This window comes from Cavia porcellus, unplaced genomic scaffold, assembly GCF_034190915.1.
Source record: "Cavia porcellus strain 051 isolate PalLab524CR breed Dunkin Hartley unplaced genomic scaffold, mCavPor4.1 scaffold_5, whole genome shotgun sequence".
Lineage (NCBI taxonomy): Eukaryota > Metazoa > Chordata > Mammalia > Rodentia > Caviidae > Cavia > Cavia porcellus.
In genome coordinates, this window is record NW_026947488.1 from 66,209,608 (window position 1) to 66,431,230 (window position 221,623).

The 221,623-nt window shown below is 42.4% G+C and overlaps 1 protein-coding gene, 3 long non-coding RNA genes and 1 other non-coding gene across 8 annotated transcripts; 3 read left to right on the forward strand and 2 right to left on the reverse strand.

Annotated features, from left to right (window-relative positions):
• Positions 1-91,394: 91,394 nt before the first annotated feature.
• Positions 91,395-149,071, forward strand: Pxylp1 (2-phosphoxylose phosphatase 1). 4 transcript variants are annotated; one of them, XM_063249089.1, is made up of 6 exons: positions 91,395-91,532; positions 118,204-118,335; positions 133,831-133,989; positions 134,838-134,964; positions 142,494-142,633; positions 146,722-149,071. In XM_063249089.1, exons 2-6 carry the CDS (start codon positions 118,257-118,259, stop codon positions 147,657-147,659), a joined length of 1,443 nt encoding a protein of 480 aa, XP_063105159.1. In that variant the 5' UTR covers positions 91,395-91,532; positions 118,204-118,256; the 3' UTR covers positions 147,660-149,071. The 4 variants fall into 4 exon arrangements, with proteins under 4 accessions (XP_063105159.1, XP_063105161.1, XP_063105160.1 ...); XM_063249091.1 differs by lacking the exon at positions 91,395-91,532 and adding an exon at positions 91,540-91,632; XM_063249090.1 differs by lacking the exon at positions 91,395-91,532 and adding an exon at positions 91,772-92,027.
• LOC111753524 (U6 spliceosomal RNA) lies at positions 136,492-136,599 on the forward strand. The gene has a single exon (XR_002788306.1). It is a non-coding gene; the product is annotated as a U6 spliceosomal RNA (small nuclear RNA).
• A 7,212-nt stretch (positions 149,072-156,283) lies between the features above and the next one.
• LOC134476104 (uncharacterized) lies at positions 156,284-182,477 on the forward strand. The gene is made up of 4 exons (XR_010047592.1): positions 156,284-166,724; positions 178,250-178,319; positions 179,581-179,671; positions 180,205-182,477. It is a non-coding gene; the product is annotated as an uncharacterized LOC134476104 (long non-coding RNA).
• LOC134476105 (uncharacterized) lies at positions 168,704-194,473 on the reverse strand. The gene is made up of 3 exons (XR_010047593.1): positions 194,409-194,473; positions 185,578-185,697; positions 168,704-170,097 (listed from the first exon to the last, which is right to left on the reverse strand). It is a non-coding gene; the product is annotated as an uncharacterized LOC134476105 (long non-coding RNA).
• Positions 194,474-199,066: 4,593 nt separating this feature from the next.
• Positions 199,067-219,730, reverse strand: LOC106029102 (uncharacterized). Its single transcript, XR_001202749.3, has 5 exons — positions 219,177-219,730; positions 214,145-214,241; positions 201,840-212,754; positions 200,608-200,780; positions 199,067-200,445 (listed from the first exon to the last, which is right to left on the reverse strand). It is a non-coding gene; the product is annotated as an uncharacterized LOC106029102 (long non-coding RNA).
• Between the last annotated feature and the right edge of the window lie 1,893 nt (positions 219,731-221,623).

Consider the following 221,623-nt stretch of genomic DNA (forward strand, 5'->3'; position numbering starts at 1 on the left):
GGAGGCGGAGCTGGATGTGGTCATGGTGCATGTGTGTTGTTACCGAGGAGTGGTGCCAATTGCTGGGGCTGAGTGAGGCAGGGCCAGGTTCAGGGCTAATACAGGAGAGGAGATGGAGACAGACTGGAATCAGGCTCAGACCCAGCCACCAACATACTGTGGCAACTTCCATGTCCAAGTGGCTGATGGGCCCCAGCCTCAGGGGAGACATGCATAATGTAGCATGAGTGGGAAATTGCTCCCCAAGGGGTAGGAGAGTATGGGTGTGAAGGGAAGCCTTCCTGGGGTAAGAGCCACCTTCCAGACCTGCTATTTGAAGGAAAGACACCTTTCCTGAGGATGAACCAACGAACCAGACTTGGGGGACCTGCCTGGTCTGGGGGACCTGCCTGGCTTCAGCCTGACTAGTTTCCAGCTTTGTGGTTGCAGAAGGCAACTTCCTGCAGAAGCAGGGATGACCGTTGGGACCTGGGAGCTTGGGTTTGAGCCCCAGCTTTGTCACTTTCTTCATTGTGATCTGGGGTATACCACTTCCTCCTCTGCACACAGGGGTTGGATCAGGTAGACAGTGACTGGGGACCTTCCCTTCCCAACTCTGGAGATCCATCTCAGCACCACTTCCCCTGTGGATGTGTCCATCTAGTTTCGGCTTCCAATCCTGTAGTTTCCCCCAGCCCCAGTGACCCCTTATCTTTGTTTTACCTCTCTAGGATCTCGTTTAGATGAGCTGTTTTCCTAGAAGCCCTCCTTGACCACCCAGCTGCTCTGACTAAGCACCTGGAGCATTTGGACTGAACCCTCTCTGCCATATGGCTCCATCTGTCCAGAAGGCTGTCAGCCTCTGGAAGGCAGGGCCTGTGCCAGTGCCTTCCCACTCAGTCTGGCTGCACTGCCCCTGAGCCAAGCCAAGCTCAGTGCACCTGTGCATGTAAGCCATAAACACCTCCAAGGTTTGTTCTTCAGCAGTGTCCCTGTGTGGGGACCTAAGCGTGCACACACACACACACACACACACACACACAGAGAGAGAGAGAGAGAGAGAGAGAGAGAGAGAGAGAGAGAGAGGGAGAGAACAGTTCCCCCGCAGACTTCCTGGATGCCTGTGACCACCCTTTGGTGCAATGTCTGTGGTGACCCTGTACCTCCCACACATTCACTGAAGTTTGGCCCTCTTCATGACCCATTTCTGGCAGGTATCAATTTTTAACTATGAACAGCACATATGGTGGGGAGGCATGGTATCATATAGATCTAATCCCTGCTGAGTACCCTGGTTCACTCTTTGCCTATCTAATGTTTCTATATCCTGGACATAAGCCATCCTCTTTCTCTTGCTTTCCTCCTCCATCACCTACACAAGCAGCTGACTCCTTTATCTTGAATAAAGATTTCAGCCCCTCATGAGGATATAATAAAAGTGGCTGCAGGTAGTCAGAACCCCAGTTATGACAACTGATTTGCGCCAGGGCAGCTGTTCTGCTCCCTAGCACCTCACTCCCAGCCACCGCCTCTGAACAGGCAAGGGACATGTGGCATTCCTCTTCAGGGCCCACACAAAGAATAGAAACCCCCAGTAGTAATCTCAAACAGGAGTTCTGAGAACCTGGTCTCATGCCAGCCTGTAGATGGGTCTTGTCCTACTTCATGTGCGTGCATGTTTTAATACAATTGGCCCAACAGAAAGCAAGTAATTTAACAATAAGTCCAGATTTCAGACTTTTCTTTCAAAACAGGGAAATGTAGTGGAGCCAGGCCCGCATTCCTTCATAGTGATGCTGGCCAGTGCTGAGTTGTGACTGGTCTCGAGAGAGGACCTCTGTTCTGTGGTCCACCCTCTCGCAGCACATCAGAACCTCTCACTGCCAACCTCCCTCCTGGGCGTCAACGCCCATGATGCACTTTGGGAGTAATAAATACACACACACACACACACACACACACACACACACGGCCAATGGAAGGCCCCAGAGGGGACAGCTGGCTAGTTCTGCAGTTCTGCACATGATTTTGAAGTATCTCACAGGCTCAGTCATTGATGTTCAAGGAGCTCACAAACACACAGGATCTTTACTCAAACCTGGAGACAATGGCCAAGTCTCTGGATAGATTGTAAACTCCTAAAAACCAAGAATCCTTGAGTCCTCTTTTTAATGAGCTGGGTGATGTAATTAGGAAACCTGACTACACAATTTTAGTCCTTTGAGGAAATTTACACCTGCCTGACTACAGCCCAGTTAAATTACAGCCTCTGGAAGGGGAGGGTCAAGGTAGCATTAAAGCTCACCTTGTGATTCTAACATGCAGTGAGGTCTGAGAACCTCTGGAGGAGGTACCCACATCGTCATCTCAGTGGCAAAGTGGTTGGTGTTAATGCAAATACACATTCTCCAACAGGCTATGCCACCCAACCCACCCAGCATTTCCAGGCAATGGAGCACACTGGGTAGTGACTTCAGCATAATATGCCCAAGTCCAAGGCTAAACGTCCAAAGCCAGCGAATTCTCCCCAGCCATTCTTTCTTCCTAGTGATGCTGAGCTGGTTGTTAAGAGTGGGAAAGGACAAGTAGCTTCTGCCTTGATGCTGCACAGTTTTTAACAAATTAATTCCAGCTTTGCCCCTTTCCTTGACCTGCAGGGCCCATCATATGTGGAGAATCTTTCAGAGAGCATTGGCATGAGCAATTAGAATAACTTTAGAATGATAAGCAAAAATAAGCCTGAAAATTGCTTGGTCTTATATATACTGTTTTGGATAGAAGAATTTGAGATAGTGAAACCGACCTATAAGGAAAGTTTGATTGCTAGTGTTTCCAAACCTTGTTCCTTCAAGCAAGATAATGAATTTGATAATATTACACCCCTCCACTACTCTGGTGGGTTTGAGGACTAAGATAGGTCAGTCACAAGCCAACCCTGGTGTGGTAGCAGTGTCCCCGCCTGCTTTATCCACTCAACAGGCAGGGATCTTTTCCTATATGGAACCTTGGGGTGGAATGAGTGCCCAGCCCTGTCCACCCATGTAGGAGGATCAGAGTAAGCAGGACAGAGGCTACTGTCCCTACTCCCTTGGGACTTTCCATTGCAAGGGAGATACTATGCTGATTTGCTGCACAGGGATGGCATTTGAAGAGAAGAGTGGCCGATTAGTGATCACTTTGATCAACAAATGGCTCTATCACATTGTGTGCCAGACCCAGGGCACCCCTGCTTCCCAAGACCAGCCACAGACCTCCACTGGGTGAGTGATATCCACAGGAGTAAACACAGGGTCTTCCATATGCTGATGGTGTGGATAACAAGACCAAAAGATTTAGGGCAGTGCAAAAGCAAACACTGGAATTGGAATTGTGGAGGCCTCAGAGTATTATAGAGAGTGTGGAGGGGTACTTTAATTACTTTCTTCATTACTGGGGTCGCCTACAACTTGGAGAGGAGATTTATTTTGGCTCCTATTTTTAGTCCATGATTAGCTGGTGCCAGTGCATAAACAATGGAAGGACAGCTGGGTGGAGGAGAGCTGCTCATCCTATGGCAGCCATGAAGCTGACAGAGAAAGGAGAAGTAATGGAAAGACCTTCCAGACTATGCCCCCAGTGATCTGTCTATTTCAACCTGGTCTCACCTCCTAGGAGCACTTAACTATGAACCCATAGCAACAATGAAGAGCATAGCACCTCTGTGATCCAATCAGCTTTCACACACTTGATTCTTCAGGGGAAACATCTCAAATCTAAACCATAACATTCTGCCCCTGGCCATCAAAACATGTACATCCATCTCATTTTGCCAGTCTTAACAATTCCAGCATGATTGAAAATTCCAAATCCAAAGTCTTCTCTGGAACTCAAGGCAAACTCTTAGCTGTGAGCCCCTGTAAAATTCAAAGAGAAGGTTAAGTGCTTCCAGTATACACAGCACAAGATAAATATTCCCATCTAAAAGGGGGAAGTGGGGAGATAAAAAGAAATAGGACCAAAGCAAGACCAAAACCCAGCAGGGCAAAGTGAAATTCTATAGCTGCGTGTTCAGCACCCAAAACAAATGATGGCAAAATGTAAACCCCAAAAAGTTTGGGAAACCCTGTCCCTACAGCATTGCTGGTTGTAGCTTTCATGGTTTCTCTTTTGTGGTGGCTCCACTCACTGCCTGAAGCTCTCCCAGCAGACCTCCAATGTTTTTGGCATCCCCAAATTCCAGGGACCTTCACTGCACTTCCAGTTTCACTCTCACTTCATATGTTGCCATCCCAAAGGCACACTGGTCTCCCTTCTGAAATGTTGGTGGAAGTTTCCATGATCCCATAATTCTTGCACTGCATGCCTATAAAACTAGCATCATGTGGACGATGGCAAGGTCTGCTGTCAGCTTGAATAGCAGTCAGGCCCCTTTGGATTATGGGTGTGGAGGTCCATGAGTATCTGGACTACTGAACACTATACAATGCACATCAACTCCCTAGGCATCTCTTAAGCAGAGAGCCAAGGATATCTCTTCTCAAATGAATGCTTTACATTTTTCACCTTTGAGCCTGGAATAGCAGCAGCATAAAGAAGTTGTTTCTCAGAACCAGGTTCAGAGTGCTCAGCGATCCAGGCACTTGACCCCTACACAACATCATCTTCCCCTCCAGAGCCAGGAAGCAGTAAAGTAAGGGCCAGAGTTCCCCCAAAGTGAACAGCAACCATTCTCAGTGACAAGATCCCAAACTCCCTTATCATGAAGACAACTGGAACAGCCAAGTTCATATCAGGAAAGAAGCTCAACAAGCTCCTCCAGAGAGCCAATGGCAACAGGAGAACCAGCAACACTAAATTCTTCCTCCTCAGTTCTCCTTTTTATCTTGGAAATAAACCTGAGGGAGGCCATCTATGGACAGCACCACGCTGATTCAGTTCAGCTGGTATTACAAGTTGACCACCAGTTACCAATCCACCACAGTTAGCATGGGGACTTGAAAGTCACACACAGTAATAAGAGCATGGCACATATCTTAGTCAATTGGGGCTGCTATAGCAAAGTAGCACACACACACACACACACACACACACACACACACACACACACACTGGGTGGCTTACAAGAAATAGAAATTTAAATATTTCTCACATTTTGAATGTTCAAGGTTAGATGCCAGCATTGTCAGTTATTGGTGATATTCTCTTCCATGTTGCTGACCACTGACTACATATGGGAAAGACTACTCTAGGGACTCTTTTATAAGGGCATTAATCCTATTCATGAATGCTCCACTTAACCTAATCACCTCCCAGAAGACCCATTTCCTAACACTACCACATTGGGGAGCAAGAGTTCAATATCCAAATTTGAAGGAATACAAACATTCAATATAACTGTGAATTTCCTGTGAGGAAACAGCTGTCATACACTCAAACAGTAGACTGGGGAGAGTTGATAATAAAGAAACTATTTGCAGAGACATGAGCATGCTCAGAGAACTAACAGCCCATGGCGAAACCCCAGGCGAGTCACTTTGGAAAGGGAAGACTCCCCCATCTCTAAGCCCAAAGGCCCAGAGGAGGAAATAGAAACTAGAAAAAGTAAATGGTAATTATAAGAGAGAGCGACTACACAGGAGCTATGGTCATACATGGAAAAACAAGGCCATTGCAAACCACAGCCTGGCAAGGAGGGAACCAGGAAATAAATACCTTGACATTCCATCTCTAGTCATTGCTTCCCATTGTTTGAAACCTCCAAGAGCATAGCAGGCAAACAATAGTTCAAGAAGATCAGCTTCCCACGGCTGGGGAAAGACAGACAAGCAGAGAGAGAAAATCTTTGCATGACAGAGGAGAAAGTATTCAACAGATGTTATCCATAGAATTAAAAAATTCCAAAATTATAAAGCTGAAGTACATAAATAGATAAAAGCTCATGTTCCAAATGGCAAATGGGTGTCAAATCTCTTTTACTTGCCCACCAGATGTGAAACACCTAAAGCATCTCCAAGAACACTTAAGACTACCATCAAAATCATATTCTCCTATAAAAAGAACTAAAATATTTAACAATTAAAGGAAGAATGTGTAACCCAAACAACAAATGGACAAATGATCTGAACAGATACTTCTCAAAAGAAGAAGTACAAATGGCCAATAAATATATGAAAAAAATGCCCACATCTTTAAGCCACCTGGGAAATGTAAATCAAACTACAATGAGATTCTATCTCGTCTTAGTTAGGATGGCTATTATTTTTTAAAAAATAACATGCAGCAAAGATAGAGGGTAAAAAAAAAGGATAAAGGGTAAAGAAACACTTGTACACTGTTGGTGAGAATGTAAATTAGTACAGTCACTATCACATCAGTGTGGAAGTTCCTCAAAAAACTAAAAATAGAATAAAGGATCTTTTAGAACCAAAATGGCAGAGTAGTATCGGGTTTTGAGCTAGATCCCCAATCTCCCAAACGAGTGTATGGCAGAGGTTAAATAAAAAGAGAAAAATTGTATGATTTGTAGGGCTCCAGGAGGATCAAAACCCTTTAATTAAGCTTGAGGCTTCGAGGTTAAAGACAAAGGATTCTCTGGGTCAGTCCACTTATATTAGGACCAAGCACAAAGGGCAGAGAAACTGAGGAAAGAGCAGGCAATGAGCAAGACCTTGAGAGTTACTTCAAGGACGTCTCCAAGTCATGAATCAAGTCAACTGAGTAGCACTGTCTCATCATGAAGACATGGTAGAAGTGAGACTGTAAGAGCAATCTTTGCAGCTTAAGTCTCTACCTTGTTAATTGGGGTTGGAGCCAGAGTGTCCACAGCTGTGGCCTTATCTTGCCCTTTGAGGTATCTCTGGCCTCACAGGCCACTACAGGCCTCAGCCAGGACCAATGACTCATAAAGGTTCACTTACTGTGAATCAGCTCCTGTCACCAGGCAAGGGGCCTAGGCCTAGGACAGACTCACAGATAAACAGAGAAAGCCAATTAGTAAAATTTAAATCCTGCTCAGAGACTAGCAGGAAAATACAGACACTCCAGACACCTGGAAAATAACAACTTGGTGAAGAAAGAGGGGAGAAGTAGATATCCAAGAATTAGGAGGCAATCAACAAGAAAATTGAAGTTGTAGAGAAGTTGGAAAAACAGACCACAGTGCAGAGAAGAGAACAAAGCAATCTGAAAGTTCATCTCAGCTCCTGGGGAGAGAATCTGTCTACAGATAAAAGGTAAAATCCCAGGGTCAGGGGCTCCAGGGAGAAGCAATAAACCAGGCCAGCAGTGTTAGTTCTATAAAAGTTGATAGCTGTTGTAAACTACAAAAACAGCATGGAGTTTTGGTCTCAAATTGCGTCCTTTTGCGTGACAACTGTTAGAGGAGGAAGCCAGTGAAGCTCCTAACATATTGGCAGAGTACTCAATCAAGCACCATTGGCAAGTCAGTGCTATGTGTGGGCCACTGGGAAGAACCAGACAGCAGCCTTTTCCCATGAGTCAGTGCCATTCACAGACTGTGGGGGAGGAGAACAAGGAGCCAACAAGAAGCCAAGCCCTCTCTGGAAGTAGCACCATGCATGAGCCACTGAGGGTAGAACCAGATGCCAGCCCCTTCCAGTGCATGGACTGGGAGATAAGAAGAGCCAACGTCCTCCCCCTCCCCACAGTAAGCAACAGACTGATCCAGAGAAACACAGGCTGCAATGATAGCTATTGAGGTAAAATACAACTTAATGCTTGTAGTGTTCAGTGTTTCACTGACTTTGCAGGCCTAAAGCCAGTAGTCTGATCATCTATTCAGAGGATAACAGTACGCAATGTATCACCTATGGGGAATTTTCTGAAGGTGGTAGACATTGTTTATTCCCTGTCATCTTGTTTTGAAATTCTGCATCATCTTCATTGTTTTGTCTGGTTGGGTTTTTTTGTTTTGTCTTGTTTGATTTTTATTATGTCTGATGGTATGGGCAGCTATTTCAAAGATAACAAGACTATATATATCATGGTAACCACTTTGGGTTTACTCTTACCTTGTTTTGAAGTCTTTTATTGTGCTCATTGTTTTGCTTTTATTAGTTCTGTTCTGTTTCATTTGATTTTTACTATGTCTAAAGTTGTGGGCAGCTATTTTGAAGACAACAAGAGCATTATGGTAACCATTGTTGATTTGCTATTATCTTACTTTGAAGTTCTGTATCACTTACACTGTTTTGTTTTGATTTGCTTTATTCTGATTTATTTTGCTTGGTTTTATTCTTTTTAGAATAAAAATTACCCAAAAAAAATCAGGCACCATTTTGGGAAGAGGTTGAGTACTTGACACCGAACTTCAGAACAACTGAAAAACAATTTCATTTCAGGGTTCTCAGAACCCTGTGTTACCACCCCCATAGTGCCCAGATGAGACACAGTCATGGAGAGAATGTGGGTTAGACACAAACCATCTAAGAAGTTTAGACTCAGCTTGGGAAAGAAAGAGAGCCTTCTGTGTTGAGAAGCCAGGTCCAGCATATGTGGTTTTTAAAAGCAACTGGGTCTGAAAGGTACAGAATTAAATTCAGTGGTCTGCTTGAACACTTGCCCTGCTGTTTACATCCAATAGAGAGCTGAGATACAACTGGCTCATCTACCAACTGAGCAAAAACATGCATTGGCTTGGACAATTGCTACAACCTGGCGTGAAGGGACAGAGGGTCCTCTGGAACAGGGGAATAGCCAAAAAACCCACATGCTGTAAAGGTAGGCAGAGAAAACCCTGACTTGTGGATTTCAAAACTGTGGGTCCTGGAAAGAAACCATTCATTCAAAAATACAGAAGAAAAACCTAGGAGTCTTTTTTTCTTTCTTCTTCATTGATCTTTGGAGTTTGCAGGAAGATTCATTTTTTTCCCTTTTCTCTTTCTTTTTTCCTTTTAATTTTTTTTGTTTTGTTTTCCTATTTTTTCTTCTTCTTTTTCTTGGTTGTTCTCTTCTGTTGCCTTTATTAATTTTATTACTTTCCTTTTATTTATTAATAGGACTTTTTTTTTTCACTTTTCTCCTCTCCTCATCTTCCATTGCTTAATTTTCCAAGCTTTTCTTCTTTCATCCTCTGCTCTGTTTGACTGGTGTAACCATTAAGCTTTACTAATCTTTAGATAGTTAACTCTGTGCTATTACTATTGAATTCTTTTCTGTTGTTAGTGTAGGTATTGTTGCATTTAATAGATTTTACTGTCAATATTTGCACTGTCTTATACTATAATTATAGATCTCTTTTCTATGGTTAAGGGTGGTACCTTGTTGGTTCTTTGGATATGTGAATATTCATTTTATCTTCGACTCTGTTATTGTTGTGATTTAGTTGTTATTGCCAAGGTGATATAGTTGTTGATATTAATAGGGTTTATCAGCAAGCCAGTATCTATAGTATCTTTATGTCATTAACAATAATGCGGTCCATTCCTGGAGAATTGGGTACTGGGCGAATTACGCTACATCTTCCCCTCATAAATAAATAGAGGTGGTCTGATCTTGGGAAAGGCAAAGGCCTCTAGTTACACATGCCCAGAATGGATCACTGAAAAGCAGGTGCTAACCGCTAACCAAGGAGATCTCCAAAACAGCAATACAGTCTTTGCACTATAAGTGCCTGCCAACCTCAGCACAAAACAAAATTATAGAAACATGAGAAGACAAGGAAACAAAACGCTTCCCAAAGCTCCCAATTCCCCAGGGCAACTCTATAGTGGATCAAGGGAAAAGAAATCACAATCCACACAGCCAAATTATTTGAAAGGATAACAGAGGACATAAAAACAACAGATCAATGCTTGGCAAGCTCAAAGAAGATATAACTAAACAGAAAATAGACTTAATAAACAAAACGACTAGTGAGTTTACAGAAGACACTCATAAATATCTTGCCAGGCTAAACAAAGCCCTATAGCACATGGATGACCAACTTAACAAAAATTAGAGTCCAGGAAACAAAAAATTTTGTTGAAAGCATAGAAAGCAGAAGCAACCAATGTGAGAACAGAATGCCAGAACCACAAGATAGGCCTGCTGCTGAGATCAGTTATTATATACAATGAAAATTTGAAAAAAAAATGGATCAAACAGCTACTAGATGAAACAAGACTAATCTAAGCTTAATTTAACTTAGTAAAAGAACAAGACAGCACAAATGACATAAAAAACCTGTTTACTGAAATAATAGCAGACATACAGAAAAAATTAAACATGCAGATAAGTGAGACACAGAGAACCAAAAATACCCAGGGTCAAAAAATAACTTCTCCATGAAACATCAATAGAAAAAGAATCCCTGAAATTTAACAGAGACAGAATCTTAAGAGTTGTTAAAGAAAAGCAATAAATACTTATAAAGAAAAACCCATTGGAGTGACACTAGTTTCTCAACACGAACCTTGAAGGCCAGTTTCAAACTCTAAAATAAAACAACTTCCAACTTGGACTTACATATTCTGTGAGACTTCTTTCAAAACAGATGAATGAGCTGTTTCCGTGACAAAGAGCACCTTAAGAAATCTGTGACAAAACTAGCACTCCAAAAAATTCTGAAAGTTATCCTAGAACAAGACAATAGAGCCAAAACTGCCCGGAGTCTTACAGAATTAATTCAACAAGTGTAGCAAGTAGTTAAGCAGAAGAGGAATAAAGTCAGGAACAGAAAAATAATGCATGACAGAAATGAGTCAGTACTTTTCAGAAATAAGTCATAGTGTGAATGCTTTCAACTTCCCAGTTAAAAAACATGAATGGACAGAATTTATCAAGAAACAAAACCCAACAAATGCCATATACAAGAAACAAATTTAATCTAAAAAGAAATCCATAGGCAAAAAATAAATGAATAACTCGCTATCCTAGTTTCATGGTGAATTCAAGTCAAAATTAATTGGAAGAGGCAAAGAAAGTCACCACCTATTGATTAAGAGAACAATTGAATGGCAAGAGATAACAATTATAAACATGTGCACTGAATACCACCATGCCCTTCTGCATTAAAAAAACTCTACTGGACATAAAAAGCCAGATAAACATCAACAAAATTATAATGAGGGTTCTCAATACATCACTGTCACAGACAGATCAACTAAACGAGAAAAATTATAAAATATCAGAGTTGAACCAGGTGGATTCTTCAAACAAGTGGATTAGTAGCATCTACAGAGTGGTCTCATCAACAACAGCAGAATACGTATTCTTCACAGCAGCACATAGACGTTTTTCCAAAAGAAAAGTATACTTATATAAATGTAAAAGAATCAGAATTATACCATCCGTATTATCAGATCATAGTGCAATGAAACTAAAAATCAAAGGCAAAAAAATCCACAGAAATTATGCAAACGTAGAAAAATGGAACAATGCTCTCTTGAATAACTAATGGATCACAGAAAAAATGAAAGAAGTTAAACAGTTGCTAGAACCAATCAATAATTCCAGGACAACATACCAGAACCTATGAGATAACATGAAAGCTGTCCTAAGAGGAAAGTTTATATCTATGAATGCCTACATCACAAAAAACAGTGTGAGCCCAAATAACCTAATGATGCACCTCAAGGTCCTAGAAAAACAAGAACAATTCAAATCCAAAGGTAGTATAAGAAAGAAAATTATAAGGTTCAGAGCAGAAATTAATAAAAATGAGACTAAAAAACCAATCTAAAGAACAATGAATAAAGAGCTGGTTCTTTAAATAATAAATCAAATAGAACTCTTGCCAATCTTCCCCCAAAGTGAAAGAAAAGACCCATATCCATGCAGTTAAAAATGAAAATATGAAGCCAAAATGGACACCACTGAAAACCAAATTATTAGTAACTACTTGGAGAACATGCATTCCAATAAATTCGAAAACTGGGAATAGATTCCTAGATACATATGGACTAACAAAACTGAACAAAGAAGATGCAAAAACCCAGAATAATCCAATTATATACAATGAAATCAAATAAGAAGAAACTGCCAACAAAGAAAAGCCAAAGACTTGATGGATTCACTGATGAATTCCATAAGAACTTTAGAGAAAACTTAAGGCCAATGCTCCTCAAATTCTTTAATGATATTGAAAGGAAAAAAGTACCCCAGAATCATTCCTGGAAGTTAACACATAATACATTCCCAAGGCTTGAACCACTGGTGGTGATGCATGACTGTCCCATCTGGCAGCTTGTGCTACTTCTGGTACAAATGGATCTAATCATTTTTATAGGTCTTTTTACTAGTACAATTTTTTAAAAGTTATAAATGGGCCAAATCTAGTTGTTGCTTGAATTTGAATAGTTACTTCCCAAACATAAATATTAATTAATACTGCCATACCAATTAAAAATTATTACAATAACCAACAATTTGTCTATTTCATTAAGTTTTTAAATTTCTATTTATATTCAAAATTTATTTATAACCATGCATAGTTTATCAGTAACTAATTTTCTAAATTTTTTCATGAAAATATTACAAGTATCCTATTGCTGGCACATATATATATATATATATATATATATATATATCAGCAAATATATATATATATATCAGCAAATATATATATATATATATATATATATTCTTTTACAAATGCTATCCCATGAGTAAGCTTTATTATACCATTTCAATGTTTTCCTAAGGATTATCATAATATGATAATGCCTAGTCTGCTAAATCAGTACCTTTCTTTGTATTACTGTAACCAAAGACCCCCTGAGAAGCAGTACTAGTTACCTGATGAGATAGTTTTATGTGTACCATTGGCAGTTCAAGTCAGCAGGCTCAATCAAATTCAAATCAGAGGGCAAGGGATAGAACTCAGCAGCACAGTGCCTGCCTGGCAAAAGCAAAGTCCTGAGTCAATCCCAGTCCAAAAAAAAATTCAGATCAGAGCCACCTGGCAATGAAACATCACAAATGTGCTAATGAATATAGACACAAAATTCCTCAATAAAATACTGACAAATACAATGGAACAAATTATCAAAATGATTGTATATCATTACCAAGTAAGATTCATCCCAGGGATGCAGGAATGGTTCCCAGCAAATATTCAAATCAATAAATGCAATACATCACATAAACAGAAACATGAACAACAATCACAGAATGATCTCAATAGATGCAGAAAAAGTCTTTGACAAAAATCCAATTTTCATTCATGATTAATCACTAAAGAAAACAGATGTAGAAGAACTCTGTCTTAATTTTATAAAAGCATTCATGGGGCTGGGGATTTAGCTCAGTGGCATAAGCGCCTGCCTTGCAAGCAGGCAGTCGTGAGTTCGATCCCTGGTACCGATAAAAAAGAAAAAGACAAAAAAAAAAAAAAAAAGCATTCATGACAAACTAACGGACAGCATCATATTAAATTAAAAGCTGAAATTCTTTCCTCTAGAATCAGGAACAAGTCAAAAATGTCCACTATCACCATTTCTATTCAATATAGTTCTTGAAACATTAGCCAAGAGAAGACATAAAAGGCATATAAATATATATATCATTGTGCAGATGACATGATCTTCTACCTAGAAGACCCAAATGCTTCCTCCAAAGGACACCTAGAATTAATAACCAAATTCAGCAATGTGAAACTCAATAGCATTACTCTACCCCAGTAATAAACTTGCTGAGAAAAAAATTAGGAAAACAAGGCCATTCACAATATCATCAAGAAAAATTAAATACTGTATTTTGGAATCAACCTAACCAAGAAAGTGCAAGACCTGTACAGTGAAAGCTACAGTACAATAATAACCACATTACAAACAAGTTCTGTTCCAGGAAAATATTCATAAGTCAGATTTGTTCATAAGTTAGACAAAGTCAGTCTCATAAACAAATATATATTGTATACTGATTGCTTTGTGCTCCCTAACAGCCCCTTCATGTCACCACTGCTCTTCCTCTTGCTTCTGAACATCCTGGGCTCTGACTGAGCACCGTTCTCTGTGCACCATTGCACCATACAGCAAGCACACAGCACAACGGTGACAGTGTCCAGCAGAGGGACATACCTGTGAGAGTTCACAGCTTAAACATTTGTAAGTCAGGGACTTACTGTACTCTGAAGAAAGAGATTCAAGAAGATATCAGTAAACTATGGAAATGAGTACATAGATTACTCAGAAAATTAAAGCTAGAAATTCTTTATTCTGTTCCTAGAGTGGCATAATGAATATTGTCAAAATGGCCATAGTTCCAAAACAGATAGATAGATAGATAGATAGATAGATAGATAGATAGATAATAGATAGATAGATGATGATGATGATGATAGATAGATAGATAGATAGATAGATAGATTGATAGATTGATAGATAGATAGATATAGATGATGAGGTGGACATGACCAAGGTATGAATTGTTTAATTGAGGAGTAAAAACACACAGGCTCTGCAAGGAGTGAATGATTAAACTGCAGGGTAAAAGCACACAGGTTCTATGAGAAATCCCTAGTGAAGCATGCTGTGTCCTTCCCCTTTCCCTAAGAAAAACTGCCTAATCTTGAGACAGCTCCATGCCCACAGTTTTTCTTCTGCTTTTTTTTTTTAAACTTACACTGATATTCTCAATAAAAGCCAGAGACTTCTCAGCTTCCGGTCTCCTCCTGGGAATCTCCTTAGTGCTGAGTGCTTTTGGTTGAGCTAACCCCTCTAGGTCTCTTGGTGAATGAAATAAGTCTCCTATCTGAGGAATCATTCACCCTCTACACTGCCATGGTCACACAGTGCAACAATTTAATGCAATCTCAATCAAAACACCAATTATTCCTCACAGAACTAGAAAAAACAATTCTAAAATTAATAAGGAACAAAAAGCGACCCAGAATAGCAGAAACAATCTAAGCAACAAGAACAAAGCAGAAGGAATCACAGTCTAGGGCTTCAGTTATACTATAAAGCAAAAGTGGTTATTAAAAGACAGCTTGATACAGGGACAAAAAACAGACAGGCGGATCAGTGGAACAGCATAGAAGGTGCAGAAACAACATCAGACACATTCAACTATCTGATCTTTGACAAAGAGGCCAAAAACATGCACTGGAGGAAAGACAGACTCTTCAATAAATGGTGCTGGGAAAACTTGCTATCCATATGCAGAAAAATGGATCTAGATCCATATCCTTCAACATGCACTAACCTAAAGTCAAAGTAGATAAAATATCTAAATGTTAAAACAGAAACAATCTGCTGGAAGATAAAATAGGTAAAACTCTTGTAGACATAAGCAGAGATAAGAACTTCCTGAAAAAATCCTAATTGCACAAGAAATAATATCAAGAATCAAAAACGTGATCATATCAAATTAAAAATCTTCAGCACAAAAAAAGAAACAATCAACAGAGTGAAAAGACACCCTACAGAAAGGGGAAAATGTTTTGCCAGTCATGCTTCAGACAGAGAATCCCTAGAACATATAAAGAGCCCCCAAGAAAGAGACTCCTCCAAAAGAGAGGATGAATCAAAAAATGGGATACTGAAATGAATAGATACTTCTAAAAAGAAGTATAAGTGGCCAATAAATATACAAAGAAACGTTCAACATTGCTAACCATTAGAGAAGTGTGAATTAAAATAATACTGAGATTCTATCTTATTCCAGAAAGAATAGCTGTCATCAAGAAAACAACAACAAATTCTGGCACAGCTGTGGCAAAAAGGAATCCTACATTGTTGGTGGAATGCAAACTAGTATTATGGAAATCAGTATGTAGATTCTTCAAAAAACTGAAATCAGAAATTCCTTATTCTTTTTTTTTTTTTTTGAGCCAAGGTCTCACTCTGTAGTTCAGGCTGACCTTGAACTCTGTGTGGCCTAGGCTGGCCTCAAACTCACAGCAATCCTCCAGCCTCAGCCTCCTGAGTGCTGGAATTCCTTATTATCATAAGAAGAACCAATATGGTGAAAAAGATCATACTTCCAAAATCGTTATATGGATTTAATTTGATTCTAACCAAAATACTAATAATATACCTCATAGGATTACAGAAAACAGTCCTAAAATTCATTTGGAACCAGAAGAGACCTAGAGTAGCAAAAACAATTCTAGGCAACAAAGGCAAGGCAGGGAGCACCACAGTTCCTGACCTGAAATTGTACTAGGAAACTACTGTGATAAAAATAGCATGGTCCTGGCAATGAAGCCAATCCAAGGATCAGTGGAACAGATTAGAAGATGCAGGAACAACTCCAAACACTCAGTCACCTTATCTTTGACAAAGAGGCCAAACCCCTTACTGGAAGAAAGATAGCCTCTTTAATAAGTGGTGCTAGAAAAACTGGCTTTCCACATGCTGAAGATTAAAACTAGACCTATATCTCTTGTCATGCGCTAAATTAAAATCAAAATGGATCAAAGATCTAAATATTAAAACAAAAATATTAAATCTGCTAGAAAATAGGCAGAACTCTTTAAGACATAAGTGTAGGCAAAGACTTTATGAACAAAACCTAATTACACAGAAAATATTACAATCAACAACTGGGGTCTCATCTTATTAAAAAGCTTTTGCACAGCAAAAGAAACCATTGACAGTAAAGAGACAACCCACAGAATGGGGAAACAATTTTACCAGCTGTTCCTCAGACAAAGAACTAATATCTAGAATACATAAAAAACTCCAAAAAAATTCACACCTGCCAAATGTAAAGATCCAACCCATTTCATCTGAAATGAATACACACTTCTCAGACAAAGAAGTACGAATGACAAATAAATATGTGAAAAAAATGTTTAACATCACTGGTCATTTAAGAGACACAAATTAAAACAATATTGAGATTCCATCTCATTCCAGAAAAAATGGCTGTTATCAAGAAATCAGCCAATAACAAATACTGGTGAGGCTGTGGAGAAAAAAGAACCCTTCCCCATTGTTGGTGGGAGTGTAGACTGGTGCAGTCACTGCAGAAATCAGTGTGGAGATTCCTCAGACAACTAAAATTAAAAGTTCCATTTGACCCAGCTATGCCCAAAAGAATTACAAGCATCATACCACAGCAATTTATGCATGATTTATAATAGCTAAGAGTTGGAAACAGCCCAAATGCCAAAAGTATCAAGATATGTTATGGACAAGCAGGCATTCCCCTTCATGAATCTGATCATTATGTGATCATTATGTCTAACATACCAATACAACTAATTTTTAAAAATTAATTTTAAAAATCTAGAAATTCCATTTGACCCAGTTCTCTCCCTTCTTCCCTAAACTGATAAAGCCCTCATATTATAGGGATACGTGCGTATGTTTATAGCAGCACAAATCATAGTAGCCTAGTCTTGGAAGTCGCTTATATGTCCATCAAAAGGTGAAAGAATTCCCACACAAGCAAGCAGGCCTGCACCAGATGAGCAGCAGCCCCCCAGCACACACAAACAGGGAAGCTGGTCACAGAGACGTAGTCCCCCACCCACCCCGCCCCGCGCGCCTCCCTGTGGATGAGCAGGCCTGCACCTGACCAGCAGCCACCCTCCCCAAACACAAGAAAGCCAACCCTTTCAGGAAGAACAAGTAGACCCCTGACGGGGAGCCCGGATCCTCCAGAGCCTGTGCTAGAAGTTCAGGGACAGCCCTCTGCGGGAGCAAGCAGGCACTCCCTCAGTGTGAGCAAGCAGGTCAGGTCTGTCATTGTGTCACACAAGCAGGCCTCAGCTGGGCATGGTGCGCACCTCACTCCACAAGAAGCAGAAAAAAATAAAAAAGAACAAGCAGGGCCTGGTAGGAGGAGGTGCTCCCCACTCCACCCTCCTAACACAGGGGCGAGACCACTGGCCAGCTCCAAACCTTCCCCACAGCTTGCTTCCCCTGGCCTGGTGTAGCAGAGGTGAAGACAAACCAGGGGCCTGACCCCGGATGAGGACAACACCACCCAAGACTGCCAACGTGAAATCACACAATCCCCTCGAATCCGCAGCCTACAACCCCAGAGACCAGAGAACTGAGTGCTTTCCCATCTTCCTATTGTTTTGAGATATTGTTTTGAGTTCCTAGGACTTTACACTATTGCTGGTGAATACTGTTCTATTGTTAATAGAGGAAAAGTTGTTTCATCTAATAGCTATTTACTGTAGCTCAGTAATAAGTCAACATGTAGTTTGTTTTAGTTTTCATACTGTAATTATGGATCTCTTTTCTATGATTGAGGATGGCACATTATTGGTTCCTAGTGTTTGTCAATACTCAGCTTATAGTTGATGCTACAGTTGATACTAATTTTTTTATTGTGGCCATGGTGATATAGCTGTTGCTATTAATTAGTAATGGAACAAAAAAAGCAATGAAAAGGTAAAAATTAAGATAGAAGAAATAAAAGCATCATTGCTTGCAAATGATATAATTGTTTATATAAGAAAAACTACAGACAACTGTAAAAATTAATAAGGGAATTTAGATAGCCTACTGGATTCAGTGTCAATATTTTAAAAGTTGTAAGTCTACACATTAACAACAAACAACTAGAAAATTAAATTTTTTTTTTTTTGTCGTTTTCCTTTTTATCGGTACCAGGATTGAACTCACGGCTGCCTGCTTGCAAGGCAGGCGCTTATGCTGCTGAGCTAAATCCCCAGCCCCCAAAAAATTAAATTTAAGATAATTCCATTTATAGTCATAAAATAGAAAAATCTAATAAAAATGAGCAATACTTCTACACTGAAAACTACAACACACTGTCAAGAGATATTGGAACAAACCTAAACAAATGGAGAGATACACCACGTCAGCGGGAAGATTTAATTCTGTTATGTCACTTCTCTGCAAAACAGCTTTAAAAGTCACTGGAATAATAATAAAAACTTTTTTGTTTTGTTACAGAAATTGACAAGTTAACTCCAAATTCATCTGATAATTCAAAGGATCTAAAATAGGTACAACAATCTTAGAAAGTAAAAAACAAAACAGAAGCCTTACATTACCAGATACTAAAAGCCAATCCAATAACGTTGTGATAAAGGTAGTTCAATACTGTTAGAATAAATGAATAGACCAGTGAATAGAATAGAGTTGGGGAACAGACTTGCACTTTGATAACCAATGAGTTGTTCTGCTGTTGCAGTTAGGTGGGAGGAAGTGGTCTTTTCACTAAATATTGCTAGATCAGCTGAATATCCATATAGAAAAACCACGAATCTGCAGCCTTACCTTAAATCACAGGCAAAATATAAATTGAAAGTGACCATAAACCTAAACATGAAAAGCAACACAGCAACAACTGAAGTTTCCTAGAGTAGAAAGTGGAAAAACATCTCCTGGGAGTGCAAGTCCTTCTTAAACACAATACAAAATGCCATTAGGATAAGGATTAATATATTGAACTTCATTAAAATTAATAACTTCCACTCATCAGAGAGCACATTAAGAGAATGAAACAGCAAGGCGCTGTCTGGGAGAAGATAGCTTCAATACACATAACTAACCAAAGATAGCATTGCTGTTCTTAAAGGCCCCAAATTAGCAACAGCTCAAACAGCATTATTAGTACAAGGACAGAAGTAAAGTGTGGCTTATTCATACAGTGGAGTAACATAAAAAAAATTTAACAAACAAAACCAAACTACTGCTACGCGTGGCAGAGGTGGATCTCACGCCACTGTTGAATGAAAGGAACTAGTGACAACAGAATACATGATTCCAATCAGGTGAATCCAAAAACAGATGAAAGTTATCTATGACATTAGGAGCCAGATAGGAGGGGGCACGCTTTGATCTGAGGACTGAGCATGAAGTAGTTTGGTGGAGTCCTAGAAAAGTTTCACAACTCTATTTTGGTGCTGTGGTTTGGGAAACTGCCCCCCCCCCCAGATTGATGTGTGAAAGCTGATCCCCAGGGAGGTGCATGGGGAGGTAGAAAAACCTGTAGGAGGTGCCACTTAGAGGCCCTTAGGTCGTTGAAGACAAACTTCAAAAGGTTCAGAAGGAACCCAGGGCCTTTCCTCTTTCCGTTTTTTGCTCCCGATTCACGATGAGGTGAGCAGTGATGCTCCACCGCGTGCTCCTGCCTTTATGTGCTGCCTCTCTGCAGGCCCCAAGCAATGAGACCAGTCCACCATAGACTGAACCTCTGTGACTGCAGATCAACCCTTTCCCTCTAGTAAGTGAATTGTCTCAGGTATTTACTAGTGTTGTAGTGACAGAAAGTGGACTAACACAATTATTGCTTCATGATAAATTTACATGTAAAAGTCCATCAAACTATATACTAAGAATATGTGTACTTTGTTTATAATATAGTATACCTAAATAGAAGGAAAGAAGAAAGAAAGAAAAAAAGAAACAAAGAAAGAAAACCAGATCCCCAAATCTCTGATTTTAAAATTAATTCCTTCTCACTAGAAATGTCTTGAATTCAGCACAGTATTTCCCTGAGCAGAGAGCTTACTCCACAGCGGGGAAAGAGAGTGAAGCGCTTTAACAGTTTTGAAGAACAAACCATCCTATTGTTTAGTAAAAACACCCCCTCCCAGCACTATGACCTAGAAACGCTCACAGGGGTGCAGCATCTGCTCAGGGCCACCACAATCAAGTGGCCCCTATAAATCAAGACTGGTGCCTCGGGAGCCTGCTCGCTCGTGGGCCATATGTCCTGGAATTGCAAATTCTTGTCTAAAATGCACGTTCCTTCCCTGAATAATAGATGTGATACACAACAGAATTTTCACATAGCATCAACTAGGACATCTTGCTCACATCCTGCAAAAACAATGACAGGCACTTTTTCTTTTGAAATAGAGAAGATAGGCCCTTTCTTTTTTCTTCTTGAGAAAACACCTTGGCTTCCGCTGCCGTCCCACACTCCCCGCCAGTGTCACCGAGAGTTTCACATGAGGTTGGCAGGACTGGCTTTGAATGATCAGAAATGGAAAACAAGGATTGAAAAGAGACCTTTCCTTGTAGAAATACAATATTTCCAGATGAAATGGCATGGTACTGGGGTTGAGGGCAAGGGGAGTAGACCAAAGTATGTAGATAAAACAGGATTGAAAGTATTTTGAAAATAGTAAAACTAAGTAGTGAGAAAACCAGCATTTATTATACTCGTCACTACATTCTTGTTGTTTGAAATTGTCCATAATAAAAACAGAATGCATTGTCTGCAGATGAATTGATTTGGGAAGAGGAATACTTCTGTTCACATAAGTTAATAATTGGGGTGATTCTATGTGTTAAAAATATTTTGCCACCTTTTGTCAATCTTTAAAAATAAAAATATCTGGATATAGAGCTCAGCAGCATAAGATCCTGCCTAGCAAGCACAAGGTTGTGAGTTTGATTCCTAGTATCTCCTCCCTCAAAAAGATCATTTCTCTAAGCCATTTTTATCAACAGTATAAAAATAAAAGTAAATCTCCTGATTTAATATTCAAATCACTATTTTCTGCCATCAATATGGTCGTTGCTGATCTGGGTCCAAGCTTAGTTTTTAATTGCTTGTGGTTTCAATTTTGATTCCTAAAGAACATATTGTTTTTATGTGCTCTTTTTATTTAGACTTTCAGCATAATTATTTTAAGGCTTTTCGTGTTTTTAATATGTAGCAATAGTTCATTCCTTTTCATTGCTGAGTAGTAGTGCATCAAACTACAATTTGTTTATTTACCATTGATGGACGTTTGAGTTGCTTCTGGTTTGGTGCTACAGTCAAAAACAAAACGCTGCTCTGAACTTTTTTTGTGGGAGTACCTGCTTTCTTTTCTTCTGGGTAAATATTTTGGATTAGAACACTGGGTTGTACAGTAGATACATATTTAGCTTTTTGAGAAACTGCTGAAGCATTTTCCAAAGTTGTGTCTTTTTTCCATTCCTACCAGTAGTGTATGAGAGTTCTAGTTCTTTCAAATCCTTACCAACATTGATCTAATCAGGCTTCACAATTTTAGTTTTGAAATCATATTCAGGGGGGGTTCCAGGAAAGATGGCAGATAGATAACAGCAGCTACAGAGGCTCCCTGAGTTAGTTAACCTAGATTTCAAAATAACACAGCGTGGGGAGTCCCGAACAGAGGGAGATGAGTATGCTTGATCCAGAAAGAAACTAAGATGGGAAGAACCAATCAGACATTACAGTCCTGGTGCCACTATTGGGAACACTAAAGGCTCAGTGCCCCCACTGCAGCGCCCGTACTTGCACAGTAGTGACTTATGGAGCTGCCCAAAATCCCTCCACTTCAAACCACTGGAAATGTAGTCACACTGAGGTTGGGGGTCAGCGAGCGAAACAGAAAGTTGAGCTGGTGGGGGACCTGCATCAACCTGCGATTAGTGATGGGAATAAAACCATCCCACAGAGAAGGGGGCTCCAACAGATGACATTCTGGGACCAGGCAGTACTGGCAATAACAAGGAGCAGCAGGGACTTCAGATAGTTGCTCCCTTCTTAAACGGGATTGGTGGAGTGCACTTGGCCTGGGTAACATGACCTGGATGAGACCCAATAGGCTAGTCCAAACCAAGTCCCTCCACCCGGCACTGTACACTGAGCAGTGAAGGCCTCAGCAGGTTGACTGAGTCGGAGGGGAGGGGCCAGCATATGCTGCCCCTGTTTGCAGCTTAATAGCACCCTGCAGTGGGTAGGACCTTCTAGCCAACACGCTTCAGAAGAATCATAACAAGCAAAGAAAGTAAGTGTAAGTGGGGCTTTCTATATAAACCTGTATGGAAGAAACAAAAAAATATGAGAAGAAGAAGCAACAAGAAAAAGTCCTCAGCCCCCAACCCTGAGAACACTGATCCAGGAAAGGTAAATACAAAGGAGATCGAGGACAGCAAACATACAATATCAGGCATGGCACCAGTGGACATAAAGAGATATATTCGGGACCTCATAGACGAGTTCAAAAGTGAAATATTTAACCAAGTAAAGCAAGGTATAAATAGATTAATAAAATAAATTCTAAGCATCTCTCAAGAAGACACAGATGGAATAATGGAGGAACACAAAAAAGGGAGAATTGTTTGATGAAGAATGTAAAGAAAACATAGAGTACATGAAGCAGGTTCAAAGAGATTATCAGGAAATTAAAAACTCCGTTGAAAACTGGTAAAACTGCTTGAAAGAAACTAAAGATAGATTATCCAAATTGGAGGACAGGTTTGCAATGTGGGATTAGGAAAGGAAAAATTTCTTAAAAATAAACAAGAAAACAAGCAGCAACAATGCAAAGGCTGGAAGATGACAAGAGGATTTACAACTTAAGAATAAAGAATGTGAATGAAGAAGCAGGGGTACAAACAAAGGAACTACAAAGGCTATTTACAGAAATAATTAAGAAAAATTTCCCAAAATAGGAAAAGGAAATGATATTCAGATGTATGAGGCATACAGAACTCCAACCATCTACAACCAAAACAGATCTACACCCAGGCATATTGTCTTAGTTACTTTTACTCATTGCTGAGACGAAATACCTGAAGCCCAAGTTGGGAAAGGAAAGGTTTATTTCTTACAGTTTTTGGAGGTTTCAGTCCACACTCAGTTGGCTCCAAGGCAGGCGGGCATGGTTGGACCACAGGCGGCAGGCCAAACAGCAAACCGGAACCGGCAAAGAGCAAGACACACCTTCTTCCTGCCATTACATCACATCCTGGCTCCACCCCTATGTGGGTGGAGCACTGACACCATCAATCCAAGCACTAGACAATGAATGAATAACAAATGCACAATTCAAACTTGTGAGACCTGGGGGCCACAGACATAAATCATGACACATATAATAATTAAGATCTCAGAAATCCAATATAAAAACAGAATATTAAAAGCTGCCAGAGACAAAAGACAGAGTACTTACAAGGGAAAGCCCATCAGAATTATGGCAGACTTCTTGATACAAACCAATCGAGATGAACCTGGAGTGAAGTATTCCAAGCCCTGAAAGAAAATAACCTCCATCCTGGATTGATGTACCCTGCAAAACTATCTCTAGAAATTAATGGAAAAACAAGATGCTCCCAAGACAAAGAGGAACTGGGGGAATTTGCTACCTCCAATCCAACTCTACAGAGAATACTGCTGGTCATTCTAAAGAGAGAGAAAAGTACCAGGATTCTAGGAACAGTGGCAGAGAGCCTCAATGAATGGAGCAGAAAACAAAATGAAGAAGACAAACAGACAACTAATGATGGAAAAAGAGCACAACAGAAATGAGGAAGAGAAGATTGGCTATAATCTGTAATATAGATGGCCTTGATATACTAAATTTAAAAAAAGAGAATCACAGGCAGAGTAGATCAGGAGGGAGGATCCACCAAGATGCTCTTTATAGGAAATATAATTAACCTGAAAAAGGGTTTATGGACAGCAAATCAAATATGAGAAAACAATGCTCTTTGAGACAGGGAACCACAGAGTAATAGGGGCAACTAGACTAGTAATTGAAGATAGGCAGGAAAGACAGGCTTTAATAGGTAAAGGAATACATCTAGAGATCAAGTCCAGGAAGGAGAAGGTTCAGAATCACTTAGGTAAATAGCAGGTTACCCCCCCCAATTTAAAACCGAGGGTGTTGGTGAGACCCAAAAATAGTATTTGCGGGGGAGTGAAAGGGGAGGAATAGTCTTTAAAAAAGACAGCAGAAGATATTATTAATAGTGTATCAGGAATCAAAACCCATATTACTCACACTGCTCTGCTTAGATAAAACTTATTCTGTCCCAGTTTGTCTACAAGCACTAGATCTGAAGGCACAGACAACCATCCCCAAAATGTCAGGATATAGCACAGTAATTATCTTTAATTTCCTATTAACTTAATCTGGAGCCCTGTATGACTTATACTGTTATATCATGACTGATCTTAGTTAAATCTGGTTTATTTGATTGTTGTTTGTTATTGACCGATTTTATTCAAAACTGTTATAATTGATAGTATCACATCTGAGAGTATAGACAACTCTACTGAAAATGACAAGATTCACTACGATACCATTCTGGTTTGATTACTACCTGTGTTTGCAGTTTAACATTATATACAAAGTTGTGTTTCTATTAATACTGTTATATACTGATATATTCAATTATACTATATCTGATAATATAGCAAATTTGTTGAAGATAACAAGCAATAACACAGTAACTATGGTAGAACTCCTTGTACAGCGGTTTTACATGTCTTTTTCATTTTATGTATCTATAGGAATATGTTCTGTTCTTTCCCACTTGGTTTTGTTTCTCCCTCTAATATAGAAAGAATAGAAATATGTGTTAAGACTCATGCATGTATAGAACCTATGAACAGTTTAATAACTGCATGTATGTTTAAGTGTATAAAATTGACAGCCATGTTGCTAAGTTTTTGTTGGACAGTTGAACAGAACAAGTTGTTTGCGGTCTCACTGTTTGAATTCCCACTTTACATGTTCCATTTTTGTATCTTGAACAACTATTTGTAAAACAACAATATGTAAACATCAACTAGTGATTTCTTACTGTTCATTTTTTTCTCTGAACGTATGTATTATTTCTACCTATTTTCTGTTTTGTTTAGTCTTTCTTTAAATAAAATGTTTAAAAAGAACCTATGAATAGTTTACAAGAACTGATCTCGAGAGGAGGAGCTGGGCAGATCTGGGGTGCCCTCATCGGCCTCTCTGCGTGTCTGGAGGACTCTGGATATCTCCGCCCAGACTATTGGAGTCCCCCCAGGCTTCCAGGTGCAGTGAAGGGGAGATGTGGGTTTGAGGTTTCCACATCAGCCTCCCCATTCCGGTTGCACTTGGAGAACTGCTGAGCTCCCGACGGGTGGGCCAGCCCACACTATCAGCCGTGCCCAGCCTGTTTTGCAGCCACGTCTAGCCATCGATGTACAGAGGAGGAGCTGGGCGAATCTGGGGTGCCTGCATCGGCCTCTCCGTGTGTCTGGAGGACTGTGGATATCTCTGCAAGCAGGGAGGGACCACAGGTTCCTGAGGCACTGCGGCCTGTGGTGAGTACACTAACCCGGCTGCGATTGAGGAACTGTGGAGCTTCCAAGGGGCAGGTGGGCGCACAGTGTCCCTGAGGCCCAGCTTGTCTGGAACTGCGGAGTTCTGAGCAGGCAGAGGAGGGCCACTGGTTCTGTAGGCCCAATGGCTTGGGGTAGCATGGTGCCAGAGTCTCAGTAGCTGCAAACATAGAAGGGGATTTTCAACAGATCCTGAGGAAGCTTTCAAATAAAACTTGAAACACAGAAATATAGGAAAATGACAAAATGAAAGACCAAATTACAACCTCAAACCTCCAGCCCATCTCAAGAAACCCTAGGAGCGATGTGTATAGAAGAAAATATATCCCATCCACCTCATATATCGGACACAATAGCTACTGAAATTGACAAGCAACTCCAGGAAGCTTTAAAGAAATTCAAACTCGAAATAATCTCCCAGATAAAAGAAGAAATGATAAAAGAAATGAAAGAGATTCTAAATATATCTAAAGAAAACACAGATAAAAAATTGGAGGAACTAAACAAAAAGATAGAATCCCTAGACGAGCAATATAAGAAACAAACAGAATACATAATGCAGATGCACAGAGATATACAGGAAATAAAAAACTCCACTGAAAGTTGTAAAAACTGCCTTAATGAAAGTGAAGATAGAATTTCAGACCTTGAAGACAGGATTGCAGCTAGTGAACAGGAAAGGAAAGATCTTTTGAAAATAACAAGGAATCAGGAAACAACAATTCAACAACTGCAAGACGATGCAAAGAAGAATAACATAAGAATGATAGGGATTAATGAAAGAGAGGGAGACAACATGAAGGATGTCAGGAGGATATTTAGAAAAGTAATAGCTGAAAATTTCCCAAGCATGAGATCAGAAACTGACATCAGGATCAGTGAAGCATATAGAACTCCAAATAGTCATAACCAAAATAAAACTACACCCAGACATATAATAATCACCATCCCAGAAATCCAACACAAGAATAGATTAATAAAAGCTGTCAGAGAGAAAAGACAGATCACTTATAAAGGAAAACCGATCAGAATCACAGCAGACTTCTCAGCACAAACGATAAAGTCAACAAGAACATGGAGTGAAATATTCCAGATCCTAAAGCAAAATGATTTCCAACCAAGACTGATATATCCTGCAAAACTATCATTCAAAATAGATGGTGAAATACAATACTTCCATGACAAAGAACAGCTGAAGAACTTCATGAACACCAAACCAACCCTGCAAAAAATATTGAAAGACAGTTTAGATACACAAAGGAAAAAACCACTAAGCAAAGCAAATAATTAAACAGAACAGAAAGATAAAGATGCAACAGCAGAGAGATAACATTCCTACAATTAACCAGCATTTAACAGTAATAACCATTAATGTAAATGGTCTCAATGCACCAATCAAAAGAAACAGACTAGCAGAATGGATCAAGAAACAAAATCCAACCATATGCTGTTTACAGGAAACCCATCTAACCCAGAAGGATACTCACAGACTGAAAGTCAAAGGATGGAAAACAATTCTTCATGCAGCAGGAATCCAAAAAAAGGCAGGAGTAGCCATTCTGTTTGCAGACAACGTGAACTTTAAACCAACAATGACCATAAAGGACAAAGAAGGTCACTACATACACGTAAGGGGAAAACTCCAAGAGGAAGAGATAACTATCTTAAATATATACGCACCAAACTCCAGAGCACCCAGTTATATAAAACAATTATTAACAGAAATGAAAACTCAAATTATCAGTAACACAATTGTAACAGGAGACCTTAATACGCCATTGACACCAAGGGACAGATCAACCAGACAGAAAATGAGCAAAGAAATAACAGAACTGAATCACACCTGTGAATGGGTTTGATAAACATATACAGAATGTTCCACACAACAACATCAGAAAACACATTCTTCTCAGCAGTACATGGATCATTTTCTAAAATAGACCATATATTAGCTCACAGATCATATTTAAGCAAATGCAAAAGAGTTGAAATCATCCCTTGCATGTCATCGGATCATAGCGCTCTGAAATTAGAAATTAATGATAAAAGATACTGCAAAAATTCCGCAAACACATGGAAACTGAATAACACACTCTTGAGCAATCAGTGGGTCACATAAGAAATTAAAGAAGAAATTAAACAATACCTAAAAGAAAATGAAAATGCAGATACAACTTACCGGAATCTGTGGGATGCAATGAAAGCCGTCCTGAGAGGAAAATTTATTGCACTGAATTCCCACATCAGGAAAACAGAACGAATACAAATAAATAACTTGATGCTGCACCTCAAACAGCTAGAAAAAGAAGAGCAAGTCAAGCCCAAAGCCAAAAGAAGGAAGGAAATTATAAAAATCAGAGCAGAAATCAATGCAATAGAGACTAAGAAAACAATCCAAAGAATCAACGAATCAAAGAGTTGGTTCTTTGAAAGAATAAATAAAATCGATAAGCCCCTAGCCAACCTTATTTAAAAAAGGGAAGAAAAAGCTCAAATTCATGCAATAAGAAATGAAAAAGGATAAATCACTACAGACCCAATAGAAATACAGAGGATCATCAACACCTATTTCGAAAACCTCTACTCTCAAAAGTTTGATAACACGGAAGAAATAGACAGATTCTTAGAAGCATATGAAGTACCAAAGCTAGATCAAGAGGATGTAAAACTGTTGAATAACCCAATCTCTGCTAATGAAATTGAAAATGTAATTAAGTCCTTACACACCAAGAAGAGCCCAGGCCCAGATGGATTCACTGCAGAATCCTACAAGAAATACAAAGAAGACCTAATGCCGACACTCCTCAAACTATTCAATGAAATTGAAAGGGAAGCAATCCTTCCTAAGTCATTCCTGGAAGCAAATATTACTCTAGTACCAAAACCTGAGAAAGACCCAACTATAAAAGAGAACTATAGACCGATCTCCCTAATGAACACAGATGCAAAAATCCTCAATAAAATATTGGCAAATGGGATCCAGCAAATCATCAAGAAGATTCCTGGGATGAATCCCACCAAGTGGGATTCATCCCAGGAATGCAAGGATGGTTCAACATACGCAAATCAATAATTGTAATCCACCATATCAATAAAGCCAAAAATAAGAATCACATAATCATTTCTATAGATGCAGAAAAAGCCTTCGATAAGGTCCAACACTTATTCATGATAAGAACTTTACAGAAAATTGGAATAAATGGTCTTTACCTCAATATAATAAAGGCCATTTATGACAAACCAACAGCCAGCATCATACTAAATGGCCAAAAATTGAAAGCCTTTACTTTAAAATCAGGCACAAGACAAGGATGTCCTTTATCACCACTCCTATTTAATATAGTACTGGAAGTACTAGCCAGAGCAATTAGGCAAGAAAGAGAAATAAAAGGGGTAAAGATAGGAAAAAAAGAAGTTAAATTATCATTGTTTGCAGATGACATGATACTCTACATAGAAGGCCCCCTAAACTCCATTGAAAGACTCTTAGATACAATAAATAAATTCAGTAATGTGGCTGGATACAAAATCAATATTCAGAAATCAATAGCATTCCTATACACGAACAACAAAATCACAGAGAGGGAAATAAGAGAAACTGGACTATTCACATTAGCAACCAAAAAAAATGAAATATTTAGGAATTACTCTTACGAAAGAAGTGAAAGACTTATACAGTGAAAATTATAATACACTGAAAAAGGAAATTGAAGATGATCTCAGAAAATGGAAAGACATCCCTTGCTCATGGATAGGAAGAACAAACATTGTGAAAATGGCCATTCTCCCAAAACTGTTATACAGATTCAATGCAATCCCAATAGAAATACCATCAACATACCTTATAGATCTAGAGAAATCACTCCTAAATTTCATCTGGAACCAGAAGAGACCTAGAATCGCAAAGGCAATTCTAAGCAGCAAAGACAAAGCAGGAGGCATCACAATCCCTGACCTGAAGTTATACTACAAAGCAACAGTAGTAAAACCAACATGGTATTGGAATCAAAACAGAACCAAGATCAATGGAATAGATTAGAAGATACAACCACAACTACGAACACACTCAACCACCTTATCTTTGATAAAGGAGCCAAGCAGGTTCACTGGAAGAACGACAATCTCTTTAATAAATGGTGCTGGAAAAACTGGCTCTCCATTTGCCGAAAACTAAAGCTAGACCCATGTCTATCACCATGTACTAAATTAAAATCTAAATGGGTCAAAGATCTGAATATTAAAACAGAAACACTAAATCTATTGGAAGACAAATTAGGCAGAAACCTTGGAGACATAGCAGTAGGTAAAGAATTCATGAACAGGACTCAAACAGCACAGGAAATACTTCCCAGAATCAATAACTGGGACCATTTCTTATTAAAAAGTTTCTACATGTCAAAAGAAATTTTCAGCATAGTGAAAAGAAAACCCACAAACTGGGAAAAGATTTTAGTGAACTCTCTCTCAGACAAGGGCCTCTTGTCTAAAACATATAAAAAATTAAAAAAACTCAGACCTCCAAAATTCAAAGATCCAATCCAAAAATGGGCATCTGAGATGAATACGCAATTCTCAGATGAAGAAATGCACATGGCAAATAAATACATGAAAAAATGCTCATCATCATTGGTCATTAGAGAAATGCAAATTAAAACCACACTGAGATACCATCTCACTCCTGAAAGAATGGCCAGGATCAAGAAAACCAACAACAAATGCTGGAGAGGCTTTGGGGAAAAAGGAACTCTCCTGCACTGCTGGTGGGAGTGTAGACTGGTACAGCCTTTGTGGAGGTCTGTCTGGAGATTTCTCAAAAAGTTGGGATTGGAAATCCCATTTATTCCAGCTATTCCACTTCTAGGCATATTCCCAGAAGAACTGAAAGCATCATACCACAGTGATATATGTGCACCTTTGTTTATAGCAGCACAATTTGTAATCGCCAGATCTTGGAAACAACCCAAGTGTCCATCAACTGAGGAATGGATAAAAAAGTTGTGGTATTTCTATACAATGGAGTATTATTCAGCTATAAAGAAGGATCACATTGAGATATTTATCAATAAATGGGCGCAGCTTGAGACCATACTCATAAGTGAAATAAATCAATCTCGCATGTGTGAATACCGAATAGTTTCCCTAATGTAAGTAATGATTCAAATATATAAAAATATGTGGTAATCATGATTCCCCATTAGGTGGCCTTGAAGCCTTATAAAGTTTTCACTCATTAATTAGAAAGGCTTTATTCTGGGCTTCTTGATATGGAAATATTTGAAGCTAGAGTATATGAAGTTTTATCCAAATATTTCAAGGAAAAAGACAGACACTATGGTAACTACTATTAAGTCGGGTTATATGGTGGTGAAGTACTAGGTTGCTGAAACAGTCATGCTTTGACCTCTATTGTTATGTTGTTATGTCCTGTTTTATCTCAATCTCCCCCTTATTCCTTTAAAAAAAATATTTAGTCATTTCTTATGTTTGTCTTAATTAAGGGAAAAAATTTTAAAAATTAGGATATATAAATAGTAACTCTTTTTGATTTCCTATTAACTTGTTTTGAAGTCCTGTAATACTCCCACGATCTTGTTTTGACTGATTAGACTCTGTTCCATTCTGTATGATAGTATCAAGTTTGAGGATATAGGCAACTACTTTGAAGGCAATAAGATTCACTAAGATGCCAACTCTGGTTTGACTATTGTCTTCTTTGGAAGTCCTCTAATGTTTACAATGCCTAAGTTTTATTGGTCTTGTTCTCTACTGTTTTGTCCAACTTTATAATATCTAATGAGATAGACAATTCTTTTTAAGGAAACAAGAGACAACGTTGATAACCATCGTTGATAACCTTGTACTCTGTTCTACACCATGTGCTATGTCTATCCTTGGTTTTGACTGACAGCTTTGTTTTGCCATATTTGACTGTATTCTCTCCCGACCAAAAAAGTAATAAGCACTAAGGAGTAATAAAATCCAAAATGTGTAAATTTTGTTGTAAAAAAGAGAGGGGAAAAAAAAGAAAAAGAGCTCTAACGGATATAACAGCAAGTGTGTTTAGGGGTGTTAAATAGCTGACTATATCAATGTTTTTGGATCATTGAACACAGCTGTTTGCAGTCTCCCTGTTTGAATGTCCACCTTGTATTCTTTGATACTGTGATTTGAGCAACTATTTTCAAGATGATAATATGTAATCTATTAACAGGTGATTTCTTACTGTTATGTTTTTTTTTTGTAGTTCTGTATTACGTGTACCCTTACACCGCTTTGTTTTGTTTTGTGTTTTTCTCTTTTTCCTCTTAAATAAAAAAAAAAAAGACCTGATCTCACAACACATGATGAAATGAACAAATACTTAGAAGGGAGAAAGACACTACAATACTCAGTGCTGATCCTGGAGTGTCATGATGTGAAATCCAGCAATACTATTATTCTTTGTCCAGAGTGATTTTAGTCTGCTTTGGTTTGTTTAATCTCAATATAAATGAAGATACGGATAACTGCATATATGTTTAAGTGTATAGAATAGATAACCATATTACTAAGTTTTTGTTGGATAGTTGAATATAACTATTTGCAATCTCACTGTTTGAATTCCCATTTATATGTTCCACTTTTGTATCTTGAACAATTATTTGTAAGAGGACAGTATGTAAACATCAACTAGTGATTTATTACTGTTTATTTTTTCTTTGAAAGTATGTATTATATCTACCCATTTACTGTTTTGTTTAGTCTTTCTTTTAAAAAATACAAAAAAGGAAATCATATTCATTCAGGTTTTAATTTGCAGGTTTCAAATGACAAATGACGTTGAATATCTTTTCATATGTGTGTTTGCTATCTATGTATCTCCTTTGCTGAATCATCTACTCAAATCTTTGGTTATTTTCAATGGTTTGCTTTTCCTGGAGAGCTCCTTCCACATTCTAGGTGCATGTTCCGCATCAGAAACGTGCTTTATTTTGTCCCAGTGTGTATTTTGCCTTGTTATTCTCTTAAAGGTCTTTCATGTTTTTAACTTTGATAAAAGTCAAAATCATTCATCTGTTCTTTTATAGATTGTCCTTTTGGTATATTAAAGATCCTTCTCTCACCCATGATCCCAAAGATTTTCATCTATTTTTTTCCGTGAGTTTTATTTTTGGGGCTTTTTTTGTTTTTTTGTCTTTTTCCTTTTTATTGGTACCAGGAATCGAACTCACAACCGCACACATGCAAGGCAGGCGTGTATGTCACTGAGCAAAACCTCCAGCCCCTATTTTTTGGGTTTTACTTTAGATTTTTAATCCACTTTGAGTTAATTTTTGTATATTTTGCTTTCAGGTATTGGTCAAATTTGTTTTATGACATGTGTTTATTCTAATCATCCAGTACCATTTCTTGAAGAGACTATCCTTTTTACACTCAATTTCCTTTGTATCTTTGTAAAGTTATCCGTCTGGCCTTTTTCTAACTCTTTATTGTATTCCACTGACCTAGTTGTCTATTCTGATCCAATACTCTACTGACTACCATGCCTTTCTAGTAAGTCTTGAAATCAGATAGCATTACTCTTTTCTTCTTTATAAAAGTTACTTAGACCATTTTAGATTGTTTTCCATATAAACTTGAGAATCAGCTTGTCAATTTCTCCCAAAAGAAAACTCACTTAGATTTCCTTGGAGATTGCGCTGAACTGACAGATCACTTTAGAGAATTAACATCTTACTAGTACCGAGTCTCAATTTGTGAAAAAGTTCTGTCTCTATTTAGCAGTTCTTTAATTTCAAAATTTCCCTCAAAATAGTTTTAGTAGACAAATCTTGCACATCTTTGTAAGATTCAACCATAAATAATATACATTGATGCTCTTGAAATCTTTTTAAACAGTTTTCTACTTTGGATTATTGGTTGCTCATACACAGAAACAGTTGATTCTTATATATAGATGTTCTATTCCTGTAACATTACTATACTTGCTTATTAGTTCTAATCCCTTTTGTAGATTTACTTAGGTTTTCTGCATAATGGAGCATGCTTTCTGCAAATAAGGATAGCTCTACATCTTCACTATCAGTTTGGATGCCTTTCATTTCTTTCCTGGCCTGATTATATTGGCTTACATACCAGAACGCAGTGAGAGACACTTTCTGTTTTTGTTTTTAATCTTAGTGGCATAAGTATCCTATCTTTTGCTAGCTAAGTATGATATTTTCTTTAAACTTTTCGTAAATGTCATGGTGGTGAGGGTGAAGTGCCAGTTGGGTTGACTTTGAGTCTTGTCCGGAGGGCTGATGGGACACACTTTTGGGTGTGTCTTGGTGTGTCATGGAGACATGAACTTGGTGCCTGTATCTAGTCCCCTCATGCTGTTCCTCTCTGGAGCTATTACTCTGCTCTGTTTCTGATGAACTAAGCATCTTTGTTCTGGATGTCCTTCCTCCCTGGTTGGCATAAAAACCAGCTGACTACAGACTGAATTCACAGACTCTCACCTCCTTTAAATGGTGGGTATCAAGTACTGCATCCCAGCAACAAGAAAACTTGAGTGATATAGATGCCTTTTGGTAAGTTGAGGAAGTTTAATTTTTTTTAAAAATTGCTATTTTGCTGCATGTTATCTGGAGCAGATGATGGATTTTTTCAAATGTTTTTCTGCATATATATACAAATATATTTATAGTGCATTAATAATATCCATCTTATTTTCTAATTTAATATTTATTTGTAAATTTTAAATTACAGAGCTTTGAAAGCTATAAACAGACATCACCTTTAACAAAATTTTCGGCAAAAGATACTCAAAGGTGTAACATCAAAATTTTAGAAATAAGGTGGAGATGCATACTACTGTAAGTACTATTCAAAGTTTTACTGGAAGTTCTAGCAGCAAAATAAAATTAAAAAATGGACCAATAGATTAAAACATTAAAAAAAGAAAAACACAATAGCTATTAGATTATATGAATGTCCATGTAACAGAATCGAGTAAATTAATAAATGATAAGTAATATCCATCCTTGTTCTAATTCTTCCTCCTCATCCCAGGCCCCCCCAGCCTCTAATAGTCCTCCTTCCACCTACAGGTTCAGGTTAACTGTTTTTTGGTTTCTATCTGCGAACGAAAATACATAATGCTTCTCTTTCAGTAACTGACGTATTTTGCTTAACGTGATATCCTCCTACTCCATTCCCTTTCCTGCAAGTGACAGGGCGTATCTTCTCTACCCGTCTATTGACAGGCACCTAGGCTGATTCCATCTCTTAACTATTACGAAGAGTGCATGCAGGTATCTCTTTGTATACTGTCTTCATTTCCTTTGGCTATATGGCCAGAAGTAAGACAGCAAGCTCATACATCAGCTGTATTTTCAGTTTCTTTTTTTTCAGGAACCTCAATACTGATTTCCATAGTGGTGTATTATTCTACATTCCCACCAATAATATACAGAAGTTCCTTTTTCTTCACATCCTGCCAGCATCCATCCATCCATCCATCTATCTATCACTTATCTATCTTTGTATTGTGCCATTTGAACTGGAATGATGTAGAATCTCGCTGTCTTCTTTGTTTTTATTTCTCTGATGCTAAAGATGTTGAGTTTTTTCATATATTTATTTGCCATTTGTTACTTCTTTGGGGAAGTGTCTTTCTAGATTACTTGCCCATTAATTTAATTATTTGGTTTTGTGTTGTAACTTTTAAAATTCTTTATAATAACCTTCTGTCAAATGAATAACTGACAAAGATTCTGTAGATTTTCTCTTTATTTTGTTGGCTATTTCCTTTGCTGTACAGAAGCTTTTTAATTTAGTATACTTTCATTTGTCAGTTTTTCTTTTTGTTTCCTATGCTCTGGAGTCTTATCCAGGAAAGCACTGTTTTCCCCAGTATTTTGAAGTGCTTTCCTTGTTTTCCTGCAGTAGTTTCACAACTTCAGGCCCTACATTAAGACATTTGATCCATTTTGAGTTGAATTTTGTACAAGGTGAGAGCTAGGAATCTAGTTTCAGTTTTCTGCATCTGGATATCCAGCTTTCCCTGCACCATTTGTTGAACTGGCATCCTTTCTCCAATAGGTGTTTTTGGCACTTTTATTAAAAATAAATTGTCCTTTTTTTAAACAAGAAATCAAATTTACAAACCTCACATTTGCCAGGCAGGCACTGTGGCACTAAAATCCCTGGCCCTAAAAATAAGTTGTCTGAAGATACATGGATTTATTTTTGAATACTCTTATTTTGTTGCCTGAATCTGTACATCTGTTTTATGCCAATGCTATGTTGTTTTTGTTACTGTAACTCTGTAATATGTTCTGAAATCAGATATTATGATGCCTCCAACATTGCCCTTTCTGCTCAAGATTGCTTTGGTTATTCAGGGTCTTTTATGCCTGCATATGAGTTTTAGAACTTTTTTCTAGCTCTGTGAACTCTATTGATACGACCATATGATTTTAGAAATGATTATTTTTACTTATTAATGCGATGAATTACATTTATCCGTAGTGATGTGTTAAACTAATTTTCCTTCCCAGGATAAACCTTATTTGGAAAGGATGCATTAGTACTTTTAAAAATATTTTTAATGAATTTGTTACCATTTTATATTGAATTTTTATGTTAGTGGAAAAAATATTGTTGTTTTAAGATATTTTATTTACTTTTTCTGCCATATGCCTTATTTTTTATAATGGCTTTTGTCTACTTTTGATGTCAGGGTAAAACTGGCTTTGTAGAATGCATTAGAGAGGCTCCCTCCTTTTCAATTTTCTGTAACATTTTTTATACAGTTTTAATACTGTTTCTTCCTTAAGCATTTTATAGAATTCAGCAGGAAAGCCATTTGTACCTAGATCTTTCTTTGGGGGAATTTTTAACTACACAGCCACTGTCCTCAGTGTGTATAGTGACTTGGGTTATCTATTTCTTCTGGGGTGAACTTTGGAAGTTTGAGTCTTCCAAGGAATTTCCTCACTTTTGTCTGAGTTATGCAGTATGTCAGGATGAAGCTGTTCCTTACATTTATTCGTTCTCCTGTTAACATCTGCGCACTCCACAGTGACGTCATCTCTCATTCTTGGTGCTGCCCACTTAGTCTTTCTCTTTTTTAATCTTGATCATTCTATCTAGCAGTTTGTCAATATTTATTCGAAGAATAAGTTTTTCTTTAATCAAATTTCCTCTGTTGTGCTTATCTGTTTGGTAGTACTAATTTCTGCTCTAATCCTTATTAGTTCTTTTATTCTGTTTTTCTTGTGTCTCATTTGCTTTCCTTTGGCACTTGCTGAACGTGGGAGGAGAAGCAACTGATGGGAAATCTCTCCTATTTTCTAACACATGCAACTAGTGTTATAAGTTTCATCCTCAATACTTTTTTTGTGAACATTTATATTTTGTCATTTTATTTTTTTATTTAAAAAATATATATAAAAGGGGAGAGATTAAGATGAAAGAGGACATAACAACACAAGTCAAAATAGAACAATTTAAGCAACATAGTATTTCACCACAGGATAACTTGACATAACAGTAGTTACCATAGTGTCTGTTTCCTTGAAATATTTGAGTATACTATCAAACATAACAAGACAGTGTAAAATCATTTAAGAGGGTAAAAGTATTACAGGGTATGTAGAACCAACTAACAGAAAAATGAACAATGGTTTCTACATTATCTCCTTCACTATAAAAATTTTTGTTTATACTATCACATATAATAAAATCCAGTAAGATAGAACACGATGGAGACAGAAGAACAAAAGCTTGATGGGGCTTCAAAACAAGCTGATATTAAATCATCACTAGCTATTATAATGTCTTGTTTTCTTCAAAATAACTGTTCATACCATCACAGACAATAAAATCAAACACCCCAGAATAAAACCTTTCCAATTCATGAATGAAAATACCTTAAGGCTTCAAAACAATATAATGGGTAATCATGATTACCACATACTTTTATGTACTCATCATTCCTTACACTAGGGAAAATATTCGCTATTTATATATGTGAGTTTGATTTATTTCGTTTATGAGTATGGTCTCAAGCTGCACCCACTTATTAATAAATACCTCAATGTGATCATTCTTTATAGCTGAGTAGTACTCTATTGTATAAAAATACCACAACTTTTTTATCCATTCCTCAGTTGATAGATACTTAGGTTGTTTCCAAGATCTGGCTATTACAAATCGTGCTGCTATAAACATGGGTGCACATATATCACTGTGGTATGATGCTTTCAGTTCTTCTGGGAATATGCCTAGAAGTGAAATAGCTGGAACAAATGGAACTTCCAATCCCAGCTTTTTGAGAAATCTCAAAAATGACCTCCACAATGGTTGCACTAGTATACACTCCCACCAACAGTGCAGGAGAGTTCCTTCCCCCCCCCCTCCAGCATTTGTTGGTGGTGGTTTTCTTAATCCTGGCCATTCTTTCAGGAGTGAGATGCAATCTCAGTGTGGTTTTAATTTGCATTTCTCTAATGAGTAATGATGATGAACATTTTTTCATGTATTTATTTGCCATTTATATTTCTTCATCTGAAAATTGTGTATTCACCTCAGATGCCCATTTTTGAATTTATTTTTGAATTATGAGGGTCTGATTTTTTTTTAATTCTTCATATGTTTTAGACAGAAGTCCTTTGTCTGAGGGACAGTTCACTAAGATTTTTTCCCAGTTTGTGGGTTTTCTTTTCATTATGCTGGAGATTTCTTTTGACATGCAAAAACTTTTTAATAAGATGTGATCCCAGTTATTGATTCTGGGAAGTATTTCCCATGCGATTTGATTCCTGTTCATGAATTCTCTACCTACCCCTATGCCTTCAAGATTTTTACCCAATTTGTCTTCCAATAAATTTAGTGTTTCTGTTTTAATATTCAGATCTTTGATCCATTTAGATTTTATTTTAGTACATGGTGATAGGCATGGGTCTAGTCTTAAGTTTTTGGCATATGGAGAGCCAGTTTTTCCAACACCATTTATTAAAGAGACTGTCATTCTTCCAGTGAACATGTTTGGCCCCTTTATCAAAGATAAGGTGGTTAAGTGTGTTTGTATCTTCTAATCTATTCCACTGATCTTCAGCTCTGTTTTGGTTCCAGTACCATGTTGATTTTACTACAGTTGCTTTGTAGTATAATTTCAAGTCAGGTATTGTGATGCCTCCTGCCTTGCCTTTGCTGCTTAGAACTGTCTTTGCTATTTTAGGTCTCTTCTGGTTCCAGATGAATTTTAGAAGTGATTTCTCTAGATCTATGAGGTATGTGATGGTATTTTTATTGGGATTGCACTGAATCTGTATAATAGTTTTGGGAGAATGGCCATTTTCACAATATTTATTCTTCCTACCCATGAGCAAAGGATGTTTTTCCATTTTCTGAGATCCTCTTCAATTTCTTTTTTCAGTGCATTATAATTTTCTCTATATAGATCTTTCACTTCTTTCATGAGAATAATTCCTAAATATTTCATTTTTTAGTTGCTAGTGTAAAGGGTGTGTGGCCACTCTTATTTCTCTCTCTGTGATCTTGTTGTTAGTGTATAGAAACACTATTGATTTTTGTGTATTGATTTGGTATCCAGCTACATTGCTGAATTTATTTATTATATTTAGGAGTCTTTCAATGGAGTTTTGGGGGTCTTCTATGTCATGTCATCTGCAAATAATGATAATTTAACTTCTTCTTTTCCTGTCTTTACCCCTTTTATTTCTCTCTCTTGTCTAATTCTTTGGCTAGTATTTCCAGTACTATATTAAATAGGAACGGTGATAAGGGACATCCTTGTCTTGTGCCTGATTTTAAAGTAAAGGCCTTCAGTTTTTGGCTAATTAGTAAGATACTGGCTGTTGGTTTGTCATAGATGGCCTTTATTATATTGAGGTAAAGACCATCTATTTCAATTTTCTGTAAGGTTCTTATCATAAATAAATATTGGACCTTATCAAAAGCTTTTTCAGCATCTATAGAGTTGATCATGTGATTCTTACTTTTGGCTTTATTGATATGGTGGGTTACATTTACTGATTTAAATATGTTGACCCATCCCTGCATGCCTAGGATGCCTAGGTCATGGTGTATAATCTTCTTGATTATTTGCTGTTCCTATTTGCCAATATTTTATTGAGGATTTTTGCATCTGTGTTCATTAGAGAGATTGGCCTGTAGTTCTCTTTTTTAGTTGGGTCTTTCTCAGGTTTTGGTACTAGAGTAATATTTGCTTTCAGGAATGGCTTAGGAAGGATTGCTTCCTTTTCAATTTCATTGAAGAGTTTGAGGAGTGTCAGCATTAAGCCTTCTTTGTACTTCTTGTAGAATTCTGCAGTGAATCCGTCTGGGCCTGGGCTCTTCTTTGTAGGTAAGGATTTAATTACATTTTCTATTTCATTAATAGAAATTGGGTTATTCAGCAGGTTTACATCTTCTTGACTTAGCTTTGGTACTTCACATGTTTCTAGGAACCTGTCTATTTCTTCTGTGTTATCAAACCTATGAGAATAGAGGTGTTCAAAGAAGGTATTGATCTTCTGTATTTCTACAGAGTCTGTAGTGATTTCACCTTTTTCATTCCTTATTGCATGAATTTGAGCTTTTTCTTCCTTTTTTTAAATAAAGTTGGCTAGGGGATTATCAATTTTATTTATTCTTTCAAAGAACCAACTCTTTGATTCATTGATTTTTGGATTGTTTTCTTAGTCTCTATTGCATTAATTTCTGCTCTGATTTTTATAATTTCCTCCTTTCTTTTGGCTTTGGGCTTGACTTGCTCTTCTTTTTTTAGTTGTCTGAGGTGTAACATCAGGTTATTTATTTGTATTCGTTCTGTTTTCCTGATGTGGGAACTCAGTGCAATAAATTTTCCTCTGAGGACTGATTTCATTGCATCCCACAGATTCTGGTAAGTTGTATTTGTATTTTTGTTTGCTTGTAGGTGTTGTTTAATTTCTTCTTTAATTTCCCCCTGTGACCCGCTGATTACTCAAGAGTGTGTTATTCAGTTTCCCTGTGTTTGTGGGATTTTTGCAGTATCTTTTATCATTAATTTCTAATTTCATGGCACTATGATCCGATAACATGGGATAATTTCAACTCTTTTGCATTTATTTAAGTACATTCTGTGGGCTAATATATGGTCTATTTTAGAGAATGCCCCATGTACTGCTGAGAAGAATGTGTATTCTGATGTTGTTGGATGGAACACTCTATATATGTCTATCAAGTCCATTTGTTCACAGGTGTGGTTCAGTTCTGTTATTTCTTTGCTGATTTTCTGTCTGATTGATCTGTCCCTTGGTGTTAATGGTGCGTTAAGGTCTCCTGTTATAATTGTGTTACTGCTAATTTGGTTTTTCATTTCTGTTAATACTTGTTTTATATAACTGGGTGCTCTGGAATTTGGTGCACATATATTTAAGATTGTTATCTCTTCCTCTTGAAGTTTTCCCCTAACCAGTATGTAATGACCTTCTTTATCTCTTCTGATCGTTATTGGTTTGAAGTTCACATTGTCTGCAGACAGAATAGCTACCCCCACATTTTTTGGTTCCTGTTGCATGAAATATTGTTTTCCATCCTTTGACTTTCAGTCTGTGAGTATCCTTTTGGGTTAGATGGGTTTCTTGTAGACAGCATATGGTTGGATGTTGCTTCTTGATCCATTGTGCCAGTCTGTTTCTTTTAATTGGTGCATTGAAACTATTTACATTAATGGTTATAACTGTTATATGTTGATATCTTGTTGACATGTTATCTTGCTGCTGTTGCCTCTTTATCTTTCTGTTCTGTTTAATTGTCTGCCTTGCTTAGTGGTTTTTTCCTAAGTTTATCTAATCTGTCTTTCAGTATTCTTTGCAGGGTTGGCTTGATGAGCATGAAGTTCTCCAGCTGTTCTTTGGCATGGAAGTATCTTATTTCTCCATTGATTTTGAAGGACAGTTTTGCAGGGTACATCAGTCTAGGTTGGAAATCATTTTCCTTTTTAGGATCTGAAATGCTTCACTCCATGCTCTTCTTGACTTTATTATTTGTGCTGAGAAGTCTGCTGTGATTCTGATAGGTTTTCCTTCATGGGTGATCTGTCTTTTCTCTCTGACAGCTTTTAATATTCTATTCTTATATTGGATTTCTGGGATGGTGATTATTATATGCCTGGGTGTAGTTTTACTTTGGTTATGGATATTTGGACTTGTATATGCTTCACTGATCCTGATGTCAATTTCCATTCTCATGTTTGGGAAATTTTCAGCTATTACTTCTCTAAATATCTTCTTTTTTTTTTTTTTAATTTTATTTAAGGAGAAAAGAAAAAAAAAGCAGGGAAAGGGTACAAGTTATACAGATTTACAGAAAAAAAATGAACAGTAGGAAATCACTAGTTAATGGATTACATATTGTCATCTTAGAAATAATTGTTCAAGTCACAAAATTAAAGCTTGTAAAGTGGACATTCCATCAATGATACTGCAAACAGTTCTGTTCATTGATCCAATAAAACTCTGTGATATCATTTTCTATCTTATACACTTAAATATACACGCAGTTATATAGTTTGGAGCACTTTCTTTTCCTCTCTTTTGTACCATGACTATTACACATTTTGGGTTTCATTGCTCCCACGGTTCTTATTACTTTTTTGGAAGAGAGTAAAACCAAATGTGACATAACAGAACAGAATCGGTCAAGTCAAAAGGGTGGACATAATAGATAATGTAAAAACATAATACAAGGTGATCAACAATGGTTACCATAATGCCTCCCGCTATCTCTAATAGAATTGCCTATATCGTTAGTTATAATACAATTGAACAAAACAGTAAAGAATAAAACCAACAAAACCAAAACATTGGAGACATTGTAGGTCTTCAAAAGTAGATAAAAGTCAACAAGAATGGGCGTCATAATGAATCTCATTATCTTCACAGCTGATGCCTAAACTTTCGAACCTGATACTATCCAGCAAAACAGAATAGGGGAACATCAGTTAAAAACCAGATGGTGAGAGTAATACAGGGCTTTAAATCAAGGTAATGAAAAGTCAAAGTGGGTTACTATAATATATCCTGCTATTTTTTTCCTTTAATTAAAAGGATAAAGATAAAAAAGTAAATAATGGAGTGGAGATTGAGATAAAAGAGGGCATAACAACGAAACAGCGCAGATCAAAACATAACCATTTAAGCAGAATAGTGTTTCACCACCAGATAATCCCAACCTAAAAGTAGGTACCATATTGTCTTTCTTTGAAATCCTTGAGTACAACTTCGTATACTGTAGCATTAAGTATATCAAAACAATGTAAAACCATTCAAGAGAATGACAGCATTACAGAGTATTTAGAATCGACTAACAGAAAATGAATAATGGTTTCTGTATAATCTCCTTGTCTTTACAAGGTTTTTGCTTATACTATCGTACATAATAAAATCCAGTAAGATACAACCTATTTAGACTATTGGAGACAGAAGGACAAAAGCTAGATGAGACTTCAAAACAAGATGATACTAAATCAGTATTACCTATTAAGATGTCATTTTCTCCAAAATAGCTGTTCCTATCATCCAATCTTCTCTGCCTCATTTCTGTTGAGCTCTTTTTCTGTCAGTAGCTGTCAGTTTGTCTTCTTCATTTTGTTCTCTGCTCCATTCGTTGTGGCCTCTCTGCCATTATTTCTGGATTCTTTGTATTTTTCTTTTTTTAGAATATCCTGCAATACTCTCTGTAGAGTTGAATTGGTGGTTGCAAATTCCCCCAGTTCCTCTTTATCCTGGAAGCACCTTGTTTTTCCATCAATTTCCAGGGACAGTTGTGCAGGATATCTCAATCTTGGCTGGAGATTATTATCTTTCAAAGCTTGAATTATTTCCCCCCACGCTCTTCGTGATTTGATGGTTTGTGCCGAGAAATCTGCTGTAATTCTGATGGGTGTTCCCTTGTAAGTGGTCTGTTTCTTGTCTCTGACAGCTTTTAATATTCTGTTCTTGTATTGAATTTCTGGAATTTTTATTATTATATGCCTGGGTGTTGCTCTGTTTGGGTTGTAGGTAGCTGGGGTCCTGTATGCCTCATACATCTGAGTATCTTTACCTTTTGCTAAATTAGGAAAATTCTCCTGGATTATTTCTGTGAGTAGCTTTTGTAGTTCACTTGTTTGTGTCCCTACTTCTTCTTTTATGTTCTTAATCCTTAAGTTATGGATCCTCTTATCATCTTCTTGTCTTTGTATTATTGCTGTTTGTTTCTTTGTTATTTTTAAGAAGTTTTTCATTTCATTCTCCCATATTACAAGTCTGCCCTCCAATTCAGATAGTCTGTCCTTAGTTTCTTTCAAGCTGTTATGCCAGTCTTCTATAGACTTCTTGGTATCTTGGTACTCCCTTTGAACCTGCTTCACGTATTCTATGGTTTCTCTGTTTTCTCCATCAAACAATTCTCCCCTTTTTTTCTGTTCTTCCATTACACCGCCTGTTTTTTCTTGGGTGGTACTTAGCATTTCTCTAACTATTCTGCATACTTCTAGCTTCAGGTCGTTGATAACTTCATTCCTGAATTGGTCTATGAGGCTCTCTATATGGTGCCTTATGTATATTGGTGCGGTGTCTGCTATTGCCTGTTTCTCAGAATTGGGGGCCGAGGAGCCTTTCTTGTTGCTGCCTCTTCCCATGCTGCCTCTTCTTCTCTGTTCCTTATATATGCAAGCTTATATAAGAGGCCCAGCTTCTCTCCCAGTCAGCCACAGCCTGATCGAATTGCGCCAGTTAGGTGTTCCTGCTCACCGCTGCGCACCAGGGAGTTACGGACCAGGCAGCCTAGGCGTCTCCCCTCCCGGCCACCGTCAGGCTCTGGGATCTGGGTTGGGACAGCCTACCAGGTCCGCCAGCAGTGTCACGCAGGCCAGGCACTTTTCACCAATCCCGCCTGAGAGGGGGATGTGTGGCTGGAGTCGCCACCGCGCCCTGCTCCCGCAGGACTGCTTGGGCCCAGAAAGTCCTCCGCTGGAGTCAAACTGTGGTAGAGTGTCAGCTTCTCTCACTCACCTCACCACAAGTCAGTGCACGCCTCCCTGCCGTTCGCAGATTGCCGTTCTCAGAGCTTCTGCGCGTCTCTCTCCTTGCTGAGCCACTGTAGAGGCAGCCAGCCACCACGCAGCGGGAAACCCAAATCGCGGCTTACAATGGCGCGGGGTCCAGCCTCCACACCGAGGCTTTTCTGTTCCTGTTTTAGCACCAGGAATGCATTCCAAGTTGGTTTCTCTCAGCCCAGTTCGTTCCTGAGTCAGCAGAGCATATCTCCACCTGCTTATGTCTCCTTAGTCCGCACCATTCCTGGCTTCTGAGCCAAGTCTTTCAGAGAGCCTCCGGTAGTTGCTGTTATCTGTCCGCCATGTTCTCCCGGAAGTCTCTAAATATCTTCTTGACGTCCTTTATGTTGTCCCCTTCTTTTTCATTTATCCCTATCAATCATATGTTGTTTTTCTTTGAATCATCTTGCAGCTGTTGAATTGTTATTTCCTGATTCCTTGTTATTTTTAAAAGATCTTTCCTTTCCTGTTCATTAGCTTCAATCTTGTCTTCAAGGTCTGAAATTCTATCTTCACTTTCACTGAGGCAGTTTTTACAACTTTCAATGGAATTTTTGATTTCCTGTATATCTCTTTGCATCTGCTTTATGTATTCTGTTTGTTTCTTATATTGTTCATCCAGGGATTCTACCTTTTTGTTTAGTTCCTCTAATTTTTTAACTGTCTTCTTTAGATATATTCAGCATTTCTTTCATTTGTTTTATCATTTCTTCTTTTACTTGGGAGATTATTTGTAGTTTGAATTCCTTTAAAGCTTCTTGGAGTTGCTTCTTTATTTCAGTTGCTATTATTTCAGGTATTTCAGGTGTATGGCATATATTTTTTTCTGTGTACATAGCTCCTGGGATTTCTTGGGATGGGCTGGAGGTTTGAGATTGAATTTTGGCCTTTCATTTTGTCATTTTCCTATATTTTCATGTTTCAAGTGTTATTCCATGGATTCCCCAGGGCCTGTTGGAAATCCTCTTCTATGCCCTCAGCTCCTGGGACTCTGGCTGACCAGTTCCCTGGATTGAGAGAGGATCACTGTGTGTGCAGCAGGCAGGCCCAAGCCCTGTGTTGCAGGCTGAGTGTGGCAGGAAGCTGTGAAGTTCCTTGGCTGGTGGGAGCAATGATTCCAAACTCCCTGGTTCGAGGGATGGTGTGGGAACACTCACCGCAGGTTGCTCAGCCTCTGGAACTGAGGGCACTGGCAGACCAGGGACCCTAGAGTCAGCCAAGCATGGCGGGGAGCCACACAGACAGTTCAGTGGGCTCAAGACCCGCTGAGCTGGTCTAGTGCAAAGGAAGCTGCAAAGTTGCTTGGCCAGGCCCCAGCGAGGATCCCAAACTCCCTCAGTTCAGGGAATGGTGCGGAGAACACTCACTCATTGCAGGCCCCTGAGCCTCCGGAACTGAGGGCACCAGCAGGCCAGGGACCCCAGAGTCTGCCAAGCACAGCAGGGAGCCGCACAGACAGTTGTTGCACTGGGCTCAAGACCCGTTGAGCTGGTCCAGTGCAGCAACAAGCCGCAAAGTTCCTTGGCCGGGCCCCCTTGTCATTTTATTTTTACACCATTCAGAATATTTTCTACTTTCTCTTTTGAGTTATTCTTTGATTCTCAGGTTATCTCCAAGTATAATATTTACCCCTTAAATATTTGAGAATTTTCCAGAGATCTTTCTGTATATTGACTTCTGGTTCTATTCTGCTGTGGTCAAAGAATATGCTTGTAATATTATCATAAAATTTTGTTTTCATCCACAGCTCCTGGCACATGTCTCTCCAAGGATGACCATACACCTAGGATTTCTCTTTCTTGGTGTGTGTCATAGAAATTCTGGTTTTCCCTTGCCTTTCTGTCTTGCAAGTGATGATAAGTAAATTATCTTTACTTGCCCTTGACAGTAGGACATAGACCCTCTTCATTCCAGTGGGGTCTTGGCTCATAGCTGGAAGGTAAGAATGCTGTACAGACCAGCCAAGGGCAAAATAGATGTAACTTGCTGAATTTTTCCAGTCAGCCTATTAACAACCATACATATGCAATGAAGTCTCTATGAAAGCCCAACAGTAAGGGTTTAGAGAGTGTCTGGTAGTTGAACATGTGAAGGTCCCTAGACGGCATGAAAACTCTCTGTCCCTTCCCCATACCTTACCATGTGCATCTCTTCATCTGCATCCTTTGTGATGTTCTTTTTAATAATACAATAAGTATTTTAAATATTTCCTTGAGTTATATAAGGCATCAAAGCAGATTTCTAAAATTCAAAAAGAGTGTTGTAAGAATTCTGATTTATGGCTGATTGGTCAGAAACACAGATAAAATAACCTGGGACTTGTGCCTGGCATCCAAAGCTGTGGTAGAAAAGAAGACAATCTTGGAGACTGATCCTTTAGTTCATAGGATCTGACACTAAGTAAATAGTGTCAGAAATAAATTGGACACACAACTGGTGTCTGCTATACAGTTGCTTACTTGCTGGTGCAAGAAATCCTCATGCATTTTCTGTGTTATTAGAGCAGAAGAAAAACAGGCTTTCTGTTTTCCCAATATAGTGCATTAAAACGTAAACCTTTTTATGGTTTATATCTAGATGTGCCTATCTCCCAACCTTGTATGTTTATATATGAGACTTTGGGGAGGTGATTGGATCATAGCTGTGTGATACTCATCACTGGATCAGTCCACTGATGGGTTCATAGCTGAGTGTGATGTTGAGAGGTGGAACCTACTGAGAAGATGCAGGTCACTGGGGTGTGGTCTCAAAAGGTTTATCTCCCTCCTCCTCCTTTATTTCTCTGGCTTCTCTGTCAATTCCTCACTGCTTCCTGCCTGCCATCCCATGAGCTCTTTCTCTTCTGCCATGCCCATCTGGCTTGGAGCCAGCAGACTATGGACTGAAACTTCAACAAACTGTGAACCAAAAAACATCTCTTTGGGGCTGGGGATTTAGCTCAGCCACATAAGCGCCTTCCTTGCAAGTGTGTGGTCGTGAGTTCGATACCTGGTACCGATAAAAATGAAAAAGACCAAAAAAAGCCATCTCTTCTCCTTTAACTTGTGAGTGTCAGATATTTTGTCTCAGCAATAAGAATATAACTGTTGTACTTTTAGACAAATTGAGAATTATTCTGGATTTAGAATACAATGATAAATATTCCATAGCATTTTAGAATGCTTATTCTGCTGCATTTTGAATGAAATATGCTATGAATGTTAGTTAGTCCAGTTGGTTGTTTTTCACATCTTCTATACTCTTGCTGATTTCCTGTCTACTCACCATCAAGCATTATGGACTTGTCAATTTTTCTTTTTCTTGAATTTATCCATATATACATATATATACATTCTATTATTGGCAGTCTAAGACATAAAATTATTATGTTCTTTTATGAAATGACTCTCTTTATCCTTGGTAAATCCATTATTTTAAAATCTACTGTGCTATTAATATCATTACTCTAATCTTATTTTTATTTTATTTTGTTTTATTTTATTATTGTGGTACTGGGGATTAAACTCACCAACTTGTGTTTTCCGGGCTTATTATTAACAGATTTATTTCACAGCAATTTCTGCTTCTTTTTTTAATCAGTGTTAGCACTGTTTATTTTTCCAACCTTAAAAAAATCTATCTTTATGTCTTAATATTTGAACTATATTTATTTTGACAGCATATGGTTGCATATTGCTTTTTGTACAGACTTCACAACCTCTGGGGATTTTAATTGTGATTTCATACATTTATATTCTATGTGATTCTAAAAATGCATTAGTTTCAGTCTGCTATTCAGTTGATGCATGTTCCTTCTGCCTGAAGGACTCCCTTTAACCTTTCTTATAGTTCAGATCTGATAGTAATGATTTCTTACAGATATTTTTATCTCTGAAAAATCTTTGGTTTTGCTTCTGTTTATTTAAAAATATTTTCAGAAGTAAAGAATTTTGGTTGCTGTTAAATTTTCCTCTTTATTACTAATTTTGAGCAATATAATCATTACGTGTCCTGACATGATTCTCTTTTTTTTGTTTGCTTTTTTGTTTGTTTATTTGTTTAACATCATGATTCTGTTTTCATAGTTTTTTTTTTCTGTCTCTCTTCCTTCAGGAATCATACTTACTACTATATTTAAGCTGACTGAAATCATCGTAGAGGTCATTAATTTCTTTTCATTTTATCAATATTGTTTATCACTATGGGTTGTTTTTATTGCTATGCCTTCAAGTTCACTGACTCTTTGCTCTTCACTGTCAGACCCCTCCCGGTTAGTTTTTCAACTCATACCCTGTATCTTTTTTACCTCTAGAAGTAGTTTCATTTTTGAGCTATATATGCATATTATATTTTTACCTGTGATTATTTTATTATACATTTTACGTGTCTCTTAATATCAGGTCTATACTCTGCTAAATATGTTGTGAAGAAATTTTGTCATTGTGTGAACTTCCAGAGCATACTTCTACAAACTAAGACAATTACATCACTGGATGATAAAAATTTATGGGACCAATAGCATATATATGTGGCACATTATTGACTGAAACATTGTTAAAAGATGCAAGAGTATGTATGTACATGTATGAATTTTTCCTAAGTAAATTTTTGACCATATTTAATACAATTTAGTAAGACTGTATTTTTATATTTTTTCTCCTAATTCTAAAGTCTGTGTCAGTTGTGGTTAGTTTGGATTAACACATTTTTTCAGTTTTCCTCTTCATTGTAGCTGATATTTCCTGCTTCTTCACATGCCTAACAATTTTAGTTTGTATGACAGATATTGTGGATTTCACCTTGTTCACTGAAGAATACAGTCTCTGACTTTAAAATGATTCAATTTAAATTTTTCAGTTGGGAAAACACACCTATACAACATTATGCTTATCATTTTCAGTACAGTATTCAATAAATTTCATGAATTCATCAACCCTGTGTTATAAAATAATCTTTGTGCTAATGATTTGATGTAGGGTGATGTAAATATTCTGAGCATACCTGAAGTAGGCTAAACTCTGATGCTTGCTAGGCTAACTAAAAGCACTCTCCACTTCCATGTTTTCAACTTACAGTGGGTTCATTGTGAAGGGACACACTCCTAACATAATTGAGAAGCACATGCATTGTTATATTCCTGTAAATATTTTGGGAATTTGTTCTGGGGATGCACTTAGTTGGAAAAAGTTTGATCCTTTTGAGATTTTCTTCTTAAGATTTATTAGCTAGCAGCAGAGCAGCATTTATTCTAAAGGATAATTATTTCCCATAATCAAGTAAGACCTTTCTGAGTAATCTACTCAGTGATCCATGAAGTACGAGGTATTTTTTAAGTCTTGGCAGAAAAGCTGGCATTATTACCCCTCCACGTGAGGGCTGGGACTGCTCTCCTCTGTGTTCATGTGGCTCTCTCTCAAGCCTCAGTAGTTCTTCACGTGCACGTGCCAATCAATACTCTGCTGAACACTTGAGGTTTCCAGGTTCTCCCTATGTGCCCCCTCTCCTGCCACCCTCGTCTCCCTCAATCAGTTCCACAACCTCACCTCCATGGGCTCCGCTTGGGATCATCCTCCCTGCCCCACGGCCTTGTGACTGTCAGGATAGTAAGCTGGAGCAATTACAGGATGCAACTTTTTCTCTTCGGGGTTTCACAGATCTCTGTCTTTTGTTGCCAGTCTGCACTATCTTATTTGATATATTTTGTCCATATCACTTCATATATTGGGGAGAGGTGTCTGGTTGTTTTTGTTTTTGCTTTTGTTTCACACAGTAACTCAATCTGGTCCCTAGCCTTCTACCAGTTCTTCATCAATTGATTTCCTGCAGTGTTACCAAGGTCATTCAATAGAGCAAGGTAGGATTTTTCAACTAATAAGGGAGGGGAAAAAATCAACTGTGACTTTTTACCATATACTTCCATCAGCAAACATTTAAAAAATTGCCACTTTAGGATAAGCAGAGGTTACTTAGCATGACGCATAAAGTAAAATGTTGATAAACTGGACTTTGTTAAATTTAAAATTTTCCCTCCAAAAGATATTGCTGAGGGGGAAAAAGAGAGACAAGTCACAGAATGCTATAAAGTATTATGTATTCATATATCTGAAAAACTGTACATATCCAGAGTACACAATGAACTTTTACAACTTAGTATAAAGTTAAACAAACTAATGTAAAAATGAATAAACTATTTGGAAAAAAAGCTTTAACAACAATTTATAAGTAAACAACAAGTGCATAAAAGATGTTAATTTCAGGAGATATAAATTAAAACCAAAATGAAAATGTGTAAAGCTTTAAAAGCAGATTTAATGTTTATGAAAACATAAATTGACCTCAAAAGTACTATGCAGAGCAAATAAAATCATACTTACAGGAATCTATTAAGTGAAGGTCTAGTAAATACAAATAAACCTATAATGACAAAAGCAGTGCAGTCATTGTCTGAGGTTGACAGATGGATTGCAAAGGGGCATGAAGAAATGAGAGAAGCAGAGAGGGGTGGAAACGTTCTTTATCTTAACTGAGGTGCTGGCTTCACTGTGGCATACACTATGCAGAACTGATTAAACAAACACTAACCTTTGCTTTTATTTCAGATATAGAAAACTGCAACACACAATTCCTCTAATTATAAAAATAAGACGTAGGACTATGAAATAAACCCAAACACACCTGTAGGAATAGGCCAGATAAGGAATGCAATCAAAAATATACAAAATTTTATATAAAGATGAAACCTAACAGATTAAAAGGATTTGTTGGAAGGGGGAAAATGCTAAAATATGAGAAATGGACCTAAAATAATATGAAGTCTTTTCAAGAAAAATTTAAAGAAAGATCTTACAGTAATTTACCTATTTTCCAGAACAAAATTCATACTGTAAAAAAAACAGACTGTACGGCCAGAGATTTAGCTCGACGGCACAAGTGCCTCCCTGGCAAGCACAAGGTCATGAGTTCCATCCCTAGTACAGAAAAGAAAAGAAAAAAAAAGAAAAGAAAACAAAATAGCCTATATAAGCAAAGAGTCCTTGGGCTTAATATTAAAGTGCACTCCATAAAAGAAAAAACTGATAAAGTGGATTTTAGCAAAATTTATCTTTAACTACATTAAGTCCCATATTAAGAGGCTGAAAAAGATAAGCTACAGAGTGAGAGAAATATTTTTAAAGTATCTGGAAAATATAAAGACTTCTTAAAGTAACAAAACAAAAAATGAATTAGAAAGTACACAAACGACATGAACATTTTATGAAAGAGGATACACAGGTGGTACATAAGACACAAAAAGATGTCCAGAATCACTAGCCATTAGGGAACTGTACACTGAAGCCACATCAGTTATCACTACAAAGCCACCAAAATAACTACAGTTTAAAAATTGGGACAGTATCAAAGGCTGATCAGGATGTGGAAGAGCTGGATCCTTCATATGTTGGTGGTGATGGTAATAAACAGTGGCACAGAATTCCTTCAGATTTAGCAGACTCTCCAAAAATTAAGCATGAAACCACCATAGTAATTGTACACTTGAGAATTAATTCAGAGGGAAAAACGAAGAATATTAGTCACTCTCGCCAAAATTTGAGAACAACCCAAATGCCCTTCAACAGTGAATGGTTAAACAAATTGTGATGTATCTATATCGTACAATACAGCCTAGGAAGAAAAAGGAATTACTCCCGATGTGGGCAGTACCCTGGAAAAGTCTCCAAAGAATTAGGCTACCTGGATAAAAAGAGCTAAAAGATTACATAATGTATGACTTATACATATCGTATTTTTAAGTGACAAAATCATAGAAATTAAAAAAAAAAAAAGACTAATGGTTCCCAGGAGCTAAGGAAAGGTGGGTAGGAGAGAGACAGGCAGGGCTCTAAAAAGGAAACACACAAGACATTCATGGCCAGGGGAATGTTCTGGGTCTTGACTGTGTCCACACTATCCTGTGGTGACACTGAACTGTAACTTCACAAGATGTTACCACTGGGGAAACTAAATAAAGGGCACACAGCTTCTCTCTGTGTTATTTCTTACAACTGCACATGAGTCAGCAATTGTCTCAAAATTAACAGTTTAAACACAAATTTGTGGATTTAGGCGGTCAACCCACTTATGAGACCTGCCGTGCTTGACCTTTCTCATATTATCAACCCTGTCTTGAAACTTTCAGCTTCTACCTCCAGCCACGGGAAGTACATGTGTCCCCCACACTTCCCTGCCAGCTCTGCTGCCCTGTCCTCCAGGGCAGAGGCTGCAGCCACTCCTGGAGGTCTCCCCAACCACCTGTCCTCAGGCATTCCCCTCCCCCACCAACACAGGCATAATCTCAGAATTCCCTGCCTGTCAGCCTCTCTGCTTTACTGAGATAGGCACCTCTTGAGGCGGGAGCCATCCTACATTCATCTCTGTGCCTTTGGAAGCTGCAGAAAGGAAGCTTTGGAAGCGGGCTGTGCTATACTCACCAACATGGCCAGCAGTAATACCACTGCCACTGGACGCCACCACCACTGGGCTCCAATTTCCTATCTAACTCATCTCTGCCCTTTGGCTTTGCCTCCTGAAGGTTCGGAATCCTTTGCAGGAGTATCCATTAGCTGAGCCTCACTGGCCCATGTCCCAGTTTGCAGAGGTAGGAGAGAGATATCCAGTCTCTGTCTTGAGGCTGGAGGCAAAGCCCTGTCTCCCTCCAAGCATCATCTGGTGGGGGATTCCTACTGGCAGGAAGAGGCTTCTGATGTGGGGTAACCAAAAAGTGACAGATTCCTCGTCTATGCCTTAAACTGCAGGATAATGAAAATTATTGAAGGTTCTACAATTTCTTTCCAAAAGTCTTTCCAAAACTTATACTTCCGCCTATCAGAAAATCCTTGTACCACAGAGCTGCATAGGGCCAGGATATAGAAGGATTACATTTATAAAGGCAATGAAGAACAAACATAAATATAACAGAGGCATCCCTGCCTTAGTCAGGCAGGATCAAACAAACATGGGATTTTGAGGGGGAAGAGCAGGAGAAGAGATGCTGGAGGAAGGAAGGAGGAAGAGAAAGGAAAGAGGAGGAGGCGAGGAGAATGTAAGGCAGAGCAGAAGAGGAGGAAGATAAGAGGAAAAGGAAATTTAGGTTTTTGGTTTTTTTGTTTGTTTTGTTTTGTTTTGTTTTGGTTTTGGTTTTTTGTTTTGCACCAGGGATCAAACTCACAGCCTCACTTTTGCCAGACAAGTGCTGTGCCACTGAGCTGTATGCCCAGACCCAGAAATTTACTATTTATTTGGCCCTACTTCACTCTAAGCATGCATCCAGAAGTTTTATATTATTTTTTATCTTCACAAAAACCCCATGAAGTGGAACTGCTTTTGCTCTCACTTTGAAGATGAGGGAGTAGGGACCTTGAGAGACTGAAGAACTTGATCAAGGTCACACAGCTAGTACCAGTGTCACAGTGGCACAGTCCTCCCAGCACGCCACCTGCCTTTTGAGAACAGCTGCAGTACGGAGCTCTGGTGTGGAGCCAGGGCCTCTGCAGAGTGCGTAAACACTTTTCAAGTTTGTGCTTCCAGAAGACTGCTGTGGTGAAGACAGGCCCAGCTCCTCCCTCGGCCCCGCGGAGCGAATTATCCACATCTGAGTGTATTTTTTGTTCTTACTCTCTTGGACTTCATGAGCATTCTCTTGGCTTCATTTTTAATCACAGGTTGGAAGCATGTTTCTTTGAGCATAGATGAATGACTGTCTTCAAAAACTTCTCAGCTAGTTGTTTTATCGTTAAGGAATAAAAGCGCTTGTCTAAAGCCCTGCGAAAGAGCTGGCAGCATCTGAGAAAATCCTGAGACCTGGGGGCAGTAATGAGCAGTAAAGGATCCACTGCTATTGAGCTTCCAGAACACCCCCTCTGCATGCAGGATACCTCCAGGATGACCAGGCCGTAGATCCACAGTGTGTGTCTGGAACAGTCTCAGTGCAAAGGGACTTTGTCCCTAGGGAGTTTGGCATGGGAGAATCCATCTGAATAGACAGGGCACCCGAGTCTTCATGGTGCCAGTGACCAAGGAGGCTGTGGTTCAGTATGGGAGGAACAGGACCCCTTTTCCCATCCAGTTTAGTACACCTCAGCCATTCCAGGTAGATCGTCTGCTTGGCGGCCTCTTCCAGGGACCAGGAACTTCAGAGGCTGCTCATTTCATCTTACAGTTTCCCCACACAGCTACACAGAGGCTTTGACTCTCACCACACAACTGGATGGAGGCGTAGACGTCTGGCCAAGGTGCTGAGTGGGTGGGCAGCGAATCTGAGCGTCTAACCCAGGCCTGTCTGATAGGAAAGCACGTGAGTTCCTCTGTGCACACACGGTAGCATGCTGGCCTGGCTGCTCCAGACCGTGTGACATCCAAGGCCCCTCCATGGCCTTCTCTGGTAGAGGTAACCATGCCTCTCCCTCTCTGTTTTTGTGGCAATTGCTTTCTTGTGAAGATTGTGTCCACTGTCTTTGTCATCCAAGAGTTCGAATGTTATCTCGGGACTGGCCTGAGACGTGTGCATCTCTGACAGGCAAATAAATGCAATGCCCCTCCCTTGATGGTCTAACACAACAACACACATCAGGTATGCTCCCTTGGTCAGTTTCCCCTGATGTGCTGTGCGCCATTTTGTGCAGGCTCCAGCGCAGGCAACTGAGTTAACTGACAGCCTGTTTCTATCCATTCCACTGCCATCTCAGTGGTCTTTGTTGATCAACACTCTAGTCCCACCGGCCTTCCCTCATACGCTCTGCTGGCTGTGGTACTGATACAACGGTCAAGAAAGTCTGTCAGTCAGAAACAAACTTTTAATCTCCCAAGACACACGCCTGCCTCTGCCAACTGTGAATTCCTCCCAGCTGTTCTTCACCACTGTCTTCAAATCCAGCCTGTGCTAGCTCTCAAAATGACAGGCTGTCCAGGGAGAAATAGGATCTCCTGCTGTGTGTTTTAGAGATCCTGAGTATCTAGACTTTTGCTATAATATCCAAGTCTTAGGGCTGGGGATTTAGCTTAGTGGCTTAAGTGCTTGCTTGGCAAATGTAAGGTCATGAGTTTGATCCCCGGTACCAAAGAAAAAGAAGATCTAAGTCCCATTCTTCACCTTCTCCATGACTTAACACACTGTGTGAGTCTTCAAGGACGGAAGAGGTGCCTTTATTTTCCCTTCCCGTACAAGACATGCTCTGCAGTAAACTATCAACTCTTTGGTTTGGTTTGGTTTGGTTTGGTTTGGTACCAGGGATTGAACTCATGACTTCACATTTGCCAGGCAGTTACTTATGCCACTGAGCTAAATCCCCAGTCCCAATTTTCCACTCTTGGTGCTCTTTCACCCCACTACAGAGGGGATTGTTCTTCTCTGTGCCTGTGCTAAGTGCTAGGGATTTCACCACTGCTCCCCTGTGGGGTGATGCCCACATTTGGGATTTTCCTCATAACTGATTTCTAAGTCATTCATTCCAGTTGCTAAAACAGGTTTTCATTGGCTCCACAACATTCAACAGCAAGAAGTATTACATGACTTTCTTCCTAATTTGAGGTCTATCTGACTCACCAGCACAACAAGATGTTCAGTATAACTCCTCATCAGGGACACTTTTTTCCCAGGTCAACTGGAACTTGCACAGGTCTGAAAAGCTGGTCTTCAGTCCATCACTGAGATGTACGTTGTCTGTGTTGTCCATTAAAAAGCAGAAGCATCATCTCGTTGTGCCTAGACGTGACACAATGTTGGTTTACTGCTACAGTCGAAGGTCACAGTCCTTGGGACCCAGCTACTGACATCTGTGTGCACATTATCAGAAGTTGTTGTGACATGAAGATACAGTGCAAAGTGTCACCTTCATCATGCTGGGACCTCAGTTTCCCCTGATCTGGGTTAGTCACCTTTCTGCTACTATAACAAAAATTCCTTAACATAAACAACTTAGGAGGGGGAAAGACTTATTTTGTCTCACGGTTTCAGAGGTCTCAGTCTATGGGTAGTTGGCTTTCTTGCCTTGGGACCTGTGACAAGGCAGAGCATCATGTCAAGAGTGTGCAGTAATGGAGCAAAACATCTCACCTCATGGAGGCCAAGAAACAAGGAAAGAAACCAGGGCACCTCCACAGTGACCTCTCTTCCTCCTACTAATTCCCACTTCTAGTGGCTCCACCACCTCCAGACAGTGCCCCAGGCTGTCACTCAAACCTTTAACACATGGACTTTGGGGGGACACTTACCCAGCCCATATTACAGTGTAGCAGTCAGTGAGGGCATCTGTCCTAACCTCAGAACTCACCCTCTGGAGATGCTTAGAGCACTTTCCCACAAGCCCCTGGGTATCAGCCCTGGGGCTTCTGTTGCTATGGGGTGCAGTCCGCCAGTGGCCAGAAAGTCAATGTCCTGAGGGCAACCTCAACCAGTGACAAACGGTACTTGCGGGATAAACACACCAGCTGCCAACACCGTAGGTGGGAAAACACAGAGTTCTGTTTCACATAATCACCCAAATGTCCACTTGGAATGGAACCCAAAGGTGCCCCAGGAGTAACCTTATTTACTCACCCCACCTGTGTTCACTATGCTTCCCTCCTGATCTTGCTTCTCCACCTGCACCTCCTAGGATCACCTCTTAGGTTACCCCAAATCTTTGTCTCTGGGTCTGCTTCTGAGGACCCAAATCTAGGACCAGAGGCTTTTGTTCTTGGCTCTGAAATCTCCAGTGGCAAAGAAATTCAAGCACAGTCTGGTCTTGTGTGTGAAAAGAGGCAAGAAAAAAAATGAATGACCTTTTTGCTCCTGGGGATCTCCTTGCATAGAGGGTAAGAAAAATGAACAGCATGATATGTTTTCCTTCTAGAGAGCAATTACTTACCAAACTCCTGTTGCAAGTCCTGCTTGGTGTGCAGACACCCTGGAATAAAAAAGAAAAATGAGATGATCTAATATTCCAAATCCCAGGAGATGAAAATCAATGCCTGTAGAATATGAAGCATCCAGCAAGGGGCATTCAGTCAGGGTCCCATGTCTCACTCATGGCTCAGGTATTTGATGAGGAAGTAGGAATGCAGAAACTTGCTCAAGCTGAGGGTCATTTGGTCCAGTCTTGGTGTGACCAGACGTGAGCTAGCAAGACCTACTGCTGCTCTTCAATCTCTGGCATCTAAAACTTACCCTGCAGTCCCACCCAACAACATGAAAGAAATGGGCAGATGACCCTATGACAAACACAACACAGATCCATTGCCCACCCGAGTAACTCAGTCTGTTCAGGGATCCTAGGGGGCAGAGAGTATTGGTAAACAAGCTCCCTGTATCTGGGTCAGCAGGATTCCAAGCCACTGAGGTTGGAGACCTGCTTTCGTTACTTTTCTCTCATTGCTGAGACAAAATACCCAGTGCACAAAATTAAGGAAAGAAAAGTTTAGCCCACAGTTTGTGGAGGTTTTAGTCCATAATCTGGTGGCTCCAAAGCAGAGTAGCACAGCACAGGGGCAAAGGTTCAAGGTAGCACAAGACAGCAAAAGCAGCCAGCGCTAAAGGGAGGAAGCAAGGCTCTTTCCCTCCCTTACATTGTGTGCAGGCTACCCACCCATACCATATCCCCACCTTCCCTTGTACAGGCTCAGGTGCTTCCAAAGTGAAGCCCCTGGCCTCCTACTGAGATGCTTCATTAAATGTCTAAACTTCTCAGGTTGACACAATGTATCAACCATAACAGGACCCAAAGTTCTCCCAAAGCCATGAGAATGGCTTTCCCCCATTTTGGTCCCTCTGGCCTATAACTGGTAGCTAGAGGTTTAAAGTCACCGTGGACACAGGGAAAACTGTGTTGGCCACTTTGGGCACCTCCTCAAAGACACACTGTCTAGAGCCCTGCCTCCTAGTTTTCTTCTTCTAAAGGCTTGCAAACACTGCAATGTGAACTATGCATTAAAATTTTATATACTAATATATATTTTACTGAACTTTTTAATAACCCGGGGAGAAATGGCTTTAAATAATTCAGTATGGTCTTGGCCCCAAGCTGAACTATGCTCCAACTAACCATGTATAAAATATGACACTAATATTGCATACTTTAATATCATAAATGTTTATCTTGATAATGAGCCATTTGAATTCTAGTAATGTCTGAATTACAGTTGCCATGGCATAGTCTTGTTAAGGCTTTAAATGAGACATCAACAGCACAGTGACATCAGTACACGTTCATCTATTTGCTGTTTATGAGCAACCCAGCTGGACAGTGAATAGCTTATTCACCAATAAATACCATTTATGAAGCAATTGAATGACTGAAGGAAGTGTGTTGCCAGTAATATATGTTTTTCTTGCTAGGTTTGAGATTTTACAGAAAGTCCCACATGAGAACAGAGGTCAGTCTCTACTGTACAATGAGCCCACTGTGAGAAGAAAGCATTGCTGACACACAGTAGGTCCTCACTAAATTCCCATTGGGTGACTCTGGATGGCTGCCTTGGGAAGAAGAATTTAAGAACTTGATCGGTTCTCAAACCTGGCTGTGCATCTCAGTCACCTAAACACTGTGTTAAAAGCACGGATTTCTAATCCCTGTGCAGACATAGTTAAACCCTTTGAATTTGCAGCCTAGAAATCTCACCTTCAACTCTATAAGAAATTTACCTTTCCTTAAATTTCTATAAGACTTTAGGCAGAGAATCTGAAAGTTAGAAGAAATCCTAGGATTACCTAGTCCTACACCTAAAATCACGTAACAAGATTGTGAACAAATTAAGACTCAGATTCAATCTGTTGACTCCATGTCCAAACCCCCAAACTCTTTCAACAGAACATGGCCCTCCAAAAAGGGATATGCCTCCACTAGTTGAATTAGTACTCTTTCAGTTATGTTTTTTTTAAACCCTAATAGAAGACTATTTAACCAAAACAAAAATTTTTTAACATAGCTTTAAGTATAGCTGGACCCCAAGCCTTCCATGATGTCATTGGGACTTCGTGTCCTTTCATCTTTCAGCTCATTTCCTTTGGGTTCATTCATACCCAGCTTTTCTCCACCGGTGGCCTCAGGTTTCTAGGCTGTATCCTGACAGTTCACCCATCCAGGCTGAAACAAGGCTTTCCCTTGCCGAGAGTGGCAGCAGAGGTCCCCGGCTGCTGCTCTGTTTCTGCTGAGACCACGCCTCCCTTCCAGAGCCCCCGCTGTGCTCAGAGCAGCAGAACCTGAATTACGGGTCCACCCAAAAGAGAGAAGCATTTGCAATGACCCTGGACAGAGAGTACAGTGCGCTGGCTCCCCCAAAAGAAAACTGAGCAGCTGGTAACAGAAGGGGATCAGAGACAGGACAGAGATCACACCCCGCACAGTCCTGGCTAAACTCAAGCCCTGTTCGCAGCCTCCATTTTACTCATGGAAAATAATTTAACACATTACATTAGAACAAGCCCAGACATGGAGTGCAAAATTCTCATGAATTTTTAAGATGAAACAGGTAATTTCAAAGAGCCCGCAAGCTTGTAGCAGGCGGCGGGGCTCCAGCAGACTCCCAGAGGCCGGCAGCAGAGCTCAGGAGGCCTCACTGCAGAGCAGGAGGCACCAGCAAGCAAGCCTGGCCCTGAAATGATCTGCATGTCTGAATTATTCATCATCATTTACTCTCTTACTCCCCTGTGGCAGGGCCTGGCCCCTTGGCCCTCCTTGATCTTCCTACACATACCAGACCTGAAGGTCCAACCTTGCCCTCCAGTCTCAGATCTTTGAGACTGGGGTGGAAGGAGGCAGAGAAGGGGTAGGCAGGTGCTTAGAGCCCAAACTGGGGAGAACTGGAGCCCAGGACGGGCTGAGCTGCAGCACCGCCAAGCAGCCCATGCTGCAGCCCTCAGATTCTTTTTTGTCAGCTGGCCTGGAAGACACAGATGTGTTGGTATCCATTCAACCCACTGGGTGCCAGAGCCTGTGAGAGACGAGTACAACAGGGTCTCTGTACCTCAAGGTGGCCAAGTCTGAGATGAGAGCGGGGCAGGGTCTTCCGTACCAGGACCATCACGGGCGTCAGGGTCTGGTGAGTGGCTGCCTGCCTGGAGGGAGAGAGAGGCACAAAACCAGCGTGCAGGTTAAGCAGCAGCTCTGAGGAGAGCACGTTCTAGGATCAGGGAAGGAGGAGGAGGCTGGGAAGCAGAGCCATGAGTCTGAGGCATCAGCCCCCAAACCGTGTCTCCAAATCCAGCAGCGGGGAGGGAGAGCAGCATGCATTAACGAGAAGACCAGAAACCAAATAGAGCCTGGAAGCCGGAGAGACGAGCGGAGGTCTGGGATCTGGGGAAAGGCCTGGAGCAACCTGTCCAGGAGGGTCAGCAAAACTGGCCATTTTCTCTCAATCCCTTCCCTGATCTTCCCCACCCATCGCTGGGCTGCAGGAATGGCTTCCTCAGTCCTTCTGGCCCTAAGGTTTCTACACAGTACCGTGTGCAAAGCCGCTCGCTAAGATCCAGCCCAGCTGCATGCGGCTACCTCTCTGAAACAGCCTTCGCCACCTGCCTCCCTCCTCAGGGCTCAGTCTGGTCACAGCTCCCTAGGTAGCACTGCCACCTCATGGATGGGCTGCCTGCCGCTCCCGTGCTTCCCTGCCATCGTGGTCTCACCGTGCTGCTGTGGATCTGCTGACACACATGTCTCTACCCCACCTCTGGCTCTGAGCCTCCGGAAGGCAGGTGTCACCTCGCACCTCCACGAGCCCAACATGATACACGGGAAGCATCCAATTAAATACCAGTGGGATGCTTACTCTTTACCAAGGCTCTGCTTGTGCTTCTCCCAGAGTCATCAAATGCCCTGAGGTGTTAGAAACTGACGGGATGCAGTACTTGCCCAGAGACTCTTTTTCTAAGACTCTGAAATAGGCACAAACTCTTTGAGAATGAATTACATCAGTGCTAATGTTTTAATAGCAAGGCCTCTGACTTTTCTGCAGCCAAAAACTGCTTGGTTTCAAATCCCAGTTCTGCTATTTGCTTTGTGACTTTAGGAAAGTTATTGATCTCCTCAAACTTTAGCTTCTTCAGCTGCAAAGTGGGTTCAGTAAAGCCCCCATCTTGTAAAGTCACGTGAAAGTTAAGACCAAGATGTACAAAGTCTTAGCACACATACTGAGTCTGAGGAAAGATTTTTAACATGTGAGCTCAGAAAATAGGGTAAGGTGGTTAATCAGATCATGCAGTCTAGCTCACTGCTTCCTCATCTTTACTAATAATTAATGTAGGGTTTTTCTTCAAATGCAGCTGCTGATGAGAAGTTCCAGAGAGGGCCTCCATGTCCAAGATGCTAGAGGGCAGGGGACCCTGTTGCAGGTCCAAGACCCTCCTTTGAGGCTCTAGGTCAGTGGGGAGCAGGACCCTGCCAGCAGGGGGCAGCAGTGGTGAGTATTTTGGAATCACAGGCCCTCACCTGAAGTGAGAGGAAGCTGCAAGTTAGAAGAAGGGGTTGTAGAGTGACAGAAGAGGAGAAGAGCAGGAGAGGCAGGAGGGACCCACCCACACACGGTACCCTCGCCTTTTAGATTGAGCAGAGGGAATGAGGGCCCCGGGTGAGGATGGGCCCCCCTTCCTGGCCTGCCCTCCTATCTGCAGAGAATGGCTCTTGTTCTCCCTGTGCGTGTGACCAGCTGCCAAATGCCACCTCCTCATGTCCTCAGGGAGGAATGCTGAGGGCACACAAAGGCCTGGGGCTTGGGGCTGCTGGCCCAACAGGTCCGAAATGGCCCTGCTGCTTGCCCTCTGTCCCAGCCATGGATGTAAAAGAGGGTTCCTGAGCTCCTGCTGTCTGGAGTCTGATCTGGCCCCTGCCTTGCCCCCCACAGACAGCAGAACGCCCCAGCCAGAGGGCACCGTCCATCACTTCCTGACCTGCACAGGGGCCTCCAGCCACTTGCTCACCTGTCAGCACTCATTTGTGAGGCCCACCAGGGGCAAGAAGTCCGGAGGGGTTTGGGAGGCGGGTGCGCTACTGCAGAAACCTCAGTTCAGCATGTCTGTCAATGAACTTTAGTTTCCAGGAACAGCTACAGATTAGAGAGCTGTGAGACAGTTCCCGTCTTATTCACTTTGATCATGAAACATCTCCTCGTGCTAGTTTTGAGTTTTGACACATGCTCATGACTGCTTAGAAAGTCTCAGAGCACAGAACAGCTTCTAAGGGAAAGTCCAGCTACCTTCTTTCCACAGGCGACCATCAAGGCGACTCTGGACTCCTCAGAGCTTTCTTTGATGGTTTGCTCCTATCTCAAGGCAACAAAATTTTAACATACTTTCTAGACTTAATGATGTCAGCCCGTTGTCTCTTAGCTTCCTGCCTAATCTTGTTTTAGATACTCAGCTGCCTTAAACCATTTGGAGACTCTGTAACTACTGCGCTGAACTTCTACTCCTGGGCTCACCGTCCTTCCGGAATATCTCAACTCTCTAGGAGTCCAAAGATATATTTCTCTCACTTCCTCCAAACCCGTTAGCTTTATTTTACATTTTCAAAATTTATATTCTGTGCCATAATTATATGATTCTTCCCCTTATTTACAAATCTAGTCTAAAAACTGGAAACCAAGAAGCCGTGTTTACACAGCTATAACTAGGCAAATGTTGATGGTACCTTAGTCAGCTTTTTTAATGTACTACGAGCCCACTGTCTTTTCCGTGAGTTTTTTTATTTGTCCTGGAGTTCTGTTTGCCTTTTCTCTTGCTTATTACCTATTTCATATCCTCAAATTTGTTTTCAAAATTACTGTATATCAGATATTCTAGCAAGCAGAGAATTATACTAAAAATACTTAATTATTTACCAACCTAATTTAATTAAATGTATGAGAATGATTTATGCAGCTGAGACAAGCAAGAACAGACAAAGTCATGCCGGAAGTTCCCTGCTGTGCAGACCTTGACTCCACAGAGTCTGGGTCAGCTTGAGCTTCCCTGGGCCTTGGAAGGGACCGAACAAGGGAAGGTGGTGGCTCTCATTCATTTGCTGTTTACCACCCAATTCAGAAATTCCTCATCCTGCAGCATCCAGGTGCAGCATCCTGGCCACTATCAGGCCACTGGGATGGGGGTCCCTGCCCACCTCCCTCCTCTGCTCTCTGGGCCAGCTGCCCAGCCGCCTTCCTATCTTGCTGTGCTGCCAAAGATCCCATGTCCAAGGTCCCTTGTACCCTTTCTTGATTTGCCCTCTTATTTTGTCAAATATAACATTCTGTTTTTCCACTTGATATTTAAATCAGGGAATGATATTAAACATTTAGTCACAAATTAATTCAAAAATTTCCATCACTGATGTCTTGTTACAAAGTTACACACAGAATATGACATTTGAAAAGCTCTTTCATAAAATTAACATTGGTGACATCCTAGTAGGAAGCTGTGTTGAAACTGTGTGACAATCAGCAACCAAAAGAAGAGATTGCAGAAGTCCACCCATGGCCCAGCACTCCCCACTTCCTCTCAGGATGCCTCATGCACCAGGAATGGTGCAACAGTCCCTAGTCCACCAGCAGCACCACTATCAATCTGGGTATTAAATGACTAATTGTGAGCTTGTTAAAAACGAAATGGAAATAGCAGTTTCCAAATCATCCTCCTGCATTCCAGGAGATTGTCTGACAGGGGCCCTGGCTGAGGCTCTCATCTCCCACTTTGGGTACCATTGCATTATTCAACAAGCATTTACTGAGTCTCCTGTGCTCCCAGTCTGTCTTCACAGACAGCCTGCTGTTTAGAAAGGGATATAAAGATAACACAGTGTCACAACCAGAATGGCCATCACTGTGATAGAGGGAAGTACACTGCTAATAACTGTGCAAGTACTGACAAAGAATCTCCTCCAAAGGAAGCAATGTCTGAAGAGTTGTCGAGATCGCTGAGCAGGTAAGTGAGTGGATACCTGGGTGGATGGATGGATGGATGGATAGATGGATGGATGGAGAAGCTAGTGAATGGATAGATGAATTCATGGATGTGTGATGCAAATCATGGATGCTAAATCACAAAAAGCCGTGGGGAAAGAGGTCATTGTCTTGATTGGGATAATCACCCTTTCCCTAGGGCCTGAAGGTAGAGACAATGTATGACTCATCTATGAATTCCAGTGCCTAGCAAGGAGCTGATACATAACCAACATTCAGTAAGTGCTTTTTGAGTATGGACTCAGTGAGAATTAATGAGTACTAGGCAGTGCAGCGAACTCAGCCAAAGCTCTTCCTCTTTTTGAGTCTCTGTCTCTCTGTGTGAATCAGGCATAAAGACACCTGTCACCAGAATTGTCAATACTACTGGTGTTGCAAAAAATGATTGTTCTTGGAGACCTGCTATAGCCTTCACTGTGTGACAGATCTTGGAGAACCAGAATCTCTCACCTCATCCACTGACACTCTGAGACACGTACGTTACCTTCATGTTGAAATATGATCAAATGTATGGCAGATACTTTTTAACTTAAAATTTACCATAGTAAACGACATTGTCAAGAATCCCCTTGGCCTTGGCACTATCCCATCGTCACTGTCACTTTCTGAAGCAGTTCTTGAAGTCGTCTTCCATGAGCTTCTTGACAGTGTGATCAAAAATAGGGTGAAAGCTGCTGCCTGGTGCCAGCCAATGGAAAGGCAGGCTTGTGAAAATATTGTAATATGTCTTCCCCCGCCTTATTCACTGGCCCTGACGCTGTGTGACTTTTGATTCTTTCCCAAAGTCAAAATGACTGCGAAAGGTAAATGTTTTTCTTGATTCAGGATATTGAAGCAGCTGTGAAGACAGTACAACTAAGGATACAAAAGGAGACTCCTAGAGCTGCTTCTGGGCCGTTTACTTCACTCTCTGAGCTGCTCGAAGATCTGAGCATTAAGTTAGATTTTTAAAGGTCGCAAGGCACCTGGGATGCAGGACATAATTATTACTGGTTCTATCCTTTGCCCAAGCCAGGAAGGTGCAGGGATTGGAGTCTGTTCTTTCTATCAGCCATGCTGACGCTTTTAAACTAATTAACATGAAATATTAAAGTTCTGCTTGGGATATAATCTATAGATACAAACAGAAGACGTCGATAATAGTGAGCTGCCCAGCGCCGCCTTCCTCACCCGGTGTCACCGCTCAGCCGCCTGGGCCACGCCACTGCCGTTTCTTTTCCCCATCTGCCCCCTGGTGGTGAATGCGAGCACAACAGGCTCTGCATCCTCAGCACCCGCACGTCTTCCAGTTCCGCGTCCTTCTAAGGCAAATCCGATTCGTGGCTGCCTCGCACGCCCTCTTGTGGTGGTTGTTTGCATTTTGTAGCTGCACAGGAGGAGCACGTGCTCAGATGATTTTAAATACCTTAGCCAGACTTCAAGCCTTGGCTGCATCATTCACTGACTTCTTGACTTTGGCATAGCACTACGGCCCTACATACTAATTTTCTCGTGAGTAGGATAGGGAATGTGCCTATCATGGAGGTTTTTGTCAGGGATCTGATGGAAAGGCTGCAAAGAGGCTCTGAGCAGGATTTAAAATTAACTGACTGGCTTTCTATGTTTATTTGTGAGTCTGTCCCAGGCCTCACTGAAGATTCATAGTAAGTGAACCTCTATGAATCACTGATCCTGGCTGAAACCTGTAGCGGCCTGTGATGCTGTGAAGCCTCAAAGGACAAGACAAGGCCACAGCTGAGGACAGCTGGATCCAATCCCAGTTAACTAAATAGAGACTGCGGCTGCAGGTGTCTCACTGACTCCCAAGGTCCTACTCAGTTCTCAAGTCTTCCCTCATTTGAAAACAAAAAAAAAAAAAAAAAAGAAAGAAAGAAAGAAAGGTTGTCCAGAGTTCTTCGGAAAATCTCAAATTCTGCTAGAGGGTTTTGATTCTCCTAAAGCCCTAAAACTATATCACTTGCCTCTTTTATTTAAACCTTTATGGTCCATTTTTTTGGGAGGCTGCAGGCCTAATCAGTTCACAACAGATAGCTGAAGTAAAACACCTAGTACGAGTGCTCCATAAAACTCATCTCCTCTCATCCTGCTAGAAAGACAACTCAACCGCACATGGGTAAAGTCTCACAGATGGCATATTGGGTTTCACAAGTAAACCGTCCTGACAAAGTGGGTCAGACTGCAGGGGGAGAAGGACAAAGGGAATTGTTAGGAAGTCCGAGGCTGTGGACAGAGCTGAAGAGTGCAGGTGAGGACAGAAGGAATTCTAGATCTAATGAGCCCTGCTTATGCTGTGAGGGCACAAGCATATAGAGGTTACAGGACACAACAGGGTGTGCAGGTAAGTGGGCAGATAGTGGATAACTGGGGAGTGAACGAGTGGACAGTGGTCAGTGTCCCAGCAAGGCCTGAAACAGCTGTTGGATGGGCCAGTGCCAAAAGGTCTGCAGGGTACGCTCAACCCTACCTGCGCAGGGCACATGTTAAAGCAAACAAAAACTCCCAAGATCCAGCCCAGGACTGACTCAGATTCTTTGGGCTTTGACCTAGGATCAGACTTTTTAACTGCTGACTTTATCCAGATGTTTAATCATACTCAGGATCACTGGGGAGGCAGAAAAGATCAGAGATTTGGAGTGAGATCCAGGGCTAATCCTAAACCCATTTCTTGTGTAACCTAGGCAAACCATTTCCCCTCTCAGCTGTCCAAGGCCCAATATATAAAGTAGGTGCAAAAACTGCCAGCACGATGCTGAATAGGATCTAGTGCATACCAGGGGTTCAGTAGACAGAATATTAAACCCAAGGATACCTGGGACCTTGACTGCCCTTACTTCTTTCCCACCTTAGCCTGCAAGTTGCCGATTGGGTCCGCCCAAGAGGAAGAGTCTGGAAGAGACCATGAGGGAAAAGAGGGAGGGAAGCTGAACACACAAAAAGCAAAAGCTGAGGTTCAGCTCAGGTCCTGCTTGTTTACAACACCATCCCCGCTGGCTGTCCCTGGGAGACTCGGTGGGCAGACTGAGCTTGTCCTTGGGTTCTCATGTGCCCTCCCCATCTCCCCCAGGTTCCCATCCTCTCCTTTCCCCTCTCCTTTCCTCCCCCTTCTGGCTTAGGTAAGCAGCCCAGGACCCAAGAGCACATCAACCATCCAGGCTCTGAGGTGTCAGTTGTGGGGTGATAGTTTATGGTGGCCAAATCAGGCCACTGTGGTGCAGATCACTGCGGGGATAAGGGGAATCCAAGGTGACTTCTGGTTTCTGGTCTGGACAAGGGCTGAGCCAGAAAGAGAGTAGGGAGTGGTGTGTGCCAGGACACTAAGGAGGAGGAGTAGATCCACCGAACTGGACAGACAGACAGATGACATGTGTCAGGGTTAGTTCCAGCTCCTAGCTGACAGTCTGTATCATTTGTTGAACTCCTTGCTTTTCTTCTCTCCTTTAGGAAGGCCAGATGAGCGCCCAAGGCAGCTCCTGCAGCCCTGCTAAGTGAACCAGGATTCAGGCTCACCATCTTTTCACTCCACCCCACATGAGACCACGTGCTTAAAACTCTCCTCATAATCCGAGAGGGCAGTAGAGCCTAGCACTGCATTTTATTCCAGGCAATGGAAAGGAGGAAGGAGAAGAGGGACAGGATAGGTGACTCTGAGGTGAGTGAGGTGTTTAAGGAACCTTCTCAGAAAGGCCCTCGTGACATTTTCACTTCTTATGGGCCAGAACCAGATCACATGATTGCAACGGCTTGCAAAGAATATTGGGAACGCTTATCTTTATTGTAGCTACAATGTACTCAGCTCTCGGGGAACTGTCACTAGGCCAAAGGTGGAGAATATATGCAGGAAAGCAATGACAGCTCTGCTATAGTCACCACTCCGAGGGTGCCCAGAGCACTCCAGAGAGGTTGACTTAAAAAAAATTGTTAGTTGCTACTTCCTCGTGAGTATGCACAGAGTGCAGAGACAGAGTCTTGAGGACTAATTCAGGGGCAGGCAGGGTCTGGCGGGAGGGAGCGTCAGCAGGGTACAATGTACAAGGACCCAGAAGCCAGAGGAGCTGGCTCTGGACAAGTGTGTGGCATGATCGAAGTGTTCACTGCAGCACAGAGGTTGATGAGCAGGGGCTCCTGAGTCTCCGGTGGTTTTCACCAGTGTGACCCATGATGGGGGTGGGGCAGATTTCATTAGAGTGAAGACAGTGAGAGGCTTAGAACTGAGAATATTTAGATCATGTGCAGAGTCTGCCTTTCCAACCTTGGCTATGAGTGTGATGAGAAAGGTAAGGCGGTAGCTGAAGATGAAAGGAGAAATTCAAAGGTATGAAAGAAGGAAAACTTTCCTTTCTCCTCATCTTACATTCATTGTTTGGGGCCCTGCAAATTAAGTTACCGAAAGTTTCACAAGGAGAAAACAAATAGAAGCTTACTATTATGTGCATCAGGCAGACTGGGGAGCACTCAGGGACATGAAACTGCCAGGGGTGTTTGGAATTTGGACCTGTACTTCTTAACAAAGAAAGCTAATTTGGCAGAGAAGGGACAAGACAAAGGAGGGGCCTGGGGCTTCAGGGTGCCAAGCTTCAGGAAGAGCAATGGGTAGGAGGAGCCTTGGCGGGGTTGCTGTGGAGATCCCCCATGGACACCATCTCCAGCTGATGAGGGCGTGGATTGCGTGTAGGGATTCCTAAGAGAGGAGAGAGGAACCTTCACACATATGTGTCCTGCTTTTAGGCAAAAAGGAGACGCAGTGGCCTTCCCTGCATCTTCCCCTCCTCAGTGATCTTCAGAGGGTGATTGGCAGTAAGAATGAGGGAGGAGAGATGGGGCGTGGGGAGTCCTCTGTGGAGGTCAGAGAATGTTCTCAGGTGAGTACACGGATCTGACACACGACTGCTGTGGGCTGGTGACAGAGGGGTCTACAGAGTGACTGTGGGCAAGAGAGGTTCACGCAGAAGCGAGGAGATGCTGGACAGAGATGATCCCAGAAGTTCTGCTATTATTTGAGGCAGTGGAGACCCCAGAGTGCGGACAGGATCTGAGGTAAGAGGGGTTAGGGAGGTGCTGGCTAGGGCAGGACACGGCAACATGAGCACGGGTAGAGGATGACAGGATACCCTGTAAATCTCCTGGGGAGACATGGAAGAAATATCTGCCTCTGCATTGAAAGGACACCAAAAGCCCAAAGAACAACTCAGGTGACCTTAGCTCTGGGAGTAAATGGGTTTATTAGGGGCTCACTTACAGAGTGGCTGCAGCACCAGCAAAGTCACCAGCTCCCTAAGTTGTGGGTGTCCCACTGCCACCTCACCCCATCAGGAACTCATGGTCTCAGCAGCTGTCCAGCCATGGAGGTGGTGGATGACCTCACTAAGCTGCAGTCCAGGGCTCAGCCTCAGCTGAGCTGCCCAGCAGGGGCTGCTACAAGACCAGGTCACTTTGGCGAGGGTTCAGAACACAGTTCTCACTGCACGAAGTTGGGAAGCTCAGACTCCAGAGAAGTGGAGAAGCAGGCTCTGTGCCAGGTGGTTTGGAAGGTGAGGAGTGGGGGGCCCTGGAGTATGAAGCCCAGGGAGGGTGTTCCCCTGCCTGATGAGACTCCATGCAGCTGTGGCCTGGGGGCCTGACAGTGAGGGCAGCAGAGGGAGAGGCTTTGGTGAGAAAGGTGAGGGGGATTCGTTTGCTGTGGAACAAGGGTTCCAGGAGCTTCCCTGTGAGGAAGCAGCAGCTGCTCTCAAGGCTCCGTGTGGGAGCCGCTCAGTGGGATGGGTGAACACCAAGTGTTCAGACATGCGGCAAGCAACGCACGACTCACGGGCCACGAATCAGAGGGGCTGCTCAAGGCTCAGCACAGTTTTCCCTGCAAGTCACCACCAAAATTAATCAACCAGATCCAACTGACTAACCTGCTTTTGTAGTAAACTTTATTAGAACCCAGCTACGCCCATTCATTTACTTGCTGTCTGTGGTGGCTTCCATGCCACAAACGCCGAGCTGAGCAGTTGTCACCATCCAGGTACAGGCCAAGAAGCCTAAAATATTTACTATCTGGCCCCTCCAGAAAAGGTTTGCTTGATTAGAGTCTATTTGAGAGATTAAACACACTCGCTCTTCTGGATTAGAGGAATGCCCCTGCTCAGGGCTAAATACATTTTTTTTTAATTTTCCTAATTTTTTTTCCTTTTCCAATGTTGAAAATGTGTGATTCAAAATAAATTGCAAAAAGTACACCAACTTTTAACGTACAGCTGATGACCTCTCCCATATGAGTGTTTACACCCGTATTCGGACCTCTGTCGCGTTATTGTTGCCTCTTCTACAGTCTCCTGTGAATGAAGTGCGTGTGCAGGGCATGAAGGGAGCCTTTTGTGTTTGGCTTCTCTTTCGTTTGTCTTACATCCTGAGATCCAGGATGCTGCATGTGTGAGTACACGCTTTATTCTTTTATGCTGGTGTACACTATGCAGTGTATAAATAGCCACCGTTTTTAAGTTGTTCTCCACTGGTGGGCATTTGGGTTGCTGTGCATTTCATGCCACAGTGGAAAAGATTTTGATGAACAATCTTGTACGTATCTTTTACAGCTGTATGTGCTCATTTCTCTTGACCATATACCTAGAAGTGGAATTGCTGGATCACAGAGTTAGTGTTTGTCTTCTGTAAATACTGTCAAATCAGATTTTTGAAAATGTGCGGTTCCCATTTAGGCTCCACCTGTAACCTGTATTTAACTGCATTCAAAACTTGAGCTGCTGGCATGGTGTGCCCTGGAAGTGAGCTCTTCACACACACTCCTGAACAGAGGAAGGAAGTGCCAGGACCCACGCGGCTGGAAACCACAGCAAGGAGACGGTCTTTGCCCCTGGTATGAATATAGATCATCTGGGTGTTGTCAGTGCCATGTGACATGGACAGTGCCTTTCAGGGCCACCAGAGCTGCGAACCCAGGTCACCCCACTCATACTCACAGAGGACTGATGTACATCCTCCCGCATGGAGAGCTGTATTCACAGCAGTGGGACCCTGGCCTGCAACCAGCAATCTTGTGATCCTTCTCAAATAACCTGATGCCAATATGCCAAGAAGGTAAAGCCTTAGCCACTCAGCTGCTTAGGAATCACAGACTCTGAGCCAGGGAGTCTTGATAGTCCCCCATCTAGTGGCCGAGTTTCCTCTCCAGCAGCAGGACCTCTAACCTTGTCACTCCTTCTTGGACAGTACTGCTATCTTTTCTGCCCATCTTCTCTTTATTACAGGCTTTATTAAGCTGAGTCTGTGCCTCTGAACTGGCTACAGTCTTTCCAGACACACCAGGAGATACCCTCTGTGGATGTTCTCAATCCCTTCCCCATCTTTATTTATTTATTGGTCTTTTTGAGACAAGGTTCGCTATGCAGTTCACTCTGGACTTGAGCTCACATTGTAGCCCAGGCTGATCTCAAACTCATAGCAATACTCCTGCCTCAGCCTCCTGAGTGCTGGGATTATATGCATGCACCACCATGCTGGGCCTCCATCACATTTTAAGTGTTCTGGGGACATTGTTATGGTATGCCATGAGAGTTTGGCTTAATACATACTGAATTTCCATGCTTGTATTAGTCGTTTGAGCTTCAATAAAAACACTGCTGTATCAGCTTTCTAATCACTGAGACACCAATACCCACAATTTAAAGGAGGAAAGGTTTAATTGGCTTACAGTTTCAGTCCATGATCAAATGGCTCCAAGGCAAAGATTTCACATGGAAAGGTATGGCAGAATGAAGTGGCTTAGTGCCTGGTGGCTTGAATCAGAAGAGAGACCAAGGGACTGGGACCTGGAACCCAAGACCACACCGTCATGACCTGCCCAGACATACCTACAAATATTGCCCCACCAATCCCCAGGGGGGATCCCAAAGCCAATCAAGTTGAAACACCACCCTAACCACCTAACCACCACTTTGTCATATACCAGAAGGGTGATAAGCAACCAGGAATAAACTTACTTCTCACAATCTGCAGCTGAGAACCCTGAGGTCAAGAACTCAGCAGATTCAATGTCTGGTGAGGCCAGATTTCTGCTTCAAGGACAGTCGTTTTCTCACTGTGTCTTCACTTGACCCGAAGAGGAACCTGGGTCCCATTCGTGAGGGCTCCACCCTCATGACCTAATCACCTTCCGAAGCCCCACACCTCCTTTTACCATCACAGCAGGGTTAAGTTTCACACACAAGTCTGGGGGAACACAGACTTTCAACTCATGGTAATCCCCTTCAGACCCCTGAGTCTGGCAGGAAAGCAGATCCTGGATGGTTGGACCAGGACTGTGATTTGATGACAGAAGTAGAAGAGATCACTGAGGGTATATAGAGTTAACTGTGGGGAACGTGTGAAAATATTAAGGCAGGAGAGGCAGAGGAGAGGACCCAGAAAGAATCATGCACTTTTTGAAAATAAAAACACACTCATCAATCCTGCCAGTATGCAATAATTATTCAACACATCTGAAATCTGTTTCAGAAGGCTTTGAGATAATTAGTAATTGTACCTAGAAAAGCTTTCCCACAAATGATGTGCCTGGAAGAGTTTAAATAAGAAATGGAGATCTCAGATTGTCAGCCCGACCCTTTGCATCTCAGAAATACAAAGGTAGACCTTGTAGAAGAGTGCTTTGAGTGCTTTAATTCTGCTCAAGAATGAGAAGTAAAATTGACCTGAATATCCTGCCACAATCCTCAGATGTATGAATGTCCAAATGACAGCTCAAGAGTCATAATGGAGATGGTGCTTTTGGAAGGGGACCAAACTATGTGTCAAGAACAAAAATTAGATGACATGAGGACCGAGATTATCTGTCTTGTCTCCTGTCTACTTCAATGGTTAGCTATGTTTATGTCCAATAAACATATGTTGAGTGGATGGATAAATGAACGAATAAAGGGATAGATGGAGGAATGATGCAGAAATGACTGAGTGGAGAATGGGGAAGGGAATGGATGAATGAAGGGATGGAAGGACAAGAGGGAGACTTTTCAATCACCTCTTTTCTCTTTTGGTTAGGGTTGCTGTCCTGCTCTTTTCCTGAGGCCCAGGCCAGCAGTATCCATAAGAAAGTGCAGAGATCCATTATTCACTCTTGAGCTTTAAAGATAATAATACAGATTCCTCTTTCAACAATCAGGTTTATGTCAGTGTAATGAAACATTGTAGATGTAGAAGTCAAACTTTATAAGAATATGTTGAAGGTTTCATAATGCATGCGAACAGGTAAAACTTCTAATGTGTATTTATGTGGCCTCTTAAAGAACACAATAATGAAGAATATTACTCCAAAAATCCATACCATCCTAGTGGCATTTAAAGCATTTAAGTTAGTAATAATGGTTTTAATATAATTAATTCGTGGTGGCAGGTGAGCCAGAAAGAAAACTAGTCAGTGTCTCCTATGAGCCTATCCCTCCCATTAGCAACTAGGGGTCAGGGGTCTGAGCATCTCTTGGGAGGGTGACCATATGCAATATAGCAAACATGGGGGATTTCCTTCTATCTTCTCTTTGAAGGCAAATATTGTTTTCACTGTTTTGCTTTGTTCTGATCAATTGTTTGCTCTATTCAATATTCTGTTTTGATTGATTTTATAATGTTCTGCATTTGGATTGATTTTGCTATACCTGATTGAATGGACAAGTATTGTGAAGATAATGAGATACACTATGCTAGCTATTACTGTTATCCCAGTATCCTGCTGTGAAGTTCTGTACCAATTTCACTGCATTGTCTCGATTGGCTTTGTTCTGTCTTGTTCTGTTCTATTTTACTACCTACAAAAAAAAAAAAAATGACTCATACACCCACTTGCCTCTACCATGCATTTGAGAAGCTCCATTTTTCATGATTCATTATCCACACAGACACTTAAAGCTTGTCTGAAATTATGACCCAAGTCCTAGGTCATATCCGGAGTAATTCCTTGTTTGTTCTGTGTCCATTCTAATGGCTTTACCTGTGGAAAAAGAACCCAAAGGTCGAGCCATCTCATGGCCATCTCATGGCCAGCGATGCAAAATTGGGAAAGAATTCCTGTACTTCCTACAAATGCCCAACGGGATTTCTGGAAGAATTTCTGGAGAAAATGGGTAGGAAGGTACTTTATCACTTGCCAGGCCCTGTGTAACCATTCATGTTGTAAGTATTAGAAGAGGATCATAGTTCCAGAAATACTGTTAGCCAGGGCCAGATGTTAACACTCACCAGAAGGCCCTGGGCCCTCTTCTAACAGGGTAAATCTTGTCAAAGCCTTCTCCATGGTCTACAGGGTGTCTTATGTTTTGGAGGCACCAACTCTCTGAGTTCATCTCTTACAACAGTCTATCAAATAGGAGTTACGCTTTGTTCTCAAAATCTCATCCTCTCTCAGACCTTGGGGTCTGGTGTGCTCTTTCCTCAGATATGTCCATATCTTTAGTTCTCTTCTCAAGCATTTGCAGCTCACAGAGCTTCCTTACCAATCCTACTAAATACTATACAGCTCTCCCCTGTCCCCTGCCTTAATTTCTTTTTTCTTCATGACAATATTTTGTTAATTTATCTATCAGCCATCTCCTCAACTAAAAAGGGGTATCCATGAAGGCAAGGATATTGTCAATTCACTGGCATGCCCATAGCATGTACAGTATCAGTACGTACTTGTGTATCGGTTATCCAGTGCTGTGTAACAAATTATCACAGAGGTAATGACTTAAAATAACTCATGTTCATTATCTCACAGTTTCTGTGGATCAAGAAGCTGGGCACAGCTCAACTGGGTCCTTTGTTTCAGAATTTCTCCTAAGGCTGCATTCAGGGTGTTGGCCAGAGCACAGTCTCATCTGAAGATCTGATTGGAAAAGAATCTACCTCCAAGCTCATGTGGCTGTTGGCAGGATTCAGTTCTTTGTGGACTTTTGAGTAGTGCCTCAGTTGTTGCTAGCTGTTGGCTACATCTCACCCTTGGCAGATTGTCAGGGGTTCCCTCTATCAGCTCACAGTAGAGAATCTTGCTTCACCAAGGCCAAGAAAGGAAGAAGTTTGCTAACAAGAAAGATGTCACATCTTACATAATGTAGTCACTGAAGTGCCATTGCTTATGTCAGATTCTCTTGATCAGAAGAAAATCACAGGTCCTGCCCATGCTCCAGGGGAGGGGATTACACAAGGGTGTGACTAGCGAAGGTGGGGTTATTGGAGCCGAATTATCGACCCTCTACCTACCACCTTGCTCAGAGAACACTTAGTCAATATTAAAGTCAGTGTCAAAAAGTGACACTGCACTTGGGGAGCTGTCAAGACTCTTGCAATTCATCTCTTGCACAACGTAAGAAACCTGATTTGTTCTCTTGTCAGCTTTCCTCTGCTTGTCTGAGGCCAGCTTGGTCTGCATGCCTTCAGGGACTGTCCCAACCTTCAGGACAATCCCCCAGAGAAGCTGTCCCATGTGAATCCAGTCCTATCAGGCATCTACAACCCAGATGTCACCATCGCAGCTTGTTTCTTAATCATTAGGCTCTCTGGAGTTGGTGAGTTGCATCCTGACTTATTGCATAGTAGAAGTGCTGTTCTTATTGAACGGGTACTTTGCTTTTATGAGGTCTCATTGCCAGCCAAGTTAATCATACATCTAAAGAAAAAAAGCATTGTGCAGTCGGGTAGATCTCATTAATATGATTCAATTTTAAAAGGGCTATTACTTCAGAGCCCTGATGTTTGGGACACTGTTAAAGAATAATTCTTTTTTTTTAGAGTCACCATGACAACTGATACCCTCCCCCAATTTGAAACAATTACAGAGTCTTCTACATACAGGATTAGAATGCTTCCAGCTCATGGGAAATTCTCCCCCGCCCTTTGGTAAAAGCCTTAGCTTCTTGTCCAGAATAGCCAGGAGTCCCAACCCATCAATACTCACTATGAAGCCGTTGCCACTCATTAACAGAAACTCAATCAGCAGACATTTATTGATCACCAGGCATCTACAAGCCATGCTGAGGCATTCAGGGACAAGCGAGAAGCTGACAGACCCACTGTGGTGACAGGTCACAGCCACTCAAGGCAGCAGGAGCCTGAACCAACCTGCACAGGAGACCTGCACAAAGGACCCTGCTAAAGAATCATGATGTCATGCTGAGCAGGCCACAGGGGCTGGGTTGAGTCAGGCCCAAGATACGGTCGGAAGAAACTGCCCTGGGCTTAATTTTACACAAAGCCATCCAACAAATTGCTGAGTCAACTTGGCCATGTCACTTAAGCTCTTTGGCCTTTACTTTTATACCCTACTTGAAATGGGACTAAGGCTTTCCTTGCTGAGTCCTCAGGAACATGGTGAACATCAAAGCAGGAAACAGAGGAGTGGGCTGAGCACCTTGGTGTCAAACAAAGAGGATCAAGAGTGAATCTCAGGGTGGGCCCCAATGAGATGGGCAAGATAGGAGGCCACAGGCACCCCCGGTCTGGAGGAGCATGGTCAGCAGGGGAGGAAGCACCACTAGAGAGGGAGTCCACGTTGGAAAGCGGCCCTGCTTTAGGTAGGGCTTCTCAGATCTGTTCTTCTGTGGCCGTGAATCCCCCAGCCAGGCCAGCCAGGTCTAGAGCACAAGGGACCAGCTGATGGAAGCTTGACAGGATGGGGAATTGCGAGTCACCAAGAAGGGCCTGTCTGTCGACCCTCCCCTCACCCTCATTCCCATCTGACACCTTCCCGGCCCTTTTGCCACTTTCACTTCCATCCCAACTCCCAGCTCACTCAAATGACTCAGCACCTCCTTTGCCATTGCTAAGCATGAAGGCCACCCTGCGGGCACCACCTCTCACCCTGTTCTTGGAGCGGAGCGTTCATTTGTGGAGGATGATGACTCCCCAACCTGGCTGGCATCACAATCATCCCTAGACCCAATGAACAGGCCCAGGACTTTGCTAGAGTGAATCCACCCTGGCACCTGGGCACCAGACAAGGAGATGCCCACTCTCAGGCTCTGCTTCAGAGAATGGGGACTCCCGATCTTTTGTAACTTGGACTCTTCTCTTGCCTCACTTGTGTTTCAGCCCAGGCCACACTGGTCACCCTCTGCTCTATGTGTGCACTGGCGGGACCTCTCCAGGCTCTCCTAGGACCTCGGAAGCAGGGCAGAGGAGAGGCAGGTCAGCTGCTACACAGGCTTGGCACTGAGAGACCGTACTCAAGCTATCATTCTTGTAATCAGTCAAGATGAGAAATACTAAAGGGAGTCTCTCAGGCAGAAAGAGAATGATGCCAGATGGAAACAGAGCTCTACATAAAGAACTGAAGAATTCCAGAAACAGTAAATATGCATAAGGTGTGATCACAAAACACAGCGAATGTGTAAATTTTTAAGTTTTATTACAACAAAAAAAATTGTCTTTAACACATTCACAACAGGGCCATAATTCATACGTCTTGTGGCCAAGATGCCCAGATCTGAATGCGTGACATTCCCAACAGTTTGACCTGCCAGTGGAACATGCATGACTGTCCCATTGGGTGGCATGGGACAGTCTCAGCAGCTAGTATTGAATTTATTTAGTTGCGTCTGTCTAAATGTCCTGAATCAATTCCAAATGTTTACCTTTCATGGTCATTTTGACTTTGAGAAAGAGCCAGAAATCATAGTGTCAGATTCAGTGAATAAGGTGGCTGAGGACATCATGTAGTATTTTACATGTTTGCCTTTCTGTCAGATGGAATTCAGCATTGGCATTTGCCACATTTTTGGTCAGACCTTATAAAGACACTCAAGAAGGAGGGTTTCCAGAACCACTTCAGAATACGGCAAGATGATGGAAAAGTGTGTTTAAAGCCAGGAGGAGTATTGTAAGGGAGATTAACAGCATGTCTTTTGCTGTAATTTTTTTTTAATTTAAACACATACCATATTTTTTGATTAACCTTTGCAAGTGTCTTAGTCTTTTTGAGTTACTATAACAAACATAATGCAAACTGCTTGACTTACAAACAGAAACTTACTTCTCACAATTCTGGGTGCTGGGAACTCCAATATGAAGGTACCACAGATTCTGAGTCAGCGAAGACACACCCACCACCTTCTCACTGTGTCCTCATGGCAGAGGGGCACAGAACTGTGTGGAATCTCTTTTATCAGGCCGGTGACCCCATTTAGGAAGGCAGTGCCCTCGCGACCTAACCCTTCCCAAAGATCTTACCTGCAAAAATCATCACATTTGGGGATTCAGTTCCAACATGAGAATCCGGAGACAGGTGATATAAGCATTCAGGCTACAGGAAGAAGTATAAATGATGTTGTCTTATTTTTTAAATCAGCTTTAAAAGATGTTTAAAGCGGAAGTAGTAACAATGTGTTGTAGGGATTAGAATACATGCAGACATAAAATGCATGGAAGCAACAGTACAAAGGGCAAGAGAGGGAAAGGAAAACACATTTCTGTAGGTTCGTTACACAGTACATCAGTGGGAAGTAAAAGTAGCACACTGTGATTTGTTAAAATACACTTTAACCTCAACGCAACCACTGGTGATGCAAAGACAAAGAGATACAATAAAGGAGCAAAGGAGACAAAGGGCAACGTACTCAATTTATAAAATAGAGGGCAGAAGCTCAAATGAACAGACAGAAAAATAAAAAAGTGATGAATTATTAACCTCATTAAATCAAAAGCATTTCAATACACATAAAAGAGTTTATTGGGCAGAATTTAAAAAGCATTTTATACAACTATATCATACTTACCAAAAATACTTTAAATATAAAGATGCAACTAGATTAAAGAGAAAAGAATGGAAAAGGATGTACATGCCAACACTAATCAAAATAAATCTGAAGCGGCTATGTTCACATCAGATGAAGTCATTTTCAGGTCAGAGAATATTAGGAGATAAAGATTCGTGCTGTTAGAGAGCATTCCATCATTCTAAATATTTATGCATCTACTAGAACTTACCAATACATGAAGCAGAAACTTAGAGTAGACAAGTCTGCAATTATAATAGAAGATACCAACACTTCACTCAGAAAGTCATAGAATAAACTGGAAGAAAATCAGTATGTGGGCTGGGGATTTAGCTCCGTGGCTCAAGTGCTTGCCTGGTAAGTGAAAGGTCATGAGTTCAATCCCCAGTACCAAAGGAAAAAAATTAGTGTAAATCTGGAAGAGCTGAATGCCAATCTATTGATTTTTCGTACTTATGTAACACTTCACCCCAAAACAGAATATACATTCTTTTCCAGGTTACATGGAACATTTATCAAGCTATACTACAAAATGGGCCAAAGAACAAGTCTTGATAGCAATCAAATCACACAAAGTGTGTCTGCTGACTAAAATGAAATTAAAGCAGAAATGGATAACAGGTAGCTGGAAAATGCCTCATCTTTGGAAACTAAGCAAACATATAATAAACACATAATTAAACAATTAGTGGCTCAAAAGAAAATTAGAGTTTTTGAAATAACATGAATGAAAACATTTGGATTTGTGGGATGCAGTTAAGCAGTGACTCACTAACTGAATATATGTGAAATTAAGAAAGCTCTGAAATTAAGGACCTAAACTTCTTCCTTAAGGACCTGGGCGGAGGGGGATAAGCACAAAGTGAGTAGGCTGAAGAAAGTAAATGACAGTGTGAGAGCAGAAGTGAAAGAAATATAAAACAGAAAAACAACAAAGAAATCCAATGACACCAAATCTTCTTGAAACAATTAATCAACTTTGTAACCCTTTAGAAGACAGAGAAAAGGCACAGTTATGATCAGTATCAGGAATGGGAGAGGAGAAATCTTTATGGATCCTGCAGACACTAAAAAGTCATGCAGGGAATATAATGAACAACTCTGCACTAATAGATAACTTATATGAGATTAATCAATTGCTTAAAAGACACGAATTGTTACTGTAGGCGGCGAGCTAGACATGAGCCGGAGAAGAGGGATAATAGGCAGGTTAAAGGAGACCGCCTTGCACTTTCTAACAGACAGTGGTCTACGTGTGCTGAGCTTGCGGGCCCATTTCCTGTACCAAGAACCTCGTGGGCCTTCAGATTCTGCCCCATTCTGATTCAGCATCTGCACATGCTTAGCCCAAGGACACAGGCTGATGGACGTTGACTTTCTTAAGCCCGATCTACATATATTTGCATTGTAGTTTTGATTCCCCCAGTGGACTTTGGCTGCTGTGCTTATTTTGAGGTAAACTCAAAAACTCCTCCATCCAGTAAAGAGGCTCACAGGTACCTGAAAGAAAGCATCATTACTTTCTACCCACAACCACTCCCCAAATTCTAAGAAAACAAAACAGAAACCAACCCCATACCTCACTGCTGTGGCTTCCTGGGCTCTGCATGTTCTCCCTTCCTGACCACAAACTTTCATTGCTGCTGTCACCTCTGGGCTTTATCCATCTGGACCCCGCCCGTGTCCTATTGTTCTCTGGAGTAAAAGTTAAGCTTGCTTAGGAGAACACCTTGCTTGTCAAACAACAAAGAGCTTGTTACAACTTCTACTTTCTGACTCTGAGTCCTGTCTGTGAATCTCCTCACAAATCTTTGTATCCAAGAGCCAAAATTAGAAGACTCATATCATCACTGAGTCTCTTCTCATAACTCTTGTTTGGCATCTCACTAGATTTTAGCCAGTGCAATAAGAACAAGAAATAAAAGATATTCAGGTTGAAAAGGAGAACATAAAACTGCCTTTATTCACTCATGAAATACTCACTGTAGAAAAATCTTAAGGGATCTGCCTGCAAAAAGCCACTAGGACTGAGCTTAGCAAAGCTGCAGCTTACAAGGTAAATACGTAAAAATCAATTGTATGTGTATGGGCTTACAAAAAAAGGAACTGGAAATTGAAAGATAACACCATTTATAACAGCATCCAAAATTCAGAGTCACTGGGAATAACCTGAGCAAATAATATTTGTAAGACCTGTGCAATGACAAATTTAACCTATTGCTAAAATAAAAAAGACCTGAACAAATAGAAATGTATGTGTCAGAGGTTCAATATTGTTAAGAGGTCTAATCTTTCTAAAATGTCTAGAGGGTTCTATGCAATGGCAAGGAAATTCCTAAAAAGGATTTTTTGGTAGAAATTCTCAAGCTGATTCTAAAATTTATGTGGAAAATGCCAAGATCTCAAACAGTTAATTCTGAAAAAAGAAAAAAATTGGAGGATTTGGGGCTGGGGATTTAGCTTAGTGGCACAAGCACTTGCCTAGCAAGCACAAGGTCATGCGCCCCTCTACCAAAGGAAAAAGATTAGAGGAGCTGTGCTACCTGGTATCTATATATTTTTTTAAAGTCACAGTAATCTGGACAGTATAACAACGCTGCCAAAAAATAAACATAAATGTCTACAGGACAGGACAAAATTCAGAAATTATCTTGCAAACATAAGCTGATTAATTTTCTGCAGAAGTTTCCAGACAAATGAATGCCAAAATAATTGGAAATCAGATATAAAGACCTGAACCTCATAGCCTGTACACAAATCAGCCTGAAATAGATCGTAGACCTAAGTGTAGGAGCTAAAACTATAAAACTCCTGGAAAAGTTAGAAGAAAATCTTAGTGGCATTGGGTTTGATAAAGCTGTCTTAAAAAGAACACAAAAATCAAAAATTGTAAGTGGAAAATCAATAAATGGGACTTCACAAGCATTTTTAAACTTTCACTTTGCAAAACATACTGTACTGCTATGAATATAAAAATGACAAGTGATGTGTATGTGACAAAGACTTGTGCCTGAAATATATAAAGAATACTCACCACCCATTTACACAACAAATCCCTAAGTAAACAGTCAAAAAAATGTGAACAGACACTTCACCACAGAAGTTAACAGATGGCAAATAAGCACATGAAAAGACAAGGTCTTTAAACCCTGGTGAATTGCAAATTAAGGCAACAATGAGATGTTGCTGAATACCTACCAGAAGGGCTAGAATTAAAAATACTAACCATACCAAATGTTAGCAAGGATACGGAGCAATGCAATAAGATTTTCCATACATTGATGAGATTGTAAAATAGGATAAACAGTCTGGAAAACAGCTTGTTAGCTTCTTAAAAAGCTAAACATATGCCTACGGTTCCTGGATACAAGAAAGCAGTAAGACCATGTGTCCATGTGTCCACTATCGGTACACAAATGTTTATCACAGCTTTTATTCATGATAACCCAAACTAGAAGCAATCAAATATCCATCACTAAGTGAATGAAAAACTGAGGCCAGTGGAATAATATTCAGCCATTAAAATGAGCAAATTATTGATACAGGCATCAGCATGAATGAAGAGAGAAAGCCAAGGCAAGTGACTTTGGAATGCAATACCTGAAAATTCCAATTGATAATAAGATTAATTTGTTTGGTTTCTTTTTGGAGATACTGAGGTATCTAATATATATTTTTCATTTATATATTTTGCAGAGTGCCCGCCCTACCCCCCTGGCTCTCACACTATCACGCCATAATTGGTCTGGGACAAGATGATTACTCCTTGTCTTCCCGAGGCATAGACTTTTACATAAATTGACAATGGCTTCCAGCATTTTCAGGTTGTTTTCTGGTTTCCATTTTTACTGTCTTGGGTCCTAACTAGAAGTATGGACACCACCTGGGCCTCCCCTTTCCGGTGGACACTAAACTCCAGTTGTCTTTCAAGTGGCCATGAAAGTGCAGAAAGCTCCGCAAGCTCCTGTCTCCGCTCATCCCTCCCTCACGGGCTTCTCATAGTAAAATGAGAGAAGTGGACTTTTGGTCCACCCACCCACCTATCCAATTTCTATAAAGCACTTAGTGTGTGCTAGGCACCGTTTAGATGAAACAGCCACAGCCCTTGTTGTCCTTTTCTGATCATTAAATGTATTTTGTATGAATTCATCTGGTGCTTGCTTCTTTCTTTTTTCTTAGAAACATCTTTCAGCTGGGCTGAGAGTTTACAGAACAAAAATGAATACCTAGCCCTATGAGTCATCAAATTACTGCAGGTTTTGTGTGTGTGTGTGCATGATATTTTGGCTCAAGGTCAGGTTCAGGGCCGTCTCTTATTCTTATTGAATGTGGTTATTTTAGGTACTCTTCTTCCACATTTGCCTTCTAATTAAATTGCCTCCAGATAGATGGGGAAAATGAGTGTGCCATCCCTAGTTGCTCTCAGGAGGGGGTAGGGGCTTATAGAATAACCCTGCTGGGGGCAGGGAGGAAGGGTGGTAAGCAAAATGAATCATACACACATAAATAATAGAAAACAGACCACCCTGGAGCTGGGAGGCCTGGATGGCGATTTCAAAAAAAATATGCAAGCGTTAGAAAGAGCAGAGCACTTCTGCAAAAGCCTATGAAAAACCTTTAGCTTTTTGCAGGATAGTTTTCTTCCTAAAGCCAAAGCCTTGCCAGGAGTGAGTTAGAAGTTTGATAGGACTATCTTGCCTCTTTGTATCTTACTTTGGTGTTTTCTACTATATGAGTTGACACATATCTACCATGCATTTTTATTTTTATGTTTATTTTGTGCACTTTGTACTTGTTCAAGTTTCTGCAATAAACAGGCACAGTTTGTTGTTGTTGTTTATTTGTTTGTTTTTCTTTTTTGGTACTAGGGATGGAACATTTGTGTTGCTGAGCTATAGCCCCAGCCCCGAGCACAGTTTTTATAATCAGAAAAACAAAATCAATAGTAAAATTGAATTTTAACATAGTATTTATAATCGGAGTATTGTGATACGCACAATTGAAATATTTTGTGCTGGTGTGTGAGTTCTATTATAAGGCGGGATTGCAGGCAGCACAGGCCATTGGAAATTAGAACCAGTCCAAATAAATCACTCTGCTCCCTCTTCCCTGAGAGGACTCCCTGGTATTCTCATCTTTGTCTTAGTCTTTGTCTTAGACTATTTGTCCTTCTTCCTGACAAACTCCCTCCAAGTGTGGGGGCAGAGCCCATTTTTTTCATTATGTCTACAGGGCAGGACATAGGAAGCTATGCAAATATTTGCAGTTTTTGCTCAGTGGGTTAAAACTGATTAAAGCTGGCACCTGCTCCTAGCTCCTCACAATCTACAGTTGCAGAATATTCATGACTTGGATAAGCCTCAGTTTTATAAGACCTTCAGCCATTGATCTTCAAAAAGAAACCAAAAATATACACTGGAGAAAAGATAGCCTCTTAAACAAATGGTGCTTGGAAAACTGGCTATCCACATGCAGAACAATGAATCGAGATGCATCTCTCTCACCGCACCCAAATCAAATCAAAATAGGTCAAAGACCTAGATGTAAAAACAGAAATACTGAGTCTTCTGGTAAATAAAATAGGAAAAACTCTTGAAGATATAAACATAAGCAAGGACTTGCTGAACAGAACCTCAGTGGCACAAGAAATAAAACCAAAAATCAAGAAATGGGAATCTGTCAAGTTAAAAACCATCTGCAAAGCAAAGGAAATAACCACAGAGTGAGCAAACAATCTACAGAGTAAGAAAAAAATATCATCAGCTATTCCTCAGACAGAAGCCAAATACCTAGCTAGAATAAAGAACTACAATAAAAACAATTAGACTCCCCCAAATACAAGAGCAAACTTTTTAAAAGGGTAACCAAAATGAATCAACACAGCCCGGCATGGTGGTACACGCCTGTAATCTCAGCACTCAGGAACCTGAGACAAGCAGATCACAGTTGAAATCAAGGCCAGCCTGGGCTACATAGTGGGTTTAAGGCCAGTGTGAATGATACTGCAAGACTCTGTCTCAAAAAAACAAACAACAAACAACCACAAAAAAAGAGAAACAAAGGAATCAATATTTCTCAGAAGAAGAAATACAAATGGCCAGTGGGTGCATGAAAATGTGTTTGGCCTCTTTGGCTATTAGAGGAATGTAAATCAAAACAATACTGAGATTTCAAATCTTACTCCAGAAAGGTTGGCTATAATCCAAGAACTCAAGGAAACAACAAATGCTGGAGAGGTTTGGGCAAAAAGAACAGTTCTACATTGTTGGTGGCAATGTAAACTAGCACAACCACTATGGAAATAAGTATGGAGATTCTTCAAAAAAACTAAAAGTGGAGATTCCACTTGACCCAGCTATAACTCTTCTGAAAATCCCAAGCATTAAAGACATGATATTACACTTATACATGCACACCCATGTTTATAGAAGCACAACAACTATAAACAGTAGTTAAATCTTGGAAGCAGCCTATATGCTCATCAACAGATAAACAAATTAGAAAAATGTGGTACCTATACACAATGGAGGACTGCTCAGCCATATAGAAGGTTCCATCTGAGGCAATTGTAGGAAAATGGATACACCTCAAGGCCTCAGTGCTAAGTGAAATAAATTAGACACAGAAGGATGGTTTCTTTTATATGAGAAACCAAAACATAAATAATTGAAAGAACAAAATAAAAGATCAGTGATAGAAAACAGGAATATAGACTATGTAAAGATGGGAAGGAGAGATGGGCATGGGGAAGGAAGGTGGGAAGCAGTAAGAGGTGTCAAGGTGGGGTATGGCACGGACCAGCTCCCCAAGATCTACATACTTAGTTTATTGTACCAACACACACTAATAAAAAATGAGAACAGCAAACAAAAGAAGGCCAATGGGCTCCATTTCCAATGAATTTTGAAGGTTTCCTTGGAGATCAAGTTGTGAGCATGAACAAAGGAGCAGGCTGAAAACAGAAAGGAGATGAAGGCCATGAGCCAGTGTTGCTGTACGGCTTCGTTTTTACTGTTTACAGTCACCAGGTCAGGTGCATAACGATGGTGACCATCCTGCTTTGCAGGCATTGGTGTGCCTGGCACTGTACTACTAGCTAGGTTGCAAGGGATAGAAAAATCTAATTTTCATTTGCTTGAAAAAGAAGGGGATTCATTGGAATGCAACTTGCAAAGCCGATGTTCTGTTAGTTTCCAGCATGACAAAAGGATGCCTCTTTCAACTCTGCTTTCCACTGTCAGCTACACTTCAGTACAGCCTCTCCAAGTGCCAGCCAGATGGTGTGTTACTGTTTATATCTAGTTGTCCCCCGAGAGGGATTTGGGAAGGTGATTGATCCTGGAAGGCGACCTTACAGCCGACTTGCTGTTAGGAGATGGAGTCTGGTCAGAAGAGGCGAGTCACTGAGGTTGTACCCTAGAAGGGTTTATCTCCCCTCACACCATCTCCCTTTGATCTCTCTGCTTCCTGGACACCATAAGGTGAACAGTTTTTCCTCTGCCATGCTCCTCTGGCGTGCTGTCCTGCCTTAAAACCAGAGGACTACGGACTGAAACATTTATAAATCATGAGCCAAAATAAACTTTTCTTTAACTTGTGTATGTCATGTATTATGTCTCAGTGACACGAAAGTGATTAGGAGAGATTTTAGTATCAGAGAAGTGGGGTCATCACTATGATGCTACTTAGCCACATGGTTCAGAAATCTTCGGAACTGGTTTAGAGGAGGAATTTGGAAAGATTTGGAGATGCCAGCTGGAGAGCTCAACAAGGCTGTAAATCAAGCTTGATCGGACATTCTGGTCAGAAGTCAAAAAACAGGTAAGCTGTTAAAAGCTAGGTATGAAGTACAGCATTTTGCTTATGTCCTAAGATTTTGTGGGAGACTGAAATTGAAGGTAGTAGACTAATTAATCTGACAGAGGAAATTCCAAGGCAGACTAACATTCAGGTTATAACACGGATACTGCATTCTGCCTTTAGCTAAAGTTATACTGAAAATCAGGGGCACAAAGCCCATTTGTGAAATTTTCATATTCACCAAAAAAGAAGTGCTTGCAAAGATGAAGCAGAAGAGAGCTTGGTTGCTGAAAAAAAAAAAAAAAAAAACAAAATAGCCTTACAAAGAAGCCACATATTTTACAACTAGACAATAAAAAAGGTGGCTGTGAGCATCACAAAAACCAGGAAGATGTCACCCTTCACAGGCTCAAAATCGTAAAAATGAAAGACTGCTTTGTGAAGAAGGTCCCAGGACACTGCGCAAGAACTGAAACTCATAGAGTTGATTTCCTGGGACTGGGTTCACAGAGCTCAGCCATCCAGGCACTCAGAAGCTTGTGCAGCCATGATTCAAGGGTGTCTAGTTACTGCTCGTGCTATTGGCAGAACTTGGGGACATTCATATAGTACTGGTTTTACAGGCATGAAGAAAATCAGAGTTGTAGGGTGAGGGAGGCTTCTACTCAGATTTCACAGGAGGCCTGGGAGACCAGGCAGTGTGCCCCTGAGATGAAAGTGCACAGAGCAGTGTGAGGAATGCTAAAAGTGCAGTGGAGACCCCAGGAGATCCAAGAAGCCAGGAATGGGAATAGGAAAGCCACAAGGAGTAGGCAAAACACCCAAGAAGGAACTCATGGCTACTAGCATCAGCAGTGCTGTAGGGGCAGGGCTGCCCAAGTCCTTTGGAGTTATGTCTCACCATGACTTGTCTTGGATTCAAAACACTGAGAAGCAGGATTTCATGTTTGCTCAGCTGGATCTGGATCTTGCTTTGGTTTCACTGGTTTCTTTTGTCCCATTCCTCCCTTTGAGGAATAGCAATATTTACCCTGTGCCATTGTATGTCAGCAGTGTTTAACTTTCTTCTCTATTTGAAAAAAAAAAAAAGTGTATTTTTACGAGACTCACAGCTAAGAGCACTTTAGATCTCAAAGACGACTTTGGACTTGAACTCTTCAGCAATACCAGAACTGTAAGGACTCTGGCAACTCTTTAGAGTTGGATTAAACGTATTTTGCATAAAGAGATGCACATGAGTCTTTGAGGGACCAGAGATGGATTGTTATGATTTATATCCACATAGTCCCACAAAACCTCAAGTGCTCAAAGGTGGCATTTGGAAGTACAGGTCTTATAGCTGACTTGCTATTATAAAGTGGGATCCATTTGAAAGAGGCAAGTCAGCGAAGGCATGATCTCTCTCTCTCTTCTTCTCCCCTTCCTGGATGCCATCAAGTGAACAGTTTCTGCTCTGCAATGCCCCTCTGCCAGCTGTCGGTGCAGTGAAAGGACTATGAATCTGCTGGGCTTTTATATAAACATGGGGAAAAGCTTAGCTGGAAAAAAAGAGCCCCTGAGTCTAAGTTCAGGATTGAAGCAGATATGCCCCAGGCTTTTCATGTTGATAAGCCAATTAATTTTCTTTGTTTAAGCTAGGGTGCATGGGGTTGTCAGACACCTACAGCAGAAAGAACCCTGGCTGACCTATGTGGGGAGGAGGGAGATGGTGAGCTAAAAGGTAGAGCCTAGAATCACAGCTATTTCTCATTGAATGACCTACCTGATTAATGACTAATCAAACTTACCACTAAATGCTCAGATTTAAAACCCAAGATTCTTCTTGAAAGCTGCTTCCAGAAGTCTTACCTTTAGTTCTTCTATTTCTACTTTGCCATCTCCTCTACCTGAGCCTTCTGTATCTCCTGATCATAGGTCAGATGATGATACTAACAAGGACATTGAAGGACTTGATGACTAAAATACTAGCTTGGCTGTTTGTTTTTGTATAGTCTTGTACATCTTGTTTATAGGGCCTAAACATCTTTTTTTGTAGTGTACCTTGTTTATACCGTATTATAATTTTTGCTGACTATACTATACAATGCAATACTGTAGTTTTATGTTGTTATACATTCCATACTGCAGGTAAGAGTTATGCAATAAAAGCAAAGTCATCAAGTTGGAGTTTCCTTTGACCATTTCTTTGTTCTGAATATTGTAATGTACATAACTATATATAGTTCCTTATTTAGCAATCAGTTCAGTTGATGACCTACTCGCACAAACGGAAGTCTGGTTGTTCAATGAGGAATGTTTAATTTAGGAAAAATTGGAAGCAGGAGAATGTAAAAGAAAGAAGGGGAAAAGGTGGGGTGGACAAGTGACCCTTTAGGGTTTTGGGTGATGCTTAAGGGAACAGTTGGCAAGTTCCGTGCTCATGGAGAAGATCTGTCAGTGGCCAGGGCAATGGGAAACATTGCGTCTCAGAAATACAAGGTGATAGAGGCAGGTGAACAGGGCTGACTGACCATCAAGGGTTCAGATGCGGAAGTCTGGCTAGGTGGCTGGAATAATGGCAAAGTCTCAGGGATAAATCAAGATGGGAGCTGAGAAGAGACAGAATTTGGTGGGGATGTGCTGATTTAGAGGGTAGAGGAGGTGCATGAAGAAAACTGGAACTTAATGGAAATACGAGTAAACAGTCAAAGGCAGGTGTGTGGACTTGGGTGCCACTCCATTAATAAAGGAGGAAAGAGGGCAAATGATGGCTCCTTCCAAAAGTCTGTCTCCCAACAAACAAGTATTACACATTTTCTCTCACATGTGGAATCTAGGGAAGATAATAAGAACACAAAAATAGAGGTGAAACTGTTATTAGACAAGAAGAAGGGAATCAGGGAAAGGGGAGGCCAGGAATTGGTAACAGAAGACATAGTTATGATCAAAGTATGTTATATGAATGCATGAAAATGTCGCAAGAAATCCACTTTCTGTATAAGCAATATGCACGAATAAAAAGATAAATCATGGGAAACAGTATCTATATTTCCCAGGGCGAGTCTTGCTAGGTACGTAAGAGTCACTGATAACACAGGGATTTCTGGACAATCATTGTTGATCAGATCATCTCACATAAATCTCGTTGGAATCCCCACTAGTGGGAACCCAACATTATTATTATTATTATTATTATTATTATTATTATTTGTCTTTTTCCTTTTTCTCGGTACCGGGGATCGAACTCACGACTGCCTGCTTGCAAGGCAGGTGCTTATGCCGCTGAGCTAAACCTCCAGCCCCTAACCCAACATTTTTCAAGAAATGATCCACAAATATGGGATCAAATAAAATACAACCACGTGCCTATAGGCTAACAGGGCAGTACAGAAATCAGCAAGTGCTTCTAGATCTTCAGTGCTGCGCCACAAAGAAGGACAGTGAGGGGACGGCGCGGCCGCGACTTTTCGGAGGTGCTCGGCTGGAGACCCGAGCCGCGAGGTCTAGGTCACACGGGCCGGATGTGGTGCACGCCGGAAGAGAAGCGTGCGATGGCCTGGGGAGGGGTGGCGTGGTGGCGAGGATCAGGGCAGTTTGGGTCCACAGTTGACTCTAAACGCACGCGCCCACCCTGACAATGGAGCCGGCGGTGCCTCACCAGACACGCAGCCCGAAAGCATCCACACCAGATCGGGGTCGGGCCGTATCCTTGTCCCCAGGCCCGGGCGCGCGTCCACGCACTCCCTGAGCCCAAACCCGGCTTTGTGAGACGCACAAGGCCCTGCGGGTCGGCGGCGCGGCCCCGGAGCCTCCGAGCGCGCGCTTTCGCCCACCAGGCGCTCCGACCACTCGCCCGCGTCCGGGGCCGCGTCTGGCCTCCCCGGGAACCTCCGCTCCCAAACCCTTCGGGCCGCGCAGTCCCTCCGCCCAGCGCCGCCCCGCGGTCTCGAGGGCGACCTGTGCTCGGCGGGCCGATCCCCGAGCGGGCCGAGGTCGGCAGGGGGCGCTGCGGCTCCCGGCGCGGCCCGGCGCCCGGTGCGCGCCGCCCTCGCCTCTCCTCCCGCCCGGACGAGCTGCCAGCGGGCGGCGAGCCGGGCCGCGGCGGCGGAGCTGGGCCGGGACCAGGAGCGGTGAGTACTTTGCTTGACCGGCGTGGGTGCCGTGGTCGTTGAGCCGCGCGGACGTCCAGGTTCCGGTGTTAGGAGGCGGGGTGTCCCCCAGCATGCGCGGGTGAGAGAGGGGTGGGGAGGCTGGGGTGGGCTTCCAAGCATCGGGTCGGAACCGGGCCACTGAGCTCCCTCCCCGCTCCTGGGCAGACCCCAGCCCGCACTCGAGCCGTTTACCCAGGCCACTCCCCCGCGCCCCCCTCTCCGGGCCCGGCGCCGTCAGACTGGCCAGCAAATCCCCCGCGCCGTCCCCACGCGTCGCCCCCGCCTAGCTCCCCCCGGGGACCTTGCCTTCTCCAGCCCCCGCGCCGCGCAGCCCAGCTGCCCACTCTCCGTGCCACCATCCAGCAGCCCTAGCCCGGTCCCATTCAGCCCCCGCGCTGTGTCACCGGATTCCATCTGGAATCCAAGCTCCCGGGATTCCCTTCCTGGGGAGTCCCTGAACCTGCTGGCTTGCAGGTAAGAAAGCGGCCGCAACTTCCCTGCGGCCTTTCCGTGGAGTGGGCCGGCGCCCGTGGCAGCTACCTGTGCGGTCCTGGAGGGACTGCTCCGCGCGCACGCCAGCCTTCCTCAGCGCCCAGGCTAAGACCCCACCGTGTTGCTTTTGCTGGTGAACTTGTACATGTCGCGATTTTTAAAAGAAGCCATCTATGCTGGGGGAAAAATGGACCGACTTAGAGCAGGTTGCTTTTCTTGGCGGTTGCATCTGGCTTTCAGGTTGTACCTATGCATGGTAAAGATGAGCGGTGCGGGAGGATGGGGAGCTTTATTTTCCCGCAGTCTTTGGGTTGCGAAGGGACATCGTGGTGAACTGGACCGGGTGCCCAGTGTGTGTGAAAAGACAAGAATGCTTTCTATGCATTCAACAAGTAAAATGAAGAGGGACGCGGAGTCAGATGGGGTGTGAATGAAAAGTGTGGGATGGATGGCGCAGGGACACTTTGGGAGAGTTCCACGACGTGGGACACTGTTGCTCTTTGCAGCAGGGCTGAGATGTACCCCCCCCCCCCAGTTGGAGCAGACAGTGCTGAGCACTGCCCACCCTTTGGAAGGGAAGTGACTTCGGTGGTGGGGGTTTGGCAGCAGCTCCTCCTCCTCAAAGGTATTGGTGCCCAGCCCGACATCTGTGGGAAGAGGGTTTAAGGCAGATGGCTTGGAGAGCCTCCTGGTCCCTGGAGAGCGGTGGGAATGCTTGGTGACAGCCTGGAAGCCAATGTGTGCATGCACCTCATCCCTTCTCCAGGCTTTCGTTAAATCTTGGATTGAATTCCTTGTCTGCTTGAGGAAAGGCTGTAGGGAGTGTTTCGTTTTCAGGGTTGGCTCCTGGCCTGCCCATCATCGCTGACACCCTGGAAGGCTATGACTGGGTACTAGGGACAGAGTGGGCCGCCTGGCCTTCAGGGCACAGCACTCTGAGCATTTGTGGAACTATCCTGATGCTTATCTGTTGATCTGCTTGACTCATGATTAGCTCAGTATTGCTTTACCACTGACTTGATAAGTATTTAGTCTTGGACAGACTCTCAACAGGGTCGCACTGAGTGTCTGTAAGTTCCCATGGGCATTGCCGTGCTCCGCACTGTGATGAGCTGTTTACTGTCAGATCCCCACTGGCAAGGAGCATCTTCAGAGATGGGGTGGAACCATCTCCCCAGGGCCCAGCCTAGCACTCCCTGCCTAATATTTTATTCAGTGTTTGTTGAATAAGAAAGTAGGTTTCCCCTCTTGAGTCAGTCTGAGTCTATAACCCATTTTTCCTGTTTCGTACATTTTTCAAAATATTACCCTTAAACTCAACAGATTAAAAGCATAAAAACCTCATTAGAGGCAGACTCATGGGCGAGGGTGTCAGTATGCAAGTCAGGCTCTAATAGCTGAATTTGTAACTCAACAGGGACTCCAGAACTTCCTGGAAGGAAATCAGTTATCTTCATCCCAGAAGCAGGAGTGGGAGGGCGAAGGGCACCCTAAAGAGGTACTAACGCTGCCCACTGAGAGAGCTGAGTCCACCAGGGCCACAAGCTGTGGCCTCATCCCTGTTGTGCATCTCATCCCTGCCCACTGATGGAAGAAGCTTATAGGGGGGTCAAGGTTACTCACAGAGCCCCTTCAGGTTGCAGTGTGTTCCTCCAGTGGGTCCTACGTATCCCCAAGCTTCCTATGGAGATTGAAGGGTACCCCTTACACATATCCAGTGATGTGACTTGTAGCTCTAGTTGGGGGTGGAGAAGGCTGGTATTTGGGGACATGCTTTGGTCTGTCAGAGGTGGCCATGCCCCGGTGGCAGGTGGAACAAAGTCCAACCCTTCTGCCTATGTGAAAAGCCATCCTGAGGAAGTACAACTGAAAGCTGGGGCTAGGGGTGCCCACACCCCCTTTTGTAGGAATTTGGGTGAGCCTAGAATCCAGAGTGGATGTGGGAACCTGCACTGCCCCTGGCTGTCACAGGCTTATCTTTATTACCCAGACTCTCTCTGTCTTCAGGTCTGGCTGTAACCCAGAATTCCTGCAGCTGGTGAAAATCTGTTTTCTAGAAGAGGTTTAATTAATGCCTGCAGTTTGTGAGTGAGGGAGAAAAGGAGAGAGATGTTACTCTCTGGAGAGGGGAGGGGAAAGCATGGGGAAATATTTGAGGTCTTAGAAAAGGAGATTTCAGATCCAGAACCTGCTCAGGGACAGGACTTTTGGCTGGGGGGTAAGGAAGTACGCCCACATTCTGGAGTAAGCCATTATCGATAGAACAAAGTCACTGATGTAAGCAAAACAGCCCCACAGTGACCTGAAATAAGGTTTGCAGAGTCCACCGTTCTGGTTTTTAGAAGTCCAGAAAATCCAGTCAAGGCTGAGTTGGCAGAGTTGAAGGGCACTGAGCTATTTTAAGTTTTAAGTTTCTGTGTGAGGGTTGTGCCCCTTCGGAAGCAGTGACTTGAGCCAGATTGGTCTGGAGTCTGACCTGGGAAAGCCACCTCACACCTGGCAGAGGGACAAGCAGAGAGGGTCTGTGCACCTGCAATTAGTAAATGAAGAAGGGGGAGCAGCCTCCTAGTGGGATGGAGGACCACTTCCTGGACCTGCTAGGCAGCCTTGGAGTTAGAATAGAGCCCAGTGAACCCCTCAACCTGGAACTATTTCAGGCAGCCATGAAGAGGAGCCTGTGAACCCAGAATGAATCGTAGGGTCTGCTCCGCATCTGAAAGCAGGAAGGCCATGGTCGTCTAACTGAACCACAGACCCCAGCCTCCCTGCTTCCATCCTTTAACCTGTAGGCTCCTGTGACCCTTCTCGGACTTTGGTTGAAGAATCCCCTGGATTTGGTAAAAAGATCAATCTCTACTAAAGGTTGGACCAATCCCAAGAGCATGGAAGAAGTTAATGATTAAAAAACATTGAAAAATAATTGGCCAAGCCCTGTGGAGTAATTCCTGCACACAGGAGGAGGCAGCCTTTACCGTTTGTAGGCTGGGGCACCACGCATGCATGCACCCATCTCCCCATCCCCCCACCCCCACCCCCCATCTGCATGTTGGGGGCCTGCAACGGTACTGGAAATTCTGTGCTAGAGAACTTGGGACCCTTAAACTTCTGGTAATGGAGACTCTAGGAATTTTAAAATGCTCTGTTTGTAGTTTTTCCCCAGTGTACACATTCATGTTGCTGCATGCAAGGCATCTTTTGGTCACTTGTTCACTGCCCTCTGTAACTCTTTGTATGAGCAGCTTCCTTAGGGAGAGTGACAATTAGCATAGAAACCAGAGCTTTAGAAAACAGACTAAAGTAAAAGTTCTTGCATCCGGTTTTGGCCTCCCCATTCACTCCCCCTTCTTCCTCTGCATTTCTGATTGTGGGGAGGGCCATCATTTATGTCACATTTACAAATAATTTGAATGCTATTTGTCCTACCCCTCAGTTATTTAGAGACACAAATCTTTCCAACCAACAAAACCACATCTTGTGCTACTAAGCCTGCTTCATTCTTGGATCCAGTGTCATGAATGATAGTGCATCTCCGAAGATACAATATCATTTTGAACATTTTAACTACAAAAGAAAATAAAGCTCTTGCTTGCTAATTTGTCGTCTGCAAATATTGGAGAACCTGAAGGTAGAATAAAACTGTGTTGGTAGCTCTTTAGGCTTCCAAAATGAAACAGGCAATTACATTACAGTAGAAAAAAGTAATTAAAGTTATAAGAGAAATATTTATTTTTATTTTATTTATTTGTTTGTTTATTTTTTGCCTTTTTGTGGCAAGGTCTTGCCATATGGCTCAGGCTGGCCTTGAGCTATAGCACAAATACTTAGAAACTCAGAAATAATCCCATTATGCTTTAAATACCATTACTAAAACATTGAGAGATGTAAAACCTAAACATTCTTAAAAGAATAGACCAAAAAAACATACAAACTTTGACGAGTACAAATTACTAAGTGTGGAACCTCTGAAATATAATTAATATATTATTATGATCTTACATTGTCTTTCTATAGTACCTTACCATAAATAGGCAACTATGACCATGATCTTGTTTGATCCTTTTGACTGGTCTAGAATCTACCTACAAATGGAGAAGTGGACTTTGGGAGTTTAAAAGGCTTCCTTTAGAATTCAGATCTCTTGAATTGAGAATAAATTTGAAATTTCCTGCTACAGTTACATGATAAACAAAGGTAGTTACATAATACATGTGGTCTTCAGTTTAGGGTAAAAGTAGATACTGGTTTTCTGAAACCGAATAAATGAAAACAGTGTATGTCTTGTGGCCTGCAAGCCCTGTCAGAAGGCTTCCTCAGGGTCTGTGGGTGTCAGAGGTTCTGTTGGTGACTCCCTAATACCACAGTGCCTGTTTGTTTGTATATTCAGCCCCGTACAGTGGTTGGAAGTGTGGATCAGGCATGAACAACCTGTGGCCCACAAGTTGAGTGTGCCTGGTGTAGATTCTGAAGCCACACTGGCTTTGAATCCTGGATCTACGATCACTAGCCTTGTACCCTTAGGGAACTTACTTAATTCCTCTGTGCTTTAGTTTCCAGTTTGTAAAATTGGGATGGTGATAATACCTGATGGTAACACTATTTGCAAAGCTGACATGAGATAGTATATGACAAGATAGGTATATGACCACAGTTTAGAACAATGTCTAGTGTATTGTTCATGCCTTTTAAAGTGTAAGCTACTATTGCTGTTCATTAGCTCTTCCAAATATGTTTTAAGTAAAGCCAGCTGCACTGAAGTGATAGATAGAGGATAATAAACAAAACACATATGGTCTCTGTCTCTTCAGCAAAGGATATTGATCTGATAGTCACAGTGAAAGGTACATGTGGCCGTGCTGACATATTTCCAGGTACTCGGTGCTGACATATTTCCAGGTACTCGCTGGTTCTGACCACCTGCTATGGCCTTGAGAGGCTGGATTGTGGCCCAGAAGGGGCTGACCAGGATAGGGGGGAAAATGGGGAGCTGGTGATCACACATACTGTGATGTGGCTTTGTCTGCCTTTTTGCACAGGCACTCATTTTGACTGGTCTGTGTCTGACACAAGCCGGTGCTTAATGTCTTAACTGGCTTTTCTTTTGTTTACTTATTTATTTATTTGGTACCGGGGATTGAACTCATGATTTTGTATCTGCCAGCCAGGCACATATGTTACTGAGCTAAATCCCTGCCCATTAACTGGCTTTCTTGACTGTGGGTTGTGAGTGGGAAGTGTAACGAGAGATCATGGATTCAGACTTTACTCACCTGATGTGGCACTGCTATTCTTAGTCCCACCTGACAGAATGCTGCCCTGGGCACCGTTTAAACAACCTCTTCAGCAGCTCTACAAACCTCTGATACCACCAGAGACCCGGTTCTCAGGGCAAGAACTGGTATAGCTGCAGTGTGGGCACGTAGGGGACCAACCAGTGACAAGAAGCCAGTCTCGCAGGTTTCCTGAGTCTACCATAGCCAGAATCTGCTTGACCCACAAGCCTATGTTGATAGGCTTGGGTTTACTAACTGTCCTGGAAAAGCCATTCCTGCCCTGTGACCTCATCCTCACTTCCTCCATGTAGCCTACAGAGAAGCTCTGTCGTGACAGCCTGCCCGATTAGCACCTTCTGTCACGGAGCTGGCACAGGCCTGCAGAAGCTGGAGCATTTCCCTGTCTCCTTTGAGCGTGCTTAGCATACCCTGGACTCTACCTTGGGAAACTTATGCTCAGTTCCCTAAGTGAACACCCTGCTTATTTTTACTCATTTTTAAACTACTGAAATTCAAAATAAATGAAGTTTTATCGCTTTTTTTAAGTGATGCCCTATATTCAGAAAGTAAAGAAATGGCAAATTATGCCATTCTTTTGTATGTAGGAAGAATTGAATTAAAAGGGAGACATCTTTTCTCTAGTTTACAGAGTCTCCCCCCGCCAAGTACTCTAACTTATCTGGTTCCAGTTGTCTCTTGATTTCCTACCCAAGGTCCTCTCTTGTCGCCAATCTGTCTGTCTCTATCCCAGCCCCTAATGGAAACACAGGCCTGAAAAATCAAAGCTTGAGCATTTATGGTCAAAGGTCATAGTATAGATGGTTGGTTTTTTTTTTGTTTTTTTGTTTTTTTTTTTTGTAGTTCCATCTTCAAGGTGAAAAATGACTGTTTTTTTGAAAAATATATTTTAGGAGACAACTAACATCAGCAGGCAGGAAGATCTGAGCAAGCCGATCTCATCCATGCTCACGTAATCTTCGGCATTTCTAAGTTAGCAGCGTATGATTTTTGATTTTCTCTTTCTGTGTGTCTTGCTTTAATGACTGCTGATTATCTTGAGGCAGCTGCATTAATTGATGGTGTTTAGCGTCTGCTTACAGTAAGTAATTGCAGTTGGCTTGGCTGAAGACAGCGCATTCTTTCTAGTTGCTTTTAGCTTGGGATGTGTTTACCCTGGGGATTGGGAGCCAGAAAGGGAGTCAAGAACTCTGTGCAGGCCTGTGGCCCTAGGCTTACACTCCCCTGAGACATCTTGTCACTGAAGCATCTGTTCTCCTGCATTCTAGTCTACTCCTGGGCCTGTCCCCTGCTAGGCACACCCATCTTATCTGAAATATACCTGAATGAAGGGTGAGTGAATGAGTGATGAACAATGCAAAGCATGCCAGTTATGAGTACATTCAGCTGCAAGTAACAGAAAGCTCCCCATTGGAGACGTATGCAATTAGGGCTTTGTTTTCCTTATGTAACAAGATGCCTGAAGATAGGAAGTTACAGTGTTAGCAGCTGAGGTCTGGACTGACACCTTTGTTCTCTTTGCCCCTTTTCATGATGGCAAAATGTCTGCTTTAGAAAAGAGGAGCTGCCAGTGAGTCACACTGCTATCTTTTGTCAGGAAACAGACATTTCCCCAAGACACCAAGCAGATCACTGTGATCACTGCTTTGGAAACTAGGGTGCTTCTCTGCCTCCTTTGAGGCACTCTACCACTCTACCTAGGGAAACCCATACTCAGTTTCCTTAATAGGCACCTAGCGTATCTTTACTCATTTTTAAACTACTGAAATTCAAGGCCCGAGCTGTTCAAGGCCAAAACTATGACATGCTTGCTCTCAGCTAAAGGTCTATGTGAATATTTAGCAGAACACGTTAAGGAAGGCTTGCTGCTGAGACAAACAAATCAAATATATTTCACTACTCAAATGTGGTAGGGACTTAATTTTTGTTTCCACAAGTCTCAGCTGGCTATTCCTGAAGGGTGTGTGTATGTGGTGTGTGTGTGTGTGTGTGTGTGTGTGTGTGTGTGTGTGGCGGGGTGCTTTCCTCTAGGGGTGATACAGGTACTCTGGCTGCTAACATTGCCACGTTCATTTGTACCAGTCACTGGAAGAGGAGGGAACATGGGGGCTGGCATGTGGCAGGATTTTGGGGGCTGTCTCAGAGGTAAGAATCACCACCCCAGACATCTCATTGGCCACACCTCCCACAAGGAAGCTGTAACCCTGTGCCTAGGACAGGGTCTCTGCTACATACATGGTCCCCTCCAAAATCAAGATCCTCTCAGCAAGGAAGAAGGATATTGAGGATAACTGGAACTGTCTTCCATTATAAGGAAAGGTTGGGCTGGCTAATAAAGCTCCAGCCATAAGTATTGGGCATCCTCAGGATATCGTCTGTCTTCAATCTTTGCTCTATTTCCACCTTTCGGAACTGGCAGGAAACTGGAAGGTCCTCGTTGTATGTACTTCTTTCTTGACCCAGGGCATGTTCTTAACATGGGGATGGGTCCTGGCTGAATCGCCTCAGAGTTGCAGGTTACCCTGGGGAAATGGCTTCAGCTCCCCAAGGCCAGAGGATCCTGCAAGAGCTCCTCACCTAAAACCCATCAGGTGCCCACCCAGCATTCCAGTTTCTCTTTCTTTTCACCCCCCACCCCTCTAACATCTAAAGGGAAAGAAGGGACACGTCAAAGAGTGACTGTTGTCTGAGTCTCACTCTAATTCTTTGAGAAGTGTTTTCCTACTATTTCCTGCTAATGTTTCTAGTAAACATTGGTATGTGATCCATTAATCTGTTGTGCTGTAGTTTGTTATTCTCCAGTTTGTTGTAAGTTACTGTCGAGGGGCTTCTCTACCCATGGCGTCCATTTGCATTCCCTCCTCTCTCCCTCCCTCTCCACATTTGCTGAGCTCTGCTGAATATTCCAGTCTGTCTGATCAGCCTTTGGGGATGTGGGCAAGGATGAGTACTGTGGGAGGAGCAGGCTCTGGGGGCTCAGGTTATTTAGTAGAAGAGGGTATCCCTCAGCCTTGGCATTAGAGGCTTCCTATGAAAGGTGCTATTTGAGGAGCAGAAATTAAGCAGGTCAGGAGGGCATCTGGGCCAAGAGAGTGAGCTGAGCACACCGCCATGTGATTACAGGGCATGCGAGGTTCTTGCTGCACAGTGTGCCAGAGCTGGGCGGGTGGGGTGTGGTGGCCACGAGCAGCATCTAGCACTGCTGTGCTGAGGACCTGAGGTGGCCAAGGCAGATAAGGCTACAGCCCCAATTCAATTCAAGACCTGGCCCTGAGCCGTGAGGTTGCATAGTAACTCAGGCCAGAGTCTGAGAAGGGCTTGGTTGCTGTTTGGGACCCTGCTCTAAACGGTTTGCTGTTGGAAGCTGGAGAGAATATGGGCCTAGTCGATTGTGCCATCGCCTCTCGTGCTGTGTCCCTGTGTCCCCTGTGTCTCCAAGTTTTGCCTGGTCCTTTGCCCAGGCATTACTCAGGCTGTAAAAATAGTCTGGCACCAGAGCATCAGCATGAGGTTGGTGAGGAAAGCTGGAACTGTCATCGTATATCAGGATGGTTGTCAGTGAGATTTTTGACGGAGTGCTTTCTTGGAGCACTGGGGATGTGGTTCTAAAGTTGGCTTACAGTGTTTCCTTGGATTTATACCAGTACCTCTGGCCACTCGCTAGGAAGGTGGCCCCCGGTTGTGCCTGTTGTCTACCTTGGCCTCAGGCTCATGACACACTTCCCCATGGCCACATTGAAGTAGACATTTAACCCTGACACCCACTGTACTGCTCACTTTGCCACAGGCTATGCTGAGTGCAGAGGATGGGTCTTCAGCAGGATCCATCAGAGCTGGCCTGCAGTCCCTCCGCGCTCTGTCCCATGGTGGGAGACCTCAGCTGACTACGGTGAGCTGCTGTCTGAGGTAGCCAGCTTTGTACTTCCTTGCCTCAGGGAAATGAGGGCTGAACCAAAGTTCAGCAAATCTCTCAGCTCCCTTCATTGTGACAAATGGCCCCAAGGGTGATTTCCTTCATTTTGCCTCCCAGCTGCTGTGTTTATTACTGTGGACTTGGCAGTACAGAGTAAAGAACCTTTATTCTAGTCTAAGCCAAGGGCTGATTAAATAGCTCTTGAATGCCTTTTTGGTAATAAATTCTGTAGGAAATGTGAATAATAATGAGAAGAAAGATTATTACCGTCCAGAGTGCTTCCCAGGACATAGCTGATTGAGTCCCCTCTGCAACTCCGTGAGGCAAGTAATGACACATTCCTCTAGCCTGTAAACTCCACGAGAGCAGGAGTTTAGGGCTGATTTGGTCTCCTGGCCCCTAGCTTCAGTCACTGTATTTGGCTGGGAGTAGATGCTCAGTAAATATTTGTTTAATAAATAAACATAATTGTCACAACAATCCTTGCCTGAGCTGGTAAATAAATGGCAGGGTATAAGGTCTGAATCTCGGGAACCCCAGCCCCTCACCCCTGGAGTGTGGTTGAGGATAGGAGGACCACAGCCTACCCAGCCTCATCGTCTGACTGCACACAGCACAGTTGTATAACCAATGTCAGAATCCAGAAGGTTGGAGGCTGTGTTCTTGGTGCCAATGTCTTGTCATGCGGGGAGTGGGGGGTGGGGAATGCGGTAGTGTATCCATCAGCAGCTTGAGAGTGACATTTCTATAACACCTTCATCCTGTCAGCCATGTGACCCAAAACTGGCTGTAGTTCCTACTCCTACAGGAACCTAGAATGGCCCCAGCTGACCTCTACTCTGTTTCCTAATGAATCACTACATAAGGCCTGTCTGCCTGCCCCAGCGCAGAGGGGTGGACCTTGTGCCCTGTGCACTTCAGGAAGACCCACCGAGGTCCCTCGCCCTTTGAGTTTCAGACACTGCCTGCCTCTCAGGCAGCCTTCTCTGGCCACCCTAGCACACAGTGCTCCTCATTTTCCAGCCCCAGGCCCTGTATCCTCAGTGTGCACCTACATTTTCTCACGCATTCCTGGAGCCCTGCGCACTGCAGGTGGATGGGGCTACCACTTAGTGAGGCACAAGATCCCTCTCTTTAAACCTGAGCAGTTCAACTGCTATCTGAATTACACATCAGGTTCCGTGTTGCCTTGAGTTTTGAAAGAGATACTGTTTTGAAAACACTGGTCTCTTTATAATTTATCATGTGCTTGCCTAGTAAGATCTTGCCTAATTGTATTGCTTAAAAATAATTTAAATAGAGTTGATAGCCTTTTCTCCAATTAAAAAAATATAGATGTATGTTTAAGAAAATACGAGACATGCAGAAAAAAAAAACCTGAGAAATTAGTCTTTCAAGAGCCTACCGCCTTCTTGATGAATAGTAAGCCAGTCTCCCATCTTGCAGTTGTTTAAAAGAAGATTAAGATTACCTGTAACTGTTGCAACCATAATCACTCATAACCTAAATTCTATACAGTATACAAGTAAAAAATCCTACTCCCACCTTTGCCTCAAGCAAGGTTTTTGTAACATACTCCTTATTTTTATAAGTCGCAATCACACTGCATGTGTTGTACTGTAGCTTGTCTCTGTCTTAACAGTATCATGTTTTCCTAGTACTAATCTGATTTTTTACATTGTGCACAACATTATACAAACATTAAAAGCTTGTGTAAGTACTGAAAAGTATTCTCACTCCATGACAGAAATGAACACTGTTATTTTGGGAGCTATCAACTTACATATTTCCTGAAAATTTACATATATGTGCCAAGCTAAGCAAATATAAGTTTTAGCAAGATGGTACTGCTTCTTTCGCTCTTTTTCTTTTGTTTTTAATATTTATTTTTTTTTCTCTTTCTTTTGTTTTTAACTTGGTAGGATTTCTTAGGGGTTTGGTCACATCTATACCTAAGCCCACTTCTCTCTCTTTCTCTCTCTCTCTTTCTCTCTGTCTCTCTCTTCTTTCTTTTTAAGGCTGAAATCATATCCCATCATGTAGACAAACTAATATTCCAACCATTCCCTGATGGATGAACATTTCGGTTGTTTTTGAACTTTTATACTGATTCCTAGTGCTTTGTATCCACAGGGAAACATTTTTGTAGGATAGATGTGCAAAATACTAATTCATTGGGCAAAAGGTGTGTATTTGCTTTAAAACAAATGTGTGTGTTTGTTGTTCCCTTTCATGAATACCATTTTAGTTAACCCTGTCAACAACAATGCATGGAAGGAGTTCATTCTCTTAGAGGCTCGCAAAGCATAATCTTACTATTTTTTGCCAGCCTGAAAGGTAAGAAATTTCATCTCATTTTTAAACTTTTTTTTTTTTTTTGTCTTTTTTGTTTTTATCGGTACCAGGGATTGAACTCAATACTGCCAGCTTGCAAGGCAGGCGCTTATGCCGCCGAGCTAAATCCTCAGCTCATCTCATTTTTAAATATGTATTTCTCTCCATCCTAGTTTCCCAAAATACCATACATATACATATTTAAGAAAAAGAAAATATATGGAGTTGTTGAATGCATGGTTTTGTACCCTTGTTTTCCTTTCACAATAGATCAGGGACATTTTCTCTAGTCACTATGTTGTTTCCGGAGCCGTGTTCAAGGTCTCTGTCCTACTGAACTATTGCAGATCACCTAGAGTGCTCTTTTTTTATTTTTGTCCTTGATCTCCAAAGATCCTAGGAATGACAGGTAATGTGAAAGAAAGAAAGGCAGAGGGAACATACTCTCCCTACAGAGAGCTGGCATGGGAACTGTCTAGGAAACAGAAGTAAATTAAAATCTGATTTAAATGTTTGGCCTGGGGCTCATCCTTTAGGTAATTGCCAAGGAGTTCCCTGAAATACCACTGCAAGCTCTGGTTACATACGGATAGTTTATGTTAAATGTTACAAATCATGGCCTGTTTTATATGTTTGGCTATGAGAAGTGCCTGGCTTTATTTTGGTTTATGAAGGTTTCAGAGCATTTGACACTGGCAGAAACATGAACTAGGTAGTGTGGGATGGTAGAAATAACATGAAAGTAGCAAATCAGAAGAGAGGGCTTCAGATTCTAGCTTTTCTCTGCCTAGCTGTGTAAACCTAGAGAAGACACTTGGGTTTCCTGGAATCTGTGTGGTGCAGATGACCAAGATATGAGTTTGGAAAGCATGGCAGAGGATGGGCTAGCAGCTGGAGGTCAATTCCAGCTCTGCAGTAAGAATAACTAAGAACTAGCACCTTCTAGTCATGAGATTGGGTGTATGCTGCCAGTTTTCAAAAGTGTTCTGACATTCAGTCAGTCTGTTCTGTGGCAGGCTTTGTTCATCTTTAGACATGCTTGTGGACTTGTGGACAGGTGTCACGTGCCTTAAGGTCCATCACAAGAAACTGCTGGCCAGTCAGGAATTTCAGTATGGGCATTTGATTAAATGATAGTCCCGAGAAGTGTCACAAAGGAGCAAGAAAGGGTGACTTGAGAGGGTTAGATGGAATGTCACTGTTTAAGGAGAGTTCAAGGGCAGCTTCCCTGAGAAGGCAACCTTGAGTAGGGATGGATGAATCATCAGGAGTCTGTAAGGCAAGAAAGGTGGGAGGACCTAGGAGAGGCAGCATGGTAGCTGAGGAAGACATAGAGGGTAATCGTGGTGGCGATAACCTCTGCTCTGCTCATTCATCTCTTCATTCATTCAAAATGTACTGGCTGAGCAGCTGCGATGGCCCCACCATATTCTTGGCAGTGGGGATACAAATGTAGAGTGCGAGATTGGCGAAATTCATAGCCCCATGGAGTTCACTATTACAGCATAATAAGTCATCCCAAATTCAGCAACTTAAAATAGCCATCATTTTACTCTTGTCCTCATGCTCTGCAGGTAGATTGGGCCCAACCAACTATTTCCTGCTCAGGTGTCGCACATGGCAATTATTCAAGTCATAACTGGTCTGGAATCATCACTCACATGTGTGATGCCTGGGCTAGGAGAACTTAAACAGCTAGGGGATAGGACAGCTGGGCCAACTGGGCAGCCCTGTCTGTGGGTGACCTCTTACGTGGTTCTCCAGCATGGTGGCTTCAGGGCTCCAGTACGAGTCAGAGAGAGAGACAGAGACAGAGTCAGAAGACCACAAACAGAGTAAATCTGCATCTCTCCTCAAAGGTCATGTAGCATCACTTGTACATATTCTTTTCACCAAGGCAGTCTCAAAGGTCTGCTCTGGGAAATTTAGAATATTCTTGATATGAGAGGTATCACAGTTTGTAGACCTGCTTTAAAACCACCACATTCTCATTCTCTGGTCTCTGAGCATTTCAGCCTTGACTTCAAACCTACCTGCCTTCTTCAGCCCTCCAGAGTCCTCCCAAGGAGATAATCTTTTTTTTTTTTTTTTTTTTGTCTTTTTCATTTTTGTCGGTACCAGGGATCGAACTCACAACTGCCTGCTTGCAAGGCAGGCTTATGCCGCTGAGCTAAATCCCCAGCCCCTCCAAGGAGATAATCTAATGGCTTGGGTACCCACTCACCAGTGTCCCTTGGGCCTTGCACCTCTCTCCCCTTCCCCAAGCAGCCCTCAAGAGACATAAATTTCTTCACTCCAGGTTCTGTCTTGTGGGAGACATTGATGTCCCTTGTAGACTGGTACCTCAGGCAACTCTCCTGCTGTCCCACTTCCTTGACAAATGTGCATGGACACAGACTCCACCCCCATAAGGAGTGAGGCTCTTCTGTGGACCTGAGAGATGTCAGGAGTCAGGGGGACACAGTGTGAGGGCTTCAGGTAAAGCTGGATCAGAAGGTATGGGTTTGGAGGCATTGACATCCCTGGAACATTGTAGGAAACTGCTAGAGGGCCAGGGAAAATTATAGAAGATAGTTCTTTTTAGGGAGATTGTGTTACCTTTTTAAATTAATCTGTTAGAATCTTTACCTTACAAAAGAAGGCTTTCAGGTGTATTCCTGTCTCAAAGAGAGAAGCATGAGTCTCTATCCTAATTGAATCATTTATACCCAGATTAGTATTATGACACTCTGTGGTTGATTATCACAGACAAAATCAGTTTCCTGTGATTAACAGAGTTCACAACACTAAGTATCAAAACAGAATCTACAACAAATTTTCCACCCGCTGTGGTGTTTTATACCACACAGAATGATGTCCAGCCATTAACGCAGCAGACCTTGAAAGATGGCTGCCACAACAAGCCCCTGCACTGTGCAGGAGAACTCTTGGCCCTGATTATTATGCATACTAAGAAACTCAATTTATGCTGATAATACTGAATAAGTACTTGCTTACTTAGTTTACATTTGTGGAAACAGGTGAATAAACCAAGGTCACAGCTACCCATTGCTCTGCATTCCCAAATTACTTCCGTCCACAGCTTCTTCATTAAGCACCATTGAATTTGAGTCTTGTACTTCATTCCTTTAATGTAGGATGAATCCAAGCATTGGAGCTTATAACAGGATTATCCCCCACTTTATTGGCAGGGAACTAGAACTAGATAACAATTCATATTCCTTCCCAAGTTAAACATCTGAGAATCTGTGTCACAGTACTCTTAGCTCTATTTTTGCTTTACTTGTCACTTTATTATAAGTGCAAAGGAGTCCCCAAAAATAATTTTAAAACTTGTTTTGAGATTTGAATTAGGAAGCTCTTGGGTCTCAACACATAGAGGCGCCTACAGGTCTCCCACATCAGCCTGGCCTACCCAACAGGTGGCACCTACACCTGACCCCTCGATGGGCAGAAGGTTCATGGTGTACTGACGCCCACAGCACCCACCTTCCACTAAGTATTTAAAGGCCATGGAGTTCCTGCCACCGACACGGGCCAGGGTAGTAATCTATAAAATACTTAGTGTCCCACACCTTATCTTGATCAGCTCACAGAATGGGCCATCAGTGAGCACAGGGCTTTGCCACAGCTCTGTAAGTGAATGTGAAGCTCTGTAAGTCCAACTTAATAGGACTTATCAGGCAAAAGGCCTTGCATCAGCAGGCATGAGTTTCCCACACCATATTTGTCCAGAGCAAAATCCTATCTCTGCATAATACTGAAATGCAAGAATAAGAGCCAGGTGTGGTGGTGCCAGCCTGTATTTTCAGCACCTTGGAAGGCTGAGGCAGGAGGATCATAAGTTTGATTCCAGTCAAGGCACTTTTGTAATTTAGCAAGAACCTATCTCAAAATTAAAAAAAAAAAAGAGCTGGGAGCACAGTTCATTCAGTGTGAAGGCCCTGAGTTCACTCCCAAATACCACCACTACCACCAGCCCCAGAAAAGGAAAAAGTAGGTATCAGAAGGCCTTGGCAACCTGTGCTGTTCTGTGTGCCTGACTCACATTGCACATCTGTGCATCCCAGGGCTTTGAAAGTTCTTTTGCCTTAAAATATGTGACTTTTATCATGCAAGTCTTCATCATACACCACTCGCTTTTCCCAGTTTTTTCAGCCTGCCTATTTAATCCTCTTGTGCTTTCCTTGACATTTTAAGAAACTTTTAATTGACATAGTTTGCTTGCAAAATAAAATTGAAAAAAAACAGTTATATTTTTAAAATGGCTTTGTGGTAAGTAAATCATGCCAAGTGCATGTTATCCTTTTTGTTGAAGTACTTAGAGTTGGTCTTGAGATTCTAAAATAAGAATGTCAGTTTCAGATGCAGCTACTTCTAAAATTTAAGAAAGAGCAATGTAGAAGAGTTGGATGGAACACAGACTTGTTCAAAATGTCAGAAAAAATAACTGAAGAGTACATAAAAGTGAAAATTCTGGCTTGACAAATTAGTTGTTTCAGTGTGTTCTAGCCTTGAAAAATCATCTACCACTTTGACACCTTTGTCCTGGAAAAACACTTCAAAGGAGAAAGTGGTTGGAACGTACAGTTCACAAATGAAGAAAAAAAAAGTCTTTAATATTTCATAGATTTAAAAATACTAAATCTGCAGATCATCAAGAGCTACAAATCTTCTTTTGGAAAGAAATTATAGATAAATAATTCATGCCACGTATTTTTAAAACATATAAAATGTGTAATAAAAGGTCTTGTTAGTAGAACATAGGCAAGCTACAGGCTCCTGCTCTGCTATTTGTCATGACTGAATTATACCTGAGCAAACCAGCACTGATGGTTTTTAACCATATAATTGTGATTGTATGCACTTTGATTACTAGATCTGAAAAGTACCAGTACCATCATCAGATGACTGAGTTTGTGAATAAGTTTTTAGAATAATTGTGTATGTGGTCAGCCTTCTGCAGTTGTGGGTGGTCACAGAAATCCCTTTGTTCCTTGGTTCCTCATAGAATCCTGATTCTGTTCTGGCCTCCACCCTGTCCTTCGTGTATGGGCTGTACTGAGAGGTGAATCCTGATTGCTTTCTCCTTGTCACTGTGGTCTGTTCCTCATACCAGTGGTTGGTGTGGCCCTGGGCATGTGACACACTTCTGCCAGTGACATGAGGGCAAGTCTGTTGGAGGTGCTTCTGGGAAAGGCTTCCTTGCTTCTAGTTGAGTAGAGATCCACAAGATTTGCCCTTCTGCCTCTGCAAACTGGCAGATATGGTTGTGATGCTTGGGAATATGGTCGCCATATTATGACCCTGAGAGAAGTGGGATAGGGCCAGGACAAAGACAGAGGGTTCCTGAGAACAAGGAGACAGAGAGATCTTGGTTTCCCAGTGATGCCTTTGAGTTACTGGATGTCCAAACACTGACTTGTTACCAAGAATGTTGATAAGGCTCTTTGTGTTAACCAGCCTTTTCTGTTACCTGCAGATAAGCCACTTTCTTGAGTACATGAATTATCTAAGATAAAGACATGGAATAAAATTCCAAAAGGATGAGGGTCATCATGATCGTGTCTCATTTTCAGCATATGTAGGAGTAACATTCAAGCTAGTCAATGGTGAGGTTTCTGTTCATCGTAAGCTGTTCAGAAGGAGGGTGTTTATTTATCACACCCGTGGAGGAAGACCCCCTCCCCAACAGAGGGAACTGCTGTCCTGTAATGTTCATGGCAAGTTCTAGCTAGGATATAGGTTTGGGTGCTTTAACAGAAATTAAAACATTAACTTTAAAAGGGTAAACATTGTTTTTCTCTTCCAAAACACTTTGAGCTGATAGGTAGTAGAGGAAATGAGTTGTGTTGTCCCTGGGGGCTCATCCAGGATTCTTCTCTGTCATCCGCTGGGATGTTGTCCCTCATCTTTATACAGTGATGTAAATCTGGCTCTTCCTCATACCGGGGTTTAAGAGCGTGGAGGGAGGGAGGGATAAACACCAGGGTGGTCTGATCTGGAACCAACCATAACTCACTGGTCAGAATTTGATTGTATGACCATAACTAGTCACAAAGCAGTCTGGGAAATACTATCTCCAGCTGGGTAATCATGTACTATATCTCACCAAAACCCAAAAGGTTCTGTTTGTAAGAGGAAGCAAGAATAGACTCAGGACCCTTTGGAGACACCTGTCATGTGGGGTATCTGCTACAGTATGAAGGAAGAACATAGCAACGGCAGGATGCCTGGCATCACTGTGCAGATGCGGAGCTCAGGCCCTTGTGCCAATTCTAACATGTCTTCTTCAGATCACCAAGGGACCTGAGCCAGGTGATGTTTGAAACTCTTCAAATTCTGACTTGCTCTGGTGTTGCCAGTGGATATTCTATTGTTAGAGTAGGGGGACTGGGGAGCAGAGGTAGGGAAGAAGGAGGATCACATCTCACATGTGACTAATAGGCATTAAACTATTAGGAGAAATTGCTCCTGATACTTATAAAGAGCTTATTAGGAGTGAGGTGCTGTGCTGTGTGCCTTGCATATTATCCTTACACAATCTTTGAGTTGAGTCCTGTGATCATTCCCATTTCCTGGTGGGGAAACTGACTCACTAATGGGTATAGCAGACTTCCAGACCTAGCCAGCTGACCCCTGGGTTCACTCATGTAATTACCTGTGTGGGAAGGACAGGATGAGGGAATGAGGTGGGACTTTTAGGGTGTGGCCAGATTGTAGCAGGCCCTGAAAGCAGAGGACAGAACCTTGTTCCAAGCTACCCTTTATTTGGGGCCTGTTTGGGGACCTCTTAATAGACAGCATTCACCCACACAACTACCAGTCCATGGGTTCTTCCCGAGCCAGTGTCTGGGCATGACAGCGTCATGGGTTACATCACCCTCATTGCCCTGGAATACAAGATGAGCTCCTCTTCAGGAGAAGAGCTCCTAGGAGAGAGCTTCCTGGGAAAGTCAGCTGGGGGTCAGAGTACAGAGCATTCAAGGGGAGGTTCCCTTCATGGCTCCCAAGTATCCCATAAAGATAACTGTTGCTGAGAAGACCGCGGTGGGCCTGTTCCACTGAGTATTCCCAAAGATGGTTGGACACTGGAAAGAGAACGTTACTCTAGCAAACAGGGCTCAGCCCACAAGTGGGACTGTCTATCAAGTTGGCACTGCTTGCTGTCCCCAATCCTAGGATCAGACCCCTCCTCCTGCTCTGGCCTTTAGATTAGTTGACTTTGTGCCTAGAGGGGGCTCCTGGAAAGCAATGTGAATCAGGGCAATGTTGCAGCGGCCCAGTGATGACAGGTCCCATTGGGGATCACTGGGTCCAATGGCCTAGGTAAAAGGAAGGAGCCTATCTGTCTTTGGGTGCTCAGCACAGGCAAGGGGCTCCTGGGCCAGGCTCTATGGGGCCCCTGAGCAGCTGGCTTTCTCCAACGTGTGAATCTCCAGACAGGGCACTAGTGGTGGTTCCTGGGCTGACTTATTTCCCTTTTCTGCCTGATTCTGATGTCGCAACTCTCCACCACTGCCACTAGCAGTCAGTACAGCCCAACTTTAACACCACCTCTTTGGTTCATTTTGCTTTCAAAATACAATCCAAATCCACCAACTTCATTTACTTTGTTCCTCAAGGCTGAATTCTGGCATCGCTGCTTCCAGGAAACCCAAACCTAGCGTCTTCTGACCCGTTTCGTGTAGCCTCATGATCCATTTACTCCTGGCTTCACTGGCCAGACTGAGTGTTCTTATTTTTGTCTTAACTTTTTAAAATATAAAAAACAAAACAAAACCAACAAACAGAAACCTTGCACTTCTAACATCCACAGAAACAGAAAGAAGCGTATTTTTTTAAAAAAACATAGCTTCAAGAATTGCCAGCATTTTGCCCACTTTGTTCTACTCATTCTCCTTAGCACCACCCCAAATATTTTAGAGCAAATTCTAGGTCTTACATCATTTCCCCTACAAATACTTTCCCACACTTCAGCTGTGAGCTTCAAGATAGCCAAACAGTATGTCTTCTATTCTGTGTCCTGTGTCCTTACCACTTAAGATGGTGCTCGACACATCTTGGCTCTCAGATGGTATTATTTTGAATCGAATGAAGAAATTGCTCAATTACTCAATCAGTTGACTTAGGTTTTAGAACCGAGGCTACTAATTATCAGGGGGACCTCGGAAGATAAGCAGCTAGTATGAACTCACAGTGTTTGCACCTCAGGTGCCTGTCCTGCTGCCTGAGATTTCTAGGAGGCTCTGGAATTAATCCATCTTCTTCATCCTATAAGGTAGATTTATTTTTAGCCAAACATCTTTGATTTTTCAATTAAACCGTATTTTGAGGTGACCTTGGAGAAGGAAGGCTATTAAGATATGGATTTTACCTTTGCTAGGTTCATATTTGGTTTATAATTGATGCGGTTTTTTATAATGCAGTATTTACTTCAGCCAAAATGATTTTGACCAAAAAGAATAAAGGATAGAACATATCCAAGCATTTTTTTAATACCATCTTTCTATTCCTGGTAATGGTATTCTAACTGCACAAATGAAAAGTAATTGAATGTTTGTTTTCGTTCCAGCAGCCATGGTCATGTTTAAAACCCTAAATTACATATCCTTTGAAGGGAACTTGAGACCCAGAGTGTGCCTGATGTGGCATTTCTAGTTCTTAAAAAAAAAAAAAAAAAAACACATACACACACACACACACACACACACAGGTCAGCACTGGGGCTCTGACAATCTCTTTTGGTGGACTTGTAGCTTGTCAAAGTGTCTTTAACATGTTCATTTTTCTTTTTAGTTCAGAAATGGGATTTACCATACTGTAATGGGAACTTCTTATTAACTTGTACTGTCTTCAGAATCATGGTCATTTTATCAAGGTCAATTTGAGTTAGTAGAGTTTCTATTTGTTTGCTGCTTAATCAGGAATTCAAAGTAATACTTCTACTTCTAGGTTTAAGATTTTTCTACTCTGTGGCTTTAGCACAGGGACTAAAGCTGTGCCAAGAAGACAGCTGATGACAGTACCTGTTGTATGTTCAGCTTGCATAGGGCAGCTATTCCCATGGAAGAATTTTTGGTAGTTGGGTTTCATCATGATGCATGTTGAGCCAAGAGCACTTTTTCCTTGGAAGGTGATGGGATTTGAGAGATAAGTGAGGTTAGGAGATGAGGGAGCCATTATGCCTAGCACCTCCCCTGCCAATGCAGCAGTGAATCATCCTATGGATTTTATTTTCGGGACTGGGAGTGAGCAGTCTGTGGGGCTTTGCTTTGGGCCCAGAACCCTGGCTGTGGCTGACATGACTAGCATATTGTGATGTGGTGTCTGAAGGAGCTGCAGGAGACTCCAGCAGTAGGCACAAAGCTCCTGGGTGGGGACACATGGGATGATGACAGGACAGGAACCCAAGGTTTGCATGACTTCCTGCAAGGCTGTGTAAGCCCCCAAGCTGGCATTGCAGACCAGAAAGGGAGCTGTGGAGAGCTGAGACTGGCAGGAGTTGGACCACTGTAAAGAAGCTGTTGACTGGAAAGAGCTGGAAAGGAGCACTTGACTAGTAATTCCTGACTTTTGGAAGTGGGACAGACAAGCTGAGGCCGATGTTCCAGGCTGGAAAACCTAGGGCAAGGCAGGACACAGTTGAGTCAGCACCAAGGAAAGTTCGTTGTAGTGGAGGAGCCAAAATGTGGCTGCAGATTTGACCATCTTCCCAGATGGATGGGGTTGGGTTGGTGGACAGAAGAGTGGCTATTGGCCAAAAAAGCCGTAGCACAGAGCCAGAGCCACAGTTCAGGAGAAAGGACAAATCTTTGTGTAGAGGTAGGCATAGAAGTCTATGTGACCTCTCCAGTCACCTGGGCCAGGTGTCTGCCCATTGCAATATCTGCTCCTCACTACCTTCTGTTCTTTCATGCTTGTTATGTCTTACATGAAACCCCAAAGCCTTATGAGGTCATAGATGGGGCTTTTCAGAGGTGGCTGGATCAAAGACATGATACTGGGATTGACTCACTTTATAGTGCTAGGATTAAGGATGTGAAACTATGTGCCTTAAGGGCAGGTACCCTGGTAAGAGATAAAAGACAAAAAAGCAGTGGTTATAGGTTGTCACTTGTTGCTTGCTTTTGCTGCTTTCTGTCTTATGCCTGTCATGTACTGTTACCCCTCTGTGATGCCCCTCTGCCATGCCACTCTGCCTTAGTGCCAGCCAACTGTGAACTGCAACCTCTACAGTCTGTGAGCTAAATAAACCTTTCCTCCTTTCACTTTGTCTCAGTAGTGAGAAAAGTAACTAAGACAATTCTCTTATCACCAGTCTTCTGTACGAAGCCAGTCACTTGCCAGAACATTTGGAAAACAAGCAGCAGAGCCAGGAATTAAGCACAGATCTGTGAGTCTCTGGAGCCCCATCTTTCCCACTACATTAGGGGTTCTTTCAGACCCTTCTACTGAAGAAGTGTCCACAGTGGAGAAATACCCACAGCGGCAGAACTGTACACTCTGGTTCCTGCATGGGATAATCACACACACACACGCACATGCACACACACACACACACACACACACCCCTTGGGAAACTACTTCCAGCTACCAACACAAGCTTCTTCAAATACATGCAAATTTTGGATTATGTCATCATTATTTAGCCAATTTTTAAAACTAGGAACAAAGCCTGTCCTTCATTTCTATACCTTCTAATGAAATACACTCCAGAAGATGGCATGTGTTCTTCCCAGGGTTTGGCATCCTTCTGCGTTGTGTAACATACCTAGGGTTGTGATTACACCAGGCCAGTTACCAGCACAAGTGACTGTGCTCTGACTGTGCTGGAAAATTCAGGAGAATCAGAAGAAGGAGGGTACTGAATCTCAGAGGGACGTCCCCACTGTTTATCAATAAAAAGCCATAGATGGGCATAAATGACAGGAGTCCAAAGACTAGACTAGTAAAGCAGTTGAATGATCCTAGCCATCTGGTTAACCCAACAAATGCTCAGTATTTTACATGTGAACTAAATATAGCCCCTTTCCCCAAAAGCACTCAGTATATTAAAGAATCACAAGAAGATAAGAGATTTGCATGTGGAGCCTGCAAATGTGATTATGGAAATCTAGGTCTTAGTTTTGAATATGCTGGAAAAGATATAAAGCATTTTCTCTTTATTGTATCCGTTGGTTTCTGCTTTGCATCAAGCTCCCAAAATGTATTAGTTTAAAACAACAACCATGATCTTTGCTTTCACTTCTGTAGGTCCGCCACTTGGTTCTTCTAAGCAGGGCATCCTCTACTGATAGCAGTCAGCTTATGACTTAGCTGGAACCTGATGGTCTAGGGTGGCTTCTCTCACATGTTCGATGAGTGGTAGGTAGACTGGTTGCTTGAAGACAGAAACTGCTTGTCTTTGTGCTACATGGGTTTTTCATCCTCCAGGAAAGGAACCTGGACATCCTTATATGTTGTCTGTGTTCCAGAAGTAACAAAGAAAGACAAGCCCAAATCCATAAGTACATTTCAAGCCTCTGCTTGCAGCACAGCTGCTGTTGTCCCATTGGCCAAAACAAATCCCTTCTCCATGCTGAAAGTTGGTGTGGGAGGAGGCTGTACCTGGGCATGAATACAGAAAAATGGGAGCAAATTGGGGGCAATTACTGCAGTAAACTCACCATGCTATAGTTAACCCAACATGTAGCAGTTGTTTCTACCTGATGCTGATCCAGGGGCAGTGCTGAAGTACATTATGGTTAGCTTCTATATGAAAAGGCAGTGACAGCCAAAGGCATAGGAAATCAGCATAGCTGTTTGGTGGCTACACTTGCCAACCTCTGATGTGGGAAATTCCCTGAGAAGCAAAGTTACTGAAGGGCCAGGTGTGGACCAGCTGCACAAGGAAGCCCTGCCCCTCCTACATGCAAATGTAGAACCACCTAGAGGCAGGTCTGTGTCTGAGGCAAGGTGTTAAAGCTTGGGACCCCATGTGATCTCTCAAGTGTCCTAATTACTTTTCATTCACTGCTGAGACAAAATACCAGCACCCAAAGTTAAAGGAGAAAAAGTTTATTTAGCTCACAGTTTGGAAAGGTTTCAGTCAGTAATTGGGCCGGCTCCAAGGCAGGGTGGCATGGCAGAGGAACAACAGTTCATGACATCAGAAGATAGCAAAAGTGGCAATAAAAAGCAAGACAAGGCTCTTTCTGACCCTGTATCCAATCTACTAGGATTAGAATGGTGCCAGTGCAATCAGTGGACTGATCCAGCAATCACCTGCCCTTAACCCCAGCATTGCACTATGAATTAATCACCGTATAAACCGTATGAACACCTGAGTTTTTGGAGGGACATCTAGGTGTAAACCATAACACCAAGCCTAGGGCCCACAGATAGAATGTGAACCAGAGCTGCAGAGAGAGAGTTGAGGGTGAGGATACATGAATGTTGAGTGCTTATATACACAGAGGAACCAAAAACCTTGTCAAGAAACTCCATCCTAAACCCTGTTTCCCAGGAGAAAGAAAGCAATAACAAAATGAACAGAAAAGAAAACTAACAATAACTGTTATCTCCAGGTGCTGGGATTATACTTGGTTTGAGTTCGGTTCTAACAATATCCTGAGGTAACTAGCACAAAATTCCAGATGAGGAAATGGATTCAGGGAGGCCAAGTAACTAGCCTAAATCACTGAATCTGTGAAATGTTTGACGACAGCACTGTGGATTTCTCTGCACCTGGCTGCCCACATGGTTCCATAACACATGGCATCATGAAGCAGCAGTTCTGCTTCTAACGTGACCCTTTTCACAGGAGAACTTGGAAAGAACCCAAAGGCCATTTTCCAGGCAGCAACCCTAGGAGGTGTTCATGGAAAGGACAATGAAAGTGTTCACAGATGGCCTGCAGAGAAGGTGATGGGGGAAACCATGAAGAAATGCCCAGTGTAAACCCCCAAACAATTAAATTTTCTTTGAACTCTCTCCATTATCTATACTCCTCTGTCTACCTTCTCAACTCCAAAATTAAAAGGAACACTTTCTAACCAGGCCATTGATGGTATAGGTCCTGTTGGGAATGATGGCTGAGCCACTGAGGCCTGTAGTATTTGTAGGCATAGAGGCTGTTGAGGTAGAGTGTCTGAGAAGTGAATTTGTTCTGTGTTGATTGCCAAGTTGGGAGTGGAATTGTTGGGTGGGTATGCAGAACTCTAGTGGCCTAGAGATCTTATGCAAACATCCTGGTACCATCACTTAAGTTTGTGCCCCTGACTTTCAGGGTTCTGTTTGTGCACCAGAACTGCAGTGCCCACCTGGCAGAGTATAAGCCAGCAGTGCCAGGGGCCCATGTGGCAGCTGGCTTGCTCTCTGTTCAGTGAATGGGAGTCCAAGGAAATGGGTGACATGAGAAGTTAGGAGCCCTCGACTCTATTTGAGGGACTTCTCCTGCCACAAGATGGGAAAATAGCCAAGAGACTCCATCAGCATTCCACTCAAGTGGAGTGTGGCCAGATGACCATAGGCACATCCGTGTTTATCCTCTGGGATGTTGGCCAAACAGAAAAGTCTTTTGATAGAAAGTCTGGAAGGTCCCTTTTAAAGAAATGGTTTTCAAATACCCTTGCAGGGCCCATAAGGAAAGACTGGGAAAGAAGGGCTTATAGAGCTCTGGCTCCTGCTTCTGGTTTCCATGATACAGTTCACCCCACATATGCAATTCAGTGGCCTCCAGTGTATTCAGAGTTGGACAATCCTCACAACACTAGCAGATTGAGCTTTTATCTGGTTCTGTCTATCGGAGGGGAAGATCCAAGTTGAAAATAGCTATTACTATCTTTTTTTTTTTTTTTTTTTTTAGCTATTACTATCTTACTGCAGTTTCAGAACCTTTTGTAAAAAGACTGGTTCTCAAAACCCCAAGGAGAACTAGGAAATAAAGCTGATAGGTAAGACTGATAGGATATAGCATTCGACACTTTTTTCACAGGTGGGACATTTAGGGTTGTATTCAGCATTTTTTAAATCCTTTTGTGTTGTTCCAATGTGGTTAGAGAGAATTAGAGTGGGCAGGATGGGGCTGCAGGAAGATTTAATGATGCAACTGAAATAAGCTCAGTGGTCCAGAGTGAGAGAGGCCTCTACTAGCTGAAACAGTTAGTCAGAGTAGGAGCAAAGCCTCTAGCACCTTCCAACCTTCCCTGCCATGTTACACTGATTGATGTTCAGATTCATGATCCCAATCAGAGAAGACCAGTCGTCTTAGCAAAAGCTCACCCATAAAGAATGAAGATTAAAGGTTGGAGGTGGTTTGTAGTGGGGTTCACATGAAGTGCTGTTGTCTAGCACATTGTAAATGCTCAATAAATATCCTTTATGTTTTTCTTTGGAAATGTCATTCATGTAAAATACTTACTCCCTGTTGATGTCAGTATTTGCAAACTGGTTTCCTCATATTGGCTGGATGGGAGTGTTCTCATTTTGGCTTATTTGGGGGCAAAGACTCACAGAGTACGTGATTATTCTACAGCTAAGGATTCTTGTCTCCCTGCCAGAGAACTGGGCTAACTGGATTATTTGCAGTTGACAAACTTGGTTTTCCACCCTGAACTTGTCATCTCTGCTTTATTCACAGGACTGGTTCCCAATTTGAGGTGAAATCATGAAGAGGAAATAGAACAAGTAATAATGCTTTTCCGTAATCGCTTCTTGCTGCTGCTGGCCCTGGCTGCACTGCTGGCCTTCCTTAGCCTCAGCCTTCAGTTCTGTGAGTCCCGCGGGTGTCATTGGCTCTGGGAAGGGAGGGGCCTCCTTGGGAAATACAGGGCCCAAGTTTGTGGGAAACACAGAGGCCCCAAAGCCTTTGTTTTTTAAATAAATAGTGAGGTTTAAAACAAAGGGACCTCTTTACTGTCAATCTTTGCATTATTTTATATTTATCTTATCATGGCAGGTAATTGCAAACAGGAACCTTAAACCACTGGGTAATGCTCTTTTGACTATGAAGGACCCACAAGAACTCTCATAAGCTCTGTGACAAGTTTTTTACTTCTCCACAAATTCCTATACTACCTCATTGCTCCCAGGATGTTAGCTCAGATGCCCAAGGCATCTGACACTCAGGCAGACACTGAGCAGCCCCATGTCACTTCTCTTGTCAAGCCACACAGAGCAAAGGTGGTTGTCCTGTAGTTGGCTCCTTGAGAATTGAGTATCCATTGAGTGTTCAGTAATATGCAAGGCTGAAGTTAGGTGGGTCAGGGTGGAGAGATTAGATGCTGGTATCAAACTCAGGTGGCTGGGCATGGGAAAGGCAGAGAGACCAGAGCTCTCCGGTAAAGCCAGTTCACAGACCTCTCCATCTAGTATCCTTTACTGAGATTCCTGTCCTCATGTTGGTCATGCCCAACAAGTGACCATCCTCAAGCACAGGTCAGCCCAGTCTCCTTGGTTGTGGCCTATATGTAGTGGCCTGTGGTCATCTGTAACTTACTCTCTGCAGGGGCAGCCTCTGTCAAGCCCAGCTCCTGCCACTCTCTGCTGGCAGTCCCCTGGCCCTCTCTCCAGTCCCCCATCCTTAATTTTTCTCTTCTAAGAACCTTCTATGGATGCCCAAGGGTGTGGTGCTTCTGTGATACACATTAGGATCCCCTGAACCTGATCCCATCCTTCACTAACCATGCAGCGTCAACATTTTCCATGCTTGTGTCATTTCCTTCCACAAGACGGTCTGGTTTGAGAGCAGGGACCTTCTCCTGTTTCCCTTTGTCTCCTAGGAACCAGCACTTCTGACCAGCACACAGTAAATATCTTGTGAACATTTCTAAGGCAGGCTGGCCCTTACTCCTTCTCCCTCTGTACTTGAAGCTGAGAAAATATCTGAACAGTGGGGAGAGTTTTGCTGTCACCCGAGTACTTTTATTTTACCACCTCACCTTGATAGTTGGGAGACAAAGCTTTAGCACACTGCCGGCGATGGCTGGGTGTGGAGGTAGCATTTCGGTGACAGTTTGAGTGACATAAAGGGGAGCAGGTGGCTCAGTGAGTGGAATGTGGTGAGTGCAGAGGGACGTGGGGAGACTTGGCATCAGGAGTAGTGGTTTGGAAAGTGGAGGCTTCTAGCATTTTGCCTGATTTACCTTCAGTGTGACATACTCCCAGGCACACCTCCAGTGCATATGACAGGCTATTTCCAGTAATGACGAGACCTAAAAATACTCATTTATCCTTCTAGAATTGGAAAAGAAGAGAAAGTTGGTGTAAGAAATTTAAACCAAGCATGGTGACACACGCCTGTCACCCCAGCACTCTGGGAAGTTGAGGCAGCAGTGTCACAAGAGCTCAGTGTGGAGAACTTAGAGACCCTCTCTCAAAATTAAGAAAAAAAGGGGGAGGGCTGTAAATAGGCTTTGGGTTCAATCCCTAGTACCACACACACACACACACACACACACATTCACTCACTCACTCACACAGTTTAAAAGTACTCCAGATGGTTAATGAACCAGAAAATATGAATCTTTTCCAAGAAGTATGCTTTTCTTTCAGTAGTTTGTTTATAACTTTGCATTAAAAATTTTCCATCCTTTGGCCAAAAAGGTCTGATGTTACAGCAAACAGAGCATATCCTGAATCACTGACAGGTTCCAAGAGGTGAATGTGGGTTCTTGTGTTTGCTGCATTTCTCTGGCGTGAGCTGGTCTGTGCGTCACTGAATGGGCCTGTGTGTCTTGCTTATATAACTCTTCTGAAAGTACCTCTGTTTTAAGAGAGCCAATTTTCAGCCACATTTTTTTTTAAGGAAAATTTTTCAGGATAAATTAGCCTGACTGGATCTGAGCACTTTGCTCTGGGATGCGTTGGAGTTCGGATAGTAAGAAATGGACTTTCTTACTACTCTTCTGCTTCTAGGTAAACTGTGGCTTTGGAATTTCCTTGTTTCTACAGAAATAGAATTCATTTGTTTCACTACTTAATGCTTTATTGGCTGCTTGTTATTGTGGTACAAGAAACTGCACTAATTTGTAGTACAAAGATTTATGTTTAAATAACATTTATGTTTTCATTCTTACCATAAAATAGATGGACTTTTCTTCATCACTTCTTTTAACTACTTTTTAAAAACTAAGTTAACACATATAATTACTTTAATAGATCTGAGGTCGTCAAATATGACTTAATTTTCTTGTGCTTTAAGTTTAATAAACAGAATGGTTTTGTTTTCTGAAATATTGTAAATTTTATTTTGTCTTAGTAGTTTTCTTCTGGTGTTTTGAATGTGGAAAAGTTATGACTTAGGTTTGGATTCAGAAATCAGATTGTTTAAATAAGCATTTCTTCCTCTGGGTACAGAAAGTACGTAGTGAACCCACGCGTATTTATTGAGTACTTAGCGTGTGCTTGACATTGTGACGGTGGAGATGGTAGGGAAGGGTTACAAAAAGATTTATTCAGTTTAGAGTTTTGCAAAATATGTCCACCTTAAATGTAACTAATGGCTTACTGTATGCTAATAGTCCTTAACTTTAAAAAGTCCTTTGTTTTGTATGTTGTCGTTAAAATACATATGAGTAGAGGAATATTTGTCAAATTGAAAGATGCCTTTTTTTTTTTTTTTGCAACAGGGAAAGACTGCTGGTATGTGAAGGCTTATGAGTCATTAGTTATATTTCTGATTTTTCTGCTCATCCGTAATCATCCACTTTCTTGCTGTACTGGTGGATTTCCTTAATGCTTATTGTACGTTCATTTCTCCGTGTTCCAACTGGCATTCCCAAAATGGTGGCATGGCACAGACTCGTGAATCACGGCCTTGGGTTTGACTGTCAGCTTCTCCCCCAAGCAGCGGGCTTTCCTGTTTGCTCTTCTGTAAATCAGCTCATTATTATGGGTTTTCATGCTTGGTTAAGAACAAAAATTGGGAGGGAAACTTATGGCTCATGGAAGCCTTGGTTTCTTTTGTAAAATAGAGTTAGTCATTCTTATTTTTGCAAGGTTAGTGTGAGAACTGAGGACTTTTGGGTACTTTTGAACTTCTGGGAAAATCCTTGGCATAGCCAACAATCAGTCTTTTAAACAAACCAGACAAAAAATAAATAAATAAATAAACAAACCAGACAGATTCCCATCATATCATCCTCAGAAACCAGGGCTCTTGGAGTTCTATAAGACTCTCTATAAGACCTCAGCACTTCAGCTGTTTGGGGGGGGAGGGGTAGCTTTTGAATCATAATACCCATTTATTTGTTTTAATCTGGGTGCATTGGTTATAAGGAACACATAGGACCTATATTGGGGATCACTTCTTGGCCAGGGCCCCAACTGACCTGAGCAAATTGAAAGGTGGATGGAACATTCAGATTCCTTGGTAGGGTAGGAGAGATATGTAACCTGCAGATGTGGAAGCCAGGGTTGTTTTTAGTAATTAAAGTGCTCCATTTGCAAAAGGAATCAGACCTGTTCTGCATGATCCAGATGAACAGTGATGGAACTTCCCAAAGCCAGCACCATGCAGAAGTAGAGGGGTGCTGTGTTCTCCATCACTGGAGTCTACAACCTCCAGAGTGTGGAATTAGGCAACTGTCTGGTCCCAATCCCATTTAAAATCTCTTCAGCGCTGCCATTTTATGAATTTTATCTTTCCTTGATGCAGTACTGTGAGCATGTAAAGTTCAGTTCTTTAGCAAATGATGTTTGAGTTTCCAAACTGGGCTGAGAGTTCTCTCAGGGGCCACAAGGAGTGCTCCATGCGGTGAAGGAATTCAGGAGTGGACTCTTGGAATACAGAGTGCAGGACACCAGGCAGATGGGCCATGTGGTGGGAAAGAGCCAGCCTGCCATGGCCCCATCCCTGAGCTGCCACTCACCAGCTGTTATCTTCCCACCCCATTCCTCTGTTTCTTGCTCTGTAAAATGGGGCTGGTAATTGTCTCTCCCTCATGGAGTTGTAAGGATTCAGTGAGCTAGTGTCCACCAGACACCAGGCATGGTGCCTGGCACATAGTAATCATGACTCCTATTTGCTAAATCAAATGAGCTGGAGATCATTTGCGGCAGGGAGTTTGGGGAGGAGGAAGACAAGAACCCAGACCGGTCCGGAGTGTCAGGTGGCATCCAGGCTCATCTTTGAAGAATGGGAATTAGCTGAGGAGGAAGCTAAAGAGGATGAGGTAGGCATGCAGGGACACAGGTGAGAGGGCAGAACCAGATTAGCCACCTTTATGTAGCTTTAAAGTTGAACGAAACACTGAGGTCTGCCTGCTCCCCATCCCTTGCTATCCTAAAGGTGAGTCCAAAGACCTGGATGAGAACCTGAGGAGCTTGTTTAAAATGCCTGCTTCTGCACTGAAAAAGAACAGTTTGTGCCTCTCCCTGCAGAATCAGAATCTAGGTGGGAGTGGACTCCAGAGATCTACATTGTAAACAAGCTCCTGGGTGTGGCTGGTGCCCAGAGTATGTGAACTACCATCCATCTGGGGGTGATGAGAGGGTGCTGCTGGCTAATGCAACTCAGAGGCCGTTGTGTTTCTGCAGTAAAAGGCTGTGTGTGGATGGCCTGGGTGGAAGTGTTAGCTCTGAAAGGAAGAAGCAAAGCCATGAAGCATCATGGTGATGCAGTGGGGCTTTCTAGCTGGTTGGTTGGTAGTAGCGGGCAGGATAATTTGTCTATGGCTCCTGGACATCTGGCAAGGGGAGGCAATAGATGCTTCATTCACCCATGCACCCATTAGGTAATGTCTGTCTCCACCTGCAAGAAGTATAGAGAAGGCTGAAGGAAATGTCCAGAATGTAGGCAGAGAGGTCACCACCCAGGGCTGGTGGCTGCCTGGGCTCTGAAAGAGTGCTCAGAACAGGAAGAAAGCTAGACAGGGCCCAACAGCAGGACAAGCTGGACAGCACAGGAAGAAGAGAGAGGGATGCTAGTGAGGGGCACCATGACCCTGGAGGTACCTGAGGGCTGTGGGTACAGTGTCTGCCTAAGAGGCGACCCATGGTCTGATATTCATGACTGGGACCACATCTCCTGGAAGCATGTGAAAGCTGCTTCAGACCAGCAGCCTGTGAACTTGTTTTGTTTGGCTCAGTGAGTATTTGTAGATTTTCAAATTTACTTACCAATTCACATAAACTTCTTTAAAAAGTCAGTCTCTCCAGCATGCTGAGCACCCTCCGCAGTCCCTAGCAGAGACATCTGGGAAGTCAGGCAGCTGAGCAGAGGCTGTCCACTTTGAGGAGTGCGTGCCCTGTGTCCCCCAAGTCCTACCCAGTCCCTGTCAGCATCAAACTATGTGCCCTGTGGCAGGGACAGAGAGAACAGCCAGCAGGGGCCCAGGGACAGAAGAGGTCTGGAAGCCGCAGGAGGCACGGAACCTTCTCAGGTGGGCAGCTGAGGAGCCCCACCGTAACCAGCACCCTCTCAGTCTCTCTCCATCTCTCTCTCTTTCTGCATGTGTATATGTGTGTGTGTGTGTGTGTGTGTGTGTGTGTGTGTGTGTGTGTGTGTGTGTAGTTTCCTGGTACCTCTCTTACCTGCAAAGCCATCATTATTCTTGTTCTGTTATTCACCCCATACCATTTGTAGTGCATTATATCTGATGTCTGCTAGAAAAGGGAGAACAGTGTAGAAATGCAAACTGCTTCTGCCTGGGAAAGTGAGGAGCCCTGGAAGGAGCAGGGCGCCAGGACCCTCCTCTGCCTTGGTGGTCCAACCCCTCACTTCTTCAGCCTCAGCAGGGTCTTCATAGGTGGGTGTTAGCATTTGCACTTCCAACCCTGCAGGACCCCGAAAGTCCAGGATGGGTGGTGGTATGATTTCGCTGAGGCACACATTTGGATAAAGATAGCAAGGGGTAAACTCGTTGGCTGCAGAGCAAGCCAGGTCTTGCTGCCAGCCACTGGCCTCTGTCGTGCTCTGTTCTCTGTCTTGTGTGTATTTTATGGAGAAGAGCATGTGTACCACGGTGCTGTGTGTGTATTTGCGGATTCTTGGAGATCTTACTTTGTTTTCATTGCAAAGGTTTGAAAATGTAAACCTTTATAATGTCAGGGCCCTTGTATTCTCTACACAGATTGAATGCCCCTTATGCAAACTGCTTGGGAGCAAAAATGTTTGGGAGTTTGGGTTTTGGAGTATTTTCATAAACACAATGAGATATCGTGGGGATAAGACTCACATTTAAATGTGAAATTAATTTTTGTTTTATATGTACTTTATATATACAACCTGAAGATAATTTTATATAATGTTCTTAATTTGTTTGCAAAACACTTTCACAATGTGGAATTTTCTACTTGTGGCGTCAGGTCAGTAGTGCTCATTCTGGATTCTGGGTTTTCAGATTAGAGCTGCTTAACCTGCACAACTGGACTGAAAGCACAGTAAGCTTCCTCCTGGGCCCTTTTGGTTTCCCATACTGCAGGAATTGAAAATAATAGCTCATATTTCTAATCCAGGAGTTCTGACAAACTTTATCCCATCAATAGCTTTTCAGTTTTAAATTTAGCAATTTTTTATTAACTTTTATCCTTTTTTTTTTTTTTTTTTTTTTTTTTGTCTTTTTCCTTTTTATCAGTACCGGGGATCAAACTCGTGACTGCCTGCTTGCAAGGCAGGCGCTTATGCTGCTGAGCTAAATCCCCAGCCCTAGTGGTTCCTTGTTTTTGAGGAGAGGAAACCCTCAGGGCTCGTTAGTAAAAACTGAAAGTGTTGGTAAATAGAGTCCGCGGATTCAGTGCAGTGCCCAGAGACAGCAAGACTCAAGGGAGAGAGACATAGTAGGAGACACCTACTGACTGTATCACTGGCATGCTGGTGGAAAGGAATGAGCCAAGGCCACACACCACTGGCATTTGAATAGGAGAGGTGTGCACCAGCTGAGCCACCTGGCAGCCCCACTCCCAGGCTTCTGCCCTGGTGACCTTGAAGGGAGGCCAGTGGTAATGAGAGGGAGCTGATGTCTTCCTAGGTCTTCCAGGTGGGGCTAGAGGAGGTGAGGGGAAGCCTGAATCCCCTCTGGAGGGTGCAGTCAGGCATGCACTGGGAGACAGCTCTGAGGCATCTTCTGTCCTCTGTCCTCACCACTAGTATACGTGGCAGACCACCCCTCTGCCTTCTCAGGGCCCAGGCTTAGGGCTGCCATATGCAAGAAAGCAGGGAGTCAGCCATGAAGAACAACCCCTCTCTGTGATTGACTGGTTTGGCCTCCAGCGGGGCCCCCTATGCTCCCTGCCCTCCCTTTTCCCTGTGTCACCTGAGGGGCCGGATCACAGCCAGGCTCTGCTTTGCCCAGCCCCGGCGGATGGTCAGCTTTTGTAGGTTGTCCCCACAGACCCTGTGGCACAGACCCCACCCTCAGCCATAGGGTCTCTTTCCTGAGGTGGCCTCCCCGAAGTGCCCTGCCCACCTGACTAGCTCACCCTTTTCACTTTCAACCCAGAAGGCAGCCAGCCCCCAGGTCACCTCAGTGAGGCACAAACCTCTGACTCACAGGAAACTTACTGCTCTTGGAGGAATGGGGAACAGACTTGGGCCTTAAATGACTCCTCTACCAGCATTACAACCAAACAAGGGCAAAAACACAAGTTGGCCCTTGTAGGACAGTCAGCTACATATAGACATTGAAACAGTCAGTGCAGAATTTTCTGGGTGTTAGGATTAAGGATGATTTTCCTTTTTTTTTTACACTGTAGTGTTGAATGACTATTTTAGGATGAACTCATGTTTATATGAAGTGTAAAGATCCCTTTTTATTTAAAGTAAAAATGTGTTAACAGTCTCAAGGGTGCTGAAGTTGGAAATCCAGTTCTGAGCACATTAAGTTTGTAACCTGAACCCATGGATTTCGTAATTGCTGGAGTCTTATGAACTCCCAGAAATCAAATTTACAAGATTTTGAGTCTGATTTTCTTTCAATAATAATAGATTTTACCAGATTTCCAAATGTGAGAACAGGGGCACTTAGATCCAAGAAGGTGAGGGAGACAGGGTCTTTGCGTAGTTTCTATTTGAGGCCCATTCCAATCATCTCTGTTACTTTCAGTCTCTGTCAAGGAATGTTCGAGGCTCACATCATCTAGACCAATAGGTCTATTAGGTTGTGGCCAGTTACCAGCAGCCCTCTGAGGAATGCAGGGTTTCCTGAGCTATCTAGCTGCAACTGGGGTGTTATCTTAGGCCACAGTGGGAAGCCCGTACTTTTGTAATAAGTGAATAAACGTAAGACCCAGTAACAAATGCTGAAGAGGAGTCAGGCAGGGAGGTGATAAGACCTTGCAGATAATCTTGGGTGAGGAGCTCCTGCCCTCTAGGATGTGCTGGGTCCCCAACCCTGCCATAGCTCCCTGACCCCCTAAATGTGATGAGGCTCAGCAGAGGTATTTAGTAAATTTATCTCCAGTGTGGTTTACCATGAGGCAACATTAAGAATTGGAGAACACAAGAAAAGTTGGTGATGTGTCCTGGCCCAAAGTGGATAGGTCACAAAGAGACTCATAGATTCAGCTGTTTGATCAATGTTGTCCATGTAAAACTAAGCATCTCATAGTCTGCTAACATGCACTTAACTTCCACTAAACTCATACGACTCTAAATGACTGAAGGCAGATAACATAACTGTGAGCGCTGTGTTGTGGTCCTGGTTTTCTCTGGCAATTACAGCATACATTTCTAGATTCCATGCAGGGTGGAGACAGGGTGGGCATTTAAGATAATTTAGTGGGCCGAGGAGCCCTGAGGGAATTGTGGGAATGGACTGTTAGAGCAAATCATTATTCTTTGGCAGACCTATGAGGAGAGAGAGTTCCAGAGCCTTTTAGATTATCAGGAGGAAGAAATTGGAGAGATGAGGTGACAAGAGTGGGGATTTTCAAGCTTATGAGCAGTGCCATCACACACAAACTGAATGTGCTCAAGGGAGTAGAAAAGCTGCTAGACTGGCTTCTTGCTTTTCTGTGAGGGGCATGGATCCAGGGGCTCAGCATCCTTTCCTGACTCCAGGTGAACACCTTCCAAGAAACTGCAAGGAATGGGAATAACACATTCAGGGGTTGGCATGGAAGTGGCCACATTCCCCTCCCAGGTGGCCCTTCAAGTCATCTTCACCTCCACCCTATGTAGGTATCTTCATCTTTCTGTTGCTAGTGAAGGAGATGAGGCTGGAGGCACAGAGATATTTGTCCAGGTCACACAGCGAGGAGGTTACCGAGCCAAGAGTGGAACCCACAGATCCCTCAGCCACAGGCCATCTCATCACAGGCAGGTGATCAGAACCATGGACAGCCATGGCAGCAGGACAACGGAGAACAGACCCCAGTGGCATCCCAAAGAAAAGAGTGACTGCCCCAGGGCTGAGGTCCCAACAAGAGAAAGGCAGACCTCAGAGCTTAGAAGATAAAAAGCCTATGGTGGGGCCAGATCTTGGCCCTGGAAAACACTTTCTCAGTGTAGTCAGTGGCATTACTTATGGGACAGCTGAGCCCACGGAATTAAACCAATGCTTTAGACCCATTTTCACATTTCCTGGGAGACGGGTGAGTCCATGTCACCGAAGTTTAATCTGCCAGCTATCTGCGTAATTGGAAGAGGTCACACAAACATGGAAATGGGGAGATAAGGTCTGGATGCCACCTGACTCCTGTTACAAAACAGTCTCACATGGGGTGGCCCAACTCTCCTCTGTTAGCACAGCTGCTTACAGTCAGGTCTCTACCCTGGACCAGTTAGTTAGCAGAGCAATGCAGGGTCCTGGAAGACCAGCACAACAGCCCCTGCCAGGCGATGGGATAGGCATGGGGTAGGAGCCACTCCCCATGGCGGATGGCCTGTCCCACAGAGGGAAAGGAGGAGTGATGAGCTTTTCTGTGAAGCTTGTCAGTGTCAAGGTACCTGTGAGGGACTGCATGTAGCAGGCTAAGGCAAATGCTGGTGGAAAGAGGCCAGGGGTGCAGGTAGATTTTAGTCCTCTTCTGCTGGCCAGGACCTTGGTGTGGGGAGATGAACTGTGACCACAGGCATTGGCTTGGGCACTCAGGGAGAGAGACACTGGGCTGTTTGTGCAAATCAAAGTGACTTCCAGATAATGAGCTGGTAGCAAGCACCTGGTTGTCATACACCTGCTGATCCTGAGGATCACTAAGGCTGGAGGGAGAACTAAGGTGGCCTAAAGCCTGAGTGCCAGGCAGGCACCTGTGCCTGGTTTACCTGTGCTGCTAAGTTATGGTCTGGTACTAACCCTGGGCCCTTTTATTCCTTTCCCCTACTGTAAACAAAAACTCAAGAATGGAAATTGTTATTAAATGAAATATCTCCTCATAATTCATAGTCCTGGCTGCTGGGCCAAGGCTTTATTAGATCATATTTGCCTGAGACTCTTGTTGACCACGCGTAGTGAATTCTCAACATTGCCTTTATATCTGAGCCATTCCCAAAACCAGTGGCCTGGGAATGCAGGGGGCACCATGACTGACAAGGCCATTTTCTCCTTATGGTAGAAATGCTTTCTGCTCATTTCTTACTGAATAATGAATGGCAGAGACTGCATGAACAGATACATAGGCACTAAGCCTAAGGAATTAGTTAGCAGGCTTTCTTTGCAGGCTGCAGGACCTCAGCGGGGCCCCTTGATCTGCTCCTAAAATTCCATGCCTGGCTTATGGATTCTCTTCTTGGGGTGAGGGGCAGTGCTGAAAAAAGCAGCATGGGTCAGTTTGGCTTGAATCTGAGTCACAGCTTTGGGGGTGTCTGCTAATAATGCTAGCAAAAATACCCTTGTGCATTTGGTGAGTGGGATGGAGACATTTACTAGTTGCTTCTGCCCAAGAAGATGCCTTTGAGTTAACGTTCTCTGCCATTTCTTTGAAACTGAGACCTTGTTGGTATCTGGTTTACCTGTGCCTGATTTACCTGTGCTGCTGTTATGATCTTTGAAATCGAGACCTTGTTGGTATCTTTACATAATAGCATTATAGATATGTGGACAGGATGAAAGAAATGAAGATGGGGTAGCTGGTGGAAAGCTCCCTTTAGCTTGTAATCACATCAAAGAGAAAGGTGTGTCTTCTGACACAGATTAATTATCAGTAAAAGACGCCTCTGTGTTATTCACATTGGTTTTTGTGGCACTGTGGGCCCAGGGCACTTATTTAGATGCAAGGTTTTTTTCTGTTTATATAATGAAACTTGTGCCTTTCTACTGACTTGCCCACCCTCCCACCTAATGCCCCACAGTCCATTTCCCTTGCCCGTGGACATCTGAGCTGCTCTCTTCTGCTTAGGATCAGCAGAAGTTCTCATTGTTCCATGAGGCAACTGGGGGAGCTGGGGACAAAGCCTGCTGAGATAAGCAGTGAACCAGAGTCCCTGGGCCCGGCTGTCCTGTCTTCCCACCCGGCTTCCACATCTGTCTCTCAGTCAGCAAAGAAGGGCAGCTCCAGGGGGCTTGTGTGGTAAGGGGTGCAGTGCTAGGGTAGAGGCAGCGGCAGCCTGCTGGGACCTGCTCCTGCCGGCTCCTGCCTGTGGGTCAGCCCTGCGTGGGCTAACTAAGCCTGGTCTCCAGGGGAACAGAGGCTTGCCTGCTGCCAGCTTGCTGTCTCCTGTCCACCATGTTGGCCTGGGTTGCACAGCCTGTCTCCAGGATGTACTTCATGCTTACATAAGGAATTGATAAGAGAGTTCAGGAATAGCACAGGACAAGCCAGGAACATGGCTCACACCTGTAATCCCTGGGCAAGATGTTATCTTGAAATAAAAAAATAAAAATAAGAATAATGCTGAGGATGTAGTTCAATGGGAAAACCCAGGGTTCAATCCTCAGTACAAAAAAAAGCATGGAACACAGTACCTGGATCAGCGCAGACTTTCAGTGCAGCAAGCATTTTTGGAAAACCTGTCCCCTGCTAATCAGTGATGGATATAAATGTGCAAGAGACCCGGTCTTGGCTCTCTGGATGTTTGGGATGGTGGGGTGACAAACTGGGACACTCCCACTTATGCATACTGTTGTGTGAGGCTAATGACAGCCAGAACTGGGTGGGCTCATACAAGAGGGATGTGGAAACCCCTTGCAGATTCAAGGTAGGCTTTCTGGAAGAAATGGCTCCAGGCACAGTTGTGGCACTGGTCAGATTGGGAAGCGGTGTGGGATGCGGGGAGAGTTGTGAGCAAACAGTGGGCAGGGATGAGAAACATGAGCAGGGCTGGCTCCAAGTACCTCAAAACCAAGTTGTGGGTCAGGGTCTGGGTGGAGCTGGGCGTACTTCTCAGCCCTACCCTCTGTGTCTGGGCCTCAGAGCCACCTATGAATACTAGCCTGTAGCTGGAGGGCCGGGCACAGAGGCCTCTGTGGACTGATAGTGTCCTGGTGACTGGAAGGCACACATAGCACAGGGTGATCTCAACAAGCTGAACTAGTGAACAAGGCCAATGATCAGAGATATCAGAGGAAACAGTAGATGGAATCTCCCCAGATGGAAGGCCTCCTTCTGACAATTGCCAGATCTTTATCTATGACTTTTAAACCACTGCCTCCTGGAGTCATGCATAGTCATTTGCAGCCAGCTACTATGGCTCCCAAATGCCACCTCCAAAGGGCCTCACTGCATGTGCTAATAGATGAGCCAGGACATCCAAGAATCCATGCTGCCCCCTATTGTCCCTCTGCCACTTGTCTTGTGAGGCCTTAACTGCACCTTTCCCCAGGCCCATGAACAGAGAGGGTGCACCACAGGCATGGCCAAGGGCCCGGATATAGATTCCATATAGCCCAGGACTGAGGGTGCCACCCAGCCACAGGGCTGGTCATTCAGCCACCGCTATGAGACATCTGCTGTTCCATAGCCTCTGACACTAAATCCCCAGTAGTAAATTAGCTCCAGACACCCGAGTTGTGTGTTAGCCTTTCCATCGTCTTTCAGTTATGGGAAGAAAGTAGTGCTAGTTGTAGCCAAAACTAGTTTTGAGCTGTAGTCTTTCGATTGTTGTTTTAATAACACAAATAATGCATGTAAGACATGTGTATATCTATAAACATTGTAGAAATATATGTACAATACAAGAAACCTGCATCTAGTATATTTATACGACACATGTGGTGTGTATATAAAAATGTAGACATACAAAAGCAAATAAAAATATTTTTTACACCCCATTTCATCCATTCCTCAGAGGAAACCATCCATGTCATGAGGGATATCCTTCTAGACACTTTTCTGCGCATTTACATAATAAATGCGTAAATATTTATACTGTTTTTTCTTTGTACAAAAAGGATTCTATTAGTATGCAGTGACTTGGTTCATTCACTTCAGCCAATTTATCTCTGATTTATTTTTCCATTCTTTTTACCTGTTTTGGAGGAAACATTCTATTCTGCTAAGGATGGATATTTAGGTTATTTCCTCTTTTTGTTATTATAAACAACACTGAAGTCAGTCTCTTTGACCCTACTACATCTTTGAAAATGGAAGTTGATACGGTTTTTTTTTTAATAGATTCTGAGGCATAGAGGAGTGGAATTGGGGCTAATATACATACAAAACGCAGGCCAAACCTTTCCAGAAGCTTGTTCCAGTTTGCACGCTGCCTCCAGTGTGCAGAAGTGTCCAGTTTCTCACACTCTTGCTACTATTGGATGTTATCATTAAAACATGATTTTGCAGTCTGATAAGGAAAACAGTCATTATTCATTTCACTTTGTATTTCTTTAATTATGAATAAACTTGAGCATCTTTTCATGTTTATTAGTATTAGTATTTATTTATCTGTAATTAGTCTGTTCATACACTTTAATAATTTTTCAGCTGAGGGCTTTTATGGACTTTGGATATTAATCATTTATCATTCTGTATGTTGCAAATATTTCTTCTCAGTATATTGTTTGTCTTTTTTCCTTGTTTGTGGCATGTTTTGCCTATGGCATCAGTGACCAAAAGGAAGTAGTAAATATTTATGTAGAAGAATTAGAGAACTTAAACTGTTTTAGTGATTGGTCTCTGTTTTAACTGCTATTCAAAAAATGAACATATATATTAATACATTACATATAGGCTGGTGATTAATGCCTTTTAAAAGTTAGGTAGATCATGAGTGCCCTTATTTATGTGCATAGATGCCGGGATACAAAGTCATTGTGTAGAGTTCTAGAAAATCTGAGATGCTACAAAGATGTTCCCCAAGATGGGAAGATTGGGAGTCCTGAGACAGGGGTTGTCTGGGGAGGAACAGGAGACTGGGGCAGCCCCAGCTACCATTCTTGTTGGCCAGCATCCATCAGCAGCAAAAGCCTGTCTAGTGGTGTCCATCACCTCCTGCAAAGAAAAAAAGCACAACTGCCCACCATATCCTCTTTGACTCAAGTCTCATGCCCATCCTACCCGGGGATGGGGACACTGTGACTGGCAGTCAGCCTGATCCCACAGGAGGAGGGCACCCTGACCAAAAAAAAGGGAGGGGTGCTAGATGCACAAACATAACAGATTGTAAGCCCCACGCTTGACTCCAGGAGATAGGGTGGGAAGGGCTGGCCAGGAGACAAAGGCATGAGTGTGGCCAAGGCCTTGTGTACCTTGGCCACGTGCTAGGTCCTTACCACCCTTCTGCATAGTGGTCTCATGAGGGTCAGTGGGCAGATGCTGTGTTTGGGACCAGTGAGAGCACAGGCACTGAGGTAGGTTGAACACTCACCTTGAGCACTTAACAGGCGCTCTGTGGATGAGATTGTCCTCCTTGTTACTGTTACTAGAACAGAAAGGGTATCAGGATGAGGCCGTCAGGTCCTAAGGAATTAGAGTAGAGCCAGATATGGTGGTGCACACCTGTACCCCAGCTACTCAGAAAGCCGAGGCAGGAGGACTGTAAGTAACTTTAGGCCCAGTTTGGATAATTTAGCAAGACCTGATCTCAAAAAACAAAAGAAAAAATACTGGAGGGTCTCAGTGGTAGAGCACTTGCCTAGCATGTGTCAGGCCCTGTGTTCAATCCCTAATATTTTAAAAATGAGAGAAAAAAAGAAAAAGAGTTAGGTGCATGTTCTCCACTTTTCTGGGCTGTCCCCAGTGCCATATTTCTACTTACTTAGGAGAAGAGAGAGGCATGCTGAGACAGGCAGGGGTGCAAGGGCTGAGGGCCCCGATGGAGGGGGAAGCTCAGACCCACCCTGCTTCTGTGGACAGAACAGTTAGCAGTGTTATTCAGCCCCACTTCAGGCTGCCACAGCTGGCCTGCCCATTGATGACTGCACTGTCGTGACCTGCTCTGCTGTCCTTGCAGTCCACCTAATCCCTGTGTCGGCACCTAAGAATGGAGCGAGCAGCAAGAGTCGGAAGAGGATCATGCCTGACCCAGTGATGGAGCCCGGGGTTCCAGGCCCCATTCACGAAGCTCTTCTGTACTGTAACATCCCTAATGTGGCTGAGCGCAGCATGGAAGGTAAGCCAGGCTGTGCCACTCCACACAGCCTTGATACCCAGGCGGGCTCCTTTTGAGATCAGTTCTCCAAGCAGCAGAGCTCAGTGGTTAGAAGCAGCACGGTTTTGGCTATGATTCTGCAGTTGCTCCTAGGCTGTACCCTGGGATGGCATCCTGAGTCTTCGAAAGCTCCTCTGTGAAATGGGGTGACTGGCAGTGCCTGTGTACTTTGAACAGCACCCAGGTCACGAGTAGCCCCTGAATGCTTACCATTATCCTGATCTCCAGGGTGCCATCACCAACATGGAGAGATGACCTTGGCTAGGCGCTCAGGCCTGACCCCAAGCTACTGTGCTTTCCACAGTGCAGCTGGGGTAGACTGAGGGTGTGCACAGGCTGCCCGCTGGTGTGCTGCCGTGCAGGTGCAGGAGAGCGCAGTTTCTCCAGGATCTTTGGTTTTCATGAGCATGTGTCAGGGATGATGTGGAGTATGTCTTTGTGCAATGCCTTGTTTCACGAAGGATTTAAAGCCCAGGCTACTGTTTCTAGTATGCCCGCGAGCCTCCGCACTCTGCTTGTGAGTGAGGCTGCGTGAATAGTCTGCCCATCTCTCTGCCTTCAGCTGCACCACACCCCAGCACCTCCCTGCCCCGTCCAGGAGGTCTGGAATGGACTTTCCTATGTCCCGCCTCACAAAGTTCTCCCAGCACAGTGGTCCTGGGCCCTTAGGCAGCAACTCTGCAGGCTCTTAGCATTCCCTGCTGCGTCCTCCTGATTCTGACAGGGGTATGACCAGCTCTCCCTTGGCACTTCTTAAAAGGATTGATATTTATTAAACGATGACCAGAAAATGTGCTTCTTTCCTCCAGGCCACGCCCCACATCATTTTAAGCTGATCTCCGTGCAAGTGTTGATTCGCCATGGGGACAGGTACCCCCTGTACACCATTCCCAAAACAAAGAGGCCAGAAATCGACTGCACTCTGGTGGCCAACAGGTAAATTGCACTTCTCCTTCTACAAATCATTTTCCAGTGTCTGCTGTCTTCTTCCCCTGGAGATTTACAGGGCAAGGAAGGGACCTGCACTTGGTCGGTACATCCCCTTTGAGGAGCCTGGCCTTCAGAGCAGCCACTGCTGCATTGAATGCCCCTGTAAGCTGAAAAGACTGAGGCAGGAACAGATGCTTGAGGCAATGTCACAGGTAAACTGAGGATTGGTTCCAGCCAGTCTGAGGTCCACTTTCTCATCTTGCTATTTTTCATCTTGGGAAAACTGGGATGCAGTGCAGTGAACACAGGGTTATGAGTCCTCCAGTGCAGCTCAGCTGTTCCCTGGGGTAATGGGCAAGTCCTTTAGGTTTCTCTGAGCTCAGCCTCCCACTGCCGAAATGGAGGTGTTGCTGGATTAAAGGGGAGAGGAAGAGACATGATACTGGGGAAGGTGTGCTGGCAATTGCAAAGACATAGGAATGTGAGAGAGTAGTCCAGCCATTTAATTTTTCACAGCTATCGAGACAGTTTGGTCTCAGTTGAAAGCCCTTAGGATGAAAACCAATTGAACAGAGAATGGAAATTGCATGTATGAAAACGGCACACCCTAAAATTAGAAGTGCAGATACCTATAAATTGACGGGCCTGGCCTGATCGAACGTGTCTAGAGGCACATAGCATCCCTAGCAGAGTTTACAGAGTGAGGCTGGGAGATAGAAGGCGGTGCCCACTGGGGAACACCCGTGGAATGCTCATGGAGTGCCAGCCTGCCCTGGGTAGGCCCAGCCTGCTGCAACTGTGCATTGTCTCACTGCATCCCAGGCTTTTTTAAAAATGGCATCAATCCAGGGGGCTTCAGGTTAACTCTTTGCTGGCTTCCAGTGTAGAGAAGAGTAAGCGAGGCCCTCTATGTAAAAACATCCTGAGGCTCTTCCAGCCCCTCCCTCACCCTGGCCTCACAGTGCCGGCCATCTGAGTACTGCCTCTTCTCTCTTACATTCAGCGGGGGCATCCGGCACACTCAGCACGCCCAGAGGACTGCGGCTACAGCTTTTCCTCCAGGCTGAGTCCCCACCCTCTGGCCTTTAGTTCCAGACTTTCTCCTGAGATCCTCTGCTCTTCAGTCCCCACTTCTTGCTGGGTCCCCTCCCTTCGTGCCTTTTTGTCTGCTGTGTTTCCCTGTCCTCCAGCCCTGTTTGACCAGCTCCTACAGCCCTTTTGAGGCCCTGGGAGACTCCCTCTCCTCTGAGAAACCTCCTCTGGTGTATTCACACTGGAGTGGCTCTATCAACTGCTAACCATGTCCCGCTCACACTGAGCAGGGAGCTGTACAGCAAGGGTGTCACAGTGTGCAAGGCCAGAGCCAGGATCTGAGAGCCACCTCTCAAGTGGTAGGGGAGGTCACTTGTGCAGGGCCTTAACCCTTCAGTTTCTGGACCCTGGAGATGTGGGGTGGGGTTGGGGGCCCCACTCAGGGAAGTGGCTTTTGTCCATTCAGTAGTGCAGAGTTCCACTGTGTGAACAGCTGGTGCAGTGCTCACGTCAGCGGCACGTATACTAAAACTGGAACAATACAGAGAAGATTAGCATGGCTCCTGCACAAGGGTGACACACAAACAGCGGGCACAGCCATACCATTGCTCTCTGGCTGGAACTGGTCATTTGAACAGCCACAGGAGGTAGAAACCACTAGAACTCTGAGCTTGGAGGACACAAGGCCACCTCAGGCATTATGTGGACAACAATTAGCTCCTGTCCCAGCAGCAACCAGCATCTGCCCCTTTCTTAGCTGGGCTACATATTCCCAGAAAGGAGAATTTGAAAGGCTTGACATAGACCAGGTGTCTGCCCCCAAGGCAAGCTAGCCGTTGTTACAAGGTCTTACAGGCCACTCTGTGTGTTCCCAGAGAGGGACTCAATGGCCAGAGTCTCCTGGCAGAAAGCAAGGCTTACACTTGTCTTCACCCTCCCCAGACTGTGGGCTCCTCCAGGGTCTGACTGCTTCATTTCACCAGGCTCACCCTGGAGCCCCCACATCGAAGAGTTGCTGCACATTTATTGTGTCTTGCATCTAGATGGCCCCCCAAAAGCCTCATGGAGTCAGAGCCGTAGGCCCTTTCTGTGGCCATCTCAGTGGCAGGACCCTCTTGAGGAGCTACGTGCATAGCTCCTGTTTAAGAGACTCAGTCACTCTGGCTGCCTGTGTCATTTCCCTCTTCCTCGTAATCATTGTGTTGACCTTGCTGCCTTTGTGGGAGCTACTTTAAATGGTCTGTGCAATACAGCAGTGTGCATGTCTAGTTATGGTATCCCCCTGATCCAGGATCCTGCTTTCCACAGTTTAGGTTACCTGTGGTCACCAGAAGTCCAGAAATACTAAATGGAAAATTCAGAGAATGCAGAAAGAATGCATTTACCTAACTTGTATTACCATATATTATTACAACCATTCTCTTCTATTATTGGTTTGTTGTTGATTTTTTATGAATTGAACCATATCATAGGTGACTAACTTATAAATTAAGCTGTATGATATGCATGCATATATGGAAAATAGAGCACACACATGGCTTGATACAACCTGCAGTTTCAGCACTGTGGGTATCTTGGAATATAACCTCTGCAGATAGGAAGACCACCGTACTCTGTGTCATTTAATTGCTTTGCATTTTTAAACAATAAAAGTTGACTTATTCCTGTAAACACAAACTTAGCGTGAGCAGGAGTCCCAGGGCAGTGGACCCACTTTGGACCCACAGCTGTCCCAGCTTGTGGGATCTGGGTCATGGCAGTGCCTGCTGTCTCTCCAGCTGCTCCTCAATTGATAATTCTGTGACCTCCTAATGGGAAGTGTAGCACAGAGGGGTGCCCGTTACTCTAGTCCAGGAAAGGGGCTGTCTGGGCCAGCAGGTGGGGGAGCCTTGACCTCAGTCCCCCAGAAGCTCATTATCCAAACAGATCGACTGCTGCCCAGCTGTGCCTGCATCAGCCCATCCCATGCCTCTCAAGGGTTTTCTAGTGGAAGCTGCCTGTCCACAAGTGCCATGTGCTTTATGAAACAGATGCCGTTTTTGCTTTCATAGTCCTATGCTTAGCCAGCATTAAGGTCGTTAGCCATGTATAGAACTGTGTTTAGTAAATGCCTTTTTTATATTCATAAAATATGCATCAAATATGCTTCTCTATATCCAAAAAAGAAAAATACTGACCTTAATCACAATTCAGCATATTTTAGTTTTATGTTCCTGTCATATGCTAGGTACCGTCTGGCTCATAAGCCAGGAGGCAGCACATGAACAGGTTGTAAATGAAGTAAAAGGAAGCCCTGTAAAGATCTGGGTGTGAATGTCCAGATGGAAGGAGCAGCAAGTGCAAGGCCTGGGGCTAGAATAGCCGAACGAATGTGTGAATGCCAACAGAACCAGTGCTGGCTGGCCTGCAAGAGAAGGGGCAGAGCAGGGTTCTGCGGATCACAGAGCAGAGACCTTCGCTAACTTCAGGGAACCCACATATCTCTCCATAGATGGGCCAGGTCCTGGTACCTGGTAAGCTATACTTAATGGTAGCATGAGAATCACAGGTGGAAATGACAGCTGCAGTGGAGAAAGAAATGGAAGAGCAAGACGTAGACGTAGAAATGGCCTGGCACATTGAAGGGATGACAGGAAGAGGGGAAGCCAGGGCATGAAGAGGGGAATGCAGGTGTGAATTGGTAGCATGGTGGGAAATGGTCCTTCAGCTAGTGAAGTCAGCCAGGGCAGAGCCAGGTGGGGCTCAGCCTGGTATGTTGAGGCCCCCAGAGTCAGTGTCGCCAGGTCCCAGTATAGCGTGTAGGCTGAGCCATCTGATGCATCAGGGCTCAGGCACAAAGGTCCCAAGACAGCAAGCTAGACAGCGAGGAGACAATAGGTTAAAGATCTCTGCCAGCCACATTGCAAGTACGGGCTGGCAGCTGCTGCTGATGTTCATGTTGCTTCAGGAGTGCTCAGAGGTGAAACCCTCAGCCTGCAAACATGGCTTCCCACGTTCCTCAGGCTCCTTCTCCATCGGGCCCCCTCCGCCACTGGCCTCACCTTTCTCCATGCCCAGCTCTCTGTGCTGCACGCAGACACTCTACTGTTCCTGTTGCCAGGGGCAACTCCTCACAAACAGCTGTCTGGCCAGTTCCCTCCCTCACTGCATCTCAGCTCACATGTCACCTCAGTAAGGGTGAGAAAGAGAGGGAGAGAGACAGAAAGAAAGACAGAAGGAGAGAGAGGGAGAGAAAGACAGACAGACAAGCAGACAGAGAGCCTGGCGTGTGGAGCAAGAGGTGCAGAGGTGAGAAAAGGGTACCACGTGTACGTGCTTAGAATTTCACTGTATTGAAATTGGAAGGAACAGGTTCTTTCATTGGCTTCAGGTTTTAAAACCTGCTGTGACGACTGATGCAGTGTCCAGGTGGGCGGCACCTGCTGACTGATGCTCACTGTGATGAGCGGTCCTGGTCTCCCCCTTTCTCAGTGGCCTGTGCAGACTCAGACATGGGTCAGATGCAGGTTGGTCTTGGGGCTCTGGCTGTAGCTTTGTGCCATAGATAGATATGAACCACGCATGTAAAAGTGTAAGGACTCTAAAGAGAAAGAGTTGAAGGCTTTTAGTAGCACACTTCATATAGGATTGATAATCATATTACTAAGTTTTTGTTGGATAGTTGAACAGAACTGTTTGCAGTCTTGCTGTTTGAATCCCCGCTTTGGATGTTTCACTTTTGATATCTTGAACAACTATTTGTAAGAGGACAATATGTAATCATCAACTAGTGATTTCTTACTGTTTATTTTTTTTTGAAAGTATGTATTATTTCTACCCGTTTTCTGTTTTTTTTAGTTTTTCTTTAAATAAAATGTAAAAAAATAGTAACACTTCATTTTTCAATTTTGACTATGAAAACAGATTTCAAATGGAGTCACAGTTAAGACAATTCAGTGTGAACAAAAATCCATCATCAAATATAATCCTGTCTGTATTAGTAAATCCAGGCTGTTTTAACAGTGAGACTCAAGAATACATTACCTTATATAACACAGATGTTTTTTAGCTGGGCACAATAGTAATCCCAGCACTCTGGGAGGCTGAAGCAGGATTCTGAGTTGAAGCCCAGCCTATGTAATTTAGTGACTTAACAAGAGATTGTCTCGAAAAAAAAAAAAATTGTAAATAAAGGGCTGGGAATATGGTGTGAGGGCCCTGGGTTCAATTACTAGTACCATGGGGAAGATTAAAAAAGCTGTTGATATCTTTGCATGAAGTCAGAAGATGATGTTCTTGTCAGGTAATGGCTCCACTTGGTCTTTCTGGGGTCCAGAATGTTGCTTCCACCATCCTGCAGGATGTTGCTGGTGGCCTCAGTTGCTGCCATGACAAAACAGTGGCCTGAGAGAAGGAAGAGAATGGGAAAGGGTCTCAGCTCAGAAAGGACAGGCAGCCTTCCATTCAACGGGTAAATACTTAGTTACGTGGCTCCCCCTAACTCTGTGATCTCAGCAGTGGGATATAACCAAGTTCCTAAAAAGAGGAGAAAAGATTTTAGTGTACAACTAGTGCTCTCACCTGCACGGCACTAGTTTTTGATACTTCCATCAAGCTCTGCGGGCTGTAACAAGTCCTATGGGAACTCACACCCTTCATCGTTACAGACAGTGGAAGGTTGATGCTGGTGTGCAGTACTCGAGGATAGGATGCTGCACAGCTGAGTTCATTCCTGCACTTCACCAGGGCATCAACCCTGCACGGAGTACCCTCTGGGCTCCAGTGATAGGGCCAGGAATTGGCAAGCAGGGCCTGGCCACTCAGGTCCAGAGCAGGTCCAGGTACTCAGTTTACCTAACCCCCTCCTCTTAAAAAGATTCATCCCTTTGTTACCTATTCTGCAATGGAAGTTTTTCCTCCACAAATCTTCACCTTTCCATGCCATTAAAAAAAAATTGTAATGAATACAATTAGACATTGAAGCATCGTTAAATAGTCACATGCCTTGAAAACATGGGCCTCAGCAAACACCTTCAGTAGTGATATTCCATTTCTAAAAGTGGCAACAAAGCTTTCTCAGATCCTCAAAACTCACTAGCCTGAAACAATGGCCTGGGCCAGGACATTTGAGCCTTGTTAGTTGTTGATCTTCGCAGATGTGGATTCATATTGGCAGCCTTATTGTCAGTCGGACATTTTACTTCCTAGTTTGCAAACGTTTATATGTATTAGCCTCAGGCAAAATGAAAGACTTCTATTTTTATGGAGCGACATAATTCCCTACAGCTATCCAGGGCAATTTGTCAGACTCTACTGTATGTTTCAATTAGTATTGTATAATTTTAAAACGTATTTTTAAAAAGATGGATTTTTTGAGTTTTATGTTTTTGAAAGATAATAAACTCATTTTGGCAGCAGTTAATAAAGCATTGCCAGAGTTAAATTGGCCTTTCAGACAGCAGGGGTTTGCCATTAAAACAATTTATTTTTGCTGCTTTTCATACACTGATTCATATTCAACGAAATTGTCAATTACTCTGTCTTCCCACAAGTGTAGCTGGAAAATGTAGACACATTCATGGGCCATTTCATTATTCAAAGAAAAGGTGTGTATATCAACAGGTCATTTCCTTATCTGGGGAAATTATATGCTAGTAGCTTGAAACGTAAGTTATAGCTTGGCTAACATGTATGCCTATGGCAGAAATATAATCTCCAATCTCATAAATAAACTGGCTTTCAACTGTAAATCTGTAGGCACAGCTCTAAAGAGTTACAAAGTTTTAGTTGAAGCCCAGTCTGACAGTTTAGCACGATCCTGTATTAAACTTAATTTTTTTAAAAGGGCTCAGGATGCAGCTCAGTTTAAAGGTCCTTGTTTCAATGCCTAGCACTTTAAAAAAAAGAAAACCAAATGGTGCAATAGGGGCTTGGCACAGGTGAAGGATAAGGAGTGTTGTGCATTGAAAAGAAGGTGCTGGCTCCACGTGGCCTGGACCACATTGGAGTGGAGAGAGCCCCTGAGGGAGGATGCCCAGCAAGGTAGGTCCAGAACAGAGGGACAGGCCATGCCAGCTCTTTTCAGTACACGGCATCATGGAAGGGCTGTCTGTGTGGTCAGCTCCTCTCACTATGGAACAGGCCATGATTTAACAGCAGGAAGGTCAGTGAGGGACTTGCTACCATCACTGAGATGAAGCTGCCCGCAGCCAGGGTGCAGGCCATGGCTATGAGGATGAAGGAGAAAGGGCTGGAGGACGGTGGCAGGGTATACCTGAGGCCAAGGGCACACTTGTCAGGGGGCGCTGGTGTGTTCCGGCAGCGGACAGTTAGCTGGAGGGCAGAGCTGAGCCCGCAGCACCATGCACAACACAGGTGAGCGTCTCAGAGCATCCTTGCAGAGGGCATTCTATGTGTAGTCACATCACAAGGAAATTGGAATTTAAAAGTGATTGAGAGAATCTATGACTGTGGGCTGCAGTTTCACTGTTTGGGAGTCTACTAATTCTCTGTTTTCTTTCTAGGAAACCCTATCACCCCAAACTGGAAGCTTTCATCAGTCACATGTCAAAAGGATCTGGAACCTCCTTCGAAAGCCCTTTAAACTCCCTGCCTCTTTACCCCAACCACCCTCTGTGTGAGATGGGAGAGCTCACACAGACAGGTAGGTGTGACCACCATCCCTCCTGGGCTTTCTGTTTGTAAACACTGGAACCAGTGCTGTCAGGGAGAGGGTGTGGGGATCAGAGGGGAGAAGGAGGTGGCAGTGCGAACAGCTCAGAGGCTCAAGGGTATCTCACTAAACAACTGCTTTCTTCAAATTAAAATGATCTTTCTTCTTGCTACAAAAGCAATACGTGTTTCTGAAGAGAAATTATAAAGACAACAAAGCAAAGAAAGCACCCTCCAAAATAGACCCTGAGCAGTAATTTTCTTCCCGTACTTAGGTGCACACATGTACATGAGTGTCTTTCTGAACACACTTTGGTAGCCCACCTTTCCCTGTTAATGTTTGCCTACAGCATCATCGTGACAGCTGCATATTATTCCACTGAGGATAGACTATAATTTACTTAAATAATCTCACATCCTAGGACTTAATGTACAAGAATTCAGGGAGATGTCGTGTGACCACTTCCTGCTGTGCCTGGAGTCTGAATGGCCAGGTCAGGTCCTCACAGAAGCCCAGCTTTTCCTCTGCAGCCTGGTCACACCACTGTGCACCCAGTTAACTGTGGGGTTGCCTTTAACAGGAAGAGAAGAGACAGGTGGTGCCCAAGAGGTTCCAGGTTCCTGGTGCTACAGATTGGACCCTCAGAGGACCTTCACTGGGTCAGCACCCTTGTGAGAGAACAAGGAGGACCAGTTGCCCACTGTTTTGGGGTTATTTCCCCCCCCATCAGCATTATGGGATCTCAGTTTAGATCAAAGAAGTATCTCGGTCCCCTAGTTGGCCCTACTGGGTTTTGCCAGGCTTCCAAAAACTGTAATGATTGGGGGGTGATGGTGGGCAACAAGCAGAAGGCTCTGGAGGACCAGCAGTGGCCGAAGAGTTGGTTAGAAACCTTTGGGAATTAGTTTTTGCTCTGGGTTAGTTTATAACAAAGGTTTTCATCCCATGACATCCAGCACCCTCTTTGATTCATAAGCGTTCTCAGATACTGTATTCTCCCTCAGCTACCCTGAAGTGAAATTTCTATATAACCATTTTATAGCTTTATTTTTCTAGAAAAGTTATATCAAGTAGCCTGTAACAAGCAAAAAAAAAAATTATGTTTTAATTCAATGTGTCAGCATCAATGCTTGGGAATAGCTACACTAGAAAATACAGTGACGTAATCAGATGTTTACATCTGACTGTGGCAACCACAAACACAGATAACCAAGGAATGTGGATTAGTGACTCTAGCACTGTGTCAGTTTGTGGTTTTTCTGAGAAGTTCTGCTCAAAACAAAGTACAAATGCCCCTTATATTGCATTTCTAGAAATTCAGTGGATGTTAAAATCATGCAGAAATAATTTATGTTATGGAAACAAGCAAAATAGCATTAGGTTCTGGGCTAAACTGTTTAGACAGCTTATCGCCAAGGGAATGTTGAGTGTAACATTCAGAAGTCACATGGACAGAGCACTGGTCTCACATGGAGACTGCCTAGCCCCAGTCCCTACCCGCTAGGTGCCATGAACCCCTCTCCACGTTATTGTGGAAATTTTGACTCCCTACCCCTCCTGAGTGCAGAAATACACTTGAGAATTGCTGGTTAGAGCACCTGATTACAAACAACACAAACTCGGGAGAGAATGGCATTTTACTAAGAGGATTTGGGATGACTCAGATTCCAAGGGCAAGAATGTGACCAGGAGTCTAGAGAGACTGGAATTGGGGCTATTTCATCACCCCCTCTCGCTCTAGCTTTTTGCTGTATCTGTAGACACAGTGACAGCCCTTAGCCACAGCTAGCAAAGAACTAGCAAGCCCGGATGCTTGAGGACTCTACTGAGGCCCCCTGAGGTTCATCAGCTGTCACGAGGAGTCAGGATGAGGTATAGTAGACAGGGTAGAGGGGATCTGAGAAGGAGTTGGGAGGAGTCTCACAATTAGAGGTACATCATTCACTTAGACTTTTCTTTTCAAATGATCTATCACCATCTTCATTTTCTAGGTTAGTATTACTCAAAAAGTCATTTTTCTTCCAGTTCCATTTATTCCCATTTCTGTTATCCTTTTAATGGTCACTTTTATCTTCTATTTTAAATGTCATTAAAAATGCATAGCTGAAAAAAATGCATAGCTGTTGGCTGGGGATTTAGCTCAGTGGCATAAGCACCTGCCTTGTAAGTGGCACAGTTATGAGTTTGATCCCTGGTACAAAAAAAAATACATAGTTGTTATAATGTTCATTTATAATTGGCTCCACGAAACACCCCACAGTGCCTCCTTGGCTCAGAAGGCCTCGGCAGTGGCTGAGCACAGGAGGTGGCCAGATCAATAGGACCCTCCCAACCTAGTCTCCACTGTGCTACAGCAAAGACAGTTGTACCACTGGAAGCTGCAAGGACTCAGAGAATTAGACCTGAGAGGCAGGACTGGTGATGGGTGAAAACGGATAGCAGCCTGTGACAGAGCTGCTTGCTGTGGGCTGCTCTCGACAGGGAAGAGAGGACGGCGTGAACTGGGTTATGAGAACGTGGGATGTGTTTAGAGAGGATATAAAGCCCTAACTGGCCAGAATTTCATTTTTCTGAGTGAAAATGTAGGGAGAAATAGTGAGCAAGGACCAAAAACACAAAACTATGGCCAGATCAGGCCTTAAGTTTTGCTCTGCCACTTTTTAACTGTGAGTGGCTCAAGGCCTTAGTTTCTTCTCCTGTCACAAGGAGAAACAGTACTAATGGTAATACACTTTCCTCTTTGGGTTTTTGTGGAAATTAAATGGAAAATGGCTGGCATACAATAAGCATTCCACCTTTAATATGTTTTGCATAATATAAGATAGGCCCGGAAGTGAACTGGGGTCAGACCCAGGTTCTTCATTTTTGTCACTTGTGATTTGCTCCCCTTTTGCAAATTATTTTACAGATGCCCAGGTTGGTCCCAGCCAGGTCTCTGAAAGAATTCTGCCCTTGGGCTTCTCAGTCAGAGTGGAACCCAGGCATCCTATGTGGCTGAGATAAGGCTATGGCTTAAGGGAGTCTCTGGGATAATTCTTTCCCTCTGTCTCATGACTTTCAGCCTAACGCACCTCATCTTGATGTAGAATTGCCCAAATTATTTAGACATCTGAATAAATGCCATTACTGGACTTAGGGCCCATGTGTAGTTCACACCCTCAGCCAGTTCATGCTAATTACTGAGACTGCCTCTTTCGTGTCATTAGGGTTAAAGCATAAGTTCTCTATTGTCTTCCATTGCCTTCACCTGCCTCGGCTTTTCTTTTCGTTATAGTATGGTAGTGATAGTAAGAGGCAGACTTAAAATTCTTGCTTCCACCCACATTCCATCCACCCTCATTTCCATGCCTCCAGCATTTCCAGGAAACCACTGACAATCGTTTCTTCTGCTCCTTCCAAAATTTCATCATGCAAAATGTGGGCAACTGAAAATACACATTCTTGTTTTGTCCCCTTTTTTATTTGAAAGGAACATAATAAGCATACTCTTCTGCAGTTTGCTTTTTTAAAAATATCCTGTCTAGAGATCTGGAAGCTTGATGATGAGAAGCCCCTTGTGGGACTGTGCAGAATCTCTCACCCAGGAGGTTAGCAGAGAACCATCGGTGGGCAGTTTAGGGGAAATGAAGTCAAATAGGGGACTTCCCAACATTGTGAGGAAGGACTAAGCTGCAGGCAAGCAACTGACAGTCATCTCCGCCTGATAGATGTCACAGAGCCATCCCTGCACAGAGGGGAAGGCTCACTTCGGCCCATGCCTGTCACAGCCTAGATACCCAGTGGGGTGAGTTCTACTCTCTGTGCCCTGCCAGGCACAGTGGTTTCCCAGAGAAAGGGCAAGTGGAGCAGGAGGGTAGGAGGCAGACAGTCTTAGGCACCCCACAAAAGCCGTGCCCCAGTCAGGTCACCCCTTTACAGACACTCCCAAGAAGTGGAGATGAACCCATTCTTGCAACTTTCACATGGTGGGGAAATGGGCTTCACTATACTGTCTTACCCTAGCACTGACTCTACTTCCCCTTGCTGCGCCTCATACTGAGCTGGTGGTCAGGAGAGCCTTGTGTCACCCTGTGTTGCAGGAGTCGTGCAGCATTTGCAGAATGGCCAGTTGCTGAGGGACATCTATGTAAAGAAACACAAGCTCCTGCCGACGGACTGGTCTGCAGACCAGCTGTACCTGGAGACCACTGGGAAGAGCCGTACCCTGCAGAGTGGGCTGGCCTTGCTCTATGGCTTTCTCCCAGATTTTGACTGGAAGAAGATTTATTTCAGGCACCAGCCAAGTGCCCTTTTCTGCTCTGGAAGCTGTTACTGCCCACTGAGAAACCAATATCTGAAGAAGGAGCAGCATCGTCAGTACCTCCTGCGGCTAAAGAACAGCCAGCTGGAGAAAACCTATGGGGACATGGCCAGGATCGTGGACATCCCCACCACGCAGCTGCGGGCTGCCAACCCCATAGACTCCTTGCTCTGTCACTTCTGCCATAACATCAGCTTCCCCTGCACCAAAAACGGGTGTATCGACATGGGGCACTTCAAGGTGATCAAAATGCATCAGATAGAGGATGAGAAGGAGAGGCGCGAGATGAAACTGTACCTCGGGTATTCGCTGCTGGGTGCCCACCCGATCCTGAATCAAACTGTCAATCGGATGCAGCGTGCTGCCGAGGGGAGAAAAGATGAGATCTTCGCCCTCTACTCTGCCCATGATGTCACTCTGTCACCAGTCCTCAGTGCTTTGGGCCTTTCAGAAGCCAGGTTCCCAAGGTTTGCAGCCAGGCTGATATTTGAGCTCTGGCAAGACAGAGAAAAGCCCAGTGAACATTCAGTGCGAATTCTTTACAATGGAGTTGATGTCACATTCCACACATCCTTCTGCCAGGACCACCACAGGCATTCTCCCAAGCCCATGTGTCCTCTTGAGAACTTAGTCCACTTTGTCAAAAGGGACATGTTTGTGGCCCTGGATGGTAGCAGTACTAATTATTATGACGCATGTCACATGGAAGTAGTCTAAAAGGTACACGATACAGCACGATAGAGCCTATACCAATGCAGAAGGCAGGGAAGAGTCCACTTCTAGTTCTGTGTGTTGCTAAGGGTGTAAGAGTATTGACTTTTAAAGGCTAGAAATTGTTTGAGAGCCATGTAGGTGGCTTGGGTTGAATAGTAAGCACATAGCTATAATCTAGTGCGTGAGTTACTCGGTACAAAATGGCCAGTTTATAGAGAGATGAAGGTACTTTATCATAGCCAAGCTTGGCTTACAATGCCAGGATAATATTCAGTGCCCAAAGTTGTCAAGCCAAATTCATATTCTTTTGGCCTGTCATGGAACCAGCAAAACCTCAAACAAAATTTTCTTAATCTTGAATCTTGCCCTCATTCAGTGAAAAATTTCCTGCAGTGATTCATCTAAACCAGAGGTTGATAGTTTTTTCCTATTAAGGTCCACAGAGTACGAATTTCAGACAGTGCAGACTGCAAGGCTGCATATAGTCTGTGTCACAGCCACCCAGCTCTGCTTTAGTAACACGAAAGTGCCACACACCATACACAAGAGAGTAAGTGTGGCTGTGTTCAGGGGTGCACAAAGCTCACGGGCTGCAGTTTGTTGACCTTGTTTTAAAAACCAGACTCCACTGTACTTGCACTTGCAGCACTTTGAGAACCAGCTGAATACTGAGAATTATTCAATGGCTCCTCCAGTAACTTCTGCTAGCAGCACAGAATGTGGTCTGCAATCTGCCACTACAACAAAACTTGATGGAGAATAAACATTTGAATCAGAATGAATCATAGAAATATGATTAGAATAATACTTGATGTTCATGACGATTGTGGTACAAGAGAGTTTTCAGTGTGTTTCAGGTATTTGTCTGCTGTAGTCTATTTGCTGTATATGCTGAAATTTTTGTATCGCATTTAGTATTTTTATAGTCTAGGAAGATATTTTCTAAGATAAGTTTTAGATGTGCTTTTATTCCTATATAGTAATGCTCAATTTCCTGTACCTGCTTCGTGGTTGGAAGGAGGCCAGAAGCGGAACTGAGGTACTTTTTCCTCCAGAAAGACTACCGATGGCTCATTCCTTTTGACAAGCCATCAAATTGGATCAGTTTTTAGACTGTTTTCATCTGTTTCAAATGGTAAATTCCAATTGATTTTTAATATGTTTTTAGACGAACTTTGCTACTAGACGGTTGAATAATATTTCTAAGGCATTTTGTATATTAGAAGCAATTTAGTTAAATCTGTGATTCCTGAACGAATGGTGCTAGCTCTCTACAAGGAAACATGGAAAGCGTGAGTGAGTCTCCAGTGGCGTTGGCAGCCCTCCCCTTCTCTTTGTTTTCTTGTCCAGTGTTGCATTGAAACATGTCTGTTTCTATCAATAAATTTCCGAAGAACACTGATGTGTACAAGGAATGGTGTGTGCCTGTAAGTCATTCCCATTCTTTTCAAGTAGGAAACAGCATTTTAAAATTTTATTTTAACTGCTTTGGTTCGTGCTGAAAATTACATTCTCTCTCAAGGATTTCAAGCCTGGTCTGCTCCTACTCACAATATATCTGAATTGGAACTGCTTAGCACAGCTTGAAGATTTAAAAATAAGATCAAGTCTGAAGACTTTTTAAATAAATCAATTCAGAGTGTCTGTTGGTAAAAGTAAATATTTTGGCTAACACCAGAAGGTAGAGATAAAGGTTTTGCCCTCCCAGGTGTCAGGTGGGCACAACATGAAAACACCTTCTTCAGAATTGAATTCTGAGCCACTTTATTCATAGCAAATTCTCAGCACTGAGCTGAGATTAATGGACAGTCCTCGACAGGTCAGGGTGTATCAGCTTTCTTGTTTTTGTGATTAAAATTAATACATGCACAACTGGAAAAGAATACTAAAAAAAATCAAAAATGAAGTTCTTCTAAAGAAGAAAAAGCAAGACTCAGACTCTTTTACAGCATGCTACTAAAACATGTGTAGGGATTTATTCCACACATGCACACCAATCAAGCATTCCTGCACCGGGTGTCATCTAAATGAACTGCCTGGAGAGAGTATCAGACCCTACAGGTTGAGGGCTCAGTCCCCAGCACCGCTCCCCCTGAGCACCCGTGCACGCACACACTCACAGACTTCCTATGCCAGTCAAAGCACAGATTGTTTTACCTGTGCTTCTGCCTGATCCACCATAAACTGGGGTTGCTGCACCCTCTCTGTGGATTTAACTGATACGCTCGAGTGGCTCACAGAACTTAGGGTAGCACATCTGCTTGTTTATTATAAAGGACGTTCCAAAGGGTGCAGAGAAAAAGGTGTGTGTGGTGCGGGCAAAGGGTAAGGTGCACCCAGTCCTATCTGGGTTGTCACCTTCAAGAACCTCTATGTGCTCAGCTGTCTGAACTCTGCTTTTGGAGTTCTCTGGAGCGTTCATATCACAGGCATGATTGATTAAACAACTGGTTATCGATTTAACCTCCAGGCCTTCTCCAGGCCTTGCGTAGAGGTTGGGGCAGGGCCAAAAGGCCCATCTCTTATCATGCCTCGGCCTCTGCGCTGACCAGCTGGCAAGTCCCATCACTGAAGTGTGCAACCAAGATATAAAGTTCCGTGACCACTGTTTAAAAATATATTTTATTAACTTGTTTCTTTTAACAGTATGTCTTAGTTTTTCACATTAACTTGCTTCCCTTAACAGTATCTCTTGAAGATAGTTCCATTTTTAGATAAAGTTCATATTATAGCTGAATAATATTTCATAATATAGATTAAACATATTTCTAAATCTCATTAAAAATGCATGAAACTTAAAACCAACATACTAAAATAAGACTACAAGGCTTCACGTAGAACAAACTAGTGGCCAGCAAATATGCTGACTTTCTAGTCCCACTGAGCAGGTAACCCTTTTTCATAGCAGCTACAGCTATTTATTAACACAAGTATTCATTCTCCCAACAGAATTGAAGAATTTATAGGTGATTAACAATTAATAGCCTAACAAATAGTCTGTTAAGCCATTTGGAAGGTCTTTGCAGGTAGAGCAAAATGAAACTTTCTGGTTGATTCCTTTTCCTAGAGCTCAAAGACTAAATGCAGGAAGGACAGGAATACGTGTTCCTGTCTTCCCAAAGCCTTCTGAATAGACCCACCATTCCTGGCTGAGGTGAGTGTGCCCTTTTGCATAAAACACTACCACAAACAGAAAACAGAGGACAGTGGGCTCTGGGCACCAGTTCACTCCCATTGCCAAGGCCACCAACTGAATGTAACCCTGCATTTGCACCTGCCCAGAAGTCAGCTCAGATGAATAACAAAGCATGCTCAAGGGAAACCACAAGTTCATCAGAATGACTGGCTAGAGCTCCTGGCCTCTGATGCCCTAGTGCTGGGTGAGACAGGCCCCAGTGAGGAAACTGAGTCACTGAGGGGCCCAGGCCATTCCTCTCAGAGCTGCAATACCCTTGGCAGAGGTCTGGCTCCTGGGTAACTGTCAGTGGTAAAGGTGCCAACTGAGAGTTCTCCCCTACAAGGGTTTCCAAACCCTCAAAGTTCCAAGGAAAGGCTTCTTCCTCCAAAAGAAACAAGAAATGCACTTCTCTAAAGCAAGAGTCATAGCCCATGGTCTAACCAGCTTTACATGTGAATTTTAAAGAGCACTTGCCGTGAGACACTGTGGGAAAGGACTATTTGACTTATATTATTCCATTTATTCTTTACCAGGTACCATATTTGCTGGTATCAATGAACAATAAAACATAGTAGGGTTACAGAAATTATTAAGTCTGAATGGCTAGAAATACCCCCAATTCTGCCTCTATTTGTAGCTTCCTATTTTTAAGAAAACTACAGCAATGTAAAAGTCATCTTTGCAGTGGTGCTATATTTGACTCAACCACTAGAGGGAAGCATCAAATAAAATTTTAGTCCTGGGGCCTAGTCTTCCAGCTGTAGAGTTAGGGCAGTTGGGATGTTTTAATAGGTCAACCAACTGTCCCAATTTGCCTGGCACTGAGAAGTTTCCACAGGGTGTAAGATTTTCAGTGCTAGCAAGTGAAGAAACGTAAGGCAACCTGGAATAAGTGGTGAAACTAGTGTAACATGCTGGGTGGCCGCTGAGACACTACTGTCGTTTTTTCTTTATGGAAAGAGGAAGCGAGACAGGACTTGTCTGAGGAGTGGCACAGCTGGCTGGTATGCAGCAGAGCTGGTGCTCAAGCTATGTCCACTTGACTGGAAGAACCAAGTTCTTAAGCAGAATGTACAATAATGCCCCTCTACCATTTAGGTCTACATTTGGTTTTATGCAACATAAACCTGCGTGCAGTGAGTAAAGCGAATTAAGACTTGTTTTCTCCACCTTGCCATCAGGAATCTGGATTCCCAGTGACATCTGGTGGACCAGTAGGGAATTGATCACTTGGCCGAGCTCTGCTGTAAAAGATTCTAGGGAAGTATTTTAATAGGCCTATTATCATTACAAACAAAACAAAACCAGGCTTCACTTACCAAGGAAGAGGGGAAATGTGGATGCCGGCTCGGGACTAGAGCCTCTAGCAAATGCTTTGCGGAGCCGACAGTGGGTGCTGTGTTACTCAAATTCCCCCACTTCACAGCCTCTTTTCCCAGCTGCTGCCAGTGCTCAGCTGCCAGCGTTTTCCAAAGAGTCATGGGCCCAAGGACTAGCCTCCTTTCTAGGGCGTCAAGGTTCACTGTCTCGTCCCAACAGGGATTGAAAAGCTCACGTCAGAGCTCCTGGGCTGGACCCAGGCCTTATGACTGCTTCACGGCCCAGCTTCGGCCTCAGCATGCTCCTGTCACAGTGCGGGCTCCGGAGCACCCCAGGTAAGCTCCTGAAGGCACCCTGGTCTCAGAAGCAGCTTCCTCACAACAGACTGCAGAGCAGGGCAGGTAAATATTGGAGGCCAAGCTCTCCACTTGTCTGAGCAGGAACTCTGGAGACATTTATAGGAAAGGGTTAATATATCTACTGACCAAAAATTCCTCCTTTGGTTATCACTGCCTTTGAGAGGCTTACTACTATATTTTTTTTGAAGCTAAATACAGACTGCTTTCTACATCCACAGATTTTACCCACTTCAGGTTCCATCAGCTGCAGATCAGAAATGCTGGGGAAAAATTATGCCTTCCCTGAACATATACGGATATTTTTTCATGTCACTATTCCCTAAACAATGCAGTATACCAACTGTGTACATGTAATTTACATTGTTAGATATTGTAAGTAACTAGAGATAATTTAAAGTATAAGGAGGATGCCCATATGTTATATACAAATACTATGCCATTTTTTATAAGACACTTAAAATCTACAGATCGTGGTATTATAATGACGATTTGGAATTATAAGGGAGTCCTAGAACCAATCCCCTGTGGAAACTAAGAGATAATTGTGTGCATATATGAAGGAGTAGGATAAGTTTATTCTGGAGGTTTCACAGCCAGTTACAGAGGGCTGTTATACCAGGACTTACCATGTGTTGAGCATATGCCATGGACTGGACACTGATCTAATGGACAGTAGGAAGCCACAGAACCAGGCTGAACCCTGGATTATCCTAGAGCACAAAGTCTCCCAGGCCCCTCTAATACGCTACTTCTGCCCCATTACTCCCTCCCACCCCCACAAGCCAATCAGGAAAAACTGACCTTGGAACCGTCATGGATCTGCTTATGGGGTAGTCTGTTCCTGCATCTCTTATGGGCATTCATATTTCTAGCTCCTTTTGTTTCTTTTGTTATTTTGTTTCTAATGCAATATTTTCAAGAAAGTAGGATCATCTTACAATAGATTATCTTAACCCGGGTGCTCCTAACAGCACAGTCTGAGGGAGAAAAGCTTACGTGTTGGTAGTTCATTAGTGTGATCGATCCCAGGGAGCAAGATTGGAGGGCAGGATAAAAAAAAGCAAGAGGGAAAGCCGATGTGATTATGCACATTTATTAACCGACTCATGCTCCACCGCACAGAACTTCCGGAGAGGCTTATGAAATAGGCCTCAGAACTATTCAATTGAGGGAAGAGGAGGGGAACATTTGTCCATTGACTCTATGCACAGTGAAACCATAGGGCAGGAAGAGAAGCAAGCTGCTGGCAGATGAGAGCCTGCATGGAAGTCATGTGCTGTCATCACAGCAGTGACTGGGGAAAGACAATAAGGACGGGAAACAGACAGGACATATGTGTGGCGTGCGGTATAAACCTGTATTGTTTGAGCTGTAATGTGCTACACACTATGCTGGCTCTGTATGCATGACCGTTTCATTTTCACAGTGATTCTGAGACTGAGAAATTATTGCTATTATCCACAGTTTTAAGATGAAGAAAGAAACTGAGTGGAGGTTATTTGCTTTACAGCTAGGAAGTGGCAGAACTGGGAGTCAAAGCAGCCCCACTCCTGGGCCCAAGCTCATAATCACTTATGCTACTGTAGTTAGCATTTCTCCTGGGTCCTCTGTGGTATGTGTGGCAACTTAGTAATATATACTAGGTATGTCTCTGGCAGCTAGAGATGGTACAGGACATGCCCATAAATGCATGGCATCATAAGATAAATCATATCATGCCTCGTTCACAACCCTTCGGTGGCCCTTCACCCTTCTAGATAAAAATTCAGGCTCCCTGAAATGACGCACAAGGCCCTTCCTGGTTACCTTTCCAGCTTTATTATTTGCAGGTAGTACAAGGATGGAGGAGCAGTACATGGGTGTGAGTGGCTGACACATTCCCTGTATGTCTGCAAGGGAGCAAAAGGCTCCTGGTGTCACCATAGGATGTCGGCTGTGCAGGACCTCTGACAGAAGAGTGACAACCAGAGAAGCCAGCAAATCTGCACTGCACTCTTCCTCAGAGCAGGACACAGTTTAAGAACCACACTGGCCAAGTTCAAATCCAGTTCTCTATCACATCCAAACTATGGGACTTCAGACTAGACACCTAAGCTCCAAATCTCGGGTTCGTCACCTGCCAACTAGGATGGTAACTCCTGGGACAGAATATCATGAAGCTGCTGCCACACGGGCAGCTTGACATGGCTGGAGCCACAGTTGCTCTCCAGTGACTTTTCGTTGCTATGGGCCACCAGAACCAGAATGTGTTGCTGCTCTGCCAGAAAGGTCACCTGCATGCACAGCCCCACGCACTGGGCATAATTACGAGGTACAATTCTTTCGGCACTCCTGCGCTCCATTTTTGTGCTCAGCCTTGTTTGCCACCTCAAAAACACCTCAGGTAGTCAGTCCCCCTGGGAGCTCACCCTTTGCCCACATTCCCGTATTACCTATGGCTGACCTCCATCCTTCCCACTTTAGAGTTTGGCAAAGGAATGGGAGCATGGAGGCTTTCAGTGCCTTCATGGTCCACAGAGAAGCTGAAGAGGAAGCAGCCTGGACCTGACATGCGAAGGGAGATCCCGCCCTCTGGGGCTCCACTCCAGGCAGCTGCTCCCCTCCTGCTACTGGACACACAGCACTCATTCCAATTCTCCCTATTCTCTTCCATGCCACACAGGGCCTAGGACTTTGACTCCTGTGTCCCTGGCACCAGTGCCCAGAAGGGCATATCCTTCCCTAGTGGCAGCTGGCTGGCTTCCTCCCACTCGGAGCCAAGCATGTCTGGGTTAGCTCTCCTGAAGCCAGGAAGTCCTTCCAAGGCTTAAAGCCTGGAGGTCCCCAGAGTATGGATGTAAAGGGCCATCACTCCACTGTGCAGTGGCAGCTCCACCTGCTCTTGCTTACCACGCCAGGCCAGACGTCTTTGCAGCACACTGAAGACCCTGTGTGACACAGGAGCAATGGTGTGTATGGCCTTCAGGCTCAGCAGAAAGAGACGCACTCTGTGTCCACATTGTCTCACACCTTACCTGTGGGCCTTTTTGCCCCACTAATTAAACAGCTGTTTAGCATTCTCAACAACTGGCTCTGATTGACAGACTGAACATTAAATTGACTTTTTGACTACTGGATCCTTTTATAGACCATTATTTGTCTGAAACTTTAATCCTAAGTAACTTAGCTAGTTGGCTGATTAAGTTTCTAAACTGCAAGCCATTTGATTGTCCTTCTGGTTTTCTAACTGATCTACTGGCAAGTATGAGCTGTGGAGGGGCTCTCCAACTAACCAGCTAAATGACTGGCAGCTCAGCAGAGGACCCGCAGCGACGGATGCCTGGCTGCACAGTTAAGGGTAACAAATGGGTGAAAGAGGCCCTTAATGCCTTGGAGGATTAGGGCCCTTATTTTCTTCCCTCTTGAAGGCTACAACAAGGGTGCTATGTTCTCAATGTTGTGTCCCCCAAAATTCAAAGGTTGGAGCCTAGTATCTGCATGATAAGAACATTAAGAAACGGGTCCTTCAGGAATTAAATCATGAGGATAGATTATGAGATTAGTGTCCTTATAAAAGAAGTTGCCCCTGCTACCAGCTAAGGAGCAAGTCCTCCACACAATCTTCTGGCACCTTTGATCTTGGACTCCAGAACTGCAAGCAATGAATTTCTATTGTTTTTCAATTACCCAGCCTAAGGCATTTTGGTATCACAGCCTGAAAAGGCCAAGAGAGAGGGTAACTAGGAAATGGACATTCTGATCACTTTGAGTGAAGTTCCTAATCACGGCTCCACAGATGTGTTTCAGTTTTGCTGTTAAAACAGTGTGGATGTAAAGATGTTTGTTAATGCAGGAAGAGGAGCCACAATTGTCTTTGCAGGCTCAGAGGAATACAGGAACACAAACTATGTTCAGAACTATTGCTCTGGAAGAACCTCAACAAACATACCAGATAAAGCCCTGGTCTGAATTCTTCAAGCCCATTTCTTTCCCCTTCCCATCAGTCCAGTGTAGCAAGAAAGGGACTACCATATGTCAGAGATGAAAGGCAAAAGATGGCTAGTAGATGTGAAGTTTCCACAGAGTTGTCCTAAGAAATCAACCTGGCTCATTCAATGGGGTTGCCACACTTAGCCAAGATAGCAGAGAACCTTTAAGCCGAGATGATACATTTATCAGGGCCTTTGTTTATGGTAGGGCCTATGTGTGATCATAAATGGCTACGTGCCTGTTTATATTTACATGCCAGTGTGTTCACAAAGTGTCTTAGTCTGTTTCATGATACTATATCAGAATACCAGAGGCTAGTGATTTATAAAGGGAAGAAATTTATTTGTTCAGAGTTCCATGGGCAAAAAGTCCAAGACTGAAAGGCTATATCTAGTGAGGACCTTCTTGTTGCACCATAGCATCAAGACAGCAAGAGGGGCCAAACCTTACAAATAGGGAGATAACTAACCCATTCCTGAGTAATCATATTAATCTATTCATGAGTCTAGAGCCCTCTTGACCTAATCATTTCTTATTAGGTATCTATTCTCAACACTTTTGCATTAGTAATAAAGCTTCCAGTACATGAACTTTGGGGGACACATTCAAGCTATAGCACAAGTGTAGGTATATCTGTGAGCTGTGTAGGTATGTGCATGAATAGCCACACCTGAATGGCCTATGACTGGATTTGCACGTGTGCTCATCCATATGGAATTGAGATGATTATAAGTAAGAATGTCACTAGGTAAGAATATTTGCAGGCCTTCTACTGTGCACACCAAAAATCTGAGAATTCTAAATTTCTTCCTCTTCCTAATCCATGATCCACTCAGTTCACGGTGCTAATATCCATGTGGGCTCTCATCACTTCTCCCCAGACTAGTGTACTTGCTGGGTCCTCAGTGTCACCACCCTGCAGCCCCTCTGAGCAGCAGCCGCAGTGGTGGCGGCAAAATGAAACTGGGGTTACAGAGAACCTCTCCTGCAATGAACCGCGCGGCTTTCCACTGTCTGGGGTACCACCCATCTCAGTGTTACTCTTTGGGAGCTCTTTCAAGGTTGTGGTTTTGCTTATTGAGATCTGAGCCCTGCTCATGTGGGTCTTTGGGTCGTGGACGCGGCACCCTTCAGTCTGGCCTATTCTACACCCCAAGGATTTGACTCCAAGGCCAAGTCCTCTGGGATTTATGAACTATCCCCACGTCCCTGCCGCGGAGATTATCTCTTGCTTCCGCGGAGATTATCTGTTGCTTCCGTAATAGTCAGGCTGCAAACGGACAAAAGCCTGTCACGTCCCACTCCGTTGTAAGATGAAGCAAGCCAGGTACAATGGCTCACGCTTTAGTGCCAAACCGCAGAGCCTTAGCAGACACATACATCGAAATGCGCGTGCGCACAGGAAACAGTTGGAACTACAACTCCCAGAATACTCTAGAAAAGGACTCCATTTCCCAGAAAGCTTCGCGAAAACTCCGACCCGGAACTGCGGTGTTTTGGAAAGCGAGAGGTGGAGCGTATCTGGTGGCGTGGAGCGTTTCTGGCGGTGAGGAACGACCTCCAGGGGTCGTTAGTGAGTTAGAGAAATGGAGTGTCTGCAAGGTGTCTGATGCAACCCTTCAGGATCTTCGCTGTCCTGAGTCGCGGTTCTCTGCCGCGTGGGCGTCGAGGCCTGTCTCAGCCTAGCGTTTCTTCCCGCTGCGGCGTTGTTGGTGTTGGGTGTATTCGCCCCACTCACCCTCGGGCATCTTTATGCGGTAAAGGCCAGTAGCTGCCTTTTTTCCAGCCTTGCTCTGGCTGTTTTCTTGAAAAAGAGACGACCTTGTCCCCACAGTGTAAGCCACTGGATCCCACCCGTGGATCCCACAGCTCTTTTGCTACTTCTGGCGCTGACCGCAGCAGACGAGAATGCAGGTATTGGAGGACAGGTGTGAACAGTGGCTGGGAGGGTGAACATCTGTAGATCTTGGCCTGCTGCCTTTATTCCCAAGAAGATAACTTCCTCGTGGTCCCTGCTGATCCAGTTCATATCGTGGAATTTGGGAGGGCCGAAGACTCCTTCCTCAGACCTACTCCCAGTCACATCCCTTAGACTCCAGCCTATCTAAGCCTCAGGATCTATTGCCAGCTTTCCCCAAAGGCACCCAGAGAACCTGGCCAAAATAAAAATAAAAACAGTTGGTGGCAGCGTGAAGCTTTTGGAGAAAAAGAAAAGTGGAAAGTACAAAGGAGAAGCTTCAGGACACGTGAGGGCCTGAAAGTTACTGGGCCCAAAGGAAGAGTTGAGGTACAGGGGTAAGGAGTGAGAGGGAAAGAGACCTGTTTTCACTCACTATCTGCAAAGGAAGGGCTGTGTATGTGTCACAAAGCAAGAAGATAAAGATCACATTTTTCAGAACTGTATTTGTTTATGCAATCCATAGCAATTTAGTTTCGTTGTAAACATTTTAAATAAATTGCACACTCCCCTAACATTCCGTAGGGTGTTAAAACCACTGGTAATGTATTCTTTGAGATTTCACAAAGGTACCTGGCACTTTCCCTGTGTTGCTCTATTCCTGGGTCCCTAGGTGGACTTCTGCAGTGCCTGAGACCCTCTTTGTGTATCTACAAGGTCAAAACTATTTTCACTATAATACTAATTTTTTTTTTTTTTTGCATTTTATACTATATTGACGTTTGCATTTAAAATTGTAGGCATAACTGAAACTGTTGGTACAAATGAATCTGGGCAGTGGCAGTAAACTATGCTTGCAGTTACTGTATTTTTTCACTGGTGTATGGCAGTAGAGAAGGGGTAGAGTAGGGGTAGAGAAGCCAATTTCACTTAATATTCTTAATGAAGCTCTAAGGAGTATTCATTTTTCTGTATTTTTGAGCCTTGAGTACATGGTGTTTTTTGTTTGTTTGTTTGTTTTTTGTCTTTTTCCTTTTTATCGGTACCGGGGATCGAACTCACGACTCCCTGCTTGCAAGGCAGGAGCATATGCCGCTGAGCTAAATCCCCAGCCCCAGAGTACACGGTGTTTAATATTGTGTGTGACAAAATGGGAAGTATTCCCAAAGCAAATGCTCCACATAGCATTCTGTGTCTTGAGGAAAAGCAATTACGTGGTTGTTCAGAGTGGCTAGCTGAACTAGACGGTTTTCTAGAAAACACTTCTTTTGCTTGAACAGCAAACAGTGTATTTCCTTGGATGCGGGTATTGGTGGAAAATAAAATAAGTTCATCACTTAAAGGGAAACAACTGAACGTCTTTAATGCCAATAAGAACATTTGTGTTTTTGAGAAAAAGCTAAAATTTAAAAAGATGTATCTTCCACCCTGTGCTCGGCAGATTTCCAATACTTAAACTTTTTTCTAATGAGTTTTGTAGGCTGTGATTTTTAAAATATTAATAATAAAATGTGCCAAGATTTAGAAGATCTGCATAGTTCAGTATATTAAATATCCTTTGTTGCATAAGAAATTAGCCCCAGACATAGTGATTTAAAACAACAAACATTTATGATCTGACAGTGTCTGTGCTTCAAGAATTTGAGAGTATTTATGTAAGTGGTGCTGAGTAAGTTTCTCAGGCAGATACAGTCAAGATGTTTACTAGATTGCGGTTCTGTGACAGCTTCACCGGCACTAGAAAATCTGCCCCCAAGATGGCTGACTTACAGGGCTGTTGGCAGGAGGCCTCTGTTATGGTTTGTGCCCAGATGTCCCTCCAAAGCCTCATACACTTTTTAGATGGAGTTTTTTTGGAGCCAACTGAACCTAGTTTGTGACTGATTTGTGGTGCAATGCCAGGATTAAGGGTGAGTGATTTTGGATCAGTCCACTGATTGGATTGGCACCACTCTAATCTGAGTAGACTGGATAAGATAAAAGGAGCAAAAAGAAACTTGTTTCCTCCTTCGTGCTCTCACTTGGTTTTTGTTGTCTTCCACTGCCATGAACTGAGGCCCTTCTGCCTTGGACCCAGGTGATTATTTACTGAAACCTCTACAAATTGAAGGTAAATAAACCTTTCCCCTTTTAACTTTGGATGTTGGATATTTTGGGTGTTAGATATTTCATCTCCACAATGAGAGAATAGTAACTAAGACAGCCTCCTTTGCTTGTTGCCTTTTAACAGAAGGCTTCCATTTCTTGCCATATGGACCTTTCTACAGGGCTTTAAGTGTCTTCATAGTATGAAGGCTAGTTTCCTTCAAAGTATGTGATCTAAGAAAGGAGCAAGATAGACTCCTCAGTGTCTGTTATGATCAACCCCCAGGTGTCTGTCATTCCTCACATTTCTGTTTTTTAGAAACAAGTTACTCTGTACAGCCCACAGTCAAGGAGAGGGGAATTAGGCGAAGCAGGCAGTTATGCTGCTAAACTTAATCTCCAGCCCTAAACTCTACTTCTTCTTTTTTTTTTTTTTTTTTTTTTTTTTGTCTTTTTTTCTTTTTTATCGGTACCAGGGATCGAACTCACGACCGCACACTTGCAAGGCAGGTGCTTATGCCTCTGAGCTAAATCTCCAGCCCCTAAGCTCCACTTCCTAAAGGAAGAAATATCAAAGACTATCTGGACATCTTTTAAAAACATGACACTTACCCATTCATTTGCAAATTTAAAAAAAGATACATACATAAAAACTATTTCAATTGCAAGATAGTTCAGTAGATTTCTTAATGTAGTAGAATACAAAAATGTCACTGGTGTAGTTCTTGATTCTACATTGCTACTGATCTTTAAGAAGCAACCATTTGTTGAATTTCAATGTAATATCAAAGAAAAATACCCACAATTACATGAAAAGTTTGTTAAAATACTGCTGTTGAAAACAATACGTTTGTGAGACCAGTGTTCTCCATATACCTTTAAATATATCAAACCAGATTGGAATGAAGAACATAACAATCCAGTTATATCGAATTATGCCAAACAGTTAAAAGAAATTTGCAAGAAAACAAAAAACAGCAACAACGAAAACCTTGTCCATCGGCACACTGGGCTTGAGTATGCATTATTTGGCTTTAACAAATCATGTGTGCATGTTATGGTTCTCTGAATCTGTCTCTGCTGCATACTATATTTGGGACATTTAACATGTAACCTCAGAGGCTCCAGCTCTAGTCACACACACATAATTTCACTGCATCAGAATGTTCCTAGCTCAAATTAGACAAAGCCACATGTGCACGCATGCACACACACATGCACATACACACATGCAACTCTGCATCTGATTTAGTCCCTCTCTTCCTCTCCCCTAGGGTCAGGCAGGATGTCAGCATCTGCCATGCATCACTTCACCTGCCAGATTCTTTCACCTAAAGCCTCATAAGTACTGATGTCTAGTGACATCCTGCAAGCAGCTACACTCCGAATTCCCTTTAGACCCTTTTGTAGGAACATGGCTTAGTGCCTCCTAAATGACACTGCACAACCAGTGCTGATGCAACCCGACTGCACCATGGTTGACTGAGGAGACTGTCCGCAGTGTGAAGAGCCTGGGGCAATGAAAACAGTGTTAGCTGGTTTTTCTTTCACTTTCTGATCGTGTAATTTTCTGAATATTAATAAAGTAGTAATGTTAAGGAATTAAGGAATCCAATTAACAAGCTTAAGTATATATATGAACAAAATCTGGGCTTGACAAACAAGGAAGAAGGGGAATGACTATTGAGCAGGCAATCTACAACTGTCTGCAAATTTTCCACAATAAAACATTGCAGAGCAGGGTGTGCAGATCACACCTGTGATCCCAAAATCGTGGCAGGCAGAAGGGCAGGAGATTGTAATTTCAAACTCAGCCTAGGCAATTTGGCTACTTAGCCAGATCTTATCTCAAAAAACAAAGAAAAAAGGCTGGGGGATACACTGCAGTGTGAAGGCCCTGCGATCATTTCCTAATTACACACAGCAAACAAAACAAAAACCATTATCTGTATGATTAAAAAGGAAAATATAAATATGAGGTAAAGCTGAAATAAAACTAGACAATGTAGTCAAACCATGAGATATTTCACACAGATACAGTGGTAAAAGAAGCAGGCCCATTTCTTACTAATTAGTCGATCTACCATTTTTGTTTCTCATATACAAAATTTACAACCTTTCGTACTGAATGGAATTGTCTTCATGGTTTTTTAAGATTTCTGCAAAATTTTAGTTGCTCAATATACCCTATGTCTACATGACAACATTTTAACGAATAGTCTGTTGGGAGAAAATAGTCGTAAGATTTTTACAAGAAAAAAGGCTAATCAATATCTAAATCAAAACCTAGACAAAGGATATAAACGGAAGTCACAAAATCAGGAATATAATTGACCATAAGAATATGAAAAGATTTTCAATATTAGCAATAGCCAATAAGATATTTATTTTCACAAAGCATATTATCAGATAATGAAAGTAATAAGGCTGGTTAAGGTGTATCTGAGATCATCCCGTCCATGAATTCAGAGTTGGTATAGAGATAAATTAGCATAGTGTTTGTGGTTGGAAATACGGCCGTATTTATCAACATTAAGAAGTGTGTATCCCCTGTGAGATGGTCGGGGAGCTGGGGAAGAGGGATAAGGTACTGGGAAACCGGAGATCCTGAAGAAGTGGTGTGTAAAGAGAGGATACGTGAAGCCCAGAGACTTGGAAGGACTGGGATTGGTTGAGGGTGAGGAGAGAAGCAAAGAATCACTTGGAGGAATTGGGAGAAATAAAAACAAATGAAATGGATTACAAACAACTGAAAAAGGTTGATGCGAGGGAGGGGAAGGCAAGGGATGGGACTGGCAGAGATTACAAATATAAAAGGGAATTGACCTAAGGCCCCCGGCAAACAAGACCTATTAAAATTGAGCAAGGACGGTAGAAAAGAATGAGGTTTGTTAGCTAACAGGAAACAGTCATTTTCAAAGTACCAGGCCTTGCAGAGAGGGTTCTTGGACTTCCTCATGTCTTAGCCTGTTATTACATAGTAATTTGCTTCTGAAAAGCAGCCTGAGACCTTTAAGGACTCGTTAGTCTGAAATCTCATTTCCTAGTGATTGGTACTTTTCCTGTGTGATCCTAAGGTCCAAATCAGTAGTTACACTGTCTTTAGTAGGAACTTCTTTCCCTCTGGAAACTTAGGGAGTCTTCCCAAATTCTAGAAAAGCATGAAAGGAGGCCATCTCTGCAGTAGAGTGCAGGCATACACAATGGGGGCCATGTTCGAAGCCTCTTCCACTTTGCTCTTGACTTCAAGTGGACCTTCTTCATTTAGGAAACAGATACCATATGGTCACTGGCTTTCTCTGTGGTTCATAGTTTCCCACACAGTGAAGCACAGAGCAACCAGACTGCAAGAATCTGCGGGGGCTGAGTTGTATCTCTCCAAGATTCATATGTTGAAGTCCAACTCAATATTTCAGAACATTACTGCATTTGGAAAGTTGGGCCTTCAAAACAATGATTAATTTAAAATGGGGGCATCCTTATAGATGCTAAATATCACTGGCTCCTTATTAGAAGGGGAAATTTGGCACATGAGAGATCCGCTAAGGCTGAGGATGCACGGGGAAAAAAGACCATATGAAGGAGCAAGAAGGTAGCCATCCTTAAGCCCCCCAAAAAAGCCTCAGAAGAAACCAACACCTTCATCTTGGACTTCTAGGCTCCAGAAATGTGAGAAAATAAATTTTTGTTGTGAAAGTCACCCAGCGTACGGTTTTCTTAGGACAGTTCCAGCAAACTCATGCAGGGGCTGCAGGTTGAAGGCTTAGTGCCCGAGGAAAATACAAATTTAAACCCTCCAGTTAACTGTCAATGGGAACTACTTTGAAGGGCCTCCTTTCAAAACAGAAAAGTGTTCCCCTGTACTCTCATGCCGGTTTTTACTTTGTTCAAATAAGACCATGGTCTTACACTACCCTGAAAGTTCTGTATTAAACTAGTTGCCAACGGTAATTTTGGAAAAATTGAAGTATATGACTATGACTCAGATTGGGTCTCCCAGTTTTCTGTTTTTGTTTTTTGTTTTTTGTTTTGCACTGAAGATTGAACCATTGGCCTTTGTGTTGATCTATATCCCCAGGCCTTTTTTATTCTTTGAGACAGAATTTTCCTAAAAATATTTAGTTTCCCAGGTTGGGCTCGAATTTGCAATCTTCCTGCTTCACCCTCCCAGAGAACTGGGATTACAGGTATGTGCTACCATGCCCAGCACCGTGTCTTCTAATTCAGCTGGAGGATTTAGTCCTTGGCTTTGTGGATTCAAAACTCTTCCAGGTCAAGCCCCAGGAAATGATTCCCATACTAATTCAAATTTAACTGGATTTCACTGGCTAACAATGAGAGTTGTATTTTCCCAGAAGGCCAATATATTCATGGTAGACTACCCCTAGCATATTTTTCTATTAAGAAATAAGTAGAGACAAACTCCACTTTGGAAGGACTCTTACTCTGTAGAATTCAGCGAGGAGACACTTTCTGAGATGTGCTTTTTCTTACTTTCCTGAGAAGCACTGGATTTATCTTGCTCTGATGGCCCTCATGTCAGAGATACTGAATTTGACTTTTTCAATTAGTTGTTTATAAGCCTGCATTTCTCATTAGACCATGGATTCCAAGAGGAAAGAGATTATATTTTACCTGTTAATGTATCTTCAGTAGTATCTAGACCACCATATGTACTCAAAATAAACAAAAAACAGAAAAATAAATGAATGAAATTATGATACCATGTGTATTTTCCATGAGACAATTGTTCCAAATGGACCAGAACAGTCATCTGCCGGTCTGTGTGTAATGTCTTTCTACTCAGCTCTTTTAGATTCTTCAAAGAAAATCACCCTTCATTGAATGGTTATTCATCCTAAACCCTGCTCTTTTGTCTTAACGAATGGCCCTTTTCCTGAATTCATTTACAAAGAGACCCCTTACTCTCACCACTAAATTATCCCCAAATAATTAATCAATATGAATCATCTTTGCAGAGTCTACTTGAAGCAACATGTTTCCTACAGATTATGATGTCTGTCAGCCGGCCCTCCTGACCTGGGCCTCAGATGTTTAACCACTCTCATGTTTGGGTTTGTTCACCTCTGTCAATGAACTGTATGCTCCAGGCACTCTAAATGGACTACCACAGCCTTATAAATGCCATCCATTTCTCTGTGCTCACTTAGGGATTTTGAATGGGGTCACAGAGATTGAACAATGGGCTCAAGGAAATCCAGCAGCGTGAACTCAGTTTTTATAGGTCAAAAACCAACAAGGAAATAAAGAACTCAAAAAGTTGTTTGCTAGGCAAGTGCACATAGCCAAGGGCCTCATACTGTTTGTTTGGGCCAGGACTGAAGATCTTAGATGAACCTGAGCCTAAAATGTGGATGCTTACAGTGTCTTATAGACTAGATAGAGGGTAAATAAAGTAAGCTCCTTTGGAAGATTCACTGGGCCCCAGTATTCCAAAGAAACAAAAATCCAAATCCATCGGACCCAAATTTAAACATTGCTCTTGTTTTTTGTTTTTTTTTTTTTAGAATCCTTATCATCATTCCAGTTGATTGTTTGACATGCTAAGCTCCATGAAGGCAGCTCACTGCTGCATTTTCAATGCTATCATGAAGAACAGTGGTACCCAACAAGCTTTTGATGAACAGACCAGGAAATAAATAAATAAATATATATATATATATATATATGACTAGATGTATGCATGGATAGATGGAGACACAAACAAATCCATAACAGTATTATAGCACACATTCCTAGTTCCCACAGTGGTTTGCCCTTCTTTTTGTGATAGATCTCTTTGTCCAGCCACCTGCTCCTCGATGGCCCTGAAAGCCATTAGTCATAGCCTCAAATGGCCTGCTTGGCTTTGGAAGTTAGCTTCTCATTAACTAAACCGTTGCACCACTCACTCCTGTAGCCTTAAATTAATATGGGTTAATTCTTAACTGTTTCCCTTCTGTAGATGTCATTTAATGGTTTGCCTTTATCTGATTTTCCCCAATTTCCTGTGCATTTGTGGTTTTCTACAGGAGCTCTCAAGCTGGGGCCTCAGGCAGCCACACCAGTTGAGTGTGGGCACTTGAGTTTTCTAGGAAGTTTCTCCTGCTGCCCTGAGTCTTATCCAACTTGTTTCTGTCCAGACACTTCCATCCAAGGTTATTTATGCTAGAAGAAGAATTCCCGTCCCAAAGCCAGTTTTTGGAGAAAAGAAGATATAGCCAGAGCCCCAAAAGAAGATTACTCTGCAACTGCTAAAGGTTGGTGATAAACTTTTCCTTCAACTCAGTAGAACTGTTTGTGTTAGCTTTCCTGTCCTTGAATTCCTTCAATGCATTTTCTCCCAATATCCTTTGGAACAGACAAGACAAAAAGATTTTAAATCAACAGACTAAGTTTCATGGAGAGGAAGAGTTTACCTGTCATTGATTTCCCACCATTTAGCACAGTGCCTGACATGTTAATGCTCAGTAAATGTTTGATGAAGGAAGGAAAGAAAGGAGGGAAGAAGGGAGACAGACAGACAAAATGATAGGAGAATGAGTGTGAATGGGAAGAATGTTACTGTGTTATTCACAAATGTGATGAAATGGTCGTGTTTTCAAAGTTAATGTGTTATCACTGATGTTTAAAATCAATGAAGCAATTTAAGTCGCTTTGCAAAATGAGGAGTGTATTTACAAGGAAAAAATAATAGTTGACATATAAACAGTGGTGATCATATTTCAAGATAAATGCAAGGGGCCAGGGATTTAGCTCAGTGGCACAGCTCCTGCCTGGCAAGCATGAGGCTCTGAGTTCGATTGCCAGTACCAAAATATATATATTCAGAACTTTGTTAAGCTTTATATCCATTTATTCTGTATTTATGACAATTCTCAAAAGCAAATTAAAACAATCAAGAATTTTACTTTCAGTCAACAAATACGTTTTATGGATAAATGCAAGTTGATTGTGGAGGTTATAGAATTGACTGCAACTGGCCTGTTTGATATTTAGAAAAGGTCAACTAATCAGAAATGGTGCTTAGAGGAAATTTACAAATATCTAAGCTTCCTGCTGTTGAGAAAGATTAACCACGGAGTAATTCAGCAAACGTTCACAAATATTTAATCACGTGTAGAAGAAAAACATCTCAGTGCAGGAGAAAATGATTAAAGAACTAGTATTTTTTTCAGGATCAGTTTTCATTTATTTGTGATCATAGAGCTGCACAACTCAGGTCCAGCAAGCCACTTCTGAACAACATGTACATCTCAGAAGAACACACAGCACAATAGATACAGCTGGGGCTTGATTAAGACATCATTTTTATGTAGTTAAATTCTTAAGACTAGGCCAGGCATGGTGGTGCACTCCTGTAATTTCAGCACTCAGGAGGCTGAGGTCCGCAGATTGTTGCAAGTTCAAGACCAACTTGGGCTACAAAGTGAACCCAAGGTCAGCCTGAACTGCATAGTGAGACCCTATCTCAAAAAGACAAAAAAAAAAAAAAAAAAAAAAAATCCTAAGACTAAGGGACATTTTCTTCAACAACCCAAATAGCAACATACATTCAAGCTGTACATATTAGGAAAATTCGCTGTATGTTTGCACCCATAGTATGCGGGAAAATAAAATGTAGCCAAGGGGAAAAATCTTAAAAATCTTCAAAGCAAATTCAGGAGACCTTCCCTTTGTCTTCAGCTATGCAAAGATTGTGTTAATGTAGCGTGTGGTCTGGTAAGCTGAAGTGTTTGCCAGGCAACTTAGCTAGCCTATTGTGATCAGTCCAACTATTTAAAACCAGTCAACCAACAGCTGCTGGTGATGTGCGTAGACAGTGGCCTGGGACTAACAAAATGTGTAAGCGCATAATCTCAGCTGCTGCAAGTGGTTCCTAAAGTTAGATGACTAGGGTTTCACATATGTAATTAGTGTCACCTGATGGACACGTGTGCCAGCCTTCCTTGGGTCCCAACTGCAGCCAGTGATAAGTTCTACCCTGTATTTTACCACTTGTACTGCTGTGTAACCTGCTTTTTGCTTTAAATCAAAAACCGCTAGATTTAAACATTCAAAAGAACCTGGTGAGTAGCAGCACCTAAAACCATCTTTAAAAGGCATTCTTTGGAAAACACTTAAATAAGAAAAATGAGTATTTCCCGACTAATTCTATGAGACAGACACACAGTGACACAGAAATGAGAAGCCTTAGAGCACATGCGAAAGTGGTGGGCAAATCACATGTTCAGGTTACAGTTTGCTCTCGGGGGCTTTATTTAAGAAGCAAGTTAATGTTTACATGACATCGGACTTCAAAGTCCAGACAATAAGGAGGAAAGGAGAGAGAAAAATAAGATATGTGTGTTCCCCCTGCTCCTCCCCACCCAGCAGAGAGGCAGGGCTGATTGTGAGTGGTGGCGCAGCCTCTGGAGGGACCTGAAGCAGGAGCAGATTCTTATTAGGGTGGAATTATTTTTTACTAAATCATAAAAACATATTGTTCTAAGGTAAAAGCGCTGTTGCCTAACCCATGACAGTTATTCTTGTTGGAATTTGTCTGTCTTGAAAGAACAATCCTCTTTTCCACAATCTCTGTATGAAATTCTGTGCCTAACTCCTCTGTACAGCAATGCGGCTCTCCTGTTGCCTTTTTATAACGAGAGACCTGGTTTATAGGAACAAATGCTATTTGCAGATTTTATTGATCCACATTATACAATGAAAAGAACCTTGCATCAATACTGTTTCTGAATACTTCTTTTCTATTTCCTCCCTCCTGGGTAGAGGTGGGGGTGGGGGGGTCTCTTTTCCTGGCTTGGTGATTAGGGCACCCTTCACATAGCAGCCAGCAAATGGATAAGGCAGGAGGGCTTTGCCAGGCAGGCACTAGACAAGGCACCTTTCAGGCTTGTTTTAAAGGGGACCTCCCTGCCTGAAGGAAATGCAACACAGCATTGTCCAATCTTGTGTTGTAGTGTCCTGAGATGTGTATACTTAGGTACACTTAGAAATGTTAAATCTCATGCAAGTTCTTTTTAGAGTCAAGATGCCATGGTCGACAGGTCTGCATGTTCTTAAGAGGGTCTGAGGATAGCAAATAGAGCTGGATGGAGGTTTTCTTCCTGTTAAAAGGCAAGATGAGTTGCATCCCCAGCTCATCCTGCCCTTGTGAGACAGAATTTCCCTTAATTGCCTGGGCTGGGTTTGAACTTGTAATCCCCCTGCTTCAGCCTTCCAAAGTGCTGAAGAGAAAAGAGGGGGAAAGGGAGGTAGGAGAGAGAGACAGAGACAGAGACAGAGAGACAGAGACAGAGACAGAGAGACAGAGACAGGAGGATAAACATATGTGGAACACTGTCTTTATAGCAGTCCTTCTCAGGGGCAGCATCTTTTTTAACTTTCACCCATAAGAAACAGCTGCCACTCCAGCTCCATCATATATATGTGCATAACCTCAAATCTGATGGGTCATTTGCTTTTGTGTTGGTGAGTACATCCAAGTAATGGTAACAGAGATGAATGTGTTCCTTGTGAAGCCAGATGGCTTACATCACCAGGTGAGAGTCCCATGTGACCAGGAGAAGACCTTGTTTAGGCTTGCAAATGGAGAATCTTCTTCATTTCTGGTAACGACTGGACAAAGTCAGGCTGTTGGTTATGTAAGAAGGACACAGAAAGAAAGAGCAGAAATGACGGATAGTTAGCCCAAAGCCATCACCATCAGGAATAAATGTCCTATACCCCTTCCCCCAGAAGTTGGCAGCATGGCTCCTTCCAGGGAAGGCTGAATACAGCCCCTGCCTGTCAGTGAGGTTAAGCACTGAGTCTCACGCTGGCTTCCAGAGTGACTATATTTGTACAGGTTCACATACTTGTTAGTTTTGATGGCTTCAGGAGAGGTTTGAACATAAAGCCATTCTTTAACATCCCTGGGTTGCAAGTGTGTCTGTCACAGTTGGCTGTAGCCACAGCTGCACAGGGGAGGCAGTGGGATATGTCCCAGATTTCCCTCCCACAGATGTGGACAGAAGGAGAAAGGGCCAGGGCCCTGAGCTGGCCGGGAAGCTGCTGTCACCAGAGTGTCTGGGGATCTTGCATCCCTGCTCCTGCTTGGAGCAGGCTCTTCTCGGAAGGCCATGAGTCAGGGTCCTGGCAGTCCTCTGCTGGGTGACTTCAGATGAGTCACATTCTTCTTGAAGCCTGACGGGTAAATGGAAGATGATGGCGCCTGCCTTCAGCAGTCAGGAAGGCATATGACCCTACCAGGGAGAGGGTCAGCCTCAGCGCCATGTGTCACCAAGGTTTCCCGCAAGTCCGTGTCAGACACTGCATCTGAGCAGTTTGGCATCTCAATTTTGCTCTTATCTTGCTTTTCTTTTCCCTCATAATGAGATTTCCCCCCTACGCTGACTCATGCAGGGTTCTCAACTGTCTCTGAAACACGTTAGACTTTCCTCGCCTGTCATTCAGATCCCAGCTCCTTCCCATCTCCCCTTTGGAATGCCTTGCTACTATACCTGACTCCCAGCTCACCAGACCCTGAGTACACTGTGGACATCTGCACCCTGCTTTTTTCTTCTCTGTTGTGGGGCAGTCCTCCTCTCTTTGCAGATTTCACTTCTTCCTCTTGCATAAACCCATTGAAAGCCTGCTCAAGTCCCATCTCCTCTGTGCCACCCTCCCCAACTACTCTACCTCTGCCACTCCTCCCATCCTAGAGCCCAGAGCCCTCTTTGTACTTAGGCCCCTTTTCACTTGGCTTGTGCTCAGGCTGATGGTTGTTCACATCTTATCTGGCTGCCACTCTCTTATATTGGGGGTGTATTTTACCCTTTGCCATATTTCCAGAGCTTGGGACAGACTATAATATACTACAGGTGCTCTGTGCTATTTACTCTCGATAAGGATGACAGATTTGCCGCCCTGAGCAGTGCCTTAAATCCTTGTTCCTAGAACTCTAGACTTCTAGAGAGGGCCTTGCAGGTGCTTGGGTGGGGATGGGAAAAAACTGAGAGATTAATGTATCTTATGTCTTTTCCATGGTGAGATTTTAAGAATTACCAATTTAATTTTTTTAAATTGTGTGCTAAAAATTTGAAAACTATTGGATACTAATATTATTATTGCCTTGTCTAATATGAACAACAGTACAAGAAATTTTTTCCTGTCATTAGCAACTGGACCTGTAGCACATAGAAACCATCAGAAAAGGAAATAATGGGGCCAAAGAAAGCATTTTACATAGCATCAAGGAAAGGAATTTCCTAGACAATGATCCTGCCCATACCATCTAAATTTTAGGTGTTTGCATGTAAGGCCCCAAGTGATTGAAGGTTGGCAGTAAATTTTAAAACAGAGTCCTATCTCCTTCGTACCAGGCTTAGCAGACCTCCAAGGACTTCAAGCATAGGGGAAAGCTCAGGTCTCACACCATTTGCTCCAATAAAGCTTTGTTTGGTTGAAAAACACAGAATCATACTGGCTAGCTCCATTAAAGGGGATAGAGTCAGTGTGTAGGCATAAACCAAGAGGGCCCAGCACAGCAAGATAGGTGCTGCCAGGCCCAGGAAATCTCACCAGGGAAGTCATTCCCATGAGAGCTTCTGGCTCAGGCTACCTGATTCCTGCTTCTCTTCACCTGTCACTGCTTGGAATCTGTCTCTGTGTCTGAGGTGGCTACCAGCATAGAGTCAACAGGACCCCCTGGCTCCAGAGCCTGCTGTCATCTAATTACAGATTACATTTGTGTGTGGGAAACCCTGTAGTTGACTGAGTTTGGCCCCTGCTGCTTTGTCTGCTGCTTTGTCTACTCCTTACCCACTCATTAAGACAGAGGAGGCATCATGGGGTCAGGAGCACCAACAGGGCTGGAGCCCCAAGACCAGGGCAGTGTGGGGAGGGAAAGGTACCCAAAGTCACCGAGACCTCCTACCCTGCAGCCTGACTCAGGGTGCAGGGTTTGTTCACACATCTGGAAGCACAGTGATGCTGCAGTGGATATGTCACAGTCAGGTTCCACCAACATGTGTAAAGTTCCTGCTTCTTTCTAGAGTGACAGTGCAGTTTCTCCCCCACCATGCTGCGGCCTTTGTGGCACTGACTACTAAGAGTCTGGTTGGCCAGCTCCTCAGCTTTAACAACAGAAGAAGCCAGAACATATGAGGCCTCGTACACAATACAGTTATATTTTACACAACGAGCAGTCAGCACGTATGATGAGATGCATAAAATCTAAGTGTCTTCCAGAAATGCTTTAAATTACCCACGGGATGCACCTCTCAGTCAGTCAGTCTCTCACAGCCACTTTTCCCAGCACCAGAACAGACTGTGTTTTTTGGCTGAAAATCGGGCAATGTGGTCAGTTCATATTCAGAACCATGATTTAAGATAAATCTTTAAACATTAGGTCGTTTCTCAACTAGGAGGAATCACATGCTAAAGAGTTCCATGGCAACCGAGTGCCCCAGAGGAAGAGAGGCGCCCTCTCAGGCACCTCTTTGTGGGAATGCAGGAGGATGCCCTGGACAGTAATCCATTTCTTTCTTCCTTCTCTCCTTCCCTCTTTCCCTCCCACCTTCCTTCCTTCTTTCCTTCTTTCCTTCCTTTTCTTTCTGCTAATGATAAACGATTAAACTGTAGTCAGTTAGGCATACATAGGATGAGACAGATGCCACCATAAAGAACACTGTAGTTATCTGTCCACCTCCCTTGGGGTACTAAAATACCCCACAAGGGGATAATGTACTCTTTCAGGTGACAGAATGTCTTGGGTTTCCTAGGCCCTCAGCTGCTTCCCAATTACCATTGATTCCAACCCTGCTTACACTGCCTCCTGCTTGAATGATACATAGGTAACTGGCTAATCCTAACCCTGCTGTCTTTGGTTCCTCTACTTGAGAAGTGAACTATAAATGAGGAGGGAAAATGGTGCATAAAAATAAATCACCACTTGATTTTGCAAAATGAGGTAGATAGGGAAAGCTAATCATTCAGATCATCTCTCCAAAAATGAAAAACTACTTGAAATCCTTGGTACTTGAATATGACTGTCCAGGAGAAATCCCTTGGAGAGGTCAGGTTCTGAATCAGTCGCTCTGAGAAAGCATAAATCTGCATTTCTGCCACTACCACAGCCACCATTGTGTCCTCCAGTCCAATGTGGGGCCAAGGTGCAGGGCACTAGACAGGTGCTTCTCTGGGGGCCTTGATTAGAGAATCAACCTCAGGATCCCACTGCACAAACTACAGATAAAGTAGTCTTCAACTGCATTATATGGATTGTTGTGAGCATTAAAAGATATAATATCTGTAATGCTTAGACCTATGCCAGATATAGAGTAATTGCCCTACAAGAATTTTTAAGCAACAATAATGCTTGAAACCCCATGCCAGTCATCTACCAGTAGACTCTAGTCTTACATATCAGAAACAAATGAAATCAGCTTCCCTGAATGCACGTAAAATCCTGGCCTGAGACACAGCTGAAAGGCTGAGTAAGATAAACAAAATATGAAGTATGAGACTTACCAAGGATAATTCCTCCCTGTGCAGGAGCATGATATTCCCTGAGATCTGGGCCACATCTGCTCTTTTGTTAGCACGATGCTGGAGGCAGGGCAAGGTGAGACTGACAAGTGTCTGACTCTCACAGCTGGAACCATTGCTACCAGAAGCACAACTGCCCTTCTCCTCCAAGGGCCCAGCTCGCCTTCTCTGGTCACCTCCCCAGAGGAAAATCTGCTGTTGGTAGTGTTCTGTCATATGTTGATCCCGTTGATCTCTTTCAATCTTATCACCTTATATTGTCTCATAACTCCTGGGAGCTGCTTCCTAAGAGACGGTAGCCTGTAGGAGACTCCTGTGTGACACTCACTGTCCGTGGCAGAAGGGACCCTCCTCCCTTTCCATGAAGCCTCTCTGTCTTGTGTGACAGCTGGCCAATGGCACATTTGTCTGAAATCTCAGTGGAGTGTAAAGGCCCTCAGAAATGTCCACATATGCCTCACAGGAGACATCAACCCAAGCCAATAACCCTCTTGAAACCCAGTAACTTCCCTCAAGACCAACTGGTCTAGCTCTCAGTATGTTTCTTCTGTCCATAAATGATATCATTTAGCACGTTCTGTGTTCATGTAGAACATGAGTTGGGTACTTCAATAGTTCAAACCAAAGACAAAAAAACAATTCTGACTTGTGGGTCAAAGGTTAATTTGTAAGGGCTGGGGATTTAGCTCAGCGGCATAAGCACCTGCCTTGCAAGCAGGCAGTTGTGAGTTTGATCCCTGGTATCGATGAAAAGAAAAAGATTAATTTTTAGGCACTGTGAGTTTGTGTGCAGTTTCTCACGAAGGCCACTATAGGCCTTTGGGCTGGGCACTGCAGTGTGGTGTAGCACTTTTGCTCATGACAGGAGATCCTCCATTCCTGTGGATCAAGTGACAATATCCCCAGAATCTTTGTGCCAACTAAAAAGTGCCCCCTGCCATTTCTAAACAGCCACTTAACAGTAGATGACAATCTTGAGGAACCACTAGCCAGAGGAAGTAAATTTCCCCATTATGTCTTAAGTGCGATATGTTCTAGAATCATCTTGCTCAGGTGGTTTTAAAGTTAATTTTAATTACATAAGTGACACAATTTCTTTGTAATCAAAGATTATAGGTAAAAGTCAAGTGCCCGTTAGTGCTCACTTTCAGTTTCAGTTACTCTCCACTGCAGTATAACTGATGTTTTCCATCCCTGCGAACTTTTTCTCTGTGCTTATGTGCATGTAGGTAGAACCCTGTATATGAGTACAGTGAAGTATCGCTGCCGTGTGTTGGTACTGTACATTTTATCTACAACCTGAATTGTTCACTCTACAATATGTGCTAAAGATCTTTCCATGCCAGACCACACTGAATGCCTCATGGCTGCACTAGTCTACCATGCCTTTGGGTCTCTTAGCAGAGAGCTGCAAAGGAAATTATTACCCCAGACGAGGTGTTGCCTGTAGTCTGGTCACAAGACTGGATTAGATAAAAACTAAGGTCATTTTGAGTCACCCCTTCCAACCCTGCCATTGGTCACAGCACACAGCAGTACACTGACTTGAATTAGAAAGCAGTACCACTAAGCCTGAGCATTCTGGTTCACGTCTAAATCCAGCTCCGTGAATCGACTGTTCTGAAACTGATTCATTTCCTTCCATAGTCTCTAGCATGATTTTGTCAATCAATAAATTATGGTTTCAGGAGAGCATATTAGATGGTTGCCTTAGCCTGCTTTCTGCTGCAGTAATGCAATATCAGAGTCTGAGTTTGTTAGATTTCTATTACTATAACAAATACCTGAGATAATCAATTTATAAAGAGAAAAGATTTGTTTGGGCTCACTGTTCTTGTCCGTTATCAGTAGGAGTAGGGCCTGTGGCAAGGCAGCTCACCTCCTAGCCAGAATCCAAAAGAGAGAAAGAGGAAGAGGGTGTTAGGGATCCACAGTCCTCTTAGAGCATCCCCTCAATAACCTGAATATCTCTCAATAAGCCCCTCTTGAAAGTTTCACTACTTCTCAATAACATCTCTCTGGGGATCAATCCTTTAAGGCATATAGGTCTGGGGACACATGAGTTTCAAACCATATGATCTAGGCACGTTATAAACAATAGAAGTTTATTTCACTTGTGGTTCTTGAGCCTGGGACATCCAAAAGCATAGTGACATCTGTCAAGGGCCTTGAGGCTATGTTGTGTCATGATGGAAGAGCAAACCAGCTTATAGGGGTCACAGAGAACTCACTTTTACCCCAAAGCCACTAGTAGGATAACGGCACTAATCCATCCATGGCCTAATCATCTGGTACAAGGTTCACCTCCCAGTACTGTTGCAAATAAATGTGGCAAATACATTTCATCATGAATTTTGGAGGGGACATTCAACCCATAGCAAGGATCCCCTTTATCTTCAGCCAAATAACGTATAAAGACAGGTGCTTTCTTTTCATCTTGTGCACCTTATTTCATGCTTCTTCATCTCTTATTTCCCATCCTCACATTATTCATTGTGAGTGAAATAAAACTCGTGAGTAAAACTCACGAGTTCTACTGAGTTTTACAGGTGAGAAAACTGGAAACACCTGGAGAGAGTAGATGATCTGCCCAAGACAGATTACTTAGTAAGTGACATAAACCCAGTGCTTGCTTTCAGATGATAAATTATGATACCATCAACACATTTATCACCTGAACAATATTCACTGAGTGTTTATAATGTGCTAAGAATGACACAGCATTAGAAATACATCAGTAAACAAGTAGTAAACAAAAGTGTGGTCTCTGCCCATATAGAGCTGGCATTTTAGTGGTGGAGACATTTAAGAAACAAGCAACAAATTCATGCTATAATTTAAGATAATTCAAACACTGTAAATGAAACCAAAGCAAAATAAATGATTGAGAGCTAGGGATGTGCTTATTGGTAGAGTACTTGACTAACATGTGCAATCCCCATTACATAAAGTAAAATAAAATAAAGGATCAGTTAGTTGCAGGAGGGGATTTTAAACCTTCCTGAGGTTGTGACATTTGAGTAGAGGCCTGCGTGAAGCAAGAGTGTGAGCCAGTGAAATCTCAGGTGAATCAGTACTGCAGGCAGAGGTCAGTAGATGCAAAGATCGTATGGAAGAGCACACTGGTAAGTTCAAGAAATATAAGGGAGCCAGCAAGGCCAAATTTGAATCAGCAGAGAAAGATTGGAGGTAGCACCAGATCCAGATCACTTGAGCTTTTGAAGTCATGGTTAGAACTTTGGAGTGATTTTGAGTGTGATGGGAAGTTTGGAGATTTGTGCTAAAGAACAATATGATCTGCTTTAAATTTTTAGAGAACCACCATGCTCCTATGTGGAGAATATATCATAGGTAAAGTAGAATAGATTCAAAAAAACCAGGAAGGAGGCTACTTTGGGAATCTAAGGAAGAGAAGATAGTTGCCTAAGGCAAAGAAATAAGCTATGGATAGAGTAAGAAGTGGTCAGATTTAAGTGCATTTTGAAAATAGGACTGATACAGATTTTGATGAATTGGGTACCCTTTAAGAAGGAAAAGTGGTTGCCCATGGCTCCTAAACTTTTGTCGGAGCAGCTCAATGGAGGTATGTCCATTTCCTGAAATTATTATTCAGTTATAAGAGAGTTTTGTATGTTAGACACAAGTCCTCTTGCAAAAATATTATTTGCAAGTATTTTCTCCTATTCACTGGCCTGCTTTTATGATGCTTCTTATTTGTCTATATACAGATAGTTTTCAATACAGTAAGTATTCAATATTGATAGAATTCACTTGAATGCCTCATATGTCTTTAAAGCAAAGTCTTTATCTTTTTAACTTTTCGCTAAACTTTAACTTTCTTTCTTAGAACATAAGAAACATTCAAATAAAAATGAAAAATAGAACAATGTGGGCTGAATATAAGAAATATTTAGTCAACATTGTTACTGTGATAAATCCCAAGATAATCAACTTGTAAGGAAGAAAATAAGAAAATTTTATTTTGGTTCATAGTTTTGCAGATTCAAGTCTTTGATTGGTTGGTCCAGTTACTTTTGGGTCAGGAGTAAGATAGCACACTTGATGGGGATTACATAGTGGAGCAAACTGCTCACCTCATGGTGGCCAAGAAGCAAAGAGAGCCAGAGGAAGGGGTGGGATCACCTTTGAGGGCACTTCCCTAATTACTTACTAAGTCTCTCTCTCTCTTTCTCTCTCTCTCTCTCTCTCTCTCTCTCTCTCTCTCTCTCTCTCTCTCTGTGTGTGTTTGAGACAGGTTCTTGCTATGTAGCTCTGGTCTATGACTGGTCTCAAATTTGTGATGGTCCTCCTGTCTCAACCTCCAGGTATGCATTACAGTTGCTCACCATCATGCCCAGCTACTAAATCTCTTAAAATGTTCATCTCCCAATAGTACTACGCTGGGACTCAGCAATGCATACTGAATTTTTTTTTTTTTTTTTTGTCTTTTTCCTTTTTATCGTTACCAGGGATCGAACTCACAACTGCCTGCTTGCAAGGCAGGCGCTTATGCCACTGAGCTAAATCCCCAGCCCCCATACTGAATTATTTCAAAGTGAAATGTTAGGTTTCTGTAATTTATTGGATAACAATTCAGCAAAGAACAGATTAAATAATTACGTTTACTATACTATTGTCTATATTTTTTAATCCATTTGAAAACTCTGGAAAATCTAAAGTATTCAGCAAATAAAAAAAAAATTTTAAGAAGAAGCCAGTGGGTGATGAAAGCCAGTGTGGTGGAGATTATAAAGTAGCAAAAGGCAGCTTTCCCTGAAACCATAGCTATGGTGACTCTAATGCAGATTGCAGGGGTTCCGGGGGGGAGACTATGGGGTGAGCACAAGCACTCATGCAGAAGTCTGTCTGAAACAAAAGAAAATGAAAGATCTGCATCCATGTACCAGCTGTGGGAAGAAAATAAGAGACTGAAGGTGGTGACAAAAACAATGATTCCAGAAGGAGAAAGAAAAATATGGACAAGAGCACAGAGAAGGCCTTTAGCTCAGGAAGACAGAGAATACCTTTAATGTGGGAGTGGAAGGGAAGAAAATTGAATAAAAGCAGAGGAGCCTTCTTGTATATATATGAAACCATGTTTCATTACCATTGAGAACAAATATATGCAAGTGTATGTGTGTATGACAGTCAATAACATCAGAGACAATGCTGCATTCCATCAGCCTCCTGCACTTTAGGAATGGCATTCTGTATCATCAGGATTGATCTAGGAGATCACTAGCCTTGCAGTTGCGTGAATACAAAGAAGTCTAAGGCAAGGAAGTGAAGAGGAGCAACAGAAAAGGTATCAGAGGTGCATGGTAATCTCTACTCTGAAAAACATGGGCAATTACCAGCAACAAAAATTCCAGAAGTCAGGCCAAACTCCTGTCTCATCTTGTGATTGCCTCCAAATCCTGGGAATTTTCCATTCAAGGGAGCAGGACAGCAGCATCATTTGAGGACCCCTGTGCATGGTGTTAGGTGACAAAAGCCAGTGTGGTGGGGATTATAAAGTAGCAGACACAAGCAAGAGCCCTTGGAAACTAGGTGATGACACGAAACTAAAATGTGAATCCCCTTCAGGTGACTGAGCTACAGGACTTCTCCCAGGAATGGGGCAAGCCAGGAGATGGGAGGTATGGAGAAAGACTAAGCAAAGGAGATCAAATAGGTGGTATGTTTCACCCCAAGTTTTCTTCCCTCTCCTGTTAGTTGGAAAAGTTTGAGAATCTTAGACGTGAATTGTGACTGCATTTGTGTAATTTAAACAACAGACTATGTCACTGAAACCCACTATCATGAGTAAGAGCCATATAAGTACCTTGAGATGATCCCTTTATGGTAATCTTAGGCCATCTCATATTTGAAGCAAAGATTTTTGTGGATATTTGTTTACTCCAAAAGTGATGGTTTCTGCCTGTTCTAGCTCCACTGAGGTTGCTCAGGATACTGGTCCGTTTCTCTGTGGCAGTCTGAGCCTCCCTAAAGTCACCAGCCAACAGAGACTGAGGCTCCAGCCTCCATTTGTAAAGGCCAGAAGACAAAAGTTCCTTTGTGGACAAGAAATCTCTGCATGTTGTCATAGCTTTTGTACCAACTACTATAATTTGTGGCCATCCTATCTTAGTGTCTAACACACAATAGGTTCCCATGTTAGCTTCCGTTCATCCCTCCCTCATCCATCCTAACAGTTTGGTTTCCTTTCAGGTTCTCACCCACCAAATCGCTGTGGCAACTGAAAGTGCCTCCATGGATATCCCCAAGGACTCCTGGGGAACAGGATTGCCCCCCACCACTACCCAGAACCTCTGCTCAGAGACTCCTAAAAGAGGTGTAGGGCCAGTTTCTGGCTTAGGGAGGCAAAATAATGTCCTGGAAGCCCTCCCCATTGGGCTCATGCTCTGAACAGTGTGGTGATTTCCTAGTAGTAAAACCAACCACTTCTCTCTAAAACCATTGTCAACCTTTGGCCATGCTGTGCCCAAAGTGAGGCTCAGAGATTATCCAAACTGGTTTCACACAGGAATTACAGGGGCCCTTTAAAAAATACAGAAATCCAATTCTTACCCCAGTGAGTCTCTTTACCTGGCCTGGGCATCTAGCTACTTAATGTGCTCTGTAATTAGCCCACGCTCAGGACAGTGAACTTTGCTCACTGAAATTAAAGTTAACCTTGGCCAGGAAGCTTCCTCATTAGCACCTTCCACTTTAATTTATTCTCTTACTGCTTAGTTCCCTTTTCCCCAATTTATTATTATTTATTTGTTATTATTATTTAGAACAAATTGTACAGCTCCTTCTCATTCATCCAAGTTATTATTCCATTGCAGAAAAAGGTTAGGGCAAAAAAAGGCAACGCAACTACAGCTTCGTGTGGTTTTTTGTTTGTTTGTTTGTTTTGTTTCTTTCCTTTGGGCTTAAAGTCTTCCTGAGCAAGAAGAGAGGTACAGTGAGACACTCGGGAAGCTAGGAAATGAGTCAGGGCCCAGTTGGGCTTAGTTGGCCGCTCCACAGCCCAGCAGAAGGTGCCCACTGCCCTCAGACTGGCCACGGGGCTTCCTTTTGTGGCTTACTGCTCACATCTGAAGGGGCCAGCCTTCAGCCTTCCCCCACGTGCCCTTAGACTTCAGAGTCTCTGAAAGACGGCGCTGTCTACTCCACATGTTTTATTTTGCTGTCAGCCAGGCGGAAATTAGTGAGGAGCAACAGCCAGCTTGGCACTTCCACCATTAGCTTTGATAAAAGAAGAACTAGAAAAGAGTTCTTCATTACTTGTGAAGCCTAGGTTTCAAAACATTACTTTTTTATATGCTCGTGAAAATATCTAAGAAGCATTAAACATAGATGTTGGTTTTAAAAGCCATGAAGTGTATGATGAATTGTGTATGAGTGTGGCATAGAATTTATGCAGGTATGGGAATGGGAGCTGGGCATCTTGGACTGCGCATTTCTTATCTTAGGTTGGAGATAAACTGAAAAGAGAGAAATAGTTATCATGTCCAAATGTAGTTGGTTGACATATTTCCTGTTTTAAAAACAGAGAATATCATTAAATTGCTAGCTATATTAGCAATAGTTTATGGCTCATTTTATCTGAGTACATTCAAAGCTTCAGAAGTGTGCACACACATATAAGCATTTATGTTTTGCACAATTCCTTAGAATATATTTAACCAAGGCAATGTACATGATAATGCATCTGTTGTACCTGTCATGGTTCTGTTTGCTTTCAGGTGCATTCTTTACCAACTTGCTCTGTATCACATGGATCTGACCTCTGCAAACAGGTTTTCCAAGCTTGTGGGTCAAGTAGTTGCCATCTGGGCTCAGCCAATGAGAAGAACTGGCAGACAGGAGAGAGGGACAGGCCAGGTGTCTACTGTAAGCCTCTATTCCTCAGGTGGTACCTCAAAGAGTAGTGGCCTGGCTCAAGCTGCTGCCAGAAAGACTGCCTTGCTTGCAGCTCCCATTGCTTTCTGTTTCTTCAGCCCAAGACTGGGAAGGACTTCCTGTTGTCACTAAGCTTCTGTGAGTCTCTGTCACCTGTATAGCCAATTCCTTGTTATCTATGTTTGTAGTGGTTTCTATAGTTCTGATTAGACTCTGCCTGATACTCAGGTTATGATTAAACGTCCTTTAACATGAGTTAGTGTTATGGCTTGTGACTAGATGTCCCACCAAAATCTCATGTGGTCACAGGTGGGGACCTTTCAGAGGTGGTTGGATCTAGAGTGTGTAATACTGGAATTGATGTGGTGCAATGTTGGGCTCAAGAGCACTAGGTCTAAGGGTATGAGTATTACTTACACTCCAGATACGACATGAGAGGAACAGAAAAACACTGTTAAAGTCTTCCTTGTTGCTTTGCTACCTTTTCTCCTGCAAGAACTGCTTCTCCTCTGCCATGCCACCCTGCGTTTGAGCCATTCGACTATAGACTGAAATCTCTACAAACTGTGAGCTAAATAAACCTTTTCCCCTTTAAGTTTGGGTATTGAGTATCTTGTTTCAGCAGTGAGAAAAGTAAGACAATTAACTATTAGCAAATCTCCTTTCTTCCTTTCTTTTTTGGGGGGATACTGTGGATTGAACCTAAGGCATTTTCACTGAGTTACATTCTCACCCCTTTTTAAATTTTTGAGACAGGATCCTGCTAAGATATTAAGTTGCCCTGACTGGGCTCAAACATGCCATCCTCCTGCCTCTGTCTCCCAGAATACTGAGATTATAAGCACGTGCCACCACATTCAGATTATTATTTCTAATCATTTGTTTGAAAAGATAATTCCTTACCTATTGAAGTTATATTTACCTGACAGTAAAATTTTAAAATGCCTAAATGTCATCAGTGCTTGTGAATTCCACCATCTTGAGCTTCAAGCTGTGGCTTAACTTTACTGAATATGTTCATGTGATAAATGTAATGGGAATAGTGAATCACATTCCAAGAAATGAATGTTATTCATAATTGAATTTAGTACTCTGCTTTTAATAAATAGCCCACATTTACCCTTGAACTAATATATATGCAGTACTGACTGTCATCAGTAGTGCCAAGGAGAAATGATCAGGTAATGGTTACAGTAAAAAAAAATGCTCATAATTTTGGAACTTGAAAGTAATTATATCTTCTCCTTTAAGTGATTTATTTGTATCACTATTTGCAATGTCTTCCCTGAACCTTTGCCTAAAATCCTTTTTCCTGCTGACTGCAAATTAAAATGAACTGTATTTGAAGAGAATGTTACTAGTAGACTATCTCCAAAAGGCTTTCAACCACAGCTAGTTACTGTGGCCGCTACTTCCTTTCTTCTCTCCCTTCCTCATCTTACCCAAACTTAATGGACTTGCAACTGTAAGAAAAACACACAAAAGAGCTAGGATTTCAAACATGGAATCTGGCACTGTATTTATCAAGAGAGTTTATAATGTCTGATTAAAGATGGCAGATTAAGCACACTTGATTTATCAGGCACACTAAAATAACAGTAAAAGCACTTGAAAAGTGATGACCAGCCAGCAATAGAAAGGGCACCCTCTCACCAGATAAATGATTTCAAAGAATTTCTGGACGGTAGATGGTGGATGGAAGAGTGGTGGTAGCATGAAGAGAATAAAGGAAGCCAATCTCACATTACACGAATGAGGGTTAGAGATGGATAGACTTGAGTGGGAACCCTTTCACAGTGAGAAACTTGGGAGACAAGGCAGTTTGTAGGTATCAGCGGAATGGATAATGTGGTTGAAACCATGGTGATAAACAAAATGCACAAAGCAGCAGTTAGCCCAGTAGGGAAAGCAAACGTCAATGACCTTGCTCTCTTTTCAAAGATCATACAGTAATATACTGGCATGTAGGAGTTCCCTTGCTAAATAGCTGGGTCACTAGCAAGTTTTATAACAAAAATAATAGAAGCAGCTAATAGTTACATAATGCTGTAATGAGTACGTTATGTATTACTTCATTTTAATATTCACAACTCCAGTAAGAAACTAAACTGCAGAGTGGCTAGTCTAGGATTACACTGAAAGTAACTGCAGAACTGAATCACAGCATGCTAAAGGCCCCAAATAATAAGCCCTTCCAGGAACAAAAATTAAAATCTGATTGCCTCATTCTGAAGTAAAAACAACTGAAGATGACCAGATATTTAAAGAAAGGTTATAAGAAAGAAACTCCCAAGTAGTATCCTCAGAAAAATTTGAGAAGTTATTATATCATAAAAAAAAGGATGCAATGGCAAAGGAATAACTGAAAAATTGTTAAATGCCTTTGCATATTTAAGAAAATGGTAAAATACATGTGGTATGTATGCAGTGTTAGTGTGTGAGTATGTAACAGAAGCTTTGGGATATATAATTTCAAAAATTTCCCAGAGCAAGTGACAAAGAGATGGATATCATAAGGGAAAATAAAGGAGTGACAGAGGGCTATGCAGGATGTCTCACACACACACACATGCACACACACACAAGTGGATAATAAGAAATAAAAGACATTTCCCCATGGCTGGAGGAAGTGAATCTCTTAGACAGCAAATCATTACATTTATACATGGAGATAAAGAGCAGATCCTCTATGACATTTGAAATCTGTTCTATAACCAAAACTAAATCTTCTGCTCTCTCTGCAGGTTAGTCTAGGAGTTGAAAATGACTAACAATGTTTATGTTTATGTGACCAAAGATAATATTATTTAATTTTGGGTTAGGAATCAACCTGATTAATTACATTTCTCTTTTTTGTATAGCTGTTTGGGGTTTTGCTTTATATTTGCCTTTCTGAGAATGTTTGCCATTATTTTATCCCCCAAGATTATCTAACCTCATGGTGGGATCAGGTGTTCTATCAGATCCTCTTCTTTACTCTTGCCCTGCTCTAATGTAATCAGACTCTGACTCTGACTCTGGGTCTTCACTGGATTTGACTACTTCCTGGAGCCCACATGTTGCTCTTTCTTCTTTAATTTCTGTTATTTGCTAAAGCTGAGCATATAACTTGTTAAGAGAAAAGTGTGTAGGTGCTAAGTTTTCCTTATTTTATTACCATACTTAATTGATATGCTACCTTGGCTAAGAGTGCATTTTTAGGTTGAAATCCTTGATTTTCTTGGAACTTTGGAAAATTGTTCCCATATTTCTAGTATCCATGGTTGCTTAAGATGAGTCTAATATAATTTGAATTCTTGTTCTATTGATAAGAACATTTCCCATGGCTGAAACACTTCTCAAAAGTCCCCCTCTCCCAACACTGCTGCATTTGGGATTAAGTTTGCAAACATGAATTTGGGGGACACATTCAGGCCATAGCACCTCCCCAATTCCCTCCCCAAAGCATTGAAAAATTGCGCAGTGTGAAACATGATGAGGGGGTTTCACAGCACAATGCCCAGCGGAGATTCCCCTGGACAGGCCAGATGCCTTTTCTCCCAGTCCCCTTGCTCACCAAGATCACTCAGACCCAGCCCTCCTGCTCCCTGACCCCACCAATCTCTGTGTCCATTACCTTTACTCCTTCCACCGCTCCTCCCTCCCCCTTTCTCCTTTTCTCTAAACCAAGCCCTCCACCCCCAAACCTACCTTAATCCTCTCTTCCTTCAGAGCTTAGACCTGGGGTTGATCTGGCCCCTCCATCCTGCTCATTTTGTCTCGCTCATCACAGGTCAGCTGAACCAGGAAAACTTCCTTCAACCCACACTCCTTGGAAGTTAGAGTGAAAAGTAAGGAATTCTGGAAACTTTAGCACATGTCATTTCTTTTTTCAGTATGGGGATTGAACCCAGGACCTTTGCATTGTGGTACACCCCCACTCCATTTATTTATTTATCTATTTATTTTTAATTTTGAGACAGGGTCTTACTGAATCCTTATGTTTCCTAATCTAGATTTAAACTTGTGATCCTCCCCCCTCCATCCCAGAGTGCTGGGATTACTTTTTACTCTCTCAAGAACAAGAGTTGATATTGGAACTCAAGGAAGAAAACTAAGTTCCAGTTGCCTAGCAATGCAACTCATATTTGACTTTTCCAGAGTGAAGGATATAGGGAGGGGGAGAAGAAATAGAACAAGGCTCTGAACTGCCATCATTTGTGTGCACACCTGGCTGTCCCACTGGACGATAGAGACCGTGTCGAATATCCATTGCTGAAGGCTACCCCTTCCACAGTGCCTTAGCAGATATTAATACTTGAATGCAATGTGAATGCACAAATGAACCTTGCAAAAGAGCCACCGAATGCAGTGAGGTGGCTGAGACAGTTTCTTGGAAGCTCTCCTGGACTTCTATCAGCTGTCCGCAGGGACACTCCAGTTGTCCCTCCTGTGAGTGTGGCCCTGTAGCACAATGTGGTCATCAGACAACTTCTGAAGCAACTTATCACCACCCTAGAAAGTCAACACTCATGTGTGTGTGTGGGTGTGGGTGTGTGTGTGTGTGATCTCATCCCACATTTCTTTAACCCAAATCTTCCTGTTGAATTTGTCAATCCCATAAGTCCATCCTTTCACACTTGTTTTTTAATCACGTGAATTAAATCATATCGTAAGAACTTTTAAGAAGTTCTACACAATAAACATAATGCTTGCAGCTCAAAGTTAACTTAAAAAAATATCTTAAGAGTCAGTACAAAGCAATCATTACTAACCCACAGAACCCCTGACACTTGGTATGTCCTGTGGGAGCTTCCTGCTAATCTCCTTAAATCCTGCTCTCACCAGGCGTTTCTGAGCTACAAACCCATCTGCCTCAGGTCTGAAGTCCTTTGCCCGGTGTTGAAAGCCATCTGCAAGCTGACTGGGTCTGATTCCCTGTGGCTCCCTTTACTCCCAACATGCATGACCTACCTCACAACCAGATGGTGATCATGCGCCTCTCTAGCCCTCTGTCCAAGTAGCTTCCCATTCCCTGGAGCATTTCTTTCCCCTCTACCTCCCTCTTCTGGCTAACTTAAGCAGGGAAGTTGAATGGACATTTCCTCCCAGTGCTCCCCTCCGAGGAGACCTCTCCAACTCATCCAGCCCGCGTGGTTCCCTGTCCTTCCTTCCTTGTGTCCAACTAGGCCTCTCTGTTCCCTTCATGGGCTTTCTGGGTATTTTTCCAGCAAGGTGGTAACTTCCTCTTGGAAGGACCCATGTGTTTTACTTCTGTCTCCCAGAGTGTTGAGCACATTGCTTTCTGCACAGTGAGTATTACTTCAAAATTCTGATTGAGTTAAAGGAACCAACCCAGGTGGCTAAGGTCTCATACTTTCCTTTGCTCCTCAGACAACTCCCATTGGGACACTGGGAGAATCATCGGCGTAATCAAAGTTTACATCTGGGCCTAATTCCAGGCCTCATTCTCATAATTCTTGAAAATCTTATTTCTATAATATTTTAGAATGAGGAGTGCAGGGTCACTTGCCAAGATTTTAAGAACTCAGGTTTCCACTAATGTAATGCTATGCATGTTGTACACTAAACTATACCTGCTGTACAGATGAATTTCTAAGAAGCAGGGATTATAATGAGAGGAAGGAGAGCTTGAGAGGAAACTGCTCAAAACTGCTTAAAATGCAGATACCCCTCTCCTCTCAAGGGGGAATTTCCTAGATTATATTACAGAGAGAGAAGGGGGGTAACAAGTGACAATGTCCTATGACACTCAGGTCCAAAGAATGTCATCTTTCTATACTTCTCTAAAATCACATTAATTTGGCTTCATATTCCTCACTTTCTAAGGCTGGGGAAGAACCCAGTACCATGATTGCTGGGTGTCCTTGTCCCCTCTACAGGCTTTGGAGGACAGAGGGAGAAGGAGGGTGTCCTGATTCTCTGACCAAGACACCCACCATTGTGCTTTGTAACTCTTTGTATTAAACCAGTCAGGCCCCCAGGGTCCATGGAGGGCTTCCTCCCACTGTGCTCTCATCTCCACTGGCCACAGGTGATTATTCATGGGAACTCTCATCCCAGCTCTCAAACTCAGAGTATGCAGTATTGGGCACTATAGGCCCTCCAGTGGCCTACCCCTCAGTTTCTGCAGGCATGGTAAGACACTGACCCTGTCAACCTGAAAACCTGTCCCACCCCTTCCACACACATGTACATACATATACATATACATATACATATACATATACATATACATGCACATGTATACATGGACTTCCTGGCTTAGGGATCCCACCAACAGGGTTCCCCCTTTAATCACAGTAATCATCTCCACTGTCCTGAAAAATGTTGTCGTAAGTCTGGATTTCAAACAAAGATATGAGTGGAAAGTTTTTCTGGGAACCCAGGACATCTTTATTTTAGGCTGAGAAGCACAAAGAGCTATTTTTCCCCCTGAGGAAGAGGAGCTAGCCACCCCAAAACACAGAACTCAAGGCTAGGAAGAAAATTACTTTATCCTTCTTTTTGCTGATAAGGCCACAGCAGTAAAAAGGGTACGATACCAATTAACTTCTGTGCCACCCTGCGTTTCATAGACGAACACTCTGCCTGTGGATGGGGTGTTTGTGGCTGTGTGGCAGAGGTGGGGGTGGGGAGGCCAAAAGCTTTAACAAAGGAAGTCTGGACGCCTGGCGAAATCTCAAGGAAAAGCCCAGAGAAGCCATGCAAAGAAACGCGTGTCTGCAGCATTAAATGAGGGGGTGCCTCTGAGCCCTGTGACCGCCTGAAATGAAGAAATGACAACTGGCCGACATTTCCTTGCAGCAGTTGGAGCAGGGCTGGCGTAAGGCACAGGACGGCCAGATTGTGGTGTGAGGTGAGAGCGGGCCTGCAGAAGCTCGGCCTGCAGGGTGCTGCTCCCAGGACACCCTTTTCTAACACGCACAAGTGTCACAAGGCTGAGATGGCCCTGCTTAGAAAGGACAGCGGCGTGCGAGAGCCCTCCGGGGTCTAAAACAAAAACAGCGCTGGCTGTTTGGAAGATCTCACAGGCTGATAAACCCTATCCGGATATCCAGCCTTACCTGAAAGCGCAACCAAGCTGCAAGAATCAAAAAACATTTTCACAAGTGCAAGTTGATCAGAGGGGTCAGGGAGGAGAGATAGCCCTGCCCTCTCCCCACCCTACTCCACAGGGCGGTCAGTAGTTCAGGCACCACACACTGGCTAATAGCAGCCCAAGCAAATACAGGGAATTTTAAAATAAACTCTCAGGTAAAGAATTATTGTAAGGTTTTTAACGATGTTTGTTGTTGTCTAGCTTCTCCATTTCGTACTGTGAGTAATCAGGAAATTATCTTTAAAAGTGTATCCATATGAATGGATACACTTAGAATGGGAAAATCAGGACAGAAAGGATTTGAAATGTTCTTCATTAATCACCAAAACAGCTTTCTAAAAGTTCCCCTGGGTAACTATGAGTGTAATAAGTTGCAGAAAATAATTAGGTCCCACCAAATTGTCCTTTTCAAAATTATATATTATGTATTATAAATACCACATGTAGGCTCAATCCCCCCGTCTCTGCTACTCATGTTTGATCTTTTCCCTGTACATGTGACAGTTATAGATATTTTTAATCACTCATCTGCCAGTCTGATGGGCTAGTGACCCTTTCAGTATTGTTCTCCACTTCCCTGATGCCAGTCTTGTTGAATATCTTTCAGATGCTCTTTTCTTATTTCTATTTTTTCCATGACTAACTTCTTCACAGGCTTTGCCTTTTTCTAACCCGTTGCTTGTTCACTTAATGCTGATATCAATCCTTTCATTATTATATTCTTGAAAATCATTTCTCAATGTACATCATTTATCTTTTAACTTTGTGTATGGGATTTGGGGCCATAAAGAATGTTTGGGTTTTATGTAAAACAATCTATCGATAACTTGTTTATGATATCGAAGATTTTGTAATTTTTTTAATAGGGTCTTACCATGTAGTGCAGGCTGACCTTGAACTTGCTTATGTAGCCCTGCCTAGGTTTGAACTCATAGTAATCCACCTGCCTCAGCCTCCTATGATGGGATTACAGGTGTGTATCACCAGGCTTGGCTTTTGTGATTTATTTAAGAAAATCTTCATCATCATAGATTACAAAAAATATTTTCTTTCATTCTTCCCTATGGTACTTTTTTGGTCTTTTTAAAAAGCTTGTGTCATCAATTTAGCTTTTGTTATAAAATAAATCAGCCAACTATACATCCCATGCATTGTACAGAAAGAAGGAAGCCATGTTACTTCATCCACCTGAGATAGAGGTGAGAATTCTGTGAGAGAAGGAAGGATATCCAACAAAGACCTTAAGCGTTAGTGGGAGGTAATCATGGCATCCAAATAATCCAAATTTTCTAAATTATGTAATATTCTTTCTTACATAGTTACCACCTAATATTTGATTTAATACATAGTTACATTTAAATAATACATAATACATTTGATTTAATACATAGTTACCACCTAATATTTGATTCAGAAATTATGTGCCCTGAAGAGTTAATAAGGTTATAGATATGTAAACCTACAAAAGAAGACGAGATAAGCACCATGTGAAATGTACTAAATTGTATGAGTTCAGAGGAGCAGAGGGCTTTCTGCCTGGAAAGATTAAGGAGAAAATAGGCATCTTCCGAGTTACAGTCCTATGACTGAGTCGTTAAATTAACTGATTGCTAAATGAAAAATTGTGTATAATGTGTATATTCCTATATTCAGAACAAAGAAATGGTTAAAGGGAACTCCAACTTGATGACCTTGTTTTTATTGCATAATGCTTGCATTCAGTACCATAATATATAAAAGAACATAAAACGGTAGTACTGTACTGTCAGTACAGCCAGCAAAATTACAGTATTATACTGTGGAAAAATTCACCATAAGGCCACAGTGCTCTTTGTGTTCCTGCATCAGAAGTCCAAATGCAAGTCGTAAGCTGCAGTAGCAGGTACTACATCCAAACAGTCATTAAACAAGTAGGTTGTTAAATGAGGAATATCCACATATGCGCAGGTGGGCTCAACTAACACTGCAGTCAATTTTAAAATGTTTTTATCACCTCACAAAGAAACCTGGTACTCTTTAGGTGTCCCCTTTCTAAACTTTCATCCCCTTCTCCAAAGCAACCACCAATCTATTTTCTATTCCCAAACCATTTCCCTCTTCTGGACATTTCATAGGAATGGGATCATATAACATAGGATTGCTTTTTTGTGACTGGCTTCTTTCACTTAGCAATATGGTACTACTAAAGGCTCAAGCTAGCAGTCTCCAATCTAACTGTCTCATTAGAGAGAATGGTATAGATGCAGGGTAGTGGGAAGGGACTAGAGATAAGGAGAGCCTTCAGGAGGCCCATAAGTAGCCACGATTGGGTAATATGTGTGCTCAGCAAGGAAGCTTTGGGCTGCAAGAAAACACTGAACCATGAATAGCTGGAATGGCAGACATACTGTCTTACTAGCGAGAAATCCAAGGATAGATGGTTCTAGAGTTGGTCCATAGTTTATCAATATTAACAAGGATCCAGCTCTTCCATATTTCTGTCATCTTAGTGTACTGGCTTTTATGCTCCGACCTTTCCTCTCATGGATGGAAGATGCTGCTGTTCTTCAGAGCATCACCTCTTTGTGTAATTGCTTAAAAAGTTCCTTTTGTGTGCCACTGGCTGGGACAACACTACATTTCCACACATTTGTGCCTTAGCTCCGGGGTAGGCTGAGAAGGTGCACATCTGCCCTTGCCAGGCTCTGTAGTTGGTACTAAGCTCTGTCAGCAAAAAGGAAGGGAAAATCCATGTGGTTCTTGGATAGACAAACAATGGTGTTTCCTGCCAAGGCCAAAGGAGACCAGACTAATGCAGTGTTCTTGACCCAACAAAGGATAGTCTTACCTGAATATGGGAATGTCTGGTAGGGTCAAAGGGCAGAGTGAGGACAAGAAGGATGAAGGTGAACAGAAATTTATTAAGATTGGTTACAAGGAGGTCACCGACATCATCTAGTTGCTACATTCCGGTAACAGAGAGGAATAAGCTGTCAGACTCAGTTTGGAAAAAAGAAAAAAGGATGCAGAAAGGTACAGGAACTTTTAGAACAAAAAGCAGGAGAAGAACTGGACAATAGGATCAGATTAAAGATATTTTTCAAGATGGAAAGACTCTTCAGGTAGCAAGATAACTTACTGAGAAATTATTTGGAGGTTTTTTCCTTACTACTGTAGTTTATATTTGTGGAAGTTTAAATAGTTAAATAAAATAATAACAGTACATAACATTAGAAGCATGTTGGTTTACTATTAAAGGTATAAGTTCTGCATAGCTAACACAGGGGCCTTAGAAGATAAGAGTGTTTGATGTCATATAAATTTAAATGTTTTTATTTAAATATGTATTGCATATAAAGTTAGAACAACAATGAATCAGTGGAGAAAATGTGTATTCATAACACAAATATCATATGTGCCTAAAGATTCCTAGTAAACAAAGAGCACTTACAAACTGATAAGGGACAAACAGATAAAAAGGAAAATAGGCAAATGACATGGAAAGATGCTGCACAAAAAAGAAATCCAAATGATCAATAAATTTACAAAAGCTATTCAAACTCACTGTTAATAATTATATAATGCTCAGTATAACCTAGGCTATTTCCTAAGACACATATCAACTTAATTCTCATAACTACACTAAGGAGTACACACATTTATTCTCTCCCTTTGATAGATGTGAAAAGTATCTTAACCAAGAAATTACAATCATTAACTGGCAGGTGGACTCAAATCCAAGGAATGTGGCCTCAGAGTCTGTGCACTTAACTGGTAAAGTCAGAAAAATGCAAATTAAAGGAAAGGTGAGATGCTTAATTTTACCCATCAGATTGATAAAATTTAAAAAGACTGATAATATCAGGTGATGTCCAAGATGTGAGAGAATATTCAATCTATATATTGCTGGTCGGAGTATAATTTATTCCAACTTTTTTGGGAATTATTTAGAAATATCTATTAAAATATACAAAATTATTTGAGTCAACAGTCTCACTTTGTACACTGCATTTTAGCATAACTTTAAAAATGAAAGTATTGGGATATTTATTGCAACATAGTTCTACCTGCCAAACAATTTTTTAATTATAGAAAAAAATAATTTGTTCATCAGTTAAGAATGGATTAAACAATTTATGGCCAGACATACTAAGAATGAGTGAGATCACTTTTTCCCAGATTCTAACCACATTGTACCACTAAAACACTTCTATTTCAGTTGTCTCAGTATTTTACACAAATCTGTCACAAAAATGAACTTTTATGCCACAGTCAATATAAGTAGAAAACCAACATTGCATTACTTTCTAGAAATAAAAACTGTCTGTAAGATTAAATACAAAGACAAAACAATGTTATCGATATTTAGTCAGACAACAAGGTCTAGAAAAGATTCTAATTCTGAACCAAACTCTACAAAAAGGTGAGACCTCAAGCATCAGAGAGTCCTTAGGGACACACACTATGGGATTTGTGATCCTTCACGGGCCATCTTAACTCCTCACATTAATTTCCTAAATATAAGTAAGTAATGTGTTGTTGAATTCGATCAGCAAAGTCAAAAGAATCCTCCATGGGTGCAGTGACACCTGTCTCAGTGTGAACACAAAGCTGAAAACCTTAGTTAGCCATTTTTGATATGTGACACGGTCCACGATGAGTATTTGAGGCCAATTGAACTCATAAACTTCAAGGGTGTCAACACTGACTATGGGGAGGAGTGAGGAGATAGGCTTTTATTAAATTGCTTTTATTTATGAGCATGTATTGTTTTTTGGCTTTTAACAATTCCAATTTAAAAAATTTGTAAAGCAGCAAGAAGGCAACACTCAGCCTGAACTGTCAAGCCATGAAGAAGTTGCCAGCCCCCACCTAAGTCACGCTATTTCTCTACCTCAGGGAGAAATAGCACAGTTGACACATTAGACTGAGAATTCTTTTTCAGGGCAGGGCTGCCCCTGGCTCACACACTGGTGCAGTAGCATGCACACACCCTTGTCCTCACCCACCTTGCAGCTGATGACAAAAGAAAAATGTTTCCCAAAGTGGCCAAACGTTCCTTGGGGGACACAACTGCCCCCAGTTGCATACTGCTGCTCTTGTCCTTGGTTTCTCATCAGTGAAGGCAGTCAGGGAGCCAAGCACGCTTTCGGCTCCTCTGGCTACCTCCGTACTGTAAATCTGTTTCCAGAGGCTGTTTTCCTCCAGAGCCACTAGAGGGGACTTTTCTGCAGCACAAAAAATAAAAACAGAGCACCCAGGAAACTTGGTTTTCTCTTCTCCTTTACTTTTTTCAGTTTCTGACAGCCGGCCTTAAATAAATAGTCTTTGATGTTGGGAGTGATAACCCTTAACTATGAGGCAGGTTGTCTTATGCTTTGCGCCATAAAAGTAAGTGTTTTAGATATGGTGGGGTGAAAAATGGTCTTTGTTTACTTACCATTCTTGGTAAGGCAGTCAGATGAATCATACCTCCAAAAGAAGACAGACAGGGGAGCCTCTAGGACACCAAGGCTGGAAGGTGAAAGATCACTGTTCTTCCTGATCTTTTTCAGGCTCTATGATAGTGGACAGGTGTCTTACATTTTCTGTTTTTGTAATGAGACATAGTTGAGGAGTCGGAGTTTACAGCTCAGACATTAAGTATCTCAGCTGTAGGTGGTCAATCTTTGGTGGTCAATCAGAGTCTAGTCTATCTGCTTCTTAGGATAGGCATGAGAGTGAAAGGAGATGGAGTACATGAGCCTTCAGAAATAGAAGATCCCATGTGAGTTCAGAGTACAAGTTTGTAGATATTATCAAAGAGAAAGGATGGGATAGCTGAGAGCTACCATAGGATGGGTGGATTCACACAGCTAGAAGACATTCCTACTCTAAGTGCTATTAGCTACAGAAGAGGCTGCATAACCCCAAACTCTTCACACCTGGTGGGACCTCCGTGCCTGGGTGATGGTCTCCATCCCTATCAAAATGGGCCCACCACTCAGCTGGTGTCACTGTGTATTCTTATGAGTTGTTTAAACACTTTAATGAATAATTTTCCAACAGCTGATAAGGGTTAGGTACTAGGATTGAACTGAACTCAGAACCTTCACACTGAACTATATTCCCAGTTCCAAATTGCCCATGTTGGGCTTGAACTTGCAATCTTCATGTTTCCCATTTCCACTACTGCTTTTTAAACATTTTTTTAAAAAGTCCTTAACCACCATAGGAAATACATTTCACAGAGAGACCTGGTCCACATACTTATAAAACTGAAACAGAACTTTTACTTATAATGTATGTGGATATTTTCTATTTTGCTTCCTTTTAGTCTGTTAGTTAAAACCAATGCTGACCTACTAAATAAATAATAGAATTTTTTCTTTTTTTGGGGGGGGGGATTTAGCTCAGTGGTATAAGCACCTGCCTGGCAAGCGCAAGGTCATGAGTTCAATCCCTGGTACAAAAACAAAAGTAGAATTACTTTTTTCTTTCTTTTTCTTTTGAATATAGAGCCTTGCATTTGCAAAGCCTTCTCTCTTTCTCTGAGTTACCCTAACTCCTGCTCATCAGTTTTTAAGCACTGTATTAGAAGGCTTTGTGTGGGGCTGGGGATTTAGCTCAGTGGCATAAGCACCTGCCTTGCAAGCAGGTGGTTGTGAGTTCGATCCCTGGTACCGATAAAAATGAAAAAAAAAAAAAAAAAAAAAAAAAGGATTTTGTGGAAGGAGAGGAGGGAATATTGGGCCCTCATGCTGAGTCTAGGAAGAAGCAGAAGACATGAACCCCATACATTACTTGAAGCCTGAAAGATGAACCCCTTAATTGTCCAGAGGCTAATTTTCTGCAAAATATTTCAGGAAAAACAACAGTTCCAAATTCAAACTCTCCAAATGACATTAAATGTGTGAGGAGAGCTACTGGATAGAGCAGCCTGTCATCTGGATTCTCAGGGATCAGTCTGAACTCCACATCATTTACTGAAATATAGACGTGCATAATGTAATCATCATGACAAAAATAAAACCTTTTAACCCAACATTTATTGAGTACTTAATGTATACCAGATATTGCACTAAGCACTTTACATGAGTGATGGAACATAAATTAAGTTTCAGTGTTCCCTGATTTTCTTCTCTTCCTGCCCACTAGAGTTCTGATTTTGTCATTCCAATTTCTTCCCTGCCTCAGCAGCAGGAGCAGCAGACTGGAGCAGGACCCAGGGAAGAGTGGTAGGGCCTGGAGACAAAGCTTTGTAGGGATCTGGGGAGAAATAAGTGTAGGAAGAAACTACGGGGTCTAAGGGGCTTAGGCAGGGGCATCAGGATTGCGGGAGCTCCACATCATGTTAGAGAGATTCAGATGTTAAATACAACTTCACTAGAAACTTCGTTGTGGTGACTGGATTGATTTCTGGGACTGCAACACTTCTCTGAGACCAGATGAAGGGGGTCATGATCACAAGAGTGTTACCTATTCATTGTCTCATTTAATTTGTGTAGCAAACCTGTAAGGTAGTATTTTTTTTTTTTTTTTAGATAAACTCAAGGAGGTTGTCACAGGCTGAGCAGCCTTAATAATAATACAGCCAGACCTGAAATTATGTCTATCGCCAAAGCATAAGCTCTTAACAAGTCTATGAACAAATGTGATTTCTCATATAAACCATATCAGTTAAGAAAAGAGTACTTAGAAATAAATTCATACATTACTGGTGGGAACTTGAAATCATGAGGCACTCTGCCAGTTTGACAGTTCTTCAAAATGTTAAACATAGAGTTATAATATCACGCAGCATCCCACTCCTTGGTGTCTGCCCAAGAGACATGAAAGCACAAGTTCTACAAAACAGCTTGTACGTGAATGTTCATAGCAACATTATGCATCATAACCCAAAGTGAAAACAATTCAAATGTTCCTCAACTTGTAGGAGCATAAAAAGGAATGAAGTGCTGAAATATCCTCCAACATGGATAAACACTAATGTGTTAGGCTAAGAAAAAGAAGCCAGACATATTTGTATTAAATGTTCAGAAAAAGCAAATTCATAGAGCCAGAGGTAGATCAGTGGTTGCCTCGGGGTGGGCGTAAGGACAACTAGGGAGTAATGGCTGATAAGTACAATGATTTTGGGGGGCAAGGGGACAAAAATGTTATAAAATTAGATTTTGGGTCATGAAAGTCTGTCTATAAATATACTAAAGGTGAATTATACACTTTACTGGGTGAGCTTTATGATATGTGAACTGTAACTTAATTGTTTTTTAAGACTGAATGAGATGAAAGAAACTGGAAGCAACAAGTATAGACAAGTCTTCCAAAGAATTCCTTGAGCCCTTAAAAGTTGTTAGAAAATCACCAGTATAGAATCACATTTGCCGTAACAAGGAGGAGGATGCTCCAGGTGGGGTGCAGGCAAGGGGGTGCTATTGTCTTGTTTCTCCATGTCTCTAAGTACATGATCAGCCCAATGCCCAGGCTTTATCCGCACTGTTAGCATACAGTGTTAGGGTCTGTGTCTTGCTTAAACGCACCAATAATTTCTGCTTTTATCCTCTTTTTCTATTCCCATTACCCTGGTGCCACAAGGCTGAAAATGAATCTGCCTCTGTTTGTATTATTAGAGAAATAAATTCCCTTGTATGTGAAGCAAGCAAGGCCACCAAGTCTCTGGGGAAACAGAGCAGGGAGGTGCCCAGAGGCATTTTCTGCAGAAAGGGAAGAAAAGAATAAACAAATCTTCTGCCAAAAATGCCTGGAACTTAAAGCGTTTTCCTCAGTCCAAGGTCAGGCGCTGTGCAGACGGGGACAGTGAATCTGCAGCTCCCTTGATGAAAAGCATGTGGCTTTTTCTCTTCTGATAGTCACCTCTGCTAATTCCACCTGCCAAGGGAGTCAGATCCCACGGAACAAGTGTCATTCCTCAGAGTGGCAACTGGCAGAGCTCCCAGGAACATGGTAACTGCAAAGTGTCCCCAGCCACCGGAGACACAGACTTCCTGAGCCAAGGAGGAAGGGCCCCTGGACCATACACCCCACCCTAGGGAAAGCTGTGAAGTGGTTATTGAGGAGGGCAGCATCTCCACCACCACCAAAGAGCTAGAAATCCCCGTCTTTTGCCTTCCTCTTGGAATGAAACACTTACCCTAGAGAATCACAGAAAAATAAAACTGCAGAGTCATAAACACCATGGGAAAGGGTACCTCCACGGTCATCTTCATGCTGTGCCACCTCAATGCCCCACAAACCAGATGTTCTCTTTTTGCCAGCATTCCTTGCCTTTGCTTGAGCAGAGCCCTTGCCAAGACTCTCACTCAGACCCAGAAAGGCAGCCATTACCGGCCGGACAGTGCTAAGAGCACATGGTGACTCCCACTGTCAGGTCTGTGTATGCTCCCTATCTCTTCCAGCACTCTTCACACCCTGAAACCACACAATCATCCCCCCCCCCCCCATTCTGCATCTTGGAGTCTTTGGGCATGTTGTCACGTCTTTCTTCCCTTTAGTCTTCTTGCTGACCTCAGACTTACCCTTTTAATTTCAGGCTTACCCCTTTATCCCACTTATATTCATGAGTCTGACAAAGACAAGCCTGGGCCTTGGCTCCCTCTGAGATATGTCCACTGTGGCAGGGGTGAGAGACATCTGTCCGACTTTCCTGGCTTTGTTTTATGCTTCCAACTTCTCATTCCCCACTTGGACCTGAGGACAGACCCACCCACCTGTCCCCTCTGGGTAATCGCCTCCTTGCCAAACCTCAGACCTGGTGCTGGCCCATCCTGAGGGCATGTGGACTCTGGCCTACACTGAGTATCCCTGATTGTTCTGCGTTTTCCTTGTCAAAGTTGGTTTCAAGCCCTGTTTGTATTTGTAACTGCCCTCTCCTGGACAGGGAGCTCAAATACTACCTTCGTTCATTCCATTCATGCAATATAGTGGTTAAGAGTATAGGGTTTACGAATAGATGATCCAGGTTCTTCCAGATTCTGTGAGAATTTTATAGAAATGTCTTAATCTCTCTGAGCAACAATTTCCACCTACAGATTTGGGACTCGAAGGCTTTGTCATGATAATGCTGATAAATGAAATCATCTTCACAAAGCACACCACATATAGGTTTATTTTATTTATTTATTTTTTGTCTTTTTCGTTTTTATCAGTACCAGGGATCGAACTCACGACTGCCTGCTTGTAAGGCAGGCGCTTATGCCGCTGAGCTAAATCCCCAGCCCCCACATATAGGTTTAAACATTCATGTAAGGCAACATATGCCCTCTGCTAGTTTGTTTTAAAATTATCATTCATTCATCATGTGTATACAGAGCCTCATGCCAGGCACTGGGATATTAATATCACTCTTAAAGAGTGGCAACCTCCTAAATCCGGGAAGAGCTAATTCACACTGGCTCCCGGAGAACAGGGAGCTGGGGCCTGAGGCCCTGGCACAAGATGGAGGAGAGTAGACACAGAGCCCTGGGTACTGGCCAGGGATAGTAATAAGAGTGCTGTTCACCTTCCTTATCTCTTTAGCTACCCCGTGGCTCCCTGGGTAAGGTGAATACCACAGTGACACGGTGGGAAACAGAGGGGAAGTGAGAGGTCCCCAGGGAAAAACCTCCTCTTCTCTCCCTGCTGCTCTGTTTGACAGAGAGCGGCCATGCCTGTGCCCTGCAGGAGGGTGATGTCCTTCGGGGAGGCCTCGTTCAGTCTGTCTGGACTGTTCCGGAAGTAGGAAGGGAGGCGGGGGTGGGGAGGCGACAGGAATGTTCTCCTGGCCTGCTGTTCAGTGCAGCGAGTGTGCCGAGAGGAGGGCCTCTGGACATCAAAGGTTCCTTTTGTCCCCTTCGGAGTGGCAGGGCAGCCCGGCCGCTGGCGATGACTCAGGCCTGGCCCTGACGTCACCCACGCCCGGCCACTGGCCTCCCTCTGCAGCCAGGAAAAACCGGCTGGGGAGTGGCACTCGCAGCTGCAGCGAATCTCAAAATAAGGAGGCCACAGCCTTTCTCCTGTGTTTCCACCTCCTCACAGCACACCTTTCTTTCCTTTTCTTCTTTTTTTTTTTTTTTTTTTTTTTTTTGTCTCTTTTAAAGCCTCGTGGCAGGTTCTGCTTATAGATCAACTTTGCAGTGTAGAAGTCAGAATGAGTGAGATCATCAGAAAGATATGTGGAGCTGATCTCGACGAAGAGTGAAGAACGCAGAGCAAGAAGGCGGCTGTGACTCCCGAGGCCAGCCGGGTGGCAGCGTCTGGGCTTCGGAGAAGCTGCTCATCCGAGTAAGTGAAGGCCACCCTCGGGCCCCTCGCTCAGCGCCTTCGCCGTGGGCGCCATCTTGCCAGCTGAGGCCTGGCAGGCGGGCCGAGCGAGCGGGGAGTGGGGGTGGGAGCGCGTGGGAGACCCGGCGGTGCAGCCTGCAGGGGAACTGAGCGCCCTCCTCTCCACCGAACCAGGCCAAAGCACACCCGCACTCGGCGCTGCGATTCTCAGGCTGAAACTGACAGAAAAAGGGCCCCGCTGGTGCCCTTCCCGTCAACCCTCTTGTTTTGCCCTTCTATCTTTTCCCACCCCTGGGTTTCGAACGGCCAGAATGTTTGCTTCCTGGCTCTGTACCGAATGGTCAGATATAAAAATAAATTCTGTTTTAGGCGATACATACCCCGTGCTGTCAAAGGGTGGTTCCACTTTTAATCTCGTGAGAGATACAGCTCTGTTAAGGAAACATCTAGAACGCTTTTGCCCTAGCGGGCCAGGTTCTAGTGTATGCGCCTTCTTTATCTCATCGCTGAACATCGGGCTTATTTTCATTCCTACTTGTGCCATTCATTGCATCTGTGATGATAAAACACAAAGACACGTTATAATATGTCTGTTGTAACTTTGTCTAAAACTCCTAGATCTTTGTATAGCCTATAATTTATGATTTCTGAAAGTTCTTACAGAGGAACTTTAAGTTTTCACCCCCCCCCCCAAATTAATAGTACATAGGAAGTGACGAACACACAGAGAAACCATACCCTGATTTTCCTGGCCTCTAAATTCATCCACTGAGTCAGCATCTACTCTGTACAAATGACTTAGAGTATAAATTCAATAGGAAAACAAATGGGAATATATTTTTAAGTCGAGTATTATTACCAAGAAACAGTGGCAAATTCTAACATTACTAATAAAACTGTTAAATTAACTATCAGAGTCTAATATATGTTTTGTATGCCTTTATTTTACTTTTACTTTTTTTGTTTTAATAGATCAGATTGTCTTGAAGTGAGGCTCTGCCATAAAACTGTTCTTCTGACTGCAAGAGCTAAATGCTGTGACTATTGATTTGGTGAGTGTTTTTTGGCCCTAATGGCTAGTTAAATTTAAGTCTACTAATTCAATTTTTTGTTTTGTTTTGTTTTAGAGTAAGAGTTAAAGAAAAGAGAAAAGGGCACAGAGACTTCTACAGAAAACGATAACTATTGGGTCAAAGAGGATAAATATTATAATAGACTAATTGCTATAGCAGACCCCAAAATGTCTAAGGGCTCAAACTCAGTAGGAATTTATTCCTTGCTAATGCAACAGTACAAGTCACTGTGCCCCATCTCTTAGTAGCATTCATTCAGATTCAAGGATGGGGTATTGCTCAGTCAGGGAGTGTTTGCCTGGCATGCTTGAGGTCCTGGGGTACATTTCCATCACAGCAAAACAAAACCAATTCAGATTTACGAGTTCTTCTACAGCATTGGTTTTCAAAGTTGCCGAGTGATACCGTCATTCCTCAGTGGAAGAAAATAGCATGAAAAAGTGCACATGGGATACTTTGCAGACCAAGACCTGAAGTGATATACATCATGTCTCCCTGTGTTCTATTGGATAAAACTCAGTCACATTATCACAACTCACCATAGAAGTGTCTTGAGAATGTGGTCTCTGATGGGGCAGCACTTCCAGTGATTACAGTGGTGAGCTTCCACTGAAGAGGTAATTTTCTCTGTCACAGCATATAAATAAACTTGGAGATGTGAGAATAAGGTTGCAGAATGAAACAGTGGGAGAAATGGAAAATTATCAGATGCTCCCTAACTGATGCTCTTAGGCTAACATCTGGCCATGTGGGCAAGAAACAGTGAAGAAGACTTCTCAAAACTCATGTGGCCATCCTCACCCTAAGACTTCTAGTACCACCATGCTGCAAGTGGCCAGTGAAACCGGAAGGGCATTCTTACGTTTATTTTTCACTCCAATCTTCTTGTTCTGTTCTGTATCTAAACATACTAGTTGGGATTGCTTAGTGGAATTCTGTTCCTCCAACTATGAGCTGCAGTAATCTATAAGAAAGTTCATGATTTCCTAAGCTCATGGACCTCTCTGTTCCTCCGGGCTTTAGGAGATTATCCTTCCATCTTTGCTCCAGGTCTTCGAACACTTAATTGCCAAGGGGAAAATCCTAGACCAAGGAGAGACCTTCAAACCAAGTTGTCCAAGAAATACTTAAAAGTAGACTTTAAAGCCAGGCATAATGGCACATGCCTATGAGCATAGCACTCAGGAGACTGAGGCAAAAGGATGGCCAAGAGTTCAAGGCCAGCCTGAACTACATAGCAAGGCCTTGTCTCAAGGGAAAACAAAAACAAAACAAAAACAAAAACTTTAAAAAGCTCAAGCTAGAGATAGTAATGCTACTGCAAAGGATTTCATATATAATTCATTTTCTTTTTAGGAAAATTTCAAATATCCACTGAAATAATGAGAGACAAATGTAAAACTCCTATTTAGAGAACTCTTAACTCATTTTATATTTTGTGTAGGCTTTTACACATTGTTTATCTTGGTACAGTCCTCCCCTCACTGGTAAATTCCAGAAACTGTAGTGGAGGCCTTGTGATGCCCCTAATTCAAAGGCCTCTATAAAAACAGTCTGGAGTCTATCTGAGCAGCCTGGTACCTAGCTCCCTAGCTTTGTTGTTGATAGCTGGCTAAACACTCTAGTTTCTGATTAAATGTTGCCACTGAACTTTACATTTCTGGCATTTGCATCCACATTCTGAAGAGAATGCATTGTCCATTGTGTGGGAACAGTTACTGGCCAGTTTGATAGCCTCTCTGACCTCTGCTGACAGCCTGATACAGGGCCTTTTCTCCTACTAATTCTGCCTAACCTCCACTCAAGTCCCACAGCAAGAATGAACTGAAGAAGAGTGAGCTCCCACCACAAGTTGATATTTTGCAAAAATACTTCTGCCTCTGAAAATCCATTTTCCTGATTTATTGAGCTGGAAGCTGCATGGGCTGGTGGGTTAGGCCAAAGATAAAACCAGGCTGCGTGGGGAAACAGTGCCTGCCAAAAGGAAGTAGCCAAAGGAGGAAGATGAGAACAAGTACCAGGTTTCAAAAGCTGGAGCCAAATGGGGTTGACCTATTGCTGGAAGTCATAAGCTAACAGCGTTTGCCCAGAAAGCCAGTCAAAGAGGAAAGATGTCAGGGTCTGCTCGTTTGGGAAACTGGCTCTCTCCACTTCTTAATTTCACTGCCCATCTGGTATGACTCAGAAACTAACATGTGAATGGTGTTAGGAGTGGGGTGGGTGTTGTTGACCTCTTCATTTCTAATTTCTATCTGCATAGTATGGCAAGGAGGCATGTGTGATTACCAAAGTGAATAACCAGAATTTTACTATGATCAACACTTAATGTTTCAAAGAAAGTCACAGATCCTCACGACCATTCATCAGTGTTAGTTCTTACAGACAACACCAGAAAAATGGGATCATGTACAAATACTCAAATTATAAATACTTTTGACTTTTAAAAAAAAATGCATCAAAATAGGTCTCATGGGGAGTTTCTAGTGCTTGCTTCACTTTCTATTACATTGGTTCTTTTCAGTTTTAACTGCATCATGAGTTATATAATTCAAATTTGGGAAACTGTAGTCTTTGCAGAGTTTGAGTCATCTGAAGAGCTTAGTGGCGAGACTCACACACAGCAGACACGGATGAACACAGCAGCCTCACAGAGCAGCACACTTAAGTCCCAGAGGTTTTCTAGTTGTCAGGGCACAGAAGTGCTAGCTAGTACCCTTCCCTTGGGTCAGGGTTATAAATGTTCTGTTACTCCCTTCGGAAGATTTTGCAATAAACCCACGTCATAGTCACCAAAGCTAAGAATTCATAGTAATAAGGCTTTGTAATTTCTCACACTGAAATCCCCTAATTTCTTGTCAAGAACCAACTTGGAAAACACCACACTGAAAACTTTAGGGTTTTGTTTTTAATTCAAGAAGACTCTGGTTTTCGTCAGAACTTTAAAGCTTCTTCCTATCCCCAAAATGAAGTTTTTAAAGAATAGAATGCCAAGATTCTGTCAGAATAAGTAAGGTCCTACATGCAAAATGGTCTGGGCCACTTAGAAAACTCTCTGAGAATGTGTTGAAGAAAATAATTACAATAATTATGGTCAATACTGTTATGAAGTATCAGTGTTTTGGAAAAAAAGACTTTTTGTTTTTCTAAATTGACTTTTCATCTGGGATCCCTAGCACCACTCCTAACCTCCCAAAGCATGTGGTACAAAGGTTTGATGCCATTCAGAAAGCTTTGACTCTAGACCATCAGCCTAAGTGGGAAGCTTCTAATCTCATTCAGAGAGATCTTCCACCTGGGATTCACTGAAATCTTTGTGGGAGAATGGATGAGTCATCTTTCTGCCAAAAGAGGATTCAAGGAATTTGAGGGGGCTCCCAGGACCTTGAGATAACACCATATGGGAAACACTCGATGGAGGTGTTGACCTTGGTTGTGTCTCCCACGCCAGAGAGAATCCCTCATCTTTGTTTGAAAGCCATCATCTGTGAATCTAGTCTTCTTTGTGTGATAGGAGAATGCCCATCCATATCCCAAAACCTACAGCCCATCATCCTAAGCTACAGGGAGGTAGCTTCCAGAGAAAGTGCCTTTCTCATTGACCTAAATTCCTTGGCATCAGCTATATGGATGTAAAAGAAGTAAAAGAAACTACAGCTATATATATGTAAAAGAAGTAACTTAGGATTTATGCTGGGGTTAGGAATCAATCTGTCTATTACCTGTGTCATCTGCTGGCAGCTGGGCTATTTCTGGGCTGGGATGTTTTGGTTTGGCTTGGTTTGGTTTTTGAAGACAGGATCTTACTATGTAGTTCAGACTGACCTCGGACTCACTATGTATCCCAGGCTAGCTTCAAATTCATTGTGATCCTCCTGCCTGGGTTGGATTTTTTTCCCCATTTTTTTTAATTAAAAAAAAAAGGAAAACAGAAAAAAGGGTAGAAATGATACAGAATTTCAAAAAATAACATTAGGAAATCATCACTGTTGATAAATTACATACTGTTATCTTAGAAGTTGTTCAAGTTACAAAATCAAAGCATAAAATGGACAATCAAACAATGACAGCACAAACTATTCTGTTTCATGTACTAACAAAAATTTAGTAGTATGGTTATTTGCGTTGTACACTTAAACATATTGTCTCTCTAGTGTAAAAAATAATAATAATAGCAAAAAACTGAAAGTAATAAGATCCAAAATGTATAATAGATATTGTAATAATGAAAGGGAAAGAAAGTGCTCGAAAAGAAAGAACAACTTGTTAAGTATACTGGGCTGGATTTTTTAAGGGACATCTCTTCCTTCTTGCTTTCATTGTATGTGAAACGATCTTTCTTTCTCTCCTTTTCTTAAAATTATCATTTAAAAATAGTCATAGGTAATTACTATAAAAAACGTTAAAAAGTTTAAAATTTAAAAGGAAAATTAGAATCACCAGAAAGCCATCAACCGAGACATAATTCAATATTAGCATTTTGGTGAAGTATTTTTTGCAGGTTTCCCTAGGTATTCGTTTCCTTTGCCTTCCTTTCTCCCTCTCTCCTCCTTTTCTTTCTTTCTTTCTTTCTTTCTTTCTTTCTTTCTTTCTTTCTTTCTTGTTTTCTTCCTTTCTTCCTTTCTTTTTTCTTTCTTTTTGTGGCACAGGGATTAAACCCATGCTTAGCTATATCTCTCATCATTTTTTAGTTTTTATTTTGAGTCAGGATCTCACCAAGTTGCTTACACTGGGCTTGAACTTGTGATCCTCCTGTCTTTGTGTCTCAGAGTGCTGTAATTATAGGCATGCACCACCAGACCTGGATTTTTCTCCTTTCAAAAACTGAAATGATATTTTCATGGTTGTCTGCCATCCTCCAACATTATGTTTTTGGGGGATTGTTTGTTCATTTGTTTTTTGAGACAGAGTCTCTCTATGTAGTGCAGGCTGGCTTTGAACTCTCTTATATAGCCCAGGCTGGCCTTGAATTCATGGCAGTGCCCCTGCCTTGGCCTCCTGGGTGCTAGAATTACATGTCCAGCCAACATTATACTCTAAACATTTTTCTACTCACTAAATACACTTTGAAAACATAATTTTATTTTATTTATTTATTTATTTATCTTTCTGAGACAGTGTTTCAGTATGGAATTCAGACTGGCCTTGAAATGACTTTGTAACCCAGCCTGGCCTCAAATTTTAGGTAATCCTCCTGCCTCAGCTTCCTGAGTACTAGAATTATAAGCATGCTCCACCATACCTGGTCAAAAATGTAATTTTTAATGGTTATGTTTCTATTGCATGGATAACTTAGTCTATCTACTCTTTCTTTGATATATATTTTTATTGCCTTTAGTGGCCCACTATAATAGATATGTAAATCTTCTTGTAGATGAATCTTTGTGAACATCTAAGGGAAAATTTTAGAAATTGGAGCACATGGTCATTACCTGTTTTTATAGTTCCTAAGGCAAACACTACTTAGAAAAAAGAAACCCCTGAGCTTGTCTATTGTCTTAACCTGTTTTTGCTATTGTTGTTGCAATAAGAAAATACCTGAAGCAGAGAACTTGATACAGAAAAAAAGATTGATTAGCCCACAGTGCTGGAAGTTTTTCAAAAGCATGCCAACATCTACATGACTCTTGTGAGGGTCTCAGGATAATCTGCATCACAGCAACAAGAGCACATAGGTGCAAGAATAAAATGCAGTTCACACAAAACAGGGATTCAGGGGAGGAACCAGGCTCTCCTATAACAACCATTCCCACAGGAACTAATCCTATCCCACACAGTCTGTCTGAATCCCTTCTGAGGGCAGGCCCTGTGACCTAATTGCCTTCCACTAGGCACCACCTCTTAAAGGTTCCATCACCTCAGCAAGTGTTTCACACAAAAGCCTATTTAATGGACAAACTATGGCTATATAGCATAGCATATATCTAAACCAGAATTTAAAGCCCCTGTTTGGCTTCTGAATTTTAGATTTTTCTTTAGCATAGTACAGAAAAAAATAAACAAACAAAAAATCTTGCTAGCTAGCAAGTCAGGAGACTTTGTTATAAATACAGGGTTGCTGAAGCCAGCCAGCATGGTTCATTTACTTGCTGGTGGTCACCCAGATATTTAGTTGCAGAGGCTGAACTAGGCAAAAGCCCAGAGACACCCAATCTCTGGTTAGCTAACAAAAGGAATCGATGAGAAGACAAACTCCTGAAGTAACCAGGGAAGTGGTATCTGCCTTCCGATTGGCAGGGCCATGTCTTAGAACACGTGTGTGCAGCACAGATTCCACAAGGGGCCAGGTGCCCACAGGGATCACCCAGTGTGGCCAGATCACTGTGTGCCAGAACATGGCACTGAAGCTCAGTGCAGCAGGGCAAGGCAGCTATGCAGAGAGCATCCACACGATTCATCCACAAGAACCGAGCAGGACTTGGGGCCACAGGCAGAACACAACAGCAGAGTGGGATCAGGGCAAAGCCAGACTGAAATACGTGAGAGAATCTCACATATGAAGGCAGGTAGAGTTAAAAATAAGACCAAGTAAAAGCTACAATGGTGCTATAATGGCTTCACGAGTGTGTGTGTGTGTGTGTGTGACTGAGGAGTGAATCCAGTGCTTTCATACCGACTTTTTTTCTTTTGTTTGTTTGTTTCTTTTTTTTTTTTTTTTTGAGGTAAAGGCTCATTAAGTTGTTCAGGTGGGACTCAATCTGGTGATCCTCCTGCATCATCCTCCCTTAGTGCTGAGATTATAGGTATGCACTACCATACCAGCAGCTGACCCTTTTAAATCTGAAAAGACCTGCAGCTGGGCTGCCTTCCGACTGGGAAGAAGTAAGAACAAGAGCAAAGGGTCAGACAGCAGGATCTGAAAATGGATATTTAGAAAATAATGGAAAATAATCATAGCAGAAAAGCTAGTGAGCCAACAACAAAATCTTAAAAATTCTCTCCTTTTGAGAGGAAGTTTATTTCTCCCTCCTACCTGTACAACACAGCCGAAGCCATCAGGCCACACCTACCATCACCTCATGTTATTTGACTGCTTGTGCTTCCTCTCACTCACTGGTCAGCTGTTGGAAGGCCACCATTGAGTCGTTTGACTTTCAAGGTTCACCTCCTTGGAATGCTGGGCTCTCCTATGGTGCCCATTTTACATCCCAGTTCTGGAAGTTTTCTGCTGCCCAAGTCCATGTCAGTCTTCTGTGGTGATAGTTGGTGAAGCACTAGAGCCAGAACCCAGGAAGTATCTCAACTATCCCGGTTCTCCTCCTTAGACATCAGGGGACTTGCCTCTGTGCACGCCTGCATAATCTCATAACTGCTCCCACACAGGATGACTACTATCCTGATGCTTAGTCTCATGGCCCAAACTTGTGGACTCAGGGTCATGATGAACATAGATTCTGGCCTCCTCTATAATGTCCATTGAATCAGAGTTACAACTGATGAGAGTAACTTTCCAAGAATGGCTGGGACAATTAGAGTGATCTATGTTTGCCTTATGCAAGGCTCATGTCCCTGTCATCCTGCTCAACTTCCATGGCTGAGGCACCTTTGAAGCTCTGAATGTTCATGAGACCTGCATCTCTGAGCCAGGAAATCTATACGGTGGTTAACAGCCGTGCCTCTAGATCTAACAGGAGATAGAAATGAGTTCCGTGACATCCAGCCAAGGTGTTTATATCCTGCTGGAAAATCTTGGGTGGGCACAGAGCAGGAAGTTCAAGGGCAAAATGTGTTTGGTGGTCCTATGATTTGGTAAATGCCACTGATAGTGCCACCCTTATCTGTCTCTGTTGACTCCATGTGCCACCTCTTCTCACACTAAACTAATGACTACCATTGGAGTAAAAGTCTTTATATATTGTCTTACCAAAGCAGCAGGAGAGCCCAGGCCCAGGCAAATTCTGTCCCTCTCTGTGGTTTCATATCATCTCCCTACCCTGTGGAAGTATATGCCACATATCAAGTCTGCCTGTTTGGCCAACAGGCATTGCCTCAGAGGCGCAGTGTACCAGGATGGTGATGACCACCCACTGCTACAGTCAGGAACAACTAACTAACTGGGCAAACCTGCAGATTCACCCCACATCCAGAGAGACCACTCCATTTCCTATTCTCTGAATGCCAGACCACTAGACCACTGTCTAGACAACTATCAGAGAAGATGAAACAGTGACATATATCTGGGCCACCCTACTCAGGACCTGCAAATCCCACACTTTACTGCCATCTTAACTGTGAGCCATCAAAAGGAGACCACTACACGTGTGTTAGATTGGATAAAATTAAAAATAAGACTGCTACTGAATGCAGATTAAGATGTTAAAAAAATAACCTGTGTCTCTCTTGTATTACTCATGGGAATGTAAAATGCTACAGCCACTCTTTTAAACAGTGTGACAGTTTCTTATAAAGTCAAACTTGTTCTTACCACACCGTCCAGCAACCTCACTCATGGGTATTTATGCAAATTTATGTTCACATAATAGCCTGCACATGAATGCTCATAGCAGCTTTGTTTGAAACATCTAAAAACTGGAAACCTAGCCAGAGGTCCTTCAGTAGGTGAATGGATAAAAAGCTTTGGTTATATCCATACCTGGAATACTAACTGGAAGAACTCACAATGGCATTATACTGGGTGAATGAAAAGGTCAAAGAGTTCATGCTGTATAGGATATTTTCAAAGTGACCAAAATACAGTGATAGAGAACAGGTTGGCAACTTCCAAGGTCTGTGGAAAGGGGTAACCTTAAAGGGGTGGCACAAGGGCCAGGGATTTAGCTCAGTGGTGTGAGCGCCTGCCTGGCAAGTGCGAGGTCAAGTTCGATTCCTGGTACTGCAAAAAAAAGGGGGGGGGTGGACACAAGAATTTGTCCTATGTCATGGTTTTGTATTCTGACTGTGCTCATGCATCTCCAACTTGTAGGTGTAAGAACATATTGTAGACTGTAGAGAAACACACAGAGTGCCTATAAAAACTGCTGAAATCAGAGAAGACCAGTACCAAAGCTCATAATTGTATTACTGTCCACTACTTGGTTTAAGCAGTGAACTAAGTTTGTATGACATCATTGAGAAAAAGTGGATACATTATATACTTTACTGATTATACTATTTTTGCTACTTCTTATAAATCTATTTTATAAAAATACTATTAAAAGCAAACATTTCAAACATTTCAAAGCATTTTAAAAATAAGTATTTAAAAAATGGTGAGTGTTCCCCACCCCCAGGGAAGCAGCTCCTACTGTTTACTTTGCTGCCTTCTAATTTGTGGTTAGGCTTCTACAGCATCCTGGTGACTTTGCCTCACCCTCCGCTGTTCCAAGACAGCTCATTCCAAGTGAATCACAGCTCGGGCACTGTAGCACTGAGTGTGAACATGCCCCCTTTCTCCTCCCAGCAACTGTAACTTCAAAGCAAGGTAAAGACCCTGAGATCTAAGAAATGGTCTCACGGTGAAAATGGAGAACAAATCATCCTTCTTACCCCTGCACGGTAATTTCGTTTCCAGAATGGCTCTTTGTCTGCTCTGCTCTTCATACAGATTATTCTCTTCACCTTTGCCAAATGGCCCCACCTTTAATGGAGGGAGATTAACCCTTCTTTGCCCCCTTTCAATCTCATTCATTGGAAAGCTTTCTTTTAACAGCATTGCTGTCTCTGGGCCATGAGCCATAACTGAATGCTGCGGAAATGGCTGCCTTTCCTTTGAGGCATTTGCACCTCTGTCAAATACCTTCTTACCAGACACAGCCCTGGAAATTTGGTTTTGATGTTTATTGTGAACTGCCTAGGTTGCGGAATGAAATTGTACAAGGCCATAGGCATTTTGGTCAATGGAGACTCATAGCACTCAACGTCTCCAGAGCCCTGTCTTAATGAAAATATTACTCCACTTGCTGCAAAGGGGTCCCCAGCATCACCTAGGAGAGGGGCTGAAGTTCTGTGGCATCCTGTCCGGATGTGACAATACAGTCACACACTACTTTCCCACCCAGAACCGGCCTCAGCCCCCAATTTCCTGCCAAGCCTTATTTGGGAAACTCATTTTAAGAGACAGTGGTGAGAGGGACAGAGATCATTTCCAGGGCCCAGAAGTGAGCTGGCCCATCAGTACAGTGTGTTAGAAAGATGAGAAGCTAAATTGTTGAGTTTTCATAGGTGTTGGTGAATCTCTTAGTTTTGCACCTTTTGGTTTCAAAACCATTCTGAACAGTGGAAAATGAAACTTGCAACTTATTTTTAGCTGTTCATGCTAACTCATGAGATGTTTCTTTGCAAACCAAACAGAATACAGGCAATGTTGGCTAGCTAAACTTAGTCTGACAGACTTAATATAGTAAGCAAACCTGGTTCTCTGAAACTTCTTAAGTTACACTGGTCCCAGGTGGTTTTGGACCAATATTTACTATTTTACTTAAAATTATTTTTAGTAGAGCTCTTTTAAAAAAAAATACGTGTACTAGAGTATTTTATTCTTAGCAGAATTAGGAAACACGGGGCTGGGGATTTAGCTCAGTGGTATAAGCACCTGCCTTGCAAGCAGGTGGTCATAAGTTTGATCCCTGGTACCGATAAAAAAAAAAACAGGAAACACATTGTAACCCAGTAGGCTGGTATGTATTCACATTCATTCAATCTATAATCATTAATTAAGTGCCTAAGTGAAAGTTCAGAATTTTTTTTAAAAACTGAGCCAGTGTATGGAATTTTAAAGAGAATACCAAAAATTTAAGAATATAGCTTCTACCCTGATTACTGAAGTCTTTGAGTATATCCCTTACTGTCTTTGAAGCCTGTTTTATTCTTCCCAAGAAAGGACATAGATAGCATTCTCTGAAGCATCATCCCATCCTTTAACTCTATGCAACACACTCTGCTGTCAAGGACCCAGGAAAAGGTTGAGCACATTTGGGAGGCAGTAGTAGTGTTATCAGACCACTCTTATTTCCATCGCCCCTTCCCTCATTCCAGGAAGGACAGGTTTACACAAAGCACTGTGATGCACTTGCCAATCCACTGTGACTCCCCTTAGTAAATCAGTGATGGGCCCCCAGAGTCATCCCTTAACTCACAAATCAAATTCCCCCCTTTTTAGGACGTGCCTTCATGACTCAAAGCTGAAGATACTATTGATGGTGATAGAAGTAGAGAAAGAACTGCCATGACTGGTGGTGGGAGTTGAGAGTAGGCCCTAATGAACCATCCCACTGCGTGAGGCAAAGCTCCAGCACCATGGGTAACCCCACAAAGATCTGCCAGGGAGCAAGAGTAGATAATTCAACATGGCAAAAACTTACCGTGCTTTTCTGTTTAGTCCAAAGGAAATGAAGATGCACAGAAGCTTGTTAAGCTGCTCATGCTGAGAAGAGGTGCAGGGTTATAGCTCTTCTCAGTCACAAAATAATTTAGAGACAGCAAATAAATTTGTTCCTGAGTTGAGTCTGAGAATATTTGCTACCAGGGTGGAGAAAGATACAAGAAGAAGATTATACCCTCAAATGAGTTAGATTTTGGTAGAACCATGAGAATTCTTCCTAGCATTTGGAGACTGAGGCAGGAGGAGCACCATGAGTTCGAGGCCAACCTGGGCTACATAGTGTGTTCAAGGCCAGCATGAATTACATAGCAAGACTGACTCAAAAGAATTCTTCCTTCACCTTCACTTGTATTCCCACCTTCCTTTCTTTTTCAATCTAGTTGCCAGTTTAAAAAAAAAAAAGCAAAACACCTCAGCTTTCCTGCTGAATATATATTTTGCCAACTCAGGTCTAAAAGACCCTGTGGTTTTGCTTATTTTCAGTTTGGTGAGTGGCAGTACCCATGACAGCAGATGAGCATGTGAGTAGGAGTGCAGGGATGCTGTTTGTCCCCAAGACCACTCCAGGTCATTATTGATGCCATATTTCAAATACACTGAGAAAGGAAAACAGGAACAACAATGTTCAGTCTCTCTGCTGAAATAGCGACATCCATAATGGCTCTGATACCTGTTGAGCGTATTCCCACTGGGAAGATCTGAGTCGGCTTAAGTAGGTGTCAACCACAGCCTTCCTTGCAGCCTGTCGTTTGCCACTTTTCCTTTGTTGAAAACCACATGGTTTCTGTTTCCCTTCCTCCTTTTCTTTTTTTTTTTTTATTTTTTTTAATTTTTAATTTTTTTTAATTTTTTTGTTTTTTTGTTTTTATCGGTACCAGGGATCGAACTCAGGACTGCCTGCTTGCAAGGCAGGTGCTTATGCCGCTGAGCTAAATCCCCAGCCCCCCCTTCCTCCTTTTCTTTGGAAGGTAAACTTCAGTCTGGTTCCCAATCCTTGCCATCCTTTCCCACATTTCTCATTGATGTTATGGAACAGAAGTAAGACCAGTGATGTCCAAGAACTGAAGAAGGCTTTTTGGAGGAGAAACTCCTCATGCACATCTCTTTACCCAACTGTTCATTCTACTGCCTCTTTATGACTGAGCAAAATAGCCTCAGGAATGGTGCAGCTGATTGATTTAAAAAAATGCCTTTTAAGAGCCATCTGGTCGACATACAAAATACCTACTAATGAAGAGAGATAGTCAAGTAGCCACAGACACCCAGCAGGCAGGATACCAGGAGCCCACCTCTTGTCCCACACAACCTAGCAAGCAAACTACACTGGAGTTTCAAGAATCATAAACTTACAGAGCGGGAAAGGGATATTAAACAAAGGGAAAATGAGCAGAGTAACATGTGCAGTCACTCGTTAGAATGACACACTTAAATTACCAGACTTGCTTGAGGAATATCTTGTATCCAAAGTTAGGTTTTTTAAAAATCCATTTTGAGGCTAAGGATTTGGCTCAGTGACATAGCATTTACCTCACATGTGCAAGATCCTGAGTTCAATTCCCAGTTACTACTATCAATCAATCAATCAGTATGATAGAGCTGTGCGGGGGAGGAGGACTGGCGGCGGCTGAAAAGATAAGAAGTATGAAATATAAATGACCTTTATTTTGGGCATGCGGGGAGAGACACCCCCGACCCCCTGGGACACGGCATCTCCACCCGTGGAACACGTGGAGTGAGGCACATAAGTAGCCTCGGCTTGGGGTGGAACCTAAGGGGGGCATTAGAGATGCACAGGTAGCCCATTGGTCTTAGTTTGGTGCCAGAGGTAGATTCCTAAGGGTGGGGGAGATAGGAGCTCCTTGGCTTTACCGGCTACAGTATCCGGCCTGGGCCAAAATCCTTTCACAGTAGTCTATCTTTAAATTATGTTGAGAGAAGAAACTCAAAATACTTAATCTGTTCATAAAAAACATACAGTTTATAAGTTGAAAATAGGTGAGTCTTGATTGTTACACTGATTTTTTCTTTAACTGATAATTTAGAATAGTCAAACAACCTGATAATAGATTTACTCACAAATGCTGAATAAATTAGGTATAAAAGGAAACACAAACTGTATTTTTAATACAGTGATTAAGTAATCTCACTTATCCAGGGTACCTTTTTTTTTTTTTAATGAGACAAGGTTTGCCTTATAGTTCAGCCTGGTCTTGAACTTACTAGACAGCCCTGCCAATAAAGGGAGATAATCGAATAGCAACAGACACCAGCAGGCAGGTTACTTGGAGTCCAATTCTTGTTCCACCTGACCTAGCAAACAAACTGCAATGGCTGGCCTCAAACTTGTGATTATTCTCCTGCCTTGGCCTCTGGAAAACTGGGATCATAGACATGTACCACCATACATGGCTTAAGGGTATGAGCTTAGGCAAAGCGCCAGATTTCTCTCAGCTTCAGTCTCCTCATCTGTAACATGGAAAAAATACACTTCACTGGGTGAAATCTTGGCTTATATGGAAAGGCAAGCTTTGTCCATTTACTTTGCCTCTTAAAATATTTCCAAATTATGACAAATTGCTCTCCAAAATCATTACTGTGCTCTCAACTCTTCACTTCCCAAGATAGTCTAATTGATTCCTCCTCTTCTATTCTGCCTTTTCCTCCTGCTTGGCCTGGTCTTTTTTTTTCTCCAGCCATTGCAGTTTGTTTGCTAGGTTAGGTGGAACAAGAATTGGACTCCAAGTAACCTGCCTGCTGGTGTCTGTTGCTATTCGATTGGTGGCATCCTAGGTACCCATAGATCCCAGTGCCTGGGAGTAGAGGATCATTTATATAAACAACAGTGGTAATCATGGCTCCAAGGAGCTAGGGTCCCCTGCACTAGATGTCTAAACAAATAGAAAATTGTTGATGTTAGGGGTAGAGTAGATTAGAAGGATGTCTTGTTATTCTAGGATCAGTGAAAACATAGAAGCTTTGCAATCAGTTGCACTTAGCTTTGAATCCCAGGTCGGCTGTTTACTGTGTACCTAATAATCTTTATTAGTCCCTCATCAAAAAATGATTATAGTTAATACCTACTTTGTGTATTATTGGTTAGAATTTAAAAATATTGAGCATGTAACAGGTTCTCCATAAGTAATAGCTATTACAGATTTTCAGCTCTGGTCAAGTCAGAAAGGAAGAATTTCTACTCAGGTCTCTAAGCAAGATATAGCCATTTAAAGCGAGATTAGACTTTCGCAAAAATTTTGGCTAAAATATACAAAGTCATTTTTAGTCATTGATAAGTTGTCATATTGTTTTCAGGACACATTGATATAATCAACATCATGAAAATTTTCTAAGCTTTTTAAATTCTGAGAATTTAAACAAAAGTATCGTATTTGGTGGATTGTTTAGAAGTTTTAATTATGATAGTCTCATTTGATGAAAAAAAATTTGCCTATAAATGTTGGCCATCAATATTAATTGTGAAAGGAAACCAGCTGTAATTTTGAATGCAGTGAATGGCATAAAGAAACGTGCAGACCAATCCAAATGTTTACAAACCAAGGATTCCACTGGGACTTATTTTTTTAAATGTAGAGCACCAAGCTTTGTTCATACTTGAATTATATACTTTGCATAAGCTGTACAATTTAGCTTTAACCCACAGGACTGGAGATAAAATTAGCTCAGCTTGCAGAACAAGAAGACCATGAGCAAATCAGAACATTAATCAAAGTGAAAAACTTGACCCTCACTGCTAGCTAGCTCTGTCCCCTAGTTTGCTTTTGCCAGATGATTTTGGGTACCTTCTGTGTTCCTATCACAATGACAGAACCAGGCTAAAATTTTCATTGTGGAAAATGGATTTGTCTTTTATGTTGAATTCTGTATCAATGCCCTAAGGAAGTTGATGAGGAGCACACAATTTTAAAAATCATAAGTGAGGGCATATATTTGATACTTGTAATCATGACAAAGTTTAAGTAATTCAGGCATGAGTATTTTTTTCCCCAAATACAAAGCAGGATTTTCTAACCAAAAACATCGGCCTAAACAAGCTCTTCCCTCTGAATATTTTCAGCTATAATTCATAGTTGTTTAACCCAAACAGGTTTGACTTAATGGCTTTTCAGCTTATTTTGATGGCAGGTGGATAAAGAAACCTCATGGAAAGGTTTGGACACCATTTGCTCTGGCACCTGGTTTACTAGTACCAGTAGGGGACCTGACCACATTCACCGTCCTTCTTTCTGTAATACTATTCTGTAACATATCCAGGGAGCCTGATATGGATTACTGTTATTGTCACTGTTATTTATTATCCCAGACAGAGGAGGCAGCAACTTAGTTCTATGTGGTTGGAGATGATTCCATATTATATGTATTTAGCCTATGCAATAATAATTTGTGAATGTTTAACATGTCTGGCTTTCAGATTCACCAATGGGGAATTGCTCGACTGACATTGAGTGTTAGTTTGCTTCAATCTCCTCCAACCCCACTTGAAAGACCGTGCTTTACAGATGACTATATATTAAATTGGTGCCTGGTAACTCATGATGCTAGTCTCTAACTCTCAACCCCCAAGTAAAAGAGGAACTGGCCTAAGGACACTCCATTCTAATTTTCTGTTGCTGTCAATGTTAACCAGAGCTCATAGAGCGATGATGTGGGGGTGGGGAAGATGGCTCCACCATTGGTGTTAGATCAGGAGCTACTGTTTTCTTTAGAGCCACATTTATTTCTGAGTAGTTGTGAAGGAGAGATGTGCTCCACAGAGAAGAGGACTTGCTATGGACCAGGTAGGACCCGCCATCTGGATAACCCAACTCAGTGAGTGCAGTGTATAGGTTAGAGGTGGGCAGGGTACTTTCTGCATATTCAGCTAAAAGTCACTTCTGTTCTGTGAAAGGAGATGAAATATGAGCTGCAAACAAAAGAGCCAGTTGGGAAACCTAGTACACATGTTAAAATGTTCAGATATATTTCTCCTTTAAAATTTTTCTGGGAGCTGAAATATTTTGGTAACCTGATTATTTCCAGCCATTTTATAGAAGATAAAGCCGCTGGAAAACTAGCAACCCCAGAAAATATTAATTCATTTTTGCCTGCATTAAAATTAATTACCATTAGCCTAGTCAGTGATGCAATAGGCAATTAAAGACTTTGGGAGGAATAAGAAAAAAAAATATAAATGTTTCATACTTAAAATCAATCTCATAGCATTATATAAAAATATTGGCTTATATCCAGGATCTAAGAATGGGGGTGGGTGTGATTTCTTTGTAGCTAAATAAATAGAATGGAAAAGAATCTCTTCTATTTTCTTAAAATAAATAACATCTTGTTTTATAAAGTATGGTAAATGAAATGCTTGTCTGGCTTGTACCTGCCAGTAGTATCTGGAGAAAATTTTTCTAGCAAGCTACGCTGTTTTCTTCTTTGGGAATGTTGTGGCACTGGTTTTGTAGCAAAATAGTATTTGCTTATTAGGCATTTCTTTAAAATCCTGAATAAGCAGCTCTTTCAACAGTTTTTGTTCCACATGTTAAACATTTCATTGCAATTTGAGCTTCAATTTTGTGTGTACATGTGTGTGTGTGTGAGAGAGAGAGAGAGAAAGAGATGATAGGAATGAAAAGGGGGTGATAAGAATTCTTAAAGGTTTTTTATTTAAAAAATTAATTATCCACAATTATGTATTGGCATTTGCAGAAAGTGATTCCTATTTAGTATATATAGCCAAGCTAGATCCCATCAATCTTGGGCAGTGGGGGTAGGGAAATGGTATTGAAGAAGACATGAAATTTGGTGTTTGAGTAAATGAGATTTAATTTTCGGGAAACATTTCACTCATAAAACGGATAGCAACCCAGTGTCAGCCCTGACCTCCTGATGTCAATGTCATCATGCAAGCGTAGCTAAAATAAGCCTCAAAGTAAAACAAAGAAACATTGCCTCCCAGCACAACACGATTTCTTCTCCTACAGTACGTATTGTTTTTATAGCCTTTTTGCTATTCCTGTAAATGGCTAGTTACCTTTAAATTTAACCTTTGAAGGGGGAGGGAGAAGAAAACTCATTTTGCATTTTCCATGTTCTGAACGCATACAGTATGCTGCTTTAAAGCAATCTGAGTATTATTTAGGTCAGTAGTCTAAAGATAGCTTTTATTGTTCATGACAGTCAGCTATGCATCCAAAGGAACTCAGCATCAATCTATTTTTCTGCACTAATTTTATTCTGCTTCTAATTTAAGAAAATTCATTCACAATCTTAATACGATTCTGTCTGAGGCGGTATCCGCATTCTCTACTGCAGATACATTTAGCAGGATACATTTAAACTGCTTGTGGTTAAAGGTTATAGAACGGATACAGACAGCTGAGCATGCATTCTTCTACAAGCCTGCCGGCACCATTTAGGATTTTAAAAAATAATCTAGAAATGCTGTACCCTTTATCAGAAGTATTCTTTATTTTGCAACAGCTAACAGTTTTGATTTTTGTTGTTAGCAATTCTATGAAATTAACAGTCTATAAAAATGCATCCCGGACCAGATACATACTGTATTGAAAGCTTTCTTCAAGAAGAAGATATGACAGTGCTCACTTCAGCTTATTTTCTTCCTTAGCAAAAGGACTGAATCACAGAAGCAGGAGGACACATTCATTGTGCAGCAGCTCTGCTCAAGTGTATGAAATGCCTTCTACTGTCTGGTTGCAGAATTTGGAGTTTGCTAAGCAGTGTTTAGTGATTGGGCTCATCTTGCATCACCAGTTGATGACATTTTTCTTTGTTCCCTCCTACCCAGTTGAACCAAGACTCTGAGGCTGATATTCAATGTCACTTACAACATTAATCAGATACTGCATTTAAGGTGAGCTGTCCCTTGCCTCCTCCTTCCCTAGTGCTCGTGTGCTGCATGCATTGCGTATCTTGCTTCTGCGAGCCTAAGATGGCAGTCAGGATTAGCCGTGCTTGTGCTGTGTGTGCATGCTGTGTATAGAATTCATTACACGTTGCCTAGTTTTTCAGATGTGAGTATGTAAATGCTCTGTATGCCATATCATCCGGTAGAGAAGACTTGTTTTTGCCTCATTACAGCCTTAGATATTTCGACATCACCTTTCATTTCCGATTCATTTACTTCTGGGTGTTTGCTTTTCATCACATTCAAAATGCGATTTTACCTTTTTTTTTTTTAACAAAGCCAAATAATCCCCACAAAACCCTAAAACCACAAACAACAACAAAACTCTGCTACCAGATGGTGTCTCTCCTTTCTTCCTGCATTTGCTGTCTTTTTAATAATGTATGTTGTATTGTTAATTAATGTGAATATCAAATTAAACACATGAAACTTACATGTTTACTGTGCAGGTGGGAGGCAAGGTGGGATCTATTTTTAATTCTTATGCACTCCATCCCTGCGAGCAACTTCAGCTCTCAAATTTGTATTTTCACTGCTGTTACCAGTGGCTTGATTTTCAGCAGATGTGACAGTGGCCTTTGCAGTGGTCAGCTCTGAGCTTTGAACTCTCAGAGGAGCAAGGGAAAAAAATTTAACACACCACCTCCTTGGTTGCAGCTTCAGAGAAACCTTGGATAAGAAACTACTTTTTTCAATCCTGTTTCCTGTTGATAAATTCATTTCTTGGGATCACAGTACATTCAAGCTGTTCTGCGTATGATTTTTGGTGTGTGTGACAATTGCTTCTAAAACTTGTGAGCAAGAAGACGGAGAAATCAGTTGGTCTCCATCGCCTACATAAAAATGGCTGTCTTGTCATGCTAGCATTGCATTGAGTGATACATACAGGTAGGTTGAAATTTGCATGTTTTATAGATTTTTTTAAGCCATGCAGCAAGAGCATTACATAGATTAAAATGTGACTTTTAAAATAAAAAATAAGATACTTGGGGGGTGTTAAATTGGATAGCCTTTCCTATTCAGATGCTATATAAATATATAGTTTTTATAAACTTATAAAATGATTCTGCTTTAAGAGTGTGATGATTCTTTTCTTTAAAAATCAGTTATATGATAGGTGTGGCGCCACTAGACAACAAAAGAATTTTTTGAAAAGTCTGATGATTCAGCTTTATTTTAGCTTGAAACTAAAAATAAATGGGTTTTTAGAGACAATTTCAAAGAGCACAAATAAGCTTAATCAGAAATATTTAAAATATTTAAATTTTAAGAAGCGGTCTTTAACGTGTTGTAAGAAAGGTGAAAATAAAAATTTACATGCTTCCAAAATCAATCTCAGATAATATACAAGAGTAAATACGTTATTGGCACATATATATGTATATGCAATTTAAGGGATGAGAAGTTACCATTTTTAAAGGGGAAACATTAAACATAAATGGCCCTGTTAGAAATATAGAGCTTCACTAAATGAAATCAAGCACCTCGAATGGTTCAGTGCAGACCATACAGTTATGGTTCTGTAAGTTCCAAATTCTGGCATTTTTCAAAATTATTTCCTGAGCTCTTTCCTTTGAACTTAACTTCTCAAATATATTTTAGTTTCAAATTAACATTGGGCCGGAACCTGTTTCCTTGGTAACCAATTCGTATTTAAAAATGCAATAACAGATATGCAAAAGAATGTCTTTAAAAAGGATACAAATGTTTAATGAAAAATTTGCTGTTCTGTTTCTTCTCATATAGAATCTGAACTGCTTTAGACGGTTTAAAAATGCGGTCTTTGAGCCTTAAAAATTAAGCCATATTTCTAAATATATAGAGAAAGCTTGTAGAGGAACAGTTCTTTTCTCCCTCTGTGCTCGGTACTGTCAAAAATAGGGTTTTCTTTGTAATTACTCCAGAATGCAGGTCAAGGTTTGTGTTTAGAGGTGTAGTTTCACTATCACGAATTCATTGGCGCCTCTGAAACAAAAGGTATTTTAGAAATTCTGAGAATCAGAAAATGCTTATGCTACTATTTCTCCCTAGTCTTCCATTGGTAACCTCTGAGCTCTGAATACCAACGGACCTGAACCCAA

Bases quoted from the DNA above. Each gene is read 5' to 3' on its own strand.
- Pxylp1 (XM_063249089.1), top strand. From the start codon at position 118,257: ATGCTTTTCCGTAATCGCTTCTTGCTGCTGCTGGCCCTGGCTGCACTG. The intron at 133,990-134,837 runs GTAAGCCAGGCT...TCTTTCCTCCAG, and splicing joins GGCTGAGCGCAGCATGGAAG to GCCACGCCCCACATCATTTT. The intron at 142,634-146,721 runs GTAGGTGTGACC...CCTGTGTTGCAG, and splicing joins GGGAGAGCTCACACAGACAG to GAGTCGTGCAGCATTTGCAG.